The sequence below is a fragment of the Oncorhynchus nerka genome, linkage group LG10 (genome assembly GCF_034236695.1).
Source record: "Oncorhynchus nerka isolate Pitt River linkage group LG10, Oner_Uvic_2.0, whole genome shotgun sequence".
Taxonomy (NCBI): Eukaryota; Metazoa; Chordata; class Actinopteri; order Salmoniformes; family Salmonidae; genus Oncorhynchus; species Oncorhynchus nerka.
Window position 1 is genome coordinate 53,167,516 of NC_088405.1, and position 221,298 is coordinate 53,388,813.

Sequence of the window (221,298 nt, forward strand, 5' to 3'; positions counted from 1 at the left end):
TGTCTTTTTTCCATCATGAGAAAGGCCCATGGCCCTGAAGCTTTTAACAATGTTTCAAGTCAGCTATGTTGCATAACACATACATACATCCACACAAGCCAACAGCAGATAATATTCAATCATATATATGGTAATGGCTATAATGTAAAACACAGGATCCAACCATATTAAAGCAGTGTTATGTTACAACACCTAATTGGAAATGCCCATGTGCACGATTGGGCCCAGCTGTAGAGCACGATAGGTTTTTACTAAATGACACTGAACTGTACTCCCGTTTCCTGCCTGGTTATTTTCTCCACCACACAAATATTACAACAGACAGTTGATATTTTGAATTGAAGTGTGTATGCTACCACTGTAAGTAGGGATATGGAAGTTTTAATTTCCGAGTAGACTATGTTTCATAATTCGCGTACAGCGCAACATTATTTTTAAACGATCTGTTTAGGTCCACAACACTTCAGAAACGTCAGATACAGGTATTGTCTCTGCAAACGAAAACATTCTGCCAACACCTCCAAAGACATTTGACCGACTTCGCCATTGCTATCTTGGCCTAATTCCAATACTTCTAACGTATACAGCAAGTAGGGGCGTTATTGTCACCATAAAAGTTAAATGATGGGTTGTCCAGGCAGTTATATTGCTCCTTCACGAGCGCAGTTTTACGACCGGTCTGATTCATAACCACAAAACGTGTTTGGCGGACGCCGAGTTTATAAATCTCAATATTGTTTTACATGTGCAATGTTTTAGAAATGGCGCACAGAGATATTTAGTGGTAAATGTACGCCACGATTATGAATGAGCCCGCAGGCCCCCAAATGTGGTTACGCCTCGATCACACCGACAGTACCCTTGCGTTTTGGCATACCAGAATTGCATTCGTTTCGAGTGGAACGCTACGTTTGCCTTTCAGCATTGCAGAGCATTTGTTTTATCGAACGTGTGCGTCAAACTGGATAGACGGCTTGGCAGAAATGGTAGCAGAAGTTGAATGTTTAACTTTAGTTGCACACATATGCCGCGTCACATTTTGTGGGGCACTTTCGGTGTGATCGAGGCACTAGTCAGGTCCTAATCATACCCATCTTCAGTAGTCAATTGGCCACACACTACTACATACTCTTCGGGTTGGGTAGGTTACTTTCTAAATGTAATCTAGTCACCCGTCTGAATATCAGTAATGTAACTTTTGCATACCCAAACTAACAATCTGATTACTTTGAGAGGACTTTCCCCTTAAAAAGCATTAGAAGACAAATGATACATTAAACACATATGGTGTGTCAGTGGTCAGACTCGCTCAGGTGGAATTAACTTCAACTTGAACCTTTTTTTCCAATTCTGAATTGAATGTCATTGAGAGAACAAAACGTAAACACGAAGTAATCTAGTTTTTCCAAAAGTATCTAATCGGACTACAATATTTCAGCTGGTAACGTATCTGGTTTGTTTGTAATCAGATTACATGTCATTTACTCCCCGACCCTGCATACTGTGTTCATGAGTCCTATATCCGATCCATGTATACATGCTGGACTGAGAAAATTCACAGGCAGAGATCACAGAGGGGCTAATGATGGTGAAAGACAATGGCCCTGTATGATTTTCTCACGTTCAGACCTATCCGGTGGCGTCCCTCTTAAAATTGTTACCTGAGAATTGGCCATTCCGGTTCTACGCACAAGCAAGTCAATACGCAAACAGTACAATATGCTAAGAACGCCAATACTAATTGAACAAATGTCAAATGCTTCCTTCATAGAACCACAAAAGGCTAAGGAAAGCCTGCTCAAGGAAATAAAGAAATACTGTATTACTAAGTGTTTACTTGACAATGTACGAACTCTACGGCAAAACAAACGATGGGGCAAATACAGTTGAGACAAAAGGAGTTGTGACAACTCACAAGTAGAAATGTGTGGGTGGATTTTAGAACACTGAGTATGCAGCAGCAGGGTATGCGAATTACTGAAAGTATTATTACAAAAGACACCACCTGCCATAACACAATTAAATACTTGTACACCCCAGTTCTCTTTCTGAAGTTTTGCATTGGTTACTTGATTTTTCAGTTGTAACTGAAATTGTCAGTCAGATTAGCTAGTAATCCAAGATGTTAAAACTATCCGATACACTATTGAAAATCAAACATTCCCTGCAAAAGAAAGAAACCAAATATTTTATTCTCCAACTCGTTTTAATAGCAGGTAGTTACTGCTGAACATACATTTTTTTCCAGTGGGATAAAACAGCATTTGGTGAAATAATATCCAATAAATAAATGTAACAAAGCACCACAATAATCATCAAAAGGCATGAATGTGCACTGTGTATATGGTAAGCTACATTCAATAAAACTTTCCTTTTCCAGCACATGCACCAAACAGAATTTTAGACCAATTTAAAACGAAGTATGTAAAAATAAATCATTACAAGCAAGAAACCGCCACAAAGGAGGACCCTTTTCCCTTTTAAAAACACGTTCGGACACTTCAGCCTCAATGGGCAGGGTCACACTGCCTTTTCAACATCTTGACAAGCACCTGTAATCAAAATCACACTCACGCCACAGTTACAACAGAAGAGGAAAAACAACCACACAAACAGACATTCAGTTGAAACTATGGGGAGCACATATTCTATCACACAATCAGAACCCAAAAGCTATTCTATGTTGGTGCTGCTTTTATAACCCAAATGTGAAAAGTAACCCAGAGGGACAGGTGCATAAAGTGTGTCAATACTTGCCTGGTCCCAGACCTGTCTGGGATTTAGACTTCTGACTATAGCCTGGTCCCAGATCTCTAGGAGCTTCAGGCAACTCCTCAGGAGTATTGTTGCCCTTTCAAACATGTATAAGACATGTAACATGTATGGCATGACAACAATAGTCAGAGAAGTCTAAAGCCCAGACAGGTCTGGGACCAGGCTATAGTCAGAGAAGTCTAAAGCCCAGACAGGTCTGGGACCAGGCTATAGTCAGAGAAGTCTAAAGCCCAGACAGGTCTGGGACCAGGCTATAGTCAGAGAAGTCTAAAGCACAGACAGGTCTGGGACCAGGCTATAGTCAGAGAAGTCTAAAGCCCAGACAGGTCTGGGACCAGGCTATAGTCAGAGAAGTCTAAAGCCCAGACAGGTCTGGGACCAGGCTATAGTCAGAGAAGTCTAAAGCCCAGACAGGTCTGGGACCAGGCTATAGTCAGAGAAGTCTAAAGCACAGACAGGTCTGGGACCAGGCTATAGTCAGAGAAGTCTAAAGCACAGACAGGTCTGGGAACCAGGCTATAGTCAGAGAAGTCTAAAGCCCAGACAGGTCTGGGACCAGTTATAGAAATGCTGTGTCATCCTCTACAGTAGGTTTCAGTGTATCCAGTGGTAGCAGCCCCACAGCTCTCCCTGGAGCACATATGCAAAAACAGCCCAACTCAAAATATCCAATTAACAGAAATACAATCTCTTGCAAGTTTAGACATAAAATTATAAAACCAACATCTAAAAAGAGTTTGAGAGTTGGACTTAGAAGAAAAAAAAAAAAATGTGAGTAGAGATTTTGTTTTTTTTCGGAGGGGGGGGGGGGGGTCATATCGCCCCTCAGTGCGATAGCGGATCATGGGTGGGGGGGACAGTTTTCACATTCCGGCAGGCAGGGCTTGAATGGGAGAGAGGGAGCTCTTTACTTCTTCCAAACGGTGTAGAAAACCCACCTGTCAGTCCGTTAAGGAGAATTGCATGCAAACAACAAGCAACCACACGTCTCTGTATGAATGTTCGACTATGTCTGCCTGTAAATGACAGGAGTGTCTGATAATGACAATAGTTTTAGATTTTTTTTTTAGAAGGATACAGTTCCATATAAGAGGGCACACAAACCACCTCCTTGGAAAAATCCACAGGACATGAGAGCCTTCCCAGTTGTTCCTCATAGAGAGCCAGTGCCTCAGTCAGATTTGCACAGTTTCCCTGAGGACACACAACTCAGGGTTAAAACATGGACCACATGTGACAAAATATATGTATCATTAAAAACATCACACTAGGATAAACTTCTCTCATGAACAACAAAGACTAAAGAGGCTCCTGAGTGGCGCAGCGGTCTACGGCACTGCATCGCAATGCTAGAGGCGTCATTACAGACCCTGGTTCGATTCCAGGCTGTATCACAACCGGCCGTGATTGGGAGTCCCATAGGGCGGCGCACAATTGTCCCAGTGTTGTCCGGTTTAAGGTTTGGTCGGGGTAGGCAGTCATTGTAAATAAGAATTTGTCCTTAACTGACTTGACTAGTTAGTAGAGTGACTGTGTGAAGCATTCAGCTAATATGAGAAAGGCAGTTTTACCTGTGTGAAGTACTTCCCAGTAGGACGCAGTACTTTGATTGAAAGATCCAAGATAAGCTGTAGGAACTCCCATGTAGAGTCTGAGACAGAGTAAACCATCTGTCAATCAATTATGTGAGTGTGCCATATAAGTCCATTTCCTCCTATCCAAGAAACAGTTTAACATTACACTGTCCACATCCTAAATCAGATCAATACTTTGCGATGAGGTAAAATGCAGTTCCTCTTTACAATGAGCCATACCGGTTTTCATCAATATACAGTTAGAAATTCATGTCCAAGAGAACAGCACGAGAGCATCTGTCACTCACCCTCCTCTGGCGCTGTGGAGATAGGAACTGCTGTGAGGTCATTGATGACGTAATCAAACGTCTTCCCTTCCTCCACATACTTTTTCAGAACCGGAACACAGTCCTCCACCAACACCTGGAAATACAGTCACGGTAACCCCTTGTAGTAACATAAAAGACCATACAGACCGGTTCAACCCTTTCAAGAGTAGTGGGCAAATGACAAATGTTCCATCTCTACTAAGGAAAAGTGCAATGGACAGCACTGTCATCCTCACCTGGTAACAGTCTCCCTTCAGGTTGTCCAGAACACTTCCACAAGCCTTCCTCATGTGCGTCCTGCACCCATCAATCACCATTTGGTCGATGTAGACACTTTGTCAAGGCATTACAAACCAGACATAGATCACAGACCAGATAGTTCTACCGGGTTATGTCTAAAAATAAATGCTCAAAGGTTAAATAGTTTTCGGTGCAAATCCCTGAAGCAATATGTTAACTGGGCACAGAGGGAAGTGACAGATGGCGTCCTGAAAGGATATCTCCACCATGGTGATCATCTTTGGCTTGAGTTTGACGGCCTCAGCGAGGATTCCTCCATCACCGCCTCCTAAGATCAGCACCTCCTTTCCTGTATAGTTCTCTTTCCCTCTGCCCATGATGGCCTGGGTGTAGGGCAGGTCACTCTCTGCCAGATCTGCCATATAATTACATTACAATATCATTAGATATGCCATTACTGAAACCCAGTCAAAATGTTCATCTTATTAGATTCAGATTTCAAATCATTAAAAAATTACAATAGTGACCTCAATTACAGTAAATAACAATTATAAAAGTAAATATAAATTAATGATATACGTGAGCAGTAAGTGATGGAATAATTCTCAAATTATATCTTAAAAAGGGACAGTTCACACAAATATCACATTAGTTTCCTTACCTTGTATGCAGTCTATGGTCAAGGTAAGACATGTTTTAGATTTCCCTGGCAGTTTTCAAATGCTAATGTTTTAGTATTTGTTGGACAAATCCCATTCAAGTCATGCATTTCTCACACATGTCCAATTAATCAGAAAGTATGTCAAATGTATTGTGAAGCTCAACAAAAATCATGTATAGATGATTAGAACATGATGTGTGGAAAAACACTAATGACTTAAATGGGATGTGCCGCAAACGCTAAAACGAGAGCATTTGGAAACAGTGCCCGGGAAATTAAACCAAAGCCTGGATTGGCGTCATACCTCATCCATAGACTGCTTACAGAGTAAGGAAACCAATGTCATTTTACTATCCCGTTAAATCACGGCCCGTAGGAATCAAAGTACAGAGTTGAGTGGTTGGAAATCCCGCTCATCGCTTACGGTGTTTGCGCACCGGAGCTCCACATCCTTTCCAACCGCCCCGCTAAAAACCGCTCCAAACTCAAAATGTTTTTGTTTTTTTAATCATCATCTATTTTTGTGTCTACCTGGACCTATAATATGATTTTGAAGTATTGAAACCAAACTTGATGATTTCAATGAAATCATACGGACAGGGATCCTAATAAGGATTAATATATTATAAGCCTATTATTTCAGGGCTATGGCCTACAAATACATACATTGTGAAGCATTTGAGAGTTCGACACACTAGGCTGCCAGGGACATTATAGGGCTCAGCATTTAAACATTAGTCTATAAATTGCACATATGGGCTGCGACTTACTTAGAATTAAATAAAAATGAAACGAAAAATGCCTTATTAGGCTCAGTCTACAGTGTCTTTGAATTTTGAAACACGAGTTTGGTCAGAGTCTGTCTTCAGGCTCATACGATGGTGCCTGGAGAGCAGGACAGCAGTGGAGAATATCCTCTCCATACTTGCAGAACCACTGGGGATGCTAAACACCCTTTGAAACACTCCAGCCAGGCTGGACAGGGATGCAGAGTTATATTTTTTATTTAGGTAGGCCTAAAAGGTTTAGGCAAAATAAACAGAAAGCTCCTTGAAAGAGGTAATATGCTAGGCCTATTGGGCAAGCCTCAATGATAGCCTTATCATATAGATAATAGAACGAAAATTAACAAAACTTAGAGATCTGATTTAAAAATTTTAAAAATAAAGTGTTTTACACTTTGCTACAATGACACTTAGCTAGCTACCTACCTCCTTCCTTCCTTCCTCATGTGCACGTAGTAAGTACACCCTCATGCTTTCGGGATATGGCTTTTCAGATTCCACAATGATTCTTTAGTTGTGGACACTACATCACCGCACTCCCTCTCTTGCTCTTGGTCCTCCTCATCTTTGTAAGTCACCTTGATTTCGCACCCGTGTGTTTAATCTGTTTCTGTATGAAAATATTTAGCAAACTCCATGACAGTAGCTAAAGCAAGGGTCTAATAGCAGCACACAAGTAGCCTACAAATGCTTCCTGGGCCAGGCATGCCCTCAGCGGAATTGGAGCGGGTGAGAAGGCTGACGCTCCAGTCTTTGGGAAACTCGCTCCGTGCTCCAATCATATTGGACACGTTCACATACTCTGGTAGGAATGTTAGATTTTACTTACTAACATCCCCATTGAGGATCAGGATATTGCCAAACTGCTGTGAGTGCAAGATCTTTATGTTCTGGTATGCAGAGTCCTCATCGTATACAACCCGATCAATGTCATACTCCACCAGTCTGCCGTCGGCTGTGGGCCAGTATCGATCAACAGCTGCACCTCGTGTCAGAGCTGGGAGCCTGGGGAAGGAGGGGGGAATAGTCAAAATCATGTTCATGGTGACAGGGTAATCACGTCACACTACAGCTTGTGTAGCTCTCCAGTCATCACACAACAAGGCCACTAGTCAGATCATCCACCACTCGGGGCTTACCTCTTGACCCCCCTAATGTTTCCATGTAGGAGACTTTTTAGCTTCTTTTCCAGTGCATTCAAAAGCTGAGTGGAAAAAAAGAAAAATCAAATGTATTATGTTGCATATCCCAATGTTACATTAAGCAAAATATCCTAAATGTCAAAATAGTCCAACGGCCTACGGTCAAGTGTTACTGTAACGAACTCATGGAAAGGTGTCTTACTAAAGGCATTCTGAAGGTCTGTTAAATAGTATATAGTTTGTTTTTATATTTCCGTTATTGTGATTGGATATTAGCAGGTCCAGTGCAAAGACAATTGTTTTTCCTCTCGTCACCTACATTATCTACTTGTGCAATGTTATCTCCTTCACAACACTGCAGATCAACGGTAACCAGACCTTGGGAGTGCACACGCAGAATAACCAACCTGAAAAGAGAGACGGACAGAGAGAAAGAAGCGCAGAGTTAAAGTGAGGGGGAGAATAGCATTGATTCTAGGCTATAACTTCTCACTCACTTCTCCTTAAACCTAGAGTTCATGATTAGCAGATATCCTATAGGCTACGGCTGTGGCATGATACAGGTTGTGACCTATTATTGACCTAACCTTTCTGAAAGCACAGTGGAGAGCCAGGGGCAGCTGAAGGTTGAGCATTTTTTATCCAAAATGGTGTGTTGTGTTGCTGCGGGCAGCCATATTCATGCAGGCTTAGGCCCACACAATGCCTCACCAGCTGTGTTTACCACTCACCACACAAAACAGGAAGCAGAAAAGCCCTTTGATCCGATACACAAAGCCACTAAAGGGCCATGCGTTCAACTGAACGAAAGCAATTGTTGTACCAATGATGCACTTAACTGGCCAATCAATGGTCTTCCTAAAGGATGTCTGACCACTGTAACACACCTGGTGTTTTCATTGGACAGTCTGGGTATTGGTAAAAAATAACTGGGATTTTACAAATTCCTCACACACATTAAATATTTCTCAATTACAACATTTTTGTGCAGCCTGTATAGCCTCCCGTTTCATCCCAACTAACCGTGACCGATAACTGCTGTTAGAGTATTTGCTGAGGTAATATTACACTGTTGAGCTAACTACATTGTTTGGAATTTCAATTTTGTGAGGATCTAAGAGGTTATCTACCAATACAGTTTAGATAGTAATTTCCATGTAAAAAGGACCCATGAGCACCAACAAGTGAAGTTTATAAGAGCAGATCACATTTGGTGTCAATTGAAAAGAGTCAATATTTTGGGGAAATGAAGGCATTGATACGTTTTTCAACCATTTTCCATCCTAAAAATAAGGAATAAGCAAGCAAAAAGGCTTTGATTTCTGGTCACAGATGGATTTTTAATTTTAAATTTATTATTATTACTAGAAAAAGTATTACGGTATTAGAAATACATTAAAACACAATCATGTTGAAGTCCCCTGCCAACGAATATCAACATTTATATTTAGTTTTACAGAAATGATATGCTTTCTGTAAAAGCTTATGAAATTGCCATTCCGTTACCAACATCTTTATTTTTACGAATTTCTCTACCTCGTGAGGAAGTTCACAGAAGTTAAAAATAAATAAAGACAGTCGCAGATAGATAGATAGATAGATAGATAGATAGATATATATAAACTCCCAGTAGTTTATTGGGTAATGCACCAACGTTTCAGCATCAACTATGCCAAATAAATGACTGGGAGTTTAAAATATATATAAGAGAGAGAATGTGGAACTATTTTTTTTATAGCTTACAGTTTATTCGCTGTTAGCACCTCTACACAAAATATGTTCTATTGGTGTTCATGCTTTTAATTCTAGGTTCACAGAAGTAACAAGTAAAAGTAGACCTACCAATTAGGTAGTGTTTTTACTGATAACAATTTGGTTTACGAATAAGTAATTGATATGCGCCACTGTTACTAAATCAGACACAACACGTAATTTCAATATGGAAATGTGGGTAATATTTGGTTGAGAAATGTATCAACGAGATTTCAACCTTCATTCACCCATTCAAAAAGACAGACAGAAGTTTGTTGAATGCCCAATGTGTTATCACTATGGTTTCAACCATCTAAAAACAATCAAATTCCAATGGAAAAACAATGTCTGATTTTTTGTTAAGTTGTCATCTAAATGCATTATCACTGTGCTTTCAACCATTTAAAAGCACAGCAAAGTTCAAATGGGATTATTATATATTAAAATGGGAATACAAAATGTCAGATATTTTGTATTACAGTTGCAGTCAGAATATATATAGATACACTTAGTTTGGAGTCATTAAAACTCATTTTTCAACCACTCCACAAATTTATTGTTGACAAACTATAGTTTTGGCAACTCGGTTAGGACATCTACTTTGTGCATGACAAGTAATTTTTCAAACTATTGTTTACAGACACAGTGAAATAACCTATCACAATTCCAGTGGGTCAGAAGTTTACATACACTAAGTTAACTGTGCCTTTCAACAGCTTGGAAAATTCCAGAAAATGATGTCATGGCTTTAGAAGCTTCTAATTGGCATCATTTGAGTCAATTGGAGGTTTACCTGTGGATGTATTTCAATGCCTACCTTCAAACTCAATGCCTCTTTGCATGACAACATTGGGAAAATCAAAAGAAATCAGCCAAGACCTAAAAATTTTTTTTTTTTAAATTGTAGACCTCCACAAGTCTGGTTCATCTTTGGGAGCAATTTCCATACAGCTGAAGATACCACGTTCATCTGTACAAACAATAGTACGCAAGTATAAACACCATGGGACCACGCAGCAGTCATAACGCTCAAGAAGGACATGTGTTCCGTTTCCTAGAGATGAACGTACTTTGGTGCGAAAAGTGCAAATAAATCCCAGAACAGCAAAGGACCTTGTGAAGATGCTGGATGAAACGGGTACATAAGTATCTATAGCCACAGTAAAATGAGTCATATATCAACATAACCTGAATGGCCGCTCAGCAAGGAAGAAGCCACAGCTCCAGAATCACCATAAAAAAGCCAGACTACAGTTTGCAACTGCACATGGGCACAAAGATCGTACTTTTTGGAGAAATGTCCTCTGGTCTGATGAAAAAAAAATAAAAATAGAACTGTTTGGCCATAATGACCATCTTTATGTTTGGAGGAAAAAGGGGGAGGCTTGCAAGCCAAAGTACACCATCCCAACCGTGAAGCTCAGGGGTGGTAGCATCATGTTGTGGGGGTTCTTTGCTACAGGAAGGCATGGTGCACTTCACAAAACAGATGGCAGCATGAGGAAGGAAAATTATGTGGATATATTGAAGAAACATCTCAAGACATCAGTCAGGAAGTTGATGCTTGGTCGCATACTTCCACAGTTGTGGCAAAATGGCTAAAGGACAACAAAGTCAAGGTATTGGAGTGGCCATCACAAAGCCCTGACCTCAATACTATAGAACATTTGTGGGCAGAACTGAAAAGGCGTGTGCGAGCAAGGAGGCCTACAAACCTGACTCGGTTACACCAGCTCTGTCAGGAGGAATGGGAAGCTTATTGTGGGAAGCTTGTGGAAGGCTACATGAAACTTTTGACCCAAGTTCAACAATTTAAAGGCAATGCTACCAAATACTAATTGAGTGTATGTAAACGCCTGACCCACTGGGAATGTGATGAATGAAATAAAAGCTGAAATAAATCACTACTATTATTCTGACATTTCACATTCGTAAAATAAAGTAGTGATCCTAACTGACCTAAGACAGGACATTTTTACTAGGATTAAATGTCAGGAATTGTGGAAAAACTGAGTTTAAATGTATTTGGCTAAGGTGTAAACTTCTGACTTCAACTGTATACGTCAACTTAATGAGTTATCACGGTGCTTCAGCTAATAGCACAACCAAGATTCCTTGCAGAATATGATTGCATAGGAAGACATGTATAGTTACAGTAAGCTAACCTCAAAATGTGGCCATGGATGCATCACTCATTTTTAAAGGTTGAATAAATACTGTTACATTCAGGGGTGAAAGTAAATTTCATGTCTTACCGGTATGGGAACAACTATATATAGTCATAGATTTATGTCCGATTGTCAAACAATCACTCCAAAGCCGCTCCTGTTGGCTAGCCATGCACGTTTGTCCACTCACAAAATAATTCCAGCATCTCAAAAGTGCACCCGCAATTTGATGAATGGAAAGAGAAATATGTGACAAAAAAAATCTAATAGTGTAATGACATTCGGCGATTGTCATTAGGCTCACTATGCTTGTAGTATAAATTGATGCATCCACTGCTGTAAACTACACATGCACGTCTCAATCTCGGCCTTACTGTATAACAAAAGTATTATTGAATTCTGTTTGGTTGACAAACACAACCAAAAATCAACATTTAAAGCATATGTAATGCTTGGATAGTTTCATCTGAGCTACTGGCTTAATCCTAATCAGTATTAAAGTTAAAGGATAGGACTAAATCAAACTTTATTTAAAGCTACAATATGTTACTTTTGGGTGGACTCAACCAAATTCACATAGAAATAATAGTTATAGATCTGTCATTCATTGAAAGCAATCCTAAGAAGCAGCAGATCTATTTCTATGCCTCCCATTCTTCAGTTTTGTACACCAGCTTCAAACAGCTGAAAATACAATATTTTTGGTTAAGTAAAATGTTTCAGAGCAGTTTAGATGGTACAAGTTAAGTTCCTTCTGCATACACATCACAGACAAACTGAAATGGCAACACATCACCGGGGGCAAACTCCCTTCCCTCCAGGACACCTACAGCACCCAATGTCTCAGGAAGGCCAAAAAGATCATTAAAGACAACAACCACCCGAGCCACTGCCCGTTCACCCCGCTATCATCCAGAAGGCGAGGTCAGTACAAGTTCATCAGACAGCTTCCACCTCAAGGCCATCACTGTTAAATAGCCATGACTAGCACAGAGGCTTCTGCCTATAAACAGACTTGAAATCACTGGCCACTTTAATAAACGGAGAACACTAGTCACTTCATTATTTTACACATCTTGCATTACTCATCTCATATGTATATACTGTATCTTAGTCTATGCTGCTCTGACACTGCTCGTCCATATATTTATATATTCTTAATAACATTCCTTTACTTAGATGTGTGTATTGGGGTATGTTGTGAAATTGTTAGATATGACTGCACTGTCGGAGCTAGAAACACAAGCATTTCGCTACACCCACAATAACACCTGCTAAATACTTGTATGTGACAAATAACATTTGATTTGATTTACATTGATTCCCTACACAATGACTGCTTATTTTGTCACACAAACTGAAATAAAGCGAACTATTCACATTTTTTAAGCCTTGAGACATGGATTGGGCATGTTTTCCATTCTGAGTGTATTTGGGCAAAACAGAAGTGTGTATGAATGGGTGTGTTGGCAAGAACTGCAACGTAAAAGAACTGCAACGCTGTTGAGTTTGTCATGCGCAACAGTCTCCCGTGTGTATCAACAATGGTCCACCACCCAAAGGACATCCAGCCAACTTCACACAATTGTGGGAAGCATTGGAGTCAACATGAGCCAGCATCTCTGTGGAACACTTTCAACACCTTGTAGAGTCCATGCCCTGAGAAATTGAGGTTGTTCTGAGGGCCCACTCTGGTCTTGGCATGTGTACTCCAGTCAGCAGCTCGCAGATACAGTGCGTGTAGGCTACCTACATCAGATTACAAAATGGACAATTGAGCTAAATATTATTTTGTCACACGGCAGTCAAGCATCGATCATCACGTCACCAGAATAACACCCTCAATATTTATTGGAAAGGAGCATCAAGCTCATCATCATGCACGTTCACCACCCTGCCAAGTTCATTATAACTTATTTAATCTGTAGCCTAATAAACTACATGCTTTCCCGAGTCGTAGTGGTTGGACCAAACATTTTTGCGTGACTCCAAATTTACTTCAATATGGTTGTTATTTCTATGTTTGCGCATATTAAAAAAAGGCGCCTCACCTCCATTTCTTACATAATTAATTTCAGGCACAAAAAGAACCTACCGTGTCTAGCGTATTTTGTTTTGTCGACATTTGTAAAGTTCACCGACAAATGTCCTGTTTCCATCAGGCCTGTCGTGACACTTTTATCCAACATGTACTTTACTTGCACAAAAAAGGTTGGATGGAAATGTGATTATAGAAATATAATTATTTATATTAGGAAGCAGTGGAAAGCAACACCGTTCTAGTTTGGAACAATCTGTTGACTGCATTTGACCTAACAGAACAGCATGCAAACTTATGGTGAATCTAAGCAGCCGCAAGAGGAGACAGGGTACAGATTTGGTCCGGACTGGACCAACCAAATGTGGCTCATTAGAATAATAGCCAGTGTGTAGAATAATATCCAAACATGCAAAGGAGCATAATAAAATGTTCTACCTTTGTGTAACAATTCATGAACAGAATGACATTTATAATTAGGCCTTTTTGTAAAGTACAGATCAAGGACCCATGATGTCATTCTGTTGCTGGGTGTTGACCTTCTATTCACTTACTGTAGTTCAATAACAAGGTGTCACGTCATTCTTTCTGCCGACATCTTTGAATCTTAATTTGGAGTAGATATTTAACCAAGTTTTTTAAAAACGTAGTTAACAAACTGAGGGAGATTTAACTGTCATTCTGTTACCAAACTTTGCAGCTTCACCTCAAGAAAATGTGTTTCAGCAACATTTTCAGTGGCAATTGTTAAAAGTAGACTTTTGCATATACATAGGTTTATGGTTTGTTAAACTTTGCAATCAATGTTTTTGTTTGGCAAACATTTTAAAGTGAAACAGTGAGTCTGTGTCACATGGAAATGTCCATACATGAACTAGTGGCACACTGCCCTACGGAGTGCCACTTTTTTTATTCAATCCCATTTTATCTTTGAAGATTGAATTGAAGATTATGTGATCATGGTTACATGATCATCATGGTTACAATTATCTATCAATAGTTTGAATACATCCACATTGACTGTCTCCTGTGCTTTTTTTATGTCTTATTATTATTACAGCACTGACTTTTTGGAAAAAAATAAATATATATTCTACAAAATATATTGATTGTGACATAAATAATGACAGTGTTGATTGAACTGGTGCCTACCTGCCATTCTTGCCAATGAAGGTAGCAAGGTATCCATGTCCCTCAGTGTCATGGACAGTCTCTGTCATTTCCTGCTCTTGAAATATAGACTGCAGCCCACGCACAGTCGAAGGACAGTCAGCTGAACAGAATAGGAGAGGGGTATATATGGTGAGAACACAGTTATGACCACAACAACCCCCTCATGAAATTCCTCCTCCAGACAGAATCACAGATAATGGCCCATTCTCCCAGAGGGCAGTCCCAGACTCATTTCTGCCTAGCCTGATTAATGACTGAACTGGACGGGAGAAGTAGGCTATAGCTCAGACATTCAGTGTTTCACAGCTCCTAATGTGAGTAGGCCTGCTAGGTAAGGGATTAGCCCTGGGAGCCTCTTCCAACCCCAACTAAACACAATGTATCAGGTGTGTTCGAGAGTGCCTATGACTGCAGTCCCTGTGCAGGTTTAAGTAGGTGTTATCTTCCTAGGTAAATAAGAATGGGTTTCTTACTGCACACACCGGAACTGTATCTTGTAACAACCACCTATAATAGTTGGCGAAAATTACGAATAATTGAAAGTGCTATGCAGCACAATGCAAAGTAAATGATGGCAGTAGCCTAATTTAACTAGAAAATTGATCGTGCAAGCCTTTTTACAGTGAGTGTCTATGGATATCATACCGATTATTGGCCACTGGGACCTTGTACTTTATTGATAGCTAGCCTCATCAATAAGCATGGTCACCATTGTTTAGCTAGTCGCAGTTTGACTGTCCAGTCACGCAGACAGGCGCAGCAGCAGACACATGGCTTTGCTAATCTAGTTAGCTTGCTAGCAACTGCACGAAAGGTCATATTACCCGTTTGCCTGTCAATCTGCTGGCAACCAGTGACTTGGAATTATGCTACCTAGCTAGCTATCAAGATAGCGGATGCCATTTCGCTAGAAATATTCTTACTCAGTTTTAACGAGTTATGTCCTCGGAGAACCCCTCACTCCCACTAATCGTGCATAGCTAGCTAGCTATATTATGCAAGTATATTGGACAGACTGCGCGTATTGTCAACGATTAGCTAGCTAACGTACAGTAAGTAGTTAGCTATCTAGATGCGGAAAGACAACGGCCCATGTCCTGTAGTGCAACCTGGTCTCAGAGCATATTTCGTGCTGAAACCATTCGTAGTCTAACGAATGCCCGTGTGTGCAATTTACCTGGCGCTGAGAGGTTGAAGTCGAGGGTGTAATGTCGCAGTGCCATGACTGGGTACAGCCGTCAGCCATGCCTGGAGTAGGCAGCCGGTGTGAAAACGGAGTTTGCCTGTGGAGACTGAAGGAAGGGCCTTGATCGTACTGCCAGTACCGCTGCTGCTGTTTGAGTGAGAGGGTTTTCTACAACGCAGACTGGTGTGTTTGTGGGCTCGCAGGGGGATGGTCCGATGACTCTGTGGCTAGTCTACCTCGTGCTTTGTTCAGACTGGGTCTACAGTAGGCTTCCTGTGAGTTGGGCAGAGAAAGACCTGTTCCCAAACTAACTTTTTTTAAACTATTTCTTGAGACGTCAAAAACGTTTTCTATATATATTTTCACACTGAGGTTGGAATAATACTATGAAAATGATGATAATTAAGAACACCTGAAATGTCAGCCTGTTTTGGTGGGATGGAGTTTTGGCCTGCCTGTGACCTCATCAGGCGGTAAACTAGTAAATAGACCAATAAGAAAGAGATCTGCCAATAAAAGCTACTTTTATTTTTCCTTTCCCCACTCAGACCACTCCCAGACAGTCCTAGAACAATTTTTGCTTCAGAAATGGCTCTTTGCTAAGAAGCTATTTTTTGTTTATTGGGTAGAACTTTTATGGAAAACAATCACTGTAAGGTACTTAACTGTTACACAGAAATCATTTGATATTGAGATACAAATGTTTATTAAAAATGTTTATTTAATTTAGTTTAATGAAACTAGAGATTTAGCTGAGTAGTCTAAGCAGTTGATTTCTTATGTATTTCATCTCAGTGCTTGGGAAGTGAACTGTTTTGACTAATCAAAAATGTCCTTTTGATACAAAGATCCTGGTTAAATGGGGGAGATTTCAGATAAATAATAACAGAAGAGAAAGCTTCCATTCCCGCTGAAAGGTGACTTCAAGCTGTGTGGCTCTTAGATGTAAAAAATGAATACAAAAAATCTGCAATTTCGGTGTGTTTGATGAAAACACTTGCAGCCCACATCTTGAAATTAGATTAAGTAATCCAACATGTAATTGGCTATTTTTAAGAATGTAATTGTAATCTGATTAGGGCCACACATTTAAGTAATCTGGGTTGATTAGTTACTTAGTTTTCGTAATCTGATTACAATATAATCCTTGTTACATGTAATCTGTTATAGTGTCGCGTGGATGTCCTTCCAAGTCCTGTCTCGTTCACTCGACTATTGAAATTTTGGAAAACTTCAGTATTGGATTTGGCGTTTGAATGGGAGTGCTGGCATTCAGCAATAATGAACATGTTTAGTTTTAGTGGAGATCCCTCAATAATCATTCTCACTATAGCACATTGGTAATAGTCAGAGACAAATAAACTGAGTGGACAAAACATTAAGCACACCTTCCTAATATTGAGTTGAATCTTCCGGCGCTCGTTTACAGTGAACACTGAGACTGTACCCTTACAGTTTTAGGCATTAGACTATTGTGGCTATTTGAGCATAATGAAGGCCTACCAACAAAACCAATGGAGCAAATCCCATAACACTTTCACATGGAAATAGCTTTTGATTTCTATGATATAGCCTACAGTAGCCTATATGTGGCCTCCATTGCATGAGACTTTTACAAACGTTTTTACATTATGAAGTGCTTGACATTAATTATTTTTTTACTTGGTTTGTAACACCATGAGCCAAATAAGTGACTGTAAATTGCAAAGTAATGTGTTGTATGATGCAAGAAACCACTTTACAAAACAAAATGATTTATTATTAGCATAGAGAGAATTAGACAATGTAGGCTTTCTCTTTGCCTATTGGCTTATTTACGTCTTCAATCATGTCTCAAAATACAACACTGCCCCATTAAGACATAAGCTTTTTACCTGACTGGCTTTTCAAAGACAGCTTGAAATGTAGCCTAAGCCTAAACGATTTGTGCTTGGTAGGAAGCACAATAGTAATTCCCCATTGCTGACCTATACTTATCTATAACTGGGCTAATAACTAGCAAAGAATATCAACAAATTTGCACCAGCACAGCTCTGATCTGAACTGATTTGAAAAACACATTCAACCCTGGGTGATTGAAAGACCACTTGTGGGTTACCCCCACTCCCTTTGGTGCTCTGGCTCTGCCTGTAACAAAATCACAGACTCAATCTTGCAAAGTTAGATTTGTTTATTTTTTTGCATTGAAAAGGGGCTGATATAATGTTGATTCGATCACAGAAAAAAACGTTGATCTATATATATAGTGCAAACTAATGGAGCAAACTCAGTGAAGATCAATCTCTTGCGTCTCTGCGTGGCCTGGCATTTCTTCAGCCCAGCAGTCCTGGACACAACCCCTGACCACAATCACACAACTACTGACCACAACCAACTAACTACTGATCACACAACTCCTGAACACTAGAGACTATACCTACTGACCACAACTACTGAACACAACCAACCAACAACTGACCACACAACTGCTGACCACAACTACAACTGGGCTCCCGAGTAGCGCAGCAGTCTAAGGCACTGCATCTCAGTGCCTGGTTCGATTCCAGGCTGTATCACAACCGGCCGTGATTGGGAATCCCATAAGGCGCCGCATAATTGGCTCAGTGTCGTTAGGGTTTGGCCGGGGTAGGCCGTCATTGTAAATATGAATTTGTTCTGATTTGCCTATTTAAATGAAGATTAAATACAAATAACTACTGACCACAACACAACTAGGGACCATAACTCCTGACCACAACCACTGAACACAACTCCAACACTACTGACCAAGACTAATGAACCATACACCAGAACTACTAACCACAACACTACTGACAACAACTACTGAACACAGACACAACCACACAGATACTGACCAAAATAACACAACTACATACAATAACTACTGACCACAATCACACATCTACTCACAACTACTGCACATAACCACACAACTACTGACCACAACTACAGACCACAACTACTGATCACAACGAACCAACTACTGACCACAACAACACAACTAGAGACCATAACTACTGAGCACAACTGCTGGAAAATAAGTATTTGGTCAATAACAAACGTTTATCTCAATACTTTGTTATATACCCTTTGTTGGCAATGACAGAGGTCAAACGTTTTCTGTAAGTCTTCACAAGGTTTCCACACACTGTTGCTGGTATTTTGGCCCATTCCTCCATGCAGATCTCCTCTAGAGCAGTGATGTTTTGGGGCTGTTGCTGGGCAACATGGACTTTCAACTCCCTCCAAAGATTTTCTATGGGGTTGAGATCTGGAGACTGGCTAGGCCACTCCAGGACCTTGAAATGCTTCTTACGAAGCCACTCCTTCGTTGCCCGGGCGGTGTGTTTGGGATCATTGTCATGCTGAAAGACCCAGCCACGTTTCATCTTCAATGCTCTTGCTGATGGTAGGCTTTGTTACTTTGGTCCCAGCTCTCTGCAGGTCATTCACTAGGTCCCCCCGTGTGGTTCTGGGATTTTTGCTCACCGTTCTTGTGATCATTTTGACCCCACCGGGTGAGATCTTGTGTGGAGCCCCAGATCGAGGGAGATTATCAGTGGTCTTGTATGTCTTCCATTTCCTAATAATTGCTCCCCCAGTTGATTTCTTCAAACCAAGCTGTTTACCTATTGCAGATTCAGTCTTCCCAGCCTGGTGCAGGTCTACAATTTTGTTTCTGGTGTCCTTTGACAACTCATTGGTCTTGGCTATAGTGGAGTTTGGAGTGTGACTGTTTGAGGTTGTGGACAGGTGTCTTTTATACTGATAACAAGTTCAAACAGGTGCCATTAATACAGGTAACGAGTGGAGGACAGAGGACCCTCTTAAAGAAGAAGTTACAGGTCTGTGAGCCAGAAATCTTGCTTGTTTGTAGGTGACCAAATACTTATTTTCCACCATAATTTGCAAATTCCTTAAAAATCCTACAATGTGATTTTCTGGATTTTTCCCCCTCATTTTATCTGTCATAGTTGAAGTGTAACTATGATGAAAATTACAGGCCTCTCTCATCTTTTTAAGTGGGAGAACTTGCACAATTGGTGGCTGACTAAATACTTTTTTGCCCCACTGTATATCCATCCTGCCCTGCCTTTCTAAAATCTTTGAAAGCCAAGTTAACAAACAGATCACCGACCATTTCGAAACCCACTGTACCTTCTCCACTATGCAATCTGGTTTCCGAGCTGGTCATGGGTGCACCTCAGCCATGCTCAAGGTCCTAAATGATATCATAACCACCATCGATAAAAGACAGTACTGTGCAGCTGTCTTCAACGACCTGACCAAGGCTTTTGACTCTGTCAATCACCGCATTCTTATCGGCAGACTCAATAGCCTTGGCTTCTCAAATGACTGCCTCGCCTGGTTCACCAACTACTCCTCAGATCGAGTTCAGTGTGTCAAATCGGAGGGCCACAGGGTTCAATTCTCTGGCCAACTCTTTTATCTGTATATATCAATATGTATACATGCTGCTGGTGATTCTCTGATCCACCTCTACACAGACGACACCATTCTGTATACATCTGGCCCTTCTTTGGACACTGTGTTAACAAACCTCCAAACGAGCTTCAATGCCATACAACACTCTTTCCGTGGCCTACAACTGCTTTTAAATGCTAGTAAAACTAAATCCATGCTCTTCAACCGATTATTGCCCGCACCCACCTGCCCGACTATCATCACTATTCTGGACGGTTCTGACTTAGAATATATTGACAACTACAAATACCTAGGTGTCTGGCTAGACTGTAAACTCTCCTTCCAGACTCACATTAAGCATCTCCAATCCAAAATTTAATCTAGAATCGGCTTCCTATTTTGCAACAAAGCCTCCTTTACTCATGCTGCCAAATATACCCTCGTAAAACTGACTATCCTACCGATCTTTGACTTAGGCAATGTCATTTACAAAATAGCCTCCAACACTCTACTCAGCAAACTGGATGTAAGTCCATCACAGTGCCATCCGTTTTGTCACCAAAGCCCAATATACTACCCACCACTGCGACCTGCACGCTCTCGTTGGCTGGCCCTCACTACATATTCGTCGCCAAACCCACTGGCTCCAGGTCATCTAAGTCTTTGCTAGGTAAATCCCCGCCTTATCTCAGCTCACTGGTCACCATAGCAACACCCATCCGTAGCACATGCTCCAGCAGGTATATTTCACTGGTCATCCCCAAAGCCAACACTTCCTTTGGCCGCCTTTCCTTCCAGTTCTCTGCTGCCAATGACTGGAACAAATTGCAAAAATCACTGAAGCTGGCGTCTTATATGTCCCACTCGACCTTTAAGCATCAGCTGTCAAAGCAGATTTCCTGATCACTGTGCCTGTACACAGCCAATCTGTAAATAGCACACCCAACTACCTCATCCCCATATTGTTATTTATCCTCTTGCTCTTTTTCACCCCAGTAACTCTACTTGCACATCATCATCTGCACATCTATCACTCCAGTGTTAATGCTAAATTGTAATTATTTCACCTCCATGGCCTATTTATTGCCTTACCTCCCTACTCTTCTACATTTGCACACACTGTATATATACTTTTTTATTGTGTTATTGACTGTACGTTTGTTTATGTGTAACTCTGTGTTGTTGTTTTTGTCGCACTGCTTTGTTTTATCTTGACCAGGTCACAGTTGTAAATGAGAACTTATTCTCAACTGGCCTACTGTCACTTTCTGACCATAGTTCATAGTTTTAGTGTTGGTCAGGACGTGAGCTGGGTGGGCATTCTATGTTGTGTGTCTAGTTTGTCTATTTCTATGTTTGGCCTGATATGGTTCTCAATCAGAGGCAGGTGTTAGTCATTGTCTCTAATTGGGAACCATATTTAGGTAGCCTGTTTTGTGTTGGGTTTTGTGGGTGGTTGTTTCCTGACTCTCCTGTGTTCTCTGCACCAGATAGGACTGGTTCGGTTTTGCAACGTTTATTGTTTTGTATTGTGTTCATGTTTAGTTTATCTGATTAAAGAACATGAACTCTAACCACGCTGCATTTTGGTCCTCCTCTCCTTCGACGGAAGAAAGCCGTTACACCTACCTGGTTAAATAAAGGTGAATTTTTTTTTTTTTTACAGTGGTGTGCAGGCCTAAGTAACATAACATTGACATTGTTTACATTGAGTGAGAATGCAAAAAGTAATATAAAGAGTGTAACTCAAGTAATATAAAGAGTAGTATAACTAATTACCTTTCCCAGGGAGTAATAAGTAAAGTAATGTGTTACTGTTGAAAGAGGAAATACGTAGTAGGTAATATATTACTTTTTTTTAGTTATGGCACCAACACTGGTGAAGGTGATGCTAATTGACATTGAGCCCCTACCTTCCCCCTCTATGCTTGCTGATAGAGGTGTTTTGTTATTGCCTCTCAGCAGGGGGAACCATCAGGCCCAGGCCAAATACAGCCTATGGCACAACAAAGGTAGACTACTGTCTGTCCACAACTATCAAGGGGAAATGGCAGATTTAGCCATTTAGAAATATGTATCATATAGTTTTGTTGACCTCTTTATAGATTGGAGTGACTGTGCTGTCCAGGATTTAGGCTGAGACCTGGGCAGCTGATGGAATGCTCGCTGCCCTGGCTGGGTCTGCACTGACATGGCAGGCCCCTTGTCCACCAAGAGCCCTAAGGAGCTCTTAGGCACTTCTTTCTGAGTGGGCCAAGGATGGACAGTTGGTGTGGGAAAAGACCGTTCAGGAATGGTAGATGGGAGACAGCAGGAAGTTTACCTTATCTCAGAAATTTGAGGTAAATTGCGGGGCCCCCCACCAAAAAAAATACAATACTAAAAAAAAATATTTTTAGAGGAACTCAGTCCGGCTTTAAACTTACTCTTGAATGTTTGAATAGTAGAGTGCACAAGGTTCATTTTCGAAACTGTATCATCAGTTCCTCTTGTCATGTCAGTCATTGCATATGTTAAAGAGCTATTTATAACTTGTCAGAAATGTCCAGATCAACTAGCCCATGTCAGCTAATGGTTTTTTATTTAGGTTTTTCAGCCCATAGATATTGTAATTTTTTGGTCACTCAAATATTACATGAACACACATTAGACATGGCAAAATGTATATAATTGCAAGAAAATTTGCTTTAAAACTGCAAAATGTTATTTTCACCCCATGACAAAATGTGTAGAATTGCAATAAATAAGCTTTAAACTTGCAAACACGTTCTCCACCAACAAGAGGGGTGTGAACAGTGTGTCATCAACAATGCTTGTGCCAGCAGAAATAGACGAGTCACACACGAAGGGGGGAATCTTCCCCAATGCTGGGAACCCCTGATCTCCATGAAGGCAGCTGCCACTTCATTAAAGCTATTAGATGCCATTTACCACAGCACACTGCATTTTTCCCACACAGGTGACAGTTTTTGCACTCTATCAGAAAGTAGGCTGGCCCTCTTTGACGTCGCATAGGTAAAAAAAAGAAAAAGCATTCTGTTTTGCAAAAACTCCCGCATTACCTATTGCCATTACTAACCTTTAGATGTACGAGATAACATACCAGGTCACAGGGCTGGCGAACTTTGAAATTCCTTCTGTCACTACAGATTTAAGTAAAACAGCTTTTTTTTATGATTGTGGTTTTTTTTCTTTTTCGTTGTGTGTTTCATATGCTCCTGCCTTGACCGTAACTTGTATTGTGTAATTGCTTGGTCTTGTCATGCAGGGCTTCCTTGAAAAAATATATTGATCTCAATGGGACTCCCCTGCCTAAATTATTAAAAAGATTTATAAATATATATTGATATATAAAATGTCTGAGACAGTGATTTACTGGGAAACCTTGTTCAACACTGTAACTTTGTTTATTGAGTCAAGCCCCTAGAGGGCACTAAAGACCAGACACGGGCCGAGAAAGCCTGAGATAATATTGTCTCAAAAGGCAGCCTTTATTTTTGTACAGCCATGCTTCAAAATACAGTTTACTTGTAGATTAACTTTAGATGAATTGAACATGTCGTGGACACCTGGGTGTCTCGTTATTTGCCATGTGTTCACCCCTGAAGATGAGAACCCTTTCATTTAAGCTACTTTATCTTCCTCCCCCCTTATTCACTTGTATTGTGTTAATCACCTACAGACTGCCTCCCACCAAGGGAGTGGTACTGTATTTCCACCAGATGGAATGCACTGCGGAGAGGGAAACGTGAAAAGTGGGCTGCAGGTGTCTGCAAGCACAAAGACTCTCACATGCACTTAACCTTGAGTGAGAGCCAACCAGCACGATCACGTCGACCTGACATACCATCAGAGAGTGTCAGTCAAGCAGCCTGTTAACTTATTTATAGTTAAAGGCACACAGTATCTACAAATTATGTCAACTGTTGGTCAAGTACGCTTAATCATAATTTGTTTATTTTGTATTTTATATTCCATTACCTTCTTGAGACTTGATGAAGGGGTGTGATGAAGATGCATTCCTTTGAAAGATGAACGGCAACTAATAAGAGGGAGTTCATGCTATTGTACATTCAGTATTTTGAGTAACAGACTCAAACTAATCCCGTCTCCTTCCTCTATACTTCCTGAGGAAGTGCCCCAGGGAGCATACAGTGCATTTGGAAAGTAATCAGACCGCTTGACTTTTTCCACATTTGGTTACGTTACAACCTTATTCTAACATGGATTAAATACATTTTTCCTCATCAATCTACACACAATACCCCATAATGACAAAGCAAAAATACATTTAGATTTTTTTTTACAGCCTTGATTCTTCTTGGGTATGACGCTACAAGCTTGGCACACCTGTATTTGGGGAGTTTCTCCCATTCTCTGCAGATCCTCTCAACCTCTGTTAGGTTGGATGGGGAGCGTCGCTGCACAGCTATTTTCAGGTCTCAAGAGATGTCCGATCTGGTTCATGTCCGAGCTATGGCTGTGCAACTCGAGGACATTCAGAGACTTGTCCCGAAGTCACTCCTGCATTGTCTTGGCTGTGTGCTTTGGGTCGTTGTCCTGTTGGAAGGTGGAACTTCACCTTAGTCTGAGTTCCTGAGTGCTCTGGAGCAGGTTTTCGTCAAGGATCTCGCTGTACTTTGTTCTGTTCTTCTTTCCCTCGATACTGACTAGTCTCCCACTCCCTGCCGCTGACAAACATTCTGGAAGGTTCTCCCATCTCCATAGAGAAACTGGAGCTCTGTCAGAGTCACCATCAGGTTATTGGTCACCTCCCTGACCAATGCCCTTCTCCCCCAATTACACAGTTTGGCCGGGCGGCCAGCTCTAGGAAGAGTCTTGGTGGTTCCAAACTTCTTCCACTTAAGAATGATGGAGGCCACTGTGTTCTTGGGGATCTTCAATGCTGCAGAAATGTTTTGGTACCCTTCCCCAGATCTGTGCCTCGACACAATCACAGGTTTTCACTATGTCATTGTGGTATTGTAAAGACTAATCTGAACAAATGACGGACCATGTAAAAAAACAGTTTGTCACTAAATCTGGCTAGAAGGACCACATAAAAACAGTTGGCTGGTATGCCCCCACCCGTCTAAGCGGACGGCTGTGAATGCCCTCAACCGCTATATACTTAGAACTGATTGGTTTGGTTCTGCTCACTATAGTGCGGTCCGGTTAGAACATGAATGAACACACACACACACACACAGACGTTTCCATTGAATATGTTTATATGATTTTGGTAATCCGAATTACTTGGATTCTTATTGTTGTGGTTATTTTCGACGCTCACACACAACAGTCAGACTTTCATGCTACTGTCGACAATAAAAAGTCCTCAGACACATGAGTCTTCTCCATTCAGACAGCAATAATGCTCTGACCTGAGTGGGTGGGTGCAGTGTCCAGATGCCCCTTTCCAAGCACTCTGTTTGTTTGGGAATGGCAGGGCTATGTTGGGTGAGGGATAACTTAGGTAGGCTGCTCAGCCAAACTAACGGGACTTAAGGGAAACTGAAGGGACTGTGAAGGGGAAGTTAGGTAGAGAGGAGAGGAGGGGGACAACCTTTTGTACAGGTATTGTGTGTAGATTGATGAGGATTTTTATTTGATTTAATCCATTTCAGAATAAGGCTGTAACGTAACAACATGTGGAAAAAGAGAAGGGGTCTGAATACTTTGTGAATACACTGTAAATACTGAAACACAATGGCAATAAGACAAGTCTATTGACACACCCAGGACATTGGCAAATCTAAATAACTATTAAAAAACTCCATAAACCACTATGTAAATAAAAAAACATCCACTAATCATTGAATAGGGAAATCCTCGGCTGGGAAATATGTCAAATAATATTATTAACATTCGGAAATGATGTCTGGACTACATCCAGATTTTCGCTAGGACTCCATGAGTACAAGGAAATACGATGAATAAGAAAATGCATATATATGTAATTCTAGCTACACTTGCAGGACTTAACAATCATATTGGACAACTGCTCCACCTGTGCAAGAAAAGAAGAAAAAAAGGAAGAGTACCTTCAGTGGATAGACATTGTTCAGAAACATTTTAACCCAGCAGCTTCGTTGACTATCATTTCAATTTAGTGAGGATGTTATGAGTTAACAATACAGTATTCACAGACCTTGTGTTGTCTACCCACATAGTAGAGAATGGGTAGGGGCTCCAAGACCTGTGGAACACAGCAAGGTTGGGCAGAGGCTCCAGGATTGTGGTGCTTATATAGAGCCAGTACCTGTGGTTATGTAAACAAAAGGTTACTAGATATCTCATGGAACAGTTACAGACCATCTTGTTCTGAATATAGTCTCAATCTCACCCCGTGGCTATATAGTGGCATTACTGTACAGATCCTTTAGAGACAGTAAACAATAGGGAGGCTTACAGGTACATGATTGGTAGCATTACCTGGGAGTACTTGTTCTCTGTGTTCCATATATAAGTGCATGGGCCAATGCAGTAGTTAGCAAAGTAGCCAGTGGGTTCATGGATCCATTTCCAGCCCAGGTCCTTACGGAAGTCAATGTAAAGCTTTCGCACACAGCAACTCTCTGTTTGGCTGAGGGTACACACACACACACCTGTGAGTTATACACCTCATCTCTTAAAAACAGGGCATTAACAAGGCGTCTATGTAGGCCTACAGTATATCCATCAGCTAAAAGAGATTATAAACTGGGTGGTTCGAGCCCTGAATGCTGATTGGCTGACAGCCGTGGTATGTCAGACCATATACCATCGCTATGACAATAGATTTATTTTTACTGCTCTAATTACGTTGGTAACCAGTTTATAATAGCAATAAGGCACCACGGGGGTTTGTGGTGCATAGCCAATATACCACGACTAAGGCCTGTATCCAGGCACTCCGCGTTGCGTCGTGCCAAAGAACAACCCTTAGCCGTGGTATATAGGCCATATACTAAACCCCCTTGTGCCTTATTGCTTAATTAACACACATTTAAGAGACATTAATTTATAGTTATAACATGTTTTCTTGGGCAGGTGGAATAAAGAATAGTCTCACTCTGAGCAGATCTCTTCAGTAGTGCTTTGTCGTTTCTTCCGAGAGCTAAGCTGGCTGTGGCGTTCCACAGGAAGTGACATCAGTAAAATGTGAGGCTTTGGCATGTTCATGAAGAGAGTTTCTTTATCTCCCCTTGGCTTGTTCATCCCTAAAACATTGACACATTTGTCAGTAAAGAGATTTACAGTGGAGCTTTGTCAGAAAAAGTGTGGCTTGAGTTGATTTCAATATAGTGAATATAGCTAGTAGACTGCAAATACCTGATATTTCAAAGAGGAATTCTTCCATTGCTTTCCCACATTCACAAGGCAACTTCAATTGGAATCCTTGCTCCTCTCCTGGAAAATGTTGTAAAAATACAAATATAAATTGTGTATCAACTTTTTTTTTTTTTTTTAAACCTGAAGGAATAGGTCTGCTGTTTTAGGTGTAAAAGTCTATTGGAAAGTTCTTACACATGCTTTGCCATAGGCCTTCTTTGTAGTGCCACTTAAATCAAACACAGATTTGTAACAGGATATGATTGTCAGTGATTCAACAGACTGTTTGTGTTATGCAATTATGACTACAACCCTAAAGGAAATTGTAACTTACCAGCCCCTTTCAGCCACTCCCTCAGAGTCTGTGTAACATCAAAGGAGACCCAGCGATTGGCCCATTCCTTTGAGACAAAATGGGACTTCATGTAACGTGCCTTATCTCCAGTGCCTCTGTAGAGTTCCAGCCTCTGCTCACTGCTGTCATGCATGCCACGATTTTTGATGAGGAGACGGAGCTCAGCTTGAGAGAGCAGTCGATCTGTCCCCAATACAGACCGCATCTCAGACATGTTGAAGAGCATTTGGTACTTACTGGTGTTCTCACCTGCGGAAGAAAGAGAGTCCATCAGTGATTGTTAATTATTTCTACTACAGGACCAGTCGGTGTAAGAGAGGAGGCCATAGAGAAAGCATTTGTACCGGTAATAAAACTATTGTGGATAGATTCTGTTATATAAAAAGACACTCTCAGGGAGAGGCGAAAGCAGTTTCAGGTTTGGCTTTGCCTCAAATACTCTCCGCTGGAGCCAAAATTACCCCTGTGAGTCTGTAACAATAATTACACATTGGAAAGGCCGCTGAGGAAGTGAGCCTGCTCTGGGGGCCAGATCACACCACACTGTAGCCTCTAGCTAACTCTAGCATCTATTCACAAAGGTATCTTCTGCTGGGGGAGGGGGAACCCCAGCCATATTTCCATGTTACAGCGGTTTCTTACAGAAGACCGACAGAAGACAGAGGCGACCACCTGTGCTAATTAGCTATCTAGAGTGCTTCGAAACACCTGCGTGTAACGGAATAAGGAAGCCAAAAAAGTGTTTTAATTTTATTTCACCTTTATTTAACCAGGTAGGCTAGTTGAGAACAATTTTCAATTCTCAATTGAAAAATATTGTTGGCTGCAACTGTGTTAAAACAGTGTATAACTTGCATTTGTGAAGTAATTTTTTATGTGATGTGAAAAGAGAGGGCTTTATGTTTCCAAAACCTTATTGCAAAGTGAGGATTATTAACGTTTATAAACATTAAAGCAGAGTATGGGGATTGTAGTTCACATGGTCCCAGCCTCTGGGCGATACTTACGCCTGAGAACTCTGAGCAGAATGCCACCTTGGGTTCTCGAGAGCAAACCATGATGCACCACCACATAGCATTACACTAAACGAAAAAGGGAGCTATTCAGAGGTCACGATCATGAGAGCTTCTAGGGCAAACCTAACCCGGCTCAGTGACTGCCTGGACAACAAGTTTACACTGCAGAGATTTATACTGTCTTTAGACAGAGAAAAGGGGAAGGATCCAGCAAAGGGAAGGAAACATCTGGTAGGGAGAGGTAAAAGGTTGAGGCAGGCCGTGGTTTTAAACACAGCAGACAGGGCCATTGCAGTCAGTTCAGTAAACCAATGGAAGAAACACCCATTTCCAGTCAACAACCTTATCTAAAGGACATAATTATACACATTTACATCCTAAAAATGTTCCACCAACTGCAGTTTCTACATTTGCTCAGTCAGAAACTACAGCACTATTTCAAATGCATCATATTCACAACATATGACATGGTTGAAATAGCCTTGATTAGCTTCATCGTTTGCATGTCTGCTAACCCTCTCTGCATCATCCTACGTCGCACAATCCAGTGTGGTGAAAAGGTTGACAGGTGCTTCGTGGTTTACAGGGATAGAAGCCATATTATTGGCGAGGGCACGACTTGAGTCATTTAACAGAATGTATCCTGAAGTGTTCCTTCCTGCCAGCTGTCCAGATAAGCACACAGGAATCAGTCCGAGGAACCCTCCCTTGCCCCATCCATCGGTCTCACCCTCCACATTCTAAGTGACAATATGGTCTAACATTACTCTGGTCTAGCTGTAGAACATTGAGCCACCTTGCCGAGATTGCCGACTCTGTTTGGCTACACTTTTCCCACATTGGAGAGTACATCAGTGGTCGGTTGACGGTTCTGATAAGGAAATCGTTCCTAAGCTTTGCCCAGGAAAAAATGACATCCAATTGCTAAAATGTCCCCACCCCCTCTAAATCAAAACCAAACATGGAATCCATGTTGTGTCTAGCTTAGCAAACACACTGGTGTTTCACATGTTTGTCTAGAATAGATAATCAGACCCGCAATTGGGTAACTTGCTGCCGCAGACGGGAAGTAGAACTGAGCTTGTTTGGTTTTCATTTCGAGGGGGGTGGTAGACAATTGGACTTAATTCATTCCTGGGAACTGCACAGTGATGCAAACAACAATTTCCTTATCAGAACCGTCCACGGATATACTCTCCGACGTGGGAAAAGGGTTGCCAAATAGGCATAGGTCTGCAAATATCTCGCACGCCTCTCCAATGGTATGCCCTAAGACGAAACCTTTAAAATAACTGTACACAACGGCCAGCCTTGATTAAAGATTTATACCTTAAAAATCAACCTTTGAAGAGCCCCCTACACACATCAAGCATTTAACACTCCTATACCTGACTAAAGTAAGGCTAGGGAAACATCCACTTTAACTTGACAAGCTACTCGCAGGCCTGGGCAACGCCAGTCCTCGGGGGCCTGATTGGTGTCACAGTTTTTGCCCCAGTCCCAGCTAACACACCTGACTCCGATAATCAACTAATCATGATCTTCAGTTTAGAATGCAATTAGTTTAAAATCAGGTGTGTTTGCTAGGGATGGAGAAGAAGTGTAACACCAATGAGCCCCCCCCCCCCCCCCCCCCGAGGACTGGAATTACCCAGGCCTTATTATCTGTGTAAGCAGCAGCATGCATGGATATACAGGTAGGTTCAGAATTATAAATACTACAAGTCACACAAATACCAAGCTACATAGCATGCTCAAAACATTTGGAAATGATATTATACTAATACAATTGCACAGAGAAATATATTTTGTTACAAGTACCAAAATATATTTTGTTACTTGCAATGGCATGGTGTTATGGGGCCAATTTGTTTCCACTAGTCCTGGGGCCTTTGTTAAGGTCAACAGCATCAGGAACTTTACAAAGTACCAGGACATTTTAGCCAAAACCTGGTTGCTTCTGCCAAGAGGATGACACTTGGCCACAATTGGATCTTCCAGCAAGACAATAACCTAAGCACACATAAAAAAAATCCACAAATAAATGGTTAATTGACCACAAAACCAACATTTTTGCAATGGCCATCTCAGTCTCCGGACTTGAACCACATTGAAAACCTGTGGTTTGAATTGAAGAGGGCAGTCCATAAGCGCAGACGAGGGTATCAAGAATCTGGAAAGATTCTGTATGGAGGCATTTTTTATTTCACCTTTATTTAACTAGCCAAATCATATAAAGAACAAATTCTTATTTTCAATGGCGCCCTAGGAACAATGGGTTAACTGCCTTGTTCAGGGGCAGAACGACAGATTTTTACCTTATCAGCTCGAGGATTCGATCTTGCAACCCCTTGGTTGAGATCCCAAGATCCCTTCCAATGTGTCCACTAATCTCATAAAACATTTTAGAAAAAGGCTCGGCGTCATTATCCTTGCAAAGCTAGTGCACTGAGTGTACTCACTTTGTTTCATGTTGAACTTGTGGACCTCCTTTGCAAAGTATGCCTCCTCTTCTGCATCCCGAGTGGGCGGTATGTACGTCTGCACCTGCTCCTCACTCAGCTCCACTGTGATGTTGTAGATGGACATCAGGGAGGTTGGGACCTCCTCAGAGTCTCCCTCCTGGTCAATCTCTGGCTCCTTGGGCAGCCGCAGCTTGCTCAGTATCTGTCCACGGATGGCCTCAATACGTTTCCTCTTCACCAGCTCCAAGTCCAGTGACTTACAGGTGGACATGGCTTCACTCCGACACACATATTCCAGCGCCAATAAGGCAACCAGCGTCAAACATTCTGCCCTCATGGCCCACTTCAAAAGAGGAACGACTTCTAAAGACAGCAGGCTTTCAGAGATGACTATTATGTGGATTTTACCGTCCTGTTTGAGCTCGCCGAGTCCCGTTGCGGGAGCTGATTTCAATGCACTACTCCTGCTGCTGTCACAATACTCACTGAAACACAGGAGGCTCTTCAGGATCTCAAGTTGAGCTCCTCTGTGACTGGCGCACGCTGTGGAACCGAGGTCAGACCACGGAGAAGCACCACAAGAGCTCAGCCTAGACTGAGTCACTGTCTCACTGGTACGGTGCCTCGCATACTCTCAGTGCTCCCTAGAGGCAGTCTCAACTCAAGGAATGAATGAACTACAGCACATCACCACATTACTACCTGTCCCTGGGACCCAAATACACACACACACGTTAATATAACAAACAAGCTCTGGAAACAGGTGGCCCTGTGTAAACTGTGAGATTTGGAAAGTCATGAACTATAAAAGGGAAATCTCAATGAAAATTGTCAAGTTGTCTCAACTTTCTTCCCCACCCTCTATAAACTTTAAATTTGTTAAAATACATTCCTAAGCACATTTTTTGCAAACGTGACAGTCGTCTTACAACATTACTGAATCAATTTTAGTCAATTGACCCAATTCCCTTTCCAAGCAAAAGGGCCATTTCATTAGCGTAGAAAAATCACAATATTGAGAAGTCGTCTTTAAGTTATTCATAAACACATGCACACAGCATATTGCATTAAGCATAAGAAATGTTAGGAGTCAAAAAACTACTGCCTAGCTTCAATTCAAATTCTCCAAGACTGATGCTGTCACTCACTAGACCAGTAGACGCACTTTCCAATCCCAACCTTGCCAGAGAACACCACAACAAATGAAAGAGCAGAGACATCCTAACAGCAACAACAAACTCGCCCACACGTAGTTACAGCTCCTTCTCTAGTCTTACTATATTCAGATCCAGTTAGTTAAAACGTTTCAGACTAAAATAAAAACTCTGGACACAACCTTTCCTGTTAGACCCTACTGTTCATGCATTCATTGTGCGGTTTGTTTTACTAGTCATCCTCAGCCACGGATATTTTTCTCCAGTTCCTCTCTTGCACTAAAAATGTATGACACTAAGTCCAGGAAGTGAGCAGCATTGTGAAACTTCTGCCATTTCAAAGCACAGGGCTGCTTGTTCTGTTAGCTTTGCTGGAAGACAACACATGGAAGAACTTAAAATAACTGATTGATTTGCTAAATTCAATCCACCTGCAAGTGCTAAAAACATAGCATCATCCATAGTATCATCTAAAAAGACAGACATGGCTACAATATCTTTATAGTTCATATACAGTGGAAGTCGGAAGTTTACACACACTTAGGTTGGAGTCATTAAAAAAAATGTTTTTCAAACACTCCACAAATTTCTTGTTAACAAACTATAGTTTTGGCAAGTCGGTTAGGACATCTACTTTGTGCATAATTCACTGTATCACAATTCCAGTGGGTCAGAAGTTTACATACACTAAGTTGACATCCTTTAAACAGCTTGGAAAATTCCAGAAAATTATGTCATGGCTTTTGAAGCTTCTGACAGGCTAATTGACATAATTTGAGTCAATTGGAGGTGTACCTGTGGATGTATTTCAAGGCCTACCGTCAAACTCCGTGCCTCTTTGCTTGACATCATGAGAAAATCAAAAGGAATCAGCCAAGACCTCAGGAAAAATATTGTAGACCTCCACAAGTCTGGTTCATCCTTGGGAGCTGTACAAACAATAGTACGCAAGTATAAACACCATGGGACCATGCAGCCGTCATACTGCTCAGGGAGGAGATGTGTTCTGTCTCCTAGAGATGAACGTACTTTGGTGTGAAAAGTGCAAATCAATCCCAGAACAACAGCAAAGGACCTTGTGAAGATGTTGGAGGAAATGGGTACAAAAGTATCTATATCCACAGTAAAACGAGTTCTATATCGACATAACCTGAAAGGCCGCTCAGCAAGGAAGAAACCAGACTACGGTTTGCAACTACACATGGGGACAAAGAACGTACCTTTTGGAGAAATGTCCTCTGGTCTGATGAAACAAAAATGGCCATAATGACCACCATTATGTTTGGAGGAAAAAAGGGGGAGGCTTGCAAGCTGAAGAACACCATCCCAACCGTAAAACACGGGGGTGGCAGCATCATGTTGTGGGGGTGCTTTGCTGCAGGAGGGACTGGTGCACTTCCCAAAACAGATGTCATCATGAGGAAGCAAAATGATGTGGATATATTGAAGCAACATCTCAAGACATCAGTCAGGAAGTTGGTTGCAAATGGGTCTTCCAAATGGACAATGACCCCAAGCATACCTCCAAAGTTGTGGGAAAATGGCTTAAGGACAACAAAGTCAAGGTATTGGAGTGGCCATCACAAAGCCCTGACCTCAATCCTATAGAACATTTGTGGGCAGAACTGAAAAAGCCTGTGCGAGCAAGGAGGCCTACAAACCTGACTCAGTCACATCAGCTCTGTCAGGAGGAATGGGCCAAAATTCACCCAACTTACTGTGGGAATCTTGTGGAAGGCTACCGAAACGTTAGACCCAAGTTTAACAATTTAAAGGCAATGCTACCAAATACTAATTGAGTGTATGTAAACCTCTGACCCACTGGGAATGTGATGAAAGAAATAAAAGCTGAAATTGAGTCATGGGCCAGCATCCCTGTGGAACACCTTGTAGAGTCCATGCCCCGACGAATTGAGGCTTTTTTGCAACTCAATATTAGGAAGGTGTTCGTAATGCTTTGTATATTCAGTGTATTTTGTCTCCACCCTGTGTTTACTACAATCTACTATCAAACTTTAACAACTGCATATTATTACGAAAAAATATTGATGAGTGAATTAATTGTGTCATTAGATATGAAACTTGCAAACTTTGAGGGAATATTTGTAAAGCAAAATGATGCAGGTTAGGTTATAGATCACAGGCATGCAGGTAATGATTTATTTACATAATTTTACTATATAAAAAAAAGTTCATAGGAAAATAGAAAACTGAAATTAAGTACAGTATAAAATCTGGTTTGCATTTTTAAATACCTGTTATATAAAATGTTTAAAATAATATCAAAAATGTAAAATCAGGAGGGCAGATTGTGTTGAAATGCTCACACCCCCCCTTTGTGGAGAAATAGGGGAAAGACACACATTTGCATGTTGGGGTCTTCTCATTATACACATACATGACCAAAATTATGTGGACACCTGCTCGAACATCTCATTCCAAAATCATGGCCATTAATATGGAGTTGATCCCCCCTTTGCTGCCATATCAGCCTCCACTCTTCTGGGAAGGCTTTCCACTACATGTTGGAACATTGCTGCAGGGACTTGCTTCCATTCAGCCACAAGAGCTTTAGTAAGGTCAGGCACTGATGGGCGATTAGGCCTGGCTCGTAGTCGGTGCTCCAGTTCATTCCAAAAGTGTTCAATGGGGCTGAGGTCAGGGCTCTGTGCAGGCCAGTCAAGTTCTTCCACACCGATCTCAGCAAACCATTTCTGTATGGACCTTGCTTTGTGCATGGGGCATTGTTATGCTGAAACAGGAAAAGGCCTACCACAAAGTTGGAAGCACAGAATCATCTAGAATGTCATTGTATGCTGTAGCTTTAAGTTTTCCCTTCACTGGAAAAAAGGGGCCTAGCCCATGAAAAACAGCCCCAGACCATTATTCCTCCTCCACCAAACTTTAGAGTTAGCACTATGCATTAGGGCAGGAAGCATTCTTCTAGCATCCGACAAACCCAGATTTGTTCGTTGGACTGCCAGAATGTGAAGTGTGATCCATCACTCCAGAGAACATGTTTCCACTGCTCCAGAGTCCAACTGCGGCGAGCTTTACACCACTCCAGCCAACGCTTGGCATTGCACATGGTGATCTTAGGCTTGTGTGCTGCTGCTTGGCCATGGAAACCCATTTCATGAAGCTCCTGACAAACAGTTTTTGTGCTGACGTTGCTTCCAGAGGCAGTTTGGAACTTGGTATTGAGTGTTGCAACCGAGGACAGATGATTTTTACACGGTACACGCTTCAGCACTCGGCGGCCCCGTTCTGTGAGCTTGTGTGCCTACCACTTCACGGCTGAGCATTTATTGCTCCTAGACGTTTCCACTTCACAATAACACCACTTACAGTTGACCGGGTCAGCTCTAGCAGGGCCGAAATTTGATAAACAAACTTGTTGGAAATATGGCATCCTAAGACCGTGCCATGTTGAAAGTGACTGAACTCTTCAGTAAGGCCATTCTACTGCCAATATTTTCCTATGGAGATTGCATAGCAGTGTGCTTGATTTTATACACCTGACAGCAATGGGTGTGGCTGAAATAGCCGAATCCACTAATTTGAATTGGTGTCCACATACTTTTGTATCTACAGTAAATGTATGCAACATCAACACATCTCACAAGGCAAAATATCTAATCTGACCTGCTCAGTCTTATGTACCCGTTGCAGATATGGTCAAAATCCACACCCACTAACAATACAGTGATCCATTCAGGCCTCTCTCCATTCACCCTTTGCTCTGTCCAATCTCTCAACATTTCAGCTCTCTACACCATATCTGTCAAAGTGTCGCATGATGATGCCTAGCTCCAGCTCTACAGTGCCCATAGCCACTGTGTGCAGCCTATATCTGTCCGCCCCAAGGTATATGATGTCTGGGGAGCGCAGCAGGGGACCTCCACCCACAAAGGTTTGAGCTATCTGCTCTTGCCAGGATCCCAGTGGTCTCCAGGTCACACAGCGTACATGGTGGTGCCCTGGGCTGGAGGGCACATGGCAATATCCATACCCATACAGCTGACAGCGCCCAAATGCATCCTGGTGCCAAACCTGCAGGTGAAGCTTGGGCCAGCCTAATGGGGAAGAGAAGTCAAATATAGTAACATTTTATTTGTCACGTGCCAAATACAACAGGTGTAGACGTTACTGTAAAATGCTTACATACGAGCCCAACAATGCAGTTATAAAGTAAGAAAATTAGCAAATAGAAAATAGTAACACAATCATAAAAAATAAGAGCGAGGCTACATATAAGTACCAGTTCTGAGTCAATGTGCAGGGGTACGAGGTAGTTGAGGTAATATATACATGTAGGTAGGGGTAAAAGTGACAAGGCAATCAGGATAGAAAATAAACAGAGCAGCAGCGTATCTGGAGTGTGAAAGTGTGTGTGTGAGGCATCTATATGCATGTGTAACATGTGTGTGTGTGTAACGTGTGTGTGTGTGTGTGCATGTGTTGGGTTGTCAGTGTATGTGTGTGGGTAGAGTCCAGTGAGTGTCCACACATAGAGTCACTGTAAAAGAGTCAGTGCAAAAAAAAGGTCAATGCAAATAGTCCGGGTAGCCATTTGATCAACTGTTCAGCAGTTTTATGAATTGGGGGTAGAAGCTGTTCAGGTGCCTTTTGGTCCCAGACTTGGCGCTCCGGTACTGCTTGGCATGCAGGAGCAGAGTGAACAGTCTATTGCTTGGGTGGCTGGAGTCTTTGAAAATGTTCCAGTCTTACCCTGTTATTTTTTACCTGAAAGCTAAGCTTGGTAGATGTAGGTATGTAAGTTATGTAGCTTTTAATTGACGTCTGTGATTGAACTGCTACTTATAAATTGTCAGGAAGGTAGCTAACTACCTTGCAGTCCTTTAGTGGTGTAGTGCAGATCAATGGGATGACTCCAGTATGCCATGTCCCCTGTCTGAGGCAAATCCACTTGGGTCTGCCCCTCCTTCAAGCCCGAGAGAAGTCGCCATGCACCCCCTTACATAACGAAATAGACGTGTGGTTGGAAACAGAGAATCCACAATCACAACGGATGAGGTGAAGTAAAATGATCAATAAAATAATCGCAATACAACAAAATACACCTGTATGAATTCCCCACTTGCAGAAGAGACTGCTCTGAGGGAAGCCGCTTGCCCCAACGATCTGACCGACAATGTGCAGCTCTGCCATTACCGGTATATGTGCAGCTCCTCTGTCTGCAGGTAGAGCACGTAATAACGCTGAATTGAACATCTGTTTACAGTGTCAGTGGCTAGCTGGGATTAGCTAGCTAGTTAGCTATCTGGCTAACGTTAGCTAGCTAGCCTCGTAGTCGTAGGTTCAAATGATACATTTGTCAACATAGCTGGCCTGAAATATGGTTGTTAGTTAGTTAGCAAACTCGAACATTTGATTAACGTTTTAATACATCACTTCATACAAAACATAGTCAGTAAAACAAAAACAATAATGTCAAAAACACAGCTACCGCTTGGATTCAATCAGATGAAAATGCTGAAGCCACCATGATCCTCATTTCCTTGGCAACCAAACAAGAAACTACGGAAGCTGACGTTGAGAGAAATCGGCAAAAGGTTTTGACCGCTCTGTTCCCTTCCTTCCACAAGGGAATCAAATATTTATGTCAAGAGAGGGAATTTGTCTTTATAAACTTTTTGGGTGTTTACCTAATGCTCTTATGGTTGTACTCCTTGCCTGGATGACCTTGTAGAAAACTAGGGAAATTGTGAACTGCCTTATTGCAATGGAAGACTGTTTTCTATAGACAAAGATGTGCAACAGTATAGCCGGCTGTGTACATTTATTTCAATCAAATGTTTGTGATGATGCATTATTGTGTACTAACTAGGGTACACAAGGCTGCATATTGCTCGCTATGGGGGTAAGAGATAATGAAACACTTTCCCATTGGACCCTGGTATTTAATTAAGCAACATATAATTAAACTAAAAACAAACAGTTGAAAAGAGAAGGTATGCTTACATTACATCATTAAAAACAGTATCAAGAAAGCCATGTGCTATCCACAGCCAGATAATGGCATCAGACAGGTTGAAAACAGACAAGGATAAAAAATAAGAAAATAGAGCTTCAATGTTTTTTTAAAATCAGCACATATCACTCACAAATGGGTCAACAATAAGAGGCAATTGCCCTTGTATTTTCATAGAGTACCACAGTATGAGACATAATACCCATAAAACCTAGCGGTCAAACAAGGAAATGGTTCCAATCATTTCTCCCATAGGGGATTTTAGAAGTCACCTTGTCTGAGAGAGATTTACATAGTTGTCAAAACGTCATACCATGGTGAGCCTACACAAAACACAGCCCTTATTTTAAGTGTTTCTAAAATTCCCTATGGGAAAAATGGTGTAAAAGCAATTGGAACCATTTCCCTGTTTGACACCTCCACTGTGGGGCTCTATTAAGGATGGACAGGAGGATTGAAAGTCTTGGCAGTAGATGTCATCATTTCTCCACTAGAATGAATATCCCCCACAGTCAAAGACATAAAAGTCAGAGTCAGCCCCCTTTAAAGCCAAAGTTGTGGAAGTGAGGAGAGTCAACAGTCTGGTTGCAGGAGTGGTGCACCCCTGCTGAGCCCAGGTCAGAGAAGTCTGTGGTTGGGCGGCAGGTCAGGAAGCCTTGCGTCAGAGTTAGCAGAGAATGCACCCAGGTAAGCCATGGCAGAGGAAGCAGCAGCCCTTCTCATCAGTAAATACACAGCCCTCACTGCCCGGACATCATGGCTGGTGCCAAGGCGCAGACAGTCCACTGGACTATTTGTCCCTTTGTTCCTCTTCATGTGGGGAGATTGCATGCCTGTGGTGGATGGTAGAGAGAATATCTGTCATGCACATCCTTAATTGCAATTTACACCACTACACGTTGCATAAACCTCTACTTTTATCAAAAACTTCGGCTTTCAGCACCCAAAGAAAAGCTTGCATTTGCACAGGACAAACATAGGTACAAAGAAAGCATTAACGAATGAAAATTTGTACTATCAACAGATAGGGACTCTATGTAGTCGGGGGTGCAGTCCGCCCACATTTGTCACCGCTGAACTCCATCGTATGACATGGAGTTGAGGTTATGGTCCTTTCAAGACAACTGGGAACTCGTCAGGGATCTTCAGGTCCAGTTCCAGACTTGGAATTCTGAGTTGGATGACCGTTCAAAACGATTTCTCCCAGTCGGAGCTCATGTTTTTTCATATTTCCCATGTTGTGTTGAACGCACCGAAGTCGGAAGTCAGAGATTTCCAAGTTCCCAGTTGTTTTTAACACGGCATTGTAGATCATTCAGCCAGCAGTCGCCTTCACTGTCGGCTGCATTGTCGAACAATCCCCGTTTCCACGTTAGAAACAAACTGGCTAGTTATAAGGAGGGAAATTCCACTCGAATTCAATCACTTTTTGACAGCATCCCTTTTGATTTAAACAAAACCTTCCAAACATGTTTGCCCATGGAATAAGTGGTCAGAAAGTTACGTTTTGTACCGGAATACCAAAACATTTAGGAAATAAAAGGGGCTCAAAAGTGACCCATTTTGCACAGGGTGAATTACGAATAAGTGGGACACTTTGCATTTCCGTCGTCTGTACCCTCTTTCGACATTTATTTCACATATTAACCCAATACATGATACATTTCTGAAATCAAGATGTTTTCTAATTTTAAAAAACAACAACATTTTGATATCATATTTACAGGAGGCATGACACACCCATTTGTGTATACTGAGGCAAAACCATATTTTCAATTCGCATGTGGTAGACTGGGACACCACTACTTTAGTCCTAATTGTACCCCAATGACAATTCAATAAAGTTTTGTGTGTTTAGGAAACTTCTGAGGATTTCAAAAATGTATCACGTGTTGGGATAATATGTTGGATAGATGTCTGAAGAGGTTAACTAAAAAAAAAAACAGTACTGCAAGAACCAGAGCCCTGACTAATCTAAGTACATGGGGTCTCAAATAAAAACTGGATCTCTTTTCTCCATTGGAAAAGCGTATTATGCTGTCCCACTTTATCAACTCCATACTGTCCTACTTTAGCTAGCTATGGTTGGTAAACAAAGAAAATGACTGAATTATAAAATTGAAACATAATATTGGCAACGTTCTATATATTTTGATGCACCAGTACATAGTATGCACAGTGCAATATTTGGACAGTTTTTTGAACCTTAACATCAAAAGAGAGAAAAAAAGTCTTACCTTGAGCTTCCTGTTTGAAGCTTGCTGTGCCCCCCCCTGTGATGTCACACCAATGAAGTGATGGAATTTTGATCGTGTGGTTTAGTAACAATAGTTTAGATTTTCTCTTGTCATACCAAGAAATAAACACGGCAGGATTAAACTGTCCCAGTTTATATGATGTCCCACCATTTCCAAATGCACCATACCCCAACATACGATAAGACATCCATGCCGTCATCACTGGAAAAGATAAACCGTTGTGTTTGATATTATTATTATTAATTAAAAGCTAGCAAACAGTCTTCTCAAACTATTGTATAATTTCTTGAAAGAAAATGTTTTTGAATGATTTTTAAATATTTTTTTTTACCTTTAACGTAAATGATCTAAGAACGCTTAAACTCATATTTTTTTTGTGTTGTGCCTGCCATCGGTTGAGACACATCATGCTCTTGAATACAGTATGGGTTTCATTTTAATCATAGAAATATAATTCATAGAATGGACATATCCCTTCAGACCACTGCAATTTATAGCTGGTACACAATTGACATTTAAATTGAATTGAAATTTTTACTTCTAATTACTGCCACAAAGATGGCCACCGGTCCTCCCACAGTCTAATTTAAACTTTAATGGTCATGTCTATATTTCTATGATTTCAATAGGGAGGATTGACAGTATAATTTAAAACAACAAATATTCCCATCCAAGTCAACATTCTCTGATGTGTGAACCTCCAACAACCATATTTGTGGTGCAATTCGAAAGTTGACATTTAATATCTCCCATTTTAGTAAATTTATCAGCCTAAATATGTTTTCGAGAATGTTGTCAACCAATGGCAACACAACGCAAAAAACCTCAGATGATGTTAAATAGGGTCTAAGCTACAATATATGTGAAAATGAAAACAATTGGAGTTTACAGGTTTTTAGATAATTGACGTTTAAGGTTAAAAATGACAACAACAAAAATCAACAAATTATTAAATAGTTTGACAACCCTGTTTTTAAGCTTTTAAATTATATCAATATCAACTGTTTATCTTTTCCAGTGATGAAGACATGGATGTCTCATGGTATGGTGGGGTACGCGAAATAGGTGAGCTTTGAGCACCTTTATTTATTGAATGTTTTGTCATTCAGGTCCAAAAAGTCACTTTCTGAGCACTTCTACAAATGGGCAAAATATGTATGGGAGATTTCATTCAAATCAAAAGGGGTGCTGTCAAAAAGTGATTGAATTGAAATGGATTTACCCAGGAGGGGCATTTGCATCTCAAATTATATTTATTTTATTGACATAATGCTTGTTTGCCATTAACAAATCAGCGTTTCTAAAAGACTTCAGACCATTTGAATGCATCCAACTGGTATTTACGACTTCACAACTGGTAAATTCCCACATCCCATTTGGTTACGAACGCAGCATACTTTCCAACATCAGATGAATAGAAAAACTATTTCTTCATAGTATGTAATGTATGCTAGGGGCGGAACAAATTCTCTAAAAGTATGTACTATTCTCAATGTACTATTTCTTCAACGGTTGAGTGTGCATGAAAGTCAGAAATGTGAATGAAGAAGAGGGAGTAATGGAGGGGGAAAATGTCAAGAGCTAGCCCAACCGGCCGCAGGAAGACGCTATTATTTCGCAATGGAATAATAGCGCCATCTTGCGGCCAGTTGAGCTAGTCAAGAGCTAAAGTTTTCCCTATGAGTAATTCAATCGTGAGAGACATGCCTAATACTCGCGGACTATTTGCCTATTAAACTAAATTCAGTCTCGGGGATAGGCTACATCATATCCAGCAGTAGTAGGTTATATTGTGAATTCGACTCCTGGAAGAAGAAAAACGTGTTCAATAATTGCTATGAATGGCATAGTCTACTCTCAAGGATAACTTTTTGGAAAGCGTCTGAAACCTAAAGGAAATAGTCTAACGTGGATACTGTGCGAGGAAGAATTTAATTTCTTGCCTGGAAGGATGGAAAGATGTCTGTCTGAGGCATAATTTTAGTCGTAGTAGAGACCAATCTTGTTCTTCAAGAGCAAACCTGAACGAGGATGAAGGGCAGCAGAGGGTGTTTGCCGTTATTTGTTCTTTTGTTGATGGGTATAATAGGTACAGTGGTCCCTGTGCCAGGTGAGTCAGCATTGATGATACCAGAGATTATGTTGTCATTTTAGCAATATAAATGACCTCTCAGAAATGACCATAACGTATGTTTTATTATCATTAAAAAAACATCAATTGTATTATTTTAAAAACGTATGTTCTTTTCTTTCATCGCGGTTTATATTACTTATGAACGTTTTAGGCAGGCATATAGGGTTAGTCTAATATTACAGTTGATTGACAAGACAATTTGACACTATATTTAATGGTAAACTTAACTCATGCTTCCCCGAGTGAACTTGGTATTCTAATTTAGGGACCATATTTACTGAATGTCAGTTTAACATTCAGATTAATGGGTGTCCTTTGAATCAAGTGTTTCAGTTTGTGAAGAGCCCAGCCAATGTAACCTCATCCCTGGGTAAGCCGGTGCAGGTGCTCTGTACTCTCCAGGGAGATGGAGGTGGAGAGGAACCTCCGGATGTGGTGTGGTTTAGGGACGGTCAATCCCTGGATTACGCTGACACCAATCAAGTCCAAGTGCCTGTCACTGAAGGAAGTTGGCTGACCCTCAGTGAACTCAGGTCATTCTTCTATTATGACTCTCTCTCTCTCTGTCTATGTCACACATTCTTGGTCTGACTTGTCTTTTTTTCAGTGACAGTAATATGTCTTGTCTATCATCAGAATTGATCATGTGAAACTGTCAGACATTGGAAGATACCGTTGCATGGCAACAGTGGGGCGGAAGGACTTGATGTCTCAGGAAGGGGTCATTCAGCTAGAAGGTAGAGTTTCTCTCTGTCTCTTCAATAATCTGTCTTTTTATTTTCGACAGTATCTTACTCAGAGTTCATCGTCTTTTCCAGGAATCCCTCATTTCTCAGTGGAGCCTCATGACGTGACAGTAGTGGCTAATGTTAGCCTCAGCCTGCAGTGTATGGCCCATGGGCCTCCAGAACCTGTCAGGATCATCTGGCTGCAGAATGGAGGACCACTCAACACGCTCCAGGACCCTGTATCCCACTCGCCCTCCACTCGCAACATCACAGGTAAAGACTTTTCTCTTACTTTTGCATTTTGCTTACAAACAGCACATTTATACAGGCTTAAAATTGAAACCTGCATTCTGTAACTGTCTATTTGCTTTTCTGTCCGTCTGACTGACCACCTCCTTGCATCCCTGTTGTTAGGCCTCAACCATACAAGCAGCTTCTCCTGTGAAGCCCACAACAGTAAAGGTGTGGCTACCTCAGCCTCGGGAACAGTGACAGGTCCGTACCAACAGGGAAGTCGTTCAACGTAAACGACTTATGATTATGTTGATTTGTTTGGCCTCATTCATGACTACCTCTCTTGTCTTGGGTGTAGTGGTTCCCTCCCAGGCACATGAAGTCCAGGCTGTAGAGGTTACCATCTCTTCCCTGCTGATCTCCTGGGAGCCTGGCTTTGGAGGGGTGTATCCTGTCTCTGTGTGCTCTATACAGGCAGCTCCATCTGGTCCTGACCGCACTGCATTGCTTAATCACCTGGTCCACAACCAGAATGTAAATGTACCACCTGCCCGACACCTGATCCCAGACCTGGAGCCCTACTCCTCCTATGACGTGAGGGTGGCTTGCCGTAGCAGTCAAGGTGCTTCCCCCTGGACACCATGGGTAACACTGCGCACATCTGAAGGAGGTAAGCTGTTTGCCGCAGTCCTCGACCCGCCACCCCATCAGCGTGTGTTTATAGCAATTCTATTACTGATCATGTATTTTGTTATGTATTCACATCTACAACTCTTAGGTATTCTAGCAGATGATTTCGTCCTGAGTGACTTACAGTACAATGAGTTAATGTTAAAGTGCGATACCTATGTAGCAGAGGTCAGTGACCTACAGGGGGAACAACGAGAGTTGAGTGACTGTGAAGCTAGGCTGGTTATGGGTCAAAGATTGTTCTGGAAAGAAGAAAAAAAGTTTGGGAATTGGTTAAGGATTCTCAAGTGTTTTTGATCAAACGGACAGAAGAGACACAGGTTTATGGTTTTGAAAAGCAGAGGGGTCTAGCGCTTCATTCTAAATATTCATCTGAAAAGGGCCAGATGGATGGAACCTGACATTAAATCAAGATTTTCAGTGCTATTCCTCTGAGCTGGCAACATACAGTCACAGTTGCCAGTAAGAACACCCTTCTCTCCATCCTCAGTGTTTTAAAATATAAACTTCTATATTGAGAAAGTTGCTTGAGCGAAGGAGGAGGTACTGAGGGCAGGAGGGAAACAGATGAAGCATTCTCTATTCATGGTTTGGCAGAGGTGGCTCAATCCTGCTGTGTCCATATAATGCAGCAGTGTGTTTGAATTATGGCTGGTGGAGAAGCGGTTTTTCCATGCCAACTCATGCTTTCCGCAGTCTGTAATGTAGACATGTTTGTGTGTAGAAGGGAAATAGAAAGAGAGACTTTCGGAGAGAGAAGGGGAAAGGGGGAAACAGCCAATTTCACAGTGGTGTAGTGCACATCAACACACCATCAACTGACCGCTAAAGAATTTTCCATTCTATCAAATCGGTTACCAGATGTCAGGCTTAAAAGAAAACACCCTTCACAACACCCTTCTTGTGCTGGGAGAATGCATGTTCGGATTTGTTTGATTCCATTAGCTAAACGATGCTGACCGTCACTGTCAAACTCATTAATTTCAAACACTTGTTGTTGTTGTTGTTGTTGTTGCATGCGGTAGATAACTCATGACTCCTTAGTGCTTAAGCGTAACCAAACCATTTAGAGTCTTTGCTTTTGTCGGTCCTATTTATCTGAAAATAACATGCGCGCATGACGTGGCACAGACCTGTAAGGTGTGTGTGTGTGTGTGTGTGTGTGCGAGCGAGCTATATTCCCGACCTCCCCACAAAGTAAAAATATCTTATCCCTCCCATCTACATCTCTCTCTCCACTGCTCCTGGGTCAGAGGTAGAGGGGAGTGAGAGGGGCGCGGGCTGAGGGAGTGAGCGAGAGAGAGAAAGAGCCGGGTAGATGGAGGGAGAGGGGAAGGTGCTTGTGTTTTTGTTGGCCGGGGTGGAGCCACATATGGAAACGATCAGCAGTGGAACACTCACCGATGACATCACCAGGCAGGGTCCAGTACAGGCCCCAGCCGCAGCCCACGCTAAGACTCACAACGTGACAAAAATGCCTTTATTTACATTGTTCTCTTAATAAGATCAAATTTTACGCACGGAACTTTGCACACTGGTTTCTAACAGCATGAGTCTGGGAGTGTTTGTTACAGGTCATATGTTGTAAACATTATTCATTTTTTGGCATGTATCTGACAGTACCAGAGGCAGCACCAGACAATGTGAGTGGACTGTTTAATGGAACAGAGGTTATTGTCAGCTGGACCAAGCCACCAGGCAGACTGAATGGCCAGATACTAGGGTACAGAGTGGAGTACAGAACCCCTAACAAGTCCAAGGTAACCCATGTTACAGTTGTCAAAGTAAACACATGTTGTAGACTTTCTCTCTCTGAGTGTAATGGGTATCTTTGCTGCTGTTTTGTTTTCCTGCTTCAGGCTGTTCTGGAGTCAGTTCAGTCCTCTGAGCTAGCTATCCCGCTCTCCAGCCTCCTGGACAGTGTGTCCCTGAGTGTGAGTGCCTGTACTGTGGCAGGGTGTGGCCCCTGGAGCCCTGTCCAAACCCTCAAACAGAAACAGCCTGGTGAGTCTGGACAGAACAGAGGGAGACAGTAGGATGGTTGGGATGGGGCAAAGGAGAGGAGGAAAACGGCAGGAGATTCCAAATGTTCTAGGTTGATCCATCAGGTAGCATATTCCAGTGTCTGTGTAATAGTTGAAATAACTCTCTTTCCTGCCTTTTTAGATCTCTCCCCACATCAGGCATTTTCCTGGCATTGGTGGTATGTGATCATGGGGATTGCTGTCAGTCTGGCCTTGATAGGGTTCATCGTGGTGTATGCAATCATATTGCGTCAAAGAGAGACATGCTTTGGGTATGTACCTCTGGGTCTCCCTGTATCCCCTTTGTTCCATTCTTTTGTTGTCGTCATTCCGGTTCGATGATCAATTAAAAACACCTGTGTGCTTGTGTGTTGCGCGACAGGAAAACATTTGACCCTATGAGAAACGGCGGCGGGGACTTCGTAGTAAGATACAGCGCCCGACGCACCTACAATCACCAGTCGAATGAAGCCACACGTGAGTTGTCATGCCAGTGACGTAAGAGGAACAGTCACCGGTAAACGCCTTGGAACCAAGCGGTGTGTCATGAAGTGTGGGAGTTCAGGAACAGATGTTGAAGCTCAGATTTCATCCGTTTGCTCAATGTTGTTCTGTGCCAGATGTGGTGGTGGGGGGGGGCAGAGTGGTGTCAGGATCTGGCTGTTAACAACACAATCCGCTGGAGAACACAGAGAAATTAGTTTGAGAATGGAGTTAAAATCTTTGCAGTCACGCTGCTATTATTCTTAGGGGACAAAGGCTTCCAAATATTGAATTATATTTATTTCAGGACAAATGGGAAATGTTCTAAATCATAGTTTTGGGATGTGTTTTGTTGCCAGAGCATTTTGTTTCGACACACATCGTTGTGAAAAGACAAAACAGGAAGAGAAAACATAGACTGTAAGCCTAGAACAGTTTCACAATAATGGACTCATATTCTGCATTGTTCTTCAAAACGGAATCTCTCATTTGTTTAAGGGCAGTGGGAGAGGAATAACGCTCAAGTTATTTTTCCAATACTTCATGCTTTAAGAATCCCTGTTTCTGTGTAAGAGAGAGTATTAACCCTGTCCGCAGTGAACAGCCTGGTGATCAGTGACGAGCTGAAGCACAAGTTGCAGGATGTGATGGTGGACCGACACAAGCTGACCCTGGGCAAGACCCTCGGCGAGGGTGAGCTCCGGCTGAAGCCTTCGTCATACGCTATATGTACTGTCACCTAGTCAGTCATGAACTACTACATCCTAGGGCCTTAAGAGGCTTAGATCCCCAGCTACACCAACCCCCCGGACTAACAGCGCGTCCATGTCTTGATCTGCAGGGGAGTTTGGCTCCGTCATGGAAGGGCTTCTGGTGCATGAAGAGACTGTCCTCAAAGTGGCTGTGAAGACCATGAAGAGTGAGTGATCGGACAGTGTCGGATGTCCCCATTGTGCGTCTCCCATGGTGCAGTATGTGTCAGTTTGACCTCAGCCACCCTCTCCTTCTCCCTCTCGTAGTTTCCATCTGCACTCGCACCGAGATGGAGGACTTCCTCAGGGAGGCTGCTTGTATGAAGGAGTTTGACCACCCCAACGTCATGAGACTCCTCGGTGAGAGACTGGGCTGATTTTGTTTTGTCACTTATCGAGCGACTATTAACACGCGGTCGTTTTTGTCTCCCAAGTGTCCGTTACCAAGTAGGCCTGATTCATTCGGTTGTTTCCCCAATCCTCCCTGTAGGAGTGTGTCTGCAGACGGTAGAGAGGGGAGGCTACCCATCCCCTGTCGTCATCCTGCCTTGTATGAAACACGGGGACCTGCACAGTTTCCTGCTCTACTCTCGACTCGGGGACAGTCCTCTGGTCAGTTCCCTTCCCTCCCACGCAGATGGGAAAGGTTTTTTGTTACACAAATAAAAATTGTAGCGTTGTGCTCTTTTCTCTTTTCAATGCGTGTTCCATTTGTGCTGCTGTATAGCACCCCCTGTCTGTATCTTATCGTCTCTGTCTCCATTCATCAGTCCCTGCCGTCTCAGATGTTGGTGAAGTTCATGACAGACGTCGCACGGGGAATGGAGTACCTGAGCGACAAGAGGTTCATCCATAGAGACCTGGCAGCGCGAAACTGCATGTGGGGATTCTCGCCTCTCTGTTCTGTCCGTGTCCTCCGGTTTCTCACACATACTCCTCAATGTTTTTCTGTGATGGTCTGAGAGAACGACTGTGACGCAAGTTGAGCATGTTGAGTGATGCAAGTAACAGTACTGTTTTACGCTGCTATTACGTTGTCTGTGCTCATCTGCACACACACGGAGTGCACAAAACATTAAGAACACCTTCTTAGTATTGAGTTCTACCCACCCTCTTTTGCCCTCAGAACAGCCTAAATTCTTCGGGGCATGGACTCTACAAGGTGTCGAAAGCGTTCCACAGGGATGCTGGCTCATGTTGAGTCTAATGCTTCCCACAATTGTGTGAAGATGGCTGGATGTCCTTTGGGTGGTGGACCATTCTTGATACACACGGGAAGCTGTTGAGTGTGAAAAACCCAGCAGCGTTGCAGTTCTTGACACAAGCCGGTGCAACTGGCACCTACTACCATACCCCGTTCAAAGGCACTTCAATCTTTCATTTTGCCCATTCACCCTCAATGGCACACATACACAATCCATTGTCTCAATTGCCTCAAGGCTTAAATCATCTACACTGATTGAAGTAGATTTAACAAGAATAAGGGATCATCGCTTTCACCTGGTCAGTCTTTCACGGAAAGAGCAGGTGTCCTTAATGTTTTGTACACTCAGTATATATCTGTCCTGCAGGCTGAACGAGAATATGACTGTGTGTGTGGCTGATTTTGGCCTATCTAAGAAGATCTATAATGGAGACTACTATAGACAAGGACGCATTTCAAAGATGCCAGTAAAATGGATCGCCATCGAGAGCCTGGCTGACCGAGTGTACACCACCAAGAGTGATGTGGTGAGCTATCCAAACTTTGTCCAGCTACATTATGTGACCCATGTCTCCTACTCTATTTGGGTTTTAACATCCTGCAGAAGAATTCATAACAAAGAGTAAATACAAGTACATTATTTTTGTGACGGTGCTTATTTCCCTCTCTCGAAGTGGTCGTTTGGAGTGACTATGTGGGAGATAGCCACTCGGGGACAGACGCCCTACCCTGGAGTGGAAAACAGTGAGATCTACGACTACCTTAGACAGGGCAACCGCCTCAAGCAGCCCCCTAGCTGCCTGGACACCATGTGAGTGCCTGTTTCTGGATCTGTATTTAGTGGTGTATAGTAGAGGCAACCAACCAAGTACCTTTCCTGGAGTATCTGGATTTTGGGTAATTTTGTATCTCCTCTATACTGTAGCTACTCCCTGATGTTCTCCTGCTGGCTACTGAGTCCTAAGGACCGCCCGGGGTTCCCCTCCCTGCGCTGTGACCTGGAGAAAGCCCTGGAGGAGATGCCTGAGCAGGAGGAGGCTGATGACCTGCTCTACGTCAACATGGAGGAGCCCTCAGGCTCTCTGTCGGGGGCCGTGGGGGGCTGGGAGCCTTTTGGACTGCCTCACCCGTCCTACCAGAAGAACATGGGCCCTCTGGAAACCGTCCAGGTGCATCATCATCATGCTGATCGCTATGTACTCTGCCCTCAGCGCGAGGCCCAGCCCTATCTCAATGACTCTATTGACAGCCTGAGCTGGATGGCCTCCTCGTCAAGCCCCACCCTGCAGCTCCAGGCCTCCTGCTCCTCCTCCCCCACCTCCTCTCTATTGCTGGACGGGCAGGACAACAGGGAAGGAGAAGGATGGGACCGGAGGGTCTTCAGGAAGTGAGGTTTAAAAGGCTCACAGAGGGACTTCCAGTAGTTGTGAAGAAATACTGAAGAAAGTAGACAAGTTCACCACAATACGGTGGTCAAATGAACAAGGTCAAAACAAATCAAGGATTGGTTGTGTTACGGACGGTTCAACAGTTGTGTACATACTGTATACACTGTAGTCAATTGTCACTAATGTGGAGCCACCAAATCACATGCTAGATAAATATTTATCTTCCCAATATGAATATTAAGAAACCAAATCAACTAATCCGTTGGCACGGACTGTGTAATAAATTGGTATAACCCTTTACTGAAAGGAAACTACATCAAACTGTAAGTGCATCAAAGCCTTTTATTTAATAAACCAATGAACAAACCCATTAATAAACCAGTATTTTTTTTTGGTTTTAAGAAAACAAAGTAGCGAGTTCCCTCAAACTAAACAATGTACTGGATACAATAATGCATTCATGGCATTCAGACTAGCCAGGCTTAAAATACAGTCAATAAATTAAAAACAAATAAATACACAAACCCTAGTTCCTACGTCAACGACACAGTAACCATCGTCAGTTCTGTTGAGAGAAATAGTAATAATTAAAACGGATACAAAGAATATTTCAGGGAAAAACCTTGTCAGTTGAAACGCAGCCGTTGAAGAGCATTTAAAGTCAATACTGTGCTGTATGTAGTGGTTATAGTGCTTTTCCAGTGGGCTGGTAAAATAGCTTTGAAGGATAAAGTACCATCAACTATACTCCAGTTGTGTTTACAGTATATCTGGCACCGGTATCTCTTGCTTTATGAGTAGGAGGAGATATCAAAGTACTATACCAAACATGACAGTTTTGGTACAGTATCAAGATGCTGCTGTAGTATACGACTAATAAAGTTTGTTCCAATAATTTAGGCACTGAAGTTTTACAAAATTGACATGCATAATGCACTTAATTATTGAGAATATTTGTGGGTGTTGGCAAATGGGAGTATTTTCCCACATTCACGCGCACAATGACATTTCAAGAATTACGGTCACTGAATGTTTCAACTTGACATTGCTACAAACACTTCTAAATGCAGTTATTTAGTTTTCATGTGTTTGGGTCCAACTCTCTTCCATACAGTATTGTGCAGCTATTTCAGTATGGTTTACTATGTTATTAAACCTACTAATTGTAGTAGTATGGTTATGCAAGCTGATCCTCATATTGCTTCCTGAAACAGTCCCCAGCAGGGAAGAAGTCCCACGCTCGCTCCTGGTACATCTTCCACACATATGACTCCTGGAACAGAGGAGGAACCAGGACAGAGGGAGAAAAGAAGAGACAGCCAATTGAAATTAATGGCTACAAAATGGGAGGCATTTGGTGCCACGAACACAAAGACTGACTGATAGACTCACCTGGCCAGTGTGCTCCGTCTCATCTTTGTTGATGAGGTACATTAAGAAGAACCTGCAGAGGACAGACAGACCGGCAGGTCAGCGTGATGGCAGATGGTCATGGACACACACTGTTGACTGATTACAGGGAGAACACGTACATGTAGTTGGCCAAGTTGTGTTCCTCCAGGGTGTGGGTCTCGAAGCCGTGCGGCGTCGTATCAAAGTAGTCGCTTCCAATTCCACAGATGAAGCACTTGGTCTACAAGAATCAAATAAACAGAAACAGTAGGCAAGATGGTGGTATGTGCCCAACTATGTGACTGACTTAAACTCACCTAAAACTGATGAACGCCAAAGATACAATAACATTTTAAATAAAAAAAAGATCTGTACCTCCATGTCTTCCTTAACCTGCTCTTGTTGGTCTCGGAGCTCTCCGAAGGCGTCAATGATCAGACCTGTAGGAAACACACAAACTCACATCCCTTACAGTCGAATGACATTATGACTAGCTATCCGAGATTGCCATTAGCTTGAGGTACTGTACAGTGGTGGAGTAGTGTTTTGGAATGCATAAGAGGGACGGTGCCTTACCCTGAATGATGGCCAACAGGATGACAATGACAAAGAAGAAGAAGGTGATGTCAAAGACCACCCGGTAGAGCTCGTACACGTCTCCCGCCGGGTCCTCGATCTCGTCCCCTATGCCACCGCCAGCACGCACTCCCACATACATGTGGAAGAGGTAGCACTGACACAAGTGGAGGGAAGAGAGCACATTGAATATAGAGAAGTAGTAAGTCAACTCAAACACACTGTACGACTATAGAGTATATGGTACAGCATAGAGCTGGCAGGAAACATAGCACCGGCTCACAGTCATCATGTCGTCACATTTCATATCCGGCTCATCCTCATCTTCACTCTTGTTGTAAAACTTGCGGAAGAAGATAAAGGCCACTACAGTGTAGAGATACACCACCACTGCCAACAAGCCCAATGTCATCATGAGCTAGGAGGGAGACAGGGAATGAGTCGTATCAGCAGCACATTCACTGACAAACGGAGGCTGGAAGGGTGTTACTGTTCAGCTTCCTACCTGTTTCCCATTGTGGGTGACAGAGGACAGGATAGTACGGAGATCCTTCACACCGATGGCGATGTCCAGCAAGTGACAGGCATAGAAGAAGTTGTTATAATGTCCAAGCAAGGACATGATCGTGTACCAACACAGATAGAGAAAAGTCTGGGGGGGAAGAGATTGAAATAGTCATATAAAGCTTGTCTTCAACCTACAGTATGAAAATTAACAATTGTTATAACCAATACATCTACGGCACAAATACAGAAAATACTATTCATCTTTGATCCCTCTTACCCCGTCTGTGAACACAACTCCACATTTCCAGATCTGGTACTTAAAGTCAATAGATGTACACCTGAAAAGTATAGGATTGGATTTCAATGACAAAATGTTCTATTATTTATGTGGCTAGTAGGGTTAACAATATACCGTTCATTTAAGTGGCTCAAAAACCCCATGAAAAGCTCCCCTATCAGGATTGGAGAGGTGTGCAATAACAGCATTGGTTAATACCAGGCCAACGTGGAATTGTCTGGTTCCTCCGGCTTCTTATCGGTTTGTTGACTGACGTCCAGCGAGGCTAGATCCATGCCTAAGAGCTCTGCGATCCTCTCTCTGCCGTAAATGTCTCCATACTTATCCAGGACCTGGCCACACAGACATACAACATGGGCCATTCCATCCAGAGACCAACTTAACCAACTTCATCCCTTCAGAGCCTCCAAGACCAAAAAGTGTCTTACCTTTCGCTTGACAAACTTGTCCCAGTAGTTGTTTGGGAAAGAACTGTGAATAGAAATGTGGAAAGATGTGCATCATTTAAGCTGTAATTCCTCACACTTTCTGAAAGGTGATGATATAATATCATTGGTAGAGGTGGACTTCTAGGAGCTTGCTTACGGTGTGTTGAGGACCAGTCTGTCCCATTGGCCTTTGATGTCATCATCCTCAGGCTGCTCTGTGATGTAAAGGCCATCAAACTCCAGCTTCCTGGCCAGCTCCTTCTCCCTCTTAAAGATCACCAGAGGGATCTGAGAGGAACGCACATTGTCTGTTGTCATTCAGATGTTTATGTCCTGATACAGATCACTTGTGTTCTTGATGAAAACTGTTATGGGGCAAAGATACACTTGATGTCTGTTGTTATTGTAGTTGTAGTAGTATGTATTAGTAGTGTGTAGTACTAGTATGTAGTAGTATGTCGTAGTAGTAGTTGGTGGTAGTAGTAGTGTGACTCGAGCAATACGGAAGCGGTCAGATGACGGGGATGCTACACTACAGGATTAGAATATGTTCTGTGATTCATCCAATGGCATTGAGGAGTATACCACCTCAGTCACCAGCTTCATCAATAAGTGCATCGACGACGTCGTCCCCACAGTGACCGTACGTACATATCCCAACCAGAAGCCATGGATTACAGGCAACATCCGCACCGAGCTAAAGGCCAGAGCTGCCACTTTCAAGGAGCGGGACACTAATTCAGACGCTTATAAGAATTCCCGCTATGCCCTTTCGAGGCAAGCAACACTGAAGCATGCGGGAGAGCACCAGCTGTTCTGGACGAATGTGTGATCACACTTTCCTGTGAACAGGTCAACATTCACAAGGCCGCGGGGCCAGACGGATTATCAGGGTGTGTACTCAGAGCACTCGCGGACCAACTGGCAAGTGTCTACACTAATATTTTCAACCTCTCCCTGACCAAGTCTGTAATGCCTACATGTTTCAAGCAGACCACCATAGTCCCTGTGCCCAAGAACGCAAAGGTACCTGCCTAAATGACTACCACCCCGTAGCACTCACGTCGATAGCCATGTAGTGCTTTGAAAGGCTGGTCATTGCTCACATCAACACCATCATCCCGGAAACCCTAGACCCACTCCAATTCGCATACCGCCCCAACAGATCCACAGATGACGCAGTCTCAATCGCACCCCACACTGCCCTTTCCCACCTGGACAAAAGAGACAGCCAATTGCTGTTCATTGACTACAGCTCAGAGTGCAACACCATAGTGCCCACACAGCTCATCAATAAGCTAAGGACCCTAGGACTAAACACCTCCCTCTGCAACTGGATCCTGGACTTCCTGACAGGCTGCCCCAGGTGGTAAGGGTAGACAACAACAATCTGCCACGCTAGTCATAGACTGTTCTCTCTGCTACCACACGGCAAGCGGTAACGGAGCGCCAAGTCTAGGTCCAAGAGGCTTCTAAACAGCTTCTACCTCCAAACCATAAGACTCCTGAACATCTAATCAAATGGCTACCCATGACTATTTTCATTGCCCCCCCCCCCCCACCTCTTTTACACCACTGCTACTCTCTTGTTATCATCTATGCATAGTCACTTTAATAACTTTACCTACATGTACATAATACCTCAACTAACTGGTGCCCCCCTGTATATAGTCTCGCTATTGTTATTTTACTGTTGCTCTTTAATTACTTGTTACTTTTATTTCTTATTTTTATCCGTATTTTTTAAACTGCATTGTTGGTTAGGGGCTCGTAAAGTAAGCATTTCACTGTAAGGTCTACTACATCTGTTGTATTCGGAGCATGTGACAAATACAGTTTGATTAGTATGTAGTAGAAGTAGTAATACAGTAGAGGCTGATGAGGGGAGGATGGCTCATAATAATTGCTGGAATGGAGTGAATGGAATGGTATGTTTGATACTCAGCGGCCTCCACTGTAGTAGTAGTATATGTATGTATGTATGTATGTATGTATGTATGTATGTATGTATGGTAGTAGTAGCAGTAGTATCTACTATTGCATGAACCTCACCTTTAGACAGTTATAGCCGATGATGCAGAGGAAGGCGATGACTGTGTGCAAGGCGGCCAGGAATGTGAGGGTGGGCTGCATGTAGCCAGTGCTCTCCTCCAAGAAGAAGTAGACTGGGCCTTCCTCCTCCTCCTCCTCCTCGTCTCCTCCTTCATCCCCACCAGATCCCTCCATCTCTTCTGCTGAGCCCTCAAACAGCCCACTGCCCTCAAACAGCGCCCCCACCCCCGAGCCCTCAAACATGCCAGAGCCCTCCACCTCATCACCTTCTCCAGGGGGGCTGTCCGACACCTGAACAATGGACACAGGCAGAGACACAACACAGATGCATTTGAACATTTAACACTTGACGTGTTATGCAGAGATGAGGTCAATTCCAATTGAAGGCAGTCAATTCTGGAAGTTCTTTGAATTTAAAAATCTAAAACTCTGGTTATCTGTAATGTTTAGGTCAGAACACTATACAACCACATGTCACTTCCCACCTGGAGAGGGTATCACACATAAAACAAATCAAATGGTGGTCAGATACTCTACATGACCAAAAGTATGTCGACACCTGCTCGTCAAACATCTCATTCCAAAATCATGGCCATTAATATGGGTTTTCTCCATTTTACTGCTATAACAGCCTCCACTAGATGTTGGAACATTGCTGCGGCCGGGGACTTGCTTCCATTCAGCAATGAGCATTAGTGAGGTCAGGCACGGATGTTGGGCGATTAGGCCTGGCTCGCAGTCGGCGTTCCAATTCATCCCAAAGGTGTTCGATGGGGTTGAGGTCAGGCACGTATGTTGGGCGATTAGGTCTGGCTCGCAGTCGGCGTTCCAATTCATCCCAAAGGTGTTCGATGGGGTTGAGGTCAGGCACGGATGTTGGGCGATTAGGCCTGGCTCGCAGTCGGCGTTCCAATTCATCCCAAAGGTGTTCGATGGGGTTGAGGTCAGGCACTGATGTTGGGCGATTAGGTCTGGCTCGCAGTCGGCGTTCCAATTCATCCCAAAGGTGTTCGATGGGGTTGAGGTCAGGCACTGATGTTGGGCGATTAGGTCTGGCTCGCAGTCGGCGTTCCAATTCATCCCAAAGGTGTTCGATGGGGTTGAGGTCAGGCACGGATGTTGGGCGATTAGGCCTGGCTCACAGTCGGCGTTCCAATTCATCCCAAAGGTGTTCGATGGGGATGAGGTCAGGCACTGATGTTGGGCGATTAGGCCTGGCTCACAGTCGGCGTTACAATTCATCCCAAAGGTGTTCGATGGGGTTGAGGTCAGGGTCTGTGCAGGCCAGTCAAGTGTGCAGGCCAGTCAAGTTCTTCCACACCAATCTCCACAAACCATTTATGTACGGACCTCACTTTGTGCACGGGGGCATTGTCATGCTGAAACTGGAAAAGGCCTTCCCCAAACTGCTGCCACAAAGTTGGAAGCACAGAATCGTCTAGAGTCTAGACTGTCATTGTATGCTGTAGCGTAAAGATTTCCCTTCACTGGAGCTAAGTGACCTGAAACATGAAAAACAGCCCCAGACCATTATTCCTCCTCCATAAAACATCACAGTTGACACTATGTATTGAGGCAGGTAGCGTTCTCCTGGCATCCGCCAAACCCTGATTTGTCCGTCGGACTTCCAGATGGTGAAGCGTGATTATCACTCCAGGGAACACGTTTCCACTGCTCCAGAGTCCAATGGTGGCCAGCTTTACACCACTCCAGCTTGGCATTGCGCATGGTGATCTTAGGCTTGTGTGCGGCTGCTCGGCTATGGAAAACCATTTCATGAAGCTCCCGATGAACAGTTCTTGTGCTGACGTTGCTTCCAGAGGCAGTTTGGAACTCGTTAGTGGGTGTTACGACTGAGGAGGGCAGATTTTTACACTCTACGCACTTCAGCACTCGGTGGTCCCGCTGTGAGCTTCAAATCAAATGGTAGGCTTGTGTAGCCTACTGTACCATGTTTCCACTTCACAATAACAGCACTTATAGTTGACCGGGGTAGCTATAGCAGGAATGGAAATTTCTCAAGGGGTGTCCACATACTTTTGCATATATTGTGTATTTCAAGTGACAGCAATTTTTTATATATAACCTATAAGAATTTGTTCACCTTGTAGAAGAGTAGAATGAAGTTTAGAGCAAATGCAATGAACAGTGCCAGAAAACGCAGATTGTAAAAGTTCCGAGAGAGGTAGTTCTGGGAAAGAAAGAGACAAAACGTTGTATTAAACCGCAGGTGGTACAGAGGAATTGACAGTATCCAAATTGCCACATCAGCAAGTCACAAAAACTATTAGAGGAAAGCAATTATTGAATTGCCATGTCTAACCAAGAATTTATTTCTTTGGATGTCCAGCTCAGTCCAGAGTTGGAACCCTTGCTCCCTGTGTTGTTTCTTAGTTTTCTTATCCTTGGCCTTCTTTTCCTTCGGTTCCTCCTGTTTCTCCTCCTCTTTGGTCTCAGCTTCTTTCTCAGCCTTCTCTCCATTTTCAGTGCTGAAAATTAAGTAAATGGGGTGTTTGGTTTATAGCACGTTCCAACAAACACCAAAAGATGAACGCATGTACAGTATTGGTTAATAAAGGGGGATGGGAGAGTGCAGGGAGGCAGGACAAGTTTATCTACTGTACATGAAGGAAGATGGCCTGAGGTACTCACTCTGCCTTCTCAGGCTCTGGAGGGGGCTCCTCTATGGCAGGAGCAGGAGCAGGAGCAGGTTCAGCAGCTTGGCCATCAGCAGCTGCAGCAGCACCCTCCTCTGGTTGCTGCAAACCACAAGAAAAGCTCATTAGTACAAGTGAATGTAGACATACTTTACTGGAAATGCACTTTTTAGTCTCTGCGTTAAATAGGAAAGGTGCCTCACCTGTTTCCTCCTGGTCAAAGGAGTACCCTCAGGAGTAGGAGGCTCAACAGTTGCCTCAATTCCCATGTCACCAAGTCCTCCTGGAGCATCAATGCGTGGAGGCCCCCCACCTTCCTTGTCTTGTTTGTCTTCCTCCTCCTCCTCTCCACCGCCTGTGTCCATTTGGTCAGTCACCCCTCCTGCCTCCTGCTCCTCCCCAGTCCTAGGCTCCCCTGGCAGGTCCCCGTGCACCTCGTCCTGGGTGGGGTCGGGCATACTGGCCAAGATCTCTGTCACTGTGATGTTCTTGGCTCCCTCCACCAGGCCTCCTCCAAAGAGAGTTTGCCAAATGAGCAGGAAGAAGCCCTTACATACACTGTAGATGAAGTGCAGGATGCCAATGAGGATAGTCCAGAAGAAGGTGGCCAGACCCACCACTATCTGCTTGATGGTCATCTTCCTCACCCTGCGGTACTGCCTGCGCAGGTTACGGAAGGTGAAGATACTCAGGAAGTTCAATAAGCTGTTGATGAAGTCTGCAAAGGCAGAGCTGGACTCTGGCTCCCCTTCCTCTCCATTGCCCTCTTCATCTCCCCCTCCACCTCCTCCTGCCTCAGCTCCTCCTTCAGCCGGCTCATCATCATCCTCCTCCTCCTTCTCCTCCTCCTGCTCTGAGATCTGTGAGGCGATGTTCATCTCAAAGATGGTGTCCTCGCAGAAGTTGACAAACATCTCCATCTTCTCCGACTCGCCCCCATTGACAACATCAAAGATGAACTGTCGTTTAGACTCTCTGACCTGAGGCATCTCCCACTGTGTGCGGTTGACCTCGCTGATCTCAAAGTAAATACGCTCTATCTTCCTGCTGGCACCCATGATCTCTATACGGCCCAGGAAGGGGCGGAAGTAGTTGAGTACACTCTCTGCCTGCTCTAAGAAGTTCTTCAGCCTGAGGTCATGAGGGACATGTTCAGACAGGTTGGTCAGCAACACTGCAATGTTAAATCCAATGTCTTTAGCCGGCTCCTGGAAGCGGTCGGCAAACTCCTCAAAGTTGATCATGTCATTCTCATCGGCCTCTGAGCAGGACAACAGGAATTGGATCTCAGAGGGAGAGTACTGTTTCTGGCTGTCCATGGCCTTCTGAAAGTCCTTCTTAGAGATCAACCCTCGGGGGTCGGTCACGTAATCACGGAAGGCGTCCGACGCCACAATGTCCTTCAGTTTGAGAAACATGTCAAAGAATTTGAGGATCATCTCTACGTTGCTGGACGACTCCACCAGCATGTCCACCATCTGACGGGCAATGGTGCCGTTCACCACATTACCTGAAACATGGCATAAAATGGAGGCAAATGATAAAGAAGGTGAGAGAAATTAAAGAGAAAGGGCAGAAACAGCAGAAAGATTGTCATAAAAATTCATTTTTACCCTCAAGTAGAGAGAGCAGCATAACCACCATGTCCTTCTGGAGGTCCAGTAGCTCCTTCAGCAGGCCAATCTGGCTGGAATCCTATGAGACAGTACAAACACATACAGTGCCTTCAGAAAGTATTCACACCCCTTGACTTTTTTTGTTGCGTTACATAGTGGGATTAAAATTGATTTAATTGTCTTTTTTGGTCAACGATCTTCACAAAATACTCTGTAATGTCAAAGTGGAAGGACATTTACTTTAAATTGCAAAATATATATATATATATAAAAAGTTTAACACTAATATATCTTGATTAAATAAGTATTCAACCCCAAGTCAATACATGTTGGAATCACCTTTGGCAGCAATTAAAGCTGTGAGTCTTGCTGGGAGCTTTCCACACCTGGATTGTGCAACATTTGGCCATTATTCTTTAAGAAATTATTCAAGCTCTGTCAAATTGGTTGTTGATCATTGCTAGACAATCATTTTCAGGTCTTGCCATAATTATTCAAACAGAATCAAGTCAAACTGTAACTCGGCTACTCAGGAAAATTCACTGTCTTCTTGGTAAGCAACTGCAGTGTAGATTTGGCCTTGTGTTTTGGTTATTGTCCTGCTGAAAGGTGAATTCATTTCCCAGTATCTGGTGGAAAGAAGACTGAACCAAGTTTTCCTCTAGGATTTTGCCTGTGCTTAGCTCCATTCTGTTTATTTTTTATCCTGAAAAACTCACCAGTCCTTAACAATTGCAAGCATACCCATAACATGCTGCAGCTACCACTATGCTTGAAAATATGGCGAATTTTGCAGAATTACTTTAGTGCCTTGTTGTAAACAGGATTTTTGAATATTTTTGTTCTGTAAAGGCTCACCTTCTTTTCACTCTGTCAATTAGGTTAGTATTGTGGAATAACTACAATGTTTATTCATCCTGTTACCTCCTATCACAGCCATTCAATTCTGTAACTATTTTAACGTCACCATTGGCCTCATGATGAAATCCCTGAGCAGTTTCCTTCCTCTCGGGCAACTGAGTTTGGAAGGAAGTCTGTATCTTTGTGGTGACTGGGTATATTACACTATCCAAAGTGTAAATAATAACTTCACCATGCTCAAAAGGATATTTAATGTCTGCTTCTTTGTGGGGCATTGGAAAACCTCCCTGGTCTTTGTGGTTGAATCTGTGTTAGAAATTCACTGCTCGACTGAGGGACCTTATAGATAATTGTATGCGTGGGGTACAGAGATGAGGTAGTCATTAAACAAATAATGTTAAACACTATTATTGCACACAGAGTAAGTCCATGCAACTTATGTGGCTTGTTAAAACCTCTTAAGGATTAGCCCCTTTTTTCAATTTCCATCTAAAATGACATACCCAAATCTGCCTGTAGCTCAGGCCCTGAAGCAAGGATATGTATATTCTTGGTACCATTTGAAAGGAAACACTTTGAAGTTTATGGAAATGTGAAAGGAATGTAGTAGAATATAACACAATAGATCTGGTAAAAGATAACACAAAGAAAAAAAACTTTATTTTGTATTTTCTTTGTACCATCTTTGAAATGCAAGAGAACAGCCATAATGTATTATTTCAGCACTGTATGTGCAAAGATTTAGACTGATCCAGTGAACCTTTGCATTTCTGTTCAAAATGTTGTATCAAGACTGCCCAAATGTGCCTAATTTGTTTATTAATAACTTTTCATGTTCAAAATGGTTCACTCCCCTCAAACAAAATAGCATAGTATTCTTTCACTGTAATAGCTACTGTAAATTGGACAGTGCAGTTAGATTAACAATAATTTAAGCTTTCTGCCAATATCAGATATGTCTATGTCCTGGGAAATGTTCTTGTTACTTTCAACCTCATGCTAATCGAATTAGCCTACGTTAGCTCAACCGTCCCATGGAAGGGACACCGATCCCGAAGTTAAGCACATTTTTACTCCTCAACTTATTTAGGCTTGCCATAACAAAGGGCTTGAATACTTATTGACTGAAGACATTTCAGCTTTTCATTTTTCATTTGTAAACATAAAAAAATACTTTGACATTGTGGGGCATTGTGTGTAGGCCAGTTACAAAACATCTAAATGTAATCAACTTTAAATTCAGGCTTTAACACAACAAAATGTGGAAAAAGTCAAGGGGTGCGAATACTTCTTCAAGACACTGTACAGAACATTTTAGGCCTGTAGACTTATAATGATAATGAAGATAATTCTTATGCTAATGGAATCTAGAAGTATTCATGCAGTATGACCGTAGTGGGATAGCCTGAACCCATATGGTTTGGATTTCAGTGCAAACACCTTTCATTAAGGAGTATTCAATGAGTTCACCAGCACAATGAGTCTCCAAATCTAAAATGTCCTTTTTCACCGACTATGTGCTCTACTACTCCTGAGAGTCATGCTATATCTTCTTTGATAAATTCACCCACAGTGGTTAAATAACTACTCCTGTACGTCATCTGGGGTCTGCGCTGAAAATACAGGTAACTGCCAAAATAAAGGAAACACTTGATGAAATGAGGGATACAAAGTATATTGAAAGCAGGTGCTTCCACACAGGTGTGGTTCCTGAGTTAAAACAAATAAAACATTCCATCATGCTTAGGGTCCTGTATAAAAATGCCCAGTTGCCCATTCATTTGGCTACCATGGCAGAAGAGATCTCAGTGACTTTGAAAGAGGGGTCTCACAGGAGTATAGGGAGTTTAAATCGTTTGTGTCTCAATCACCAGATCTCTACCCAATTGAACACTTATGGGAGATTCAGGAGCGTTGCCTGAGACAGCGTTTTCTACCACCATCAACACCAAATGGTGGAATTTATCATGGGATGAATGGTGTCACGTCGCTCTGATAGAGTTCCAGAAATGTATGCGAAGGCACATTGAAGCTGTTCTGGCGGCCAACGCCCTTTAAAAGACACTTAATGTTGGTGTTTCCTTTATTTTTGGCGGTTACCTCTATGTACTCCAAGAAATACATGATGAACTAGTACGAAACTGCCATTAGAGTAAATGTCTCCATGTTAAGACATAAGGAGCTGAAGGTTAAAGGGATATCACCTTACCCTGAAGATGATCCTTTGCTTGCATTTTATTGAGACACACATTTCAAATATTTCACCATAAACAATTAACAAATCAGGAGAAAAAAATAGAAAAAGTACCACACACACCAAGTTACATTTGACATGTACGGAACTTACAATTCAAGAGAACCTGTATGTTCACTTGTTTTTTTGGGGGGCCAACAACATTAGTTGGAAAAACGATTAAAAAGTGAAAAAGAATATTAATTGAACACAGAAAGACTAGAGAGTAGCATGCAACTCTGACTTTATGCCGGGGCAAAGTTAGAATTAGTCAGAAAGCATCAAGTCAGAAGTGAATAGTATACAGCCAACCATCCATTACTGTGTATCTAGGTCATCCAAGTCATAAATGAGGTCACACAGAGGGGCAGATTAATACAGTGTATGCTCCATCAGGGATTGTTAAAGGGCTGTCTCTTTTCTCAGTTAGCTTTACATTCACCTGCTTTAAAGCCTTTCATGTTACTATGCCTAATGCAGACCGTTAAAGGGGCAAATCAGCAGTTGCTACATCCATTTTATTTAAATGAATCATGTAAATGTAAACAAAAACATGGTGAAACCTGTCATTTTGATATAATGTATGGTCAATCCTTGCATCCATAGCTCGGTCTATGAATTTGAGAGTGGTTACATTTCTCCAGCCCCACCCCTCAGCTTTTTTTAACCTGAAACGGGGCAGGGAAAACGCTTCGTTATTGATTCTACTGCTGATTGCCACTTTAATAAAGAAGTTGAGCAAAGTCTGGAATGAGAATCCAATATACAGCAGGTAGGTTAGTAATGTAATTTTGTAAAGCACTTTGCGTTAACCAAATAAAGCAATGTGGACCTCTGCCTTTTATTGCCGCAGTAGGTTGTTTTCAGTTGTTTTAATTGTTTTGGATGTTGCATTACAAAAACAATGAGTACTTTTCTAGTTCTTATTCCAGCTTTAAAGGCAGGTGAGTATAAAACAAACCGGGGGAAAAAAAGAAGGAAACCAGGGATGAATCAGGAAAAAAAAAAACTGGTAAACACTCAATCACGTCAATGATAGATAAATAAAATGAATACATACTTTACCCTGCATAGACCATGTGAAAGACAGTTTACATAATCATTATCTCATACGATTTTGTAAGCAGAGTAAGAACGCAAAGACAGTGCTACATTTCAAAGTACTTTGGTTTGTCCCTGTTAAACTTCTATCAAGGTGTTATGTACTAACATGACATCACTAATATACGTAACGCTAAGTACTTTACATATACTTTACCAATCTACTAACTACGATACAAATATGGTGTTCATTTCTCCAATTACCACCGCCATAGTCATATAGGTGGTATGTCTGCAAGCCAGTGCATTTGTGTGAATGTCAGGTAAAAAGAGAGCATGAGGAGATCTCTGTGAGGAGGAGCGTGGGGGGGTAGTAAGAGCGGACACTTTGATGTAGCAGAGGTTTTAGCATCACACTAATATTTAGTTCACCATTCCAGATTCAGTTTCTACAAACTACTTCTACCGTAAATATATATATATTTTTTTTTTTAGAAATGACAGACTCAAACAATGCAACAAAATAATTCAAGTTGTGTACTTGAAAAGTGTTTGTCAAGTGCAAAGTTGACAGTCAAGTGTAAGTTCATAACAAATGTTCACCCCTGCAATGGTAACACAGATCACGTTTGATTGTGAAACCACAATCTTGTAGGTGCATTTGCAAGCTGATCGTGTATGTTGTGCACAGCAAGCAGTGCATACTAGCTACACACAGGTTTGCACGAGAACATATCAGATACATGTGTGTGTGATATTTCAACTGTGTCATTTCCTCATGCACAACAAGTCAATGTTCGCTTAAGGTAGATCATTTGTGGTTTCTAAACGCTGCGGCCGGTGTTTTGTATGGGGAGAGATGTGTACAGTACGTGTTGAGGTAGGCAGCTTGTACCTGTGCCAGCTTCATCATCATGTGGGCAAAGACGTGGAGGAAGCCCACCACTGCATCCCACAGCCTGCTGTGGGTCAAAGACTGCTGGTTGCCTGTACATGGACCCTGAGGGGGAGGGGGCACCAGGTACAGTCACACACATACCATACCCAGTAACATCCAGTCATCTACATGCTGTACAGACTAATGGGTTTATACTCACCTGGATGTATTCAGTCAGACTGTTGAAGATCTGTTTAGCCACTGTCATGGCCTTGGAGAAGTTCTTCTTGCCTGGCTCATCAATTATATCTTTCCCAGAGTAATACCAGTAGAAATCACTGATTGACTCCTTGAGAGAGTAGAGAGAGAGAAAGAGAAGAGAGAAGAGAGAGGAGAAGCGAAGAGCGAGAGGAGAAGCGGAGAGAGAGAGAGAGAGAGAGAGAGAGAGAGAGAGTGAAAAATGTGCAAGGTGAAAGGGATAACAGGACACCTCTTTAACAGGTATGTGTTAATAGTCAGAGTCCCAGTACCTGCAGTCGGAGGAGGTAATCCACAGTGCAGATGATGATGTTTATAGTGGTGGTGCTGCCTGTCTGTGTCCGCAAGTAGTTCTGGAAATCTGAGACAAAACACACAGTAAGAGTCCACTCAAAGACATTACAGCGAGTCGTGATTCAAGTCCTGATTCAATGATTAATCTGTCGTTCCTTAACTAGAACACCATTGTCATAATTCCTCTCACCGTTATTGTGGCCCTCACAGAGCAGCTGCAACATGCGGAACAGATCACAGGTGAACTCATCATCCGCCATGACTTTCTCACCTGGGAGGGGGAGAGACGAAGGGACAGAGCATCAGACTAGTTCTAGGAATACTGGAAGTCTTTAAGGGGGGGGGGGGGGTTCAGGCTGCCTCTATCTGTATGCGGTGTAGGCTGGAGGCTAACTAGACAATTTGCGCCATTCATCGGAGTTTTAGCCTGTGCGCGCCATGGTCAGCAGCACACAAGCTTGCAGCAATAAGATGAGTGTGATGATCATTGCACAGCTCTCCATCACGTCTGGGTAATCACATTAGTAAGAGCTGCAGTGACCTCCTTACAGACCGTCCATCTTCCTGATCCCCTTGGCAACATAGACGAACAACCGTTTTAGTTGGATACCGGGGTTGCTCGCTGTGTGACTACAAAACAGGAAACCTCAAACACTTGCTGGAATCCCGGCCAAGAGGTTGGCGTGTAAAAAGCACATTCACAGCAACAAGCAACGATAAGAACTTCTGCACTTTTATACACATAATCAAACACCATTAGCGTCACATACATAAAACACGTACAGAAACAGTTGTCCATAAACACAGAAAAAACACAGTATACTATACAGTGGGGCAAAAAAGTATTTAGTCAGCCACCAATTGTGCAAGTTCTCCCACTTAAAAAGATGAGAGAGGCCTGTAATTTCCATCATAGGTACACTTCAACTATGACAGACAAAATGAGAAAGAAAATCCAGAAATAAGTATTTGGTCACCTACAAACAAGCAAGATTTCTGGCTCTCACAGACCTGTAACTTCTTCTTTAAGAGGCTCCTCTGTCCTCCACTCATTACCTGTATTATTGGCACCTGTTTGAACTTATTATCAGTATAAAATACACCTGTCCACAACCTCAAACAGTCACACTCCAAACTCCACTATGGCCAAGACCAAAGAGCTGTCAAAGGACACCAGAAACAAAATTGTAGACCTGCACCAGGCTGGGAAGACTGAATCTGCAATAGGTAAGCAGCTTGGTTTGAAGAAATCAACTGTGGGAGCAATTATTAGGAAATGGAAGACATACAAGACCACTGATAATCTCCCTCGATCTGGGGCTCCACGCAAGATTTCACCCCGTGGGGTCAAAATGATCACAAGAACGGTGAGAAAAAATCCCAGAACCACACGGGGGGACCTAGTGAATGACCTGCAGAGAGCTGGGACCAAAGTAACAAAGCCTACCATCAGTAACACACTACGCCGCCAGGGACTCAAATCCAGCAGTGCCAGACGTGTCCCCCTGCTTAAGCCAGTACATGTCCAGGCCCGTCTGAAGTTTGCTAGCATTTGGATGATCCAGAAGAAGATTGGGAGAATGTCATATGGTCAGATGAAACCAAAATATAACTTTTTGGTAAAAACTCAACTCGTTGTGTTTGGAGGACAAAGAATGCTGAGTTTCATCCAAAGAACACCATACCTACTGTGAAGCATGGGGGTGGAAACATCATGCTTTGGGTCTGTATTTCTGCAAAGGGACCAGGACGACTGATCCGTGTAAAGGAAAGAATGAATGGGGCCATGTATCGGGAGATTTTGAGTGAAAACCTCCTTCCATCAGCAAGGGCATTGAAGATGAAACGTGGCTGGGTCTTTCAGCATGACAATGATCCCAAACACCCCGCCCGGGCAACGAAGGAGTGGCTTCGTAAGAAGCATTTCAAGGTCCTGGAGTGGCCTAGCCAGTCTCCAGATCTCAACCCCATAGAAAATCTTTGGAGGGAGTTGAAAGTCCGTGTTGCCCAGCAACAGCCCTAAAACATCACTGCTGTAGAGGAGACCTGCATGGAGGAATGGGCCAGAATACCAGCAACAGTGTGTGAAAACCTTGTGAAGACTTACAGAAAACGTTGACCTCTGTCATTGCCAACAAAGGGTATATAACAAAGTATTGAGATAAACTTTTGTTATTGACCAAATACTTATTTTCCACCATAATTTGCAAATAAATTCATTAAAAATCCTACAATGTGATTTTCTGGAGAAAAAAATGCTAATTTTGTCTGTCATAGTTGAAGTGTACCTATGATGAAAATTACAGGCCTCTCATCTTTTTAAGTGGCACAATTGGTGGCTGACTAAATACTTTTTTGCAACACTGTATACACAGTATGCACAGATAAAAGTACATGGTCACATCAACATGGATAGGTACAATGGACATCACAGTATACAGACATACAACGCAATGGAGAAGTTCACTCCCCTCAGTTCCTTAGTCAGTGCATGCAGAAACACAGAGTCATGCAGCACAGACCTGCTATACTCCTCTAACTTCCCTGAGTGTAGGTTAGGGCCAGAGTTTGGTGTTCTGTCTGAGCAAGGTAAATACGAGGGTTGATGCCATTGCGGGGGGGGGGGGGGGAGGGGGGGGGGGATTACAGCGTAAGTCATGTGAGCAGACACAAAGGGCTTATCGGGGAATCATGGCCAGGGACCAGGGTTAGCGAGTCAACACTAAGGGTGAATTTGAGAGATCAATGGATTGAGATATTGCGCTGATTCCGTGCTCAGGAATTCTTATAAGTCGCAATAGTGGCGAGCTTTGGAGTTTCAGTAGATCTGCGGTTAGACACTCAAGGGGAAAGAATGCTTTTCAGTCACTGTCTGTTGCTAGTGCAATGACCTCTTTGAGAGTTCAATAAGTTTGCCATGTATACATAGACATGTATTTACCTGAAGAAAACAACGGCATTGGCATTACTTGGTATGACTGAGAAGTTATTTCATAAACCCTTTGAGTGTGAAATTGAATAGGGGTGGGCGCCACAACACGAGATCATTCAAAAGAGCTGAAGGAGATGAAGAGACAGCGAAGGTGACAGGGAGAGAAAGAGAAAAAGGTAGAAAAACAGAGGGACAGAGGTATCATTTACCCCGTTCGGACTTCATGTCTGAGGACCAGCAAAGGATGGAATGGGAGAGGGGAGGGAGGGACGCAATGATGGCAAGGTAGGGAAAGAGAGGGGTAGGGAGTTGACAGACAACAGTAGAATACTTAGGAGTTGGGAGGGGAGGTTAACAACAGTCTATTGTCAACAAGTCTAATTTAGAATTAGTTTACAAGTACATTAGACTTACAAAATATTCTACAAATAAACATTGAGTGTAAAGAACACAAAATATTAGCAGGTCAAAATACACTACTAGACAGACACTCTGTAAATTCAAATCAACATCTGACAAAATTGCACAGTTAGACCAAAACATCGAATCATTCAATCATTATTGGACAGCAGAGTTGATGGATGTTACTACTCGTTAACACTCGTAAGATGAGGAATGAAGTGGAGGAACTATCACTCAGTGACCATAGGCCCTGATACTGAACAAGTGTGTGTGATTGCCTGGACAGGGCATGGATGCAAAGGTGGTGCAAGGTGAGGCAAAGGTGGGGAACCAGTGTCCTGTACGGTCAGAGCTTTAAACACTTACTTGTTCCCTCCTCCGACACCATACCCAGCCCCTCTGCCTTGTTCTGTCTCTCAAAGGCATTCAGGTCCAGGACACTGCCATGAAAAACCAACACTTTTCTAAGCATACATAGTCACCTTTAATCAAACTTCGTAAGCTGTTGACTCAGTTTTCCAGTATGTATGGAAGTTCTATTCTATACTTGAATAATTCAGGGGTGAAGACAGAAACCTGCACGTCTGCATTAGAGCCTGGACACTCAAAAAGAAGCCGACGTCCTTCTTATCCTTCAGGTATTCAAGCATTTTCTGCAAACAGATAGTAAGACCAGTCAATAACGATTATAACCTCAGGTCAGATGGACAGAGCCCACTGGGGTGACACTAACCTGTTGAACCTCAACGTTACCACCGTTTAGGATGGAGATGCCCAGTTTAAGAGTGGAGGACACCATGCAGCCAGTCTCACCTAGATGGAACAAAAAGTACTCTTTACCATTCTAGATGACGGGTATAAATAGTCTTCGTAATGTGTCGACCATGACAGGTATCCTTCAAATACGCGCACCGTGACTGAGAGACGTTGACTTGTAGGGCTAGCCTGTAGGGAGCGTGCATGATGTACTGTACAGGCCTGGGAAGTACCTTTGCAAGCGCTGATCATCTGCAGCACCATCTCAGCCGCCCCACGGTTGTGGAGACGGGACTGCTGGTATAGGAGCCTCTGCTTCTCCATCTCTTTTTCCTGCGATAAGAGACACAGATGCTGTGACTGTGTCCTGGTGGTCACACATCCCACCCCGCAGTCACTCTGCATTCACACAGCTAGTTCCTAGCTGACTAGACGCTCTCCCTAACCTCCACGGACTTACAGCCGTAAATGTTTTAATAGTGCAGGCCTATAGTTGTACATGCTACATGTCACAGGCGGCTGGTGGCACCTTCATTGGGGAGGACGGGCTCAACGGAATGGCTGGAATGGAATAAATGGAACGGTATCAAACACATAGTTTCCATGTCGTTATTATGAGCCGTCCTCCCCTCACCAGCATCCTGTGCTACATACTGTGTCTGTCTACATTTGATATTGTTTCTCATTCTCAGTCTCTGTCTCAATTTCTTTGTCATTTTCCTCTCATTGTGTGGAAAAAAAACGAATTCAAACCTGCATGCTTGGTGTGCTTTTTGACTCGTTTTTCCACTTTTCATTAGCTTTATATCACCTGTCTGTTTCATTCTCTCTCCCCGGTTAATTAGTCATGGAGTCGTTACACTAGTTCTTCACGTTTGCCGACTTGAGCAAACGTTCGACTACAGCAAACAGCCCCGATGGCCTTGCATAATGCAGTGGTAGCAAATGCAAAGGGACCATACAGGATATATTGAATAACCACAGCTTCTCCCCTGGTGTCTTATAATCACATTTTGAACTTCACACAGCCCTCCGAGTGGAGCTGTTCTGCTCAAAGGAATATGATGACGTTTCTATTTTAAAAAACCCAAAACATCTCTTTGTCACAGAACCACATTTACTGTAATGCAGTTCAGCATATATAAAAAGTTGTAAAAACGAACCAGATGTAATACTGTAACCAACATTTTCTTTAAAACAAGATTGATTTCAAACAAAATACAGACATGTTTGATCAGTATCCCCACCCACAGCCTCCCACCCTCCTAACCCACCCACACCCACCCGAAGCGCCACCCACCGCCCGCGTATGCCTGACCATGGTCTACCCAGTAAGTGTGGTGAAGGTGCACTTGGCATTACTTAGAGGGTTTCCAATCCATGGAAACAAAAGTTTTTGGGGGGATAAGCCCTGCCTGATGTATAGTATACAGTATGTCTACCAGTGAAAGTGCTGTAACTATGTGTACACATACTGTTACTGTATGTCTGCCTATGTGTCTAGGAGAGTAGACTGGCTTTCACTGTAGTCTATTGGTCAATACGCTAAGTAAGTATGGAAAGGAACAACATTGATTAGTAACATTCCGTCAATAGAAATGAACGTGTTATGCCAGAGTAAGTGGGAGAGCGGAAAGAGAACATGGAACTGCCACAGACAGAAGTCAGTCAAAGGTTCATTAGTTGGTTACGGTGTGAGAAACAGACAGGGTCAGTTCTGTTAGAGATTCCCATCCGAGAAACAGACAGGATCTGTTCTGTTAGAGACTCCCATCTGAGAAACAGACAGGATCTGTTCTGTTAGAGATTCCCATCTGAATCTACATGAAAGACCATACAGTACACAAGGGGTATGAGCTGACAGTGATAGGCTAGACATGGGACAATGTGTAGTAGTATACATGTAGCTAACAACATGGCTAATGACCTCCTCCACTCTAAAAGGTAACTATTTACAGAATTCCTATTCATCCAAACATACCACTTACTATATATAAATATTAAAATATACCGATATACACTACCGATATACACAATTTATTAGGTACACCCATCTACTACCAGGTCGGACCCCCCTTTGCCTCCAGAACCAACCGAATTCTTCGGGAATTGACACGTTTCTCAATAGGTATCAAGGGACCTAACGTGCGCCAGGAAAACATTCCCCACACAATTACACCACCAGCCTATACCGCTGACACCAGGCAGGATGGGGCCATATAATATACAATATAAAGGTAATGCCGCATACGCCAAACCCTGACTCTGCTTGGTCCGACGAATCCCAGTTCCTGTTGCGTCATGCCGATGGCAATCTTTTTCCACTCCTCAATTGGCCTGTGTTGGTGATCACGTGCCCACTGGAGCCTCTTCTTCTTGTTTTAAGCTGATAGGACTGGAACCAGGTGTGGTCATCTGTTGCAATAGCCCATCCGCGACAAGGACCGACGAGTTGTGCGTTCCGAGATGCCGTTCTACAAACCACTTGTTGCACTGCGCCTATATTTGCCTGTTTGTGGCCTGCATGTAAGCTTGCACAATTCTTGTCATTCTCCTTCGACCTCTCATCACCAAGCCATTTTCCCCACAGGACTGGCGATGACTGGATGTGTTTTGTTTTTCTTACCATTCTCTGGAAAACTCTAGAAAATGCCGTGCGTGAAAAGCCCAGGAGGCCGGTCGTTTCTGAGATACTGGAACCTGCTCGCCTGGCACCAACGATCATACCACGCTCAGTCACTTAGGTCACCCGTTTTGCCCCTTCTAACGTTCAATCGAACACTAACTGAATGCCTTGATGCCTGTCTGCCTGCTTTATATAGCAAGCCACGTTACTCACTGTCTGTAGGAGCGAATCATTTTCGTGAAACGGGGTGGTGTACCTAACAAACTGGCCACTAAGTGTATATACAAATTATGGAAAATGTCATTTGTATTTCTGGCGAAAAAAAATGGAGGAGCCATTATATCTTGACAACATTAATTTGACCCATGTAAACACATTCTGCCTGCCAAATTGAAGGAATATACATCCGTGGAACTTTGTGCTTAGCAGGTAGGTCGATGCTTTAGGAGGGTCCACATGATTTTTGTATGGTCTACAGTAGGGTTGCTGAACTGTCGGCCGTAGTTGGCCCGCAGGTGGTTTCTGAGCAAACATTATTATTCTCTTTTTATATATATATATATATATATATAAATATATATTTATATAAAATAAAAAAATAAAAACATTTGATGGACATAAAATTCTGTAAAAACACCAGGAAATCAGCTCCAAGTGATTTTAATTTTGGAAATCTGTTCCCAAGTATTCCCACACATAATAGAGAGACGTGATCATATACAAATGTAAGCAACGTTTGAAATGATTGCTTTAGTCCAATATTATATCTGTTGGGGCTTCTTTCAATCAATTTGCAGTCTACAAATGATTTGTAATTATGTTCCAACCCCCGCAACCATCCACTCAATCATTTTTTCCCCTGCGGCAGAATCTAGTTGATGATGCCTGGTCTACAGAATGTGTTTTTTTCCAGATCACTTTGTCATGCAACATCTCCAGAATGTTAACCACGATGTTAACCACAATGGCAAGGTACAATCCAGAAACATTTGGGTTGACGCAAAACACACATAAGGAGAAAGAGGGACAGAACATTTTTGATGAAGCAACACACATACAGTAGAAAGAGAGATGAAACAGACAGGAGAGACAGAAGAAAGACATATGCATGGGGGCTGATGTGCAGTGAAAGATGTGGTCACTCGATGCGTCGAGAGCTACCGCTCCAGTGTCTCCCCGGTCCCCTGTCCCTGGTCGCCCCATACCAGTTCTGTCTGTCGCACCTCAAAGGACATCTCATCCTCAGCCCCTTCCTCAAACTCCTCTCCCCCTTCGTCCTCCTCACCAATGTGGCAGCTCTACAACACAAAGAAAATGAAAAAAACGAAAAAAACATTACATACTGTAAACAAAACAACAACACATTAATATACAAATAACCATAACACGCTAAAATGTAACCTCCTAAAATGTCATTCAAACAAAGATAACTCACCTTTGCCATAATATCAGCGTATGCCATATATAGGTAATCTGTATCAAGTTTACTGTAACAAACAGAAGGACCAGAGGTTTAGGCAACATATCAAAAGTGGAGATGTGTTGAATTCAATCCAAAAGCTGCTCAACTAAAATACTCGAGGGAGAAAAGGAGTCCCACCTCTTTTCTGTGAGAGCAGTACGGCTGAAATGCAAAATGAGCTGGTGAAGGGGGTCTGGCTTGGTCTCCGTCTCTTCCTCCTCCTCTCCTTCCTGCTCCATGGCTTTCTGTGTTAGAGAAAGAAATGTGGGAGTAAAACTATAGGAGGAAACTCTCAGATCCTGAAATCCTCAAAAGGTCAGTCAAGCATGCGGCGGCAGAGCTTACAGACAAGTCGTCTATCATTCTATCCTCAAAGGAGTAGCCCTCAGTATGGATCCAGTTGCGTTTGTACCCTTCCAAGAACATATTGGAAGCTCTATGCCTGTGAGTCAGACAGAAACAAAATGTTAGTATCTGTATTTTACTGGGTGTTATTAAATATACAGTGGCACCAAAAGTTTAAAAAGTGTTGATAATGGACAGAATGCGGTCGGGCCATCGCATAATTGGCATATATATTACTCCTACAGAATTTCCACGTGGGCGAGGATGTTGGAAATTTGACCAAAGCCCATTGGATGATAACTTCTTTTTAACTAGGAAAGAAAAATGTATAACCAACTTTTTCCGACATAACATAGGTACAGCAGATCCCCTTATTGTATGGAACACTTTTAAGATTTACATTTGGAGGCCATGCAATTCAGTGCCCATCTCTAAAGCAAAAGCAATTTAGGTCGAAAGAGTCCATAGGATAATGGAAGGACTAACAGTACAGATAAACCATAAAAAAATGGTACGATAGAGGCTCAGAATAGGTTATAGAGGGAAAACAAAAAGAAATGGAGGAATTTATTCAAGAAAGATCAAGTGAATATACACTACCGTTCAAAGGTTTGGGGTCACATAGAAATGTCCTTGTTTTTGAAAGAAAAGCTCATATTTTGTCCATTAAAATAACATCAAATTGATCAGAAATACAGTGTAGACATGGTAAATGACTATTGTAGCTAGAAACATCTAATTTGTAATGGAATATCTACATAAGCGTACAGAGGCCCATTATCAGCAACCATCACTCCTGTGTTCCAATGTCACGTTGTGTTAGCTAATCCAAGTTTATCATTTTAAAAAGGCTAATTGATCATTAGAAAACCCTTTTGCAATTATGTTAGCACAGCTGAAAACTGTTGTGCTAATTAAAGAAGCAATAAAACTGGCCTTCTTTAGACTAGTTGAGGATCTGGAGCATCAGCATTTGTGGGTTCGATTACAGGCTCAAAATGGCCAGAAACAAAGTACTTTCTTCTGAAACTCGTCAGTCTATTCTTGTTCTGAGAAATGAAGGCTATTCCATGTGAGAAATTACCAAGAAACTGAAGATATTGTACAATGCTGTGACCTACTCCCTTCACAGAACAGAGCAAACTGGATCTAACCAGACTAGAAAGAGGAATGGGAGGCCCCGGTGCACAACTGATCAAGAAGACATGTACATTTGAGTGTCTAGTTTGAGAAACAGACGCCTCACAAGTCCCCAATTGGCAGCTTCATTAAATAGTATCCACAAAACACTAGTCTCAACGTCAACAGTCAAGAGGCGACTCCAGGATGCTGGCCTTCTAGGCAGAGGTATACCAAGCCTTTTTTGATATAATCAGAGGACCGTTATAGTATCGGACGGTCTGCTTTCATTATTACTGAAACAGGATCCAAGTGGTACATATAAAGATATAGTCCATAAAAAAAATTGGAGGCCTCTTACACTACAGTGTTGTGATGCAAAAATGAGAGTAAAATGCTTAGCGCATAGAATTAAAAAGGTATTGTTGGATATTATTAATCCAAATCAGACAGGTTTTTTACATGGACGATACATTGGAGATAATATAAGACAAGCACTGGAAACAATAGAACACTATGAAACATCTGGGAAACAAGGCCTGGTATTCATAGCAGACTTTGAAAAGGCTTTTGATAAATGCCTGGAATATTTCAATTTTGGAGAATCTCTTATAAAATGGGTTAGTTAAGTATAGTAACCCAGGTGTAAAATAGTAAAATAATGTCTACTTCTCAGAAAGTTTTAAACTGTCAAGAGGAGTAAAACAAGGTTGTCCACTATCGGCATATCTATTTATTATTGCCATCGAAATTTTAGCTGTTAAAATCAGATCCAACAAAAATATTAAGGGGTTAGAAATCCAGGGCTTAAAAACAAAAGGTGTCATTGTACACTGATGATTCATGTTCTTTAAATCCACAATTTGGATACCTCCACAGCCTCATAGAGGATCTAGGTACTTTTTCTAACCTCTCTGGATTAAAACCAAATTATGATAAATATTACGCATTGGATCACTAAAAAATAAAACTTTTACATTACCGTGTAGTTTACCAATAAAATGGTCTGACGGGGATGTGGACATTCTCGGTATACATATCCCGAAAGAAAGAAATGATCTTACGCCAATAAATGTTAATCAAAAGTTAGCAAAAATAGATAAGATATTGCTAGGCAAGGGCTGATTTCAAGGTTTTACTGCTAACCTACAAAGCATTACATGGGCTTGCTCCTACCTATCTCTCTGATTTGGTTCTGCCGTACATACCTACACGTACGCTACGGTCACAAGACGCAGGCCTCCTAATTGCCCCTAGAATTTCTAAGCAAACAGCTGGAGGTAGGGCTTTCTCCTATAGAGCTCCATTTTTATGGAATGGTCTGCCTACCTATGTAAGAGACGCAAACTCGGTCTCAACCTTTAAGTCTTTACTGAAGACTCATCTCTTCAGTGGGTCATATGATTGAGTATAGTCTGGCCCAGGAGTGGGAAGGTGAACGGAAAGGGTCTGGAGCAACGAACCGCCCTTGCTGTCGCTGCCTGGCCGGTTCCCCTCTTTCCACTGGGATTCTCTGCCTCTAACCCTATTACAGGGGCTGAGTCACTGGCTTACTGGGGCTCTTTCATACCGTCCCTAGGAGGGGTGCGTCACTTGAGTGGGTTGAGTCACTGATGTGATCTTCCTGTCTGGGTTGGCGCCCCCCCCTCTTGGGTTGTGCCATGGCGGAGATCTTTGTGGGCTATACTCGGCCTTGTCTCAGGATGGTAAGTTGGTGGTTGAAGATATCCCTCTAGTGGTGTGGGGGCTGTGCTTTGGCAAAGTGGGTGGGGTTATATCCTTCCTGTTTGGCCCTGTCCGGGGGTGTTCTCGGATGGGGCCACAGTGTCCTCTGACCCCTCCTGTCTCAGCCTCCAGTATTTATGCTGCAGTAGTTTATGTGTTGGGGGGCTAGGGTCAGTTTGTGATATCTGGAGTACTTCTCCTGTCCTATTCGGTGTCCTGTGTGAATTTAAGTGTGCTCTCTCTAATTCTCTCTTTCTCTCTCTCGGAGGAGGACCTGAGCCCTAGGACCATGCCTCAGGACTACCTGACATGATGACTCCTTGCTGTCCCCAGTCCACCTGGCCGTGCTGCTGCTCCAGTTTCAACTGTTCTGCCTTATTATTATTGGACCATGCTGGTCATTTATGAACATTTGAACATCTTGGCCATGTTCTGTTATAATCTCCACCCGGCACAGCCAGAAGAGGACTGGCCACCCCACATAGCCTGGTTCCTCTCTAGGTTTCTTCCTAAGTTTTGGCCTTTCTAGGGAGTTTTTCCTAGCCACCGTGCTTCTACAGCTGCATTGCTTGCTGTTTGGGGTTTTAGGCTGGGTTTCTGTACAGCACTTTGAGATATCAGCTGATGTACGATTTGATTTTGATTTGCTACCATGGAAAGGAAAATACCTGTCTATTTGTGGGGGGAAAAAACTCCCTAACTCCTTAGTCATATCACAGTTCACCCATTTGCTTATGTTCTTGCCTACACCTAGTGACCCGTTTTTGTACTTACACGAGCAAAAAATATCAAATTTGATTTGGAATGGCAAGCAAGACAAAATTAAAAGGGCCTATTTATATAATGAATATGAATTCGGAGGGCAGAAATGATTAAATATTAAAGCATTAAAGGCATCAATCATACAAAAGTTATAATTCAATCCAAACTGGTTCTCTAGCAAATTAGTAAGAATGTCGACCCCCATGTTCAAGAATGGCCTTTTTCCCTTTATTCAGATTACAACCTCTCACTTTCGTTTATTTGAAAACGCTAAAAAATATTGTTATTTTTAAAACAAGCCAATAGAAAGTTGGTTGCAATTTCAGTTTAATCAACCAGAAAAAACTGAACAAATAATACAAAAAATATTGTGGTTACTCAAATATAAAAGAACCATTCTTTTTTTATATATAAAAAAAAAAGTATAAACTTTGTAAATTATATCATAAATAGAACTGGTGGAGTTTTGTCACACATGCAACTAACAAAAATATATGTAAATGTTTGCTTTACCCAAAATTACAACCAACTAATTGCAGCATTACCGCAAAAATGGAAGAGGAAAGTGGAAAAAGTAAGGAACTTGGTCTGTCGGCCCTGCAATAAAGACCAAAATGTGTTAAGGAAAATTGTGATAAATTAAAATATGTACCAGTTTAATTTAAGGACCAAAAAATAAAACAGCTGTACCCTATAGATTGCAAAATAGTTGGGAAGAGATTTCGATGTATCGATTCCATGGAACGTGGTTTATGAAACGATACGGAAAACGACACCGGATTCAAAACGTTTTCAATTAAAATTATTATACAAAAATCTTGCAACCAATAGAATATATATATATCCACATATATGGGGGATACAAGCTTCCCAGCTCTGCAGATTTTGCTGCGAAGAGTCAGAGTCATTAGGTAATTTATTTTGGGACTGTCCATATGTAGCTAGTTTTTGGTCACAGGTCCAGGAATGGCTGAAGAATTGCAACATTTACCTGGAGCTAAATCTGCAGATAGCACTACTGGGTGATTTGAAAAGTCATCGTCAATCAATCAATAATACTTTCAGCAAAACATTTTCTTTAACTTACAATCTATAGAAACTATGAAAATAGAAAGGTTCAGAACTTTTGTGAAGCATCACAGCGCAGTTGAAAAATATACGAAAAATAGAAATCCAATATGGATGGTGTTAAGAGATAGATGGGAGGAGTTGAACGGAGCTGAAGGGTGGGACTAAAACAAACTAAATATAACTATTGTAAAATAGATTGTGTACGTAAAATGTATAAGCTAGAAGTAGAAGCCTAAGTGTTGTTGTTCATTAGTTTACTCCAATTAGGGGAGGGGGATGGTAGTGGAAAATATATTTTAAAAAGATGCGTGTGTATATACACACATATATATATAGTTGAAGTTGGAAGTTTACATACACCTTAGCCAAATATATTTAAACTCAGTTTTTCACAATCCCTGACATTTAATCCAAGTAAAAAATCCCTGTTTTAGGTCAGTTAGGATCACCACTTTATTTTAAGAATGTGAAATGTCAGAATAATAGTAGAGAGAATGATTGATTTCAGCTTTTATTTCTTTCATCACATTCTCAGTGGGTCAGAAGTTGACATAAACTCAATTAGTATTTGGTAGCATTGCCTTTAAATTGTTGAACTTGGGTCAAATGTGTTGGGTAGCCTTCCGCAAGCTTCCCACAATAACTTGGGTGAATTTTGGCCCATTCCTCCTGACAGAGCTGGTGTAACTGAGTCAGGTTTGTAGGCTTCCTTGCTCGCACACACTTTTTCAGTTCTGCCCACAAATTTTCTATAGGATTGAGGTCAGGGATTTGTGATGGCCACTCCAATATCTTGACTTTGTTGTCCTTAATTTTACCACAAGTTTGGAAGTATGCTTGGGGTCATTATCCATTTGGAAGACCCATTTGTGACCAAGCTTTAACTTCCTGACTGATGCCTTGAGATGTTGCTTCAATATATCCACATAATTTTCCTTCCTCGTGACGTCATCTATTTTGTGAAGTGCACCAGTCCCTCCTGCAGCAAAGCACCCCCACAACGTGATGCTGCCACCCCCGTGCTTCACGGTTGGGATGGTGTTCTTTGGCTTGCAAGCCTCCCCCTTTTTCCTCCAAACATAACAATGGTCATTATGGCCAAACAGTTCTATTTTTGTTTCATCAGACGGGAGGACATTTCTCCAAAAATAATGATCTTTGTCCCCATGTGAAGTTGCAAACCGTAGTCTGGCTTTTTTATGGCGGTTTTGGAGCAGTGGCTTCTTCCTTGCTAAGCGGCCTTTCAGGTTATGTCGATATAGGACTCATTTTACTGTGGATATAGATACTTTTGTACCTGTTTCCTCCAGCATCTTCACAAGGTCCTTTGCTGTTCTTCTGGGATTGATTTGCACTTTTCGCACCAAAGTACGTTCATATCTAGGAGACAGAATGCGTCTTCTTCCTGAGCGGTATGACGGCTGCGTGGTCCCATGGTGTTTATACTTGCGTACTATTGTTTGTACAGATGAAGGAGCTACCTTCAGGAGTTTGGAAATTGCTCGCAAGGATGAACCAGACTTTTTTTCTGAGGTTTTGGCTGATTTCTTTTGATTTTCCAATTATGTCTAGCAAAGAGGCACTGAGTTTGAAGATTGGATGTATTTCAAGACCTCAGGTACACCTCCAATTGACTCAAATTATGTCAATTTGCCTATCAGAAGCTTCTAAAGCCATGACATAATTTTCTGGAATTTCCCAAGCTGTTTAAAGGCACAGTCAACTTAGTGTACTTGAAATTGTGATACAGTGAATTATAAGTGAAATAATCTGTCTGTTAACAATTGTTGGAAAAATGACTTGTGTCATGCACAAAGTAGATGTCCTAACCGACTTGCCAAAAATATAGTTTGTTAACAAGAAATTTGCGGAGTGGTTGAAAAACAAGTTTTAATGACTCCAACAAGTGTATGTAAACTTCAACTGTGTATAAAGTTTACATACATATAGGTTGGAGTCGTTAAAAGTGCCAAGTTGTCATTTATAACTGCGACCTGGCCAAGATGAAGTAAAGCAGTGCGGCACAAACCACAACACAGAGTTACACATGGAATAAACAAACATATAGTCAATAACACAATATGAAAAAAAGTATATATATACAGTGTGTGCAAATGAAGTAAGATAAGGGAGGTAAGGCAATAAATAGGCCATAGTGGCAAAATAATTATAATTCAGCAATTAAACACTGGAGTGATAGATGTGCAGAAGATGAATGTGCAAGTAGAGATACTTGGGTGCAAAGGAGAGAAAAAAACAGTATGGGGATGAGGTAGTTGGATGGGATATTTATAGATGGGCTGTGTACAGGTGCAGTGATCTGTGAGCTGCTCTGACAGCTGGTGCTTAAAATTAGTGAGGGAGATATGAGTCTCCAGCTTCAACTGTAAATACACACACACACTATATTTTCTACATTGTAGAAAAATAGTGAAGGCATCAAAACTATGAAATAACACATAGAATCATGTAGTAACCAAAAAAGTGTTAAAACAAATCAAAATATATTTTAGATTCTTCAAAGTAGCCACCCTTTGCTTTAGATGACAGCATTGCACACACTTGGCATTCTCTCAACATATAGGCTCTTAAAGTTCATATGTGTTCTTAATACGTTCTTAATGTTTTGTACATTGTGTATATGTGTGTATATGTGTTTGAATAGAAGGCTGTAGTAGTCTCTCTGACCTGGGTAGGTTGTAGAGTGGCGTCATCCTAAAGCAGGCTACTACAGCCTTGCGTCTCTGCTTGGACAGCAGTTTGTGCCACACCATCTTCTTGGATTTGAAAGGGTGCTCCGTCTAAGTGAGAGAAGAAAGAACTGAGAGAAACGGCACCACTGACATCATGCCATGTGTGTCAAGTAGGATTATAGGGACGCTGTAGGATCATATTGATAATGTAGGATTATATTGACGCTGTGGGATTATATTGACGCTGTGGGATTATATTGACGCTGTGGGATTATATTGACGCTGTGGGATTATATTGACGCTGTGGGATTATATTGACGCTGTAGGTTTGAACATGGGTGTATTACTCAACTCACCACTTCAATGTGATAGAGCACAGCTGACACCTCCTGCACCCTCTTCACCACCTTATCTGGAGCGTCAGCATCTTCAGCCTTCCCTGCCATCTCCTTATATAGGGACATCTGCCAGCGCATGGACGGGTTCTCTACCTGGACACAACACACACACACACTGCAGCTGGGGCAACACACACTGCAGCTGGAGGAACAACATGTATCACTTTCCTGTACCTACCCACTCCATCTTACCTTGCCTTGAAGATGCAGGTTGTTTTGCAAGAACTCCCTTACTTCCTCATCAGTGTCCCTCTGGAAGAAAATGTTTTGATCTTTATTTTGGGAACAATTTCTTTGTCTAGATATACAGCCCTATGGTCCGGCACATAAGACTAGTCTACATGGTTACTATGGCAGAGTTATTCAAGACAGCCGAGGGAGGGCACACTACCAACGAGTATCGGATCTTGGCCAGGTTGATAAGCTCATGATCAGCAGGGGAGCACATGTTGAGGCCGATGGGGAGCATCTTTTTCAGGGCAGCCACAATAAGTGACGTCTGCACCGAGTAACGGTCTCCCCGTCTCTTCTTCTTGGTACGCTCCACGTCTGAGCCACCAGCCTGGAGAACATAAGGAGGGACCAAGGCGTTACGCATGTCTTCCTCATACATACGGTTGGCGCCACAACCACTATGCGGGGGCACTGTACCACGTATCAAGTAACACTGCTTAGCATTGAACCCATGACAGCACTGATTCAATGTCACAACACGCATTATTCCCAACTTGCTACTTGTATTCCAGTGGACATGTGACCATTTCTTTTCATTTGAATGACCTGTTGAGTTAGACAGTGTCCCCCTACCTGTTCACCCGGACAGTAGCTATCACAATGCCAATAATTAACACCCTGTAATATCAAGAGCCATGGACTCCTCTCTGAACCTTTCAGTCTAGGTCACTTCCTTTACATTACCATATCCTTCAGTGTTTGCGGCATGTGGACAACCTACGGATACCCGGAATGAGGGCTACATCTCAGCACCATAATGATCTGAATCTCTGTACTCCTGGCTGGTAAGGGGAGGGGAATGTGAGAATGTAATAGTGTATTGAGAAGGACTGGGGGGGTTGGGGCTGGGGGGGGTTGATGGGGTTGGGGGACGACAACTGAAAGGAATCATTCTAATCTGTAGGACAGGAAATCAGTCAAACTGCACATATAAAAACATGCTTACAACACACACATTACGTCCACATGAAAAACCATCCAGCATTCGATGGAAACACTGGTGAAAAACAACCTTCTACGGTATGTTTCTCAGGTGAGTTTGGCACCAGCAGAACTAGGTGAAGAATGAATACGTTATATGGTGTCGGAGAGTAACAGACGCTCCTGTTGAAAACACACAAAACGATTTGCTGTTAGTAGCATCATGTTGATGGGAACTAGAATCAGACTGAAGGTGTTAGCTACCAACTAGCAAATCACACAAGCAAACCAAAATGTCCGTGGGATACGTTCCGTCGCCCCTGTGCTCTACTCCCGCACTCCTGTGCTGTTTCTGTGAGGGAACATTGTCTGTTGTCTGCCCTCTATGACGTCCTCAGCAAGCTTGTATGTGTGTGTCATACAGCAGGCTGAGGATGGCCAAAGGAGTGAAGATAACAGAGGAGCCCATAGTAATGGCCGCCCCACAGAACAGGAAAGGATGCAAAGCCTATAGAGATCCTATTAAATTAGTATTCTAACTGCTACTTCTATGGCAACGTTCGTACGATCAGAGAACGTGTCGTAGATAAATGCACTGAAGGACTAAGGGAATCTGCAGTGGTGAAAAGTGAGAGCAATGTGTTACAGTGAACTGCTCTACGTAGATGCAGCTCAGAGTACGCCCTTCATGACGAAAAAAGTGCATCTAGCTTTTCCCCGTTACGTTTCCCTGTGAGTGTGTGTGTGAGTGGTAGGAGTGTTTCAAAGCCACTGATAAGTCCAGGCAGATTCAACCGCTTCTCCAAACCAGTACTTCAATGCAAGGAGTGTGTTACGAATAAGGCTCGTTTAGAGGAAGGTGGGTGCGATGGTTTTAGGGGAGATTTTAGAAGACAGGTTTGATTAAAATAGAACGAGGTGAGGTAAAGTCACATCAGGCATATTCTACATAGGGTAGTATAGAGCTTGTCCCAGAGACCTGCTTCAGTCCTGTTAAATATAGTGTCAGGTCAGGGTTAAAGTGGGACAGGTGGGTGGGTGGAGACTGACTGGGAGACATGAAGAAGCTAAGCCATGGTCTGACACAGTTAAAGGGAGTGAGTGCTGAGCGCTGAGAGGGGGGCTAACATCCCCTTGCGGAGTGAGCTTGATCACAAACGCTATAGACCAACCAACCTTCAACAGAAAAGTAAAGACATGACAGGATGACTCCAACCCAACTACAATCAACTAAGTGCAAACTCATTGGCAGGATGATGGCACTCTGCTCCCACTGCTGCTTTGGGCAGGCCTAGTGCGGAGCCTAGTGCCATGAGCCCGACTCTAAGGCAGAGTACTTTCATCAAGCTCCTCCAGACTCCCCCCGTCACACACTGGCAGGACTGAGGGTGGCCCACGATGGCCCGGCCCTTCGTCCAATAGTGTTGTATCAGTATGCTGCTTTTCTCTGGCCTTTTCTACTGTGCCTGTCACACACATTCGCTCACACAAGTGTGTTTATGAATGTAATTCTATGCAGATGACCAGTAAACGTTTTTATGAGAGATGAAGAGCTGGACGTTTAGCTGAGTGTATGTCACCGTCTAGATATGTGAACACAAGCCAGTCCCCAGTGTTGTCGACAGCGTAACTGGATCTAAAGCATATCAGTGACGCATGTAAGTCAATTCAGACCAACTGTTTTCTATTTCTGTGCATCATCGTGCCGATATAAACGTGAAATGCTGGACCCAGTTTCGTCCCATTGGTGTTGCGGTAGAGTGCGAAACACGTAGCTAGTTCCCGAGTGGACATGCAACACCTGTCTCTATATACAAAGTATTTGGCCGCTAGCTGTGTGTGGGTGTTGTATTGGAACACGCTAGAAGTGTGGTTGTGGTGTCCCGGTGTGCCAGTGTGTCGGAGGGGTTGATGAAAAGCCCCTCAAAAGTGAGGTGCCATGCGGTCAGCACAGCGGTCGTGCAGAAACAAAATTCTAACCTCTGAGTCGCTGCCCTGGAAACCCAGCATCAACACAGAAGAAGAGGACAAGGGTCAAAGAGAGAACACTTAACACACCTGCTATCGCTACAATACTCGACCTCTCTACTGGCATATACACGGACTAATCTTATAGATTAGGATCGTATGCTTCTCTTAGTCCTCAAACGGAGAGAGAGAGAGAGAGAGAGAGAGAGGCCAAGGCCGGCATGAAAAACATGGCTGAAAAGTTGCCAAAATGATCTAGCAAAAAAACAAACATTTTTTTTTAAAGGTTTCTAATATACAATACCTGCTGAAGATTTTGTAGGGAAAAGACTTGAAAGAAGAGCCTTTTCTGTAGGGTTATTGTCAGTGATAATATCTGCATAGCACAATGTTGTATCAAGTACACAGTTTTGAAAAATATACAGCCGATGTGTATAGGTAAATTAAACACTATATGGTTTGCTCCAATAGGCTAGGAGAAGATCAAAAAATGAATTGACAATTAAGTACGTCAGACATCTTTTTTTTTTTTTGCTGTTGAAACATTTGAAAGCAAATGATGCAGGACGTGAAATGAAACGCGCGGCTCCATGACCTCATTTATGATCGACGTTTCAGAAATCCATAGTCTCCCCCAAATCCGCTGGCATCAGTCTAACGTGTCACAACAGTTCAACGCTGAAGGTAACTGAACGGCTCTTTAACCCCAGATGGTCTCACCTTGCTCATCTTGCTCTTGCTGTCAGCAGTGAGGAAAGACATGTTATTAATCTCATTCATCACCACAAAGTTCTGCTCCTCTCGCTTGAAGTTCTACAGAGACACAAGAAAGAGAAAGAAAAGGAATAACAATAACAATAATAGTAGATTGGGTTTATATAGCACCAACTGAGGTACTCAAAGAGCTTTACACAGTAAGGGGGAAACTCACCTCATCCACCACCAATGTGTGGCACTCACCTGGGTGACACATGGCAACCATTTTGTGCCAGAACGCTCACCACACATCAGCTAGCATGGTGGAGCGGTAAGGAGTGATATATGCCAATTAGGAATGATTAGGTGGCCATGATGGAAATGGGGCCAGGTCGGGAATTTAACCAGGACCCCGGGGTAAACGCCCCTACTGTTACGAAAAGTGCCATGGGAGTTTTGAATGACCACAGAGAGTCAGGCCACCCGTTTAACGTCCCATCCGAAAGATGGCACCCTACGCAGGGCAATGTCCCCTTCACTGCCCTGGGGCATTGGGATGTGATCATTTTAAGACCAGAGAGAAGTGTGTCCCCTACTGGCCCTCCAACACCACTTCCAGCAGCATCTGGTCCCCCATCGAGGAACCGATCAGGACCAACCCTGCTTAGCTTCAGAGGCAAACTGGCAGTGGGATGCAGGGTGGTATGCTGCTGGTGATATGACAGAGAAAGTGGTCACCTTTCAACCATTTACTCACATGAGATTTGGACCAGAAGATGAAGACCTCTCCAACCATTCTGAAGAGCTCCTCTGCATCTGGGTCAGGGCATGTCAACCACCTCGCCCTGGAAATGGAGGACATCTCTTTAAGGTTTTAGTCACCAAGAGACCACCAACACCACAACACACATGTAGGCAAAGACAACTGGCAAGTGGAATGGTGTCACGACTTCTGCCGAAGTCGATGCCTCTCCTTGTTCGGTCGGTGCTCGGCGGTCGATGTTACCGGTCTTCTAGCCATCATTGATCCATTTTTCATTCTCCATTGGTTTTGTCTAGTCTTCCTACACACCTGGTTCCAATCCCATTAATTACATGTTGTGTATTTAACCCTCTGTTTCCCCTCATGTCCTTGTCAGAGATTGTTTGTTTTTTATGCTTGTGTATTTTGGATTGGTGCGCGACGGGTTCTTGTGCCCACTTTGATTTATTATTGTACTTTGGCTTTGACTTCCCTGACACCTACACACACGGCATTACAAATGGCTTCTGGCATGGAATGTTAGCATACAGTAGAATACTGGATATGAAAGGGTGTACATTTCTAAAGAAAAAAACATGACTGGCCACTGGTTTGCCTGTGTGCTGTACCTGTTATTGTCCACATAGCGGATGAGGAGAGGGTAGAGGGCGTACAGGTCCCTGCAGAGCACAGCAAACTCATCCCTGATGGTGCCCTCCTCCTCGTCCCCCTCGGCCTTCCCCTCCATACGCAGGTGGTCCTCCTCGGCCACCACCTTCCCTGTCCTCTTCTTCAGCTTCTCCATGGTGGGGATGAAATGGGACTTGAGCATCTCTGGCCTGGCCCTGCTCACAATAGGCTGGGAAAAGACTAGGGATAGAAGAGGAGTGGCCATGGTGAGATGGCAAGAAAACACACACAGACAGGCATAGTACACACACAGCATTGTGGCAACCTCACCAGCCAGCCTCTTCATCCAGGATGCCTCGTCAATGCCCAGGTTGTTGACCACGATCTTCATGATGCTGCCCAGCAGCTGGTTGAGCTGGTCAGAGGTGACGTCGGTGCAGATCTGGCCCTCCAGCTCAGGGAAGTTCTCTAATCCTCTCTCCCACCAGCGGGGCAGGTAGTTACACAGCATGGGCAGAGTGATCTCGATCACATGGGGCATCTCAGTGTAACGGGCACCTGACTCTGCCAAGTCCCCGATCTCTTTCAGCAGAACGTCTAGCTCTGGTATGTCCTGGCATAACTCCTGGACCTCGTTGGGCAGACCCAAGACTATGGACATGGACAGAGACAGAGCGAGAGAGACAGAGAGAGAGATGGGAGGTTAGAAGAGAGAGTGTTGAGGAACTCAAAAGTCAGGGGTTGGACAGAGAACACGTCACAGGAGCAGATGGACACTCACTGGCTCTTTCTCTGGGGCTCTTGGTGGTGTAAACCGAGAAGGCATTGTACTCATTGAGATGGGGCTCGAGGTAGGCCACAGGCATAGCAGCCGCCAGATGGGCCAGACACTCCCCCAGGGCTGGCCTCTGCCTGGAGGAGGGATGTCATGGCCAGTCAAACTCACAGATGATCAGGTTTGTATTGCTGTACTGTTAACACAGAGAAACAGAGCCTGATCCAGACTCACCTCTCCACATGAGGGTTCTTGACACTGCCCAGGGAGTAGATGGCGCACATGATGCGGTAACACGACATCTGGAGATCATCCACTGACCACCACGAACACACATAAAAAAACGAAAATGTTTTTTTTTTTTTTTTTATCAACAAGACACCTTTTCAAAGTTTTGAGAGTAAGTCAACTGGAATGCTGTGTCATCACATGAATGCTGTGTCATGAATGCTGTGATGGCATATGACTCACGCATGACATCATCTCCAAACTGGTGCTGAGAGATGTGGTCGAACAGGGAGGTGAGGACTGGGAGCAGAGCAATGGTGGTGTAGTTGATGTTCTGGGACACGCCTTTCACCTGCTGTAGACGGACCATACAGTAGGACAAGACATTTCAGACCAAAAGGCAAAAGTTCTGGAATTGTTCAATTCCTACCTGTTCTCTTGTAGACACTTTGCTCTTACCTGGTTGCCTTTAGACACCTTGCCCAGTTTGAGGTTCTCCACCATCTTCTCGATATCATCAGCTGCACCCTCAAAGAACGACCGGAGCCCTGCCTTCACAATCTCAGGCCCAGACTTCATCACCGTCCTGAGGAATTCAGAGCAGGGAGGGGAAAAGTACGGCTATGAGAAAATCTTGATCCAATACCTTTGTATTCGGATTGTGAAAACATTTCAGACAAGTGCCCGATTACCTTGCATCGAGTGATCGTGCCAGGATGTGAAGACAATTGACAATAGCAGCAGCATCGTTCCCTGAAATAGTGCAGAGGAAAACATAAGGGAAAAGACAACGGCTGACTGGACCAGACAGAACTAAATCATCAGGACAATGCAGATGTCTTACCGAAGAGAGAAACTCTGTGTCTCACCAGAGCAGCCATTTTACAGAAGATACTACGACAGGAGAGAAATCCAACAGAAAAGAGGCGGAAATGCAGAGAAAGGGAATGAATTATGAAAATAAAGTTAAGAGAAAAGGAGAAATTACAGCACAGGTTCAAAAGAGAGACTTGAGAGGATGAATAGAGATAAAAGTGTCTAAAGTCGACTAACTAAAGTGAGGCGTAACAATATCCTTAAGACGATGTGACCGAGAGTTACCTGGCAATCATCTCTTTCTCCTTGTTAGAGGAATGTCCTCCACTACCCAGGACTTTGGCCGGTGTGGACAGGAAGTACAGACAGTGGTTTTTAAAGTACTGGTTGATCAGGGGCAACAAGATCTGAGACAAACACAGTTCATCATCACATATATCGTTATACTTCCTGCAGAAAACATGTAACAGCTGAATCAAATGTCATCTGTCCTCCCCTCGAAAACGGGCCTGTTTCAGAGTGATTCTGCTCTCACCTTGGCAAAGAATTTGATCTCCTGTTCATGAGGCGACTTCTCCACTCTGCCACTGCTCACCACAGCCTCTGGAAAAAACACACAGGGAAAAGATTTTGGAAATGTGAAATGTCAACACTGACATTAACTGAGCACTATTTCATTGGTTATTATCATCCACCCTCCTCCCAGAGTGCACTCTACCAAGATGAGCTATGAACTCTTGGGCGATCTCCATCCACTTCAACAGCTTCTGCAGGAAACCATAGGCAAAGCGCTTCTCGATAGATGAGATGTCTGACTCCATGTCTTTCATTCCTCTAGAGAAAGCATTAAAAAGCATGACTTGTTAATACATAGGCAGTTGCTTCGATGACGTCAATGACTTCTCCTTTTACCTGGTGACTGCAAATCCATTGAGTTGGAGAAATTTGAGGAGCTCGTGAGCCTTCTCCCTGTCTCGTGCCTTCTCCTTCGCTGTCAGGGTGTCATAGGGCACAAGCAAAGGGTGGGCGCCTCCTCCTACACACAGTCAAAACGCACAGAGTTGCCATTAACTTTGCTAAAAGTGAAAGGTGAAAGGTGACCCCCCCCCACCGCAAAACAGAATGACCTCTGACCTTTGGACTGCAGCTCCATCTTCTTTTTTCGACCCCAGGTGTTGTGATAGTTCTCTGCAAGTTGTTCTGCCATTGACTGGGCAAATGAGACATTAAAAGAAGAAAAGAAAACATGGTAAAAAAAAGAACGTGTGAAGCAAATAAGACGGACGGTCCAGACTTCAGCGTCATCATACCTGCAGCTCTCTTGACAGTGCCGTGTGGGAGATTTCAATTGGTTGGGGACTGTAGCCATGGCTGGGGTCATATGTTGCCTGAAATACACATATTTGCATTCGTAACATTCATTAAGACTTTTCATCATCTCTGTCTGATCTGAAAAACGGTTTTTCCATCCCTTTTTTTGATATTCCCACTTCTCTGTACCTGTGCAGTCTGAGAGATCTTCCGGGCTGCCTTCTTCTGCTCAGTCTTGGCTTCATCTCCTTCCCTCGTTTGATCCAGAGTCCACTCCCATGCAATCATGGCCTTCATGGACTCTTTGATGGGCCAACGGTAGATCTCTTTGTCCTATAAAGGGAAGAGATCGTTACAGGCTGAGGGCATCAGTGAGCAGCAACATAAAGACCTTCCGGTGGTTGACAGAAATCACTATGCATTGCGGAAGAAAATGATCAACTGTGCCTCTTACCTTCTCGGAGAATGTTTTGTACGGTCGGAGCATGGGGTGAGTTTTCGAATTTTCATCCAACATCTCTCCATACGTCCAATTATTCTGAATCTGCAGGTGAACAGACATGCAGCAAATTACTTCAGTTGCACAGTACATTGTACTGATACACAGACACTTCAAGTTGATCTTTTTTTCTGACCTTTTCAAAAGCCCACTTGTCATGTGTGTACTCAGCATATCTGTTGATGAAGCCATCCAATCTCTCAGGGATGATAGTACTAGAATACAAAACATCGTAGACTTCAGTACGCCATAGTCATAACTTACTATACAGTAGCTAAAAGCAGAGGATATTGCGTAATATTTATGAAAATATCAACACTGTCCGTTGATACGGTGTCTTATCTATTCAAGCTATAAGGCCCGAGGAGGTGTGATATATGGCCAATATACCACGGCTAAGGGCTGTTCTTACGCAAGACGCAACGCGGAGTGCCTGGACACAGCCCTTAGCTGTGGTATATTGGCCATACATCACAACCCCCCGAAGAGCCTTATCGCTATTATAAACTGGTTACCAACGCAATTAGAGCAGTAAAACAAATGTCTCGTCATACCCGTGGTATACGGTCTAATATATACCATGGCCTTCAGCCAATCAGCATTCAGGGCTCAGTATCATTTGTTTTAGAGTATTCTCCTATTGGTTTACTGCCTTCTCCCATTCCAGGGTCTTACTTTGTGGTCTCCACTGGTTTGGGATCAAAGTTTCCCTCTGCATCCACCAAAGCTTTCTTCTCAGTCTTGGAGGAGTAGCTGGCATCTACATAATCTGGAGGGATGGCCCCAGCAATGGCGCATATGCACGGCATGGCAATTTTGAACAGCTCAGCATCAAATTTCTGAAACCAGAACCAGAGGACATAGCGAAATATTTGTCTATACAACGATATACCATATCAACGTTTTCTTATTGGAGGCAAACATTTCCTAGGTTTCCATGCAGCTGATAGAGCAGTGTAATAGTGTAACCTTGTGGGCCAGGGACTCAAAGATGCCCCAGAAGAGTTTGCGGGTGAGATGCAGCTCCTCCTCTGATGACACTCCAAAGTTGCCCCAGCCGTTGGGCAGGCAATAGTACTTCCAACAACGCTCATAGTGATTGGTCAAAAGCTGCAGCCAACAAAATAACATTATGAAATCAGCTTAATCTGGCATACTAACATCTGGATGATAATTTCATTGACTATCTTGACGTGGCCACCTTCATTTAGTTGTTTTGTTTCTATAAAGTTTTGATTGTCCAATGACAGGTTAAGACATGTCCATACCTTGAGTGGCATTTTGGCATATTCATTGAGAATTGGCACATCAAATACCAGCCTTCTCAACAGGTGTTGTAACATGGATGGCCGCAGATTCCTAGGAAATAAGAGGCAAATAAATAAGCGCATGTAAATAATCTGAATAAATAATAAGAAATAAATAAATGCATCAAGTATGGTTAAACAACTCACTAAAAGTGCACTGTGCAAATAGCTTACGGAAGAGGACATCCCAATGTCCAGGAGACATTAACATTAACTTATAGGGGAAACAAAGACAGAAATTCCACTTACGCAATGCAGAAAGACAGATTGTTAGGTAACGACAGTTCGAAGGTGAACCGTGCCAGGGCAATAAGTCCAACTCACTTGCACAATGCCATGAGACACTCCTCTATGACATCTCTCTGGGCCTTAGTGAAGGCTCGTCCGCGGGACAGCCGGTAGATGGTGTGCAGCATAGAGTCGATCATGATGGCCCGGTGGTCAGTGCCGGCGAACAAAAAGGCACACTTGGTGATGAGGGGCAGCACGGCCAGAGATAGGTAGCGGTTCAGAGCCAGGGCCATCTCTGTGGTGCAGAAAGCCGCCTAGTGGGGAGAGATCCATTTAAACGGTCATATTCTCTGCATTCAAAAGACCACACACTACCTTTTCAATACAAAAGCAAGTGTTCATATGGCGCCTACATCAAAGAGGAGCATAAGAGCAGACAAAGTGAATGCCTTATGTTGTGTATATGAGTAGTGAGAGAGAGAAAGGATGACTCACTGTGTCCAGAGAAGCAGCTGCCCTCATGTCAGGCAGAAAGCCCACCTCCAGCACATGAAGCAGGAAGTCTTGGTTGTCAATACCATACACTCTGTCAAGGAACAGCACCATGGGAGCCTTGTGATCCGGCACAAAACTGGAAGACATCTTGGGTTCAATGACGCTGTTATCTAGACATCACAAAAAGACAGAGGGAAGTTGAAGAGGAGCATAATGTTAGGATTCACATTATTGAACGATTCTGACTAATTACAGATATAAAAATGGAATATATTATGATCAAACTAAACTTAAACCCTCTTTAGTTCCATTTCCTCATCAAGACGTTAAGATTCTCTTTCCTTGAGCCAGCACAAGAGTTCATTGAATCCAAACGGTTTTGCCTCTGACTCACCTTTTCCAAAGTCTGGTATCTGGACAGACAGGCTGATGACTCCCACAAGGTCCTCCATAGGCACCAGGGACCTCAGAATGGCCCTGATCCTCAGAGCCTCGCCCTTCCCAGCCTGGATCAACTGCGGGGCCAAACAAAAAATAGCAACGTCTTAGAATGAACCGCAGCAGCTTGCCAACTCCATTCCATAACCCTTGGCTTCTCTCTTAATGTTTTCCAACGCTCAGTACTCACATGCATCTCTGGAGCGCAGCGTCCCAGCAAGTCAATGAGAGCTGAGTAGAAGGACATGATGGCATTCCCCAGGTGAACCTTGTTCTCCTCATGCTGCTCCTCCCCACCAGGGAACCTACCAGTGAAAAGGAAGAATCAACACGCAGGCCCAAAACTTGTCAAAGGAGAACGTGTTCTCATCTACTACACTAGTAAATACTGTAGATATTCAATCAGTCCCTCAGTGGTTTGGCTCTTACATGCCGGGGAAGCGCCTGTCTTTCTTCACAGTGGGGCCGTCCCTGGCAGGGTCTTCAGAGATCTTGATGGCCTCCTCTATAGCAGCCAGCAGGCCGTTCCCACCCTCTCCTCTCAGAGCCGGGCCAAAACACTCTGGCCGACGGATCAGAAGACGCACCACCACATTGGCATTCTCCTCTACACTCTCTCCTACAGGGGGGCATAGAGCCAAACCACGCTCAGTGATGAAAGGTAAACAGAAAGACATCATCCCAACAGTAGTGTATTCCATTACGAGGTCCGCAAAACACAGACCATTGACGAAGACAGCGAAGCGGAGGAAGTCCAGGTATTTCTCCCCGCCACACGGGTTCCAGCCAATGTCAGGGTAACCCTTAGCCAGGAGCTGGGGACAGCTCTGGAGCCCACAGCCTGCGAGGTACTTCACCACCTGGGAGGAAAAACACAGGACAAAAGAGGCAGAAAGAGAGATGACCAATGTGCTATATGCGGCCCCATCAGAGAAACTGCACGTGTTTGTTGAGGCTGTCCAACCTTCTCCAGGTCTTGTTCCTGTAGAGCCAGAGCCAACTCATTGTTGTCAATGCAGGATGCTGCAGCCACGTCTAGAGGGGTGGAGCCACGCATTCCTGAAAGACATCCATGACATGTTCAGTCCCAACACATAGCAAAACTATTCTGCCTTTAGAGGGATTATGTCAACCTAACCTTATAAGAATACAAATTGGAAGATATCAATGTCCCTCACCAAGGCCAATGCCACTGTTCTGTAACAGGTAGCTGAGGTGGTCGAACATGGAACGTTGGTTCTGGCGACTGATGCGACAGAAGTAGCACAGGAAACGACAGCAGTTGGTGACCATGCGAGGGAATCTGATCTCCTGCGGAGGAACACATGCAAGGGGGAATCCACTGACTACGGTGTAATAACATTTAACACATTCCCATGTTCAGCCAAGCATTGATCCTGTTGTTATGAGCCAAGTAACCACTTTACCTTGGAGTCGCCACCACCCAGCACGTTGACCATCACCTCCATGACAGTCTCGTGCATGCCCAGCGCTCGCATCAGGTTGGGGTGCTGATAAAACACTTTGTTGCTCATGATGTTTCTGACGGAGAGAGAAGGCTCATGTTGACTCTCAGTTCCTCCTCAATCCATCCAGTTCTCTGTATAGTAAATGATTTTACTGGTCTACTGTGTACTACTGACCCGATGCTCTGGATCATGAGTCTCTCCTCCTCGGGGCCCATCTGGACGATGAGCAGCGAGCGGATCTGTCCCAGGCACTCCAGCAGGTCCATGGTATCCTTTATGGAGATGGCGTTGATGGTGTAGGCCTTGGGCAGGGCCCGGATCAGCTCCCCCAGCCCGTCATACTGACGGTGCAGCAGGCTGAACATCAGACGCACCAGCTCAGGGTTCTGGATGAACGACTCCTGGGCCCAGTGGATCATAGTGTGGGAAATGAGCTCCTGGAGGGTGCCTGGAGGAGAGAAAGGGGAGGTTATAAACAAGAGGCATCACTTGATTGATTGATTGATTGTTGAAACCGAATGAAATTATCCCATGACTAGACTGACATTTCAATGTTGTAATGTTGTCTCCAGCTGGAGCAGCCTACTGCTTTTAAAGGTGCAATATGCAGGAATCGCTATGCCATTTGCTGGTTGCTAAAATTCGAATAGCTCGCCAAATGTCAGTTAATGTGACAAAACAAGCACTCAGAGTCTAGAGAATCATTGTAAAACACTGCGAAATATCTTCTCAATAACCATTATTTTATTTTATTTGCAGCTGTTTGAAGCTAGTGTACAAAATCAAAAGTAATAGACGCAAAAACTAAACTTACAGTTGAAGTCGGACGTTTACATACACCTTAGCCAAATACATTTCAACTCAGTTTTTCACAATTCCTGACATTTAATCAAAGTAAAAATTCCCTGTCTCAGGTCAGTTAGGATCACCACCTTATTTTAAGAATGTGAAATGTCAGAATAATAGCAGAGAGAATGATTGATTCAGCTTTTATTTCTTTCATCACATTCCCAGTGGGTCAGAAGTTTACATACTCGCAATTAGAATTGTTGAACTTGGGTGAAATGTTTCGGGTAGCCTTCCACAAGCTTCCCACAATAATTTGGGTGAATTTTGGCCCATTCCTCCTGACAGAGCTGGTGTAACTGAGTCAGGTTTGTAGGCCTCCTTGCTCGCACACACTTTTTCAGTCCTGCCCACACATTTTCTATAGGATTGAGGTCAGGGCTTTGTGATGGCCACTCCAATACCTTGACTTTGTTGTCCTTAAGCCATTTTGCCACAACTTTGGAAGTATGCTTGAGGTCATTGTCCACTTGGAAGACCCATTTGCGACCAAGCATTAACTTCCTGGCTGTTGTCTTGAGATGTTGCATCAATATATCCACATCATTTTCCTTCCTCATTGTGCCATCTGTTTTGTGAAGTGCACCAGTCCCTCCTGCAGCTAAGCACCCCCACAACATGATGCCGCCAACATCGTGCTTCACGATTGGGATGTTGTTCTTTGGCTTGCAAGCCTCCCCCTTCTTCCTCCAAACAAAATGGTCATTATGGCCAAACAGTTCTATTTTTGTTTCATCAGACGAAAGTACAATCTTTGTCCCCATGTGCAGTTGCAAACCGTATTCTAGCTTTTATATGGCGGTTTTGGAGCAGTGGCTTCTTCCTTGCTGAGCGGCCTTTCAGGTTATGTCGATACAGGACTTGTTTTACTGTGGATATAGATACTTGTGTACCTGTTTCCTCCAGCATCTTCACAAGGTCCTTTGCTGTTGTTCTGGGATTGATTTGCACTTTTCGCACCAAAGTATGTTCATCTATAGGAGACAGAACGCGTCTCCATCCTGAGCGTTACGACGGCTGCGTGGTCCCATGGTGTTTATACTTGCGTACTATTGTTTGTACAGATGAACGTAGTACTTTCAGGCATTTGGAAAATGCTCCCATGGATGAACCAGACTTGTGGAGGTCTACAATTTTCCCATGATGTCAAGCAAAGAGGCACTGAGTTTAAAGGTAGGCCTTGAAATACATCCACAGGTACACCTCCAATTGACTCAAATTATGTCTATTAGCCTATCAGATGCTTCTAAAGGCATGACATCATTTTCTGGAACTTTCAAACCTGTTTATTAAAGACACAGTCAACTTAGTGTATGTAAACTTCTGACCCACTGAATTTTTGTTACGGCTCTCGTCGGAATGAGACCAAGGCGCAGCGTGGTAGGTGTACATTTTCAATTTATTAAATGAACAACCCAAAAAACAAGAAAGATAAACGACACGTAAAGTAATGTAGCGCTAAACCAGCAACTAACAAAAACAAGATCCCACAACAGAAAGTGGGAAAAAGGGCTGCCTAAGTATGATCCCCAATCAGAGACAACGATAGACAGCTGCCGCCTCTGACTGGGAACCATATTCAGCCAAAAACAAAGAAATAGACAACATAGAATGCCCACCCCAGATCACACCCTTACCTAACCAAATAGAGAAATAAAACGGCTCTCTAAGGTCAGGGCGTGACAATTTTAAGAGAAATAATCTGTTTGTAAACAATTGCTGAAGAAAATACTTGTGTCATGCACAAAGTAGATGTCCTAACCGACTTGTCACTTGTAACTATAGTTTGTTAACAAGAAATTTGTGGAGCAGTTTATGTAAACTTCCGACTTCAACTGTATGTGAATTTGGTCAGGTCGCCCAAAAAGTTATCCAATAAACGTAATTATCCAATAAACGAAATCAAATCAATCAACAATTCACATTGTCTTCTGGCATTGAAGGTACATCGTTGGCTTGATTTGACTGTTTTTCAGTGGGACGAGTGATAGAGAGTGAGACTCACTGGGTTTGGTCTCTTCTACAGGTTCTGGCTCCTCCTCTACCTTCTTCTTGCGAAGGTGCCTCAACTTGTCCAAAATTCTGAAGAGTCGTCCTTTGAGAGACATATCCAACTCCTCCTCCACCTCTTCCTCTTCAATGTGTACTCCTGAAGGTGACATGAGGGATGAAAGACCATTGACACTAGCTGCTCACCTCAAATGTAGGCTATATACATGTATATAAGTGACGTTCTAAGTTACATTTGGCGATATAAGTACTGAATTAGTTTGACTGACCGCAGTGAGCAAGCAGGTTCTTGTGAAAAGACAGCAGGGCATCGCGGACCTCATCAGGCACAGGGCACTCCTCATCCTCCGCAATGCTCTTAAAGTTCATCAGCATGTTGACCTGCAGGTGAAAGACAACACGTTGTTGTCACCGTTCATGTACTGTTAAAAGTGGGACTGTACTCGGAGGCTGAAGGTACCTGCTCCTGCGGTGGGGAGCGGAACTCGCGGGTCTTGCGGGCCGTCTCGGCAGCGCTCATGGTGAACGCCAGCATGAGCTCGTTGTAGCGGGCTCTCTGGTTGGCCTGCACCTGGCTCACAAACTGGTCTGAGAAAGCTATGATGGCCTCTACCCTGTGGCGCAACTCACAGTCACAGAAATACTGAAGCAGAGTGCACATCTGACATACAGAAAGGAAAAGACATGAGATGTAGCAATATTGATTAGTATAATTGGTCAAACTTGGGAGGATTTTGAAAGTTACAGTGAAGTGATAAGAGACACACCAACCTGTAGCTTGACAGACTCTGGCAGCTTCATGTGCAGTAATCCCTCTTCCAGACCTACTTGTTCTTCTGCCTCTCCGTCTGCCTCTCCAGGCGTCGCCTCCTTCTCTGTCTCCTCAGCACCTTTCTCTCCATCCACTTTCTCTCCGTCCTCCTCTTCCTCTTTTTCTACCAGCTCCTCCAGCTCTGCCTCCAGTTCCTCATTTTCCTCACCCATCCCCTCGTCCTCCATTTCTGTTTCATGTCCGTTCTCCACTGCTCCCTCCTCTTCCTCCTTCACCTCCTCCCCCCCTTCTTTGAGCGCCAGCGTTTGGCTCCCCGCGCCCTTGGCTGTGGCTTCTGCTTCTTCTGCAGCAGCCTCTGCCTCTCCACTGAACACAGTGGGCTCGATCATCTTCAGGATGTGCTTGACATCTTCATTCTCGAACACGCCCATGATGAGCAGGGTGCTGATGAGCTTGAGGATGGGGACAAAGTGGAACTCAACACTGCCTCCTACAGGATCCCTCATGGCCTGACCACCGTCTTGTACAGCTTCTGTCAGCATGGTCAGGGCCTTCGCCTTCAGCACCTACAGGAGAAGGAAAGACATTAATCACCATTGGTCAGTTCAAACAGAAAACCCTTCCGCTCTCCTTTCATCGGCCTGAGGCTTTTTACCTGTAGGGGGATGAATGGGCTGAGGGTGTAGATGTCCAGGTCTGTCCCCACAAAGCCAGTGGGGGAGAAGTGGAGTTTGGGGCGCAGGCAGGTAGTGAGGCCCACCCCTGGTAAAGCATGGGAGTTGTCAGTGTCTGAGTAGAGGTTGATGCTGCGCGTCTCATCTGTCATGGGCACGATGAACTCCTTGTTGGTCATGAGGCGGTTCCTCTTGGCTGACTCCAGGTGCATGCTGATGAGCAGGTCGTAGTAGCCGCTCCTCATTGGTCCAGGCAGGTAGGTGTTCTCTATGGCGTAGAACAGCTGGGACTCATCAACATGACTGCATAGGGCGTGAGCCACGCGGTTGTTCCCCAGAGCACAGACCGAGCCGTACAATTTCAGAGTGTGGTAGTGGAACTTCAGCAGGTCCATACGCTCCGACAGCTCCAGGACGTCAATACATCTAGAGGGGACAGAGGGAGAGAACTGTATGGCACAAGGCAGTATAGATTGACAAATCTATTGCATCAGAGCCAGAGTGGGTGGCTATTGGTTATATTTATTTTCCAATACTATAGCAAACACTGAAATCAACAAATCATGTGATCTTTGTTAAAAGCTGCAGTGCCTTCAGAAAGTATTCACACCCCTTGACTTTTTCCATATCTTGTTGTTTTCCAGTCTGAATTTAAAATGGATTGAATTGAGATGCTTTGGTCACTGGCCTACACACAATACCCTATAATATCAAAGTGGAATTACATTTTTACAAATTAATTAAAAATGAAAAGCTGAAAGGTCTTGAGTTAATAAGTATTGCTTCACGAGTTGCGCAGTAGTCTAAGGCACTGCATCTCAGTGTTAGATGCATCACTACAGACCCTGGTTCGATTCCAGGCTGTATCACAACCGGCCGTGACTGGGAGTCCCATAGGGCGGCGCACAATTGGCCCAATGTCGTCCAGGTTAGGGTTTTGCCGGGGTAGGCCGTCATTGTAAATAATAATTTGCTCTTAACTGACTTGCCTAGTTAAATAAAGGTTAAATAAATAACAAATATTTAACCTCTTTGTTATGGCAAGCCTAAATAAGTTCAGGACTAAGAATATGCTTAACAAATCACATAATAAGTTGCATGGACTCACTCTGTGTGTGTTTTTGAATGACTACCTCATCTCTGTACTACACACATACAATTATCTGCAAGGTACCTCGGTCGAGCAGTGAATTTCAAAGACAGATTCAACCACAAAGACCAGGGAGGTCTTCCAATGCCTCGCAAAGACGGGAACCCACTTAATTTTTTTATTTCACCTTTATTTAACCAGGTAGGCCGGTTGAGAACAAGTTCTCATTTACAACTGCGACCTGGCCAAGATAAAGCAAAGCAGTGCGACAAAAACAACACAGTTACACATGGAATAAGCAAAAGTACAGTCAATAACACAATAGAAAAAATCTATATACAGTGTATGCAAATGGAGTAAGGAGGCAAGGCAATAAATAGGCCATAGTAGCAAAGTAATTACAATTTAGCAAATTAACACTGGAGTGATAGATATTCAGATGATGATGTACAAGTAGAAATACTGGTGTGCAAAAGAGCAAAAAAAGTAAATAAAAACCATTTGGGGATGAGGTAGGTAGTTGGATGGGCTATTTGCAGATGGGCTGTGTACAGCTGCAGCAATCGGTGAGCTGCTCAGATAGCTGATGCTTAAAGTTAGTGAGGGAGATAAGTCTCAAACTTCAGCGATTTTTGCAATTTGTTCCAGTCATTTGCAGCAGAGAACTGTAAGGAAAGGCGGCCAAAGGAGGTGTTGGCTTTGGGGATGACCAGTGAGATATACCTGCTGGGGCACGTGCTACGGGTGGGTGTTGTTATGGTAGATGACCTGGAGTCAGTGGGTCTGGCGATGAATATGTAGCAAGGGCCAGCTGACGAGAGCATACAGGTCGCAGTGGTGGGTGGTATAAGGGGCTTTGGTGACAAAATAGATGGCACTGTGATAGACTTTATCCAGTTTGCTGAAGAGTGTTAGAGGCTATTTTGTAAATGACATCGACGAGTCGAGGATCGGTAGGATAGACAGTTTTACGAGAGTATGTTTGGCAGCATGAGTGATGGAGGCTCTGTTGCGAAATAGCAAGCCGATTCTAGATTTCACTTTGGATTGGAGATGTTTAATATGAGTCTGAAATGAGAGTTTACAGTCTAGCCAGACACCTAGGTATTTGTAGTTGTCAATATATTCTAAGTCAGAACCATCCAGAGTAGTGATGCTAGTCAAGCAGGCGAGTGCGGGCAGCGATCGGTTGAAAAGCATGCATTTAGTTTTACTTGCATTTAAGAGCAGTTGGAGGCCACGGATGGAGTGTTGTATGGTATTGAAGCTCGTTTGGAGGTTTGTTAACACATTGTCCAAAGAAGGGCCAGATGTATACAGAATGGTGTCGTCTGCGTAGAGGTGGATCAAGGAATTACCAGCAGCAAGAGCGACATCATTGATATATACAGAGAAAAGAGTCGGCACAGGAATTGAACCATGTGGTACCCCCATAGAGACTGCCAGAGGTCCGGACAACAGGCCCTCCGATTTGACACACTGAACTCAATCTGAGAAGTAGTTGGTGAACCAGGCGAGGCAGTCATTTGAGAAAGCAAGGCTGTTGAGTCTGCCAATAAGAATACGGTGATTGACAGAGTCGAAAGCCTTGGCCAGGTCGATGAAGACGGCTGCACAGTACTGTCTTTTATCGATGGCGGTTATGATATTGTTTGATACCTTGAGCGTGGCTGAGGTGCACCCGTGACCAGCTCGGAAACCGGATTGCACAGCGGAGAAGTTGCGGTGGGATTCTAAATGGTCAGTTTGTTAACTTGGCTTTCGAAGACTTTGGAAAGGCAGGGCAGGATGGATATAGGTCTGTAATTTGGGTCTAGAGTGTCACCCCCTTTGAAGAGGGGGATGACCGCGGCAGCTTTCAATCTTTAGGAATCTCGGACGATACGAAAGAGAGTTTGAACAGAATAGTAATAGGGGTCGCAACAATGGCGGCAGATCATTTTAGAAAGAGAGGGTCCAGATTGTCTAGCCCAGCTGATTTGTACGGGTCCACGTTTTGCAGCTCTTTCAGAACATCTGCTATCTGGATTTGGGTGAAGGAGAAGCTGGGGGGGATTTGGCAAGTAGCTGCGGGGGGTGCGGAGCTGTTGGCCGGGGTTGGGGTAGCCAGGAGGAAACAGGATGTTTTTATGCTGGTTGAGGGGAGTCAGGTCTGGAGTGAACCAAGAGCTAGCTATATCTGTTCTTAGTTCTCAATTTTTTGAAAGGGGCATGCTTATTTAAGATGGTGAGGAAATTACTTTTAAAGAACAACCAGGCATCCTCTACTGACGGGATGAGGTCAATATCCTTCCAGGATACCCGGGCCAGGTCTGTTCGCCAAAGTGTTTTTGAGAGCGTTTGACAGTGATGAGGGGTGGTCGTTTGACCGCAAACATATGCAGGCAATGAGGCAGTGATTACTGAGATCCTGATTGAAAACAGCAGAGGTGTATTTGGAGGGCAAGTTGGTCAGGATAATATCTATGAGGGTGCCCATGTTTATGGATTTAGGGTTGTACCTGGTGGGTTCCTTGATCATTTGTGTGAGATTGAGGGCATCTATCTTAGATTGTAGGACGGCCGGGGTGTTAAGCATATTCCAGTTTAAATCAACTAGCAGAACGAACTCTGAAGATAGATGGGGGGCAATCAATTCACATATGGTGTCCAGGGCACAGCTGGGAGCTGAGGGGGGTCTATTACAGGCGGCAACAGTGAGACTTATTTCTGGAGAGATTAATTTTTTTAATTAGAAGATCTAACTGTTTAGGCATAGACCTGGAAAGTATGACAGAACTCTTCACGCTATCTCGGCAGTAGATTGCAACTCCTCCCCCTTTGGCAGTTCTATCTTGTCGGAAGATGTTATAGTTAGGGATTGAAATTTCAGGATTTTTGGTGGCCTTCCTAAGCCAGGATTCAGACACGGCAAGGACATCAGGGTTGGCGGTGTGTGCTAAAGCAGTGAGTAAAACAAACTTAGGGAGGCTTCTTATGTTAACATGCATGAAACCAAGGCTTTTACAGTTACAGAAGTCAACAAATGAGAGCGCCTTGGGACACACAGGGCCTGGGTTAACCTCTACATCACCCGAGGAACAGAGGAGGAGTAGGATGAGGGTACGGCTAAAGGCTATCAAAACTGGTCATCTAGTGCATTGGGGACAGAGAATAAAAGGAGTAGATTTCTGAGCATGGTAGAATAGATTCAGGGCATAATGTACAGACAAGGGTATGGTAGGGTGCGTGTACAGTTGAGGGTAACCTAGGCATTGAGTGATGATGAGAGGTTGCATCTCTGGAGGCACTAGTTATGCTAGGGGAGGTCACAGCATGTGTGGGAGGAGGGGCAAAATAGGTACTGTATCTGAGGAATGTTGAGTGGGGCTAGGGGCTCCGCAGTAAAATAAAACAATGATAACTACCCTAAACAACAATATACAAGCAATCACAGGTATTGATTGGGAGAGCTAGCTAAGACAAAACTGTACAGACAACAACAGCATACAGATTTGGGCGCACACATTTGGCTGGACTCAATTCATGGCCAGATAGCATTTCAAGTTAATTTATGGAATAAGAGTTTATATGCAGGTTTCATATATGGCGATGAATGGGCAGAGAGGGTCAGTTAACTACACACAGGGCCTGAGTTCGAGGCTGGGGCTGACAGATAAACAAAATAAACAAAATGGAGTACCATGATTAATGAACAGTCCAGCAGGCATCAGCTACAGTATGTAGCCAGGTCCAGTGAACAGTAATAGATGAAACAGGGAAGCGTTAGGTCGTCGTTCTAACACTAGCAAGCAGGAGACACGGCATTCAAAAAAATAGCAGGTCGGGGCTAGCAGAAGCGTTTTCACCGACGTCCGGCAAAGGCCGGTTGAGGGCACAATGGACAGAATTACATCGGCAGACCACTCGTGATGGATCGGCGGGGCTCCGTGTCGACAAAGGGTCCAGGCCAATTGGCAAAAGAGGTATTGTAGTTGGAGTAATTTCGTTTGCAAGCCGGGAGATGAGCCTGGCTCGAGGCTAACTGGTGCTAGCTTCGGGACAAGGGCGTTAGCCACTATAGCCACTCAGTAGCAGCTAGCTAGCTGTGATGAACCGATGCAAAGGTCCAGAGCTTACGGCAGGAATCCGGTGATATAGTGGCTTCTAGTAGTGTTAGTGAAGAGTCCGGGAGGCATCAGCTGTGTAGCCGAGTGATCATAGGGTCCACTGAGCAGGCCAGGAGATGGGCCTGGCTCAAGGCTAGCTTCGGGGCTGGGCCAATCATTAGCAGCTAGCTAGCTGCGATGATCTGGAGTAATGATCCAGAGCTTACGGCAGGAATCTGGTGATGTAGTGGAGAAAAGCAGTCCAGTACGTTCAGGGATGATATTGCGCTGTGCAGACTGGTGGGTATTATCCAGGCTAAAAGTGGCTGGTGTCTGAGCTAAAGGTAAAGGCCGCTAGCAGTGGCTAACAATGACTAAATAGCTAGTAGCTAATCAGCTGGTTAGCATATGATGGCTAGCTTCGGATGGATGTTCTAGCTATAAGGTCTAAAAATAGCATCTATCTATTGGTAGATGAAAGAATATGATTTTTTAACATTTTAAATAACAGACAATGAATATACCTTTGAGCATGGTGAAGTTATTAATTACACTTTGGATGGTATATCAATACACCTGATCAGTACAAAGGGTCCTTCCTAACTCAGTTGCCAGAGAGGAACGCTCAGGGATTTTTGCCCTGAGGCCAATGGTGACTTTAAAACAGTTACATTAATGGCTGTGATAGATGAGAAAACGGATCAACAACATTGTAGTTATTCCACAATACTAACCTAATTGACAGAGTGAAAAGAAGGAAGCCTGTACATAATACAAATATTCCAAAACATTAATCATATTTGCAAAAAGGCACTAAAGTAATACTGCAAAAAATGTATAATGTTTGGGGCAAATCCAATAAAACACTTTCCATATTTTCAAGCATAGTGGTGGCTGCATCTTGTTATGGGTATGCTTGTATTCGTTAAGGACTGGGGAGTGTTTCAGGATAAAATAGAAACAGAATGGAGCTAAGCACACGCAAAAACCTAGAGGAAAACCTGCTTCAATCTGCTTTCAACCAGACACTAGGAGATGAATTCACATTTCAACAGGACAATAACCTAAAGCACAAGGCTAAATCTATTCTGGAGTTGCTTACCGAGAAGGCAGTGAATGTTCCTGAGTGGCCGAGTTAGAGTTTTGACATAAATCTACATGAAAATCTATGGCAAGACCTGAAAATGGTTGTCTATCAATGATCAACAACCAATTTGACAGAGGTTGAAGAATTTTGAAAAGAATAATAGGAAAATATTGTACAACCCAGGTGTGGAAAGATCTTAGAGACTTACCCAGAAAGACTTACAGCTGTAGTCACTGCCAAAGGTGATTCTAACATGTATTAACTCAGGGGTGTGAATATTTATGCAAATGAGATATTTATGTAATACATTTTAATTACAGTTGAAAACATTCCTAAAAACATGTTTTCGCTTTGTCATTATGGGGTATTGTAGGTAGATGGGTGAGAATAAAATATTTCATTTATGTGTAATAAGTCAAGGGGTATTAATACTTTCTGAAGTATTTGTAAGTTCTCAACATATGAACAATACCTACCATTCTTGATTACTTGATAATCAGTTCATCAAATACAATAATCCTCTGCTTAGAGGTCAGTAAATGTGGCCGTGTTCTGACCTGTTCTCTTCAGGGATGTGCAGAGCCATCATGGTGAGAGGCTCTCTACACTCCACCATCCAGCCGTGCCTCTCGTTCACACGGCCCGTCTCTGGGGACAGGAAGTGGTTGGGCATACGGCTCCAGATGACTGGGGTCAGCATCTGGACGTCCAGCCTGGGAGGACACTGGGGGACTGGGTTCTTACGCTCACTGCGGAACATGGCTGCCGAGATGGGCATGATGTTCTACGGCGAGAGGAGAGAACAAACACTTACTTTGGAGAGTAGAAGGGTGATCGTTGAAGTGACATGATAGGTTGAGAGAGAGAATTAAAGGGGAAAAAAACACATCCATAACAATTTAAAAGCAGACAGTAATGAGTTAACACTGTAAAAGCAGACAGTGACAAATGTACTTGAGTGATTCTCTGTGAGTCTGACCTTGAGCTTGCCCAGCTCCACTTGCAGCATGTTCTGACTGGAGGGCAGGACAAAGACAGCTGGGAACAGTTTAGTGTTGGGCTCCACCTGGAACAAACAACCAGTATCACAGACGAAGCCCATAGCAGTTTGTACTTTTCCCATTAAGTCCATTCACCCGTGACAAGCTTCCGAGTAAATAAATACATGCTTACACTGTGAATACAGGATCTCACCTGGTAGAAGGTGTTGATCTCTTTCCCGTTGGCTGTGAAAGTCATGAGGCCAGTGTCCAGGTCAATAAGGCAGCCAATCACAAAGTCCTCCTGACTGACACGGGTCTGCTGGGAGCTGCTGAACTCCCCTCCCCACACCATGTAGCAGTTACTGCGCTTCATACTGAGAGAAAACAGTATGCTAAGATAATATCTTAATATCTCTGTGTGTTTGTGTATGTGTGTGTGTGTTTGTGTCTCACCTGTCATGGATGTTGCCTTTGTCATCTCCCACGGTGACAGTGACATTTCTGACTTTGCTGAGGTCAAAGTGCAGGTCGTACTGGTGGTAGTCCGGGGTGATCCAGCCCACCCACACACCGCTGGGTTCTTGTCCCGCAATCACTCGCACTGAATAATAGTACTGCACACAGAGGAAGTGGGCAGAAAACATGACTTAACAATGGATTGAACTAAACCAAACAATAAATAATAATCCTCACTCCAAAAATGTCCTGGTGAAGAGAAGTGATTATCCATTCAGAGAGTTAGGTTTAGACACTAGGGTCTGAAGAGGTCACACGTAAAAAGGTCATACTGTAGTGGTGTTGAGGATGATGTCGTCGTCATCTCGATCATCTGGTACAACTTCCTCCATCAGGCGGGGCATGGTGGGAACAACAGGGGGCGGAGTGAAAGCTGCCTTCTTGGCCTTGAACAGGAACCTGAGGGGCACACAAACAACGTGGCAGTGGAGTAGGACCTCCTATACAAGACGACTGAGAAAACACGACGATGGTTGCAGTTAAAGTGCAGTTTTTTCAGCAGTTCAATTCAGGAAGTCAATTGAAATTCCAATTTAATAGGGTAAAAAGGGCATCTGTGCTCAACGATTTCTCAATTAACTTATTTTCACATTTTAAATTCAAATCCCTTCCTGAATTGGCTTATTTCAATTCAAATGGACCCCATTCCTGGTTTTCAGCATTCACTTTCTACTTTTTTCCAACGGAGTTGTTGTAGCCTGTCCAAAGACTACCGTCTTTCTCTTTACCCATCTGACCCCTGCTCAGTACTGACCCCTTCTTCTTGCTCTTCTCTGTAGAGGCATCTTTCACGTTCTCTCCTCCTTCGTTGACAGGGATCTCCTTAGGCACAGAGGGCTCCTTCTTCTCCTCCTCCTTCTCTGTGCGGCTGGCAGACTTCTTCAGCACCTCAAAGTCAGAGTCGGGGTCAACCTCCAGAACCTCGTCCTCAGGGATGGTCAGAGCTCGGGTGAGGGGGGTGGTCCCGGCCATAACCTTAAAGGTCTCGTGGAACTCCACGGGCATGCTGAGCCTCAGGAACAGCAGGTCTGTGTTGGCGTTCTGAGAGCCGAAGGTCTTGTGGGTCAGTTTCAGACACGGAGCACTGTCCACCGTCCCATCCACACGGGACACCTACAAAGGGTACATGGGACGATGGAAATCTAAAAGATACCTAACTTTGACATTTGTCAATTTACGATCATGTAATATGGGAACAGAAGTCATTTCTAAGCATAACGAGCCACTGTTACTGAACAAGATATGCTGTACCTCAATGTGAGGGTGTTCTGTAGGAACAGGGATGAACTGGGGCAGGCTCTTGCTGAACCACATGGTGATATCTCTCTTCATGTTGATGGCGAAAGGCTCAAAGCCCTCCTGCAGGCCACAGATGGTGAAGTAGCGCAGGCTGCTGACGTTCTGGCCCAGGTTGAGCCGGCCAACCTGAGACAGGCCCAGACTACACACAGGGATAAAGCCTGGAGAAAGAGAGACACAGTTTAATGAATGGCATAGATTTAAATGACACTGAATCATACTATCCACCTCTTGGGCAGCAGATCCAACCTATAAGGATTTACCTGCCACAGCAGTCACTCACCATCTCCTGTGTCTATGTCCTTGAAGGCCATCTCAGAGCCAGAGTCGCTGATCAGCATCTCTCCGTTCAGGGTGAAGAAGATGTTCTGCTCCACCAGGTCGATCATACAGCCTACCACGTCACCTGGCAACCAGCTACGACCAAACGGCTCATTGCCCACATGCCAGCGCTGAGCCTACAAAAACGAAAAGTCAAAGTTTAAGAGTAGGACACATTAGTAAATGTTTTCCCTAAAACAGACACAGAACAGATCCTTCATCACCGACCATACCTTGAAACCATTGAAGACATAGGCGAGCTCATCCGCCCCCAGCTCTGTGTCAGCGCGGACACTGGGTCTGGCCCAACCCACTCTCATATCCCCCACGGTGACAGCCTCAAACTCAAAGTACCACTTCCCCTGGGTCACCGCATATGACTTCTCAGCCCGGAACACACGGATCTTATTTCCACGGGAATGACCTTCTCCATCACCACCTTGCACAAACAGAGATACAGGTGTCATTATTAAGATGAGATATATATATATATATATATATATATATATAGCAGTCAGGTACATAATTATTGGCACCCTTGACCAGTAGTATACAGTGCCTTGCGAAAGTATTCGGCCCCCTTGAACTTTGCGACCTTTTGCCACATTTCAGGCTTCAAACATAAAAATATAAAACTGTATTTTTTTGTGACGAATCAAAAACAAGTGGGACACAATCATGAAGTGGAACAACATTTATTGGATATTTCAAACTTTTTTAACAAATCAAAAACTGAAAAATTGGGCGTGCAAAATTATTCAGCCCCTTTTACTTTCAGTGCAGCAAACTCTCTCCAGAAGTTCAGTGAGGATCTCTGAATGATCCAATGTTGACCTAAATGACTAATGATGATAAATACAATCCACCTGTGTGTAATCAAGTCTCCGTATAAATGCACCTGCACTGTGATAGTCTCAGAGGTCCGTTAAAAGCGCAGAGAGCATCATGAAGAACAAGGAACACACCAGGCAGGTCCGAGATACTGTTGTGAAGAAGTTTAAAGCTGGATTTGGATACAAAAAGATTTCCCAAGCTTCAAACATCCCAAGGAGCACTGTGCAAGCGATACTATTGAAATGGAAGGAGTATCAGACCACTGCAAATCTACCAAGACCTGGCCGTCCCTCTAAACTTTCAGCTCATACAAGGAGAAGACTGATCAGAGATGCAGCCAAGAGGCCCATGATCACTCTGGATGAACTGCAGAGATCTACAGCTGAGGTGGGAAACTCTGTCCATAGGACAACAATCTGTCGTATATTGCACAAATCTGGCCTTTATGGAAGAGTGGCAAGAAGAAAGCCATTTCTTAAAGATATCCATAAAAAGTGTTGTTTAAAGTTTGCCACAAGCCACCTGGGAGACACACCAAACATGTGGAAGAAGGTGCTCTGGTCAGATGAAACCAAAATTGAACTGTTTGGCAACAATGCAAAACGTTATGTTTGGCATAAAAGCAACACAGCTCATCACCCTGAACACTACCATCCCCACTGTCAAACATGGTGGTGGCAGCATCATGGTTTGGGCCTGCTTTTCTTCAGCAGGGACAGGGAAGATGGTTAAAATTGATGGGAAGATGGATGGAGCCAAATACAGGACCATTCTGGAAGAAAACCTGATGGAGTCTGCAAAAACCTGAGACTGGGACGGAGATTTGTCTTCCAACAAGACAATGATCCAAAACATAAAGCAAAATCTACAATGGAATGGTTCAAAAATAAACATATCCAGGTGTTAGAATGGCCAAGTTAAAGTCCAGACCTGAATCCAATCGAGAATCTGTGGAAAGAACTGAAAACTGCTGTTCACAAATGCTCTCCATCCAACCTCACTGAGCTCGAGCTGTTTTGCAAGGAGGAATGGGAAAAAATTTCAGTCTCTCGATGTGCAAAACTGATAGAGACATACCCCAAGCGACTTACAGCTGTAATCGAAGCAAAAGGTGGCGCTACAAAGTATTAACTTAAGGGGGTTGAATAATTTTGCACGCCCAATTTTTCAGTTTTTGATTTGTTAAAAAAGTTTGAAATATCCAATAAATGTCGTTCCACTTTATGATTGTGTCCCACTTGTTGTTGATTCTTCACAAATAAATACAGTTTTATATCTTTATGTTTGAAGCCTGAAATGTGGCAAAAGGTCGCAAAGTTCAAGGGGGCCGAATACTTTCGCAAGGCATATGTATGTGTGTGTACAGTATATCTAGCTGTATTTAACAGGACTAGTAGCTAGTTCAGTACAGTACTGAAATATGAACAACTTGGCAGACAGACAGACTCACTGCTCTCCTGGTCAGGTGGCTCAATGTTGTAACCGTAGCCGATGAGAGTGCGGACAGCTGCACAGACAGTGTCTCTGTTGGTCTTCTTGGTCTTTTCGTCCAGCAGGTTGTACGGCACCAGGCGCGGGTTGCGCTTGCTCATAATGTCCTAAACATGGAAATAAAGACTTGAAATCAACTCAAACGATTGTGGGAGTCATAGATTTATTCTGTAAGTCATGGACTTACATCTTGATACATCTTAGAAAGAGTGATACTGCACTAGCTCCAGAAAAAAAACAGATTTTTATTCTATTTGTCTTGAACAGTTGCATAAATGTTGGCTCCGAAAACATCCCGACTTCAACGACTCATGAGTCAGGTATGAATAATGCTTCACCCAGAGTTCAACTTTTATAAAGTACTACAGCTGCGTCACTTTAGGTGAGCTTGTTGTGTGCCCACCTGCACGCCTACGTGCGCATTAAAACCCACCCCACAAAAACACTACTGATATTCAATAGTCCTCGTTTGAAAAGGACTTGAGCTACAGTATTACCACAGGTTTGGCCTTACTTGCTGTGTGCGAGTCTCCTGCGAGAACCAAGGACAGGCAGAGGGAGGAGAAGCTACCTGTACAATGCTGTAGGTCCATCCCTGATGGACCCTGTCACGAGCCCACACGTTGTGCCCATTCTCTGCCAGTCTCTCCACTAGGTTGGTCTGGTTGGGTGTCAGCTTGACATGGTTGAGGTCCAGAGGGGCAGGCTTATATCCACTACTCATCATATACCTAATGGAACAAACGGGATGTCATGATTACACTAGTAAGTCAGATGTCATTATTGCTATTCATCTCACTAAAGTGAACAGGCCTCAACTTAAATGACAATCCAACATTTCACAATGCCCATCTCAGATAATGTAAAACAGATCATTCACTTTTCAACCACGTAAGTGAATATCAGAGAATAATGACGTCATGCCTAAATAAGTCAGATCACAATCTTGAGGTATCGCTCACGTTTTGGGCATCTTGATGTTCTTCAGGTTCTCCTCTGCTTTCTCATCCCCCATGCCCACATGACAGCCCAGCGCCAGCAGAGTCCTTTGAGGAGAAGAAGGAGAGGTGGTGAACACCCAGCACACACAGACATACTAGGCTGAGAGGGCGCGTCCAAGACCTTGAGAGTGCGTGTCCATGACCTTGAGAGTGCGTGTCCATGACCTTGAGAGTGCGTGTCCATGACCTTGACTCACTTGAGTGTTTCTCCAGACATTGCAAGGTTGTAATTCTTCTCTGGCTCTGGCAGGCTCTGGAAATCCACCAGGCAGGGGTGCAGTTTCTTGTTGTCATCTCGGAACTGGAGGAGTGGAAAGAATCAAGATGTTTGCCAGGTTGGATTAAATAGATATCCTTAAGTCGTGTGATCTGACTGAGGCAGTATGGGAAGCACTCACCGACCCGTAGGTCCATCCTTGTTCAATACGAGTGGCGGCCCACAGCTCATGGCTGTTTTCCGCCAGCTTCTCCCGAATGCGCTCCAAGTGAGGCGGAAGCACAATCTGAAAGGACAACGCGGTGAATGGAGGCAAGAGCTAGGAGAACGAGATGTGCACAGATCATTCGAGGGTTGTACCTGTACTGTGTCCACAGGGCAGGGGGTGAAGGCGGTGTGCGAGAGGGACTGTGTAGGCCCCAACAGATTGCGGACACCATTGAAATCATGCTTATACTCCTTGATGGGCTCAATACGCAGTCGGTCCTTGGGCAGCACAGCCTCATAGCACGGGGCATAGCCTGGCGGTGGGAGGAATTTGAAGTCCCCATGCCGTCCTCCCAGGAGAAAACGAACCCTTAGCGTTTGCGAGGAGAACATGAACAGTGATCACTCATTTGACATCACTCATTTTCTTAAGACTAAAAATGTAAAATGACAGCGGCTCTGTAAGCCCTATCGTCGGTTCTCACCTGACGCCTGCAGAGAAGCTGACGACAGGGAAGAAGAGGCCATCCAGGTTGAAGTTCTCAAACATGCCCTGCACCGGGTGCCCGTTGATACGGAACGAGATACTGGGCACGCTCAGATCCAGGCAGCAGCTGACCACATCGTCTGCCGCTAGGATGTGCATGTTTGGGGAGGCGACATGCCGGAGGACTCGTCCTGTGGAGACACACGGATCTATAAGACGTCAACCAGTAATAGAGTTCTGCATTCTAAAGCGAGGCCCTGCATGCCGTACCTGACCACAGGTGGAGTCCATCAAAGGCGTAGGAGTAGAGGTCGTCGCCAACCCCGTTGCCGCCCCAGCCCTCACCACCCCCAGGGTAGGGGCTGTAGCCCTCGGTCAGAGCCCAGCCCACACGCAGGTGGAAGGCCTGGGCAGTCAGGAAAGGCTCCACATAATCCACCATCACCTCAAAATACCACTTCTTATACTGTGTGGATCCCTCACAGGTTCCGAGGAAGATGTTGGGTCTCACACTGAGATGAAAAAACAGTTAATGGTTTGAAAGAAAAAAGCGAATTGCCGTGGTTGTATTTTCACAAATGATATTTCGTACGGCCAGATGTCTGTATACCTGGTGACATAATTGATGATGTTGGACTGCAGGAGGAGGTCGCGACCTGGAAGCAGATTCTCTGTGATGAGATTCTGATTGGACCTTACAGCCACACCGTTACACACACACAAAGAGCAGAGCACATCCAACACCTAGGGAGAGAGAAACTTCTCAAATCATAAGGAGATGGACTGTCAACCACATATGAACACTTCTCTAGATAAGCACAGGCCTAAATAATACAACTTAATAGAAATAATAAATATAATAATAATAAACTTCAATGACCTGTACACGTATTCACTGACCTTGTGATTGCGTCCATGCTTATCCAGTAGAGAAATGATAGATTTAATGTGGTTCTCCTGGATGATGTTCAGGACCTCTGGACTCTCAATCAGAACGCAGTACAGCACCTCCAGGATGCCTGTGGTGAGCATAACACGCAATGAAACACAGAGGGCACTCCCGTAACACATTCAAGTCAATGTGATTCAGTGCTGAAAGGTGATGGAGTGTGTTGTAGTGGGACTTAACCTGAGGAGGCCTCTAAACGGTCCAGTTTGCTGACCAGCCAATCCAGGTTATCACAGAACAAAGCACAGTTGGCCCGGTTACCTCTGATGAGAGAGGCTTCACAGGAAGAGAATGACAGAGATCAGAGCTAATGTCATGTTCAGATTGAAAGGGCATGTTGCCATAGTAACCACAGCCATGCAGAAACACGATGGGACCTGAAACAACGGGATGAATAGAAGGTCACGTACCCAGCAGCTCGTACAGGAGATTAACGATTTCCTTCCAAGACTCGGCAGCTTCCTCCCCTGCAAACTCGGAGAAGTGGGCCGCCGTGTTGTAGACATTGAGTCGGTCAATACAGTCCAGCACCAGGGTGATCATGCCCTGTGCGGAACGACACAAATAACATAGGAACACCAAAGGGAGGAGCCGTGCGGGAAGAATATCTTCAACATACAGTGCATCATCCTCATCTGTTGTGCGTGAGCACTGACCTCCTCTTGGAAGAGGTTCTGTCTGTTCTTGAGGGAGCGTAGTTTGGTCTGCTTCTCCTCGTGCTCCAGCTCCTCCTCGGGGGGCCTGAAGTAGAAGATGAGGTCCTGCAGGGAGAGGGCCACTGAGTCCATGGGCAGAGACGGGGGGGCTGAAGAAGACTTGTTCTTCCCGCTCAGAGAGTCCAGCGCTCTGGAGACACAGGGAACAGGGGAAAACGTCACTGTACTGAGCACGAGGTCAAACACTACACCAAGGCGCTCTCCGCCCCTCCTGAAGGATAACAGTAAGTCAAAGGGGTCTATACATACGTCCATAATGTGTAGAAAAACTCAAGAGATTCCTAGATAAGTCTTTTCTCAGAGAGCCATAGGGAAGACATGGGGACTGGAGAGGGGCCATACTTAATGAACTGAGTGAAGAGGCCTGCTGTGTTGTAGATCATACGAGCAGCCTGGAACTCCTCTGTCTGGGAGCGGGCCACGGTCAGGGCATCGTCCATGTGGCCCTCCTTATGAAGGATGGCCTGAGAGAGACATTGACAACATGGATAAACACCAGTTGCACTCCGGGGGAAAGCGGAGCATTTGAAAAGCCTGAACAAAATGCATTCACAGTAAATCCCTATATTACGGGGGCCTTCGTTATCTCAGCATTTCCTTTGCTGTTGTTCTTCCTGTCCTTTAGCTCAGGTGTTTTTAGGCATCTTGTCGCACGATTTCTCCATACCTTCCTCTTAAGAGGTCCCAGGCGAGCGGACTTGGCATCGACGGAGGCGTATGTAAGCCAGAGGCCAGAGGAGACGTGCTGTACAAAACACATGGACTCCCCATACTTGATCTCTGGTGTGCCCATGCCCTCCACATCTCGTTTCTGAGCCACCTCCATCTTTTCCTGCAGGTTGGAACACGGAACAACAAGGAGAAAGAATGACTATCGACAGCGCTAGGTACGGAGGGATGATATGAACGCTGCCAGAAGCTTTTGTTCCATTCTATGAAAAGGACCATGTGCGTTTTTTTTCACACTGCTCTTTATATGAACAGAGCACCGTTCGGGACGACCCTGACCTTGGAGATTCTGAAGCAGAAGGCTGACATCTTGGCGTTGGCTTTTTCAGGGTCCACCACCAGCAGTCCTTTCTCTTCATCCAGGCAGAGGTAGCGGCCTGTGGTTATATGACGCACTCGGAACGACTGGCCCCATTTCATGTGACCTCCACTCCATCTACACAGAGCCATAAGTACAACCCCAAAGAGAGAGCTCATGTAAGACAATTGTAATGTTTTTTTGTTACATAAAGCTGATGAGCAGAAGGGCATCCACTCACCCAATCCGGAGGGGTTCTAGTCTCCATAGTGACCGGGCATGGCTACAGACAGCACCCCCCTCATAATGAGCAATTCTGAAAACAGAGATGGGCTGTTAGTGACAGGTGGTGTTTATGCAGTGTCAGATTAAATATCTGATTAACATCTGATTAACCTTCCTAGGTTCTCCCATGTCACACCGCTCCTCCGCACACTTCACTGGCTTCCACTACAAGACCATGGTGCTTACCTACGGAACAGCAAGAGGAACTGCCCCTCCCTACATTCAGGCTATGCTCAAACCCTACAACCCAACCTGAGTACTCAGTTCTGCCACCTCAGGTCTCTTGACCCTTCCACCCCTACGGGAGGGCAGCTCCCGCTCAGCCCAGTCAAAACTTGTCTCTGTCCTGGCACCCCAATGGTGGAACCAGCGTCCCCCTGAAGCTAGGACAGCAGAGTCCCTGCCCATCTTCCCGAAACATCTGAATCCCTACCTCTTCAAACAGTATCTAAATTATCTCACAGCACCCCGCCCCCCTCCCCATATATATATATATATATATATATATATATATATATATATATATATATAAAATGTCAAATGTAAATGTGGAATAGTTCAACAGTGTTCATCACCTGCGCTGGTCGTCTCCTTGTTCGGCAGCAGGGATAGCCAAGCACTCATCCATGTGACCATGGAACAGTCTAAGAACATAGCCTCCAGTCAGAAAGCCTGAGGGGTTGATGTTACACTGGCAATGAGAGAAAGACACGGCAGTCAAGTGTAGTGTTTCTAGATGATCAGCTAACGACTAGGAAATAGAAAAACAATAAAAACATATACACACCTTCAGCAAGCTCACAGCCAGACATCACAGGGCTCATGGTCCACAGCGTCTGCATGAAGGAGGCGTCCACCATGAGGTCACCACTGGCGTAGGAGAGATGCTGGAGCGAGAGAGAGAGAGAGAACGTCAGCTCCATCCATAACCTGGTGGGGTTGAAAGTCCACTTGGCAGTGTGTCACCAAAGCGGCTCACCAGGTATCTCTCAGAGGACACGCTGACCAGGATGAGGTCATCTCCCACCCTGACCTTTTCTCCCTCTGACCTCTGCTTGGACGCAGGGTGAATAGTCCACCAGCACGCCTCCCCTGTGGAGGAACACTTGCGTCACTCAACTGAACACTGTGCAGAAAATTAATATGAGCACTGTTCTCTATGGTAAAGGCCATACCGGTGGAATCTTCCTGTAAGCCCACATCAAAGGCCAGTTTGTCTGTGAGTGACCTTGAGGTAGTCAAACAGCTGAGGTACTGCAGTACACAGAGAGTAAAAATTACACAATGAATAATGAAGCGCTAATTGAAAAGCAAACCCATGTAACTGCAAAACTGTCTCCCACACTACCACCCACACTAAAAACTTAAATGGCTGGTATAGTACACATTCAATGAATGGGACTTATGTGGTTATGACGAGGGAGATAGAGGGAGAAAGTGTGGGTGTGGGTGGTAGTGTGGGTGGTAGTGTGGGAGATAGTGTCGGTGTGGGTGATAGTGTTGGTGTGGGTGGTAGTGTGGAAGATAGTGTTGCATGGGTGGTAGTGGGGGAGATCGTGTGGGTGTGGGTGATAGTGTTGGTATGGGTGATAGTGTGGGTCGTGGTGTGGGAGATAGTGTTGGTGTGGGTGATAGTTTTGGCGTGGGTGATAGTGTGGGTGATAGTGTGGGCGTGGGTGATAGTGTGGATGGTAGTGTTGGTGGTGGTGCTGGTATGGGTGATAGTGTGGGCGATAGTGTGGGTGTGGGTGATAGTGTGGGTGGTAGTGTGGGAGATAAGTGTTGGTGTGGGTGGTAGTGCTGGTATGGGTGATATTGTTAGTGTGGGTGATAGTGGTGGTATGGGTGATAGTGTGTGTGGTAGTGTGGGAGATAGTGTGTGTGGTAGTGTGGGTGGTAGTCTGGGTGAGTTAGAAGTAGAAAGAAGTGGATGATAGTGGGTTGGTGAAATGAGAAACATGTGAAAATGATAGTGGGTTGGTGAAATGAGAAACATGTGAAACTAGAGACAGAGGAGTCTGTTTACCATGCTGGAGTGAGTGTGCTTCAGTAGGATGGCATGGCCATACAGCAGGGTACGGTGTCCCCCTCCTTGAGATGACTGGGCAGAACACAGGAGAGCGAGAAGTTAAAAATCCAACCGAAGAGAGTCGTGTATGATTCAACATTCAGCCTGCTAAGGTCAGGCACACAGGACTGTTAAAGACTGAGGAGGGAGACAGGAGTTGAGCGAGTCATCCTCCTCGTACCAAACTGAGAACAACGTGTCAGGCAACAGAGAACCTGTGTACTGAACGTATCTGGCTGAGAGGAGTCAGAGAGCCCACCACAGAGAACCAACACAACAGTAAACATGTCCACATTGTGTCAATACAAACCAGGGGTGAGTGGAAAGGGAAATTGATTAACAAAAGTCAAATGATTAACAATACTGGAAGCAAGAAACAATACCACAGAAAGTCACATGTCACATTTAACTGGAAGGCAGAAAAAGTGACATTCAGACAATCAAACAATATTGTTTCTTCAACATTTGTTATAATTAGTGGTTATCATTTCCACCGTCAATGTTGTTATCATCTTGATTATTCCATGAGTAAGTGGAGAGTCAGAACACAGCGCAAGACTGACCTCAGATTTAGTGAACTCGTGTGTGTGTGTGTGTGTGTGTGTGTGTGTGTGTGTGTGTGTGTGTGTGTGTGTGTGTGTGTGTGTGTGTACGTATGTGCGTCCGTGCGTGCAGTTTGATATTCAAGGTTACATTTTGCCCTACATTCTAGACTTTCTGAAGATGAAGATGAATTGCCGTGATGGTTTGGTCAAACTCACGGGATGACGGAATAGCAAGGATTAAGAAAATGTAAAGGGCTGGTCTGGTTCCACATTCAATGAACGGGACTTATGTGGCTGTGAGGAGTGAAGATGGGAGTATGATGAAGGTTGTATAGGAGACATTCAGAGGGACAAGGTCACAGGGTAGTAAAGAGCCTTGTTTCAAATGACACCATCCAACACTCTGGTCTGTGGTCCACGTTTCTGCTGTTGGACGTAGTGTAGAGATTATATGGCAGCCAGAAGCCCTCGACGGCAGAGAGCTTCTTAGTTGCTCCTGTGTTGCTGACAGGAATCGTTCCTCGAATGTCATCTGAAACGCCGCTCGGCATTTCAGCTATGACAACACTGAGCAAAGTGTGGAGTTAGGTAGTATGAGTGAGGGCAGACGAAAGTGGCGCATCACTGTTTGAGACAGGGACATTGGGTGAGAGATGAGAGCACTCTCACGGTAGACAAGGGGTGGAGAGGAGGGGGAAACTTTGGGGAAACGTGACAGGAAGGGAAACATGAGCAGACATACCCATTTGTCCAAATCGACTGCCTATGGTTGGCAGGTGGGAGGTGAGGGGTGTGGGGTCAGAAAAGAGACAAAACGAAGTTAAGTTGCTAAAAATACAAGAGGCCTTGACATAATATTCATATTTCAAATGCATCAGTGATGTGTCATTAGCACATAACTATTCACGACAATGCTACTTTTACAACTATGTGTCGATGACATAAGAGAGGATGTTCTCACTACCATATAAGGCATAACAGTATTTTCTGAAATGTTTAACCAAAAGTACTGATTCCCATATTATGGGAAAAACATGACATTTGTTTTTATTAGTTCGATTCAGAAAGAACTAAGCTCACCAGACACTACACAAAGACCACCTATATTTTCCAGCCAAAGAAAAACTATTTCCATGTACTGTACACTGAGTGATCAAAACATTAGGAACACCTTCCTAATATTCAGTTGCATCCCCTTTTGCCCTCAGAACTTCCTCAATTCATCTGGGCACGGACTACAAGGTGTCGAAAGCGTTCCACAGGGATGCTGGCCCATGTTGACTCAAATGCGTCCCACAGTTGTGCCAAGTTGCCTGGATGTCCTTTGGGTGTTGGACCATTCTTGATACACACGGGAAACTGTTGAGCGTGAAAAACCCAGCAGCGCTGCAGTTCTTGACTCAAACCGGTGAAGCCTGGCATCTACTACCATACCCCGTTAAAAGACACTTAAATATTTTGTCTTGCCCGTTCACCTTCTGAATGGCACACAGACACAATCCATGTCTCAATTGTCTCAAGGCTTAAAAATCCTTCTTTAACCCGTCTCCTCCCCGCCATCTACACCGATTTGAAGTGGATTTATTAAGTGACATCAATAAGGAGTCGTAGCTTTCACCTGGACTCACCTGGTCAGTCTATGCCATGGGAAGAGCAGGTGTCCCTAATGTTTCGTACACTCAGTGTGCACTGTAGAATTGTTTAACATCAGATGTAAAAGAAGCTCCTTTAATCCCAACACAACAGAACCATCAGCCCCTCTACTGGTCTCTTACCTCGTTGAGCTCCATGGTGTTGGACAGCATCTCCTGTAAGGCTCGTACCGACAGGGACTGCTCCAGGATGAAGCAGCAGATCGCCAAATCAGGTGGCACATTCTACAACACAACACATCCGTCAGCGAAATCCAGGGAACGGCAACGGCTGGAGTACAGACGTAATCAGAGTGGGGAACGTGGTTCTCTCTACCTGAGCATTGGAGGTGGTCTCCAGGAAGCAGAGGCGGTTCCCAAAGCCCTCACATGAAAGACAGAGTTTGATCTGTTCTTTCAGAATGGAGGCAGTGCATTGTAGCACAACCTGGTCATCCTACATACAGGAGAGAGAAAAAAAGGTCAAAGGCCAAAACAGATTACGTTAATCAGCTGAGCTAGTTTATATCATAATTGTTATTTAATTGTTTTACATTAAGATGTTTCATCACTTGGGTAACATTTCAAAAGTAGTACTTTATATTTAACTTGCCATTCATAACCTTGATAGGCCCATATGACATGAATACTGGCCAGGGGTAGAGTTACAGCCAAAACCCATTTAGAGGGGCTTAAGTGTGGATGTGTAATGGTTGTAGTGGAAGAGAATATAGTAAAAGCGTGAATATGATTCCTGTGCACCAAACAGGCATATTTTATGTCGCATAAGAACAAGGCTGCAACCCTGACCAACATATGGAAAACAATAACGAGAGTAGATAGAGCCAGCAGAGTGATAAAGCCGCCGTAACGGGGAGCCGACACTTGGTAGGTCAAAAATCAAACAAAGAGTGGTCAACAGACCCTCTCTGGTCTTGGATCTCACATTCCTAACCTTCACAACCACATTTTCTTTGTCATTCTTCTGTGCCGGGCCCTGCCCCTGTCCTAACACTAATCTCCTTGGTAGTCGGACTGTGGGTAAGCACCCGCTCCTCCCGGCCCTCTATTTCAGAACCCTGCACCTGCTGCTCACACATTCCCCTCGGTGGAGCAGTGGATATTTGAGACCCAGTCAGCCTGGCATAATAATTTGTAATGCACTCACACAGAGAGCAGTGAGACAGACAGACCCGGTGTCAAACTATCATTCTTAGGCTGACAGCTCAAGTCACACTAAACCTGGCCAAAGTCAACCATAGAGACCAGCCAAAAGTGGGCAAAAGCCATACTCCTTAGTTATGACAGAAGAACAGTGGACACCGATAAGTCGATGTAACAAGAAACCTTTTGCAAAGCCTACAGTGCTGTAGAACTCAGTGTACTTCAGTTCATTTGTACTAGTACTACCACTGTCAATCATACCAAAACTATCAGAACACATGACATATATATACACGACGCCATCACTCTGACCTGGCAAAAGATAATGTAATCGAAAGCACTTCATCATACTCAATGTGTAGAGCGAGTGCAGTTCTCATAGGGCCAGAACTAAACAGGTGCTCCCATGGCCCTGGCTATAAACCTGCTAATCCCAAGACTCCGTAAATATAGAACTCAGCAGAGTTCAAGATGAACAGCATCAAAGCAAGTGACAGCCAGCCTCTCTCACACCTCCACATTCAGCTGGCCAACTCAAGAAAATGGTTCCCTTCTTGGCGAGAGCGTCATCTTCCACACACTGCTATAACGATAGCCACGGTACGCTCACACACAAACGTGTACATGAACACAGTAGATGTCTTTACACTACTTTATGTTCATAGTAAGTACTGTACTTTCACAATAAAGTACATGTCTGCGGTTCTCTAATTAAACTCCAATAAGAATCTAACCGACTCAAGTAACGATCCTGAGAGAAGCACGAAACAGACTTAAAGGCCCAGTGCAGTCAAAAACGTGATTTGCCTGTGTTTATAGAGACACTGAGTGTCCAAAACATTATGAACACCTGCTCTTTCATGCCAGACTTGGCCAGGTGAATCCAGGTTAAAGCTATGATCCCTTGTTGATGTCACGTGTTAAATCCACTTCAATCAGTCTAGATGAAGGGGAGGAGACAGCTTAAAGAAGGATTTTTAAGCCTCGAGACAATTGAGACATGGAATGTGTGTGCCATTCAGAGGGTGAACGGGCAAGACAAAAGATTTAAGTGCCTTTGAAAGGGGTATGGTAGAAGGTGCCAGGCTTCACCGGTTTGTGTCAAGAACTGCAACTCTGCTGGGTTTTTCATGTTCAACAGTTTACCGTGTGTATCAAGAATGGTCCAACACCCAAAGGACATCCAGCCAATTTGACACCACTGTGGGAAGCATTGGTGTCACCATCGGCCAGCATCCCTGTAGAACTTGAAATGTCCCCAGTTATTGACACTAACCGGTGCGCCTGGCACCTACTACCATACCCCGTTCAAAAGCACATACATTTTTTTGTCTAGTCCATTCAGCTTCTGAATGGCACACACACACAATCCATGTCTCAATTGCCTCAAGGCTTATAAATCCTTCGTTAACCTGTCTCCTCCACCTCATCTACACTGGCTCAAGTGGATTTGACAAGTGACATCATTAAGGGACCATAGGTCAGTATATCATGGAAAGAGCAGGTGTTCTTAATGTTTTGTATACTCAGTGTATATTTTCACACTATGAGGTTGAAATACTACTGTGAAATTGCTAATAATGCCATTTTAGTGTAAGAGCTGTTTGAAAAGACTGCATGACATTTCAGCCTGTTGTAGTGAGATGAAGTTTTGGACTGACTGGTGATTGAATGAATAAACCAATAACATTTACATTTTAATCATTTAGCAAACGCTCTTATCCAGAGCAACTTGCAGTAGCAATTAAGGTTAAGAACCTTGCTCAAGGGTAGATTTTTCACCTAGTCGGCTCGGGGATTCAAACCAGCAACCTTTCGGCTACTGGCCCAACACTCTTAACCACTAGGCTACCTGCCACCCCAGTAAGAAAAATAGTTCTAAACTTCTCTACCAATAACAGATAGTTTTCCATTTTCCCTTCCCCACTTAAGACCACTCCCAGACAGCCTTAGCAAAAGTATTGCTTGAGAATTTGCTCTTTAACAAGAAGCTATTTTTGTTTTCAATTAAAATGGGCAAAAAAAAGAACAGTAAAGTACTTATTTGTTACCCCATAAAAAATATTTGATATTGATATAAAAACAGCTGCTCTGGGCCTTTAACAAAGCAGAGAGGCAATGTAGGACAAAGCTCTTTATATGCAGCAGGCACTATAAAAAGAAAGTGTTCTGCTCTGGTGGTGAATAATACCTCGACAAGTACACGCAACACTCCATCTCTGCCTGGCATCAGTCAGGTTTGACACAGCAATACAGGTTATATAAAAACCGTGCCTTTGAAATGTGATTCAGCCTCACGTCAGCATGGGAGTCCCTAATGAGGAAAAGGAGCTCTGCCTCAATCGAAACAGGAGAGCCTTTTTCAGAAAAGTCATGTTGCATGCCATGCTCTTTGTCAATGCCTTGTTGTGATTGTACATCCTATGTAGCTTACAGGTAGTTTTTGAGAGAGAGATATATTCACGTTGAAAATAATGTGTACAGTATCTAATACAGTATGCCAATGCCTGTTCCCAAAAATATCAGTGCTTAGCGTTGGTACATTGTTTTCACTTGCGTTATACTTGTTTCCACTAACTCGCTTCTCGGTGTATCTTAATATAACAGATATGAAATGCGACATGCTTGATTCATCCGAGGCCTTCGGTCCCTGTGAGAAAACCTTTTACCCCATCAGTTTTGTCTCTGCTCCACCATGTCCCCAGAGGTTCCGTGAGACGCAGTGCGAGAGTGTCTCTCCACACTGGCTCAGTGGTATGAATGGTCTAAACCCTCCACAAGCAGGCCAGTCTGTAATTACTGTACAGCTGAAGACGGAACTCAATTCTACGAACAGGTCACAACACACCATTAGGAAAAGGTGTCTAACACAATACCTCTTCGCCATTCAGAAGATGAACAGTGTGGAAATCAGCATCTTTCTCATGCTGGTCTCAAAATGTGCTGTAGTCTGTCACTACATTGCTGTGAAGACATGCCTTCTCTTGACTGGACCAAATGCGCGGATGCACCAACGTAACCTACCACTCCTTTCCATCATGCTGCCACCTCATGACCTGATATGTCTGAAAACCCATATTACTGCACCTAAAAGTAAAAACCAATATGATAGTCAATCTGATTCCGCATCCCATTACATCTTATGTTCGTCATTCTTCGTTTTTTATTTTTGTATTTACTACCCCTCGTTTTCATGCGTTTCTATTTGCCAGCGTCAGCTGTTACTTGGCACCCACCAAACTGCCCAACTCCCAAACAGTAACATTTCAAGCTGCTCTGGTATAAAAATAGATAACAATGCAGACAAGCCCAGCATCTGTCCATGTCAATCTGGTCTTTCCAAAGTCAAAGGGAAGCCACTATCAAAACGTATGGAAGTTAATACATTGGACTGGAAGTTACACCAAAGTCACACATTAGGCCTACGGCAAGATAAGGAAATTTATCGTAGTTATACTGTAGTATGGTTTCTCTCTCACAGCCTTGTTCAGTTACAATCGAAACGAACAGAGCCAAAGGAGTCCAGCATCACTCACCGTACGTAAGAACTGAATCTCCTCCTCTCCATCTCCTCCTTCCGCCATCCTCTAATGTATTACTTATCACTCTATTCTCCCTGGTTGTTCCTCAGCAAGCCTCGCTGTCTCTCTCCCACCTCTTTTCTCTCACTCCCAGCGTCTGTCTGCGTGTGGGCGTACTGAAGGACAATGTGGGTTCAGTGGCAATGGCTGTGTTTATGAGACAGAGTGACAGTTTACTAACTCCTTGCTCGGTGCAACATGACAAGGGAAAAGTGGGTGGAGCGAACTGTAAAACATGGTGCCACCTTTACGAAGTCCTGTAGAATTGTTGTACCATATTAACAAATGTACTGGTAAAAGTGTGTCCGATTTTAAATATCTACAATATGTGTCAGTGACCAAGCCATAGCCTAAAACGTTAGTGTCGTTGCATTAGTCCCAAAGGGATTCCCATTGGTGAGGTCTGCAACAGGTTTGTGAATACACAGATTTTGCTACCTACTAGGTCAGAAAAATGAAGTCAACCTCTAAACAAATCAGGAAAACACCTCTAATTTTTACTAAAGAGGGATAGACTAATCTGATATCAATTAATAAATCAAAATATTAAAATAAATTATTTTATTCAAACTGAAATACATACATTTACACAAATTATATATAGTCAGATATGTAAAACTCAACTTGACAATAATAAAATCTGCAATCAGCAGTTGCTACATAATATAATAATATTTACCCATTGATTGACAGCTTAGTAACATTTGTACACCATCAGAACCCAAAATAAGCTTATTTTACTCCAATGTTTGAAAAACAATGTAAACAAACACGATATAGTCTCAATACATGGTTAAAACTATAATTGTTATATTATGGACAGGCAGGCCTTGCATCCATAGCTTTGTCGATACATTTGAGTGGTTACATTTCTCCAGCCCCATCCCTCAGATTTTTACCGAAACAGGGAGGCCACTTTGTTATTGTTCTACTGTTGACTGCCGCTTTAAAATACGACTTTTCTAGTATAACCTATATTGGCATAACAGAAAATTACATTTTAAAAAACTTTTAAAAACACATGGCATTCTTTGTGCGAGTGATCTTATTTTCCCATTTGTAAACCCTACTACTCAAGACCAATGCGCTAGTTACGGAGTACCATTTAGTCTGTCCTGTACCCCTCAGATCTGCAATGGGTCCCCTGTGGCCATGCTAATCTCATGGACGGGCCAGCAGGGCGAGTCTCTGTAACGTCTCTTGGTGGCCGGGAGCTTGAACTGCAAGGCTGGTGATGGAGAGAGTTCAACGGGGAGAGAACCCCCATCACTCGCACTGACCCCCATGTCTATCTCTATAAAGCCAAAGGTCGTGACAGAGAAAGGGGAGCAGTTAGTCACCAAGTGTGCAGTGTAGAGGTCAGTTGATGTTCTGTCTATTGGTGTGGGAGAGGGTCCACTGGGAATGGGAGAGCATGTTTCTGTTTGAGAGAGAGAGGAGGGCTTGGAGGGAAAAGGGAGAGGGAATTTGACTTCTGTACTTTTGGACTCCTGCTGTAGGGGGGCCATGGTCTGAGGTGGAACATCTAAGACGGTGTCGGTCAGAAACGGTCTATTCACCTGCGTTGGAACTGTGAGCTGTTTGTCTTGCTCCTCCTTTGGATTGCATGTATTCAAGTGCATCTCCAGCAGATCATGTAGCTCTGACTCCTTAGGTTGTTCCTCCACCGGTTCCAATTGTCTTTCTTTGAGATTCAATTGTGATTCTTTAAACGTCACTTGGCAGGACTCCTTGTTCTGCTTTGGATTGGGTGACGGAGGAGCGCACAAATCCTGGATGGTCTGCATGAGGTGTTCCTGTTGTAGTTGATGAGTATGTTGGATTTCAAACTGTCCTTCTTGGGCAAATTGATAAACACTAGGAGTTGGCTCTGGAGGTGGACATAGGACTGGCTCACTGAGGCTTTGAACAACCACTGGCACCGCTTGATGATTTTTAGAGGCTTGTCCTGGCCAAGGCCCGGGAACACCATCATGGCTGATGGAGCGTCCAAACCGCCGTGCTCCCTGCCGGCGCAGACGTACAACACTCCGCTGACCCCCCTCCCGCTGACTCTCATGCAGGACATCATTGAGCTGAGGTTCAGGGGGCCTTGGAGGAACCCTGGGGTTACGGAGAAGCGTTGTCAGAGCGTTAAACCGCCTGATGCGCTCTGCTACAGACATGTGTGTCCTCTTAAAACCCAGTCCTGACTCTGTCATCTTCTCTTTCTTCACCGGCAGTTGAAGTATGTCCCCAGAGACTCCATCTTCTTTCTCGATCATCCAATCTGTTTTCTCTTTCTTGTAAATTTTATCTTGAATCCTCAGTTGGTCCAATGTCACCTCTGGCATACTGATGGAGCGACGAGGGTGACGGGGCTTCTGACTGACAGATATATCCACTTCTGACTGCTTCTTACTTAGACCCACGTCTTCAGGGTCCTCTTTTATCCCAACCTGCTCTGGATCCCTCAATACATGGTTTGTTTCATACTGTCTAACGGTTTCCTCTATCGTCTCGTTTTCTAACTTGACACCAGAGCATTCACATGATTCCCCAGCTTGTGTCCTGGAAGGTGAGTCCAATGTCGCGAGATCCAGGAAGTGATCGGGATTTTCAGCAAAGCTGTAATTTGGCAGATCAGGGTCATCCTCCACTTCACTCCCCACTAGAACTGAATACAGATAAAATGTCACATTGAGTATTTAAGTGACAAACATGTAACAAAAAATATATATAAAAAAATTAAAAAACCTTGTCCTGGGCCATCAGCCATCATGACAGGAATCCTGGATGGTCCAGTCATACCATCAGTCATTATGACAGGAATCCTGGATGGTCCAGTCATACCATCAGTCATTATGACAGGAATCCTGGATGGTCCAGTCATACCATCAGTCATTATGACAGGAATCCTGGATGGTCCAGTCATACCATCAGTCATTATGACAGGAATCCTGGATGGTCCAACCTCAGAGCTGGATGCTTCAGTCATACCATCAGTGACCATTATACTGCCCATGATCCAATTCTCAGTGTCATTCCCAATGGATGTGGGGGAAGGGTCCTGAGAATAAAGTCGTAGAGTAAGTAGATAAGTCCAACAATAGAGCTCAGCGTCAAAAGACAAGCATGAGCAACATGAAGACCCTGTGTTAGGACAGAATATTGGACAGTGCCAGACTTACAGGGCTGCTCCAGACGGTCATGTTGAAAAATCTAAGAGATGTCCTTCGATGAGCCTTGGCCTCCTGCACCGGATGCCTTCAGGAAACACAGACACAGTCAGACACAAAAACAAGGCGATAGACAAACAAGGGTTAAATAGAAGAATTAGAATCAATGCTTATGATGCTTTAGATTAACTTGTTTGATGTTTTATAATCTTTCTTGTGATTCCTCCTCTTCTCTGGGGCAGTGAGAGTGACGGAGAGCTTGTGCTCCCTACTGCCCTCCACTCCACTCAGGACAGAAGTGTGACTACGGGCAGGGCTTTGGCCGACTGCCGCCTCGGAATCTGCTGGGACAATCAAAACATAGAACTTGTCATACCGTATCTTATGCCACTGACTAAAAGCTATACTGCAGTACAGGCTATAAATACGTGACCATTGGAGGGTTGTTTGCTCATGGATTGGTTGTCTTCTCTAAGGTCATGGATAGAGCGTCTGTATACAGAGAAGGATAATATTAGCTCCATAAAGCATTTAAAATAAAAATCTCAGAGACGTGGTTCATCAAAATATACACTACTGTTCAAAAGTTTGGGGTCACCTAGAAATGTCCTTGTTTTTGAAAGAACACATTTTTTGTCCATTAAAATAACATCAAATTGATTAGAAATACAGTGTAGACATAGGTAATGTTGTAAATGACTATTGTAGCTGGAAACAGCAGATTTTTTATGGAATATCTACACAGGCGTACAGAGACCCATTATCATCAACCATCATTGCTGAGAAGGCCAGCATCCCAGACTTGCCTCTTCACTGTTGATTTTGAGACTGGTGTTTTGCGGGTACTATTTAATGAAGCTGCCAGTTGAGGACTTGTGAGGCGTCTGTTTCTCAAACTAGACACTCTAATGTACTTGTCCTCTTTCTCAGTTGTGCACCGGGACCTCCCACTCTCTCTATTCTGGTTAGAGCCAGTTTGCGCTGTTCTGTGAAGGGAGTAGTACACAGCGTTGTACAAAATCTTCAGTTTCTTGGCAATTTCTTGCATGGAATAGCCTTCATTTCTCAAAACAAGAATAGACTGACGAGTTTCTGAAGAAAGGTCTTTGTTTCTGGCCATTTTGAGCCTGTAATCGAACCCACAAATGCTGATGCTCCAGATACTCAACTAGTCTAAAGAAGGCCAGTTTTATTGCTTCTTTAATTAGAACAGTTTTCAGCTGTGCTAACATAATTGCAAAGGGGTTTTCTAATGATCAATTAGCCTTTTAAATGATCAACTTGGATTAGCTAACACAATGTGCCATTGGAACACAGGAGTGATGGTTGCTGATAATGGGCCTCTACGCCTATGTAGATATTCCATTAAAAAAATGTTTCCGGCTACAATAGTCATTTACAACAATAAATGTCTACACTGTATTTCTGATCAATTTGATGTTATTTTAAAATGGACCAAAAATGTGACTCTCTTTCAAAAACAAGGACATTTCTAAGTGACCCCAAACTTTTGCACGGTAGTGTGTATGTATTTATTTTTTAAAGACAGTTAAATGCAAGTACCTTTTTTTAGCAGAGCTCTCAACATCAGGGACAGGATCTTCAGTCGACTTTCGTTTAGATGTGATTGGTAATTCAGGTGTGTTGTGGTGAGCGGTCTTTGTATTTTGCTGGCCTGTGAGGTCAAGGTTATAAAGTCAGAGGCAACACACTTATTGGCCCTTACTGAGGTCAATCCTTTCTGAATCACTTTTTACTAACAGCATTTGAACTTTGCAACCAGTTAACAAGCAGCAAAAATCATATCATTACCACAACATTATGCACGTACTGTCTGGGGGATGTAAAAGGTCAGTGTGAGTGCGGCCTGTCTTCAATTTACTGAGAGCATCCACAAATATCTCTGGAGAGATCAAGCAAAAAATTATAATAATCTGAATTGAATTCATACATTTTCCAGCAACGTATTTATTCTGAAATTATTATCACAGTATAAACCTCATTATCCAGTCATTGCAAAACTCTCACCTCCAACACTGCGCCTCCTTTGATGTCCTAAAAGTCTATACACACCAAGTCCTGCCCTCTCCTGAAACCTCCCCCCATCAACTGGGGGTGTGGAGGACTCTGCTAGTGTTGCCATGTCCATAATAGAAGGGGGGACAACACCTGGGGACATATAGAAGAGTGAAATTAGTATCAACTTTAAACCTAACATCTGTCATCAGCTACTATCCAAATGTATATTTCTCTAAACTTACCAATGCGATCAGCGTGTATTATGAGTTTCTTGATCACTGCTGCTTGTCTATGCAGTCGTCTCTCTGTACCTGCGGTCAGTTTAGAGCCCCCAGCTGGACAATGTAGCAGATTAGGTGCAATCACAAGAGCCAGATTGCCCACTTCCATACGATTCTCTTTACATCTAGTGAATGTGAGTGATAGGAGATGATGGAGAAACTTAGGCACAGAGTGACACAGACCTCCCTTAGCCCAGATAAAAGAAGAAGTCATCCTGAATTTCTGGAAACAAACCTTTGAGCCGTCTGTCTCAGGAAGGTGCAGAAGTATCGGAGGGCCCGTGAATGCGACGGGGGGAACAGGGCTGTGAGAAGAAGAGCTCCATCCTCGACCTGCTCCTGCCGACCCTCCTCCTCGTCCAAGCCCTGTGCACGACACAGTGGCACCTGTAGATCCACAGGGATGAGGGGCGAGGGCAGCTCCCGTAAGAACTGCTTCACAAGAGACGCCACATCACAGGGCTGCAGAGTGGCTGAATGTGGCAGAGAAAAGACTGGCTCCCCCTGCTCCAGACCAGCCTGTCATGAGGAGGTAGAGCGTCAACATAGAAAAGATAGACCCATGAAAGTAAGAAAATTGACATTCCTGCACATCCACATCCCTCCTGTGCCGCCTCACCCTCAGAGCTCGCATCCGGCTAAACGACCCGGTCTTTCGAAACAGCCCTTCAGTATGAAGATGCTGGGATAAAAATTCACAGGCATCCACCAAGAACCTATGGAATAGTTAGATCACTCAAATGGAATTTAAGTCATGTCCAACCAAAACGTTGGGCTTTCTTTCAGTTGTTCATTGTAATCAGAATTGGCCACATTAGATTTTTTTTAATCACATCTCCCAGTTATGACTGTATTTAAAGCAACCATACAACTCAAGTTCACATACTTTGGCACTGTCCCACTCATATCAGTTAAATCACACTGTGGCAGCAATATCAGGTCCCGACCAAAAGCAAATTTAGATTGGTTCTCCTGAAAGACATCCATCAACAACAAATCATTGTGCTAAAAAGCCTTTCTACAACAAATCAATACCTCAAGACTGGTAGTTTGCAAATTATGATAAGTACATTTGAATATTTAAGAAACGTGACCTTGACAGTAATCAATCAAGTAATCAAAAGTCTGTGACAGCATATCGTGTTGTGGACAATGGAAAATATGCTCTATTGACGCATTGAGATTTACTGTTGAGAAAACATATTGGTCTTGTTGGTTACCTGTCTGACAGGGTCGCTCGTGTATGGCCCATTCAAGAAGTTCTTCCAGTTTTTCACGCGAACTCCAGATGCTTTCAAAGCGTGTATCACCGCCACCAGGCGCAGACGGTCGTCCATGGGGTTTGGCATTGGTAGATCCAGTTAGGATGTCTTCTTTAAAAATTAAATAAGTTGAAAGTAGTGGCTTTTGAAAACTCCATCACTATTAAAAACCTACATTTCGTCAGAGCTAGGTAGAGAAATGATGTAGCCTACGTTGTTGCACGTCTTTGAGCCTTTCATCCCGCCGCCATCAAATTAGATACTTCCGGTCTCCTGTGCCCAAATAAGGCGTAATGTAGGTGTGATGGGCACGGTTCACAGAGACGCTTGTCTGTTCTGAAGTCACAAATATAGTTTGAAATGGTCAGTACATAATGAAAAAGAGCCCCCTACATACACGCCATACATAATGAAAAAGAGCACCATACATACACGCCATACAGGAATGGACATATTTCACATTTATTGACATTGATTCATAGGGCCTTTTCTTAAAAGCGTGTTAACCCTCGCAAGGCTGTCGGCCCAGACGGCATCGCTAACCGCGTCCTCAGAGCATGCGCAGACAGGCTGGCTGCTGTGTTTATGGACATATTCAATCTCTCCCTATCCCAGTCTGCTGTCGCTACATGCTTCAAGTTGGCCACCATTTGTTCCTGTACCCAAGAAAGCACAGGTAACTGAACTAAATTACTATCGCCCCTTAGCACCCACGTCTGTCATCAGGGGCGGCAGGGGTGGTTAGAGCGTTGGACTAGTAACCGGAAGGTTGCAAGTTCAAACCCCCGAATTGACAAGGTACAAATCTGTCGTTCTGCCCCTGAACAGGCAGTTAACCCACTGTTCCTAGGCCGTCATTGAAAATAAGAATTTGAGGTAAAATAAATAAAGGTAAAATAAAAAATCATGAAATGCTTTGAGAGACTAGTCAAAGATCATATCACCTCTACCTTACCGGTCACCCACTTCACTTTGCTTACTTCCCCAATAGATCCACAGATGATGCCATCACACTGCCCTATCCCATCTGATACACATGTAAGAATGCTGTTCATTGACACCTCCAAGCTACCTTAATCAACATCCATGTCTTTGGCCCCTTGGAGCAGTGGGTTAACTACCTTGCTCAGGGGCAGAATGACAGATTTTTACCTTGTCAGCTCAGGGAGGCTACCTGCCGCTACTGGGGCCCCACAAGGGTGCGTGCTTAGCCCCCTCCTGTACTCTCAGTTCACCCATGACTGTGTGGCCAAGAACGCTTCCAACTCAATCATGAAGTTTGCAGACGACACAACAGTATTGATTACCAACAATGACGAGACAGTCTACATGGAGGAGGTGAGGGCTCTGGGAGTGTGGTGCCTGGAAAATATCCTCTCACTCAACAAAAGAAAGGAGATGATCGTGGACTTCAGGAAATAGCAGAGGGAGCACCCCCTATCCACATTGACGGGACCGTAGCGGAGAAGGTGGAAAGCTTAAAGTTCCTTGGGTTATAGATCACTGACAAACTGAAATGGTCCACCCACACAGACAGTGTGGTGAAGAAGGCACAACAGCGCCTCTTCAACCTCAGGAGACTGAAGAAATTTGTCTTGGCATCTAAAACCCTCACAAATTTTTATAGTTGCACAATTGAGAGCATCCTGTCGGGCAGTATCACCGCCTGGTGTGTCAACTGCACCGCCCGCAACCGCAGGGCTCTCCAGAAGGTAGTGCGGTATGCCCAACACGTCACCGGGGGCAAACTACCTGCCCTCCAGGACACCTACAGCACCAAATGTCAAAGGAAGGCCAAAAAGATAATAAAGGACAACAACCATCCATCCCACTGCCTGTTCACCCCGCTATCAATCAGAAGGCAAGGTCAATACAGGTGCATCAAAGCGGCTCCTCTGTCCTACACTCGTTACCGGTGTTAATGGCACCTGTTTGAACTTGTTATCAGTATAAAAGACACCTGTCCACAACCTCAAACAGTCACACTCCAAACTCCACTATGGCCAAGACCAAAGAGCTGTCAAAGGACACCAGAAACAAAATTGTAGACCTGCACCAGGCTGGGAAGACTGAATCTGCAATAGGTAAGCAGCTTGGTTTGAAGAAATCAACTGTGGGAGCAATTATTAGGAAATGGAAGACATACAAGACCACTGATAATCTCCCTCGATCTGGGGCTCCACACAAGATCTCACCCCATGGGGTCAAAATGATCACAAGAACCACACGGGGGGACCTAGTGAATGACCTGCAGAGAGCTGGGACCAAAGTAACAAAGCCTACCATCAGTAACACACTAAGCCGCCAGGGACTCAAATCCTGCAGTGCCAGACGTGTCCCCCTGCTTAAGCCAGTACATGTCCAGGCCCGTCTGAAGTTTGCTAGAGATCATTTGGATGATCCAGAAGAAGATTGGGAGAATGTCATATGGTCAGATGAAACCAAAATATGACTTTGAATAGACACGATGAATAGACACTCCCGGGGTGGTAGGTAGCCTAGCGGTTAAGAGTATTGGGCCAGTCACCGAAAGGTTGTTGGCTCAAATCCCTGAGCCGACTAAGTGAAAAATCAGTTGATGTGTCATTGAGCAAGGCACTTAACCCGAATTACTTCTGTAAGTCGCTCTTGATAAGAGGGTCTGCTAAATGATTCAAATGTAAAGATATGTGATATATATATATATATTATCACATTTTTAAAAATACAATGACTTGTATCCATATACTCAACTTCCTATTTGTCCAACAAAAATAATATTATATAAAACGGTTATCGTCCATTCTTATTTACACATGCATCATCAAACATAGTACAATTTAATTGAATGTGCACATTCAAATCTACACAATGTTTATGAATTTGACTTTTAGTAAAATGTCAGGATGCCACTTTTGTGGATCTGCATGAATTATGTAATCTCCCCCCTTGTGGGTGTCTTTCTATCTCCATTTTTGATCAATTCTGTCACATAATTTCAGTCGTGTGTTTCTTTTTTTTCCAGAAAAGTTCTGATGTTGCTGACGTTGCTCTCCATGTCCTCCTCCATGCCACCTGCCTCCTCCCTCAGTCCGGCCCTCCCACATGGGCGTGGGGGCCTCAATTTCTCTTGGCCGTCCACCCACAGAATGGTACACCGGCCATCAATACCGTCAACAGAGACAGAGGAGAATCAGAGCAGTTTCTCTCTTTATCTTAATTTTTTTTGAAAGTCAAACACAAAACTCAGTTACTCAGCAATAGCATACCTTGTAGACTGCAATGCTTTCCCCCTGCCTTTACTAGCAAAATGTAAGACTGGTCATTTCTTGCTGCAAGCGGAAAGGGGAGACAAGCTGCTGTGGAGAACATGGAAAAGGGTTCATCATTAATATAGCTATTAACAATACAAATAAATATAACTAAACAAGATATGTTTGGGATATATAAGCGTTACTGTGAAAAGTCTACATCCATATGCACTTCATATAATTATGCTAAATGTTCATGCTGACTGACTTACACAGACGTCCTCATACTAATTTTCTTGCTGACTCTGTGGAGCTGTACTCATCTTCTGGTTCTGACTTCCTCACTGCACTTTGCTGTGCCCTCTTAAGTGTTGCTCTTCTGTTCTCTTCTCTGAGCTCACAATCTGAGGCCAACTCTTTGCTCCTGACTAAAAAGATGTATTTTAGCGCTGTAAGGATACAGGTCAGTTGACAGGCCCGAGCCCAATTTCCCGATAGTTTGGAATTTAGGCTTAGGAATGTTTTAACTATGCTAAGCTACACATCATGAAATATATTGAGACAAATTACAGACAGCCTACAAGTAGAAAAATATAACGTAATTGAACATTAAACGTATTTCAATATGATTGAAATCCTATATTTTATTTCTGTTTTCATTTGAAGCACATTTTATACATCGCTTGTTTGTATCAATTGCAAAGACATTGGCAACTTTGTTCTGAAGTTATCCGTGGTCCAGAGAGACAAATAAACCATGTAATGTTATGTTTAGCGGAGATCTAAATATGTATATGTGACGCCGGAGGGCAACAACGCATCCACTAATGCACTTCTATGGGTAGTCTGAGGCAAGCGTTATATACCGAACCCCATCCGGCTGCGCGCGTGCATGAATTAATTTTGTTCCCCAACACCAAACGCGATCACAACACGCAGGTTAAAATATCAAAACAAACTCTGAATTTGGGGACAGGTCGAAAAGCATTAAACGTTTATGGCAATTTAGCTTGCACTTGCTAGCTAATTTAACGATTGTTTTGGGAAACAGCTCGGAGATGTAACGAAGCTCTAACGATGTACTTAGCCTTCAAGTGCTTTTGGGAAACCGGGCGCTGATTGAATTACGGCCCTTAGAGTTGGACAGGTAATATCTTATCACACTATCATATTTAGCACATATGATCTGTGCCTTGCCCAGACTGCTCAGGGTGGTGCGCGTGCAGCCCTACAGGTGATAATAGGAACCAAATCCATTTCTGTGCTGCGCACACGCCTCTAAGCTGCACTGGCTCGTTCTGCTCGATTTGAGAATATGTTTGAGCACCACTGACTAATTCAATCTTTGCACTCTAGTGCTTTTAATGTGGACATAGATTTAGCCTGCATATTACGTTACTTTTAGTATACAGGCGATATTGCATGTTTCTTCTCTCCCTAGGCAAAGGACTGAAGCGTAACCTGAAAACGTTTGATTATCATTTGGCATTGACACTAATAGTCCTCCAATATATCTTGATGTATCTTATGGATTTGCCTGTAAATGGGTTTAAAAAACATATAGAGAAATGAATCACCTAGTGAAAAGTAAGGCTTATAAAACTCAGACATTCTTCAGCACTGTCATGAGGAAAACCAACCCCCTCCTTTGACAAACTACCAATTGCTCAGGGTTGAGATTGGTGTCCAGCAGAGGCTGTCATATCACAGCAATACGTGACTCCACCTGAACCGAAGTCAGTGAGAGAAATGTGCATCCACAGCACAATTCTGCTGACACTTTGAATATCACATTCCCGTCGGAGTCGGTCTCATTATTACCTGATGGCATAGATATGTAAGCAGAGAAGACTAGTCCATGTTTAGCTGTCAAGCTCCCGCCTGTTCCTCTTTGGATTAGTAGATACATCTCGTTATTTTAACACTTTTTAAAATATTCGATGAGGGGTGTTGACATCAACCCCCCCGTATTACAGTTTGGACTTAAATCGGCTGGGAAATATATGGCAATACTTAAATGGCTGTCTAGCAATTACCAACTTAAAAGTTTGAAGAATTTAAAAATGTGTAAATATTGTACAATCCATGTCTGCAGAGAAAGATTTACCCAGAAAGACTCAGCGGTAATTACTGCCAAAGGTGATTCTAACATGTGTTGACTCGGGGGTGGGAATACTTATGTAAATTAGATATCTGTATTTAATTGAATACATTTGTTCATTTCTAAAAACATGTTTTCACTTTGTCATTATGGAGTATTCTGTGTTGATGGGTGAGAAAAATTGAAATCATTTTGAATTCAGGCTGTAACACAAAATGTGGAATAAGTCAAGGGGTAACGTTATGAGTACTTTCTGAAGGCACTGTGTGTGTATATATCATTTTACTTTGCTACAGCAAATAGTGTTTTATAAACTCATGTGGGCTGGGGATCCGTGAGAAGATGCATGACACCATAATAAAATAAATAAAATCAATCATGCAATATGGCTTCTGCTAGCTAGTCTTCAGATAACAAGTCAACATTATCTAATCAGTTTTCAATATACTCGCCCATATAGCATATTGTTCCTATCTCTCCCCATTATATTCACAAAACCCTGAAACATGTAACTAGCTATTGCACTTACTGCGAGTAATGTTCTTATTCAGGCTTTCGCAAATGTTTTGTTGACAAAGATACGGAAACTGTAACTTCCTGTTTCCATATGTCAATAATTGAGTCAAGATGATGCACCGATGCGAATGTTAAATAAATTGTATCAAATCACCACACATGACATATACATGAGATATCCACTTCTGTGTAGTTCTTAATTTACCTAAATTGCAATTTGTGCATTGGGGCATTTGTAATCATATTAGTTGTTGCCTGCAGTGTTGTAGGGTGTTGGGGGGCTTAATGTATTTTATGAAAACCAAAAGCAACCTTTGGTAAGATTTAGATATGTACATACAGTACTGGCTATCCGGAAGCAAACACATTTTAAAGAGAAGTGGGCAGAAATACATTATTTTTGTTTTAGATCGGGGCAAAACACCCCCCCCCTCAATAGGGCAATCTGACCCCTGAAGGTGTGTTAATCTATTTTATGTTTTACTTTGACATTTGAGTAATTGACACTTAAAATCTAAAGTCTAGGTATTTTAATTAAATAAATCTAATATCAAAAGTAAAAATGACATTACACATCTCACTATTAATATCCTCATTATGATGGGGTGGGGGGAATTATTATATCAATGTACGCAAAATTGTTTTGAGATGAGACAAATAACATTTTTTTGTTAAGCAAGAGTAGTGGCAGCCAATGAAAGTGTGGAAAAAGTGGTTTCTGTGAGAATTACAGGAAGTTTAACCCCAAGCCACCTAATTACTTCTTTACAATGTGCCTTTAAAAACACTAACTTTTAGGTGTCCAATGTTATAGCTGTGTGGTTCTTGTAATGATCCATAATTAAAATCTGGACTTTTGTGAGCCGTACTCAAGGAAACAAGACAGGAAAAAAAAGAGACAACCAAATGAAATTACATTTTGAAGTAAAAATCTTCAGATTATATTCTCAAATACAAAAAGATTACATTTAGTTTGAACACAGAACCATATGCAGATACTGTTTGACATACATTTTATATAGTTTTACAACCACACAAACTAGTTATTGATCACAAGATTCAAAAATGACTTTAGGGACATGTTACAGAATATTTTAAATGGTGTGAAAAATGCTGGTAAATGTGGTTTTACAATCTCTCTTTTTATTTAAAAAAAAAGTCATCAGAATGTCAGTCTTCAATTTCAATAAATATGGGCAAAATATTCATGGTTAATTCAAAACGAGAATAATAAGTCCAGACTCCACCAATTTCTTGAAAACTTATGGTTCTTTGATCTAAAACTAAAAAATGTCATGTCAATAGCAAAATTTGAAAACAAAAACAATGTTGTCCAAAAATATTCCATCTCTTAAAAACACATTGAAATGTACACATGCAAATCCCAGCTACCTTTTATGAGCTCTAATAAACATTCACTGCGCAACACTAAACTGTCCTACATCTGCATGTTAAACTACACCTCTGTTGCTCATTTCAAATAGCCAACATCTAGAACAGGCAAGAAAAATAAGCTGCGTGTTACTAAAGTGTTGCAGGACCTACTGCAAACATAATGCTAACGTCGTGGCGTGGCAAGAATAAAAATCCTGTATCTAAAAAGGCAGGGAAGAAAAACTGGACCCTTAAACATTTTTTTAAATGTAAGCTATAAGAAAGTGCAGGCTAATCATTAAGGAGATGTAATGACAATGAAAATGCAGAGGTCTAGCCTGCAGGCAGGATAAGCAATGGAATGCTGCTGAGGGAATAAGATCCGTCTCATCAGCGCACTACTTTATGCCTACTGTGTGCCCTGAGAACCCTGGCTGTAGTTTCCATATTGGCTGTAGTACTGATTCCATTGGCTCTGGTTCTGGTAATACTGCTGCCACTGCTGTGCATACTGGATAAGAGAGAGCAAGACATTATCAACAGAGCTTTAGACAGGTGAACATGATATATGGGACAACCTAAGAAACTAGGTTGGCCCGACTCACCTGTTGATACTGCTGGTTGTAGGTCTGTTGCTGCTGGTTGTAGGTCTGTCCAGTGGCAACAGGAGCAGTGGAGGCGGCAGGAGTTTGGCTGTAACCTGGGTACTGGCTGTAGCTGCCGTAGTTGTAACCCTGGTTGTAGTTGCCCTGATTGTATCCCTGGTTGTATGTCTGTGTCTACAAATTAAAACATACGATGTCAGAAAGTTTGAAGCACTGGTGAAGAGTTGACAGAGGAACAAATTCCAGAGGGAGAACCACATGTAGGGAGATGCCATTTAACACAGTTTACCTGTCCTTGGCTGTAACTCCCAGTGCCTCCCTTGTTATATTGTCCTTGGCGGTGCTGATTGTAGCTCACTCCAGATTGCTGGTTGCGGTTGTAGTCATGTTGTCCTCCTGCAGCACCATCACGGTTGCTCCCCCAGCGGTTCTGCTGATAGCCTCCATGGTTATACCCTGTAAAGTGTAAAGCAAAAGCAGTTAAGTAGGCTCACTAACACGCAAAAAAAAAAAAAACGTTTAAAACTAAATAAATTCCACAGACACCTTCCACCTCACCTCCTCTGAAGTTGCCACCTTGACTCTGATAGCCTCCCCTTCCCCCTTGGGGGCCACCACGGTTGTCATGGCGCTGGTAGGGTGCACCACGACCACGGAATCCTCCTTGGCGGTTGTCGAAGCGTTTGTCTGGGGGTGGGCCGGCCTTGCGGCCCTCCTCATTGTATTGCTTTACCAGCGTGTCAGCCTCTTCTCGTTTCAGCTCGATGAAGGTCACGTCGTCAAGAAACTCACCAGCTTCTGGGAGCACAAAGTTGGCTACAGGAAGCAGAGGGGTAGGCGTTGTCAGGACGAGTATAGCGGCACCGTCGAAAGAAAGAAAATCATTATTACTATCTGATAGACAATACTAGGAAGAGGTAGGAAGGGAAAGAGGGAAGTGGGGGAGAGTTATACCAGAATTATAGCAAAACGTTACCTCAAGGGACAGGGGAGAATTTGCTCCAGTTTAGGGAGGAATTGTATTTAACTAGGCAAGTCAGTTAAGAACAAATTATTATTTACAATGACGGCCTACAACGGCCAAACCCTAACCTGGACGACACTGGGCCAATTGTGCACCGCCCTATGGGACTCCCAATCATGGCCGGTAATGATACAGCCTGGAATCGAACCAGGGTCTGTAGTGCCTTAGACTGCTGCCCCACTCAGGAGACCATAGAAAAATAACAAAACTAAGGAGAGTGATGAATATGTAGAGTTTTCAGTTGTAAACCACAAGCATAGCTTACGGAAGGAAGCATAGCCTGTGGGCGTATGTCCTCAGTTAGTCCTTAAGTAATAAATGTGGATTTTTTTTCCACTCCCCTGGTACTGGAAATATTACTGCCAATGGTTTTGTTAAAATGTTCAATTGATAATCTATTAAAAATCTCATCCTTCAAGGGTCAGAATCCAAACCACACTTGAAATGGACAATCCCCTGCACCCTGAGTTTGCAGTGCTAAATAGATGAATGAGAAAGATGAAAGAAATGGTTAAAAAAAACAAGAGAATGATAGATGATAAAGGGGGAAATAGTGGGAATAGCTCTTTGAAGGGGGGCGGGGGACGGGTGGGATCTTCCAAGTTTCGATAAAACAACAACAAAAAACATAGGAAATGCATTGTCTTTGTGTGGTTTTTAATTTTTTGTTATCCATGGAATTCCTACCTTTCATTTCTAATACAGCATGATCGGGCACATCCTTCCCTTCCTCATCAGTTCGCTTTAACGTTCGCTCTTTTAAATCCTCGTCCGTGGGACATATTACAATAGCCTTGCGTTGAAAACCTTCAAAAGGACGCATTTTTCGTCTCTGGGCTGATCCATATACATTTGTCTAGCAAAGTTGACAAGAAAAAAGTAGAAGCTGTTTGTTATTGTTCACTTGTCTGCTTTTTGTTATGGCTTTGCGTTCCATAGGAGGGAAATTGGATTCCTGCAACGATGAAAGTGAGAGTTCCCCCCCATACTGTTCTGGAACTACATATGGTTCTCTCACAACCCAACAACTTACTTTTGTGTCTGGAATACATTTCCTGGGAGAAAGAACTTTGGGGACCCATGTTAGCCATCTATTGGCTAAATTCTTGCAAGTTCTCAACTGGTCAACGTTTCCAATGAAAAGCTGAAAGCTTTAGCTACCTAAGGCCAGATTCTACATGACAAAATAACAGTTGCGTTTAAAAAATATATATTTTACAAAAATATGCTGCATCCTTTAATATATTTTTGCCATGTTTACAACGCACCCTTACAAGGTTGAGCAAATAGATGAATGTGCCCATTAATCCCTTCTGCCACACAGCTCACATTCACTTCCATATAATTAACAGTAGAAAAACTAAATCTGTCAAATCAATTGAATTGTCTCCAGGTAAACCCTTAAGGACAATCAATGAACTGTTTTTCTATTCTCTATGTGGCAGGTATTTGCTACGCCACTGCTCTGATAATGACCTCAAAAAAAAAAAAAAAAAAAGATCAACAAATAATTGATCATTTATCAAAAGTTGGGTAATATTTCACCTACAATAACAGGGTCCCCATTTACTTACCAGAACTTACCTTTTTTTGTCAATAGCCCAACTGTCTCATGACAATAACAACAGACAAAACCTACCTGTCAATACTCACTCACACTGTGGCACCCATTAGAACGTCCAGGACCTCACCTACCTTGAGTAACTTGAGCAAACGCCCTGAAAATTCAAACATGTTAGTTCACTTACCTTAATGTTTTATTTATTTAACATACAACATTTAAAAAAAAGTTCCATATGCTGTCTGTATGTATAAATCAACTATCATACATCAGAGGTGATGAGAGTTTAAACTTGAACTAATCTTACAGTTAACGAACAACAGAAGGTGTATTTCTTACTCACCACCCGGCAGTGTTTACTTGTTTTTCAACATCTTATTATAGACATGGACTATTTGTACAGCTTATAGCTCTTTAAGAACAGAACATAGGGAGGATATTCAAAAAATATTGAGTAAAAACATACAATTGCAACACCGCTTTCATTTAAGCAAAACAGAAAGAATGTTTTCAGCAGCATGTTCAGGGTGATAACTTCCAGGAGTTCAGATGTTGATCGAGGCCTCTACACTAGAGAGACCGCATCACAGAGTGCATTAATGGACATGTGCATCAGTGAACAACAGTGGGCAGGGTTGGAAAGGAGGGAGGGTGAGCACAAAAACATAGCATGGGATGAGAAATCAGACAGTACCTGATCCAGGATGTAGTTACGCTTCTTGCGGGCAGCGATCTGGATCAGCCTGTTCAGACACTGTGTGGCCTGCTGGATCAGGACATCCCACCGACCTGAATAGTTCTTCTGACGCCGCAGCCCCATCACCTGAGGGTGGAGGTTTTCATTACGTTAGAGGGGAACGTGACACTAAAAAAGACCAAGACTAAAGGATTCTGTGTTCAAACAAAGATTACAACTGACCTTCATCTTCTCCATTATGGCGTTGGTGCCCAGGATGTTGTATTTCTTTGCAGGGTGCTCCTCCGCGTGCTTCAAGGCCCAAGTGGTTTTCCCAGACGCAGGCAGACCAACCATCATCAATAGCTGAGGTAAAACAAGAGGGTCAAACATGCAATTGGTCATGGCACCTCACAGCTACTGATGACAGAATATTTTTTTTTTTGTGATCCAACATGGCTGGCACTCACCTCACAGTCAGCCTTGGAGGCAGGCCCAACAGTCCCCCGCATCTTGTTCTCCAGAGGGACGTTCTGAATGAAGGTGTATCCCTCAGGCAGGGGGAAGAAGGGCTCCTCTTTCTGGCCAAAGTTGAATTCAATGGCACAGTTCTTCACAAGAACGTGGGGAAAGAGTGGCCGCTCAGCCAACTCCTCCCGTGACACACGGAAGGCCACATCTAGCCACTTGCCGTTCTTTGAGAAGGCCATCTCCACTTCCTCACCGCTATCGAAGTCCTGAACAAGACATGGAGAGGAAAACGTTTAGGCTTATTGAGTACTCAGCTTCTATGAGTAAGATGAATCGAAGTGAATCTTCTGCACCATCACAAAGACTTACAATGTAGCACCCAAGGACATCGTTTTCACCAAACTTTTCCCCGTAATCCTCAAATTTACACTTGGAAGATTTCTTGCCAGTTCCTCCATAGCCATAAGAGAACGGTTCTTCACCTGTAATAAGCAGTAAAAACAGGAGTTTGTGTGTTGTTTCAAATCACATGAAATGTTGATAGTAACAATGACATAATCCCAAGTGTTCCAGCTCAAGTACAGAAGCGCTTAAAAAAAAAAAACACTGACCGAGCTGTGTGTTGCAGGTGTCCAGAGACCAGCCAATGCGCACTACATGAGGATCAGGCTCACTGCTGGGGAGGTGCTTCACAGAGATCTCCTCATTTATCTGGGCAAGAAAAACATGCACCAAATTATTATTTTCTGAAAAATCGAATGAGACTTGACAGCAAAAAATAAATAAAAAGGAATATTCCATCTGCAAAGCACCTAAGTGAAATGCAACTTCATTTAAAAAGGAAATACCTTCATTTCAAAGCAGACACGCCCTTTGTTGACGCCATAGGAAGCTCGTGCACCTGACCACAGGTATGCAAAACCTTCAATGGTCAGCGGGTATCCACTATACCGGTCACGTGATACCTTGAAGTGCAGATCGCAATTATCTGCAAAAAACAAAACCTCATCAAAAGTCAATAATAAACCATTAAAAAAAATCCTACTACAATCCCGAAACATAGTACTTTCACTCACAAGTATCGATGGCCACAAGAGTGTCATCAAAATCTTCTTCCTCTTCCTCTGCTGGAGGCTGGGGAGAACGTCCCCTGTGTGACGGGAGTGTGGAGCATAAGCTAGAGGTGTAGTTCTATAGAATGTTTTCAAGACACTTTAGTGAAATAGTTTTCAAACTAGCAATGTGCACAGTTATTGGAATATCCAAAACGGCGTTAGTATTGGAATATTGTGTGAGTATAATTTGTTGTGACAAAACATTTTATCGACTTGTTTTAACACTGGAAATGCTTATTCTAAATTAAATTATAATATCCATGTGATACATGTCATACAAGTATCCATACAAGTATCCTACCATGACATTTCAAATGTTTTATTTCATAAAACAAAAAATACTGATAGCCTTCACGTTGGTAGCTTGTTGTTTATGTTGGCCAATCAAAGCGGCTCAATGTGTAACAAGAGTAGTGAGAGTTCACTATTGCAATGCAAACCGGAATAAAAAGGACTGAATTAAAAGTTAGCGAAATTAGAAGGAGTAGGCTACAACGAGCAACCAACAGGTAGGCTGTTTTATCCAAATGGGGTTGGGGAGAAATCACTAAATGTGGCCTCAACTAGCTATACAGTGTAGCTAGCCTCTCTAGGCTACTCCAGTCAAGACAGGCACTGTTATCTGGGATGATAAATAACATTGTGGCTGCTACAAGTTAGGTAGTCTTGGCTGTACTCAAGTAGAGGCTCTCTATGCCTCCATCTGCTCGCTCCAATCTCACAGGCACCTCCGCAGATGCAGCAATAGAGCACCAGCCTTTCCCCTCGCACAGCAGGTTTTTTTTAAACAACACATGCATTTCAAATATCCGGATATCCAACAAAAATTCATGATACTATTCGAATAGCGAAATTATTTTAAACCCCCATCCCTATTTCAAACTTGTTCCACTTAGAAACATTTTAACACACCTTTTTTCCTCCCGATGTTCATAGTATCCATAGCCACGGCCTTCATCGTATGGCCTCTTACGGTTGTGTCGGTTATCCTCCGTTTTGGCCTGGGTTGCCTGCTCAGCCTCCCATTCATTGGCTGGCTCTGGATGATGAGCCCTTGGCTGCTGGGGCTCCTTCTCTTCCTTCAACTGCTCCTGCTCCTTTTTCAACTCTGCTTTCATCACAAACTCCTCTGCACCAATGAGGTCAATGTTGTCAATAATTACTGCTTGAGCAACAGTGTGAATTGAGAGAATATACTAAGCATGAACAAGTTATTACTGACCTGGCTTAATTTCAGGCATCTCCACAGGCTCAATTGATTCCGACTCCAGTGGCTCTTTTTGCACAGGCTTTGGTTGCACAGGTTCTGGTTGCACAGGTTCCTCCATCTCCGGTTCCTCCATCTCCGGTTCTAGCACCTGTGGCTCTGGCTCTTGTCTTTTGTCTGACTCATACGCCTGCGGAATCTGTGGCTCCATCACATCTTCTGTGAAATCGACCATCCCAGATCCCATTGCAGGGACTTGACCATACATCTGCGCCCCATCCCGGCTGTCTGCTTCACTCTGTTCGTTATCACCATTCGCCTCATCAGCCTGCGGGACAAACTGCACTTCCTTGTCCTTAATATATTTTTCTTCTTCCCCATCATCTTTAACTAAAAAAGAAAACAGTGTCAGTATCACAAGCTGCTTGTTTTACATATTTGGAGTAGCACAGCAGTTTCATCTGAAAACAATCTGTGAACATACCGTCATCACCATCTCCAGCGTCTCCGCCAATATCGTTTTGCTGATCCCCCTCCTCCCCAACATCGGCAATCGGTGGCCCATCCCCTTCACCTGCAGCCTCGGCCTCAAGTGCTGACTGCAACCTTATGACGAGATCCGCCTTCAGCCCACGAGTATCCAGGCCTCGCAGCTGAAGCTCCTCCTTCAGCTCGTTGACTTTGAGCTTCTTCACATTGATTCCACTCATTTTTCATGCAACTTCTTCAGTGATCAGAAATTCCAATCTATACGAAATTAATGCACAGGCAAGGAATTCAGTTTAGAAATGTACTTAACCGCCTAGTAGTGGTAACGTTAGCTAAACTAGCTATTTACTGTAGTTAGTTACACATTATTGCCCCACCTGAGCTAGCTAGCTCGCTATTTCGTTGCATTACAAGACCATGCGTGGACATCGCTCGCGTAGCAAAAACATACAATACACTGCGAAACAACGCACGGGTCAAAATCCAACAGTTTTCTTAAAGTTAGCTAGCTAGGTAGATTTCTACTGGAGAACCAGTTTAGGTCTGACGTCACACCAACATAACTAGCTGTATACAATAATGTTTTTATTTATTTAACCTTTATTTAAATGATGCAAGTCAGTTGAGAACACATTCGTATTTACATTGACGGCCTAACCCGTACTACCCTGGGCCAATTCTGCGCCGCCCTATCACGATCGGTTGTGATACAGCCTGGAATCGAACCAGGGTCTGTAGTGCCTTAGACCGCTGCTTCACTCGAGAGCCCATAGATAGTATAGTGTAGCTAGGTCATGTGAATTTACATTACTAACCTCTTTCCTCACCCCTATAATGTCCTTGCTAGAGATTCATGCAGCGACCAACTCAACTAAAACAAAATGGACGACTCTGTCGCTAACGAAGCTGTAAACATCTTTGCGCTGTTTTGTCTGTTTCTTATTCTTTAAGTTTTTATTGGCGAATAGCTACCAACTGACAGCTGCATACATCGCCACCTACTGTCCTGGAGTGTGAGACCGGTCACGACCTATCTATGCCTCCATATTCTCTTAACTAACCATCATCTGCATATAAGGCCCCCCTGTCCGATATCCAGAAAGAGATCATCAATCATCAACATGACTAAGATAGCACTAATAGCACCAACCTGTGTAGTTCCATTTTCCAACTCATATTCTCTTGATAACTCCGATCCCACCCTGACCTGGAAGGTTCGGTCAAACAAGAAATCCATAATCCAGGTGTACATTCTCCCTATAATACCCATTCAATTTAATCAGTAGACCTTCCCGCCACATTGTATCATATGCTTTTTCAATGTCAAAATATACTAAAGTGGATTTAACAAGTGACATCAAGAATAGATCATAGCTTTCACGGAGGAGACAGGTTAAAGAAGGATTTTTAAGCCAAATTCATAACATATAATACATAATACATATAATATAATACATATAATACATATAATATAGTACATATAATACATATAATATAATACATATAATACATATAATATAGTACATATAATACATATAATACATATAATATAGTACATATAATACATATAATATAATACATATAATACATATAATACATAATACATATAATATAATACATATAATACATATAATATAGTACATATAATACATATAATATAATACATATAATACATAATACATATAATATAATACATATAATACATATAATATAGTACATATAATACATATAATCCGTAACATATCATACGAAATGGGTGATGGACATCACAAATGAATACATAACATATGAAACGTTACATATCATACTAAAATGCATCAGATTTACGTACAGAATAATACGAATCCAGGTTGATTGAAATCAACCATCCCATATCCCACTGCAGGGACTTGACCATACATCTGCGACCCATCTGGGCCCCATCCGTACCCCATCCGGTACAACAAGAACCTTTTCCACCACCGCTGAAAGAGCCAGAGCCACCAGTCCAGCATGTTGTGCCTAATACAAAAGAGGAAGAGGAGCCCATGGAGGAGCAGCCCCCGCTAGACAAAAGGAAACTGCAGACATAATTGTTTACAGGTAATCCTATAGTTGTTTGTCTCAGTTGTTTGGTACAGTGGTTGGTTGTATTCATGTGAAAGTTTTGAAAAGGTATAGATTTAATGACACAACTGGTATCTTGCAACCGATAACGAGCAGAATCATCTACAGTCACTCTGGGTATCCCCTCAAAATGACACTCATGACAGCCATGCTGAATTATTATTAGATATACTGTAGATAGATGGTATATAATATAACTCAATTATGTTTCTACCAGGTGGATTGACCCTATAGAGACAGTGGGAGCCAATGAAGGAGACACCTACCGAACCTTCAGATGTCACTGACCAATTAAAAGTGGTCATCGAAAGACAGTACCACAGAACCTGAGACTGGCACAGGAAATGCTGAATTATGCTCCATTCGCGGAAGGGCGTAAAGAAGAATATTATAAATTGAGGATGAACAGTTGCAAAATTGTGACTGCACCTCTATATTTGTACTGGCTCTTAACACCATGAACCTATTGAAAGTAGACACTGATTCTTGTTCAGAAAATCTCTGTCATGAAAAAAAAAAGAAAACTGCTTTTTGTTTGTTATAATTGTCCCATGTCTTTTCATTGTGGCCCATTTGAAACAAACAACGTACAGCCTATGCATATACTGATCACCTCTCTGTCAAAGGTGGACGGTGAATTCAACAGTTATTTAAGGTTTTTGATTGAGAATGCCTGCAAGTCATTTAACTTTTCAAGACTGTTTTAGGAGGGAAAGGGAAAGGCTATACAGACACACCTGACCTGCAAACTGACATTTAACTTCAGAATTGGTTAGGGTCAGGGTTAAGGGTTTAGTGGGGGTCAGCTAAGGATCCGTTTTGGCGGTTTGCAGGTCAGCAGTGCCAGGGGTGATGGATGTGCTGCCGCTTGATGGACGTTCTATTGTAGCAAAGTACCACGAGCACAGCAACAGTATTGTTTACCCTAGCAACGGGCTGCTCCCTGTGTTTTTTTTTACTGGTGAAGAACAAGAACTCGGATAGCTAGCATCCCCCCGATGGCTATCTTTTGAGATTTTGGAAGTTTTAACGTTTGGGAAAAGTGTTGATAAACAACCTTAACTTAACCACGACAGTGGTGCGTATTGGGTGTTAGCAATCTGTTTTCACCACAGGACCGTTTTTCTGTTGAGTTGTTAGGAACGCAAGAAAAATGGCAGAGGGAGCACTGAACAACCAAAGGGAGCACACAGCGATCTGCTTCAAGGCCTTTATGCTCAAGAATAGTACAAAAAGCAACCTCAACCTGTGAGTATTTATATGATTGCCATGGTGGGTAGTGAAGGTGGCGTGCTAGTTAAGTGAGTATGACACTGTTCTCCAACCTTTCCAGCTATGACCATCTTTCACGATTACTGACCAAGGTGATGGATGAGCGTCCAGAAAATGTGGTTGACATAATTGAAGACATGAGCCGTGAGGTGAAGCAGGAATTTCTGCAGGACAAGCAGAGCACCTTGAGAGACATGCCACTGGCAACGGCTGCACAGCTCCTGGCTGAGCAGCAGAGGTTACTGTTTTCACGGAGAGGGGGTGATGATGGAGAACAAGAGGAGGAACTGGTAAGAGAAGAAATGACCCAGGTCCTTGCACATTCACTTTACCAAGACTGATTTGGGGAATGAATGAGCAAGTTGTATAGTGTAATCAATAATTATTTCAACCCGTCTGTGTCTCATTAGGTAGAAACACCGCTTCCCAATGTGAGTGAGCTTGGCTTCTTCCTCGAGCAGGCTGGAGTGGGACTGGGTAGAGAGGAGATGCTGATGGTCTTCCTGGCACTCAAGCAGCTGGTGGATTCCCAACCGCTAGTGCGCTGCCGACTTTGGGGCAAAATCCTGGGCACAGGGGGCAACTATCTTGTTGCTGAGTGCGAGTACAGAGAGGGGGAGGAGGAGGAAGAGGGTAATGAGGAAACAGTGGAAGATGAGGAAAGAGATGGAGAACCTCGGGATGATGATGAGGAAGCTGATGTGGTGGAAGTGGTGAGTTACTGAAAACATGACTGTCTTACAGTATGTTGCTTTCATATTACGTTTCTTCTTGTATGAAAAGTTTATGATGACTTTGCATTTTTAGATTGATACGCTCCCAAGATCCACCTTCAAGCCCCCGCCTGTGGTGCCAAAGGAGGACAATCGCACAGGTGTGAACAAGTTTACTTACTTTGTGTGCAGAGAGCCTGGCCTTCCCTGGGTGAAGCTGCCCACTGTCACTCCCACCCAGATCACAGCCGCACGCCACATCCGCAAATTCTTCACAGGGAGACTGGATGCCCCCATCATCAGCTATCCTCCTTTTCCTGGCAATGAGGCCAACTATTTGCGAGCCCAAATTGCTCGCATCTCTGCCGGCACACAGGTCAGTCCCCTCGGGTTCTATCAGTTTGCAGAGGAGGAAGGTGAGGAGGAAGAGGAGGGAGCCCGAGACAGCTTTGAAGAGAATTCTGACTTTGAGGGAATTCCTGTTCCTGAAATGGCAGAATCACTATCCACCTGGGTGCATCATGTCCAGCACATCCTTCAACAGGTAACATTCCTTTTCTAATGTGATTCTGACAAGCCATTTTTAACCCATTTTTTGTGCCCTGAAAATGATCACATGGCCTCTCCTAGGGTCGCTGTGTGTGGGTGAACCTGGCTGACAAGCCTGAGGATGACTTTGAGGAGGAAGGAGATGAAGAGGAGAAGGAGGAGGAGCCTGATGAGCCTGATCCAGAGGTGGGGCCTCCCCTCCTCACTCCACTCTCTGAGGATGCAGGTCAGTATATTCCAGCGGAGAACAACTGCCCCCTCTCATTGAAGCCATGGAAGTTAAAGTCCAACCGCGGTACTGAAGGCATTATTTGCACAAAACAGGACCCCCATTATAGTGAATGGAAATATGTCAATCTTCGTGTAAATAAATATAACATTTGAAGATTATGTTAAAATCGCACAGAGAAGGAGTTATAACAGTAATTTAGTTGCTAATGGCAGCCTGCAGTACCCCGGTCGGCCTTCAACTTGAGGTAATCAATGAGAGGTGGCAGCACTGACTGAGCTAGCCTGCAACGCCACTTCCTGGAGTAGCTTCAAACAGAAGCGACAATAAGCAAAGACAGTAGGGTATGAAGATAGGCTTAAACTGCTTCTCCAATAGAAATCCCTGATCAAACTTGTAGCAAGAAACACAGACTGTGCAAGCCGTCAAATCAAAGGCACTCATTTTTGATGAAAATAAAAACGTGTCAGCGTGTCACTTTCACAAGGTTGGAGTAATAACATGTTGAAATGCACATGACATTGGCTCAAATCGAGGTTGTGCCTTTAGATTTAGAGAAAATTCACAACTAAGGAAGAATTTTTCACTTCTCTCATTGACCTCTCAAACGCCAAACCCTGGTCTGCTAAGTCTGCTTCGCAAGCATTCCCAGAAGTCTGGCAATGTTTTGTCTATGGGTTTAGAAACTCTGCTATAAGGACACAGCTGACGCTTACACCGACTCCATGGTTTGGGGGTGCTGTCGAGAAATATCTGCCAACGGGCGAAGGAGGGGGGGGATTGAGGAAAAATAATGACCTGCTCATTAGTCACCAGGAATAATAAAGACTTAGTTCACCGATTTAGCTGAAAAAACACGACGGCCAGAGTAATGAAGGCATAGTTACATTTTTTTTAATGATATATAGTTTTGGCATTACAATTTATCAGGGGATGCTGCAGCACCCTCAGGACCCCTACTTCCCGCGGCTATGACCGACTAGACGAAACCTTAACCAAACCCTTAACCCAGACCCTAACCTAATTTTGATCAATTCTGACATTTTATATCAGTTTGGGCGTCAGGCGTATCCTTATAGCCTTTTTTCAGCTCAAACTGCACATTTTATGTCTCCATCACATGCCATCTTAACCAACATCATTTGGCTTCAATGCGCTATTGAGTCTTCACATAGGAATGAATGGTGTCACGTGAGCGATGGCTTTGTCCATTCATATATAATCATTGGTCTATTCTCAGTCTATTGGCTGGCCTACATTTTCACTCCATGCTGGTGGCATGTCTATTATGATTATGTGTTAAACTCCTTTCAACTGCATGATGTGTATGCATTTCAGAGACTACCAACACCCCTCCCTGGAGCTCCAAGATGTCCTCCACCCTCATCTCTCAGTTTGCTATTGCAGTGCTGCGCTCAAACCTCTGGCCGGGAGCTTATACTTATGCCAGTGGAAAGTAAGATTGAGTGTCATTTATTTATTTGTAGAACTTTGTAGGGGTAATGTATTATATATTATTATAACTGTGGGATACAGACAATATCCCCAATCGAATAAATATGTTTTTGTTTGTTTACTAAATTAGGAAGTTTGAGAACATCTACATTGGTTGGGGCCTGAAATTTGCAGGGGAAGGGTACATCCCAACTGTTCCAACAATGCCCCAGAGAGAATACCCCAGTGGGCCAGAGATCACAGAGTCCCTGGACCCCAGTCTGGAGGAAGAGCAAGCCCTGAAAGCAACCCTGGAGGAGCAGAGGGCTGCCCAAGAAGAGACAGAGGCCTTGGGTGAAGATGAAGAGGAGGAGGAAGAAGAGGATGATTAAAGATGACTTTGTAGTTAACAAACACTACATTACAAAATAGGCAACATTTACTGTTGACTAAAGCCCGAGGGCTCTGTTCAATCCGCGTCGCAAAGTTCAGCTTTACAGCGTAATTGACATTTAAAGGCAATGTTCCGGCTTTAGCTGAGACTGCATTCATGGTAAACGCCGCCTATGTCTGCTCAAAATTACCTTTACATTTCTACTGCGGAATCTGTAACGCTTCAGCGATAGATTAAATAGAGCCCCTAATTTATTAAGAGCAAATAAAACAATTCGTACAGCAATGTCCACTGAGAGAACAATGCTTGTACATGTTTTTTTTTATTAGTCATTTTTTAAAGATTATACAGACAAACAGGTAGAGAGCAAAACACACACTGATCCCCTACCAAATCCAACCCACCCTCACCCACCACGATCCAACAGTGTCCCACCCCAATACCAGGTTTTAATGAAACAATGTTTGTGCATTTAATTGACATACTTTTGTAGACATCAGACCGTAGTCAGATGTGTTGGCAAGGCAGACTTCACTGTTTATTACTTTCCACATGAAGCAGGCAAGTAACTGAATACCTCAGTAATTGCTCCTGTCCTTAATTGGCCATGTCAGAACATGTGGGGTGAGCCTTCAATAAGTATATGCAGTACCAGTCAAGAGTTTGCACACACCTACTCATTCCAGGGTTTTTCTTTATTTTTGCTATTTTCTACATTGTAGAATAATAGTGAAGACATCAAAACTATGAAATAACACATATGGAATCATGTAGAAACCCAAAAAGTGTTAAACAAATCAAAATATGTTTTATATTTGAGATTCTTCAAATAGTCACCCTTTGCCTTGATGATAGCTTTGCACACTCGTGGCATTCTCTCAACCAGCTTCATGAGGTAGTCTTCTGGAATGCATTTCAATTAACAGGTGTGCCTTGTTGAAAGTTAATTTGTGGAATGTCTTTCCTTCTTAATGCATTTGAGTCAATCAGTTGTGTTGTGACAAGGTAGGGGTGGTATACAGAAGATAGCCCTATTTGGTAAAATACCAAATCCATATTATGGGAAGAACAAATAAGCAAAGATAATGACAGTCCATCATTCAGGAAATGACAGTCCAGCAATCAGGAAAACTTCAAGAACTTTGAAAGTTTCTTCAAGTGCAGTCGCAAAAACCATCAAGCACTGTGATGAAACTGGCTCTCATCAGGACCGCCACAGGAAAGGAAGACCCAGAGTTACCTCTGCTGCAGAGGATAAGTTCATTAGAGTTACCAGCCCAAATAAATGCTTAAGAGTTCAAGTAACAGACACATTTCAACATCAACTGTTCAGAGGAGACTGCGTGAATCAGGACTTTATGGTTGAATTTCTGCAAAGAAACCACTACTAAAGGACACCAATAAGAAGAAGAGACTTGCTTGGGCCAAGAAACACGAGCAATGGACATTAGACCGGTGGAAATCTGTCCTTTGGTCTGATGAGTCCAACCAGCATGGCTGCCACAGCATTCTGCAGCGATACGCCATCCCATCTGGTTTGCGCTTAGTGGGACTATCATTTGTTTTTAAACAGGACAATGACTATTTGACCAAGGAGAGTGCTGGAGTGCTGCATCAGATGACCTGGCCTCCCCAATCACCCGACTTCAACCCAATTGAAATGGTTTGGGATGAGTTGGACCGTAGAGTGAAGGAAAAGCAGCCAACAAGTGCTCAGCATATATGGGAACTCCTTCAAGACTGTTGGGAAAGCATTCCAGGTGAAGCTGGCTGAGAGAATGCCAAGAGTGCAAAGCTGTCATCGGGGCAAAGGGTGGCTACTTTGAACACTTTTTTGGTCACTACATGATTCCATATGTGTTATTTCATAGTTTTGATGTCTTCATTATTATTCTACTATGGTAAAAAGAAAGAAAACCCATTGAATGAGTATGTGTGTCTAAACTTTTGACTGGTACTGTATATCTCTAAAACCATAAAAGAGCATGACAGAAACAAGGTAGAGAATAAGAAGGACAGATTTTTTATTAATTTGGCATAAAAATAAAACACAGAATGCATGGCAATGTAACGCAATAGTTAAAACATTTCATTATTTATGAATCTCTGCTAACCCTGTGAATTAGGTTAAAAACCATTCTGTAAATGAAAGTAAGCAGGATCATTAACTATCATCATCCTTCTGTTTAATCTGTTGCGCTGTAATACAGATGTTTGACTAATGTGTAATGGATATACAGTTCAAGTTGTAAGTTTACATACACCTTAGCCAAATTTTCCCAATTCCTGACATTTAATCATAGTAAAAATTCCCTCTCTTAGGTCAGTCAGGATCACTGCTTTATTTTAAGAATGTGAAATGTCCGAATAATATAGAGAGAATGATTTATTTCAGCTTTTATTTCTTTCATCACATTCCCAGTGGGTCAGAAGTTTACATACACTCAATTAGTATTTGGTAGCATTGCCTTTAAATTGTTGAACTTGGGTCAAACGTTTTAGGTAGCCTTTCACAAGATTCCCACAATAAGTTGGGTGAATTTTGTCCCATTCCTCCTGACAGAGCTGGTGTAACTGAGTCAGGTTTGTAGGCCTCCTTGCTCGCACACACTTTTTCAGTTCTGCCCACACATGTTCTGTACGATGAGGTCAGGGCTTTGTCCAATACCTTGACTTTGTTGTCCATTTTGCCACAACTTTGGAAGTATGCTTGGGGTCATTGTCCATTTTGAAGACCCATTTGCAAGCAAGCTTTAACGTCCTGCCTGATGTCTTGAGATTTTGCTTCAACATATAGAATTTTCCTCCATCATGATGCTATCTATTTTGTGAAGTGCACCCGTCCCTCCTGCAGCAAAGCACCCCCACAACATGATGCTGCCTCTCCCATGCTTCACGGTTGGGATTGTTTTCTTCGGCTTGCAAGCCTCCCCCTTTTTCCTCCAAACGTAACAATGGTCATTATGGCCAAACAGTTCTATTTTTGTTTCATCAGACCAGAGGACATTTCTCCAAAAGTATGATCTTTGTCCCCCATGTGCAGTTGCAAACCGTAGTCTGGCTTTTTTATGGCGGTTTTGGAGCAGTGGCATCTTCCTTGCTGAGCGGCCTTTCAGGTTATGTCGATATAGGACTCGTTTTACTGTGAATAAAGATACTTTTGTACCTGTTTCCTCCAGCATCTTCACAAGGTCCTTTGCTGTTGTTCTGTGATTGATTTGCACCTTTCGCACCAAAGTACGTTCATCTCTAGGAGACAGAACGCGTCTCCTTCCTGAGCAGTATGACGGCTGTGTGGTCCCATGGTGTTTATACTTGCATACTATTGTTTGTACAGATGATTGTTGTACCTTCAAGTGTTTGGAGATTTCTCCTAAGGATGAACCAGACTTGTGGAGGTCTACAATTTTTTTCTGAGGTCTTGGCTGATTTCTTTAGATTTTCCCACAATGTCAAGAAAAGATGCAGTTTTGAAGGTCGGCCTTAAAATGCATCCACAGGTACACCTCCAATTGACTCAAATTATGTCAATTAGCCCATCAGAAGCTTCTAAAGCTATGACATCACTTTCTGGAATTTTCCAAGCTGTTTTAAGGCACAGTCAACTTAGTGTATGTAAACGTATGACCCACTGGAATTGACAGTGAATTATAAGTGAAATAATCTGTAAACAATTGTTTCATACTTGTGTCATGCACAAAGTAGATGTCCTAACCAACTTACCAAAACTATAGTTTGTTAACAAGAAATTTGTGGAGTGGTTGATAAACGAGTTTTGATGACTCCAACCTAAGCGTATGTAAACTTCCGACATCAACTGTATACTTTGCGTTACCTCTTATTAAATCAAGCCACAAGATCATTTGATCATTTAAAACAAAATGTTTAATCAAAGATTAGTCAAGATGGGAAATAAATAAAAATGGTTATGTGCAAGATTGTAATAAGCCACCACCTTTATGCACATGGTCAGGCTGCTAGGAATCATCTTAGTTCTACCCATAGCACTGAGGTAAATCAAACTCCCTGTGTGGGAATTTAAAGCAATTTCCTTTGGAATGACAACATATAAATAGTATCTATTGAATAATTAATTCAACATGTTAACATTTAAGAGATCAATAAATAATTAAAAAGGGAATGGCTGCTAGCAGACTCCTCTGAAATAATGTATACTCTTCTACAGAGTTGAAAAATGTTTACCATCTCTTCCAAAGTCGAAACCCAATATAAGATGCCCAACAAAAACGTCTTTGGCTGATGACTTTCCTATTGTCTAAAACAAGAGCAGCATTGAGCAATGCCCAACATACTTCAAATAAGTAAATTAGAAGCCTTGACATTTTACAACTGAAACACTGTTTAACAAACCAGTTCATGACAGTTTGTTCCAGTACTATATAATGTTGCCTCTGGAAATGTCCAGGACGTACATTACCTAAAAGTATGAGCACTTTAAGAGTGACGTGGAGTTACTGTGACAGAAAACAACACATGACAAGAAATAAACCACGACAATGTTTAGTCTCAGGTAATTATCCATCTTATTTGGATGGGATAGCTAATAGCTACACTTCATTATCTACCTGGTGCTATTCTACACAGGATTTTGTCAGTAGTTTTATCTTTGGGGTCTGGGCCAGGACCCTAATTGCTTGACAACACATCAGAGATTAATAGATAGACAGGAAACACTCATTTAAAGGGTTCAATGCCTGTGATTAAAGGATGAGACCAGCCAGAGAGAAAAATGGAAAGTTATTCAGGAATGTGACATGAAAAATATATATATATATATGGTGGTAAACTTCCAGGTGTGTTCTGATGGATTGGCAGGGGGAAGGATTAGCGAAGGTCGCTCTCATCATCCTGTATTTGTTTCTTGATCCGAAGTAACATAGTGGTGTTCCACTGATCCAATCTTGAGATGGAGTCAAAGTCTTTCACCTGTTAGAGAAGGAGAACTGGTTTAATAGACAAACATAATTTAAAGATGAAATTCTGTCATCATGGAATGGCATGAGAAAAACCTACCGCATCAGTGAATGCATCCACATCATGTTCCTCATATGCATCCAGAAGTTTCTGTTAAAATTACAGCAGAAGACATTTTATTGTATACCGTCACAATACGTATCCCTCATTAAATGTGTCATGTTTGCTTTTATATCCACTCAGATTTAAAGCCATTCAAAGAGAAAATAAAGCAGAAATACAAAACGCAAACATAGTGACCCATGATTTGATAATAGATCTACCTTAACCAGTTTGCATTCTCTAGCGTCTGAGAAGGCTGGGAACATTTCCTCATATCTCTGTACAGACAGCTGACGGTAGACAACAGATCAGAGCAAAGTCAAAACTACTACATAGAGGTAAAGTGTTGATGTGTAGGTATGAGGAAAATAAAGACTCACCCTTGCATTAAGCATGTCCACACAGAAGTGACAAAGAGCTGCTTTGAAGAAGTGGTCTTTAGTGCCATACTTCAACAGGACGCTGTCCATTGCATATGTTCCGATCTAAGCATCACACGAAACAAACTCATAAAAAAGGTAATTGGGAAAGCCCACTATGGCAGTTAATTGGTCATTTAATAGACATGCATGGTTAAATACACACCTGTTCATAAATTTCAATGGCTTTTTGGTACTGTTCCAGTTGGGCAGCATAGGTGGCTACTTTCAAAAGGCACTTATTTGCAGCACTACAATTAGATTGGCAGGAAAATAATCAGTTCAAAAGACACACAACACTAAAAGAAATGTATGAAAAGTGGGATGGAATAGACCAATAAAACCATAAGAGATTATGCCAGAACATTGAAACACCTGTTTGACTCCTCCCCTTTGTAGTAATCTGCTGCCTGTTCATAGTGAGCAATGGCCTGTGGATTAAAGATGCACATGTACTAGTCATGGCCTCTTATTAATATCAAAGGCTGAAATATGTGAAATATTTGAAAAAGTACATTACAGGATACAACACTCTATAAGGCTCTGGTAACTGACCTTATCAACATCTAACAGCTCACTCTCGTAGATCTCAGCAATAGATATGTGGTGTTTGGCTGCAATAGTGAAACGGCCCTGCAGACCAGAAGAGGTGAAATTATAATCAACACCATACAGCTAGTGCTCCTGAACACTAGGCACAATTTTACTGTGTAGTAAATGCAGAAATACTCCTAGCTTCTCACCATGTCTGTGTAAATTTCAATGGCTTGGTTCAGGCAGTTGATGGCCTCTGTGGAGATAAAAAAGTACATTCAAATAGAATCGAAGTCAAACAGGAATCACTGTTTACCTTGGATCTTCAGTGTAGGATTCTAATAGGGCAGTGGTCGCCAACCGGTCGATCGCCAAACATTGCAGTAAAAAACCCAACGATAAAGCCTTGTGTTCCTATTTTTTTTTATTAGTCTTGGGCTGTTGGTGGTAGGTGCAGCCAATTCAGCTGCCCTGCGCGCCAGGTAAGCAAACTGTTGCCATTTCATGTATCTGAAGGTACAAACTCTGCCTTCCCGGTGGGCATGGAGAGGAAATCAAGTGCACTATGCCACCCATGGCCAATCAGATTGCTCAGATGACCGAGTCTGCAGTAACGTAAGCAGGCAAAATAAATCTATCACAAAATTTATACTGAGATTTCAAAACGTTTAAAACCATGACTAGAGAGCAAAGAGCTGCTGTTTTTATTGGTGAGTTCATGTTTAAGTTCTTACTCAGCACTGTCAACACTTTTATAAGCCATAAAATGTACATTCTTTCTATTTCCACTCAACATTACAACAGGCAGTGCAGCAGTAATGAATGAGTAGGAAAGTGTATCTATAGGCTTGTGTTGTTATTATTAGCGACTTGGGTGTTTTTTAAATTCAAGGAATATTTCACTTTCTCTGTTCATATGAGTAACATGAATTTGTGCATAGGGCAGAGTTTCGCCATCAGCTGGAAGACGGTGTCCCTTTTTGGTCAGTGGAGGAAAGGGAGAGCGGAGGGATGTTGAGAGACGGATCCTCAGTCTACTGCTCTCTCCCTCCACTGAGACTGACCATCAGATGCAGACACCATCAGCCCAGTAAAATGATTTAAATGTATGCTCACTCAGCTGTGCCTCACAAGTAATACAACAATATATCTATTACTGGTGTGATCATATAGCATACCTCAAATTTTGAAATATAATTGTTTTAAATGTCACGAACAACAATGCATTGGCAGGTAAATTAAAGCAAAGCCAGTATGTGGTGATAATGTATTGGGCCTATAGCTTACTGCAAACCTCATCGCTACAGTACTGTTTTTAATTGGTTATTGTTGCATAGGCTTACATTTTTTAAAGTCATGTTAATTAAAAATCAGAGTGGTAGATTGCAGCATGCATTTTGACTCAGAAAGTGATCTTGACCAAAAGGTTGGTGACCACTGTAATAGGGCATACACAGTGGCACAAATTATTCAACAATTGAGGATATAATACAATTTATATGTAATGTCTGTTCCATAAACCCAACTATAATTTTGATAATGAAATTGTAATCGCTTTAGTAAAATGGGATGTACCTTGTGGGTCTGCTTTTTTGAAAGCATTGCCTGCATTAAGTAAGTTGATGGCTCCATCAAGTTTGTTGTCCATCTGCAGATGGAGGTGTGCTGCTTGGGAGAATGCGTTACCAGCAGCTGGAACAAAATGTGAACCAATATTAGGTTGGTTACATCCAACATAATCCCTCTCGTTCTAAATGTCCACTATAAAACCAAATCTTACCACTCCAATTTTTGGCCATTTTGAACATGTTTGCTGCCCTCACATACATGTCACACGCTTCCTCATATTTCCGGGATGAACCTCTGGAGAAATACACAGATAATGCTGTTTAGACCTTACGAATACTACATATCAATAATAAACATGTTTGGCATGGCAATGAACGAACAAGGAACACATTTGATATAGCCAGGCTAGATGAGAAGGGAATATTTGACTGAATACTCCCTGTGGCTCACAATTTGGTGTAGCATAGCTAACTAGTCAACGTTGTCACCGTATATATAATTATTCTTAGGTGAGTACTTTCGTAGATCCATACTTTGATGTTAAAATACATATGGGATGGTGATCTGAATTAGTCGTAGCTAGCTAATACAAATCAAATAAGCTAACTAGGATAGCTAAACTTATTTGGCACATACCCGAACAAAGCCCCAAATCCTCGTGAGGATTTCATCTTTTTATCAGCCTCAGCGATGAGAGCCAAAGCCTCCTTCTCTTTCCCAGAATTATCCATATTTTTTAAACAATTTATTCTTCGTTAGCTCTGGAAATTGTACGTGGTATTCAATGCAGACCACAGTAAGCTCTGTATTTACATTTAGCCACGCGTCACATCCGTTGTTATTATACCGTAACGTCACACTGAAGCCGGAAGTACAAATCAGGTGATCTGTCATAAAAACACGTGATGGTAGGCAACACTGGGTGTTTCGTCTGTTGCAAATTGCTTCCGTTTACTACAAACGGAAACCACAAACGACAGTTTCTATTGGACAACTCCCATTTCGTACCATTTGTTTCGTAAACCGTTTCCATAATGAATACGCTCCTGTTGTGATACGTTGTTGTAGGAAGAATATTTCTGGATACATTTGTGTCATTGCGCCTATCACCGAAATATTACTACAAACAATAGATGACTATCAACCACTCAGTTGAAGTTTACATAGACGTTTTGGCTTTAAATTGGATGCTAGAAAAAGCACAGTCTACTGTTCTCATTGTGAGCAAAGCTTTTCCTACCATCACAGCAATATACGCTTGCAATACCATTTGCGGGGGAAAAAACACAGGTATTTTAGGATATCATATATGCGTTCATTTGGGCAAAATTGTATTTGGTTATTTGACGGTTTCTCGTTTTTAAGAGCTTATCTGGAGCGCATGAACGTTTGACTATATCCCAAAGTATTTCATATTTTACGGGTCAAAGGTCTCCAGCTGTTGATAGAGAAACAACGGGCGCCGTAATTTTATGAAGGTATTCACGTGGAGTTCTTATATTTGTGTGAATGTTTTATTTTTCATATTCAAATTATTCTGGACTCTAGATAATTAGTGGCTGGTTGGACATAATGGTTTATCTCAGGTGATCAACGGTCCCTAGTCTGAATTGAGACAGCCCAGGAGTTTAGGAACCTCAAACTCCTTGGCGGTGAAAATATTTCAGTCAGGAGAACATCTTGAGATCGTTATTCAGTTTTGATATATATAGAAAGGAAAATCTCAATGCATGCCAAAAATGATGGTATATCCCAGCAACTCCTGTGGCGGGCCGGGCGCAGTGGGCGCTAAACAAGGTAGCCAGGTGCACGGTGTTTTCCGGGTTGGAGGCGCGCTGTGTTAAGAAGCTGTGCGGCTTGGTTGGGTTGTGTTTCGGAGGACACATGGCTTTCGACCTTCGTTTCTCCCGAGCCCGTACGGGAGTTGTAGCGATGAGACAAGATAGTAATTACTAACAATTGGATACCACGAAATTGGGGAGAGAAAGGGGGTAAAAATAAAACAACATTTAAAAAATGATCGTGTATCATCATCCTACAATTGGTGCATGTTTGCTGTGCCCGTTTGAATGAGGTGTTGTTGTTACTGTGTAGTAGGCTACTGATCGAGTTATATGGCAATTATTTGTACATCTTAATATTTGGAAGCTATGTAACAAAACACAATTTAACCGAACACTGAACAAAAATGTTTTTTTTATATACCATTCCAGTGATTTCCGACAACTCTAACATGGATTTCCGAGGGTACCCCCTGTCCAGCAGTCTGGCCCCAAATTTGAGGAGAAGGGGCGAACGGGGAGCAACAGGACTGGTTCTGGATAGGCGCAAGTCAACCGTTTGGAATTACTACATCCAGCTTAATGAGATGTATGTTGAGTGTAATATATGCAAGAGGCAGTTGTCTTTTCACAACAGCACTACGACTATGAGGGAGCACCTTGTCCGCAAACATAATATACGCGACAACGCGCCACCTGTACTTGATAACACAGCAGTGGCCGGGGCCCCGATTCCAGCTACATCGCTCCAGCCAATGGCCCAGCCCGGATTCCCCTGCAACATCTCTACTACATCTGCCACAGCCAACACATGCATGTTCCAGACAGATTTGCACATAGTTGTAAAAGAGGAGCAGCAGGATGCTGACTTATCTCCTGAACAAGGGATGGCCAAACGTGCCCGAATCACATGTGCTCCTCCCCTAGATGTAGGAGGCGGTGCCAATGCAATCCCTGTCACCAGCCAAAATTTGGAACCATCAAACTCAAATGCTGGATTACTATATAGTGAGAACAACAACTTTGGTGATACCAACCGTAGTGGTATCACCACCAAAGAATCCAATGGCAAGCGTACTGGTGTTCTGACTGACCTAATATTGGAAATGGTGTACAGGGACTTGCAGCCACTGTCTGTGGTGGAGGAGAGGGGATTTCGTCTCCTATTGAGCTACTTAGAACCACAGTACCCAGTGCCGTCTCCCTCTCAGCTTGGCAGCCTTCTTTGGCATCACTATGATGTTCTGAAACGGCACCTGCAGCAGTATCTTCAGTCTGGCCTGGCTCCACGTTGCATAACACTTTGCACTGAGTACTGGCAGTCCGTAGCAGGTTGTGCGGTGGGAGCAGGCGGTCGCCTCTTCTTCACTGTAAGTGCACATTTTGTTGACAAAGACTGGCGCTTGGCCCGTTGTGTGCTGCAGACCTGTCCCATGCCCGATATCAGGGAGAAGATTTGTGAAAGAGGGTTCATTCAATTTGGGGACACGCTGAAGGCAGTTCTCTCTGAATTCCATCTTCCCCAGAGCTCTGTTTTCTGTGTTGTACATGACACTCCCAGGATCTCAGAGGCCAGAGGGACTGAGAATATGGGAGTTCCGAAAGAAAAAGTGAATCGTACTGCTGGACCACACCAATCACCTCAGGATCTCCCAGAAGGCTGGGTAGCGTTACACTGTGCAGGGGAAGCTCTTAAACTCTGCATCCAGGACGGACTATGGATGGAACCTGTCAGACAGGCTCTTGCGGAGGCCCGCAGGATTATCTCACATTTCCAGCATGACGCACCTGCTGCCGCCGCTCTGATCCACAAGGCAGAAGCGGCGAATAAGGCAGGCGCTTGTCTAGTGCTGGATGACCCAGGGCGCTGGGCAACTGCTATCGACATGTGTGAGAGTCTGCTCGAGCTGAAGTGGGTGGTGAGCTCCGTTCTCGAGGAGCAGAAAGCTGCTCCAAATTTAGCGGACCACCAGTGGCGCCTCCTCCAGGAACTGGTGCCAGTACTTAAGACCGTGCGCATCGCTGCCTCCTTCTTGAGCGAGGACATCAATTTGTCCATCTCCGCCCTTATGCCGTGCCTGCATGGTGTATCTCGTGTCCTAGAGCAACATATCGCAGAGACCAGCTGCCCTGTGGCTCGGGGAGTAATGGAGACGGTGCGGTCAGGGATGGAGCGACAGTGGAGACTGGGTGAAGAGGAAGCCTTACTGGACAGCCCTGCCGTCCTCTCCTCATTCCTGGACCCGAGGTTTAAGGAGCTGCGCTTCCTCAGCCCACATGCACGTAGTAGGCTGCACGACAAGGTCAAGGAACTATTATCTGCTCAAGCACAAATAGAGGTGGAGGAAATGAGCAGAGAGTGTGACAAAGGAGGCGAGGATGAGGATGACGAAGTGGGAAGGGAAAAGGAAGTGAGGAATCGGGGATTGGATCACTCACAGTCAACCATTGCTCCTCTGGATTCACCTGTGTCCTGTGAATCAAATGAAGAGGGGGACATTATTGTGCTGCAGCAACAGTTAAAGGGGCTGTCCCAGACTGCCCCGTCACAGGTCAGTGGAGAGGGACTGGGTGAAGGCTCACGCTGCAGTGCTGGAAATGGTCCCAGGAGAGTAGCAGGACTGTCTAGCCTGTTAAAAGGAGACCTGCAGCCCCCTGCTTATAGGCAAGTGAGTCATGTGCCCAAAAGCATGTACGACATACTGCTTGGAGAGGATCCCACTGAGCGAATGCCTGAGATCCACCAACAGCTGGAGAACTACATTGCAGAGCCGCTGTGCAAACGCAGCCTGTCACCTCTCCACTGGTGGCGCTCTAAGGAGCATCGCTTCCCTGCCGTGGCCAGACTTGCCCGCACATTTCTGGCTATCCCTGCTACTGCTGTGCCTGCAGACAGGGCCTTTGCTCCTAGAGAGACTACTGTTGCTCAACGCAGGGCCATTCTGGGGCCCCAGCATTTAGATCATATTCTATTCCTTCACCAGAACAGTGACTATGTGGAGAAACTGATGGGAGGGTCTACAGGGCATGAAGAGAGGGGCAGTGACAGGAATGGAGCCAAGCAGACTCTGTATCAGTCTTTAGTGTCATATGAGAGCAAGGCTTGGGTGGGAGGGGAGAAGTTGTGATCAGTCTACATACCTTATTTTATCAAGTAAAGAACTATGTTGTGCATAGGCCTCTGAGAAAAGATCCATCCATTCATGCCCAAGATTTATCTGACTTCAACTCATCTTGGATGCAGAGTTTGAAAAATCAACGACAAGGCAAAGCAAATAATGCAGCCACTGGACTCAAAGCCACACTTGTGTGGCGTCTGTATTTACATGTAAAATAGTGTCTGGCCAACATATCTACATTTGAGTTGTGATTTACATCATACATCATTGTAAAGTGCTTTCAAAAATATGTACCTATGTGTAAATGTGTGAGAAGTTGTAGATGTACGGTCACTCTTGTTGAATGGCAACAGAAATGCATGTTATCCTTGGTTTGCATAAAGTAAAAACACTGGTTCAAATGAATAGCTTGTACAGTAATTGCAGCATGATGTCTCATTAGAAATTAGAAATGTCTCAAACACTAACTGTGGAAAAACTGTTGTAATTAAAGGAATTGTTGAAAACAACATTGTTCAGACAAACACATTTATTTTAAAACAACACCTGAGTGAGACAACAAGTTTAACTTTCATCAACACTCTCACGTAGAGGACATGCCAGTCAGGTAAAGCCCGTACTCTTTCTGAACTAGTGGATTGTTCATCAAGAATTTTAACTTAAAGAACATAACACAAGATCCAATCCAGAAGTGTTAAACTCAGGCCAAAACTGTTTGTGAGGAGCGGGCCACAGTTCAGTAAATAAATTCTCTGTTCTCAGCTGCCCAGGATCTAACCCTGATTCATATGCATTTTTTATGAGCAATTGTCAATGTCTTGTCGTTGTTTACAAAGAGTAATAACTCATATAATAAGTGAATTATTTTACAATGGATTATTCAATTGAGCATACCAGGCAAACTTTGGCTTTCATATTGATACAAATGTAATTAAAACCACAGGATATTTTAGCAAGGATTTCAGGTGGCTTAAAAAGAGCATGCTGTTTAGAAACTTTAGGACAATGTGAACCAACAATAACAGAACGTGTTGTCCAACAACAGAGAATGACAAAGGAACATGAATGCAACATCACATAAAGTTCTAAACCTTATAGTAAAGTAGGGTGTGTTTTTTGGAGAAAAAAACGTCAATTGTTGTTGCTTTCTTTAGGTAAACATTATTTTAAAGTGATTTTCAATAAATACATGCCAATATGAATTTATAGTGAGTGAATTTCGACATATACTTGACTTGCCAGTAACTGAAACAGTCCTGTGCTCACCACTATGTACTATAGAGGATTCCTCTCGTGCAGTAGAGTAAAGGCACCTTGGCAGAGTCCTGGCCGGGATCTCCTTGATGAGGGTTGTCTGCAGGGCAGCCCATAGGCCAGACATACCTGGTCAGCCACTCCCTCTCCTGCTGCCGGTGGGTTTTCATATGAGCACTACGACTCTTCACCTTGTCAAATACCCTGGAGGGGGACAGAATTTTACATGTCACTATGATGATGTGAGAACGATCTAAGGTGCTCAGAAATAGAGGGGTAGGGGGGTCAATATGCCATCCTGGATTAATTAACCGAGGGAATGCTCAACAAGACAGCAATGTTTTGCGATATCATTGTGATGTGTCCCTGGCATCGTTTTAGTGAAGTTCAACTGACCGCCCACACTCTCGACAGATGTACTCCAAAGCACCTCCTGTGGTAGTCTGCTCCTCCTGTACCCCTTTAGTCCTGTTCCCTGGTTTAGTAAGTGTCCTCCTGGGCACTCTCCGTCCCACATGGTTGTCCTCACAACAGCCAGGTGACTCCATCTGCTGATATTCAGGAAGTGTAAATTATTTCACTGGAAAATATTGGCCGACTTGTTTGACATAACTGTTTGTACTGTAAAGGAGGTTTGATACATATTTTACAATACTATACACAATACTATACTACACTAAACTCACAAGCTCTTCACCAACTGCTTCCTTTTTGTCTGATCCTCGACTGCGTTGCTTGAACTTCTTGAGCTTCTTCATTGCATAGTAGTACTCCACACACTGCGTCACGGACTTAGTCTGTAACTTCAGTGTGAGACAACTGTCAGGTCAATGCCTTTTCTTCAGTCTTCCTTCTCTGTCTATACCCTGTCCAATGGCAGCACGACATTACAAGTATACACTGAGTGTACAAAACATGAACACCTGCTCTTTCCATGACATAGACTGACCATGTGAATCCAGGTGAAAGCTACGATCCCTTATTGATGTCTCCTGTTAAATCCACTTCAAATCAATGTAGATGAAGGGGAGGAGACAGGTTAAAGCATTTTTAAGCCTCGAGACAATTGAGACATCAATTGTGTGTCTGTGCCATTCAGAGGGTGAGCGGGCAAGACAAAATATTTAAGTGCCTTTTAACGGGGTATGGTAGTAGGTGCCAGGCACACCGGTTTGTGTCAAGAACTGAAATGCTGCTGGGTTTTTCACGCTCAACAGTTTCCCTATGTGTATCAAGAATGGTCCACCACCCAAAGGACATCCAGTCAACTTGACACAACTGTGGGAAGCATTGGAGTCAACATTGGCCAGCATCCCTGTGGAATGCTTGACACCTTGTAGAGTCCAGGCCCGAAAAATTGAGACTGTTTTGAGGGCAAAAATGGGGTTGCAACTCAATATTAGGAAGGTGTTCTTAATGTTTTGTACAGTCAGTGTATTTGGGCATTTCAATATTATGTTTCTCTTACCACACTGTGAATAAGCTGGAAGTCCTTCTCATGGGTGAGCAGCGCTTTACGAAATAGTTTCTTCTCTTGAGGACTCCAATCATCTGAACCTGTCAGCCATAGGTTTTATGAGTTTTATGACGAGAAGTTAAAGTATTAGTAGCATGTACTGCATGGCTTGAACTAAACATGTAAACATCAAAGAACATAATTGAATAGTCTTGAAATGTGCGTCAATATTCATAACTCGTTTATCTTCATTCCACTTTTCAGAGTATCAAATTGGGTACCTGGGTAGTGATAGTCACACAAAGGGTGTGTTGAGGAACGGAAGTCTCCCCTGACTAACAGTAAATCAAGTGCAGCCTAGGGACACAACACACGACATATACCATAAGTTGTCAAGAATCAACATTGTCTTCAATTTGAGCTGAGCTCAGGTACCATACTGTTGTACTGCTCACCAGAATGTCTCCCTGCACCTCATGCAGACAGTGGAGGGCCAACTCTGTGTTGGTGCCCCCTCCTGGCAGCACGCTGGAACAGCACAAGTCTATCAGTTTAGTCACTGGAAAAACAGTCAAGACGACAAGTCACCTCTCACATTTCATGTCGACATCAGGTCTAGGTTGAAGATACCCAAGTTAGGACAAGAGAATTATAATATCCCATAACTCCTTGCATGAATGCGGAAAAATACTAAACAATGGGACCAGCAATGCGAGCTAAAATTGCTGGAAGTGAGTTTTAGCAGAACAGAAATTTCGCCATCAAAGTGAGAAACGTTGTACATTTTGGCTAACTACTCAGAAAACACATATCATAACTGCTTTACTGTCATTCTATTCATTTCAAAGTTTAGAAAATGATCTACAGCAACTTTATTACTTGATTCCCCGACCGCGGGTCATGTTTTCGATGCTAATCCTGTAGAATCAGCAACGGTGCTGGTCCCATGAATTTGTCTATTTTCAAACTGGAATTATTATGTTATCCTAACCTGCATATATTCAACCTAGTATCAATTGTACTACAAATACAGCTCATACCAATATATAGTACAAACGTGTGTGTGTGTGATCGTTAAAGAGAAACACACCCCCTTTTTGTGTTTCCACGTTGCTGGATATGTCTCCCCATGGAGCCCAGACAAGCTGAGCAGGGTGCTCATCATATAGCATTAGAAGCAGGTTACGAATGGGTGGGATCTCAGCCTGGAAACGTTGGCCCACGTTGATTCTCCTGGAAATCACACAGGCTCCTTATACAGTGCCTTCGGAAAGTATTCAGGCCGCTTGGCCTTTTCCGCATTTTGTTACGTTAAAGCCTTATTCTCAAATAGGTACAAATCCTCAGGAATCTACACACATCACCCCCTAATGATGAAGTGAAAACAGATTTTTAGAAATGTTGGCAAATTTACAAAAACAACAACGTATTTACATAGGTATTCAGACCCTTTGCTATGAGACTCGAAATTGAGCTCATGTGCATCCTGTTTCCATTGATCATCCGTGAGATGTTTCTACAACTTGGAGTCCACCTGTGGTAAATTCAATTGATTGGACATGATTTGGAAAGGCACACACCTGTCTATATAAAAAGGACCCACAGGTGACAGTGCATGTCAGAGCAAAAACCAAGCCATGAGGTTGAAGGAATTGTCCGTAGAGCTCCGGGACAGGATTGTGTCGAGGCACAGATCTGGGGAAGGGCACCAAAACATTTATGCAGCATTGAAGATCCCCAAGAACACAGTGGCTCCATCATACTTAAATGGAAGAAGTTTGGAACCACCAAGACCTAGAGCTGGCCGCCTGGCCAAACTGAGCAATCGGAGAAGGGCCTTGGGAGGTGACCAAGAACCCAATGGTCACTCTGACAGAGCTCCAGAGTTCCTCTGTGGAGAAGAGAGAACCTTCCAGAAGGACAACCATCTCTGCAGCACTCCACCATCAGGACTTTATGGTAGAGTGGCCAGACGGAAGCCACTCCTCAGTAAAAGGCACATGACAGCCCGCTTGGAGTTTGCCAAAAGGCACAGAAAGACTCTCAGACCATGAGAAACAAGATTCTTTGGTCTGTTGAAACTGAGATTGAACTTTTGGCCTGAATGGCAAGATTTACATCTGGAGGAAACCTGGCACAATCCCTCTCTATGAAGCATGGTGGTGGCAGCATCATGCAGTGGGGATGTTTTTCAGCGGCAGGGACTGGGAGACTAGTCAGGATTGAGGCAACGATGAACGGAGAAAAGTACAGATAGATCCTTGATGAAAACCTGCCCCAGAGTACTCAAGACCTCAGACTGGGGTGAAGGTTCAACTTTCAACAGGACAACAACCCTAAGCACACAGCCAAGATAACGCAGGAGTGGCTTCGGGACAAGTCTCTGAATGTCCTTGAGTGGCCCAGCCAGAGCCCAGACTTGAACCCGATCTAACATCTCTGGAGATCTGAAAATAGCTGTGCAGCAACGTTCCCCATCGAACTTGACAAAGCTTGAGGATCTGCAGAGAGGAATGGGAGAAACTCTCCAAATACAGGTGTACCAAGCTTGTAGCGTCATACCCAAGAAGACTCAAGAATGTAATCACTCCCAAAGGTGCTTCAACAAAGTACTGAGTAAAGGGTCTGAATACTTACATAAATGTGATATTTCAAGTTTTTAAAATATTTTTTTTTATAAATTAGTTTTTAAAATTAAACCAATTTTTGCTTTGGCATTATTTGGTAAATAATGCCAAAGAAAAATTGGTTTAATTTTTTAAAATCATTTATAAAAAATATTTTTTAAACTTGAAATATCACATTTACGTAAGTGAGAGGAAAAAAAAATATTTAATCAATTTTAGAATAAGGCTGTAATGTAACAATGTGGAAAAAGTCAAGGGGTCTGAATACTTTCCGAATGCACCGTATATAGACAGACTGACTCTCATGAATTGTAACACTAAAGCTTTTGCTGAACACACTTCAGAGAGAAACGTACGGCTCTATGTTGACCACTGTGTCGTCCATCATCAAGGAGATTCCATCAGCTCCATCTGAAAAGCAGAAGCCATAAAATATAAAGTTCTTCATGTATTTCAGTGGCAAAACTCTGAACCTGGGTAGATACTTCCTAACGCGAAAAACAAACCCAAAGAGGCGGTGTAGCTGCTGGGCAGAGGAGGGCCGGGGTGAAGCCAAGGCACTGTGCTGAAGTACAGGCCGGTCCCTGGGCGTAGGGGGCTTAGCATGGGTGGGGGTGTGTAAGGAGGAGGCTGGAAGCTGGGGTTGAGCAGGTGGTCTGCCAGGTACATGGGGGAGCGTAGCTGACTGGGGTAGCCGCCTGCTGCACGACACCAGGGAGCACCCCCACCCTCCTCGCCTAGGAGCCTCCGTGGGGACGGCTGTGGGAGCATGGGGGGAGGAATGATCAGAGTCTTCATGAAGTCAAGACGCCGGCTCCTCTTTGACCTCCCTGAACCATTCTGAGGGTTCTCTGCCTGCCACACAACCAACCACAGGGGGGTTATCAGTGTACAAGTAATTATTTAAGAAGGCACTGACCGTTGTACTGATCTCTTTTTTTCCTATACTTACATTGAGTGATGAAGGAGTGTCAGGATCTGTCTTCGCAGAGACTGGAACTGAAACAGGGATGACCAAAGGAGACAGAGGCATGTCTTCTGTTCTAGATGGAGACCTCGGAGTCTGTGGTGCTCTCTCTCCAGGCTACAGGAAACATCATAGGCACAAATAGACATACAGTCTGTAATGACAAAAGTTTGTACTTACAAAAAAGACATTTGTGCTTACTTGACATCTGGACATGTAATAAATATAGCGCCCAAAGATGACTAATGTTTAATAATATCATAATGTAAATAATAATATGGCTGTTACCTCTGGAGAGTAAGGTTCCATTTTAATAGAGGGTGCACATGGTCTACTTGAGGACCTGGCCCTGTAGCTCTGTTCTGTCTTGTGAAAGCTAGGGAATATCCTATGGGAAGAAGGCCAGCAGTTAAGAGGCCAATCTCTACTGATCAAAAATATAAACACAACATACAACAATTTCATTGATTTTACTGAGTTACTACAGTTCATATAAGGATATCAATCAATTGAAATTAATTAATTCGGCCCTAATCTATGGATTTCGCATGAATGGGAATACAGATATGCATCTGTCGTTCAGATACAGGAAAAAAAGAAAAAAATGGGCCTGAGGATCTAGATAAATTGCAATTGTGTTCGTTGTCTGTAGCTTATACCTGCTCATACCATAATCCCACTGCCACCATGGGGCACTCTGTTCACAACGTCGACAACAGCAAACCGCTCGCCCACACGAAGCCATACACATGGTCTACGGTTGTGAGGATGGTTGGACGTGCTGCCAAATTCTCTAAAACAACGTTGGAGGCGGCTTATGGTAGAGAAATTAAACATTCAATTCTCTGGCAACAGAGACATTCCTGCAGTCAGTATGCCAACTGCACGCTCCCTCAAAACTTAAAGACATCTGTGGCATTGTGTTGTGTGACAGAACTGCACATTTTAGTGGCCTTTAATTGTCCCCCACAAGGTGCACCTGTGTAACGATCATACTGTTTACACAGCTTCTTGATATGCCACACCTGTTAGATGGATGGATTATCTTGACAAAGGAGAGATGCTCACTAACAGGGATTTAAACAAATGTGCACAAAATTTGAGAGAAATCAGCTTTTTGTAAGTATGGAATATTTCTAGGATCTTATATTTCAGCTCATGAAACAGTGTATTTTTATTTCTATTCATCATTACCCGTCACTACACTGTTGTCCCTCTCCTGGCACACTGACATTTCTTCCCTGTACGGGGGAATATAGAAATATTATAAATACAGTATTGATAAAACAAACTGGCAAGTGTTCAATTGTTGAGCACTGCTAGTAGTGTACATACCTGGAAGGTCTGCCGAGGGTTGCTGTCTGAGCTAAAAGAGGCCATAGCCACCTGGCTTGGGGAGACGAGGTAGTGTGGCCGAGGGCGGGGACGTCGGGGAGCCAGGAGAGAGGTGGGGCGAGGTGTGGGGAGAGGTGGAGCAGGAAGCTCTACAGTCCTCCCCTTCTTCCTCCTCTCTCTCTTTCTCTTACTGTCGCTCTTTGTATTACAAGTCTCTGACTTCTGCACACTGTAGAGGCAGGGTAGGACGATGGCTGGTGGCGGCGGGATAGGTGGGACTGGGTTGGGCTTGTTTGGAAGACTTGAGCTTGAGTGGATGAAAACAGTGTTGGGAAACGACATAGATGTTACACTGGAATCTGAGCTTGCTGTTGGTTCAAAAGAGTGCAGCTGAGTGTTAACTTGGGGTTTCCCATCCGAGTTAATCTGGCCATAAATTGACTGCTCCTGCTTAGATGGAGAGTAGCTCTTCTCCGGGGACGCTGGCTTCACTAAACACTCTCGGTTAACAGCCTCACTACAGGGATGAGAGGACAACATTTCTTCAAGAACTTGGAGGTCAGATACAGGGAAGTCAACTACACTCTCCCAGCCATGAGGACTTGGGCCATCCACTCCAGGAAGTAGTGATGGTAAAGTAGCAGTGATGTTACTAGGCTCAGGGGCCCACTGGGGTTGATTTAATTCGCCTGGGCACTCACTACAAGGACCTTTGTCAGACTGCTGCATCCAGGTGTCCAGGACTAAGATAGGCCTTGACTGAGAGATGTTCTGCTCTGAGTAGTTGTTCAGTTGTAAGCCACTTGGAGGAGCAAACCCCTTGTAACTGTTGAAGCTGAAAAAGCCAGAGTAATCAGCGACCTTCTGTTGAGTGTCTGATATCGGTTTGGGTTGGGTCAGGAACATGGGACGGTAATTACAGTGAGCTGTCGAACCTCCCAAATATGCAGCACTATCCACATGCTCCCACTGGGTAGTAGCAGAGTGGGCTGGGTGGCTTGGGTTCGGGGGGCTTTGGGACATGGGCGGGAGACCATGCTGAGAGATATAGTGGCGCTTCAGGGAGTGAGAATCACAGTAGCTCTTCTGGCACCCAGGTTCAGCACATCGGAACTGCTTGCGTTTCTGATGGGTCAACATATGGCCATTGCTGCAGAGAGATGTTATCATTTTCATCAGGGCATTGAAATGTCAAATGACTGTATCAAAAAACATATGAGTGTATAAAACATTAGGAACACCTGCTCTTACCATGACATAGACTGACCAGGTGAAAGCTATGATCCCGTATTGATGTCACATGGTACATCCAATTAGTGTAGATTAAGGGGAGACAGGTTACAGAATCATTTTTAAGCTTTGAGACAATTGATACATGGATTGTGTATGGACAAGTCTGAATATTTAACTGCCTTTGAACGGGGTTTGGTAGTAGTGTCAAGAACTGCAATGCTGCTGGGTTTTTCACGCTCAAGAGTTTCTCATGTGTATGAAGAATGGTCAACCACCCAAAGGACATCAAGTCAACTTGACACAACGGTGGGAAGCATTGGAGTCAACATGGGCCAGCATCCCTGTGGAACACTTTCAACACCTTGTAGAGTCCATGCCCTGACGAATTGGGTCTGTTCTGAGAGAAAAATGTGTTCCTAATGTTTTGTACACTCAGTGTAATTGTTAATACATCATTATTACTTCTAGAGCGGGGGGATATGACTCACAGGTGATCATGACGTTTAAATGCTCGTTGGCAGATGGGGCAAACATGTGGTCTTTCCTGTTGGTGGGTCAGTAAATGTTTGTTGAGTGTGTTGGCTGTTCCAAACATCTTATGGCAGAGCGTACACTCATAAGGTGAAGACCTGACAGGTACTGTCAATGAAAATGGCTCCAACAGGTTGCCCTCTCCCACGATGACAGGACCAGAGGAGTTATCTGAAGTGATATTGCAGAAAAAGGCATATAGCTAAGCACACCTAGCTAATACTCAAACATAAAACTAACACAAATAGGGATGGCATTATCATTCTTCAATTCATTACTGCTCACTCAGACAACACATTTATTTGCCTATATTCTGCTACAACAACTGCTCACCAATCTCCATGTTTCTATTTGGCTCACATCCCATCCAAGGCTCTGGGTGAAATAGGTGCGAGAAGGGAAGTGGTGGGTTGGGGGCGTTGAGGACGTCAACATCATCAATAGTGAAGTGCTCACTGGTAGAATGGGGGGGGAAACACCCCTTGGTGCATTCCTCAGTCTCCAACATTGTCTCTCTTAAGAGGCCTTGATACAGTATGTCTGCTGCTTTGCCATATCTGCAACCAAATGTAGTTACTTCCTTCATTGACAGTACCTTTAACGTTACACAGTCATGTTGTCTAAAACAAAATACAAGGTACCAGTCATTGAACGGAGTTAATTATTTGACATGTGTTAATTTGTAGGGTAAAGGACAAACAGTAACTTAAGCCCAACAGCATGTGGAGTTGAGAGCAGTCTGGGCACAGACGTCATGGTCTAGTTTTGATTTACATTTGGTTGAGATGTCAACTAACGTGAACGTGAAATCTATAACAAATGTCACCATGTCATTGGATTTGGGTAAACAGTTTGGGTGAAAAAAATTCGGTTGGTTAATCAATAAGTGAGCTAGCTAGCTAAACGCTAGAAAGAGGTGTTTGCTTGTTACAGTACTAACGTTAACTGTTAGCTCCAATTGGTGAATGATTCGCCTCCAGTAGCTAGCTCGCTAAACAAATTGTGTTGTTTTAGCTAAAAGTTATTTCTTTTAAATCTGCTTTGACATACCGTTGGCTATCTGGTTGGCTGAAAGATCTTCATCCACATGGTAGTAAGCAAACTTAGCTAGCTAGCTACTAAAACAGAATCACCTCAGAATTTCCCATGCTACTAGAGAGTAACAGTTAGCTAGCTAGCAAGGCGAAGAAGTTGATGTTGTGGTTAAAGGCAGTAACGTTATTTGTGGTGCTGTTTCATGAGAAAGCTAGCTATATATCACCAATTAGAAAGCTCGTTGACTGTTATCAGCTAACGAGCTAGTTAATAGTTTTAACAGGAACTCACCTCTTATCAATTCGACTCAAGTCATCCAGATATTCTCCATGGCAGGTAGAGCTAACTGCTAAAAAACTGTAGGCCTACACTTCAATATCTGAATTGAGAGGGAAAACGGATGCCGACGGTTAGCTGTCTGTCTGTCCCCGATCTGTCTCACCCAGGCCTGACAGGGTGGGTGTGAGGTTCAATGACTGGTGAGGTATCACAGCCAGGTCAAATATACGTTTTTTTCAACTGACAGAGCACTGCCACTACAGCAAGCCTCCCGCCTTGGAACGTTCACCAGATGGTTCATTTGATTTCTCATTCAATATTACAATGTTACTTACGCTGGATGGAATGGATTACTTTTAATATGTATATTAAATCCCATTCCCATCCAGACAAAGTGTCTCACTGGCTGGTGAAATCCATAGGCCTACTTGCCTTCCTATTTATCTTCTGGATTGGCATAAGGGCTGCCAATATCAATGTTTATCCCACGCTGTACATTCTTATGTCTGAGCCCTTTCTTATTACCCTGTTTAGTAAAACATTGCAATCCTCCAACTAATCCCAACTGACATTCTGTCTGTGTTAGTTGCACTTGAACAGCTGTGGTCAACACCCTCTTGAGTATGTAACACAGGCATCATAAGATCTGAGACCACTGTTTTGCTCACAATTTCCAGCTTTTTATTTTATTTTTTAGAGGAAGTGAAAACACTTTTTTTGCATATTTTTACTGCAGAATAAGAGACTCACCAACACTTCAAGGACTGTTATTTGTTCTTTAGGACTAGGCCTACACACTTCACCATCATGTCAAGTGGGGGGATGAAGGACAAAAATGCAGAAACGTTGGAGGATGTCAACATAGTCACAAAAGAGCTCAAGTATCTATATTACAAGAGGCTGCCCATAGAGAAACAATATGGCTTCCATTACTTTCACTCTCCCAGCTTTGAGGATGCAGATTTTGACAACAAACCGATGGTGATGGGTCAATGCTCGACAGTGAAGACTACTTTCAAATCTATTGTAAGGGCTCATGGGCCTATGGCACAGATATTTGCCATGCAAATGTCATTCTTTATATGGTTTACCACTGCCATCAGCACAGGGAGGTAGAAGGACTGATCCCAGGCAATGCTCTGTCAGTAGACCCCAAAAATCCCTTTGGCCACTTCTACTCTTTTGGAAAAACCTTCCTGAACAGGTAAGAGGACATCCGGGAAAACTTTGGCTGTCGGAAAAAATAAATGTTTGAAATGAGCTGCAAGGACAGGAAATAAAAACCATGCCAACATTGCAAATAAAGGAGTGGATGGAAAAAGAGAGGACATGAGAAAAGAGATAGAGGACTCTATTTTAACAAACATAACGCAATGGTAAATCTAAGCGCTGACGGTAGCGCTATAGGTTCGGGGGTGTGTCAGAAATATTTCATCTATTTTCACCACCGCAATTATAGGTGCAGTTGCTGGAGGTGGCGTGAAAGGGCTGGGTTTTGGTGAATAAACCAGTTGAGTTGTGGGTGTGTCGAGGATTGGCCCCTCACTTGCCAATCAGAATGTGCTCCATGGCTAAACATTTGGTTGCTTCAAGTTCTGTATTTTATATATTGCGTTGTCATCAACTCCAATTCATTAAACAGCTTGCCCCTTATTTGCTAAATATGTTGAACATGTTTGCAGTCCACATTGTTGCCACGCCCTGGCCATCGAGAGGCTTTTTATTCTCTATTTTGGTTAGGCCAGGGTGTGACTAGGGTGGGCCTTCTATGTTCTTTTTTCCTATGTTTTTGTATTTCTTTGTTTTGGCCGGGTATGGTTCTCAATCAGGGACAGCTGTCTGTCGTTGTCTCTGATTGAGAACCATACTTAGGTAGCTCTTGCCCACATGGGTTTTGTGGGTAGTTATTTTCTGTTTAGTGTGTTTTGCACCTGACGGAGCTGTTTCGGTTGGTCCTTGTGTTACTTTGTATTTAGTGTTCAGTGCTATTTAATAAAATGATGAACACGTACCACGCTGCACCTTGGTCCTCACCTTCTTCCGCCAACGGCCGTTACAATTGTTCTAATTGCTTCAATGTGGAAATGCATTGTTAAATATAGGCTATAGCATTTGCACTGATATAGAGGCTAGGCCAACTGTAACTTGCAGTCTGGACATGCCAAACGTAGTCCAGATTAAATTCACTAGGTTATTGATAAGGCCTAAAAAACAGTGTACGACTAATTCTAGTCATTCAGGCAGGACACATTTATTTTTTGGGGGATTGGAACAATGATGGACATTTTGAAACAGGCAGGAACAGTGCATTGCTCTAGTGAATGGTTGAAAATGTCAGTGAAAACAGGGGAGAGCTGGTCAGCGCAGTGCTTAAGTGTGGCTGGAGAGACCTTATCTGGGCCGCAGCCTTCCTGCTGTTCTGTTTCCTATAGTGTCTGTTGACCTCCTGCTCTGTGATGACCAGGGGTGGGGGCAGCCTGGGGGGACAGAGGGGGAGTGGGGGATTCCTGGGATGGCAGGGGTGGGGTAGATGGGTGAGGGTGAAGTGGCAAGCAGGGGTAGGTGGAGGGGGGCATTGTCCTGGTGATTGAAGGGCATTTAGGTTTGTAGTTGGTCATTTGTTTCAGTCCTTTCCAGACAGACGTACAGTTGTTGCTGGATAACTGTTGCTCTAGACTGTCTTTGTACTGCTGTTTGGCTGCCTTAATTCCTGATAGGAGCTTTTTCTTGGTCCCTATCAAATCAAATTGTATTTGTCACATGCGCCGAATACAACAGGTGTAGACCTTAACATGAAATGTTTAGTTTACAAGCCCTTAACCAACAATGCAGTTTTAAGAAAATAGATTTAAGAAAATATTTACTAAATAAACTAAGGTCAAAAAAAGTAACACAATAAAATAACAACAAGGCTATATACAGCGGGTACCGGTACCAAATCAATGTCCGGGGGTACAGGTTATTAGAGGTCTTTGAGGTCATTTGTACATGTAGGTAGAGGTAAAATGACTATGCATAGACAAACAGCGAGTAGCAGCAGAATAAAAAGGGGGGGGTCAATGCAAATACTGGCCATTTAATGAATTGTTCAGCAGTCTTATAGCTTGGACGAAGAAGCTGTTAAGGAGCCGTTTGGACATAGACTTAGCGGTCCAGTACCGCCCATTTAATAGTGCTGTAAACAGGGTCCGGAATTGTTTCTTGCCTCGTTGAACATTTCACAAATTCTTTGTATCTGGGACGCTCCTGTGTGGTTAACCACACGCTGGTGTGGTTAAAATCCCCATGATATTCAAAGTAGAATCCGGGTACTTCCTTTCCAACTCTGTGATCTGTGTCTGATCAACCAGTAGCTGTTGCACTGTATGTGTACAGGGGCTCAGCGCAATGTAGACTCCGGCCAGAATGACTGAGGCAAATTCACAGGGTGAATAAAAGTGATTTTTTTGTCAGAAGTTGTAGCTGGTCGGTTTTGTTTGCACAGTCCCATTGCTTCGGTTTCAAATCCGACAGTAGTATATATTCTGATGATGACAGAATTTTAGGACAAAAGCAGGCCGGTAATGTGTCCCTAATATTCAGAAACTCAGATTTTTGTTGTTGTTGCGATCCAAAAATGAACAAACAAATAAGTAAAACCAACCACGATCATCGACCGAAACACCGTGGCTGCCTCAACGATGTGCGTGCTCACCTCCGTCATCGTCAAGACCTTATTTTCAAATCAACTGTTTGATATGAAAAAAAACGTGTCAATAGTGCATGCCTACTGCACATATGTGATTGTTGATGTTGATTTGTAGCAGAATGGATGATGACACTAAATTACAGTATGTATGGGATGGGAGGACCGATGGATTCATTATTAATCTATGGGTGGAGCTGCTAACAACACTCAATCCAATACAATATTTGAGGTCCACTGGGATTATACATGTTGACCTTATATACTTTTCCCCCATTGTTTTAATGCACTCATAAAATTACTGTGCTGTTCTTTCTTATTTTAGGATATGATTTCTCAGCAGTGCTGCGCTGGTTTGCAGAACGTGTCGACAGCATCATCCTTCTGTTTGATGCACCTAAACTGAAGTTCTCTGGTGGGCTCACACGTGCTTTTGGGCCTCTGCATAGCTATGAAGACAAGTCGCATGTGGTACTGGATAAAGCAGACAGGGTCGATTGCCAACAGCTGACGCGAGTGTATGGTACACACTGGTCACTTAAGGAGATACCTGTACCCCTTCTGTCCACACAAGGCAACCATGAATGTGATGATCGTTCTGCTTCGGACCGGTGCTTTGAAGTCCGCAATGCACAAAGCCGAGAACCCTATAGGTTGAAAGAACCAGACGGTGTGAAGTTTTGTGCGTGCATATTGGAGGACAGTCACTATTATTGCGAGAACATTTGCTCGGGAGAGTACCTTGATGCCTACCCGCCCACTGGGCATGCACTGGTTGAATCAACGTGGAATAGGTGTTGAATTGACGTCCATATCATCAACCACATCTATTCCTTGGTTGTGACAAAGGTTTGCAGCCTCACTGTTTGGGACTACACCAAGAAAACAGGAAGCAGATCCAAGTTCATGGCTGGAATCAAATATCGCCTCAAATATGTGATGCGAGGTCTTTTAAGCTCATGGGGAAAAGACATCTCTGGATACTACTGTGTGTGCTAGGGCTGGTGCTAGAGGTAGATATCCTGTCACCTCGCTCACCATACACTTCTACCCATTCCTAGGAATTGCTGTGCGTAATTATCATGAGGTTTGAGATCATGCAAGAAATGCGCGCTAACAGGAGAGTCTGCCAATCAAGACAGTCTATGGCCGCATGATGATGATATCCTATGTCTTGACAATACATTAATATACACTAACGGTCCAAAGTTTTAGAACACCTACTAATTCAAGTGGTTTTCTTTTATTTGGGCTGCAATTTCTGAGGCTGGTAACTCTAATGAACTTATCCTCTGCAGCAGAGGTAACTCTGGGTCTTCCATTCCTGTGGCGGTCCTCGACAGAGCCAGTTTCATCATAGCACTTGATGGTTTTGGTGACTGCACTTGAAGAAACTTCAAAAAGTTCCTGACATTTTCTGTATTGACTGACCTTCATGTCTTAAAGTAATGATGGACTGTCATTTCTCTTTTCTTATTTGAGGTGTTCTTCCCATAATATGGACTTGGTCTTTAACCAAATAGGGCTATCTTCTGTATATCACCCCTACCTTGTCACAACATAACTGATTGGCGTAAACGCATTAAGAAGGAAAGAAATTCCACAAATTAACTTTTAAGAAGGCACACCTGTTAATTGAAATGCATTCCAGGTGACTACCTCATGAAGCTGGTTGAGAGAATGCCAAGTGTGTGCAAAGCTGTCATCAAGGCAAAGGGTGGCTGTTTGAAGAATCTCAAATGTAAAATCTATTTTTATTTGATCCACACTTTTATGGTTACTACATAATTCCATATGTGTTATTTCATAGTTTTCATGTCTTCACTATTATTCTACAATGTAGAAAATAGTTTAAAAAATAAAGACAAATATTTTATTTTATAAAGATAAACAAAAAGTAGGTGTTCTAAAACTTTTGACCGGTAGTGTTTTTGCCTATGTGAATTTGTTACAGGAAATATGTTTTGTTCCGGTCAGTTCATAATAACAGGCCTTAAAACTAAGTACAGCTTTAAAAAATATATTTGGAATACATTAATTGACTAAACATGAATGGAAATGGATAGGCAGCATGGTATGGAGTAAGGAACAACTGCAAAAATGCACCTGGACAGTCTCACGTGTATTCTGAACAAGTTAGTGTCTGACAATGGGCCGTCATTATTGTCTACAGAATTCATCCAGTTCAGTGTGGATTATGGATTTCAGTACAATATACTGTATCATCAAGTGTACATGGAACTGCTGTTATTTAACCCATAAACATTTGAATGGCCCATCCAGCTGCATAGCCCTCATACTACTGTGGTAACTGCCATATCATTACACCATGGATACACTAGAGTAATAGTTTTATAAAATAACATCAATTCAATCAAATAAAAAATCTCTACTTTACAGACAAAGTGTACATGGGCAAACTTTCAACCTATGCCTGTCATGTCCTGACCTTAGTTCCTTTTTTATGTCTCTATTTAAGATTGGTCAGGGCGTGAGTTGGGGTGGGCATTCTATGTGTTCTATGTTTTTGTATTTTTGTGTTTGGCCTGGTATGGTTCCCAATCAGAGGCAGCTGTTTATCGTTCTCTCTGATTGAGAACCATACTTAGGCAGCCTGTTTTCCCACTATGGGTTGTGGGTAGTTGTTTTCTGTCTGTGTTTTACCATACAGAACTGTTTCGGTTTTCATTTATTTCTCCTGTTCTTTTTGTATTCAGTGTTCAGTTATCTTTCATTAAAATATGGACACTTACCACGCTGCGCATTGGTCCGATCTTTCCTACTCCCCCTCAGAGGAAGAAGAAAATCGTTACAATGCCCCTAGCGGCAGAGAAGTCGGTTGAAATTTATTGGGATGACTCATGTACTAGAGGCATCCGGTACCCCCTGTATATAGCCCCACTATTGTTATTTACTGCTGCTCTTTAATTATTTGTTATTCTTATCTATTACTTTTTTTTGTAACTGCTTTGTTGGTTAGGGTATTGTAAGTAAGCATTTCCCTGTAAGGTCTACCTACACCTATTGTATTCGGCGCATGTGACAAATACAATTTGATTTGATTTGCAGAGTCTGCAGAGTGGTCACTGGCACAGCTGCAAAGTCACAAAATCTCATTTGAAACCTAACCTTAATCACACTGAGAACCCTAATGCCTAACCCTAATCTTAAACCCCTAGAGTCAATTTCTGCACCCCCCACGGAAATCTAATTCGCATAATATTTTTATATTTTTGTCAGTTTAAAACCTCTTAAAGGATCCACCCCTTTTTTTCAATTTTTGCCTCAAATTATATACCCAAATCTAACTGCCTGTAGCTCGCCCTGAAGCAAAGATATGCATATTCTTGGTACCATTTGAAAGGAAACACTTTGAAGTTTGTGGAAATGTGAAAGGAATGTAGGAAAATATAACACATTAGATCTGGTAAAACATAATACAAAGAAAAAACCAACAGTTCTTTTGTATTTTTTTGTACCATCATCTTTGAAATGCAAGAGAAAGGCCATAATGTATTATTCCAGCCCAGGTGCAATTTAGATTTTTTGCCACTAGATGGCATCAGTGTATATGAAAAGGTTTAGACTGATCCAATGAACCATTGCATTTCTGTTCAAAATTCAAAAGACTGCTAAAATGTGCCTAATTTGTTAATAACTTTTCATGTTCAAACTGGTGCACTCTCCTCAAACAATGGTATGGTATTCTTCCACTGTAATAGCTACTGAAAGTTGGACAGAGCAGTTAGATTAACATGAATTGAAGCTTTCTGCTAATATCAGATATGTCTATGTCCTGGGAAATGTTCTTGTTAACGACAACCTCATGCTAATTACATTAGACCTATGTTAGGTTAACTGTCCCATGGATGGGACACCCATCCCGAATAAGTTTTTAAGATAGAGATATCTAAACTCAGCAAAAGAGAAACGTCCTCTCACTGTCAACTGCGTTTATTATGTGTAAATGTTTGTATGAACATAAGATTTAACTACTGAGACATAAACTGAACAAGTTCCGCAGACACTAACATAAATTTAATTGAATAATGTGTATTCATAAATTGAATAATGTGTCCCTGAACAAAGGGGGGGGGGTCAAATTCAAAAGTAACAGTCAGTATCTGTTGTGGCCACCAGCTGCATTAAGTACTGCAGTGCATCTCCTCCTCATGCACTGCACCAGATTTGCCAGTTCTTGCTGTGAGATGTTACCCCACTCTTCCACCAAGGCACCTGCAAGTTCCCTGACATTTCTGGGGGGAATGGCCCAAGCCCTCACACTCTAATCCAACAGGTTCCAGACGTGCTCAATGGGATTGAGATCCGGGCTCTTCGCTGGGCATGGCAGAACACTGACATTCCTGTCTTGCAGGAAATCACGCACAGAACGAGCAGTATGGCTGGTGGCATTGTCATGTTGGAGGGTCATGTCAGCATGAGCTTGCAGGAAGGGTACCACATGAGGTAGGAGGATGTATTCCCTGTAACGCACAGCATTGAGATTGCCTGCAATGACAACAAGCTCAGTCCGATGATGCTGTGACACACCGCCCCAGACCAAGACGGACCCTCCACCTCTAAGTCGATCCCGCTCCAGAGTACAGGCTTCGGAGTAACGCTCATTTCTTCAACGATAAACGCATATCCGACCATCACCCCTTGTGAGACAAAACTGCGACTCTTTTTGCCAGTCCTGTCTGGTCCAGCGACGGTGGGTTTGTGCCCATAGGCGACATTGTTGCCGGTGATGTCTGGTGAGGACCTGCCTTACAACAGATCTTACAAGCTCTCATTCCAGCCTCTCTCAGCCTATTGCGGACAGTCTGAGCACTGATGCAGGGATTGTGCATTCCTGGTGTAACTTGGGCAGTTGTTGTTGCCATCCTGTACCTGTCCCGCAGGTGTGATGTTCGGATGTACCGATCCTGTGCAAGTGTTGTTACACGTGGTCTGCCACTGCGAGGACGATCAGCTGCCCATCCTGTCTACCTGTAGCGCTGTCTTACGCATCTCACAGTACGGACATTGAAATGTATTGCCCTGGCCACATCTGCAGTCCTCATGCCTCCTTGCAGCATGCCTAAGGCATGTTCACGCAATTGAGCAGGGACCCTGGGCATCTTTCTTTTGGTGTTTTTCAGAGTCAGTAGAAAGGCCTCTTTAGTGTCCTAAGTTTTCATAGCTGTGACCTTAATTGCCTTCCGTCTGTAAGCTGTTAGTGTCTTAACGACCATTCCACAGGTGAATGTTCATTAATTCTTCTTGGTTCATTGAACAAGCATGGGAAACAGTGTTTAAACCCTTCACAATGAAAACATGTGAAGTTGTTTGGATTTTTACAAATTATTGTTGAAAGATAGGGTCCTGAAAAAGGGACGTTTCTTTTTTGCTGAGTTTATTTGTGCACTGGATGCGTCTTAATTCACCGCATCTGCCGATGTTGCACTTCCGCATCTGTGGTGACAGAGCTAGAGCGGAGTTTGTCAGACCATGAGACATCTGATTCTTTGTGATCCGAACACCTCAAACTTAGATTCGTCTGTCCATAACACTTTTTTTCCAACCTTCCTCTGTCCAGTGTCTGTGTTCATTTGCCCATCTTAATCTTTTATTTTTATTGGCCAGTCTGAGATATGGCTTTTTCTTTGCAACTGCCTAGAAGGCCAGAGTCGCCTCTTCACTGTTGACGTTGAGACTGGTGTTTTGCGGGTACTATTTAATGAAGCTGCCAGTTGAGGACTTGTGAGGCGTCTGTTTCTCAAACTAGAGACTAATGTACTTGTCCTCTTGCTCAGTTGTGCATTGGGGCCTCCCACTCCTCTTTCTATTCTGGTTAAAGACCGTTTGCGCTGTTCTGTGAAGGGAGTAGTACACAGCATTGTACGATATCTTCAGTTACTTGGCAATTTCTTGCATGAAATAGCCTTAATTCTCAGAAGAAGAATAGACTGATGAATTTCAGAACAAAGGTCTTTGTTTCTGGACATTTTGAGCCTGTAATTGAACTCACAGATACTGATGCTCCAGATCCCCAACTAGTCTAAAGAAGGACAGTTTTATTGCTTCTTTAATCAGAACAACAGTTTTCAGCTGTGCTAACATAATTACAAAAGGGTTTTCTAATGATCAATTAGCCTTTTAAAAGGATAAACTTGGATTAGCTAACACAACATGCCATTGGAACACAGGAGTGATGGTTGCTGATAATGGGCCTCTGTACGCCTATGTAGATATTCCATAAAAAAATCTGCCTTTTCCAACTACAATATTTACAACATTAACAATGTTGACACTGTATTTCTGATCAATTTGATGTTATTTTAATGGACAAAAAATGTGCTTTACTTTCAAAAACAAGGACATTTCCAAGTGACCCCAAACTTTTGAACGGTAATGTACATGTATGTTGCTTTGCTCTAAGACTCCCACAGGCCTCACAAGTCTAGTCCGAAGGTCCCCTGGTACCAGTTGAAAAAATGAATGGAAGTACAGTATATATGGAGATTATATGAACATTTCTTATATCTCACAGATATATGACAGACACTTCAGAACAAACTTCCTTTAGATTTTCTGGGCGGACTATCTGTTGATCCATGTAGTGAATCTGTTATTCAATGCGTTTGTATGGGCTAATAGCTTAGACTGTTATGGGTTCAAATTTAAGACCAAAAAGCTCATTTTTTGTTTTCAGGAAATGACAATTTTGACTTTGCAGCTGGCCCATCTAGTGGAAACTGCTCAGTTCTGCCTCCAGGGCAAGATTAATTACAATAAACATCAACCTGCAGCAGAGAAAGCGTAAGTGTTGAAGGACTTTACCTGGCTGTGCTGGTTGGAAGCACTCTACTTGCAGTGAGACGACCAATCAACGCAGGGAAACACCTGCTAATGAGGCACTTGGCATTAAACTACGAGGCAGGCACTGTAGCCCCTGCTGTAGCCTGGCAACCCTTCAAGCCCTGCTAGAGATACTGAAAATCCAGACAGTACTTAGAGTTAGTGGAAGCTAACTGTAACTTCCCCTTCAGAGACTCCACGTCACACTCCATTTTAAACCATCAGGATCCCTAACCACACAATATATGGTATTAGACACTATAACACTCCGTACTACACAAGTATTTAAGTATGCCACAGTGTAGCACAACAACGGTGGTACGAAGCCTCCCCCTTGTAATCTTTCAGGTAAATATTTGTTGTGGGTAACATGTGGAAAACAACCACTAGGCTTATCTCTCATGACACCTCTCCTGCCTAAGGCTCTTGGTTACATGCAAATCACTGACTTTTTCCACAGAACTGTAGTACAGTAATACAACAATACAAAATAAATACAGTCTTAAACAGAAAATGTAAGAGCAACACAGATTATTTTTTGTTTATAATAAATAATCAGACCCAATAAAGCATAACCCAAATTTGCCTGAAAAAATGATTAGGGGATGAAATGACAACCTTTTACAACAAAATTGTAGGAGTCTCTTTCTAAAGTAAACAGCTAAAATGACAAGTCTGATTGATGGCAATCAAATGATAGCCACTGTCTAGAGAGGAACGTCACACCCTATGTCGTCTGCTTTCGTTGCATTGAGCCCAACATGGGGGAAGAACGAGAGGTAATTACTGTATGAGAGGAGGGAACCTATTCAAGCCCTCCTCCCCATCATACTCACTAATCTCTCTCCATTTGGAACTCTCAATTTGTTTGTAGAGAGATTGCCTTGTTCAACCATCCCACCTCAACTCGGGAGTCCTGGACCTACCAACCTGTCTGTCTTGTTTTTGCGGTAAGTGGCTAATTAGAATCCTTAAATTAGATTGATTGTGTTCTGGTCCATAGTGACAGTTGATGTTGTTGTAAATAGAATATTGATATACACTGAACAAAAATATAAACTCAACATGTAAAGTATTGGTCCCATGTTTCATGAGCTGAAATAAAAGACACCAGACATTTTCCATACTCAAAAACACTTATTTCAAAAACGTTTGGCACATATTTGTTTACATCCCTATTAGTGAGCATTTGTCCTTTGCCAAGATAATCCATCCACCTGACTGGTGTGGCATATCAAGAAGCTGATTAGACAGCATGGTCATTACACAGGTGCATCTTGTGCTGGGGACAATAAAAGGCCATTCTAAAATGTGCCGTTTTGTCACACAACACAGTGCCACAGATGTCTCAAATTTGGAGGAAGCGTGCAATTGGCATGCTGACTGCAGGAATGTCTACCAGAACAGTTGGTAGAGAATTGAATGTTAATTTATCTACCATAAGCCACCTCCAACGTTGTTTCAGAGAATTTGGCAGTGCGTCCAACTGGCCTCACAACCGCAGACTACGTGTAACCACGTCAGCCCAGGACCTCCACATTTCTGCACAATCTGTCTCAGGGAAGCTCATCTGGGTGCTCGTCGTCCTCACCAGGGACTTGAACCAACTGCAGTTCGGTGTTGTAACCAACTTCAGTGGGCAAATGCTCACCTTCGATGGCCACTGGCATGCTGGAGAAGTATGCTCTTCACAGATGAATCACGGTTTCAAATGTACTGGGCGGACGGCAAACAGTGTGTATGGCATCGTGTGGGAGAGCGGTTTTCTGATGTCAACGTTGTGAACAGAGTGCCCCATGGTGGCGGTGGGGTTATGGTATGGGCAGGCCCTGGCACCTATGGACATTGAACACAATCGCATTTTATCGATAGCAGTGTGAACGCACAGAGATAACGTGACGAGATCCTGAGGCCCATTGTCGTGCCATTCATCCGACGCCATCACCTCATGTTTCAGCATGATAATGCCCGGCCCCATGTGGCAAGGATCTGTACACAATTCCTGGAAGCTGAAAATGTCCCAGTTCTTCCATAGCCTGCATAATTACCAGACATGTCACCCATTGAGCATGTTTGGGATGCTCTGGATCAACCTGTACGACAGCTTGTTCCAGTTCCCGCCAATATCCAGCAACTTCACACTGCAATTGAAAAGGAGTGGGACAACATTCCACAGGCCACCACAACCAACAGCCTGATCAACTCTATGTGAAGGAGATGTGTCGAGCTGCATGAGACAAATGGTGGTCACACAATACTGACTGGTTTTCTGATCCACGCACTTACCTTTTTTTTAAGGTATCTGTGACCAACAGTTGCATATCTGTATTCCCAGTCATTGGAAATCCCTAGATTAGAGCCTAATTTTTTTTTTCAATTGATTGATTTCCTTATGTGGACTGTAACTCAGGAAAATCTTAGACATTTTGTTGCGTGTTGCGTTTACAGCGCATTCGGAAAGCATTCAGACCCCTTGACTTTTTCCAAATTTTGTTACATTACAGCCTTATTCTAAAATGGATGAAATAATTGTTTTTCTTATCAGTCTACACAAAACACCCCATTATGACAAAGCAAAAACAGGTTAAGACATTTTTGCAAAAAAAAATTAAACAAAAACTGAAATACTGAATACTTTCCGAAGGCACTGTATGTTTTTGTCCAGTGTATATTTGTCTGTGTTCTGATGTAGACAACAAACTATAAAGTTTGAGATATGTGTTGTTGTACAGTGTTGTTGTACAGTTCATTAAAGTGTAGTAGGCCTACAGGTTATGTAAATGTTCATGTAAAAAACAAAGCTATAGTGTTCATCATCAATTCATTCAGTTGTCTATGAAATTGGGGACAAATTAACGGCTGAGGAAAGAAACTGCCTTCTGAAGGGGCCGAGTGGGCAATTGTCATTGAGAGCCACACTGTGCCACATGATGACCAGCTACATAATTGGTTATGGAGGGATGAGAGAGGTGATTGCGGAATTTCCTCTGTTATTTGCTTTATTCACATGCAATTTGTAAGAGAACTAATGCTACTAATTTTAATAATCACAAATACAGTAAGACTATCATGACAAGATAATAACAAGTGTTCAGCACATTTTATTTACAGATACAGCAACAGGGAAACAGGTGATGTGCTAGCAGAAACACCCTGGATAATTTATTTTATTTCACCTTTATTTTATCAGGGAATCATAATGCCGCTGCCTATGCATGCCTCTCCCTGCACCTCTTCCCTCTGAGGCCCTCACTGTGACACTTCCAGCTTAGACCCAGGCAGCAGCAATAACAAGCAAATTAAACCATTATACATTGGCATGGTTCCATCTCATGCTTTGGCATTTACTACGTCTGATGCATGGTATATGGCAATACCTGTATAACTGATTTTAAAAAAAATGTCATTCTGATCATTCTTCTTTAAAGCATTAACATAATACATGATCTACAAACTGTTGTACCAGGCTGAGGTACAGTGAGAGGAAGCAGGATGTCCAATAACATGGCTAAGATTACAGATACCCGCAAGACAGTGGAACAGCTGAAACTGGAAGTTAACATCGAAAGAATGATGGTGAGCAAGGAATGGTTATTAGGCACAATGGTTATTAGGCACAATGGTTATTAGGCACAATGGTTATTAGGCACAAGATCCTTTTCTGTTTTATTTTTGATCTCTTTAGGTACCAAAAAAGCTGTCCATTGTCAATTTAAATTGTAAATAGAGCACATTGGCTCCCACTCTCCAATCTGATAGCTTTGTCCTTGTTAATCATGTGTTCTATGTGCAGGTGTCCAAAGCAGCAGCTGATCTGATGGCCTTCTGTGAGGCTCATGCCAAGGAGGACCCTCTGGTGATACCAGTGTCATCCTCTGAGAACCCTTTTCGGGAGAAGAAATTCTTCTGTGCCATACTCTAATCCCCACAAATTCACATGATTAAATACAATAACTCTACGTTCTGTGTCATTATTAGCAATAAGTAGGACAGGACAAATAATGCTAACACAGTTAAAGAACCCTTGAACATTTTGGTTTCGGTAGGCCTAATCAGTGAGATGATTTTTTTGTATTTTAAAAAGCTATGTAAGTGCTTGAATTATTTATCTGGATTGATCTGATTGACTGAAATAGAATGTTCTTTACGATGGGAGCAAAGTTCATTCGAGGCCTACAAACCTAGCTTACATACTAGCCTCTCCCTTTCAGCACACTGCCCTGACAATTAGAGATTACACATTAACTTAAATTGCACCTAAATCTGTCTAAAAACCTCAGCAATACTTGACTGTAAAATGTCTAACATCTAAGAGTGCTGTGAACCTTTTCAGGGTTTCACCACCATTAGTGCCAATAATAGCCCAATTTTGGTTATTTTGAAATCGACAACTTTAACACAAAATAGCTATATTATATTGAGGATCAAACTGTTTGCATATAAAACTAGTGTTGTGTTATTGAAGTAGGCCTACACTGCAGGTGCCTCACATCATTCCATTGATGCATTACAGGCGATCAAAGAAAAATATATGAATTAAACAAACAGATAGTCAACATAAGCATATCATGTGTTGTCCATTTCTAAATAGTACCCTGGGTGCTGTGCTCCTTGGTCGCAGTCAAGTCATGCAAAGCAAGCAAGGGCGGTGTCACGTGATGCTTACACTACAGGTAGATGAGCAGGTGTGTGTGTGGACACGGGTACTAGGGCCACTGTTAGTTCAATATTCATCTCAACTAACAGGATTCACTGATTTGAGAGGGAGAGGTCGGCCAACTGCGCCGTGACAACGAACAAGGTATGAACATTTCAAATTGTCTCTGTGTGTTTGTGGTTGTTGTGTAACGTATGAATAGCAGAGTAAAACCATTGTTCTCTCATGATTGATGAGTAAAGGGTCCAAAGTATATGGCGTTGTCCCGACAATGGTCCAAATGTCAACAGGTCTGAAGGCTACATTTATAGGACTGGACAGAAGAGGAGAAATTGCTCCATTTAAACTTCCAATCAATGTTTCCTAGTTTTTCACCCTAATGAGAAAATCCAAATTGACAGAAAACAAGACTATATTCTACGCAATGTCGAATGCGAGGTCGACCAGTCGAGAAAACCTTGTCTGACAAATAGTAATCCAAGTAGAAATACCGACCACTCCTCATGTTAAATATGCACTCTCAAACGTTTGATTATATCAGCCAGTAGTTTTGAAAGTGGTCCTCACGAGCCAAAAGTGGGCCCCCTTTTTGTGTACTACTTCCTCAATTTCTGTATTACATCGTCCATTTCGTAAAATATGTCACGGCCGGCAAATTATTATTATTATTATAAATATTTTTTGCAATTCATATGATATGTTATGAATCCAATTTGCACTATATGTTACAACTTTGTTGTGTTTAAGATCCTGGAGTGCATATTAAAGTCAACACACACACACACACACACACACCTTATTCATATGTCCTCTGTCGAAACAACGGTAAGCTTTAACCAACCAAAGGTATACTATACATTACATTACAGCGAAAGTAACAACCAACAAATAAAAAGGATGGCACTTTAGCCTCGTGTAAAGTCTAATAAACAAATAGCAAAGCGATATTCACTGCAAGCATGACTTAAAGGACAATGATATCACCTACATCACTCAAACGGACAGTTTTCAAACTCTTGTTTTTCAAGTAAAGACAACGTAGCAAAATGTAGCCTGCCTCTCAGCACATAGTCAACACACCATTTTTAGTAAGGTACATTCACAATAATACCAGGTGCCTTTTTACGGACTCGCTGTCAATATCTCACAAACAAAAGATTTTATGACATATTTGTAACGTCAATTATCTGACATGGCTGGAAACGACAAACTGGTGTGCAAACTACAGAATTGACTTGCCTTGTTATCCTTTACTATCCACCTCAGGTTTCTTTCTACCCTTCTCTCCTTTGGGGCTGCACAAATTAATAGGCCTTTTCCATTTGCAAGACAAATGGTTTGATCTTGTGGAGGGTCAGATTACCTAAAGGACATGCAGAGCAAGTGCTCCGGGGCCCATGACCTCCTGGGGGCCCACAACCCCCTCTAAAAAAAAAGGCCATGTGCCCTGCGTGCCCATTTGATAATCCGGCCCTCCAGGAGATAGATCCCATTTCTCAAACACGTCATAAGCAATGGCAAAATGTGTAGAATTGCAGGAAATTTGCCCCAGGGCCCCAAATGCAGTAATCCAGCCTTGTCCTGGATGCATGGAAGGAATTACATGTACACAATGCCTGTTCTAAATTGAGCTCACAAGATGAACAAATACTACAATCTGGATTACTAATGACTGAATAGGCCTATTTTAAAATAATTTGCATTTGCATTTGTAGGGGGTGGGTTCCAAAAACCCTATCCATTTTTGGTTAAGGGGACCTTTAAGATTCATATGTTTTGCTGCAGGCCTTATAATCAGATACTGTTCTAATGTGTCTAAAACTCTGCCACTATACGTTGCACAAGCCATCTATATTAGTCTTTGTGGTTAAGCCCTGGCTGTTGTGAGAGTGTGCTTGCAGGCTTGGTCTGAGTCAGACCGGAACTAGATAAAGAGAAGTAACCACTGTCTGGTTTGATATTTTGATCTTGTGTGACTTAAAGAATATATTGTCTGATTGCTGATTTCACCAATAAGCCAATGATTGACAAGGAACTTACCCCGACACATTGTTTAGTTCACACACACCTTTTTGCACATTTTTATTAAAGTTTCATGTAAACAGTAAAGTTACTCAAGCAATTATTTGCCATGGTAATTACTTTTAGCACAAAACAACTTATAACTTATAATTTATTTCACATTTTAACGCATAATTCACATTTCTCATTTGTCAGGGTTGACTGGAGGATGGCCAACTTCAAGGGACATGCCCTGCCTGGCAGCTGCTTTCTGCTGTTAGGCCTGTGTTGGTCAGTGATGTACCCTCTCCGACACTGCTGGAGGAGGCATCAGCCTAAAGCAAGACAAAAACTGCCCCTGTTCTTTAACAGAATAGACTTAATCGAGGGGGCACTCATGATTTTCTTTGCCTTTGTGGGTGAGTGTCTTCCCTGGTGCACTTATTTGGACTGCTCTCTCTTTAAGATCTTACACTATGGAATCTCTCAACCTCTGAATGATCTGCCAGAGGCTTGCTGTTTTACCCTGATGTTGTCCTGTCACTCTGTAGGCATCATGGCAGAGCAGTTTGTGCCTGATGGGCCCCATGCCCACCTGTACAACAGAGAGACCCAGTCCTGGGTGAAGCTGATGAACTGGCAGCACAGCACTATGTACCTCTTCTTCAGTATCGCTGGAGTTGTTAAAGTCCTCACTATGTCACCGCTTCCAGTCCCACTTGGTCTTGACCGCCTTGCTCTCTCCCTGGCTTTTTTTATTGAAGGTACAGTGTCAAAAGTTTGAATGTCATTTGTTACATATCCCTTACCAGACTAGAGGCAGATTTGAATTAGCGGGTATTCCTACCATCAGTATTAATTGTCTGTTTTTATTTGCTCTTTGACCGCTAGACAGATTAGATGTTATCTGCATATTGTATCAATATTCCAGGATGTTCCATTCCCCTCCAGGGCTCCTGTTTTACTTCCATGTGCACATGCGCCCTCCTCTGGATACCCACATCCACTCCATGCTGTTTGTGCCGGTGTTTGGTGGGGCGGCCATCACCCTGTTGGAGGTGTTCATGCGAGATAACATCGTACTGGAACTGCTCAGGACCAGCATGACCATCCTGCAAGGCTCCTGGTTCTTTCAGGTAGAACAGTAACCACCACCAAATGAACCACTGTCATTTTCAAACGAGTCAATCGCATCACGCTCACACAGAGGAACTGAGCAAAGTGGGTACTCTTTCAGATTGGATTCGTGCTGTACCCATTAAATGGAGTACAGTGGGATCTGCAGGCACACGATAACACCATGTTCATCACCATGTGCTTCTGCTGGCATCTGGCTATGGCCCTGCTGATCGTTGGCATCAACTACTGGATGGGCTGGTGGTGAGCATCTTCCTTTTTATCAATATACCTTTGTCATATCGCCTCTTTAATAGGTCAGTTTAACTTCATCAAATAAAGTCATTCCATTGACATAGCTTGGGTAAATTCACTGCCTGCATGAGCCAACTCTAATCCATGGCTTCTTCTTCTCTGGTCCTAACAGCTGTGTACAACGATGTTCAGGAAGAGGAAGTGACATAGAGATCATGATGAGAAAGACATCTAGCTCCAAAAAGGCTCTGCTAGAGGAGTCAGACGAAGAGTAGACAGACGCATCATCAAATCAAATCAAATGTATTTATATAGCCCTTCGTACATCAGCTGATATCTCAAAGTGCTGTACAGAAACCCAGCCTAAAACCCCAAACAGCAAGCAATGCAGGTGTAGAAGCACGGAAGTGTGTCCAGTAGTAGATCACTGTTACGGGATTCTCCACAATTGTTTGTCTGAAATTTGATTAACTGGTTTTAACTCGTTTCAAATCAAATCAAAATTGTATTAGTCACATGCGCCAAATACAACAGTAGACCTTACAGTGAAATGCTTACTTACGAACCCCAAGAATGCAGCTTAAAGGGGGAAAAAAAGAAACTACAAATAAGATGTAAAAAAAGAGAAGCAATAAAACAATAGCGAGACTTTATACAGGGGCGTACCAGTAGAGTCAGTGGGGGGGGCACCGGTTAGTCGAGGTTTGTAACCCTGCTACTGTGTATTTTGAGTGTCATTTTATCAATTAAATAACGACATGCCTTGTCGAGTTAAGATTCAAGCCAAATTAATTTGAAATAAAATGCTTTACTGAGCCCGGACAAATGTAATGTAATTCAAAGTATAAAAGCTAATAACTGATTTTCAAAACTGAGGAGGTTGCTATGAGACCAAGGAAAATAGGTGAGATGTAAAAGTATTCCTTGGAGGTGAGAGAATTTCAACATTTCTTGTGACACATTAACACCTGTTGTGTATTCATTAGGTTGTGCAATGGAAAACCAAACAGAACGAAACAGGGATAGGACCTACCTGAATTTGTCCAGTAAATAAATATTATTTCTGTTGCAATACGTACTCAGTTTGGAGAAAATGGTTTCTGTTGCGAAACCAAACATTTTGAAAATGGAATCGGACTAATGAATACACCCGACATTGTAACACGACATCGACAATGTTACCTGCTGGGGTTTCCTCTCCTTTTAAGCCAGTTGAAACATTTGCATACCTGTCCTGCCTATGGCTATACAGAACGGAGACATACAGTCCTGTAGGTTTTCGCACCAGTCCAAGTTGTAACTAGCCTAATTCAACCAGCGAAATATTAAAATCAGGTGCGCTAGGTTAGGGTTGGAGAATTTAACAGGACAGTAGCTCTCCAGGAACAAGGTTGGAGAGCCCTGCTATAGAGCAACATGCTTCTTTCCCTCCGGAAAACAGAATGCCTAATGATTGTCAGAGATAATATATTTCCAATAAATATTTTTTTCATTCACTGTGTAGTTTAATTTTTTAAAAATAATTATTATTTTAGGTACAAAATACTTACATGACCACATTAAAAAACACTTTATTACTACCAGATTCATCAAAAAGTAACACAAACAAATGAAACAAGATTATATAGGAGAGAGATTACACTGTGTGATCATATTTTCATACCATACCCAAAAGATGGAACTACAAACTTTGCACTCGAATTTTCACAAATGCAATGATGAGATTAGTCAATGGAGGGCTTCATCACTGCATCCATGAGATTAAAGATACCTAGAACAATGTATCTGCTTACTGGATAAGACATCGTACTAGTCAGGCGTTAAAGTGGATGGGAATGAATAGCAAATCAACTTGAAATGTTTTATATCGATCAACAGGTCAGGTGGAAAAAAAAATCCACCCCCAGTCTTTTTACCATGAGTAGAAACTAGGGTAGTTTCAGTCTAGTGTGCATAATGACATTTGCGAGCTGTTGACCAATACTTGCCTGACACTTACTGTAGTAAAGCAAATCCATCAATTCCATGGTGATGCAAACTCTTAGCCTTTCACAACATATACAGTGCCCTCGGAAAGTATTCACACCACTTTACTTTTTCCATACAGCCTGAATTTAAAATGGATTAAATGTAGATTTTTGTCGTCACTGGCCTTACACACCACACACACACACTAGTCAGTTGTACAACGGAATGCATTCAACTGAAATGTGTCTTCTGCATTTAACACAACCCCTCTGAATCAGGATTTCACCATGAGACCAACTGTGACTTTAAAACAGTAACAGAGTTTAATGGCTGTGATAGGAGAAAACGGAGTCTGGATCAACAACATTGTAGTTACTCCACAATACTCACCTAATTGACAGTGAAATAGGAAGCCAGTACAGAATAAAAATATTCAAAAACATGCATGCTGTTTGCAACAAGGAACTAAAGTAATACTGCAAAAAATGTGGCAAAGCAATTCACTTTTTGTTCTTAATACAAAGTGTTATGTTTGGGGCAAATCCAAAAGAACACATTACCGAGTACCACTCTCCATATTGTCAAGCATAGTCGTGACTGCATCATGTTATGGGTATGCTTGTAATCAGTAGAGGCTGCTGAGGGGAGGACGGCTCATAGTAATGGATGGACTGGAATAAATGGAATTGTGTCAAACGTGTGGCTTCCATGCACTCCATCCCAGCCATTATTATGAGCCGTCCTCCCGTCAGCAGCCTCCACTGCTTGTAATCATACATTTCTTCAGGATATAAAAGGAATGGAGTTAAGCACAGGCAAAATCCTAGAGGAAAACCTGCTTTAGTCTGCTTTCCACCAGACACCGGGGGAGGAATTCACCTTTCAAAAGGACAGTAACTGAAAACACAAGGCCAAATCTACACTGGAGTTGCTTACCAAAAAGACAGTGAATGATCGTGAGTGGCCGAACTACAGTTTTGACTTATATCTGCTTGAAAATCTATGGCAAGACTTAAATGGTTGGCTACCAATGATCATCAGCAACCAATTTGACAGAGGTTGCTGATCATTTTGAAGTGAATAATGGGGAATGTTGCACAATCCAGATGTGCAAAGCTCTTAGAGACTTACCCAGAAAGACTCACAGCTGTAATCGCTGCCAAAGGTTGCTTCTACAAAGTATTGACTCAGGGGTGTCAATACTTATGCAAATGAGATATGCATTTAATCTTCAATAAAATGTGCGAACATTTCTAAAAACATGTTTTCACTTTATCATTATGGGGCATTGTGTGTAGATGGGTGAGAAACCAAATCTATTTCATCCATTTTGAATTCAGGCTGTAACAACAACATGTGGAATAGGTCAAGGGGTATGAATACTTTCAGAAGGCACTGTATGTCAGGTGAAACCAAATGTCTCCAAATGGTTTACGCTGTCCAGGGATTACTCCGTTCATCTGCTGCAAACTCTCCAGACATCAGTGTCCTCCAAAACATTGAGAGAGCAGAGATGCGCTATGGCTCCCAAGCATCACTTGCCTCTGAAGCGCAGGTCGTAGCACCGCACAGAGCAGTAGCAGGCTCTGGGACTGCGTCTCACTGTGCCGGCGGTGGCGGGTCCGGGGTTCGTTTGGGTGAGGGTGCGGTGGTGACTACGGCAGCGGACACAGACTTGGGGGAGCCTGCTGCAGAGAGCTGCTGGAGCTGCAGGGCTGGCACCGTCTGGATACGCACCTGGGGAAGACAAGGCACATCAACCAGTCCTACCAACTACTATACCCGATGCCTCGGGCCAGGAGTTTTCCCCCCCATCACAAGGTCAGGAAATGCTCCTGCATACTAAACGTTACTTTTCCTACAACTGAATTCAGTTTGTTTGGGTGCTGGGTGAGTATTGAATAAGCTGCTGACTGACCTGAGTGGCCTGCCCTTGTTGCTGCAGCTGCTGTAACTGGTGCTCCGTGACAAAGCGGACTGGCTTGTTCCCAGCTATCAGCTTGGTGCCTGCAGGCATGGTGGTGAGGATGATGTTCCTGCCCAGACTGCTGATACTGCACAGAGCAGAGACACCCCAGTCAGTCTATACCAGGCTGCTTACTGCCATGGGGAAGACTTGACACATATATTGTTACAGACCATTAAGGCTGAACATGACGACTCACTTCGTACTGATGTTCCCTTTCAGTATGGGCGTGGTCATCCTACTCTTGCTTTTAAGTGGTTGGCAGAGGACAGACAGAGGCACTGGGATCCGAGCTGGTAGCTTCCTCTGGGGAAATAAAGACAAAGACGGGGAGAATCATTGGAAGACCATTTCAAAAGGTGGGGTGGTTTGGGGGCTATAGAGAACGTGGCTTGGAAGAACGTCTTGAAATGAAAACATATCCATTGACGATAAACCTCCCAACTACAGTGCTGTTATTATACAACCATCCTGAATCCCACAGTAAATAGAAGAGGCAGATAATAGTCATGTTGATGAAGCTGTGGGTCTTACTGGTTGTGTGGACACCACTGTGGCGGTGACGGGGACCTGGTGGACAGTAGCTGTGGCTGTTCCCAGAGTCAGGGAGCCTGAGGCAGAAGGGCCAATCGTCACCCCTTCAGCTACGGCCACGCCGCTGGTGGCTTTGGGGACAGTCGCAGCCCCAGTGGAGACTGGTTTGCTGCAGGTGGTGGTTGTCACGGTGATGGCTTGACCCCATTTCTGTGGGATGACCCCGAGTCGGGGCATTATTCGTATGGGGGTGCCACTCTTGGAGTCAGACGAGGAGACGGTGGAGAATGTTCTGTCCTTCTGCTCGGCCATAGCGTCCCCTGCAGCCTTCAGCAGGGTGGTGGTGCCAGCGGAGGCTTTGTTCGTCAGAACGCCACCCGAGGAGGCTGGGCTGCAGGGGGAGGAGTGTTGGGGTGGGGTCAAATGTAGAGTAGCAGATATGCTCTTGGTGGTGGCGGTGCCTAACATGTCGGGGTTGAGTTTGGTGGTGGTGACGGGGGACTTGGTGAGGGTGGCCATCATTTCAGGTGTGATCCGCAGCACTGTCTGCCCTTTAGAGTCTGTGGTGATGGAGTAGGGGGGCAGGCGGAGCACATCTTTGTCCTGGATGCGGAGATCTGTAGCGGGTTTTGAAATAGCTGCTCCACCTTGAGCCTTCACGCCCATCTGGCCTGTGATGGCCACCTTTAGAGACAGAAATGATGTGAGCATGAAACACAGAAAATGATTTCAACAAAATGTAAAAAGAAGGCTCTTTCGTGAACACATTACATTGAAACTAGATTAAAATGTTCTCTTTGAAAGCTTATTTCCATGTAAACCCTTCTTAAAATGGCTCCTACGAAAATATACAATTTTCGTGTTCACCTGTTGGATGACGTTCTGGCTGGTGACTCCCTGTAGGACAGCGGGGGAGGCTGTGTGGTGTGCAGGGCTGCCAGGGAAGCCAGTCTGAGCAGTGGTCAGGCCTGACATCGACAGGGTCGTCTGCCCTCTGGCTGCCTGCCCTTGGATGGGGCTACCAAAAGACAGGGTCCTTAGTGGGAACGACACCACGGTCTGCTCACGGTAACAGTGTGAAGAGAGGAGAAACAACCCTTCATTTACATGCACCGGTGCATTACAGCAAAGAAATGTCTCTTATCTGTGGTTCAAGACGATGTCTGATTAATAGTGCTGAGCGATTAGTGCTTTTTGAGGTCGGTTCAGTTTTGGTTCAATTCTGAAAAAATTATCACGGTTTTCGATATCGATTAATTTTTTGGAACATTAAAACGCACTATGAACTATGTGGGTTGAATGCTGTAACACAGAATAATACCATTTATAAAAGTCCCATGATGGTAGAGACTGTCCATCAGTGGTGGAATAAGTACTCAATTGTCAAACTTGAGTAAAAATAAAGACACCTTAATAGAAAATTGCTCAAGTAAAAGTCACCAAGTAAAATACTAAAAGTATTTGGTCTTAAATATACTTAAGTATCAAAAGTAAAAGTAAAATTTCAAATTCCTCATATAAAGAAAATGATCCAGAATCATTTTATTTGTTAATTTACTGATAGCCAGGGGCACACTCCAACGCTCAGACACAATTTACAAACGAAGCATGTGTTAGTGAGTGTGAGTTAGTGATCTTGGCCTGTAACTACAGCTCCTTACTACATCGCACAATTCAGGCTTGATCTGATTTATCTCTACAGAAACTACACAGAGCCCACAGGAAAAGAACAAACAAAATGATATTCAAATAATTGAACAGACAATCGGTCAGTTAGTTGTTTAAAAATAGGATTGTTGGTAACAGGATGGTCAGTTATTCACCTGTGTGATGCCCTTAACACCCACAGTGACTGGCACTCTGATCTGTCGAGGGGTCTGGTGCACCAACATGGCCTGCTGTCCTCTTGCTGTCTGGGCAGAGACCACTCTTACCCGAGGCGGAGAGCCTGACTGGTGGCCCACTACCCTGGCTGAGTGCTGGGAGGTAGCTGGCTGAGAGACCTGTGGGCCACACTGGCTGCTGGACAACAGAGTCCCCAGTTGAGGAATGGGGGGAGGAGACACTAAGAGAACACTAAGAGCGAAGAGAACAGGGCATTAGTACTTCCATAACATCAAGAATATACAAGTACTGAATGTGTTTAATTGAGCCTGATAAGACTTCATCCACAGAAGCGGTTTTATACTGACCCAGGACCGGTCTTGACTAAATCTGGGATCCCAGTTTTGGTGGGGGTTGTGGCTACAGGGGCTAGGGGAGATTTGGGGGTTCCAAGGGTGCTGGGAGTTGGGGACATGGGACCCCCCATATGACTAGCTTCCAGGCCTCCAGAGGTCTTACCACCGCCCTCCTTACTGCCAGACTTATAACACACAGGATGGTTCGTCACCATCAACACACATACCATAATATACACTGAGTGTCCAGAACATTAGAAACACCTTCCTAATATTGAGTTGGGGCATGGATTCTAGAAGGTGTTGAAAGCGTTCCACAGGGATGCTGGTCCATGTTGACTCCCAATGCTTCCCACAGTTGTGCCAAGTTGGCCGGATGTCCTTTGGGTGGTGGAGCATTCTTGAGATGCACTGGAAACTGTTGTGCGTGAAAAACCCAGCAGTGTTGCAGTTCTTGACACAAACCAGTGAAGCCTGGCACCTTCTAACATACACCGTTCAAAGGCACCTAAATAGTTTGGTTTTGCCCGTTCACCCTCAATGGCACACATACACAATCAATGTCTCAAAGCTTAAAACATCCTTTTTTCCCCTTCTTTTTTTAACCTGTCTCCTCCCCTTCATCTACACTGATTGAAGTGGATTTAACAGCCGACATCAAAAAGGAATCATGGACTGACCAGGTGAAAGCTGTGTCATGGAAAGAGCATGTGTTCCTAATGTTTTGTCCACTCAGTGCATGTCAGACAACAACAGAGCTCATTATATAGAAGCAGTTTGATTAGTCCACCAGGATTCCATTGACAAGTGGTTCAAGCCAAGACTTTCCACATTCAAAGATGCCAAGTCTCCAGAGAGGGTATGTAAGAATAGAGAGATTATGAACCATCTATTTGTCAGCAGTACAGTAGTCACAGCAGAGTAGAGGCGGTGGGACTCACAGGCTTGGATGCAAGTTTAGGTTTCTGCTGCAGTGTCTTTCTGGCCTTGGCAGCGGCAGCTTGAGCCTGGTGAATTTTCTCTGGGCGGGGAAAGAATAACATCTTGTAGTTAAAGTAGTTGTAATAGTCAAACGTGGCCTTTCGTTAGCCAATACAGAGAGCCGGGAGAAGCTCTCGGCGCATAGGCATTTGCTTAATCTACTAACAGATCTCCCACAACACATCCACCCTAGCCTTAACCCAGTCGCTAGCACGCCAAAAGCACAGAGCCACGCCTCGCAGTCGTGCGATTCGCTAGAATTAAAAGAAAACAAATACTTCACTCCGTAGGTCACTCCCACCAAGGCCAACTTTGAGTGGTTGATATCCCAGGTGTATATGCGCTGTGCACAATAGCCTGGGGACGAGGTTACAGCATTTGTGACAATTCCTATCATATTCCATTGGCAGAATGTCCTGCTCACCAAACTCCTCCTGACCGCGGTCGCGGTGCAGGTAGTTCCACAGCTTGCGGACGATGTCATACTTCACACAGGGGTCCTTCTCATAGTGCAGCCTGTCCAGAGCCCCACTCACAACCATGTTCACCTGCAGGAAGCCACGCATCAGGTGCCTTGCTCAGTCACAGACAGACAAACACCGACCGGACAGCTGTGTCAAAACATTGTGTATACGAGTGACAACAATAACCCAGCAACAGTGAATCTCTAACCTGAGCACTGGTGACATCTGGCGCCAGGAACTGAGAGTCCTTGAGCAGCTCACAGATCTCAGCCCTGGTCCCCTCTCCGTTGGGCAGCCGGGCTGCTGCGTCCCGCACTGAGGAGGAGCAGCAGTCCAGTCACATACCGCACATCTAACCCGAAGCTACCGCGACAACATCTCACACTGACGACAGGGGTCAGTCTTACCCAGGGAGAGGATGGTGACATAGGCTGGGCGGTCCGAGCGCAGCAGAGTGTGCTCTCTGGCTTTGTTGAGAGACATCTCCTTGTCAAAGACCCCTTTAACAGGCCCCACCTGAGACTCAAAGCCATGCATTCTGAAGGTGAAGGCTTTATGTGGCTGGTCATACCGCTGTTGCTCCTGATGATCAAAACAAGAGCATGGACACGTAACGATTGCAGAGAATGTGTGTGGTCTTTATGAATGATACTCGATACAGAAGACTAATACTCGATATCCAAGACTTAAAAAAAGGTAGAGACGTAACACTGACCTGCACTTGAAAAATATGCCTCTCGTCTCCAGTGCTGGCCCGCACCACGTAGTCTGTCCAACTGCTTAGTTCCAGAGAGAACAGCAGTCAGTATTACAATAAAATCATTCTATGTCAATGAACACATACACCAAGTCATTCTGAGGAAGGTCATCCGTGACATGAGTAACACGGAAACTTACGCTCTAGGGGTGGGAGAAGTCATCTCTGATAGTTTGTCAAATTCTGCCTGTGGAGGACATTGTTATTTTATTCAAAGTGTATTACAGGGAACAGAAAACGACCACCCCGACAGAGAGGAGTGAGGTGAAAATGTGTCATTGTAATACCTTGACCACAACCAGGCCCTTGGAGTCGACCCACAGCTGACACAGAGCACTCAAATCCTTCTCTCCATTCTCACTTGGACCTTCAAGACCGGAGATTGAGACAAATCTCTACGTCTCATACTTCTGAAATGTTTTCATTTGCATTGTGCCAGAATTTGGCCGAATCAACTAACTGACAAAAGATCTTACCAATCCATTTCCATTGCTGTGAGCTTTCCTTGAACGCAACACAAGGGGTGAAGCCACTGGGAAGAGCCATCATACCAACTGAACGAGAGATCGGAAGATGGTGAGCGAAGAGCAGAAAGAAAGATAACGATGGGACACATTACTGCTTTAAATGATCCAGAGGAGAGGGAGTCTGCCGTGCTCACCTTTAGTCTCCCCAGCCAGGAAGTACAGGGCCGGCAGCACCATCTCTGACCAGCAGGAGGCCGAGGAGAACCGGGAGTTCAGGGAACTAGCTGGAGATGTCTGCCACTGTTGGACCTTCTCCTCCAACTAACACGGGGACATGCATGAATCATTAGATCCTTTTCAAGTCTTACAACAGTTCCAATACATAGTTAAGAGTTCAGCTCATCACATACAACAGTGGTTCTCAAACTGGGGGTCGCGAGTGTAAAACTGACCCATTTCGATCTGGTTACTAACATAAGCCTACGTTATTGCACCAAATTGTTGTCTCAAAAACATCTCATTTGTGCAGAACCAAAAAGATGCATGTCTTGACTGTTGACGAATGACCAGCCGTCAGAATTGCTGGGCGCGCATCCCTAGATTAGTGACATTTTCCCGAATTTTGCCTGGCAAAAACTATTTCTCAAAACTGCAGTAACATCGCACTTCCTTCAATACTTATGGGATGAAGATGTAACATGTTCTGGCAAATGAATTACGATATTGGTGAGGAAGAAAAAAGGCCATACTTTTCATCCACTCCTGCATACAAGCAGGCTGTATCCTACTGTAGCTGCTTGCTCTGGACTCCAGAGAAATGGCATGATATCTCTACTTGATATTGGCTCCTAACATGAACGACTTTCAGCTAAAAATGCAAGTATAAAATGTAGTTTATTTCTGAATCTTACGTTTTCAAAATGCAAGATTTGAACCACTTCTTCTTGAGGCTCGAGGGTCAAAAGTTTGAGAACCACTGACAAAAAAAAAACCTTTGTGTGGCTATGTACTTGTGTAGGCAGGCACGAGTGAATACCATGGCTGTGCTGGCGAGCCCCTCTAGTCTCAGGATATTCTCCAGCAGGTTGAAGAAGGTCACAGCAATCTCCTCCGCCATGACAGGGCTGTTCTGCACCTCCCCCAACGGCCTGTAGATGGCGATAGAAGATGCACATGAGAGCAGGCCTACGCAGAGTGAAAAGCATGGAGTGCAGTGTGCAATTGAATTCATGACCGCATAGAAATGTCCGTAGCACAGGAATATCAGTAAAGCTGGGATTTTGCTTCATTTCAAACACATGACCACAGATGTTCTAACTCATCAATTGAATGCCAGGTTTAATTAGAAACTCGTCAGGTAAAAATGCCATCTTTGCTACATTAGCTACATTAACTCACTCTTCCTTGACACTGGGCAGTGGAGGGACTGGGGTGTCAGGAAGAGCAGCTGGGATGTCAAGTGATAAAGCCGGAGCTTCTGAAGGCATCAGAGCCTGACAGGGATCCTCGGACTCCACTTTAATTCTCCTCATCTTCTTTCTCCTCATCTTCTTTCTCCTCATCTTCCTCTTGGGCCGAGCCAGGCCAAACAGTGCTAGATAATAGAAGGTACAAGTTCAGATTATTTCGACATTGGCTGTGATCACAGGATCTTATAGAGTCCAGTTATGTACGATTAATTTCCCTTGACGTTTATGGTGTTGGTGTTTGTACTCACCCATCATGGCGCCTTTACGACCCACGTCCACTCTAGACATCAAGTCGCCCAAGTGGATGTCAGAGGTCATCAAATCTGGATGATCCTGTGCAAATAAGAATGACGAGGATTAGGACGCGAGGGGATGTTGTACAAGATTATATTAGGTTGAGAGTGTCCCTCATATCCATTCACACATTGATTTCAGGATTCAAATGGATGGCAGATCTCTGGGATGTTTGTGTGTATGGAGAAGCATAGAAGAAACTAACCGGTTGTAGTCTCCTCTTTTCTCTATGTCTCCGTAGCATGGCTCTCATGTCCTTCTCTCCCAGCTCTGGTTTAGCTGTGTGAGCAAACGTCCCAAATCTTCAATCGGTCTATCTGCACAGCCTATACATAGTCTCTTATACAGCTACTGTAGTGTAACTGACCTGTGGTCTTCATGTCCTGGGTGGAGAGACTGGGCAGAACCCTGACAAAGACAGTAGGTGTGGGAGAGGAAGGAGACCGAGGTGTTGGCAGCGAAGAGGCTGTACCCGCAAACACAAAGGATGACATATGATTGGTTCAGATTGGGATTGACCCATAGCGAACAGTGAAAGATGAACTCTGACACTTAATCAATGCTGCTAAATGCAATTCCGTTTCAATCCAGGCTGATGAAAGCAGGCTCACCATCATCGTCAGATGATGGGTATCGGTCTCCACACTCCGTTTTAACTTCCCTTAGTATCCAGCAGACTCTTCCTCTGACCCTCTGTTCCTGCATCTCACCAGGCGTCCGGGCGGGGCACTTTCTCTTTACCGCGATGTCAGGGCCACTGCGGACCGCCAACTCCAGTAGTTCCTAAACCCGCCAAAATAAAATGAACATACTGACGGAGGCCATTCGCCTTGTGCTTGAGACCAAAGCTTGAAGATGTCCACCGTACCTTTCTAGAGACCAGGATCTGTTTGAGGAGTTTGTGGTAGTACTGCTGCAAAGAGTAGAGCTGGCGTTTTTTCTGGGACTTGGCACACAGCTCTCTGTACATGACCACTTCTGGATTAAAATGGCCATCTGGGGAGAGCACAGAGTCACACATAGTGCATAGACGTACTCAAAAAACGAGCAGTTTGCGAGAGATGGGGAGTGTTACCTCCGAACAGTTTCTGTGCAAGGTGCAAGGGGTTTCCGAAGCAGAAGTTCTGGTTGTTGAAGAGGTCGCTGATTGTGCGGTCCTGTTCAGAGGTGCTATCGTCGGGAAACTGAGGTAACAATTGACGGAGATGCTGCCTCTGTTCATCGGTCAGTACTTTAGACCATGTGCTTTCACTCAGCACAGCGAAGAAGATTTCAGGCTGTTTGCAAAACAACATATACACAGAATTGTAAATGCAACGATCACGATACAGTAAACATAATGGATACACAGCATATGACGAGAAGCAATTCCACGAGTACCAGAATGATGCAGAGACTCCGATTATTCACTTTTTTTTCCTTACCCCTTTTTGCGCCCCAATTTCGTGGTATCCAATTGGTAGAAGTTAGTCTTGTCTCATCGCTGCAACTCCCATACGGACTCGGGAGAGGCGAAGGTCGAGAGCCATGCGCCCTCCGAAACACAACCCAACTTAGCCGCACTGCTTCTTGACACAACGCACATCCAACCCGGAAGCCAGCCGCACCAATGTGTCGGAGGAAACACTGTACACCTGGTCAGCGTGCACTGCGCCCGGCCCGCCACAGGAGTCGGTATTGCACGGTGAGACAAGGATATCCCTGCCGGCCAAACCCTCCCTAACCCGGATGACGCTGGGCCAATTGTGTGTCGCCCCACGGACCTCCCGGTCGTGGCCGGCTGCGACAAAGCCTGGGCTCGAACCCAGAACCTCTGGTGGCACAGCTAGCACTGCGATGCAGTGCCTTAGACCACTGCCCGGGAGGCCCCAATTATTCACTTTTATATGTATGCCAAACAAAAACCATTGATTTCAAAGCTAATCAAACCATACAACTCTATCCACAAGGAATCATTTGAATAGAACATGTTTCAAAGACAAAGAACAGCACAGATTCAGATGTCTGCAGAAGGAATGGTGGTGTCAGCTATGACACCTTGAGTTTGAGAAAATCTATTTTGGTTATTGAACTACGGTAAGTGAAGTGGATGGACAGCCAGTAACCAAAGGACAGTAACAGAATAACATCCTGGGTCCTTGCTCTGTACTATACAGAAATGTCTAATTATGAACAGGCACACAAAAGGTAAAACACATGTAATATCCTCCTTTGCATGTTTGGATACTATTCTACACATTGGCTATTATTCTAATGAGCTCTGCCACCAAACAATACCAAATTTGGTTGGTCCAGACCGGACCAAATCTGTACCAAGCATAGAAATAAAGCCTATATACACACACAAACGTGGATTCAGTGGGTTCGGTTATTTCAGCCACACCCGTTTCTGACAGGTGTATACAATCGAGCACACCGCCATGCAATCTCCATAGAGAAACATTGGCAGTAGAATGACCTTACTGAAGAGCTCAGTGACTTTCAACGTGGCACCGTCACAGGATGCCACCTTTCCAACAAGGCAGTTCGTCAAATTTTTGCCCTGCTAGAGCTGCCCCAGTCAACTGCCTTTACCTCCCTTCTCTCCTCATTTGCTCACATTGTATATAGACTTGTTTATACTGTATTATTGACTGTATGTTTGTTTTACTCCATGTGTAACTCTGTGTCGTTGTATCTGTCGAACTGCTTTGCTTTATCTTGGCCAGGTCGCAATTGTAAATGAGAACTTGTTCTCAACTTGCCTACCTGGTTAAATAAAGGTGAAATAAAAAAATAAAAAAATAAAAGTGCTGTTATTGTGAAGTGGAAACTTCGAGCAACAACAGCTCAAATGTGAATTGGTAGGACACAAAAGCTCACAGAACGGGACCGCTGAAGCGCATACCACGTAAAAATCCTCTGTCTTCGGTTGCAACAAAAAATACAAATAATATCTAGTTAACAGAAGAAAGGAAGACAAAATAAGGACAGAAGAAAAAGGAAAAGAAAAAGGACAACAAAGTGAAACCTCTAAAGAAACAAGAGACCATAATACAAGAAACAGCACTATAGAGAGATAGAACAACAACAACGCAGCCACTGCCAGCTAGCCTACTTCAGCAGTACTGTATCATTTGAATTATTTTAGTCAATAAGATTCCTGCTACGTAAGCTTAACTTTCTGAACATTCGAGACGTGTAGTCCACTTGTCATTCCAATCTCCTTTGCATTAGCGTAGCCTCTTCTGTAGCCTGTCAACTATGTGTCTGTCTATCCCTGTTCTCTCCTCTCTGCACAGACCATACAAACGCTCCACACCGCGTGGCCGCGGCCACTCTAATCTGGTGGTCCCAGCGCGCACGACCCACGTGGAGTTCCAGGTCTCCGGTAGCCTCTGGAACTGCCGATCTGCGGCCAACAAGGCAGAGTTCATCTCAGCCTATGCCTCCCTCCAGTCCCTCGACTTCTTGGCACTGACGGAAACATGGATCACCACAGATAACACTGCTACTCCTACTGCTCTCTCTTCGTCCGCCCACGTGTTCTCGCACACCCCGAGAGCTTCTGGTCAGCGGGGTGGTGGCACCGGGATCCTCATCTCTCCCAAGTGGTCATTCTCTCTTTCTCCCCTTACCCATCTGTCTATCGCCTCCTTTGAATTCCATGCTGTCACAGTTACCAGCCCTTTCAAGCTTAACATCCTTATCATTTATCGCCCTCCAGGTTCCCTCGGAGAGTTCATCAATGAGCTTGATGCCTTGATAAGCTCCTTTCCTGAGGACGGCTCACCTCTCACAGTTCTGGGCGACTTTAACCTCCCCACGTCTACCTTTGACTCATTCCTCTCTGCCTCCTTCTTTCCACTCCTCTCCTCTTTTGACCTCACCCTCTCACCTTCCCCCTCTACTCACAAGGCAGGCAATACGCTCAACCTCATCTTTACTAGATGCTGTTCTTCCACTAACCTCACTGCAACTCCCCTCCAAGTCTCCGACCACTACCTTGTATCCTTTTCCCTCTTGCTCTCATCCAACACTTCCCACACTGCCCCTACTCGGATGGTATCGCGCCGTCCCAATCTTCGCTCTCTCTCCCCCGCTACTCTCTCCTCTTCCATCCTATCATCTCTTCCCTCTGCTCAAACCTTCTCCAACCTATCTCCTGATTCTGCCTCCTCAACCCTCCTCTCCTCCCTTTCTGCATCCCTTGATTCTCCATGTCCCCTATCCTCCAGGCCGGCTCGGTCCTCCCCTCCTGCTCCGTGGCTCGACGACTCATTGCGAGCTCACAGAACAGGGCTCCGGGCAGCCGAGCGGAAATGGAGGAAAACTCGCCTCCCTGCGGACCTGGCATCCTTTCACTCCCTCCTCTCTACATTTTCCTCTTCTGTCTCTGCTGCTAAAGCCACTTTCTACCACTCTAAATTCCAAGCATCTGCCTCTAACCCTAGGAAGCTCTTTGCCACCTTCTCCTCCCTCCTGAATCCTTCTCCCCCTCCCCCCCCTTCCTCCCTCTCTGCAGATGACTTCGTCAACCATTTTGAAAAGAAGGTCGACGACATCCGATCCTCGTTTGCTAAGTCAAACGACACCGCTGGTTCTGCTCATACTGCCCTACCCTGTGCTCTGACCTCTTTCTCCCCTCTCTCTCCAGATGAAATCTCGCGTCTTGTGACGGCCGGCCGCGCCCAACAACCTGCCCGCTTGACCCTATTCCCTCCTCTCTTCTCCAGACCATTTCCGGAGACCTTCTCCCTTACCTCACCTCGCTCATCAACTCATCCCTGACCGCTGGCTACGTCCCTTCTGTCTTCAAGAGAGCGAGAGTTGCACCCCTTCTGAAAAAACCTACACTCGATCCCTCCGATGTCAACAACTACAGACCAGTATCCCTTCTTTCTTTTCTCTCCAAAACTCTTGAACGTGCCGTCCTTGGCCAGCTCTCCCGCTATCTCTCTCAGAATGACCTTCTTGATCCAAATCAGTCAGGTTTCAAGACTACTCATTCAACTGAGACTGCTCTTCTCTGTATCACGGAGGCCCTCCGCACTGCTAAAGCTAACTCTCTCTCCTCTGCTCTCATCCTTCTAGACCTATCGGCTGCCTTCGATACTGTGAACCATCAGATCCTCCTCTCCACCCTCTCCGAGTTGGGCATCTCCGGCGCGGCCCACGCTTGGATTGCGTCCTACCTGACAGGTCGCTCCTACCAGGTGGCGTGGCGAGAATCTGTCTCCTCACCACGCGCTCTCACCACTGGCGTCCCCCAGGGCTCTGTTCTAGGCCCTCTCCTATTCTCGCTATACACCAAGTCACTTGGCTCTGTCATAACCTCACATGGTCTCTCCTATCATTGCTATGCAGACGACACACAATTAATCTTCTCCTTTCCCCCTTCTGATGACCAGGTGGCGAAACGCATCTCTGCATGTCTGGCAGACATATAAGTGTGGATGACGGATCACCACCTCAAGCTGAACCTCGGCATGACGGAGCTGCTCTTCCTCCCGGGGAAGGACTGCCCATTCCATGATCTCGCCATCACGGTTGACAACTCCATTGTGTCCTCCTCCCAGAGCGCTAAGAACCTTGGTGTGATCCTGGACAACACCCTGTCGTTCTCAACTAACATCAAGGCGGTGGCCCGTTCTTGTAGGTTCATGCTCTACAACATCCGCAGAGTACGACCCTGCCTCACACAGGAAGCAGCGCAGGTCCTAATCCAGGCACTTGTCATCTCCCGTCTGGATTACTGCAACTCGCTGTTGGCTGGGCTCCCTGCCTGTGCCATTAAACCCCTACAACTCATCCAGAACGCCGCAGCCCGTCTGGTGTTCAACCTTCCCAAGTTCTCTCACGTCACCCCGCTCCTCCGCTCTCTCCACTGGCTTCCAGTTGAAGCTCGCATCCGCTACAAGACCATGGTGCTTGCCTACGGAGCTGTGAGGGGAACGGCACCTCAGTACCTCCAGGCTCTGATCAGGCCCTACACCCAAACAAGGGCACTGCGTTCATCCACCTCTGGCCTGCTCGCCTCCCTACCACTGAGGAAGTACAGTTCCCGCGCAGCCCAGTCAAAACTGTTCGCTGCTCTGGCCCCCCAATGGTGGAACGAACTCCCTCACGATGCCAGGACAGCGGAGTCAATCACCACCTTCCGGAGACACCTGAAACCCCACCTCTTTCAGGAATACCTAGGATAGGATAAAGTAATCCTTCTCACCCCCCTTAAAAGATTTAGATGCACTATTGTAAAGTGGCTGTTCCACTGGATGTCTTAAGGTGAACGCACCAATTTGTAAGTCGCTCTGGATAAGAGCGTCTGCTAAATGACTTAAATGTAAATGTAATGTAAATGCAACACTCACTACAGAGTTCCAATCTGCCTCTGGAAGCAACGTCAGCACAATAACTGTTCGTTGGGAGCTTCATGAAATGGGTTTCCATGGCCGGGCAGCCGCACACAAGCCTAAGATCACCATGTGCAATGCCAAACGTCGGCTGGAGTGGTGTAAAGCTCGCCACCATTGGACTCTGGAGCAGAAGAAACACGTTCTCTGGTGTGGTGAATCACACTTCACCATCTGGCAGTAGGACGGACGAATCTTACGGATACCAGGAGAATGCTACCTGTCCCAATGCATAATGCAAACTGTAAGGTTTGGTGGAGGAGGAATAATGGACTGGGGCTGTTTTCATGGTTCGGGCTAGGGGCCTTAGTTCTAGTGAAGGGAAATCTTAAAACTACAGCATAAAATGACATTCCAGACGAATCTGTGAGTCCAACTTTGTGCCAAAAGTTTCAGCAAAACAATGCCCCTGTGCACAGAGCGAGGTCCATGGTTTGTCGAGAACGGTGTGGAAAAACTTGAGATCTGATCACAACACAGAGCCCTGACCTCAACCCCATCGAACACATTTGGGATGAATTGGAACGCCGACTGCGAGCCAGGCCTAATCGCCCAACAGCTTTGCCCGACCTCACTAATGCTCGTGGCTGAGTGGAAGCAAGTCCCTGCAGCAATGTTCAAACATCTAGTGGGAAGCCTTTCCCAGAAGAGTGGAGTCTGTTATAGCAGCAAAGGGGGACCAACACCATATTAATGCCCATGATTTTGGAATGAGATGTTCAACAACCAGGTGTCCACATACTTTTGGACATGTAGTATATACATATAAACAGTACCTTCTCATTCAAGGGTTTTTCTTTATTTTTAATATTTTCTACATTGTAGAATAATAGTGAAGACATCAAAACTATGAAATAACACTTATAGCATCAGGTAGTTGCCAAAAAAGTGTTAAACAAATCAAAATATATTTTATATTTGAGATTCTTCAAAAGTAGCCAACCTTTGCACACTCGTGGCATTCTCTCAAACAGCATCATGAGGTAATCACCTGGAATGCATTTCAATTAACAGGTGTGCCTTCTTAAAATTTCATTTGTGGAATTTCTTTCCTTCTTAATGCGTTTGAGCCAATCAGTTGTGTTGTGACAAGGTAGGGGTGGTATACATAAGATAGCCCTACTTGGTAAAAGACCAAGTCTATATTATGGCAAGAACAGCTCCAATAAGCAAAGAGAACTGCCAGTCAATCATTACTTTAAGACATGAAGGTCAGTCAATACAAAACATTTCAAGAACTTTGAAAGTTTCTTCAAGTGCAGCAGCAAAAACCATCAAGAGCTATGATGAAACTAGCTCTCACGAGGACCGCCACAGGAAAGGAAGACCCAGAGTTACCTCTGCTGCAGGGGATTATTTCATTAGAGTTATCAGCTTCAGAAATGGCAGCCCAAATAAATGCTTAAGAGTTCAAGTAACAGACACATTTCAACATCAACTGTTCAGAGGAGACTGCATGAATCAGGCCTTCGTGGTCAAATTGCTGAAAAGAAACCACTACTAAAGGACACCAATAAGAAGAAGAGACTTGCTTGGACCAAGAAACATGAGCATTGGACATTAGACCGGTGGAAATCTGTCCTTTGGTCTGATGAGTCCAAGTTTGAGATTTCTGGTTCTAACCACCGTGTCTTTGTGAGAGGCAGAGTAGGTTAACGGATGATCTCCGCATGTGTGGTTACCTCTGTGAAGCATGGAAGAGGAGTGATGATGTGGGGGTGCTTTGCTGGTGACACGGTCTGTGATTTATTTAGAATTCAAGGCACACTTAACAAGCATGGCTACCACAGCATTCTGCAGCGATACGCCATTGCCTCTGGGAAGCTGTCAAGGCAAAGGGTGGCTAAATAAATTGATTTTGATTTGTTTAACACTTTTTTGGATACTACATGATTCCATATGTGTTATTTCATAGTTGGAGTCACTAATGTTCAACAATGTAGAAATTAAAAATAAGGAAAAAACCTTTGAATGAGTAGGTGTCCAAACTTGACTGGTACTGTATATGCTTTAATTTAAAAAATAAATAGCATAAGAACTTCACGTTAGTGCTCGTGTGGCTTTTTACATGGAAACGCTTGCTACTCACATCCTCAAGCAGGTCTTCTGGAAGGCTCACTCGACAGTCTCCCAACATGCACTCTTCAGTGATGTGCCCATCATTGGCCTTCTCGGAGTTCAGGGGGTCTGTCAGCATGTGATCAAGGACATCCATTCTGATATTCCTATAGCTCTATAAAATAATGAATTGCATTGGTATCTAGCTAAAAACACACGGTGTCCGGCATTGACAGCTAACTAGCTAGGATAAGGTACATTTAACTAGAAGCGTTTTAGCCTACGTTAGCTACATTTCTACAGAAAACAGCTACTTTGCTAGTTAGTTGGCTAACTATATATTATATTCTCATGTCATGGATGAAAAACAAGCCAATGCAAACTAGCTGAATTATGAACGCTAACGACATTAGTTAGCTAAAGCAAGATAAGACACCAGCAAAATTACGATTCAATTGAGTATTCTGCACACTTTGGATAGCTATGCTGGCTAGCATTGTGTGCTTAAACAATATATATATATAGTTTTGCTAATAAAGCCAAAATTAACGAATTTACCTGAAAATAGAGCACACTTACATCGGATTAGAGTCAAATGCGGGGGATCATAATAAAGACGTACCGATACTGTTTCCGGTCTGCAGCCTTGGGTACTTCCGATTTCCCATATATGGGTTGTGTTCGAGGTACGGCCAAGCGATGACTGAAAAAAGCTAGGTTAGTGGTAAGGGTTAAAGTTAGGGTTAACTTTAGGAGTTAGGTTATTAATTAAAGGGTTAGGGGAAGGGTTAGGAGGAGGATTAGCTATTATGATATGTAGTGGCAAAATAGCCAAAAAGTAATTGAAAAGTTACTAATTAGCTCAAATTATAAAGTTGTCCGTGACGAAAACCGAACATGCAACCTTTTGGTTGCTAGACGTTACACCAGGCAGGTACACAAGCTGTTAGGTTTACTGAGGTACAGCAGTCTGAAGTGCAATTAAAAAATATATATTTACAGGCAATGAAAATATTTCCTTAAAAACCCCACCTTACTTTAACAAAACACAATACAAAAAGACAAATTAGATTATAATAATACACAAAACTTCATAGAACTACAGTCGTGGCCAAAAGTTTTGAGAATGACACAAATATTACTTTTCACAAAGTTTGCTGCTTCAGTGTCTTTAGATATTTTTTGTCAGATGTTATTGTGAAAAACTGAATTATAATTACAAGCATTTCATAAGTGTCAAAGGCTTTTATTGACAATTACATGAAGTTGATGCAAAGAGTCAATATTTGCAGTGTTGACCCTTCTTTTTCAAGACCTCTGCAATCTGCCCTGGCATGCTGTCAATGAACTTCTGGGCCACATCCTGATTGATGGCAGCCCTTTCTTGCATAATCAATGCTTGGAGTTTGTCAGAATTTGTGGGGTTTTGTTTGTCCACCCGCCTCTTGAGGATTGACCACAAGTTCTCAATGGGTTTAAGGTCTGGGGAGTTTCCTGGCCATGCCCCAAAATATCAATGTTTTGTTCCCCGGGCCACTTAGTTTTCACTTTTGCCTTATGGCAAGGTGCTCCATCATGCTGGAAAAGGCATTGTTTGTCACCAAACTGTCCCTGTATGGTTGGGAGAAGTTGCTCTCGGAGGATGTGCTGGTACCATTCTTTATTCATGGCTGTCTTCTTAGATAAAATTGTGAGTGAGCCCACTCCCTTGGCTGAGAAGCAACCCCACACATGAATGGTCTCAGGATGCTTTATTGTTGGCATGACACAGGACTGATGGTAGCGCTCACCTTGTCTTCTCTGGATAAGCTTTTTACCGGATGCCCCAAACAATCGGAAAGGGGATTTTGCAGAGAAAATGACTTTACCCCAGTACTCAGCAGTCCAATCCCTGTACCTTTTGCAGAATATCAGTCTGTCCCTGATGTTTTTCCTGGAGAGAAGTGGCCTCTTTGCTGCCCTTCTTGATACCATGCCATCCTCCAAAAGTCTTCGCCTCACTGTGCGTGCAGATGCACTCACACCTGCCTGCTGCCATTCCTGAGCAAGCTCTGTACTAGTGGTGCCCTGATCCCGCAGCTGAATCAACTTTAGGAGATGGTCCTGGCGCTTGCTGGACTTTCTTGGGCGCCCTGAAGCCTTCTTCACAACAATTGAACCGCTCTCCTTGAAGTTCTTGATGATCCGATAAATGGTTGATTTAGGTGCAATTTTACTGGCAGCAGTATCCTTGCCTGTGAAGCCCTTTTTGTGCAAAGCAATGATGATGGCACGTGTTTCATTGCAGGTAACTATGGTTGACAGAGGAAGAACAATGATTCCAAGCACCACCCTCCTTTTGAAGCTTCCAGTCTGTTATTTGAACTCAATCAGCATGACAGAGTGATCTCCAGCCTCGTCAACACTCACACCTGTGTTAACGAGAGAATCACTGACATGATGTCAACTGGTCCTTTTGTGGCAGGGCTGAAATGGAGTGGAAATGTTTTTGGGGGATTCAGTTCATTTGCATGGCAAAGAGGGACTTTGCAATTAATTGCAATTCATCTGATCATTCTTCATAAGATTCTGGAGTATATGCAAATTGCCATCATTCAAACTGAGGCAGCAGACTTTTTGAAAATTTATATTTGTGTCATTCTCAAAACTTTTGGCCACGACTGTACATTGTGTTTGCGCTGTGTTTGGAATGTGGAATGTGGAAAAACAAATTATTCTTACTAGGGCTGTTGAGAAAAAATAAATGTATTGAGTTAATTGCAGGATTTGCTGAGCATTGTCTGAATTTGCTCAAAGTGAGCTTGAATTTAATATTTTTCATACAAAAACAGAAGAATATTGACTTCTTGATTTAGAGTAACATTTAGCAGAATTTGAAAAGCACACTTTCTTTAAAAAGTGACCTTAGAGATCCTTTATTCTCTATTTTGGGTTAGGTCTGTGTGTGACTAGGGTGGGCATTCTAGTTTGTTATTTCTATGTTGGCCTGGTATGGTTCCCAATCAGAGGCAGCTGTCTATCGTTGTCTCTGATTGGGGATCATATTTAGGCAGCCTTTACCCACTGGGTTTTTGTGGGATCTTGTTTTTGGTTAGTTGCCTGTCAGCACGCCATTTGCTGCACGTTTCGGTTGCGGTTTTTGTGAGTTTCATCTGAATAAACATGTGGAACTCTACGTACCCTGCGCCTTGGTCCGTTAATTCTACAAACGATCGTGACAAAGCGAATCCACCATGGTAGGAGGAAACAGCGCCACTCTTTGCCCCTCTGCCATTGTTATTGTTTTTGTTTTGTTGACAAAGCAGTGGGGAGCATGAAGGTAAAAAATAAATTCAGTATATATTATGCTGTTCTATTGCACATGCAATGATGTCTGAGTGAAAAAAAAGTGTTGCTTACAGTAACTTCTTTTTGGTTGTAATATCGCAAATGGACTTGGCATTTTCAACATTGAGGTTAAAGGTGAAATCCTTAGTCACAACTCTTTCAGGCTCCCGAGTGGCACAGTAGTCTAAGGGACTGCATCGCAGTACTAGCTGTGCCTCTAGAGATTCTGGGTTTGAGTCCAGTCTCTGTCGTGGCCGACTGGGAGACCCGGGGACAATTGCACAATTGGCCCAGCATCGGTTGGGTTAAGGGAGGGTTGGCTGGCAGGGATGTCCTTGTCCCATAGCGCACTAGTGACTCATGTGGCCGACAGTGCATGCCGACACGGTGCACAGTGTTTCCTCCGACACATTGGTGCAGCTGGCTTCTGGGTTAAGTGGGCATTGTGTCAAGAAGCGGTGCGGCTTGGTTGGGTTGGGAGTCCGTATGGGAGTTGCAGCAATGAGACAAGACTGTAACTACCAATTCGATACCACGAAATTGGGGAGATAATGGGGGGGGGGGGGAAACGGACAACTTGTTTTCACATCGCATTGTAGATTTTAGCTGTATGAATGATGTACTCGAGTTAACTGATTAAGGGTGCGTTCATACATTTTCTCTGGCTACTCCGATTTCAGAGCACTCTTGTCTGAGTGTGCATGAACAAAGAATTACTGATGAATCTAAAAACGCTCAGCACCCGTTGAATATGCTTCTGCATTGCTTGCTGTTTAGAGTTTTAGGCTGGGTTTCTGTATAGAACTTTGACATCTGCTGATGTAAAGGACATTATAAATACATTTGATTAAATATGTCTCTGGTGTCAGTAAACGTCAGCAATTTTTTACAATTCAATTGTTGACGGCAGCACAGTTTCAGTCACCAATGCTATGGGTAACATAAACAGCCTAACCAGCTCTGTTAGGGCGAGTAAAATGGTCAGAGTGAGGTGTTTGGAAGGAGCTAGCCAACGTTAGCCAGTTATCTTGGGTGCTTGTGAGGTCAGATACTTGGATCAACCCTCCTCCTCGGCCAGAGCGTCCAGTGTGCCCTCTGAATGCTCTGAGAGTGAAACGCTCTGAATTTACGAAAGGACAATCAACGCTCTGACTTGACTTTAGAAACGCCCAGAGCCATCTCTGGCACTCCAGATTGAATTTACAAACAAGGTCTCAAAAGAAATCAATGATTACTAAACTTACTCAATGATATTTTTCTAAGCAAGATAATAAAACAGCCAAAGTGAGTGTACTGTAAGTATGTGAGAATGGCAGTTTAGAAAGTAAGAATTGTGGGTATACAGTGCCTTGCGAAAGTATTCGGCCCCCTTGAACTTTGACCTTTTGCCACATTTCAGGCTTCAAACATAAAGATATAAAACTGTATTTTTTTGTGAAGAATCAACAACAAGTGGGACACAATCATGAAGTGGAACGACATTTATTGGATATTTCAAACTTTTTTAACAAATCAAAAACTGAAAAATTGGGCATGCAAAATTATTCAGCCCCCTTAAGTTAATACTTTGTAGCGCCACCTTTTGCTGCGATTACAGCTGTAAGTCGCTTGGGGTATGTCTCTATCAGTTTTGCACATCGAGAGACTGACATTTTTTCCCATTCCTCCTTGCAAAACAGCTCGAGCTCAGTGAGGTTGGATGGAGAGCATTTGTGAACAGCAGTTTTCAGTTCTTTCCACAGATTCTCGATTGGATTCAGGTCTGGACTTTGACTTGGCCATTCTAACACCTGGATATGTTTATTTTTGAACCATTCCATTGTAGATTTTGCTTTATGTTTTGGATCATTGTCTTGTTGAAAGACAAATCTCTGTCCCAGTCTCAGGTCTTTTGCAGACTCCATCAGGTTTTCTTCTAGAATGGTCCTGTATTTGGCTCCATCCATCTTCCCATCAATTTTAACCATCTTCCCTGTCCCTGCTGAAGAAAAGCAGGCCCAAACCATGATGCTGCCACCACCATGTTTGACAGTGGGGATGGTGTGTTCAGGGTGATGAGCTGCGTTGCTTTTACGCCAAACATAACGTTTTGCATTGTTGCCAAAAAGTTCCATTTTGGTTTCATCTGACCAGAGCACCTTCTTCCACATGTTTGGTGTGTCTCCCAGGTGGCTTGTGGCAAACTTTAAATGACACTTTTTATGGATATCTTTAAGAAATGGCTTTCTTCTTGCCACTCTTCCATAAAGGCCAGATTTGTGCAATATACGACTGATTGTTGTCCTATGGACAGAGTCTCCCACCTCAGCTGTAGATCTCTGCAGTTCATCCAGAGTGATCATGGGCCTCTTGGCTGCATCTCTAATCAGTCTTCTCCTTGTATGAGCTGAAAGTTTAGAGGGACGGCCAGGTCTTGGTAGATTTGCAGTGGTCTGATACTCCTTCCATTTCAATATTATCGCTTGCACAGTGCTCCTTGGGATGTTTAAAGCTTGGGAAATATTTTTGTATCCAAATCCGGCTTTAAACTTCTTCACAACAGTATTTCGGACCTGCCTGGTGTGTTCCTTGTTCTTCATGATGCTCTCTGCGCTTTTAACGGACCTCTGAGACTATCACAGTGCAGGTGCATTTATACGGAGACTTGATTACACACAGGTGGATTGTATTTATCATCATTAGTCATTTAGGTCAACATTGGATCATTCAGAGATCCTCACTGAACTTCTGGAGAGAGTTTGCTGCACTGAAAGTAAAGGGGCTGAATAATTTTGCACGCCCAATTTTTCAGTTTTTGATTTGTTAAAAAGTTTGAAATATCCAATAAATGTTGTTCCACTTCATGATTGTGTCCCACTTGTTGTTGATTCTTCACAAAAAAATACAGTTTTATATCTTTATGTTTGAAGCCTGAAATGTGGCAAAAGGTCTCAAAGTTCAAGGGGGCCGAATACTTTCGCAAGGCACTGTACATCTTTGTCAATCTTACTTCTGCTCGATTCACTTTAAAATAAGAAAGCAACAGGAGTGGGGACCAGAATAACTGTATATTTATACTAATAGCTGGGTAGGGGTGGGGTGACACTCAGATAAGAGACAGTGGATAATACTCACAGTGAAAAAGCAGTATTCTGTTGTGAGCGCAATGACTGCTGCCAATCCCACAAAACCAATCCCACAAAAGCTTGCACCTTCTTCACCACGCTGTCTGTGTGGGTGGACCATTTCAGTTTGTCCGTGATGTGTACACCGAGGAACATAAAACTTTCCACATTCTCCACTGCTGTCCCGCCAATGTGGATAGGGGGTGCTTAGATCTAAGGCTGAGAAAATAAGAAGACACAGTGGCAGAATAAATTCAACCACACATTTGTTTCATCACAAAAACAGAGAGAAAACTCCGGTGAAGTCCAAACAGCATATTGCATGTAACAAACAGTGCATGGGAAAAGCAAGTTAAACTACTAAACAACTACTGATTTAGAACCACAGAGAGTTAGTGCAAGTCGCAAAGAAAACAGGAGCTGCCTCCACTATTCCAGAACCATTTCAACTTTAACATTTCAACATCATCAAATAACTTATGCTTAGTCGAATACAGTGACAACTAAAAGAACCCCCCCAAAAATGTGTCCATCAACATAAGCTAAATATGATGTAGCTGTCCATGGCACAAATTTGTTTGTTTGTGTGCGTACTTTCTGCACAAAATTTAAGAGGCATTTTTGTGCATATGGAACATTTCTGGGATCTTTTATTTCAGCTGATAAAACATGGGACTATACATTTATATTTTTGTTCAGTGAATCTGACCACAAGTCGGTAAGCTCATGAGGCCACATATGGTATATTTGTTTCTCACTGGAGGACCAGTAGTCTGTCTGACCAAGCAGCACTAGAGGGCGTAGAACAGGCTACATGTGAATGTGAGTGTACGTGCTTATCATTGTTGTGCAGTTAACAATAGCTCCTGCATCATCAGAGTGTTGTGTTTTGTGCAGTTTGATTGCAGTTTTACAGCATCAGCAGTATCACAAAAACGGCAGCCATATTTAGACCTGGGCAGAGCGGTGTGTACTGAAACCCCATGGAAAAGACAGACGGCTGGATGAGGGGTTGGTTTATTTCTAATGAAATAGATGATTGAGTCACCTTAAACTGTGTGATCTGACTTGGAGACCTCATTCTTTTTGAGGGAATCGTTCATGGTGGTAGTTTTGCTCATTCTTCTTCTGACTCACTTTGCTGGACTATGCTGCAGCTGTCCAGTCATAGAGGTTTATGTAAGTACAAGTAAATTGCATCAGGTACTAAACAAAAGCCCAAATTTGCCTCTCATGTCTCACAAATTTTGAAAAAAAGTATTTGTTAAATCAATGAATTCTTAATCTATGCTGGGCTCTATGCTGGACTCTATCATAGGTTAGATTCCACAATGTTGTTCTGCCCA

The 221,298-nt window shown here is 43.4% G+C and overlaps 14 protein-coding genes and 1 long non-coding RNA gene across 39 annotated transcripts; 6 read left to right on the forward strand and 9 right to left on the reverse strand.

Annotated features, from left to right (window-relative positions):
• Nucleotides 1–2,187: 2,187 nt before the first annotated feature.
• LOC115135569 (spermine synthase-like) lies at nucleotides 2,188–16,044 on the reverse strand. Its single transcript, XM_065023553.1, has 11 exons — nucleotides 15,815–16,044; nucleotides 14,617–14,737; nucleotides 7,826–7,913; nucleotides 7,504–7,568; nucleotides 7,194–7,369; nucleotides 5,177–5,333; nucleotides 4,915–5,002; nucleotides 4,658–4,772; nucleotides 4,347–4,426; nucleotides 3,854–3,969; nucleotides 2,188–3,713 (listed from the first exon to the last, which is right to left on the reverse strand). Exons 1-11 carry the CDS (start codon nucleotides 15,858–15,860, stop codon nucleotides 3,683–3,685), a joined length of 1,083 nt encoding a protein of 360 aa, XP_064879625.1. The 5' UTR covers nucleotides 15,861–16,044; the 3' UTR covers nucleotides 2,188–3,682.
• A 251-nt stretch (nucleotides 16,045–16,295) lies between these two features.
• LOC135573761 (uncharacterized) lies at nucleotides 16,296–23,546 on the forward strand. Its single transcript, XR_010464892.1, has 3 exons — nucleotides 16,296–21,891; nucleotides 22,211–22,260; nucleotides 22,354–23,546. It is a non-coding gene; the product is annotated as an uncharacterized LOC135573761 (long non-coding RNA).
• A 169-nt stretch (nucleotides 23,547–23,715) lies between these two features.
• Nucleotides 23,716–32,811, reverse strand: LOC115135570 (transforming growth factor beta-1 proprotein-like). Its single transcript, XM_029670387.2, has 7 exons — nucleotides 31,396–32,811; nucleotides 27,897–28,166; nucleotides 27,563–27,640; nucleotides 27,303–27,450; nucleotides 26,684–26,834; nucleotides 26,400–26,510; nucleotides 23,716–26,258 (listed from the first exon to the last, which is right to left on the reverse strand). The coding sequence occupies exons 1-7, from the start codon at nucleotides 31,733–31,735 to the stop codon at nucleotides 26,211–26,213; spliced, it is 1,146 nt and encodes a 381-aa protein (XP_029526247.1). The 5' UTR covers nucleotides 31,736–32,811; the 3' UTR covers nucleotides 23,716–26,210.
• Nucleotides 32,812–34,698: 1,887 nt separating this feature from the next.
• On the reverse strand, nucleotides 34,699–38,437 carry LOC115136414 (B9 domain-containing protein 2-like). 2 transcript variants are annotated; one of them, XM_029671995.2, is made up of 4 exons: nucleotides 38,023–38,436; nucleotides 37,637–37,750; nucleotides 37,404–37,529; nucleotides 34,699–36,628 (listed from the first exon to the last, which is right to left on the reverse strand). In XM_029671995.2, exons 2-4 carry the CDS (start codon nucleotides 37,722–37,724, stop codon nucleotides 36,315–36,317), a joined length of 528 nt encoding a protein of 175 aa, XP_029527855.1. In that variant the 5' UTR covers nucleotides 37,725–37,750; nucleotides 38,023–38,436; the 3' UTR covers nucleotides 34,699–36,314. The 2 variants fall into 2 exon arrangements, with proteins under 2 accessions (XP_029527855.1, XP_029527854.1); XM_029671994.2 differs by having other exon boundaries at nucleotides 37,637–38,437.
• A 4,039-nt stretch (nucleotides 38,438–42,476) lies between these two features.
• On the forward strand, nucleotides 42,477–51,050 carry LOC115135572 (tyrosine-protein kinase receptor UFO-like). The gene is made up of 18 exons (XM_029670389.2): nucleotides 42,477–42,915; nucleotides 43,265–43,472; nucleotides 43,576–43,676; nucleotides 43,758–43,940; nucleotides 44,082–44,162; nucleotides 44,260–44,571; nucleotides 46,212–46,351; nucleotides 46,451–46,595; nucleotides 46,758–46,887; nucleotides 46,998–47,092; nucleotides 47,696–47,791; nucleotides 47,940–48,017; nucleotides 48,118–48,210; nucleotides 48,341–48,462; nucleotides 48,621–48,730; nucleotides 49,422–49,581; nucleotides 49,729–49,865; nucleotides 49,980–51,050. The coding sequence occupies exons 1-18, from the start codon at nucleotides 42,837–42,839 to the stop codon at nucleotides 50,443–50,445; spliced, it is 2,736 nt and encodes a 911-aa protein (XP_029526249.1). The 5' UTR covers nucleotides 42,477–42,836; the 3' UTR covers nucleotides 50,446–51,050.
• LOC115135571 (ryanodine receptor 1-like) lies at nucleotides 50,771–124,605 on the reverse strand. Of its 6 annotated transcripts, XM_065023555.1 has the most exons (107): nucleotides 124,428–124,605; nucleotides 120,065–120,184; nucleotides 119,872–119,973; nucleotides 118,839–118,859; nucleotides 117,510–117,584; nucleotides 116,659–116,737; nucleotides 116,463–116,575; nucleotides 116,271–116,370; nucleotides 116,059–116,155; nucleotides 115,440–115,514; nucleotides 115,180–115,336; nucleotides 114,839–115,003; nucleotides 114,514–114,635; nucleotides 114,112–114,301; nucleotides 113,866–114,001; nucleotides 113,636–113,731; nucleotides 113,407–113,525; nucleotides 113,117–113,250; nucleotides 112,777–113,018; nucleotides 112,505–112,697; nucleotides 112,173–112,389; nucleotides 111,994–112,098; nucleotides 111,793–111,896; nucleotides 111,557–111,640; nucleotides 111,166–111,325; nucleotides 110,554–110,701; nucleotides 108,503–108,708; nucleotides 108,232–108,406; nucleotides 107,901–108,109; nucleotides 107,404–107,762; nucleotides 106,922–107,048; nucleotides 106,587–106,747; nucleotides 106,345–106,507; nucleotides 106,130–106,216; nucleotides 105,708–105,934; nucleotides 98,867–99,311; nucleotides 98,211–98,777; nucleotides 97,900–98,100; nucleotides 97,709–97,820; nucleotides 97,435–97,578; nucleotides 94,758–95,031; nucleotides 94,542–94,656; nucleotides 94,293–94,425; nucleotides 94,079–94,173; nucleotides 93,839–93,974; nucleotides 93,544–93,733; nucleotides 93,305–93,419; nucleotides 93,071–93,191; nucleotides 92,677–92,846; nucleotides 92,275–92,495; nucleotides 91,912–92,002; nucleotides 91,613–91,753; nucleotides 91,319–91,482; nucleotides 90,780–90,858; nucleotides 90,599–90,688; nucleotides 90,334–90,477; nucleotides 90,144–90,221; nucleotides 89,968–90,043; nucleotides 89,746–89,869; nucleotides 89,552–89,667; nucleotides 89,369–89,436; nucleotides 89,119–89,240; nucleotides 88,862–88,911; nucleotides 88,710–88,770; nucleotides 88,477–88,603; nucleotides 88,261–88,372; nucleotides 88,024–88,105; nucleotides 87,796–87,926; nucleotides 87,345–87,665; nucleotides 87,014–87,254; nucleotides 86,400–86,487; nucleotides 85,667–85,759; nucleotides 84,959–84,973; nucleotides 82,215–82,385; nucleotides 82,016–82,075; nucleotides 81,782–81,916; nucleotides 81,421–81,533; nucleotides 74,056–74,152; nucleotides 73,849–73,955; nucleotides 73,684–73,735; nucleotides 73,454–73,546; nucleotides 69,856–69,955; nucleotides 69,600–69,679; nucleotides 69,443–69,519; nucleotides 69,233–69,306; nucleotides 68,674–68,691; nucleotides 65,723–65,803; nucleotides 65,511–65,599; nucleotides 65,201–65,329; nucleotides 64,999–65,103; nucleotides 59,966–60,047; nucleotides 58,556–59,862; nucleotides 58,348–58,454; nucleotides 58,019–58,184; nucleotides 57,800–57,886; nucleotides 55,696–55,986; nucleotides 53,801–53,931; nucleotides 53,644–53,686; nucleotides 53,414–53,547; nucleotides 53,195–53,255; nucleotides 52,916–53,062; nucleotides 52,694–52,828; nucleotides 52,411–52,567; nucleotides 52,210–52,274; nucleotides 51,975–52,075; nucleotides 51,835–51,886; nucleotides 50,771–51,715 (listed from the first exon to the last, which is right to left on the reverse strand). In XM_065023555.1, exons 1-107 carry the CDS (start codon nucleotides 124,473–124,475, stop codon nucleotides 51,620–51,622), a joined length of 15,312 nt encoding a protein of 5,103 aa, XP_064879627.1. In that variant the 5' UTR covers nucleotides 124,476–124,605; the 3' UTR covers nucleotides 50,771–51,619. The 6 variants fall into 6 exon arrangements, with proteins under 6 accessions (XP_064879627.1, XP_064879629.1, XP_064879628.1 ...); XM_065023557.1 differs by lacking the exon at nucleotides 84,959–84,973 and having other exon boundaries at nucleotides 73,472–73,546; XM_065023556.1 differs by lacking the exon at nucleotides 84,959–84,973.
• A 413-nt stretch (nucleotides 124,606–125,018) lies between these two features.
• Nucleotides 125,019–137,140, reverse strand: LOC115135573 (uncharacterized). 6 transcript variants are annotated; one of them, XM_029670390.2, is made up of 15 exons: nucleotides 137,053–137,140; nucleotides 134,441–134,530; nucleotides 131,151–131,528; nucleotides 130,817–130,902; nucleotides 130,550–130,646; nucleotides 130,166–130,449; nucleotides 129,892–130,055; nucleotides 129,659–129,799; nucleotides 129,462–129,533; nucleotides 129,194–129,305; nucleotides 128,064–128,122; nucleotides 127,821–127,971; nucleotides 127,643–127,718; nucleotides 127,209–127,521; nucleotides 125,019–127,128 (listed from the first exon to the last, which is right to left on the reverse strand). In XM_029670390.2, the coding sequence occupies exons 3-15, from the start codon at nucleotides 131,277–131,279 to the stop codon at nucleotides 125,597–125,599; spliced, it is 3,216 nt and encodes a 1,071-aa protein (XP_029526250.2). In that variant the 5' UTR covers nucleotides 131,280–131,528; nucleotides 134,441–134,530; nucleotides 137,053–137,140; the 3' UTR covers nucleotides 125,019–125,596. The 6 variants fall into 6 exon arrangements, with proteins under 6 accessions (XP_029526250.2, XP_064879637.1, XP_064879634.1 ...); XM_065023565.1 differs by having other exon boundaries at nucleotides 131,151–131,300; nucleotides 131,406–134,530; XM_065023562.1 differs by having other exon boundaries at nucleotides 131,151–131,303; nucleotides 131,406–134,530.
• An 811-nt stretch (nucleotides 137,141–137,951) lies between these two features.
• On the reverse strand, nucleotides 137,952–146,488 carry LOC115135575 (heterogeneous nuclear ribonucleoprotein U-like protein 1). Of its 2 annotated transcripts, none has more exons than XM_029670400.2 (16): nucleotides 146,389–146,488; nucleotides 145,557–145,819; nucleotides 145,088–145,462; nucleotides 144,778–144,994; nucleotides 143,827–143,900; nucleotides 143,599–143,738; nucleotides 143,362–143,461; nucleotides 143,120–143,232; nucleotides 142,750–143,016; nucleotides 142,523–142,645; nucleotides 142,298–142,426; nucleotides 140,730–140,898; nucleotides 139,577–139,834; nucleotides 139,308–139,474; nucleotides 139,019–139,192; nucleotides 137,952–138,924 (listed from the first exon to the last, which is right to left on the reverse strand). In XM_029670400.2, exons 2-16 carry the CDS (start codon nucleotides 145,780–145,782, stop codon nucleotides 138,823–138,825), a joined length of 2,634 nt encoding a protein of 877 aa, XP_029526260.1. In that variant the 5' UTR covers nucleotides 145,783–145,819; nucleotides 146,389–146,488; the 3' UTR covers nucleotides 137,952–138,822. The 2 variants fall into 2 exon arrangements, with proteins under 2 accessions (XP_029526260.1, XP_029526259.1); XM_029670399.2 differs by having other exon boundaries at nucleotides 146,377–146,486.
• Nucleotides 146,489–148,623: 2,135 nt separating this feature from the next.
• LOC115136415 (radial spoke head protein 6 homolog A-like) lies at nucleotides 148,624–156,123 on the forward strand. Its single transcript, XM_029671996.2, has 7 exons — nucleotides 148,624–148,915; nucleotides 149,001–149,229; nucleotides 149,350–149,652; nucleotides 149,747–150,196; nucleotides 150,283–150,427; nucleotides 151,769–151,886; nucleotides 152,016–156,123. Exons 1-7 carry the CDS (start codon nucleotides 148,821–148,823, stop codon nucleotides 152,254–152,256), a joined length of 1,581 nt encoding a protein of 526 aa, XP_029527856.1. The 5' UTR covers nucleotides 148,624–148,820; the 3' UTR covers nucleotides 152,257–156,123.
• LOC115135576 (alpha-soluble NSF attachment protein-like) lies at nucleotides 156,121–160,651 on the reverse strand. The gene is made up of 11 exons (XM_029670401.2): nucleotides 160,454–160,651; nucleotides 160,029–160,111; nucleotides 159,824–159,940; nucleotides 158,458–158,504; nucleotides 158,270–158,347; nucleotides 158,090–158,145; nucleotides 157,881–157,965; nucleotides 157,676–157,780; nucleotides 157,517–157,585; nucleotides 157,293–157,343; nucleotides 156,121–157,205 (listed from the first exon to the last, which is right to left on the reverse strand). The coding sequence occupies exons 1-11, from the start codon at nucleotides 160,546–160,548 to the stop codon at nucleotides 157,104–157,106; spliced, it is 888 nt and encodes a 295-aa protein (XP_029526261.1). The 5' UTR covers nucleotides 160,549–160,651; the 3' UTR covers nucleotides 156,121–157,103.
• A 179-nt stretch (nucleotides 160,652–160,830) lies between these two features.
• On the forward strand, nucleotides 160,831–165,226 carry LOC115135578 (zinc finger BED domain-containing protein 4-like). 3 transcript variants are annotated; one of them, XM_029670409.2, is made up of 2 exons: nucleotides 160,831–161,295; nucleotides 162,031–165,226. In XM_029670409.2, exon 2 carries the CDS (start codon nucleotides 162,051–162,053, stop codon nucleotides 164,724–164,726), a length of 2,676 nt encoding a protein of 891 aa, XP_029526269.1. In that variant the 5' UTR covers nucleotides 160,831–161,295; nucleotides 162,031–162,050; the 3' UTR covers nucleotides 164,727–165,226. The 3 variants fall into 3 exon arrangements, with proteins under 3 accessions (XP_029526269.1, XP_029526268.1, XP_029526270.1); XM_029670408.2 differs by having other exon boundaries at nucleotides 160,831–161,107; XM_029670410.2 differs by having other exon boundaries at nucleotides 160,831–161,037.
• Nucleotides 165,213–175,819, reverse strand: LOC115135577 (zinc finger protein 541-like). Of its 5 annotated transcripts, none has more exons than XM_029670403.2 (16): nucleotides 175,447–175,814; nucleotides 174,454–174,677; nucleotides 174,078–174,291; nucleotides 172,357–173,506; nucleotides 172,216–172,262; nucleotides 171,310–171,409; nucleotides 171,007–171,138; nucleotides 170,561–170,909; nucleotides 170,411–170,465; nucleotides 168,518–168,660; nucleotides 167,883–167,986; nucleotides 167,709–167,784; nucleotides 167,440–167,528; nucleotides 166,658–166,774; nucleotides 166,368–166,519; nucleotides 165,213–166,175 (listed from the first exon to the last, which is right to left on the reverse strand). In XM_029670403.2, the coding sequence occupies exons 2-16, from the start codon at nucleotides 174,626–174,628 to the stop codon at nucleotides 165,986–165,988; spliced, it is 3,093 nt and encodes a 1,030-aa protein (XP_029526263.1). In that variant the 5' UTR covers nucleotides 174,629–174,677; nucleotides 175,447–175,814; the 3' UTR covers nucleotides 165,213–165,985. The 5 variants fall into 5 exon arrangements, with proteins under 5 accessions (XP_029526263.1, XP_029526264.1, XP_029526262.1 ...); XM_029670404.2 differs by having other exon boundaries at nucleotides 166,368–166,522; nucleotides 170,561–170,813; nucleotides 175,447–175,812; XM_029670402.2 differs by having other exon boundaries at nucleotides 166,368–166,522; nucleotides 175,447–175,812.
• An 11,005-nt stretch (nucleotides 175,820–186,824) lies between these two features.
• On the forward strand, nucleotides 186,825–190,191 carry LOC115136416 (guanine nucleotide-binding protein G(I)/G(S)/G(O) subunit gamma-8-like). Of its 2 annotated transcripts, XM_029671998.2 has the most exons (3): nucleotides 186,825–186,912; nucleotides 189,429–189,538; nucleotides 189,756–190,191. In XM_029671998.2, exons 2-3 carry the CDS (start codon nucleotides 189,455–189,457, stop codon nucleotides 189,882–189,884), a joined length of 213 nt encoding a protein of 70 aa, XP_029527858.1. In that variant the 5' UTR covers nucleotides 186,825–186,912; nucleotides 189,429–189,454; the 3' UTR covers nucleotides 189,885–190,191. The 2 variants fall into 2 exon arrangements, with proteins under 2 accessions (XP_029527858.1, XP_029527859.1); XM_029671999.2 differs by lacking the exon at nucleotides 186,825–186,912 and having other exon boundaries at nucleotides 189,251–189,538.
• A 430-nt stretch (nucleotides 190,192–190,621) lies between these two features.
• Nucleotides 190,622–195,487, forward strand: LOC115135579 (transmembrane protein 45B-like). The gene is made up of 6 exons (XM_029670411.2): nucleotides 190,622–190,763; nucleotides 192,837–193,039; nucleotides 193,172–193,384; nucleotides 193,572–193,756; nucleotides 193,858–194,000; nucleotides 194,164–195,487. Exons 2-6 carry the CDS (start codon nucleotides 192,850–192,852, stop codon nucleotides 194,264–194,266), a joined length of 834 nt encoding a protein of 277 aa, XP_029526271.1. The 5' UTR covers nucleotides 190,622–190,763; nucleotides 192,837–192,849; the 3' UTR covers nucleotides 194,267–195,487.
• A 59-nt stretch (nucleotides 195,488–195,546) lies between these two features.
• Nucleotides 195,547–214,169, reverse strand: LOC115135580 (nuclear factor related to kappa-B-binding protein-like). 6 transcript variants are annotated; one of them, XM_029670413.2, is made up of 26 exons: nucleotides 214,101–214,169; nucleotides 213,553–213,696; nucleotides 206,147–206,348; nucleotides 205,940–206,067; nucleotides 205,683–205,854; nucleotides 205,439–205,537; nucleotides 205,277–205,350; nucleotides 205,026–205,110; nucleotides 204,707–204,902; nucleotides 204,345–204,456; nucleotides 203,503–203,629; nucleotides 203,318–203,395; nucleotides 203,129–203,208; nucleotides 202,982–203,028; nucleotides 202,800–202,863; nucleotides 202,492–202,666; nucleotides 202,293–202,399; nucleotides 202,045–202,168; nucleotides 201,581–201,660; nucleotides 200,652–200,824; nucleotides 200,283–200,535; nucleotides 199,327–199,518; nucleotides 198,460–199,143; nucleotides 198,125–198,231; nucleotides 197,878–198,013; nucleotides 195,547–197,696 (listed from the first exon to the last, which is right to left on the reverse strand). In XM_029670413.2, exons 2-26 carry the CDS (start codon nucleotides 213,676–213,678, stop codon nucleotides 197,559–197,561), a joined length of 3,759 nt encoding a protein of 1,252 aa, XP_029526273.2. In that variant the 5' UTR covers nucleotides 213,679–213,696; nucleotides 214,101–214,169; the 3' UTR covers nucleotides 195,547–197,558. The 6 variants fall into 6 exon arrangements, with proteins under 6 accessions (XP_029526273.2, XP_029526274.2, XP_029526272.2 ...); XM_029670414.2 differs by having other exon boundaries at nucleotides 202,800–202,860; nucleotides 214,080–214,167; XM_029670412.2 differs by having other exon boundaries at nucleotides 214,080–214,167.
• Between the last annotated feature and the right edge of the window lie 7,129 nt (nucleotides 214,170–221,298).

Coding starts and splice junctions, on each gene's coding strand:
- LOC115135570 (XM_029670387.2), bottom strand. CDS start 31,735: ATGAGGGCAGAATGTTTGACGCTGGTTGCCTTATTGGCGCTGGAATAT. Junction 27,451..27,562: donor ATTCCTCTTTGAAATATCAG/GTATTTGCAGTC, acceptor TCAATGTTTTAG/GGATGAACAAGCCAAGGGGA. Junction 26,511..26,683: donor CAGAGAACAAGTACTCCCAG/GTAATGCTACCA, acceptor ACATAACCACAG/GTACTGGCTCTATATAAGCA.
- LOC115136415 (XM_029671996.2), top strand. CDS start 148,821: ATGGCAGAGGGAGCACTGAACAACCAAAGGGAGCACACAGCGATCTGC. Junction 149,653..149,746: donor AAGCTGATGTGGTGGAAGTG/GTGAGTTACTGA, acceptor TTGCATTTTTAG/ATTGATACGCTCCCAAGATC. Junction 150,428..151,768: donor TCCACTCTCTGAGGATGCAG/GTCAGTATATTC, acceptor TATGCATTTCAG/AGACTACCAACACCCCTCCC.
- LOC115135575 (XM_029670400.2), bottom strand. CDS start 145,782: ATGAGTGGAATCAATGTGAAGAAGCTCAAAGTCAACGAGCTGAAGGAG. Junction 143,017..143,119: donor ATGTCCTTGGGTGCTACATT/GTAAGTCTTTGT, acceptor TGTCTTGTTCAG/GACTTCGATAGCGGTGAGGA. Junction 142,646..142,749: donor CCTCCAAGGCTGACTGTGAG/GTGAGTGCCAGC, acceptor GTTTTACCTCAG/CTATTGATGATGGTTGGTCT.
- LOC115135577 (XM_029670402.2), bottom strand. CDS start 174,628: ATGTTGGAGACTGAGGAATGCACCAAGGGGTGTTTCCCCCCCCATTCT. Junction 167,987..168,517: donor CGTGGAAACACAAAAAGGGG/GTGTGTTTCTCT, acceptor CTGTTTTTCCAG/TGACTAAACTGATAGACTTG. Junction 166,523..166,657: donor AAGCAGTTGGTGAAGAGCTT/GTGAGTTTAGTG, acceptor CCTGAATATCAG/CAGATGGAGTCACCTGGCTG.
- LOC115135569 (XM_065023553.1), bottom strand. CDS start 15,860: ATGGCACTGCGACATTACACCCTCGACTTCAACCTCTCAGCGCCAG. Junction 5,003..5,176: donor ATGATCACCATGGTGGAGAT/ATCCTTTCAGGA, acceptor AAGTGTCTACAT/CGACCAAATGGTGATTGATG. Junction 3,970..4,346: donor CTGGGAAGTACTTCACACAG/GTAAAACTGCCT, acceptor GTGTGTCCTCAG/GGAAACTGTGCAAATCTGAC.
- LOC115135572 (XM_029670389.2), top strand. CDS start 42,837: ATGAAGGGCAGCAGAGGGTGTTTGCCGTTATTTGTTCTTTTGTTGATG. Junction 48,018..48,117: donor GGCTGTGAAGACCATGAAGA/GTGAGTGATCGG, acceptor TCCCTCTCGTAG/TTTCCATCTGCACTCGCACC. Junction 48,731..49,421: donor CTGGCAGCGCGAAACTGCAT/GTGGGGATTCTC, acceptor TCTGTCCTGCAG/GCTGAACGAGAATATGACTG.
- LOC115136416 (XM_029671998.2), top strand. CDS start 189,455: ATGTCCAATAACATGGCTAAGATTACAGATACCCGCAAGACAGTGGAA. Junction 189,539..189,755: donor TTAACATCGAAAGAATGATG/GTGAGCAAGGAA, acceptor TTCTATGTGCAG/GTGTCCAAAGCAGCAGCTGA.
- LOC115135579 (XM_029670411.2), top strand. CDS start 192,850: ATGGCCAACTTCAAGGGACATGCCCTGCCTGGCAGCTGCTTTCTGCTG. Junction 193,040..193,171: donor GATTTTCTTTGCCTTTGTGG/GTGAGTGTCTTC, acceptor GTCACTCTGTAG/GCATCATGGCAGAGCAGTTT. Junction 193,757..193,857: donor AAGGCTCCTGGTTCTTTCAG/GTAGAACAGTAA, acceptor GTACTCTTTCAG/ATTGGATTCGTGCTGTACCC.
- LOC115135573 (XM_029670390.2), bottom strand. CDS start 131,279: ATGCCAAACCCCATGGACGACCGTCTGCGCCTGGTGGCGGTGATACAC. Junction 130,056..130,165: donor CTGAGACAGACGGCTCAAAG/GTTTGTTTCCAG, acceptor CACATTCACTAG/ATGTAAAGAGAATCGTATGG. Junction 129,800..129,891: donor AATACACGCTGATCGCATTG/GTAAGTTTAGAG, acceptor ATATGTCCCCAG/GTGTTGTCCCCCCTTCTATT.
- LOC115135578 (XM_029670408.2), top strand. CDS start 160,951: ATGACTATCAACCACTCAGTTGAAGTTTACATAGACGTTTTGGCTTTA. Junction 161,108..162,030: donor TTGCGGGGGAAAAAACACAG/GTATTTTAGGAT, acceptor ATACCATTCCAG/TGATTTCCGACAACTCTAAC.
- LOC115135576 (XM_029670401.2), bottom strand. CDS start 160,548: ATGGATAATTCTGGGAAAGAGAAGGAGGCTTTGGCTCTCATCGCTGAG. Junction 158,348..158,457: donor TTGAAATTTACACAGACATG/GTGAGAAGCTAG, acceptor TCTGGTCTGCAG/GGCCGTTTCACTATTGCAGC. Junction 157,344..157,516: donor GAGAATGCAAACTGGTTAAG/GTAGATCTATTA, acceptor TAATTTTAACAG/AAACTTCTGGATGCATATGA.
- LOC115135580 (XM_029670413.2), bottom strand. CDS start 213,678: ATGGATGTCCTTGATCACATGCTGACAGACCCCCTGAACTCCGAGAAG. Junction 205,351..205,438: donor CCAGGACATGAAGACCACAG/GTCAGTTACACT, acceptor TTGCTCACACAG/CTAAACCAGAGCTGGGAGAG. Junction 203,630..204,344: donor GGCTCGCCAGCACAGCCATG/GTATTCACTCGT, acceptor TCCCCGTGTTAG/TTGGAGGAGAAGGTCCAACA.
- LOC115135571 (XM_065023555.1), bottom strand. CDS start 124,475: ATGGCGGAAGGAGGAGATGGAGAGGAGGAGATTCAGTTCTTACGTACG. Junction 110,702..111,165: donor GGACCTACAGCATTGTACAG/GTAGCTTCTCCT, acceptor TTCCATGTTTAG/GACATTATGAGCAAGCGCAA. Junction 51,887..51,974: donor CACAACTTGGCCAACTACAT/GTACGTGTTCTC, acceptor TGTCCTCTGCAG/GTTCTTCTTAATGTACCTCA.
- LOC115136414 (XM_029671994.2), bottom strand. CDS start 37,787: ATGTTCAATTCAGCGTTATTACGTGCTCTACCTGCAGACAGAGGAGCT. Junction 37,530..37,636: donor CAAGTGGGGAATTCATACAG/GTGTATTTTGTT, acceptor TCGTTATGTAAG/GGGGTGCATGGCGACTTCTC. Junction 36,629..37,403: donor CACCACTAAAGGACTGCAAG/GTAGTTAGCTAC, acceptor CTTCCCCATTAG/GCTGGCCCAAGCTTCACCTG.